At 42.0% G+C, this 275216-nt stretch overlaps 3 protein-coding genes across 6 annotated transcripts; 2 read left to right on the forward strand and 1 right to left on the reverse strand.

The window, feature by feature from the left end:
* Positions 1-78367: 78367 nt before the first annotated feature.
* Positions 78368-215540, forward strand: LOC124864287 (histone deacetylase 5-like). 3 transcript variants are annotated; one of them, XR_007037281.1, is made up of 28 exons: positions 78368-78448; positions 79190-79437; positions 79539-79683; positions 79789-79894; positions 83579-83712; positions 85050-85181; positions 85273-85382; positions 98551-98667; positions 99054-99165; positions 109386-109496; positions 109617-109774; positions 109856-109971; positions 110060-110255; positions 119213-119327; positions 159224-159357; positions 159527-159647; positions 159849-159898; positions 159983-160090; positions 160170-160225; positions 160329-160416; positions 176746-176865; positions 177021-177118; positions 186259-186377; positions 186467-186600; positions 186773-186854; positions 186940-187105; positions 190487-192109; positions 215489-215540. XR_007037281.1 is itself a non-coding variant. In XM_047359012.1 (27 exons), the coding sequence occupies exons 1-27, from the start codon at positions 78394-78396 to the stop codon at positions 190524-190526; spliced, it is 3168 nt and encodes a 1055-aa protein (XP_047214968.1). In that variant the 5' UTR covers positions 78368-78393; the 3' UTR covers positions 190527-192350. The 3 variants fall into 3 exon arrangements, 1 of the variants encoding a protein (XP_047214968.1); XR_007037282.1 differs by lacking the exon at positions 215489-215540 and having other exon boundaries at positions 190487-190613; positions 191977-192350; XM_047359012.1 differs by lacking the exon at positions 215489-215540 and having other exon boundaries at positions 119216-119327; positions 190487-192350.
* A 27611-nt stretch (positions 215541-243151) lies between these two features.
* Positions 243152-249850, forward strand: LOC124864498 (conserved oligomeric Golgi complex subunit 1-like). Of its 2 annotated transcripts, none has more exons than XM_047359302.1 (10): positions 243152-243967; positions 244101-244467; positions 244759-245189; positions 245332-245478; positions 245564-245725; positions 246538-246662; positions 247085-247193; positions 247344-247453; positions 248650-248731; positions 248882-249289. In XM_047359302.1, exons 1-10 carry the CDS (start codon positions 243701-243703, stop codon positions 248888-248890), a joined length of 1809 nt encoding a protein of 602 aa, XP_047215258.1. In that variant the 5' UTR covers positions 243152-243700; the 3' UTR covers positions 248891-249289. The 2 variants fall into 2 exon arrangements, with proteins under 2 accessions (XP_047215258.1, XP_047215256.1); XM_047359300.1 differs by lacking the exon at positions 248882-249289 and adding an exon at positions 249650-249850 and having other exon boundaries at positions 243154-243967.
* An 8187-nt stretch (positions 249851-258037) lies between these two features.
* LOC124864808 (small integral membrane protein 22-like) lies at positions 258038-268713 on the reverse strand. The gene is made up of 3 exons (XM_047359726.1): positions 268579-268713; positions 262211-262281; positions 258038-258725 (listed from the first exon to the last, which is right to left on the reverse strand). The coding sequence occupies exons 1-3, from the start codon at positions 268706-268708 to the stop codon at positions 258678-258680; spliced, it is 249 nt and encodes an 82-aa protein (XP_047215682.1). The 5' UTR covers positions 268709-268713; the 3' UTR covers positions 258038-258677.
* Positions 268714-275216: the final 6503 nt, after the last annotated feature.

The raw sequence follows: 275216 nt of genomic DNA on the forward strand, positions 1-275216 counted from the left end.
CAAGGGGGCCGAGTACTTTCGCAAGGCACTGTATGACTCCTTGTAGTGGATAAATCCTCTTCTTTTAATCTTGAAAACTAAAAAGAAAAGGTCTCTGGAGTGGATAAATCCTCTTCAGCTCAGTGTGATCACCGGTGAGCCTCCCGATCCAGGGGATTATTATGCCTCTTTTAAGAAGCCTCTGGTGCCTTTGACCTTTTAAGCTCCTCTGTTGGTGCACACTGGCTCCAATGATACCAGGTTTGTCTTCTTCTCTGCATGAGATGTTCTTTCCAGGACTTGGAACGGGCTTGTAAACCTGGGTTCCTGCCACTTCCGCTTTATAACCTTGAGCCACACCCAGGTAACTCCTGGTACCACAGACGGGCCTCTTGTTCCCTAAGGACCTCCGGAGAACTCTGCTGCTAGGGTCTGCATCTCATTAAAGAAAGTGTTAGAAGATAATTGTGCAGCTTCACCTGTTTGTCCTGGTATCTTCTGTGCAAGTCCCAGTCTGTAGTTCAAGTGGAGTGTAACCTGTGTACTAATTAACAGACATCCTGACAGACATCAAAGCAACTGGCTAAAATCTGTGCACAGACTAAATTAAATTGGTTGGATGCTTTACAATTTTGTTTTCAATGTTTGGTTCATTCTTTCAACCTTGCCTTGTGACAGGATCGTATACTGTACTGGAAGCATGTTTTAGTCCCAACATTTGTTTCCACCTGTTGTAGATCTTTGTTCCTGAAATAAGTTCCACTATCAGATCTTTTCTTTTCCGGGAAGCCATGTCTGGGAATGTTATGATTAATTAAACATTTTACCACAGAGTATCTCTTTTCCAGGTTGGGTGTAATTTTTAAACTTACCTGGAGATGAATGCACAGTAAGTTTTAGATTAAATTATCCACAGATGGAACAGTTCTTGATCTTGATCTTCTCTCTCACCATATCTTTTAAATATGGATGCCACCATTGTTCCAGATTGATGAGCATCTGCGAAATACCTACATGTGATGTTCCATGTGCCACTTCCAAAATGTGTTCTCTCATGTTTGGTGACATCACAACTTTACCATCAGGGCCCCTCCAAAGGCCATCTCTTCTTTTGCTCCTTTTCTCTTTCACACTGTAAGTTCCTCAGGGAATTTTAATGTTGTTAGATTTTTTTTTTCCAAGTTTTAATTTTCAAAGGTCTCAGCTTCAACACTTACTAAATTGAAGCTTCATGCATAACCTGCTACTTTTTTAGGCAACAACAAGGCTTCAGCCACAAATCTCATTTCATTTTCATGTTTGATTGGCTTCTGTGCTGCAGTCACAAATCCGCTTCTCAAACATTGTATCAAATCAACATGTATTTTTCCATACTATCTAGTATACAGCTAACATACTGAAGCACCTCTCTATGTCCCCTCTATGTCTCTATGCAGACGACAGCAGCTGTTTAAGCGTAATGAACGATTCCTCGCGTCTGTGTTCCAATTCGGCGATGCATTAAGATTTCTCATACCTGCTCTTTTACTAAAAGTCCCAGTGGTGCTGTCAAACCAGTGTGATTAGAGACATAGTTTCTGCTATAGGCAGTCGAACCCAAAAATAACGAGTTTTTTCATAGTGCGTGGTTTAGAATGACGCAAAATGGCAGATTTGTGTGCAGGAGAAATATGGGTTCCTGTAATAACCCTTCCTAAAAATTAACCTGTTTTCTTACAATTTGTATTTCGTTTTTACTGACTTCGAAACCTCTTTCTGCAAGATGTAAAAGAATAGATTTGGTAGCTTCAAGACACACGGTTGCTGTTCGGGCTGTAATCAGTAAATCGTCAACATACTGAATTAGGGTCACGTCAGCCGGTAAAACGTGGTCCTGGAGCTGCTGTTTGAGAACCTGATTTGAGAACCTGACTCGGGGTTAAGGCAAAATCTTGAGATAATCTTGAGGCAACCTGGTGTCTCACAGTTGCTGATTCTTATAAGTGAACGAGAAGACATATTTAGTGGTCAGCTAGAGGAGGCAGAAGAAATGCGTCAGCAAGATCTATATATGTGAACCAACACTGTAAGGGGTCCAATGATGCCAATTCAAAGTGCGGATTGGAACAGAACTCTGTTATAGAGCCATTCTGTATTTACAGTACCTTTCTTTTCAACAGGCAGAATGGGTGTGTTCCAAGCAGACTGGCAGGGTTCTAACACGCCTGCTTTAACAGTCTTTCAATGGTGTCAGCAATTCCTGCCTTTGCAGCAGGAGAGTGTGGGTACTGGCTCCTAATACCAATATGTTTGATTTCTGTTATAGAACAAAGTCACACTTGGCAGAGCAGGTGTTGGGCTGCAAGAAGCCAGGGCTCGAATCCAGGGTTTCAGATAAGGAAACTGGACATCGTCCCAGCACCAGAAGGGGTTTCAGGCTCAGTGAAGCTCCGATAAATGTCCAAATAAGGCTCATCTTCAGGCCGCAGTACATACTGATGTGATCCGGGGCCATCCACAGCATTCAGTGTGGTTTCATCAGGAAAAGTCACAACCAAACCATCCATGGAAACAAAGTATTGTAACTCCCAATACAATCAAAATGCTCTGCCGAGTAGATTCACAACAAGTGATGCAACAGTTTTTTGTTTCCATCCATAGTGTGAAGAGGTGTAGGACACGGCCAGTCTGTTTTAACCCAGAGAATCCCATCAGTGAAATAAAAGCGTCAGACATTTTATCAGACATTTTATTCAAAGTGCAAAAAGTGGCTCCTGTATCCACGAGAAATGGCAACATGTGTCCGTCAATTTCCACTGGAACAATGGATTCTGCTGTTTTTCCCATTGTCTGGAACTCTGTGGAGTGTGTCACTGTTGTTCCCATCCCAGTACATGATACTGACAGCCCTGCGAAGGTATGAGTGCTGCATTAGGAGGTTGTGCTGTGAAAGGGAGCTGAGGTTGATACAAGGGTGGAGGAGCTCCTTCTGGGCATGCCCCATAGCGCTTGGGGCAGCTGCGGGACCAGTGGTCTGTCTGCCCACAAACTAGGCAGGAGGAGGAACCAGCACCTCCCTTGCCACCCCTTCCTCCGGCCCTATTTCTAAACGGCCAACCCCTGGCCCAAGCCACGAGGACTATATGGGGTGTGGCTCCCACTGATAGGTGGAGCCAGTTAATATACGTTGGTAGGATCTATGAGTGTCGCATAACAGGAGCCATTATCCAATTTGCTCCTCTTCAGCCTCTGCTGTGATCATCATCTTATCAGGCTTTTTTACTATTCATCTGCCATCTACTGCTGTTAATTGAGCAGTTTTATGTTGTTGTCTAATGCATCAGTCTGTTTCTTTCGTCTTCTATTTGTTCTTTTTTCTCCTCGGCACGGTGTCTTGTTCCGTAGATGGGAACATGCCACGCACCCGTCTCCAATCACAGCCAAATAAGGTGTGGCTTCGGATTGATGAGAGGTGCGGGCCGCATTCTCAATAACTTGGAGATTACTGTCTGAAATCTCCCAATGCTAAAGTTACACCAGCTAATAATCTGTCTAGCTCACTTAGCCATGTCCCAGTAAACGGATCATTAGGGGTGATGTACGGTGGTGAAGGCGACACCTTTTCCGTGTTCTTTGTTGCCTCGGGTTGTTCTTCATTTTTCTCCGGATGGTGTCTGTGTTTAGTTCCTTGCCACGTGAGCAGCTGCATTAAACCCTTCCGATTTCTCTCTGCCTTTTCCACATTTCGTGCATATTATACCTTATTCAACACACCCACTCTATCCTTTTCTGTGTTTGCTTGATCCCTCTGTTGCATCTGTATTTGTATTTGAGCGGCCAGGGTAATAAATGGCCCTAGGGGTTTTGACTGGGTTATATCTACTCCCTTCACTTTGACAGCATTCTGTCACTTTATTCATCCTGTGAGTCTGTATGAGCAGTCCAAATACATTGCAATTCATCTATTTTCCTTCATTCATCATCCTCAAACTCCCTGTAAAACTCACCATCCATATTAATATTTGATAACTGCAGCACAAAATCAACCAGTTTTTGAATCACAATACTTGTTTCCCTCAAAGGTTCACACAGCTTGTGCGATGATGTCACCTCTCACTCGCAGCCACACACATACTGTGCACAACAGGAGAGAAAAAGAAAAGAAAAAGTAAAGCAGACCAGTTGAAACCCTACAGTTGCTGGCAACAAAGAGAAGGTTCTCAGTTAACTGAGTGTAACATTTAGGTCCTGACAGGGAACGTTACTCAGCGGCTTACTTTCTAGTCGCTAATCGACCCCGACGGGGCAAACCATCCTATTAATGCATCCTGTTAGGGGCGAGCGCAACCCCGGGGTGAGCCAACCCGTTCCTAAGTCCAAACGTCCCCGTCACACTATATCCACGCTTTGGGTGAGTCAAGTCCCGAGTGTGGAAAAACACGATCCACAACACCGCGTCCAGCAGAAGTGGGGGCTAGGGCCAGCAGCCAGCTCTGGGGCACAGAGTTTTTTATCCTAACCGCTCTCATAAACCGCCTACTCGGGGCCCACTAAATTCAGGTTCAGCACATCATACAGCGGGGACACAGCAAATCAAAAACCACTTACCGTGATCCCCGCTGGTGATGTGATCCCCTTCGGTTGTGCTCACGACATCCAGGTCACGGCACCAAATTGTTGAGGAATAATAATTCTATCACTAATAACACACGGCCTCAACCTCAACGGTCCAGATGTCATGAGAAAGAACAGAGAGATCAGGAAATTAAAATTAACACTAGTTTAATTTGATAATAAGTCCAATGATTTCCTATGCATAATTGAATACAAAAGAATAATTCAAAGAAGAAAAATTTACCTAAGGCCTTAGGGGAGAGACTAGGGTCAGGAAAACTAGGCTGTATTCACCAAGTGGTCTGTCTCAGTATCATTATTAAAGGTTTTTATACCTTTAACGAACTTCAAAGCTGATTGTTGAAACTCCCTCTCAAGGATTATTTACGAAGCCAGAGGTCCCTAATGAAGTTTTCTACATTCCTGTGTCGCTGTGAATTAGTACCACCTATGGGAGTACTTTATTGCCCATACCATGTCTAAGAGCCGGCGTTAATGCTTACAGCTGCCGGAAGACATCCTGACCTGGGGTTGACCCTTCCTCCAGTCTAAAGCCTGCTAACTCCTCTCTCCCCGAGGTCACACATAAACACAATACATGATATATTTCAGTTTTATGCATACACATGCAAACACATATGTATGTATGAAACTAAATGATTTTAATTCTCAACAGGTTCTTGGTCCGGTGGGCGCTTTTTCTCTGGCAGAACACTGTTTAGAATGAAGGTTGTTCTCAAACCTTTTATTGTTCTCAGAAGATGGATCATTTTTCCGGGTTTTCATTCTGTAGTGGGGCAAATGTGTTTTGGAGGGGAATTCCATTATTTCCAGCTGTCTCATTCCTATCAGTTGTTGTGACAGCAGCTCGCTGTCGAAGTCTCCTTTTCCCAGGGGAAACGGGGGCATTTCTCTGAAATACTGGCCATTCTAATTTATTTAATTGCTGAGATCTTCCAGTGAGTCGTCCACCTTGATTTTTTGGGCATGCGCCTAAAATATGCCCAGGAGGGTCTGCTGGTAGGTTTATTCTCAGTGTTCTGATTGCCAGCTGAGTGTTGAGCTGGCTGTCACTGTTTGGGATCACAGGCAGAGTTGAATCATCGCTGTACCCCATATTCACCTCCACATTCACTTCTAGTCGGTGGATTTTCATCTCCAAAACAGACAATTTCTGTAAAAGTTTGTCGAAGTCCTCTGTGGTGAAGGGAGGCATTTTGTGCTGATTAGCTGGCGTCAACTTGTCCTTCTTTCGAGTTCGATTGTAAAACATCAAAATCCTTTAGAAAAAAATAAAATATAATAATAATTCCTTGGGAGTCGCTGGTTAGAAGTAGTTTTAGTCCAATATTTCCATAATTTGGCTAAAGATAAAAGTTAGCAGTAAAAGAATGCAAGCAAGCAGGGAGCTTAGGAGAAAGGCGTCTGAGCAGGCAGAGAGGCGGACACTTTATACTTTTCCCTAATCACTGGTATTGTTCTTTCCACCCTCAAAGCAGCTGTTGTAACCCCAATACTCAAGAAACCTGGTTTAGACCCCAATAACCTTAATAATTTTCATCCAATTTCAAATCTTCCATTCATATCCATGTGAATATTAAAGACTTTCATGTCTATGAAGTATGTGTGTGCTTTGGATGGGCTTCCATTTTGCATGTTGTATAGGTGCATTCCAGGAACTAGGGTTGTTTTCTGCGGCCAATATTACCCTCCTGCCTTTACACTGCATTTACCAGGGTATGAAGATGTTACCATGATAGTCATTTCAGTTAATAATAGTCAAAAGCTCATAGTTTTTTGTTAACTTTTACTGTAATAGATTTAAATCATGTACATCTTTGTATAGCAAAGTAAAATTTGTGCCAAAGTAACATTTCATGAATTAAAGGCTACAATGGTTAAAAAAAAGGTAAAATAATAAAAACAAAAACAACCTCTGGATTTTTCACCTATTTTAAGAACTAAGGTGGCGTCGCTGCTCTTATGTGTGGTAAATGCCCTTTTGTAGGGCTGAAACAATTAATCATGATTAATCGATTATTAAAATAATTGTCAACTAATTAGTAATCAAATAATCATTAACTGGAGTTTACAGAGTCTAAATATGCCATTTGCTAAAAGAACAACCCACTCAGAGCAGTAATTAAGCCACAACTGTACAAAAATTATATGCGTTTTGCATTTAAGATGAAAAACCTTCTTTGTCTGTAAATATGCTCTATCCAGAACTCAATGGCATAGTTTTAGCTTCATCTAGTTAAAATAATGTAAAAACCTCCTATTGAGCACCTTTTGCTCTCCGATTATAAATCGGTTTATCAAAAAATTAATCTGTTAAACAAAATAATTGCTAGTTGCAGCCCCACTCTTTTGAGAAACGTCTCTCAGGCTTTATTTATTAAATAATTGTATGAACCTCTTCTGAATTTCAGGAGATTATAATACCTTAGTGTTTACATTTTCATAGTTAGAACAGCTGAAAACTACCACAAACAATTAGGTCTACATACAGGAAGTCCAGCTAAGCCTGACTTAGCTGAAAATTAAACTTATACACACAAGATTTCTTTATTTTATTTTTGTTTTTTAATTTTATTTATTTATTTATTTTGTTTTAATAGCTGGAATATTTTAAAAAAGAGAGAGAGAATGTAAAATACAAATGAAATAGTGCTTTTTTGGTGAAATGTAAAGTTAAAACCGTTGACAAAGCACATCATACTGTGTCTTATTGACATTTAGTATTTTTGGGCACAGTCCAAGCCAAACTCATTTTTTATTAATTGAAATTTTATCTAAGTGATTAGTAGTCATGGTTACAGTTATACTATGCACAACCACACTCACAGACAGCATTGTGACTTCAGGGGTTGATGCATCCCTAATAGAAGCGCAGAGATGAGTCATCCACAGAGCCGCAGCAGTACACACAAGTGCACACACACCTTCCGCTGATGTTTTTGAGACTTTGAAGGTACTAGACTTGGTACCTATTAAGTCACATCTGTTTTACCATCAAACTTGTTTCAAACCATCACTAATGATGGCTTGAAACATCAACATCTTGAATAAGCAAGTATAGCTCTGGATAATCGAAGCACAACAAAAGAGTTTAGGTAATACTACAGCATTGCAGTTTGAATTACCCTGCGCTATTAGACTGTTGCCTATTTCTGTGCAATTGGTCACTGTTACTGAGTCAGCTCTAAAAATGAGCTCTTGGATACAAGGAGCTGTATTGCGGGAGGTGAGGATGGTGAGGAAAACAAGGATGTTGGGAAGGTATCATTATTTCAATGAAGATTAGAGACAGAGTGTCAACGAGTCAGTCAGTGGATGATGAGCTCTCAAATGAAGAGATGCAAACTGAATTTAAATTGTTGTCAGCTTACCAAGTCATTCTCTTTTCTTTTTCTGGTTAAATTATATTTGCATCAATTACGTAGAGCTCCTTAGTTTTTCTTTTTTTTTTTCTTAAAGCCTTTTGCATCCTGTGTTTGCCAACAATGAAAAACATTATATGATGATCTACTTTAACACTAGAAAATCAGTCTTAAATCAAAGCCTGAGCTAGTGAATGGATCAAGCTCTAAAAATAGCATTGGGGAGTTTCAGTTCATTTCCACATCGAGCAAAGAAAGAACTACAGCTTTTGGTTAAAAAGTGACCTTGCATTCAATTGCTATTATTTTTCTCAGCTGCAAAACACAAAATCCAAACTGAAATATTTGTTAACCCTGTTTTAACGGAACAAGAGAATATTCACACCATTAATGTATTTTAGGCACTGTACCTTTCATAGCATTTTAATTTCGCGACATCCGAACTGGCTACTTTAAGTCTCCGAACTAAGAGTCGGGCTGCTCCCGGCATGTTACAAAAACAATGGAAAGCAAAAAGTGTTACCATTACAGAACAAGTACAAGCAGATAGACACATTTATCAAGATTTCTCTTGCCTAACCCAAAAGGACTTTGCTTCTTTAGGACTCTCTGATTGCCCCTTTGATCCTGTCACCCTCTTCCTGCCAGTCACGCCTTATGTTTCACCACCACAACTCTACCCTGGATCCCACCAAGTGGCATCTAAGCAGACACCATGACTGGGGCCAATGGAGTGCAATCCCAGCAAAGGAAAAAAGCTCATCTGTTGAGGATACCAAGATCTAGCACTCGACGCCCAATCCCACTGATGAGTAGGTTTCACCGGAGCTGGTTTCGGGGCATGTGAAAGTTCCAGCAAAACTCTAATGGGCTCAAATGAGAACTAGGCCTAAGACCCTGTTCTTCACATTGACTCAAAAGCAGTCTAGTTCTGGCTCACATCTATACTGGACGGGGGTAACCCATGATGCCAAAAGTAACCTATACACAATATGACTCCAATCACTGCTAGCACTCTCTAACTGCTACAAAGACGTGTGAAGAGAAGGACAAGAGCATTCTTCCCCCACCAGAAGAGGATTCTCCTCCTCAACACAGAGAGATGCACCACACATCATCATCCAGCATCAGGGCCATCCTCTACAACCATCACAAGCTTTTGAAAGATGTAGTCACTGAGCGAGGTGCTGGAGTCTTAAGGTTCCCTGAGTCTGTTTAGAACATTGCCGAACAGTCCAGACATCCTCCCGTTTCTACAGCCCAGGTTCCATTTTGAAGAACGTGCACATGATGGGAGCCCACATGTTATAATTTCCTTTAGCCACCGTTCTGGATATTGTGAATCAACTCCCATCATTTATGCTCATCCAAATAGGCAGAGGCTGGTAATCCATATTGGCACCTATTACATCAGGAATCTGTATGCAGAGGTGCTAAAGCTCAACTTCCTCAGCCTTTTTGATATTATCCAGCACTTCCGGCTCAGTATCTACATCTCCGGACCTAAACCCACCTGCACCCGAAAGAGCTACTCTGCGTCTGCCTCACCGAAGTATTGGGTTCAATGAGAACTTTGATGCCTTCTAGAATGGAATATGTCTTGTTACATCAGATGTTCAACTTGTTCCACTTATTGAGTTCTCGGTATTGTAACCTCTAGACTTACTGAAAACGTCATGTCATTTAGGGTAATGCTGTGAATTATGGCACTGTTGAATAAACATTCCTTTCAAACAAGATGCTTTTTAAATTATGACTTGATTTTAGATATGAATATTAATTGCATGTTTTTAACAGAAACATGGCTTGGCATATATGGCTCTGCCGTTCTTATTAAAGCCTTAACTCCAAACTACTCGTACTCGTCGTTCTCGTCGTCTTCCGCTTTATCCGGGACCAGGTCACGGGGGCAGCAGACTCAGCAGAAACACCCAGACGTCCCTCTCCCCAGACACCTTCTCCAGCTCCTCCGGGGGGGGCCCAAGGTGTTCCAAGGCAAGCCAAGAGACACAGTCCCTCCAGCGTGTTATGGGCCGTGAAAATCTCCATGATTGGAAACGAAGGACAGCTGTCGCCCACAGTTTAAAAAAATTTCAAATACCATGTACGGATTCCGAGATATTAGACTTTGTTCGGGAGCATGTTCAGGACTTTTTGCCTTTTTCTCCATTTTCTCTCTCTTTTCACCCAGTGTTATGTCTTTATTATTATATTTTCAACAAAAGTGTGTTAATATTCTCGATCCCCTGTCCGTTCTGATAAAAACGGTCCAAGAATGACATCGATCGCCCCTACGGTTTCAGAGTTATGGCCAGTTGTTCGGGAGCATGCGCCTCCATGTTATAATGCCTAGACCAGGGGAGACACAGAGTGAGGTGCTGCGTGAGTGAGAAACAGCAGGTGTCAAGTTACACTGGTACACTCTTTGCTGATTGGCTGATTCATTCCTGACTGTTCTATTTATAGCTCTGTGTATCTCTTGCTGTATATGTCTGGATGGGATTCTGTCTTTCTTTCTGCCTCTCTGTGTCTCACACTGGGACACACACCCACACACACACACACACATACACCCACACACAGACACACACACACGCACACACCGACACACACATGCATGGATTACTATCTTTCTGAGGACTTTGCATTGACTTTCATTGATTTTCATTCATTTCTATGGCTTAAACATGACCCGACCCCTAACCCTTTGACCATCTTCATACGAGGCAACTACATGGCGGCCATGTTGTGTGGGGAACTTAAACAGCATGTACTGCTGTTCCAACATCCACACAACAGTGATTGACCCTAAAGGGCAATTTCTTTCATCAACCCTCCATGCTTACTAATGATTATTTAAAGCTTATAATAACATACAGAATGGTTTTACAATAGCAAGCATGTTCTATATAACTAATAGAAATAACCCAGACCTGAAAGGACAACCATGCTTGATTTTCAAAATAAGACAAAACCTGCTCTACAAAATAAAAGCCTTTAAACAATAGATGATTGCAGGAGTGGGCTTCACACTACTGTTGGAGCTCCCCCAGTGATGGGAATGGGACTATGCTGGTCCTTTGAAACAGGCTTACTGAAACTTTCAAAATAAAAGCCTACACCTTCCATAGTTACTATGGATTTTGTGAGCTGACAAGAGCATAGAAAATGATTTTTAAATAGCAAGCGGGTTCTATTTAACTAATGGAACTAACCCAGACCTAAAGGGACACCCATGCTGGACTTTCAAAATAAGACCAAACATGCTCTACAAAATAACCCTACCCTAAATAAAAGCCTTTAAACAATAGATGATTGCAGGAGTGGGCTTCACACTACTCTTGGAGCTCACCCAGTATTGGAAATAGGACCATGTTGGCCTTTTAAAATAAAGCCTACTGAAACTTTCAAAATAAAAGCCTCAACCCCCCATAGTTACTATGGATTTTGTGAGCTCACAAGAGCATAGAAAATGATTTTTAAATAGCAAGCGGGTTCTATTTAACCAATGCAACTAACCCAGACCTGAAAGTACAGCCATGCTGGACTTTCAAAATAAGACAAAACATGCTCTACAAAATAAAAGCCTTTGCATTTTAAACAATAGATCATTTCAGGACTGAACTTCACACTAATGTTGGAGCTCACCCAGTGTTGCCCATTTAAAATAAGGCTTACTGAAAATTTCAAAATAAAAGCCTCAGTCTTCCAGAGTTACTAGTAATTTTTTAAGGTGATTATTGCATACATAATGATTTTTAAATAACGGCCAGAGAAACTTTGTGGTCCCAGAAGCACGCACCAAGAGGCAGGCCCCGTCTAAATTTCTTCCGAAATTTTCTAGTTATTTATTACTGGCCTTCTTTCTAGCTATGATTGTAGGATCTCTGCTCCTCCCCTTCTGATTGGTTCTGGCAGCTCATTGTCTGCAGCTGCAACACATTCTCCTAATGAGCTCATGGGCTTCTTAAGGTAGCTGCTGATACAGACCTTTGCTGGGATTAGCTTTATAATAAATATTAGTAGGTCAGAGGCAAGAAATATAATTAAACAGAGAATCAGGAAAGAGTGGCAAAAAAGGTGGGATGAAGAAAAGAAAGGAAGATGGTTTTACAGAATCAACAAGATAGTAGGAGAAGTAAGAACAGGAAGAAGGAGCAGAAAAGAGGAAAGATTTACAAGATTAAGAATAGGACATACAGGACTTAATTCTACATTGTTCAAGATAAAGAAACATAATACAGGAAAATGTGATCATTGTGGAGAGGAGGAAACAATAGAACATGTAATATTGAAGTGTCAGAAATATGAACAAGAAAGAACAATTTTAAGAAGAGAATTTGTAGGTATTAAAGAAAATTTTATTTTGAGAGATACTTTGCAAAGAAGTTTAGGTAGCAAACATATTCAAATTATAATTAGATTTTTCAAGAGCACTAAATTAATAAATAGAATTTGATTGTTGTAATAGTAAATAAGATTTAAAACCATGAAGAACCCCACTCCATACCAGTCGGTGGCGGTAATGCACATCATAACGTTATTTGCCAACTGCCAAAAATAATACAAGAAGAAGAAGAAGACCTTTGCTGGAACATAACCTCAGTTATGTGGACTCCTGTCTGTCTGCCTATCTCTTTAATCTCTCCGGACCCGAGAGAAAGGTCATGAAAGAGTACATTGAGGATTCTTTAGCATCTGGGATCATTCGTCCGTCTACCTCCCCTGTTGGCGCCGGATTCTTCTTCATGGGTAAGAAGGACGGCACATTAAGACCCTGTATTGATTATAGAGGATTGAATCAAATCACTATTAAAAATAAATACCCACTACCACTTATTGATTCCATACATGAACAATTACATTCTGCCAAGATCTTCACTAAACTCGACCTGCGCAATGCTTACCATTTGGTCCGGATCCGAGAGGGTGATGAGTGGAAAACGGCTTTCAAAACCCCCCTAGGACATTTTGAGTATTTGGTTATGCCTTTCGGGTTGACTAAGGCACCCGCTGTTTTCCAGGCTCTTATTAATGATGTTCTTCGTGACTTTCTCAACCTCTTTGTTTTCGTTTATCTGGATGACATTTTGATTTTTTCCCAGGACATAGAACAACATCGCCAGCATGTCAGAACAGTTCTCCAGAGGCTTTTTGAGAATCAACTCTTTGTTAAAGCCGAAAGGTGCGAATTCAGTGTCACATCTGTGTCTTTTTTGGGTTTTATTTTTGAGGCAGTCAGGTACAGAACTGATCCCGAGAAAACCAAGGCAGTGGCAGAGTGGCCTACTCCAACTGATCGCAGGCAACTTTAAAGGTTCTTGGGATTTGCACATTTTTATAGGAGGTTTATAAGGAACTACAGTCAGGTCACTGCACCTCTCACTCAACTCACCTCCTCTCTGAAAACGTTCCATTGGACCCCTGTGGCAGAAAGGGCATTTGGGGAATTAAAGACTCTATTTTCTTCAGCACTCATATTGACCCATCCTGATCCATGTGCACAATTCATTGTAGAGGTTGATGCTTCTGACATTGGAGTAGGGGCTATTCTATCTCAACGGTCTCCTCTGGATGATAAGGTACATCCATGTGCCTATTTTTCTCATCGCTTGTCTCCAGCAGAGCAAAATTATGATGTGGGCAACCGTGAACTTTTAGCCATCAAGTTGGCGCTTGAGGAATGGCGGCATTGGTTAGAGGGTACTGAAGTCCCTTTTCTCATTTGGACTGATCATAAGAACCTCTCCTACATTCAAAATGCCAAGAGACTTAACCCCAGACAAGCCCGTTGGTCTCTGTTTTTTGCTCGTTTTAATTTTTCTATCTCCTACAGACCCGGTTCCAAGAACATTAAGCCTGACGCTCTCTCTCGCCAGTTCTCTCATTCTGACCAACTCAAGAATGAAGCTTCCATGCTACCGGATTCTTGTATTGTGGGCGCCCTCACCTGGGCCATTGAAAAGGACATCAGGGAGGCACAAAGGTCTGAACATGACCCAGGTACTGGCACAGTGGGCAAGCTGTTTGTTCCCAACTCTGTCGTCAATAAAGTTCTGGATTGGGTGCACAACAATAAATTGACTTGTCATCCTGGGGTGACTCGTATGATCACATTTACCAAAAGGTATTTCTGGTGGCCGACTATGAACCTCAACATTAAAGATTTTGTTGCAGCTTGTCCCACATGTGCTCGAAACAAGAACACTAATCAACCCCCTGCTGATCTTCTTCAACCACTGCCCACCCCTAGCCGCCCCTGGTCCCACATTTCCGTTGATTTCATCACTGGTCTCCCGCCATCTGACGGTAACACAGTCTTCCTTACTGTTGTTGACAGATTCTCTAAAACAGACCATTTTGTTCCTTTACCCAAGCTTCTGTCTGCATTGGAGACTGCCCAACTCCTGGCTCTCCACGTTTCATTGTTTCTGACCGAGGCCCGCAATTCATCTCGCAAGTTTGGAAGGAGTTTTGCAAAGCTCTTGGTGCCTCCGTAAGTCTTTCGTCTGTATACCACCCCCAATCTAATGGACAGACAGAAAGATGCAACCAGGAACTTGAAGTCGCCTTGAGGTGCGTAATAAATGACAACCCCTCTTTTTGGTGCAAACATCTCACATGGATCAAATATGCATACACATACTTCCTCTGCTACTGGTTTGTCCCCCTTTGAGGCTTCACTGGGCTATCTATCCCCGCTGTTTTCCAGTGTTGAATCTGACATCCTGGTCCCCTGTGTTCAGCATTATGTTTCCAGGTGTTGTAGGATCTGGCAACAGACCAGGAGGACCCTCCTACGCACCCTGGAACAAAATAAGAGGTTCGCTAACCGTCACCGTTCTGCTGCACCTGTCTACCGCATCAATCAGTGAGTCTGGCCTTCCACCAGGAATATTAAATTAAAAGATACTTCTAGAAAGTTGGGCCCCCGTTTCATTGGCCCTTTTCTCATCGAGAGGATCATCAACCCATCTGCGGTGAGACTCAAACTACCATCTTCCATGCACATTCACCCTACTTTCCATGTTTCCCAGATCAAGCCAGTCTCGGAAAGCCCTCTGAGTCCTCCCACCAAGCCCCCTCCTCCTGCTCGACTCATTGATGACCACCCTGCATATACGGTCAACAATCATATCCTGGATGTTCGGCGTAGGCGGCGTGGTTTTCAATATCTTGTGGATTGGGCAGGATCTGGACCTGAAGAGAGATCCTGGGTTCCCCGTTCTCACATCCTGGACCCTGCTCTCATCACGTCCTTTTACAAACGCCATCCTGAAAAGCCTTCTGGATTGCCTGGAGGCAATCGTTGAGGGGAGGGTACTGTAGGATCTCTGCTCCTCCCCTTCTGGTTGGTTCTGGCAGCTCATTGTCTGCAGCTGCAATGCATTCTCCTAATGAGCTCATGGGCTTCTTAAGGTAGCTGCTGATACAGACCTTTGCTGGAACATAACCTCAGTTATGTGGACTCCTGTCTGTCTGCCTATCCGTCTGCCCGCCTGTCTGCCTGTCGACCTGCCTATCTGCCTACCTGCCTGCCAACATCTGGTAATACTCCCTCCTAAGGACTGCACTGTAAATATTCTCATCACCAGTACTCTCTCTCTCTCTCTCTTTGGATTCCTGGGTTTACCTCCTCCTCCTCTGGCTTCTGGACAACTCCAGCTCAAGATTCCTTAAACAAAGTCTACAGTAGAAATAAACCTCATTTACCGTCTTATCCTGTGTGCTGAGTCTGTTTCATCCTCTGGTTTTGTTCTACTTCGACTATCTAAGCAATTCATGATAATGATTAGTCGTTAATTATGCATACTGGAAGTGGATGCGACATTACACAATGTTTGTGTAAAGTTAGGGTAAAGAGCAGTCTTTGCATGTAGTAGTGATTTTGCAGAAACCTCAGTAGGCCTGCTGATGGTGTTGGTAGATCACTTTGTAAGATCACTTTGTGCATTTGTGTTTATTATTTCCGTTTCTCTAAATGCATCAGGTGACCTATTGATTTAATATATAGCCATCATCAAAACTTTGAATGTCACAGTAATGTCATAGTCCTTGTCTCTATTGAAAATGACCCAAAATCTAAAAGTGTTGCTCAGGTACAATCTGTACAGTTTATTTGTCCCCATTTTTCACACATACATATTTATCCCTCCTCCCTCTTCAGTGATGATGAAAAAACATCATGGTTATTTCTTAAGCCCATTTGAGATCATGGTTTCAGAATAAACATTCAAACATTAACCATGAAAGGCTTATAACTTATAACTTGCAATATTCACCTAAGCAATAGGGGTATGACATGTCTGGGAGAATTCTTCTATATTTGGCTGAGCTCTGCATTATTATTATTATTAATTTATTTTATTTTTCTAAAGGATTTTGATGTTTTTATAATCGAACTCGAAAGAAGGACAAGTTGACGCCAGCTAATCAGCACAAAATGCCTCCCTTCACCACAGAGGATTTCAATTATTAAGGTTATTGGGGTCTAAACCAGGTTTCTTGAGTATTGGTGTTACAACAGCTGCTTTGAGGGTGGAAAGAACAATACCAGTGATTAGGGAAGAGTATAAAGTGTCCGCCTCTCTGCCTGCTCAGACGCCTTTCTCCTAAGCTCCCTGCTTGCTTGCATTCTTTTACTGCTAACTTTTTATCTTTTAGCCAAAATTATGGAAATATTGGACTAAAACTACTTCTAACCAGCGATTAGACCTCCCTTCACCACAGAGGATTTCAACAAACCTTTACAGAAATTGGCTGTTTTGGAGATGAAAATCCATCTTCTAGAAGTGAATGTGGAGGTGAATATGGGGTACAACGATGATTCAACTCTGCCTGTGATCCCAAACAGTGACAGCCAGCTCAACAACTCAGCCGGCAATCAGAACACTGAGAATAAACCTACCGGCAGACCCCCCTGGCATGTTTTAGGGGCATGCCCAAAAAATCAAGGTGGACGACTCACTGAAAGATCTCAGCAATTAAATAAATGGCCAGAAATACAGAGAAATGCCCCCGTTTCCCCTGGGAAAAGGAGACTTCGACAGCGAGCTGCTGTCACAACTGATAGGAGTGAGACAGCTGGAAATAATGGAATTCCCCTCTAAAACAGATTTGACCCACTACAGAATGAAAACCCGGAAAATTATCCTTCTTCTGAGAACAATAGAAGGTTTGACAACAACCTTCAATCTAAACAGTCTTCTCCTAAGCTGCCAGAGAAAAAGCGCCCCACCGGACCTAGAACCCTAATAGTGGGCAATACAGCTGTGGATGGGATTAAAAATTTCTGCAACAAGAAAAACATAGAAGTTATGATTGGTACCAGTAACACGGTGTCCGATATCTCAGAGAATATTCTTGCAATTACAGAAAAGCGCCCGTCTCTGAAAAACCTTATTATACACTGTGGAGCCATGACGTGGCTAAGAAAAAATCAGAAGGATTGAAGGAGGATTTCACTCGTCTTCTGAATATTGTTGGAGGTCTCAATATCAAGGTGTTTCTCGGCGGACCCTTTGCACCGATTTTCTGTGGAGATGAGGTTTTTTCCAGACTTCTGATGATTAATAAGTGGTTGAAAAAAAACATGTACTACCACACCTGTGAACTTCATCGACAACTTTAATATTTTTTGGGAAAAAAGACAACTCTTCAAGCAAGATGGATTCTGTTTGAACAAGCCAGGAGCCAGACGTCTCACATCTAATCTCTTCTATTCAGTAAATAATCCGCCAGCAGCTTCGACCTTCAGCAAAGAACATGGAGTATCAACAACAATGATAATGCTGCCTCTAACAGCGCCAGCAGAGACAACCGGCCAGTTGGCTGAGAAAGAGAGGTAATCACAAAAGGTCTCCCCATCAAAATCCACAGGAGAAGTGGACCTCCCCATTATACCCCCATCCCCACAAACCCAGACCGACACCCCGGTAAAACCCCCTCACCCCAGACCCCGACCCAGACTGCACAGAACTCTCCCATCTCCCCACTGAACCCGCTTTTTGCTTTACTGGATTCTGATAACATGAGAGGAGCTCTTAAGATCGGGACCCAAATGGCTCTGACCTCTTCTCCATTCAACACCCCCCGTGGCCGAGGACCTGCTAGTGGACCAACATCTTCCAAATGCCGCAGACCTCCACCACCTCCTAATCTATATCCTCCTAATCAGGACCTTCAAATCACTTCTCTGTGATACAGTCTGGGCCCCAGTGGTAACTCTATCAGAAATGAGCATGTCCAGGAAAAACTTGGGCCCCTAATAGGAGATAGTTGTAAAATCTCTGTGCTTATACATGACAGAAAGAACAAAGCCAAAAGGATAAGAGACAGTAATAAACAATCAACAAAAACCATAAACTGTCAGGTACAACCAGACACAGAGTTAATATCAGCAACTAAGTCATATAAACTGGCTTTATTGAACATTAGATCTCTGTCAGGAAAATCATTTTTAATCAATGACTTCATTACTGACCACGATCTTGATGTTCTGTTTTTAACAGGAACATGGTTACATGAATTTAATGAAGCTCCCATTCTGATAGAGGCGACGCTTCCGAACTACAATTTTCTTTGTGAGAGCACACAGCAAAGAAAAGGTGGACATTTTGTTTAAAGATTTATTAGAGTGTAAAAACGTTTTTCTGGGCAAATTTGACTCTTTTGAATATTTGGCTGTCCGGGTAAAGAGCCCGGTCCGAACCATGTTTTTGAATATTTACAGGCCTCCTAAGTCCAACACAAACTTTTTCAATGATTTTAATGAGCTTTTATTTGTGATATGTGTTGATTATGACTGTTTAATTATTGTGGGAGACTTCAACATTCACATGGACAATCCTGAAGACAGAGGTGCAATAGATCTATGTGACACTCTTAGAAATTTTGGTTTGACTCAACATGTTGAACAGCAAACGCACAAACAGGGACATATTTTGGACTTGATCGTCACTAAGGGTCTAAACATTTCCAAGGTGTCTGTAACTGATGTTGCCCTATCTGACCACTTTTCTGTTATTTTTGAAAGCATCATCTGCAATGACTCAGTTTGCCAAAGAGACTTTATAAGAAAATACATCTTTAAGGATGGTGCTGCTGAAACCTTTAACCAGATTTACTCTTCTACCTCCACTTTGCCCTGTAACACTGTAGATGAGCTGGTAGAAAACTTTCATTGTAAAATATCAGACATCATTGATTCAATTGCTCCAATTAAAGTGAAAGTCGTTTCTGGGAAGAAAATGTCTCCATGGAGAAGTGCTCCACCAGTCAGAAGTGAAAAAAAGGAGTGTCGAAAAGCTGAACGCAGGTGGCGAAAGACTGGACTCCAGGTTCACTATATTATCTTTAAAGAGAGACTATACAGATATAACCTACAACTGAAAAATGCAAAGGAATCTTTCTTTGAGATCATTGGCAAAAACATCAACAATGCTCGTGCATTATTTGTCACAGTCGACAGGTTAACAAACCCTCCTTTAACTGTAGCATCTGAACTCCACTCTACCAGGGCCTGCAATGAATTTGCTAACTTCTTCACTGAAAAAACCCAAAAAATCAGAGGGGCAGTCAGCACATCCACATCAACTCCAGGACCAATGTTGTTTCCAACTAGAACTGATTTTGACAAAATTTCCCAATTTCACCAAATAAACTGCAAAAACTTAGAAGAAATCGTACACCAACTAAGCTCTTCTTCCTGCTCTCTCGATGTTTTACCCACAGCTTTCCTTAAGAAAGCTTTGCCTGTAATAACATCTGATTTAACTCAAATAATAAACGCGTCCCTTTTGTCAGGTGTTTTCCTCCAGGCGCTAAAAACAGCAAATATCAAATCTCTATTGAAAAAGAGCAACTTGGACAAGCTGCTACTACAGAACTACAGGCCTATATCAAACCTCCCCTTCATCAGTAAGATTATTGAAAAAGCTGTGTTTCAACAGCTAAACAACTTCCTAACAATGACCAACCGCTTCGATGTCTTCCAGTCAGGCTTCCTGCTCACCCCAGTACAGAGACTGCTCTTGTCAAGGTGTTCAATGACATCCGTATAAATGCAGACTGTGAAAGAACCACAGTGCTGGTATTATTGGACCTTAGTGCAGCATTCGACACTGTTGATCACTCCATTTTATTAGGGCGCCTGGAAAACTGAGTCGGCCATTCTGGTACAGCACTCAATTGGTTTAAATCCTAACTGAAGGACAGGGTCTTTTTTGTGTCAATAGGTAACTTTACATCAGAGAGCACAAAAATAATATGTGGCGTTCCCCAAGGGTCCATCTTAGGGCCCCCCCTCCTATTCAATATCTACATGCTCCCCCTAACTCAGATTTTAATAAACAACAACGTAAGTTATCATAACTATGCAGACGACACACAGCTATACGTTACGATGTCACCAGGTGACTATGAACCCATTCAAGCGCATGGTAAATGCTTAGAAGAAATCATGCATGGTTGGGCCTAATTTTTCTTCAGCTGAATGTAAACAAAATTGAAGTAATAATCTTTGGACCAAAGGAAGAGCGTTTAAAAGTTAGTACACAGCTTCAGCTAATACAGCTAGAAACCACCTGTCAGGCTCCAAACATGGGTGTAGTGATGGACTCAGACCTGCACCTTCAGAGGCACATAAAGACAGTAACAAGGTCGGCGTTCTATCACCTAAAGAACATCTCCAGGATTAAAGGACCAATGTCTCAGCATGATCTTGAAAAACTAATTCATGCGTTCATCTTTAGTAGAATTGATTACTGCAACGGTGTTTTCACAGGTCTGCCTAAAAAGTCGATCAGACAGCTGCAGTTGATCCAGAACTCTGCTGCCCGCGTCCTCGCTAGAACTAAGAAAGTGGAGCACATCAGCCCGGTTCTAAAGTCCCTACACTGGCTCCCTGTAGCTCAGAGAATAGACTTTTAATACCTCTGTTAGTCTATAAATCACTGAATGGCTTAGCACCAAAATATATTACTGACCTCTCAGGTCTCAGGTCTCAGGTCTTCTGGCTCAAATCTACTCTGCATACCCAATACCAGAACTAAACATGGAGAAGCATCTTTTAGTTCTTATGCTCCACTAATCTGGAATAAACTGCCAGAAAACTGTAAAAGCGCCGAAACCCTAAGTTGCTTTAAATCAAGATTAAAAACGTATTTGTTTAGAGTGGCCTTTGACTGGGCCATTTAGGCAGGATTAGTTGCGTTTTCAGTCCAATTTTCCTTTCATTTTCTTGTCCATCATTCTATTCTTTTTATTTTATTTAACTTTTTTAAATGACCTCTGTTGTTTGATTTTATCATTTGATTTGTTTTTCTGTGTCTGTATATGTGTTTATTTGCTTTGTGATTGTATTGTAATTGTATGTACAGCGCTTCGAGTGTCTCATTGCTGAAAAGCGCTATATAAATAAACTTACCTTACCTTTTATTGTTAATATTAATTGGCCAACTTCTAAGCTGCATCCGTTCCAAGTTATGTCGAGCAACACAGTTATCAAGCTGTGCACTCTGCAGACGCAGTACTGAAAAACTGCCCAGTGTGCGCACTGATGGTGGAGGGGCGTGCACTACGTTGGACACAGCTTCGGCCCCCTGGGCAATAGCCTGTAATGCAATATTTTGATTAAAGGTGAAGCGGGATGCAGTCTTTGCCTCACTGGGTCTGTCCGGACCGCAAACATGAAGCATCTGCTCGCAGAACAACTTCAAACTCATCCTTCTGCATGCGAAATTACACACTCAGAAGCACCCAGAGCAAATGAACAGAGAGGGGAAATAGTCTTGTCAGACAAACCTGCTGCTGTGAATAGCAATGAGAAAGGTTAACAAACTGTATCTATCCAGGAAAGCAGGAGCAGAACAGTAGAGAAGGAAAAAATCTGCAACTGGACCATTACTAATGATGCAGCGCAGCCATCCCTGCATGTTTCAAGCGACGCAGCTTTTGTTCGGGCAGTAGCAGCCAGCCAGTAGCACATGCAGATTCCTCATGTAAAGAGTCTGCCACCAAAAGAACTCTTGTTCTTGAACCAATTCAGTTTGGGTGTCTTCAAACTTTGGTGTTTTGTTGAGCATCGACATGCGTTTCCTCCAGTTTTCATAACTGTGGGCATTACACAATGCGGAGGGAAAGGCGTGGTAGTAAGTCAGCGGAGCTTGGACGCTCTCTTTTAATGCAAAAGAGAGCATCCATAAACTACAGTTAATACGGAAATGGATATGGCGACTCCGTGCAAGAACAATGTTTTTATTTGCATATGTTCTGTGTAACAAAACAAGTTGTTATACAGTGTGTGTTTGGGGTGTTTTTGCAAACATACATACATAATGTTTATTCAGTATGCTCTTTGTTTTGCCGCTTCTATTACCTTCAACATCAACGGGTGATGTGGTTTGCGCAGATAAAACAAGTATTCTGCAGTAACCAAGTTAAACCAGAGTTTGCGCCCTGGAACCCTTTTTTTGTAGGTGGAAACACACGTCACAGGTTCAAAATCACTTTTGGGATCTGGAACGGGCTCCAAACCACATTGCTAGAAAAGGGGTAACAGAATGTCTTATGCATTGTTCAAAGATTTTATTGTGAAGGTTTATAGAAGTTGTAGATAGGCAACATGTATCACCTGCAGAGGCAATTGGTTCACGGTTTGGACAGTATCTCAAATGATGCATCATCTGAGGCATACCCTGCTCAGATCAACCTGTGACTGATACAAATATTACAGTTTTTTGGGTGCCAAGATTAAAATATTGTCTTATATAACAAATAGTCAGTGAATTTGTAGAATATGATGAAATCCATGCGGTTTTCTAGCATTTTTCCTAATTTCCAAGCAGTTGGTTAATACCATTTAACTCTCAGATCACTGTCACAGGTAATCAGCGAAGAATACTTTAACCCAGAAGATGACTGTTACACAAAGACACTAGGTGTGTTCCTTATCTGCTGCATTAATTCATATTTCTAGGGAAACTTCAGTGTCACTAATTAAGTATGACACGCTTGTAAGAGAGAAAAATACATCTAGCTAAAAGTTATCTTACTTGGCATTTGCTGGGTAGAGGCTAAAGATTTGACTCATGCTGAGTTATTTTTTCTGCATGTAGTGCAGACAGAAAAAGATTTATGTTTTTCATGGGAAAAATGTTAGCCACACTAGGTTGACTAAGTATAAAAAAATGGTCACATTTAAAAGATTATTATTCACATTTTGCAAATGTTATGCCGTTTCACTTGATAAAAAGAGGCTTATATCTGGAAGACTGGCGGATTAGGGAAGTCTGTACACAAAGATCACTATAAGTTCCACACTGAAATCATTGGAACAGCAGCAAGTTTCCTTTTACATAAACAGTGGTGTGTAATTTTACACTTTATATGTTGGCGTAATGGGACCATGGGCAAAAACTGGGTGAGCATAGAAACAAAAGATCATTGCATGATTTATAGATTGTCCTTGAGAAGAGCCATGACAGAACTTAATACAACCCACCTCCTACCTCGCACTCACCCCCACCACTGCACCCCAGAGCTGTAGATACTCCTTTCTCAGTCTCTGCTCCTGTCTATTTTTATCTGTGGCTCCTCCTCCACTACAGCAGACTATTTTCATTCCCAATCCCTCCATCACTGAAGCTCTTCTTCTCCTCTCTTCTCTTCTCTTCTCTTCTCTTCTCTTCTCTTCTCAGCAGAGGCATCCATAAAAGAGGATGAGAAGAGGGAAGGATATTGAAGAAGAAGTTATCTTGTGTGTTTCTGACCTTTGCTGAAATGAAACAAGCTGTTGTTTTTTCTCCCTGTCTATCTAATTTCCTTTTTACCTTGTGATCCACTTTCAGCCGCCTCTCTCTTTCTTTCTCTCTCATTTAGCCTCCTCCCTACATCTCGCAATCTCTTACCATTCATTCACCAGCTCAGAGAGCATCACAGACACACATCCGCATATACCAGTGACTCTTAGGCTGTAAATATTAGCCATCTGACTGGATCAGTTATGCTCTCTTTGCAGGTTTTTAGGGGAATCAGGATTCTCCACTTTTCTTCTCTAACCAAGCTATCCTGTCCTCTTTTTATTCTATTTCACTCCTTCTGTGTTTCTCTCAAAGCTTCGTTCTAATTTTGGAAACATGGAACCTCAGGGAGTGCTCTCCCAAAGCTATTTACATCCTTGCTGTTCTTCTTCCCCTTCATACTCCCCCTCCTCTTCTCTCCCTGGTGTCAGCCAGGAGGCATACAGTGAGAAGACTCTTTGATGTTACGGAGCTGGGGGATTTCTGCTTCTTCTTCGACTGGGATTTATTTTGTTCTTTAGGGTACGAAATCGCTCATAAGGATGGGGATTACTCAGTAGCAGCTGGTTTCCTTCTGTTATGATTTTTGACCCCACACCACCATTGCAACAGAAGAAACAAACTTTCCTTCCTAAGCTGAAACGTACCTCACAAAGTGCAAAAGCCAATGTTAGTGTTTTCTGGAACCAGCAGAAGACTTGGAGTAATCTATGCAAGCCTGGTCTTTTCTTATTTTATGTGGATTCTCCAGAGTAATTTGACAAGGCAGTTTAGACATAATTCAGTATTTTTTCCACAATAAATGGCAGATGCAGTCCTTCCTAAACTATGCTGGCATTTCTAAGAGCTAACTCTTTTTTTTTCCTTCATAAACTTAAGTTAGCAGCAGCTTTTGTTTTGGCATACTGTTTCATCCCACCATGTCAGGATTGTGCACAATGCTGCAGACAATCTACAAGACTGAGTCCTGCTTTTTCTCTGCCAGAACTGACAGCCACCACCAGCCTCTGGAGCTCCTGAGTGGCAACAGGAGCTCTGGTGCTGACATGACCTCTGCTGGTGAGTCATCCCGGGAAAGCAGAGGTGGGGCTGAGTGGGATGCTATAGTTTGATGGATTGTTTTTTCTTTCTGTAAGCAAGCTATTAAGGTGTGGATTTAGGAAGTGCTTGGTAGTTTTGTTGATGGAATAAGATATGATGACGGAGATATAGTGCTCTAAAGGGAAATAGGAAATTTGAAGGGGTGCAGTGGGAGGAAAGCCGTAAGGCTAATATGAAGTGTGGAGGAGACAGGTGCTTGTTACTGTAGTTTGGAGAGTTTATTAACATGAACAGCAATCACAATTTGTTGGACGGTGAGGTTGACAGTGCCTTAATATTATTATTAGTATTAATAGCCCTTGAAGCGTTTCACAATTTGTCATGTTATAACCAAAGATAGTGTATGCCAGTGTATGCTATTGGGGTTTTAGTACATAAAAATGATTTACAGTTAGAAATTGTGAGTATGATGTGCATTTGGTTCCGCCCTTTCCTCTGACACCCCAAAATTTAATCCAGTGCAACTAGTTGCTTTCAGGAGTCACCTAATTTGTATGTGTAAACAGTATGTGTTAAGAGAAAATTAACATTGCATAAAACCCTAAGCACACCATTTCCGCAGTAAAACGTAGTGGCAATATCATGCATGTCAAATGTGTGTATTCTTTTGTAGGACCAGGGAAGCTGGTCAGAGATTGCGGGAAGATGGATGAAGCAAAATACAGGGCAATCTTTGAAGAAATCCTGTCAGTGACTGCAAAAGACACACATTCCCTAAAAATACAGCCAAAGCTACAATGGAATTTTTTGAATTAATGGAAATTCATGTGTTGAAATGGTCCAGTTATAGTCCAGACCTAAATCCACATCGCTGTTTGCCAACTGCCAGAAATTGGCAAAGAAGAAGCTATAGGGGTCCTTGAACGCAGGTTGCTAAGTTAATATCTTAGGAGCTTATGGGAAATTATCAAAGAGTGCATGGAAGCTGTGGCAGAAGCTGTGGCAGAAACAATATAAGATGTAAAAGAAGAACAACAACTTAAGTTAAAGGTTAAGCAAATTGCCATGCCTGTCACAAGCTCAACAAGGAGAGCAGAATTATACCACGTTGCACAGACCCAGCTCGACTGTGACATTCAAAGTGTATTCACTGTTGGTACCTACATCGGATTGCTCTTTTCTGTTCAGCATATGATTTCATGGGCATATGAATAATTGATCAGTGGTTAAAAAAACTCTAGTATTAATTAAATGTTAAATAAAGATGATCCACACTCCTCCCTGGGCCTCCTCCCAGCCCAGGACATGGCCCAGGACACGCTGGAGGGACTATGTCTCTCGGCTGGCCTGGGAACGCCTTGGGCTCCCCCCGGAGGAGCTGGAGGCGGTGTCTGGGGAGAGGGACGTCTGGGCGTCTCTGCTGGGTCTGCTGCCCCCGCGACCCGGTCCCAGATAAAGCGGAAGACGACAAGTACGATAAAGATGAAAGAAAATATTTAAAATGTTCGGACCCCAAAGTGTTTGGATGAGGGAGGAAGTGGACCTCCTGCTATTTTAATTGGGGAGTCCTGCAATAGAGAATCTTTGACAAAATCTGAAAGTAAGTGGGCTTTATTTATGAACTCAGTGGCTTCTAAATTGGTTGCACTGGATTATAATCACAACATTACAGCTGCTTATGTGCACACCATTAGAAAAAGTGTGTGTTTGTATGCGTGGATTTTAACTGTGGACTCAGTTTACTGTCAAGTTAAAGCAGTGCTCTCGTATAAAGTTCAAAAGGAGGTATAAATATATGGCCTTCATTAAATACAGTTCAGGGAAAATGTTTGAAACTTAGTGAATGTTTTGTGTCAGTTTGTAATTAATCTTAATAAATAACTTACAAAAAAAGTGGTGGAATTAAATAAGGATACAGTTTTTTCCAGCGTTTTTTAGATACATAACTAAATGGGTGAAGTTGGAGTTATGTAGTTGTTTTGTTTGTTTTGCTTTACTTAGATTGTCCTTTTGTCGTATTTTATAATATTTTCTTTTTCCTTGTCCCCCAAAATACACTATTTACAAGTAATTAGGAATATTCGGCTTTCAGGTGAAATTTCAGGATGGGCCTAAAATGCACAATAACCTAGCAAACTTAATGTGACCTTCTCTAAACTTTTGAATGCACATGTCTAACTGTTCAATTTTTCAGTACTTTTTGCACAGCTGGCTGTTCTCTAACAAGGAGCTTAGGGGCAAAAATCACAACAGGTCTTTGGTTCATGAATCGACCAATCTATTCAAACACAGCCGCTAGCTTACATACAGGTCCTTCTCAAAATATTAGCATATTGTGATAAAGTTAATTATTTTCCATAATGTCATGATGAAAATTTAACATTCATATATTTTAGAATGAATGAATGAATGAATGAATGAATGAATATTTTAGATTCATTGCACACTAACTGAAATATTTCAGGTATTTTATTGTCTTAATACGGATGATTTTGGCATACAGCTCATGAAAACCCAAAATTCCTATCTCACAAAATTAGCATATTTCATCCGACCAATAAAAGATAAGTGTTTTTAATACAAAAAACGTCAACCTTCAAATAATCATGTACAGTTATGCACTCAATACTTGGTCGGGAATCCTTTTGCAGAAATGACTGCTTCAATGCGGCGTGGCATGGAGGCAATCAGCCTGTGGCACTGCTGAGGTCTTATGGAGGCCCGGGATGCTTCGATAGCGGCCTTTAGCTCATCCAGAGTGTTGGGTCTTGAGTCTCTCAACGTTCTCTTCACAATATCCCACATATTCTCTATGGGGTTCAGGTCAGGAGAATTGGCAGGCCAATTGAGCACAGTGATACCATGGTCAGTAAACCATTTACCAGTGGTTTTGGCAGTGTGAGCAGGTGCCAGGTTGTGCTGAAAAAATGAAATCTTCATTTCCATAAAGCTTTTCAGCAGATGGAAGCATGAAGTGCTCCAAAATCTCCTGATAGCTAGCTGCATTGACCCTGCTCTTGATAAAACACAGTGGACCAACACCAGCAGCTGACACAGCACCCCAGACCATCACTGACTGTGGGTACTTGACACTGGACTTCTGGCATTTTGGCATTTCCTTCTCCCCAGTCTTCCTCCAGACTCTGGCACCTTGATTTCCGAATGACATGCAGAATTTGCTTTCATCCGAAAAAAGTACTTTGGACCACTGAGCAACAGTCCAGTGCTGCTTCTCTGTAGCCCAGGTCAGGCGCTTCTGCCGCTGTTTCTGGTTCAAAAGTGGCTTGACCTGGGGAATGCGGCACCTGTAGCCCATTTCCTGCACACGCCTGTGCACGGTGCCTCTGGATGTTTCTACTCCAGACTCAGTCCACTGCTTCCGCAGGTCCCCCAAGGTCTGGAATCGGCCCTTCTCCACAATCTTCCTCAGGGTCCGGTCGCCTCTTCTCGTTATGCAGCATTTTCTGCCACACTTTTTCCTTCCCACAGACTTCCCACTGAGGTGCCTTGATACAGCATTCTGGGAACAGCCTATTCGTTCAGAAAGGTTTTTCTGTGTCTTACCCTCTTGCTTGAGGGTGTCAATAGTGGCCTTCAGGACAGCAGTCAGGTCGGCAGTCTTACCCGTGATTGGGGTTTTGAGTGATGAACCAGGCTGGGAGATTTAAAGGCCTCAGGAATCTTTTGCAGGTGTTTAGAGTTAACCCGTTGATTCAGATGATTAGGTTCATAGCTCGTTTAGAGACCCTTTTAATGATATGCTAATTTTGTGAGATAGGAATTTTGGGTTTTCATGAGCTGTATGCCAAAATCATCCGTATTAAGACAATAAAATACCTGAAATATTTCAGTTAGTGTGCAATGAATCTAAAATATATGAATGTTAAATTTTCATCATGACATTATGGAAAATAATGAACTTTATCACAATATGCTAATATTTTGAGAAGGACCTGTAGTACAATAACTTCAACGTTCAATGATCATTTTTAAACATTTACAATGATACTTTCTAAATAATATTAAGATATACATTTTTCAACAATAAATCCTAGTGAATATGGCCAATATATTAACATATTAACCTTTTCTTAACCTTTCTGTCATTCAAGGATGATTTCTACCTTGATTAAGAGTTCAGTTTCTATAAATCTCACTATGTTTTATATTTCATGTGGCATTTCTCACATCTGATATTGTCATAGCAATATTGCATATAATAACAATCATTAGATTTGCTAATAACATGCAGGCCTACATACAATCCTTTGTATAGGAAGTGACACTGCAGGGAAGTTTTATTACAGTTTTCTGTATTTGAGGGAACTGAAACAGCGCTATCATCATAAATGAAATTAAATAATTTACTTTTGATGTTTATAAATGAATTTCCTGAAAACATGTTATTCAAAAGTTTCTAAAAGAGCTTTAAATTATGTCAACAATACCAGAATGAAGACAATCGTTGTCACCCCAGCAGGCTAAACAGAAGCATAAGCTTTTAAACGTGCACCCGAAACTTAATTGTAGGGTTATTTTTGAGCTGTTGCTGTCACATTACATTTATCTACAATCACAAAGCCACATCAGTAGATCTTCCTGTGCTACTTTACTATTAAAAAACCCCAAATGCCTATTGGCACTTTTATCTTTTATTCAGGATTGTCTCCAACAATGCACAATATCCAGCACCATGTCCCCCTGATTGTTACATGTATTTTTTCTAAGAACGTAACACTTTGTAGACGAAACTGCTGCCTTCTGGAAAACTGTTACCAAATGGAATTAATCTATTATCTCAGACCACTTAAAATACATGAAGCACAATTTACATTTAGAGATACTTTTATTCTTTGCTTGCCTTTCTAATACAACCCCTGGCAAAAATGATGGAATCACCAGTCTCTGAGGATGTTCCTTTAGTTGTTGAATTTTGTAGAAAAAAAAAACAGATCACAGACATGACAAAAAACTAAAGGCATTTCAAATGGCAACTTTCTGGCTTTAAGAAATACTAAAAGAAATCACGAAAAATAATTGTGGTAGCCAGTAACAGTTACGTTTTTAGAACAAGCACAGGGAATAAATTATGGAATCACTCAATTTTGAGGAAAAAAATATGGAATCATGAAAAACAAACAAACAAAATAAGACTCCAACACATCACTAGTACTTTGTTGCACCACCTCTGGCCTTTATAACTGCTTGCAGTCTATGAGGCATTGACTTAATGAGTGACAAACGGTACTCTTCACCAATCTGACTCCAGCTTTCTCTGATTGCTGTTGCCAGATCAACTTTGTAGGTTGGAGCCTCATCATGGACCATTTTCTTTAACTTCCACCACAGATTTTCAATGGGATTGAGATCCGGACTGTTTGCAGGCCATGACATTGACCTTATGTGTTTTTCTTCAAGGAATGTTTTCCCAGTTTTTGATCTATAGCAAGATGCATTATAATCTTGAAAAATGATGTCATCATCCCCAAACATCCTGTCGATAGATGGGATAAGAAAAGTGTCCAAAATGTCAATGTAAACCTGTGCATTTATTGAAGATGTAATGACAGCCATATTCAATTCAATTCAATTCAAAAATACTTTATTAATCCCAAAGGGAAATTAAATGTTGTTATAGCTCATATTATGAAGGTTTCCTCAAAGAGCCGTTGTAGATGCTGATGGCTGTGGGCAGGAAGGATCTCCTGTAGCGCTCCGTCTTACAGCAGATCTGAAGAAGCCTCTGACTGAAGACACTCTTTTATATGCCCAGTGCTTTTACCTGACACGCAACCCCATATCATCAATGACTGTGGAAATTTGCATGTTTTCTTCAGACAGTCGTCTGCATAAATCTCTTTGGAACGGCACCAAAGAAAAGTTCCAGCATCATCACCTTGCCCAATGCAGATTCGAGATTCATCACTGAATATGACTTTCATCCAGTCATCCACATTCCACAATTGCCTTTCCTTAGCCCATTGTAACCTTGTTTTTTTCTGTTTAGATGTTAGTGATGGCTTCCTTTTAGCTTTTCTGTATGTAAATCCCATTTCCTTTAGGCGGCTTCTTACAGTTCGGTCACAGACGTTGACTCCAGTTTCCTCCCATTTGTTCCTCATTTGTTTTGTTGTACATTTTCTGTTTTCAAGGCATATTGCCTTAAGTTTTCTGTCTTGACGCTTTGATGTCTTCCTTGGTCTACCAGTATGCTTGCCTTTAACCAGCTCCCCATGTTGTTTGTACTTGGTCCAGGTTTTAGACACAGCTGACTGTGAACAACCAACATCTTGTGCAACACTGCGTGATGATTTACCCTCTTTAAGGAGTTTGATAATCCTCTCCTTTTTTTCAAGTGACATCTCTGGTGTTGGAGCCATGATTCATGTCAGTCCTCTTGTTGCAGCAGCTCTTCAAGGTGTGATCACTCCTTTTTACCTGGACACTAATGAGCAGATCTGTTATTGTTTGTAATAACAATTTGCAGGGTGATTCCATATTTTTTTTCCTCAAAATATAGTGATTCCATAATTTATTCCCCACAATTATCTTTCGTGATTTCTTTTAGTATTTCTTAAAGCCAGAAAGTTGCCATTTGAAATGCCTTTAGTTTTTTGTCATGTCTGTGATCTGTTTTTTTTTCCTTCAAGATTCAACAACTGAAGGAACATCCTCAGAGACTGGTGATTCCATCATTTTTGCCAGGGGTTGTATAAAAGAGAACTAAAAAAGATGTGTACTTTTTTTTTTTCACGTTATTTATTGAATGCTTTTTTGCACATTAACAGATATACAGTAGTTGCGTAACACAAAAGAAAAGAAAGCAAGTTAGGGAAAAACACTACTGCATGTGGAAATCCCACATTACCCACCCCACTACCCTAAAAAGCCACCCAGCCCAAACAAACCGGCGTGATAAAAAAAAAAAGCAGGGACGAATGGAAATAAGTAAAAAGCAATTAAATATATTATGTATAAATAAGCTGGGGGAAAGAAAAGTCTCTACTCAACCTATCAGTTATAGACAAGACACTGTGCACGCATCAAGAACGGGTTCTATGTGGAGTTGAATACTTACACTGAGCCCTTGAGGGAGAACCTTAATTTCTCAAGCTTCAGATTGTAGAGCACTTCCCGAACCCATCGGAAGTGTGAAGGGGGACATGCCTGCTTCCAACTATGCAGAAGTAACCTGCGGGCCAACAAAGTTGAAAATGAAATAACATGCTTAAAAATTCTGCACAAGTCTGTATTGGGGAGCAAATCAAAAATAGCAGTCAGAGGATTTGGATCAATGATGCTTTCATAGGTCATGCCCAACGTGGTGAAAATATTAGACCAAAATGACCTCAGCTTTGTGCAAGACCAAAACAGTGACATCTGGGACAGGCCTCACTAATGGAAGGATACATTTTTGCAAGTCTGGCATTCGTACAGTGGACACTATATAGAACTTTGCACTGAATCCACCCATGTCTAGCACATATGGATGATAAGTGAACCATAGATAAGGCTGAATACCATTGCTGGTCTGTCAACTGGACGAAAACCTTTTCAGTATCAAGGGAGACCACAACCTTAGGCACACTAGAGTTAGATGAATGGATGATATCAAGGAGGCGTCTCGTATTATGTGAATAATTCGTCCTGGCATAAAGCCAGTTTGGTCAGGAGCAATGAGAAGTGAAAAAACATGTCGCAGGCACGAAGCTAGGACCTTGGCAAGAACTTTGTAATCAGATATAGGCCTGTAGCTGCTACAGAGCAATGGGCCTTTGTCCTTCAAGAGGAGAGAAACGGTGGACTCCGATAAGCTGCCTGGGAGATGACTGCAGGCAAAGGCGTCATTGTACACGTCTCATAGCAGCGGAGCTAACAAGTCAGGAAAGGCCTTATTATATTCGGCTGCAAAGCCGTCATGTCCGGGCGACTAGCCCGTCTGAAGTGTACCAATGGCCTCCGGACGTCAGCCATAGTAATGAGGCCCCCCAAGCTCTCAGCAGCACCACTATCTATTTGAGGAAAGGTGATCTTATCAAGCACATTATCTGGGGAGAGAGGATGGTCCGAGGTGTACAAGGTGGAGAAGAACCCTGCAAAGTTCTCCTTTATCTCCCTGGGGTAAGTAAGAGTGACCCCAGTAGAAGATTTGACTGCAGGTATTATCCTAGAAGCAGCCTTGGCCCTAGCCTGGCAAGAGAGCAGCCAACCAGCCAGATCACCGGATTCCTAGTAATTTTGTTTAGACCAAAGCAGCACTGTTTTTACCCTTGCTGTTGAAATAAGATCGAGCTCTGTCTGCAAACTGACGCGCTCCTTATAAAGATTAGGATCAGGATCGGACGCATATTGTCCATTGACAGCTTTTGTATCCCTTAGGAGCTGCGCAATTTGTGAAGCATCCGCCTTCTTCCGATGAGAGGAGAAGGATATAAGTTGGTCACGAACGTAGGCCTTCGAAACCTCCCAGAGAGTACTCCTACTTGTGCCAGGCAGGTTGTTCAGCCTAAGAAATAATAACATTTGAGATTGTAAGAACTGTCTGTATTCTTCCTCCGCTAAGAAGGAAGAATTAAATCTCCATATTTTACAAGGATTAGTTTGAGTGAATTAAGCCAAATCAAGAGAGGCGGGAGCATGGTCCGAAAAAGCAATAGTGTGATACTCTGCATTAAGAGTGTTAGAAAACGGCCTGCTGTCCAAAAGGAAAAAACAATATGAGAGTAGGTGTGGTGAACGTTGGAAAAAAAGGAGAAAGCTTTAGTCACAGGAAAAGTACAACTCCAAGGATCAATCAGGTCGAACAGCTGCGTAAGAGTCAGTAGGGTCTTAGCCAATTTGGGCAGAGGGGCAGCCCTTAATGATGACCTATCCAGTGATGGGTTCTGCACAAAATTAAATCACCACCCATGATTAGTCACTTTCCAGATCATGGAAGAAAGCAAACAGTCTATAGACACAAATTTGTCATCATCCCAATTGGGACCATAAACACACACCAATAATATGGGGACATCTCTATTAGACCCAGAGACCATGACAAATCTGCTACTGGGATCAGAAATCGATGCTGGAACTAAAGGGATATTCTTATGGATCACGATGGCCTTACCCCTAGCAGCAACGTTAAAAGAGGAGTGAAAAACCTGCCCAATCCACCTTCTCTTAAGTTTCACCACCTCCCTGTTTCACAGATGTGTTTCTTGAATGAAGTATATGTCGCCCTTTAGTTGGTGTAAGTAGGCCATAACCCTTCCTAGTTTCAAGGCACTCCCCAACCCCTTCACATTCCAAGAGATAAACCTTAACTTACCACCAGTGTTTGACACTACCTCAGAACCAATTACTTGGAAGGTTCGAGGGGATAGGGGCAGCAGCGAAGGCTTGCGCCAAAGGGAGAGACGTAGCACCACAGCTGAACCGAGAAGGGAGGAACGAGAGAGAGAAAGAGTGAGAGCGAAAAAACCCCCACACACAATCCCACACACTTTCCCACACACCAGTAAAGACTACAGGTTAAAGAAAAAAAATGTTGACTGTCCATTGCATTAATGTGTTATTAGTAACAGCAAACAAATTTTGTTGCTCACAACATTATCAAGTCCCCAATTGGCACAGCCTGTAGCCATAGGTTATAGTAGTAGCTAAGTCAAATAAACCGGAGTATAGCAACAAAGGAGGGTTATATTAATTTTGCAGAGTACAAATATATAAACCTAAAGGAACACAGCGCAGTGGTAGTAGCTAATTACTTGGTCACAAAAACAGCTATGTAGTGCAGTGTGAATACACTAAAACCTTGGCTCAAGCATACTTCCCACCGCCAAAAATCAGGTCTCAATAAACCTCAGCCATTCAACAACCCCAAAGTGCCGGTTAAACAGAACAAAATTAGTAGTTATATTACAAGATGAAAACTGACAAGCTACAATTAGTCCTCAATCAGCTCAGGGTCTGTGTTCATCTGGTTGGAACAGGAAGTGATGAACTCCTTGGCTGCTTCACCGAAGGCAGAAACTTCCCTGAGTCATCTTCACCTACGATAAACAATTTGGCTGGAAAACGTAGAGCTGGCTTGCGACCCATACTGTACAGCTGTTTCATGACATCACGGTGAGCGGTCCGCTGCTCCAGCACTTCTGGGCTGTAGTCTTAAAAGATGTGGATAGGAAGATCTTGCAAAGGTCCTGGTGTGGGGACCAGAGTATAGTGGGCCCTGTCCAGTTCAGGCGCTGAAGTTAAAGTCTCATCTCCATGTACCTCAAAGAGCCGCTTGGAGAAGAAGACTGTAGGCTGAGGGCCCTCAACACCTGCTGGAAGTCCCACAGTGTGCACGTTATTGTGACTGCTTCTGCTCTCAAGGTCTCCCAGGTTAGCCCGGAGTTTCGCATTTCCGTTAGCACCACGGAGAGTTTGGACTGCACCTCACGGCACTCGCCATCAACCAAATCCGCAAACTCCTCCAGCTTGGTAATGCGTTGGTGGTGGTCGCTAACGGTGGCCTGAAAATTGTCCAACTTAGCTTCAAGCTTGGAATACATAGCCTTAAATCTGTTAACAGCGCTTCCCTGTGCTCAGCTAGCTTGGTTGTTAGCAGCGCCACCAAGAGCTAGAGGCGTCATCCTGCTCATCCTGTTCCCTCTTTGATTTTTTTAGACATATTCAAGCAGAAATCCTTTACACAGCACGAACTAAAGCAAATATGTTTCAATAATAGGGGTGAAAACGAAGCATTGACCAAGTAGAAGTTGTAAAGTCGGGGAGCGCGGACTAGTGTGACTACTCCATCGGGTTGCTCACCGAAAGTGGCTCTGGCTCATATTTTTGTGCAACATACAGTGTCTTGCAAAATTGTTTTTGCCCCTTGAACTTTTCATTATTTCCTAAATTGATTTAGGTTGTGATGTTGGCCAGGCCATTCTAACACATATCCAAGGGTGTAATTAGTGTGTGTGTGATTTTCTTTTATTTTCATTTGCATCAAAATAACATCATCATCTGGTAATGTAACTCCTCCTCCTCCTCCCAAAAACTTTCTTCACCGCTTTCTTCACCAAGCATTCACTGGTTGCTGTACTTTTGATTTAGTCACTGGTGAGAGTAGTTGTACTCTCAAAAAAGTGGACAGACAATGATTTTTCACTGTTGGTTGACAACACCTTGTAAAAAAAGTGAAAATCAAAATGAGGTAAATATATTTGTATTTTCAAGTTACTTTTCTCTATGCCGCTCGCACACGCCTGTACCCGCTGACACACTGATTTCGGTGACTGTAGACTAGCTTCGAAATACAGTGGTACCCAGGTGCTTTGTTAGACCTGTAACCTGGACCTCTGGGGCTGAAGCTCCAGATGTTTTCAGAACACCCCCAAATCTCATGAAAGAAGACATTTAGGAGTTTATGTCTGTTCAAAAGATGCTTCAAGCCCCAAAATGACAGACTTCACATTTTTATTAAAAACAATCTGATTTGTTTCTATTTTGTTCCACGCGGTACCGTGACTGCACAACTACGCGCACAGGCTCAGGCGGACTGGCAATTTGTCCATTCTGTGCGGTCCAGGAGCGTCGGCCTGCCTCATTAATCACCCAAAAGTTACAATAGGGGAGACGGCTCATTTCAGAGCAGCCGCGGAGCCAACCAGAGAGAGGGAGCCTGGTGGCTGTGTGCATCCAGGAACAGGTGGAAGCAGAGCGGCTTAACCCAGACTGAAGTTAGCGTTAAACCTGAGGGCTGGCTTAGAATAAGCTAATTGTAAGCTAGCGCTAATCACTGATTCACCCAGCAAGACATGAGGTGGAGGTTCACTAATGAGCATCATCAGGGTCATGATGAGGGATTTTCACCTGAGCTACAGGTGAAGTTAAATGGTCTGGCCGTGATAGAAAACAGTAGGAACCCTCTCTGTGAGTTTATAGCTGGATCTCCATCATGATATGAAAAATATCTAATCTTTGGTCAAAAGGTTCATAAAAGAAGGAACATAGCATAATTCCAATAAATAAATGTGTTTTTAGGGAGTTACCATTCCATTAAAATCTGAAAATCAATTTTATAACATTTTTCTTTTTAGAAATGTCAGAAATTATGACAATGGAGCCTCAGATGTGAGAGAGAGAGTGAGAGAGTAAAATGTAAAAAAATAATTTACATAGATGAGAAAAGAAGCACATTTATTTGAGCCACAGTCAACATAGTTTCTCTGAGTTTAAGAACAACTTTTGTTGGATGGACTGAGCAGAAAGTTTTTTCTAAATATCACAAAATGTGGCATTATCTGCTTTTGCCAAATGTTTTTTTGATCAGTTATAAACTGTTAATCTTCATCCTTCACATAAACTACTAACAAAAAATTAAAATTAAGACAAATTATTGTGAAGCTTTTGAAACACCACAATGCAGCATTCATTAATATGAACGTGCTCTAAAAAAGTTAAATATTAGGTTCTGAAGAAAACAGGACAGTTAGGTAAATCACAGTAAAAGCATTAGAATGAATTTCTAAAACAATAACGCAAAATTAGCCTGACTCCTTTTACAAAAGTAAATGATTCAATAAATAAACAACTAGGCAGAGAACTTAACCCCCCCAATGCTCGACCCATAGTTACATCCTTGCACATAACTATGCTTTGATGTACATCATTCCACTGTAGGTCTGGCTGGTCGTTTTTCTGCTGGAACGTGAACCTCTCCCAGTCTTTTGCAGCTTATGAGCTCTTCTCAACTCTGATCATACTGAAGAAAAACATCCGAATAGCAAAATGCTGCCACCACCATATTTCAACAAGGAAATGGAATTTTCAGGGTGATGTGCAGTTATAGTTTTCCTCCACGCATAATGTTATAATATCACTGCATATCACCCTAAAAACACCTTCCCCACAGAACAGCGACAACAGTGTTTTTAGTAAATTGAAGTACATTGAAGCTTACGTTTAACTTTATAAAATGATTAAAAGTTCCTAGTGGGCCGTGTGTGCTTGGGGTTGGTGGTCTTCACTGTGCCCCTACAGATGTATGAAAGGATGTGTGCTGTTGCTGTGGCATTGGCTCGGTGGGAACCATGGCTTGGCTTGGCTCTGTCGTTTTTGCTTGGCTGTCATGTATGTTGATGGTTCTTTCTTTTTTCTTTTCTTCTTATTTATATAGCGCTTTTCAGCAACAAGGCACTCAAGGTGCTGTACATAAGGAAAAACATGATGATACAGAAAATCAAACAATACAGGTAATTAAAAAAAGACAGAATAGAATTATGGATAAGAAAATGAAAGGAAAATTGGACTGAAAACGTAACTAATAATGTTTAGATGGCACAGTCAAAGGCCACTCTAAACAAATAAGTTTTTAATCTTGATTTAAAGCAACTTAGGGTTTTGGCGCTTTTACAGTTTTCTGGGAGTTTATTCCAGATTAGTGGAGCATAAGAACTAAAAGCTGCTTCTCCATGTTTGGTTCTTGGTATGCAGAGTAGATTTGAGCCAGAAGACCTGAGAGGTCTGGCTGGTTGATACACTGACAACAAGTCAGTAATGTATTTTGGTGCTAAGCCATTCAGTGATTTATAGACTAACAGAAGTATTTTAAAGTCTATTCTCTGAGCTACAGGGAGCCAGTGTAAGGACTTTAGAACCGGGGTGATGTGCTCCACTTTCTTAGTTCTAGTGAGGACGCGGGCAGCAGAGTTCTGGATCAACTGCGGCTGTCTGGTCCACTTTTTAGGCAGACCTTTGAAGACACCGTTGCAGTAATCAATTCTACTAAAGATGAACGCATGAATTAGTTTTTCAAAATCCTGCTGAGACGTTAGTCCTTTAATCCTGGAGATGTTTTTTAGGTGATAGAAGGCCGACCTTGTTACTGTCTATATGTGCCTCTGAAGGTTCAGGACTGAGTCCATCACTACACCCAGGTTTGGAGCCTGACTCGTGGTTTCTAGCTGTACCGGTCCTTCTCAAAAAATTAGCATATTGTGATAAAGTTCATTATTTTCCATAATGTGATGATGAAAATTTAACATTCATATATTTTAGATTCATTGCACACTAACTGAAATATTTCAGGTATTTTATTGTCTTAATACGGATGATTTTGGCATACAGCTCATGAAAACCCAAAATTCCTATCTCACAAAATTAGCATATCATTAAAAGGGTCTCTAAACGAGCTATGAACCTAATCATCTGAATCAACGAGTTAACTCTAAACACCTGCAAAAGATTCCTGAGGCCTTTAAAACTCCCAGCCTGGTTCATCACTCAAAACCCCAATCATGGGTAAGACTGCCGACCTGACTGCTGTCCAGAAGGCCACTATTGACACCCTCGAGCAAGAGGGTAAGACACAGAAATAAATTTCTGAACGAATAGGCTGTTCCCAGAGTGCTGTATCAAGGCACCTCAGTGGGAAGTCTGTGGGAAGGAAAAAGTGTGGCAGAAAACGCTGCACAACGAGAAGAGATGACCGGACCCTGAGGAAGATTGTGGAGAAGGGCCGATTCCAGACCTTGGGGGACCTGCGGAAGCAGTGGACTGAGTCTGGAGTAGAAACATCCAGAGGCACCGTGCACAGGCGTGTGCAGGAAATGGGCTACAGGTGCCGCATTCCCCAGGTCAAGCCACTTTTGAACCAGAAACAGCGGCAGAAGCGCCTGACCTGGGCTACAGAGAAGCAGCACTGGACTGTTGCTCAGTGGTCCAAAGTACTTTTTTCGGATGAAAGCAAATTCTGCATGTCATTCGGAAATCAAGGTGCCAGAGTCTGGAGGAAGACTGGGGAGAAGGAAATGCCAAAATGCCAGAAGTCCAGTGTCAAGTACCCACAGTCAGTGATGGTCTGGGGTGCTGTGTCAGCTGCTGGTGTTGGTCCACTGTGTTTTATCAAGAGCAGGGTCAATGCAGCTAGCTATCAGGAGATTTTGGAGCACTTCATGCTTCCATCTGCTGAAAAGCTTTATGGAGATGAAGATTTCATTTTTCAGCACGACCTGGCACCTGAAATTTTCATCATTACATTATGGAAAATAATGAACTTTATCACAATATGCTAATATTTTGAGAAGGACCTGTAGGTGTACCAAATTTCATAATTCTTGGTCAAAGCATGGCTTGGGGCTGATTTTTTTAAAATTTTCTAGGGGGCGCTGTATACGAATTAGGCCACGCCCACCTAATATGTCATCAGATCTCTGTTGGGGACTGGACTAGGATCAATCACATTGAATTTGGTGCAGATCAGATGCCCTAAAATGCACAGGAAGTCGGCCATTTTGGGTCAAAGGCCGATTTTTGCCCGTTTTTCACTTTTAGTCACCTCGAACTTTAACGAACTCCTCCTAGGCATTTTGAGCTATCGCCTTCATATTTGGTCTATATGCTGATAAGGCATGGGGGATTAAAAGTTATCAAAATCGTGAGTTTTTGGCCATGTTTAGGGGGCGTGGCCGGGCCACGAACTTGGCGTTCGCGCTGAAAGTTAAAAATTGCAATAACTTTCCCAAAAAAATTCCAAATCACACCAAAGTTGGCATGAAGGAGGACATTCGGGTTCCCGACAATCCTGTGGGGTCATATTGTGACATCATCAAAGCCACGCCCCCTCAGAACCGGAAGTCACTTTTTTCACTTGGAAAGTTGCCTCTCTGACCCTCTTGACCCAATCAACTTGAAAGTGTTTCAGAAGACAGATAACTAGTGGGTCTAACTTCGTTTGAGGCACAGTGACTTTTCATAAAAGGGCGTGGCCTTTTATCATCAATTAACTGTGTCAAAATGTCCATCATTAACTCATGATCATGTATACTACATTTCAAGTGGATCCAATGATGTATGAGGGAGATATAGTCCTTGAAGTGTCCTAGGGGGCGCTATTGATCCAAATTTAAATGTAATCCAATAGAGCTGTTTGGGGGCTGACAAAGATCAAGAATATTCAGTTTGGAGTGAATCGGACCATGCATGTGTAATTTAGAGGCAAACGTATGGCCGTGGCGTGACATCATAATACGGCACGCCATCATAGCCACACTCTCCAGCTAAAGCAGTAAGTACTGGCGACTGTCTAAGACCATCATGTTATCTGTTACTTGGGACAGTTTCACATTGATTAGGTGAAGAACATCAAACACTGATTCAGTAAAGGAAAACGGGACACTTTCTGTTGTCAAGGGGCGGGGCTTCGATGATGTCAGCATCTGATCAGTGAATATTGTTGAGGCCTAGAGGCAGATCAATCCCAGAAGGTTTCATTTGTCTGTGACTTTCCTTGTAGGAGCTATATCAATGTAGTGTTTTATGGCAAGAAGTCATATTTTGAGACGTGGCCACGCCCACACGCTTTCATGTATCAAAAAGCTTTTGATAACTTTTGATCCCCAATCCCTTAAGAGTATACTGAGTGATTTTCACGTCTCTGTCAAAAGCTGTAGGAGGAGTTCGCTCAGATATGCGGGTTAGAAACGGCCAAAACAGGGTCAAAATGGCAACTTCAATCCAAAATGGCCGACTTCCTGTTGGGTTTGGACCAATGCTCCAAGAGACGTTTTTGTAGGTCCTAAGAAGTGACATATGTGTACCGAATTTCACAATCCTCGGTCAAAGCATGGCTTGGGGCTGATTTTTTGAAATATTCTAGGGGGGGCTGTGGACGAATTAGGCCACGCCCACCGAATATGTCATCAGATCTTTGTGGGGGACTGGACAAGGATCAATCACATTGAATGTGATGCAGATCAGATGATCTATGTGGAAATTAGAGGCAAACGTATGGCCATGGCGTGACGTCTGAATTCGTGGCGCTGCCACGGCCACGCCCTTTTATGAAAAGGCAATGTGCCTCAAACGAAGTTAGACCCACTAGTTATCTGTCTTCTGACACACTTTCAAGTTGATTGGGTCAAGAGGGTCAGAGAGTCAGAGAGTCACCTTTCCAAGTGAAAAAAGTGACTTCCGGTTCTGAGGGGGCGTGGCTTTGAATATGTCAGCATATGACCCCATAGTATTGTCGGGAACCCGAATGTTCTCCTTCATGCCAACTTTGGTGTGATTTGGAATTTTTTTGGGAAAGTTATTGCAATTTTTCACTTTCGGCGCAAACGCCAAGTTCGTGCCCCGGCCTCGTCCCCTAAACATGGCCAAAAACTCACGATTTTGATAACTTTTAATCCCCCATCCCTTAACTGCATGTAGACCAAATATGAACCCGATAGCTCAAAATCCCTAGGAGGAGTTCGTTAAAGTTCGAGGTGAGTAAAAGTGAAAAACGGGCAATAATCGGCCTTTGACCCAAAATGGCCGACTTCCTGTGCATTTTAGGGCATACCCCCAAGAGACCTTTTTTCTTGTTTTGAGGTGCTCTAGCATTGTTCCAAATTTCAGATCTCTACGACTTACGGTTCGGGCTATCTCACGTTTGGGGCGTGGCTAAGTGGTTAGGCCACGCCCACTGATGACGACATTAAGGATCAAGACATTTCATTGGGGGACAATTTTGGGTAAAAGCGTGTGCATCTAGGGGCTTGGCAAAGTCCCCATATTGCCCCGCAAAGACGCAACGGAAAAAAGAATAATAAGAATTTGAGCGATTACAATAGGCCCTTGCAGTTTTCCTGCTCGGGCCTAATAAGAAACATAGCGATTACAATAGGCCCTTGCAGTTTTCCTGCTCGGGCCTAGTAAGAATTCAAGCGATTACAATAGGCCCTTGCAGTTTTCCTGCTCGGGCCTAATAATAAGAATTCGAGCGATTACAATAGGCCCTTGCAGTTTTCCTGCTCGGGCCTAAATAAAAATAGTACTGTACCACCTGTAAAAGAGAAAATCATTAAAAACATGCATGCATCATATTATGCGTCCATGAATTCACACTCTGAGTCCTCATCCTGGTTATAGTCAATTTGCAACAGTGGCATCGTTATCTTTGGATCCCTCTGCTCAATTGCAGAGGTGATGAGGCGCACCATCAGAGAACGAATGCATGGCACACAACAACATCCACAGGTCACCATTATAGCTACAAATACTGCAATAGAAATCATCAAAGACATTATCAAACCCTTCCAGTGTCCAAATATGCCTGCCATCCACTCCTCCATGGGTTGTCCTTTCCGTGACCTGGAATGGACCGGTCCACCTTGGCTCTGACCACTTTCTTTTGATGACTTTCAGGAGGACCCACTCGGCTTCCGATGTGGTGGTTCCGATCCTGGTCTCTGGTTCTGCTGGGATCTGTTTGGAGAAAGCTGTAACAAGACTGTGGAGAGATCTGTAATAATCACGATGAGACATAGATTGTTCACACTCAGTGAGAAACGGTAACCTTGTTTGTGGACCTGGGAATGGCCTCCCTGTTTGCAGCTCGTGTGGGGTTAAACCATGTTTCTGATTTATAGAACTCCGTACAGACATCAGAGCTAATGGTAAGGGGGTAACCCAATTCCTTTTGGACTGTGCACAGATCTTAGCCAATTTGGTTTAAAGGGTTAGATTCATTCTTTCAACCTTCCCCTGTGTTAGGTATTAATTAGTCAACTCAGAGGCAAGAACGACACAGAGTCAGTTTTTTACTTGCGGCAAGGGTAGCTCTGCAGTACAGACCACAAAGTATTAGCACCCCTCCCTCTCCATCTACACATGCTGGCTCACACACAGCTCAACAAACATTCAGGGTGTGTGTGTGTGGGGTCAGAAAGGCCAGGGCCCACGCGTCCCGGTCCCAAGCAGAGAGAGAGAGGGAGTGAGGACTCGTACCAGTCGCTAGATGTTACTGATAAAAGCATAACTCACTCTTGTCTCCATCTCCCTTCCTGTGGCATGTAAGGAAGGAAAAGCACTTAGAGCTGACATGAGTGATAAACAATACAAAAGTTTTCAAACCCCAACACCCTGTGACTGTGGATGTCCAGACATTTTTCCACTTCCTTGAGTTCCTCATTTTTTAAACCGTTGTCAGACCTTATTTTAGCTGGGAAACCGTGTCTAGGGATATAATGATTTATCAAACACTTTACCACAGATTTGCTGTGTTCCTTTTTGTAGGCCACGCCTCCAGCCATCCAGTAAATGCATCCACACACACCAACAGATATCTGAACACATTTACTCTCTCAGTCATGTCTGTATAATCAATGATAACCTCTTTTCCTGCTATTGGGTCTACTGGGAACTTTCCAGGTGCTGGCTTCAAGGTTGGTCTGGCATTGAACTGCCTGCACATCTCACATGAATTAATCCAATGCACTGCCATTGGTTCAAAAAAGGATGCCACCAGTGTTCAAGATTTTTCAACATTTGCATTGTTCCCACATGTCCTACTTCGTGTGCTTCTTCTAGAGCTACTTTGGTAAAACCTGGTGGCAAGATGGGATGTCCATCTGGGCTCCTCCAGAGACCATTCTGATCTTGTGAGCCCCCTCGTGCCTTCCAAACTGATTTTTCCTCAGGAGAGGCCCCCTTTTGTAGTTTCGTTACTTCTTCCAGGGTGGGTTCTGGTGTCCACCCTGCTTCTGTAAACAGCATTATGTGCCTGGGCTGATATCCTGCACACTGTTTAGATGCCCGGTCAGCGGCCTGATTACCTTGTGCTACTCTGGTGTTACTGCTGTCATGTCCTCTGCATTTAATGACGGCTACTTCTTGAGGGAGCAACAAAGCTTCAGCCAACTTTCTCATTTCCTGTTCATGTTTAATGAGTTTCTGTCCTGCAGTTCTGAATCCTGTCCTCAGTCTGTACTGTGACAAAATCTGTCACTGTGTCTTCCACAACCGCGTATGCTGCCTTAAGTCTTTCTGTGTCATGTCTGAAGCAGCACCCGTATGTGTACAGGTTTCGGGCGTCTGTTAGGAATGTACTTTGTAGATCTGGTCTGATTTTTTCATTAAACTCCACTTTTTCTGCGCAGACATGTGGTGTACCGGTAGTTATTCTATCTGCCATGTTTATCCCTTCATGTGTGTATGGGATGTTTGTGCCTCCAAGATTTTGCTGAGCCTGTGTTGTCTCAGAGCTGTCATGGTGAAACTTTGAGAGTTCACATATGCCACCACACTGTGAGTTGTTAAAACATTCAGAGGGTGTCCCATCACTAGGTGAACTGTTTTTAGAATTAATTTTGCCAACCCTACTGCATGTTGTGTATATTGTGGGTGGCATTTTTCCATGTTATCCATCATTACTGAAATGTACATCAGCACTCTCCTCTCTCCCCCTTTTTTCTGAAACAAAACTCCATTTACTGCCAGTTTTGTTACAGAAACATCCAAAGAAAATGATGTGGTGTAGTCTGGGAGCGTACGTTCTGCAGAAAAAGCATTAGCTAGATCAATACATGTGTACCACTGAGGTGAAAGTTCAAGGTTGGAGAGAACAACATAGGGATTTGGGACAGGAACAGTAGGAGTCACCTGAACTGAATTTATTGCTGTTAAATCATGTGCCATGCGGTATTTTCCAGTACCTTATTTCTCTACAGGAAGGATGGACGTGTTCCATGCTGAGGCTGAGGTGTCTCACACACCTGCTGCCTTCAGGCCTTCAATAGTGTCTCTGACGCCTTCCTGAACCTTTTTTTTTTTTTTTGGCGGATACTGTGGAACCCAAATAGGCAAGGGAGATGCAACCTGAAAAGAAACTTAAGTTGGTGACTGAGGTGTCCTGCCAGTCCCCAGCTGCCAGAGAGTGCTTTACCACTCCTCCCAATTCCTTAGCTTGATGCTCAGGATGCAAAGAAAGAGAAACATGAGGAACAGCTTCATCTGACATTAAATACCATTCTGCTTGGTCAGGTGTTAAATCAACTGTTGCAGCCACGCCCTCAGGAGCCACATAAATAATTTTGGATGAAATAAACCATGTCCTACCTTCTACTGTTTCATTAAACAAATCCTGGTACCATTCTGTGTGACAAAGGTCGTAGAACAGAGTGACATGGGGCGGGTCAGGCGGAGAGGTGTAGAGGCAGAGACTTTGAATCCAGGGTTTCCACAGCTGATACACAGAGAAGATGCTGCTTGGAGAAGAAGGTGCGGTCAGCAGTCTCCAGTAGATGTCAGCATATTCCTCTGCAACTGGCTGTAAAAAATATTGTCCATGCTGAAGCATTTGTCCACATGCCAAAAAGGAACCATCTGGAAAAGTTACCGTTAACCCATCAGTACCACACAGCACTGATGCTCCCAGCTTCACTAATAAGTCTCTGCCCAGCAAATTAACAGGTGTGCTGGGTGAACGCACAAAAGGGTGAGTAACTCTCTGAGTCCCAATCTGAACAGGAAGTGGTACAGTCACAGGCAGAATTTATGCAGCCCCTGAGAAACCCATCACAGAAACAGTCTTAGTAGAGAGCAGTGGTTTAGGAGGTTGCTGTGTTATGGTGGAATAAGTAGCTCCAGTGTCCACTAAAGATTCAGACAGTTCTCTCCCACCTTTGCAGGCAACATGGGATCTGCTGTGCCCATGCTGCCTTGGTCCTCCTCAGGGGCGTCAGTATGGGCTGTAAGACGGGTGTCCACCCATCTGTGGATACTGGCCCTGCTGGTGTGGGGGAGGTGCCATACCTGCATTAGGAGGGACCATAAGACCTGGTACTCCCTGATGTGACCCTCAGGTAGGGCAGGTGCGTGCCCAATGTCCAGACTGACCGCAGTTGTAGCACACATCTCCCAGTGCCCTGCTGGCTCCACCCCGTCCTCTGGGTGCCCCACACCATCCACCCTTGACCAACTGACCACCAACATGCCATCCGCCTCCACGACCGGGGCCCCTATACCTGTAATTATACAAATAGATAGGGTGGAGGAGGGGGCAACCCCCCTCCTTGCCACTGATCAGTCACAGACGTAGGGGTGTGTGCTGATGGAGATGCAGCCGGAGGAACAGGTTGAGGCGCAGCTAACATTACATTTTCAGTTTTATCACTTTTTCTCTTATTTAATTTGTCTTTGGCCTCTTTAAGCAGCATTTTAAGGAGCTGATTCTGTAAATGCTCTTTCTCCTCTTTTCTTTTTCTCTGCCTCCTGAGCCGTATGTAAATGGTGAATCAAATGTTTTTCCCACTTTGTAAAGTCTGCTCCCTGCAAATCAGGATTATTTTTCATCTTTTAACACATGTCAACAGGAACTCCTTTTAATATGGCTTTTTAAGCAGCTGTCCCATTCCTGTCCCGTCACCCTTAGGATTAACTCCTGTGTGTCTCATCCACGTGTCCACTGCAGCACTAATGTGCTCTTTAGGATGCTGATTAGGGTCCCAATCAAATTGAGGGACTGCAATGGAGTCTGATTTCTTATGGCCTTCCCTAGGGCTGTCATTACACATGTCAGGGGTGTGTCATCAGGGTCCTTACTGCAATCAGCATTCTGTTCTATCTCCTTAGTCACCGAGGGACGCACAGATCGTCCCAAAATTGCTCTAAAGTCACCCACGGCCAGTGTCATGCCTTTAATCAATGTATCTAATTCCTGTACCCTGACCCGTCCACATCCTACAATAGGTGGCAACTTATCCACTAATGCCTGTACATCTCCCAATAAAAAGGGACATAATTTGTCATTCCAACTGATGAAGTCAACAACGGACATTGAAATCTGGATGGACCACTCTGGCTACGAGTAGTCATGGTGTGTGTTCTTCCAGAATCTTCAAACTGTTTTTCTGTCATCTGTTGAGAAGCTTTCTCATATAAATCATGCACTTTTGATTCCAATAGTGTAACCCCTCTTAAAAGTCTAAACGTTTCTTGTGCTTCTGTCTCTCTTAGGCCCTACTTCAGCTCTTTTGCTTCAACTTTACACTTTATTCCACCAAGTCGCCCTTCCTCATCAGCTTTAATCAACCAACTTTCTTTTTATCCTTCAGATACCTCTTATATTCTCGGTTCAACCATCTACCTAACGGTTCCCTGTGATCTACTCCTCCTTCGACAATCAATCTCTCCTGCCAGTGTGTGTGTGTGTCTCACAGCTCATGGACTTAAACTATAAATCTTGTCTAATGTTTGCCGGAGTGTATGTGTCCAGCTCATGCACTTTTCTAACCCTAACAAGTCTGTTGTTGGTTATTTCTCCAACTTAACATCTCATGACCGGTCTTACAGTTATAATCACTGCTGTTCACAGCTCTTTAAAAAAAAATGCCAAACTCACAGAACTTTCTATATATTACGGTGTTATTTCCACCGCTTATATTGTTCCTTCTAAGTTTATGTGTTTGTTAGGTATTATTTAGTCAACTCAGAGGTAAGAACGATACAGTCAGAGTTACTTGTGACAAGGGTAGCCCACTTTGCAGTGAAACTACAAAGTTTTGACACCCTATCTCTTTATTTATATACACAATTCAACAGACAGTTCAGACAGGGTGTGTGTGTGTGAGACGGAAAGGAGGCTGGTTCACACAGAGATAACAATGATCTCACACACACAGGGAGGAAGGCATAGTGCAGGTGCCTTGCAACCCAAGGTTTTTACATGAGTGATAACAAGTTTTTGCACCCATCCAACAGTCCCTCCTTTTATCACAAGTAAAAACATTTAATATAAAAACGAGTAAGAAAAATACTTGGTATGAGCGAAAACCCACGGACGGTAAACAGATTATATTTTGTGGGAAATACTCATACGGCCCCGCCGCCCTCGGCGACCATTAAAAGTTAAATGTTGATTAATACTTGAAATCATAAAAATAAAAGAATAATACTTGAAATCATAAAAATAAAAGAATAATACTTGAAATCATAAAAATAAAAGAATAATACTTGAAATCATAAAAATAAAAGAATAATAATAATACTTGAAATCATAAAAATAAAAGAATAATACTTAATTAATGAAAACAGTGAAACATAATAAAGGAATTTCAAAATCTGCCCTGTTTATGTCATCATTGTACTTTTTCTCATTTCACTTAAGCAACAACTTCTTTCGATTTTCTGCTGTAAGGTCATTTTATGAAATACAATGTATGAGTACACTCAGGCTTTTGATGTGATTTATTTACAACATGTCATCATAATCGTCCCCTTCATTTTCGTGTATTTCTACCTAGTTCAGTGTTGCATATGCCACCATGAACAATACCAGAAATTCTGTAGGAATGGATGTGCGTCATGTTCTTCCGTCAGTGTTCTGAGATGGGTCCCGTCTGATGTCCATCTCTTCTGGTTCGGTATCACCTCCTGTGGATCCTGCTTTAGATAGAGAAAGAGTCCTGCTACCAGAATTAAGCTCAGGCTTATCAGTCCTGTCCACATGTTACAGAGAGCCATTTTATAATTGGGCGCAGATCAGCTGTTTTCTTCACCGGTTTGAGACGCTGGGCCATCTTTGAACCCGGACTTCCTCTGCTACCCCGTCGGTTGATCTGGCTCCTGTAACGGCAAAACTGGCTTACAGTGGCTTTTATGGATCCAGGAAGGCCTCTCTGCTATTTTCAGAGCTGTGGGCGTTGTCAGGAGTATTTGAAACGGCCCTTTCCACCAAGGAGTGCTCCAATCCTTCCGGTGGAGTGTCTTAATCAGGACCAGGTCTCCAGGCCTCATTCTGTGGGATAGGAGCAGAGATTATCGGCAGACCACTGGACATTTGTTCTTCTTTTGTCTGCAACATTTTATTCATCCACTCAGCTAATGAAGGTTCCTGTTGTGCTTTCTCTATTTCATTCATGTCAGAGGGCAGAGAAAACGGTCTGCCATGTACTATTTCTTTGAGAATACAAATTCACATCAGCAACTTGGTGTCACGTGATCTCAGGCTCAGAATATAGTGGGTGGAGTTATACAATGATGTACAGTAGGTGGCAAATGGAGTAAGACCAGTTTGATTTGGAGTTATTCTCATCCATAATTTAACCAGGGATAGGCATCCGGGCCATGGCCTCCCTGTTTCTTCCATTGTTTTCCTTAATCTTTAACTGAAACCCTAATGCATTAGAACTTAGTTCTATTAATTTATTTACAAAATGAGTTCCATTATCTGACCTTATAATCTGTGGGATACCATATGTGGGGAAGAAATGTGTCACTAGGTTCATCTATTACAACTAGGCAATATTTATTCCCCCGTGTTTGCAACAAATTATGCATGATCTGCAAAAATTCTTTGCATAGTCAGAAATATTTATAGTGTAGCATTAATGCTTTACCAGATGTGACATATTCCCCCCTTGACACGTGGGTCTTCCCAATGTGTCACTGTAGCCGCTGTGTTGTATAAATGTTTTGGGAGGATTGGTTTATCTTCTATCTGATAGATGTCATCTTTTTTCTGTGCTCCTCTCTTTAGCCAGGCCTTTATTTCTGTCTTGGTTGCTGACTGTTGGGCGTCTTTCAGCACGTCTGTGTCTATAAATAGCAGATCTGACATTTTCTCTTTAATAGGTTGAAATGAGTTAGTTCTGTCCCTGATGATGTTTTAAAACCTCTATTTTGCCAAATCTTAGCATGGTGATGTACTGATCCGAAAACGTATTGGCTGTCTGTGTATATAGTAAGTATTTGTCCCTCATGTAATTCACATGCTCTTACTACAGCATATAATTCTGCTGTTTGGGCTGAGCATGTATTGGGTAGAGATTTAGCTTCTATTATTCTGTCGATGGTTGTTACTGCATAACCAACTCTATTCTTTCCATATTCATCTTTAGATGATGAGCCATCTACAAACACAACACATGAATCTGGTATAAGAGTTTGAGAAATGTCTTGTCTGCGTTTGGTGTCTTCTTCAACTTTTGCTTTATAAGAATGGGGTTTTCCATCTTCTGCAGTAGGTATTAGAGTACTTGGATTTAAAGGGCACATCTTTTTAGAGTTATGTTTGGCTGTGATAATAATAGCGATGTCAGTGTGATATGCCTTGCATGTAGCGTCAGGTGCTTCTCTTAATATTCCTGACTTCAACATATCTTATATTACTGGCTTAGTATCTTCTTCAGCTTCTGGCTTTAAGGGGTATTGGCGGACTAATGGCCTTTTTTCAGATATTAGTTTAACCTTGTATGGTGGGAACCCCTTTATTAATCCTACATCAGTTGATGATTGGGACCACAGTTCAGGTGGGACAGCAGATAGGGCAGGATGCATGTTGCTCTCAGCTAAGCCCTGTATTTGTCCCTCTGCCTCATCTAAATGTGTCCTTGGATGGACTTTGACTATCCACGCCAGAATGAGCTTCCAGATTTCTGTATTAGGATCCACTTTTGACAGTGTCAGTGCTGTTCCTGCAGAGGTTTAAAGCCTCTGTTTTTCCAAATTCTTATTATTCTTTTTTATCATATTTTATAAAGTAAGTCCTTATTACATTTAAAAATGAGATCAATATTTTTGGTAGTTGCTATTATTATAAATAATGCTTGGTTTAGTTCTTATTAAAAATAAAAAATAAAAACTCACTCACTGATGAACACAAAAAATGAAGGGCATATTATATCTTATAATCTTAGTTTATCTTACCCAGTTTTATAGGTACAACATACAGTTTCAGTCAGCTTTGTATTTAGTTCAAGTAACTAAAGTTTGTTTCAATTAACTAAAGTTTTATCTATTTCAGTCCAGTTCAGTAATTCTGTTAAGGTTAATTTCATCTTATGTTAAGTTTGAGTCTAATTCAATCATTTTGAACCTGACTGGAAAAAGTCTAAACATCTGTTAAAATCTTTTTGTTTTACCATAGAGAACTGACCTAATATTATTATGGTAATGTTGAGGACTCTAATTTTTACATAACATGAAACAGACATTTATTTCACAAAAACAGAAAGTCAAACACAGACATTTGGCCACATGAAAGTTTAAATAACCTGTTTGTACAAGAATTGTGAAAAATTGAAGACAGATCTATGAACTTTCCTATGGTTATCAGTATTTTCAATACAGGTAGAACCTTTGCCATCTTTAAATGATTTTTCGAAAAAGATTCTGGAAACCTTATTAAGATATAAATTTGGCAAAGATCATCAGAACATCAGACCTTTATTAGCGCTTTTAAGGTCCCTCAAAGATGCATTACAATGAAATCAGTCATTCCCATTCACACACATTCACACACTACTTACTTATTTCTCTGTCAGAGTCATTTTATTTGTAAATATTTGAGCATAATTTGACTTCTATTATTCTTAAAATGCACATAGTTTCCTCATAACCCCTTTTGTTTCCACAAGGTCTGTTTTGAACGCTTCAATTCTTTTTTTTTATTCACCAAGAATCAATAAGGTGGTCTTAGTGGGTCCACCTTAAAGGTGTTATCTGTTGGGTGTCATGTTATCATTGTCAGGTCAGTGAGGTTCATAAGTCAGTCAGAACCTTGGTCATTTGTTCTGTGCTCATAATGTTTCATAGATTCAGCCTATGATTAGTCAGCCAAAACTTCCACCTATAGGAGAAAAATTGATTGTTAATAAATGAGCTGCATTTCCTAGGAACACTGTCTTCCTCCTGGATGAGCATCACCTGTTGAAAAACTTTCATCATTGTTTGTTTCACATATTCAATCAGATCTTTATATTATACCAGTAGGTGAAGTTGTTAGTATCTCATGTAGACTGACATATACTGTTGCATTTGGAGAAGATCTCAGATTAAATAAACTTAGTTAGAGCTTCAATCCAGGTTAATTTTGTGTCTGCAGACTTTAGCCAATTTTTTTCTTTTTTTTTTTTATACATAAAGAGCAAGATTCAAAACATTTTCAAAAGGCAGATTGTGGCAGAATGTAGACAAAACTGCTTATTGATTGACAAAATAACATTCAAGCACACAATCACCATATTAAAAGGCTCTACTTCTAGAGAATCACTAAACTTCTGGGGTCCGGTTTTGGCCCGCGGACCTTGAGTTTGACACATGCAGGGTAGAGTTACAATTTTTTTTTTTTTTTTTTTTTTTTTCAGACCTTTCAACAGAGACAGGCTTCTGCTGTTTGCAGAAGTTTTATCTTTGTTTTCAGGCAGCTGCATCTCTTTGTCAAGGTCGTTTCACAGAGCTGAAATTTAACTTCTCTCAAAGAGGAAAAATCAAGAATGCACACAATCTGAGCCAAATATGGAATTATTTCCCTGTATAATGAATCTTTTGCATTTTATCATGATATTGTTAGTAGTATAACACCATAGAATGATTTTTAAAGCACCTGTTTCTCACTAATGCTTGCCTACAAAATCTTTTACTCTCAGATTACTTCTTTAACAACTCTAGTCATTGTTCACTGGGTTGTCCAGTTGGACAGTTTCCATGTTGTCCACATTGTCACCTCCTCTTTTAACTTCTTTTACCACGACCTCTAAAACCACCTCTTAGTCTTTATAATTTGGGGCTACCTTGGTATTCTAAACTGGGATGGGTGGCAGTCCGCCCCCCTTTATTTGTTTTCAGTTAAGCTGAAAGTTTTTTCCTGTGCTTTTCTTAAGGCCTCAGTATTATGGCTATGTCAGTTAAAAGCTGCTCTTATTGTTGTTTTTTTAATTCATCTTTTTGTTTTAATCTGTTTATCAACTGTGAGCACTCAGGGACTGAAAAGTCCCCTTTGAAATTATAATCTGGCAAGGTTTTTTATTGTCTCTTGAATCTTTTGAATGCATAATCTCCAGTTTAAGATCCCCGTGTAGTTTTAGGATTTCAGTGATAATTAAGTTACCTGAAAATCCGTATTTTTATGCCATCGTGTACATATTTCTGTTAAATCAGAGCTTTTTCTCTGTTCTTTCCCCATTGTTCTTTGTTATTTTTCTCTTTTTAGTTTTCATTATTGCTAATTTTAGATCCCCTTGTAATTTTAAGACATCCTTTGTATCTAATTTGCCCAAAAACCCGTGTTTTTTATTTTTTATTCCATCTATGACAGATCATACCTGCTCCTTTTACATAGTTCTCCATAAACTTTACCTCCCCTTCTAAGTCAATTAGTTTACTTTGTTTCTTCCCCATTATGTTTTATGTTAGTTTAATTGTAGTATAAATGTCCCAGATAAAAGGTCACTGGCATGAGACTTTAAGGAGAGGACATTAACACGCCCTTCTACTGCGACTAATTCGCAGCGGTGTTAATTTTCTGGAATGAGATCCGACCTGAATCTCCAAAGTCACCAGTACGTAGTTTTAATCTGGGCAAAAGAAAACACAGGACTAGCAGAATCCTGCTATGATTCTATTAAAATGCTTAGTCCTCCATACACACACAACACAGTCACACAGTTAGTTTCAGGTACCTTGTAATTGTTCTAAGTTAACTTGGTGTTATTTTATGAGCTCAATTTACTCCGTTCTTTTTACTTTTATAGCGCTTATTCTATTCCCACGCAGGGGAATAACCCTTAGTCGTTTTATTTGGCCCCCTTCTTGGCGGGGCCCTACCTTAATTTGTCACTATTCCTTTCACGGTGGAATAAAACCATCCCAATGCAGCGTCCTTACCGGCGACGCACTACCAACGACTTTTAAGTACTTTTCTTCTTTTATTTATATAGCGCTTACTCTATTCCCTCTCAGGAGAATAATCCTCAGTCGTTTTCTTTAATCCCCTTCACGGCGGAATTGTACCAAATTTGTCACTATTCCTTTCACGGTGGAATAAAACCATCCGAATGCAGCGTCCTTACCGGCGACGCACTACCAACGACTGTTAAGTACTTTTCCTATGAACTGTATTTTAAAACTGTCTCACCTCGGAGTTGACTTCTTGGTGACTCTCTGGACCCTGTGAGAGTCACCCGTGCCGAGGAAGGCAATAACCCACTGGCCAGGTGTGAATTCACACACACCGGGACTTTCCGCCACTCCGGCTAATGGAGGCTGTGCAGCGGTGCTTCGCTCGACGTCAGGCTTCCCCCACGGATCCCAGAGTCACTGTTAAAGCAAAGAGAAATAAGGTTATTGAATTAATCCGGCTTCGAAGGACCAATAAATGTTAGGTATTATTTAGTCAACTCAGAGGTAAGAACGATACAGTCAGAGTTACTTGTGACAAGGGTAGCCCACTTTGCAGTGAAACTACAAAGTTTTGACACCCTATCTCTTTATTTATATACACAATTCAACAGACAGTTCAGACAGGGTGTGTGTGTGTGTGAGACGGAAAGGAGGCTGGTTCACACAGAGATAACAATGATCTCACACACACAGGGAGGAAGGCATAGTGCAGGTGCCTTGCAACCCAAGGTTTTTACATGAGTGATAACAAGTTTTTGCACCCATCCAACAGTGTTTATAATCTGAATTTTCACAGAGAAATATTTCGTTACTCATCAAAAGCAGCAATCGGCAATCTATCCGTAAGATTTCCAGATAGAAAACTGCATTCAGTCACCTGCAATGAGAAAGCTGCTCTCCACAGCTGCTTCTCCAGTCATACACAAATTTTCACTCACTCCTAACAAGTCTGTAACACAGATTATTTCCTCAGCGCACAGCTCATGAGTTTTTTACCAAAAAGCCTGGTCTTGCTGAATTTTATGTCAGCTCACAGTTCATCACTTCACAGGACTTATTCTCAGACTATGTGTTTGTGCTTTTATTACGTCTGTAATCCGGTTTTACTGAGGCAGAACTCGCGTAAAACACGGCATTCACACCTAAGTGTTTGTGCCTGATCTCAGTGTATTTACTTTTCTATAGAATTTGAGGTTTCTCAATTCCTCAGGCCTCAAACCTAGCTAACAGTAGACCTCTGTCGAGGACGTACTCTGAACTGCCACGTTCGAGAAACTACTATATTTTCCACACAATACCACCACTAAGTCTTGTAATTCTCTTAAAACAACATCTTATTCACCAGTTTAAATCCTAGTCAACTTTTATGACACTCTTTTTCTTAAGTTTTGGCTGACTCAGACTTACTTAGACTTCAGACACAATATTAATTTAGCCTATCGAAAATCCAAAAGCAGAGTTTTGATTAAACAGGTTCTGCTTACCTGTTTTGTAGTTTTGGCTAGCCCGTGTCTGATGCCTGTTGGTCTTCGTCAGTGGTCCGAATTTCTTTCGCCTGTTGTTCCAAATCCCGGACAAGCCACCAATTGTTGAAGCCGTCTCTGCTTCCCCGGGTCCGTTGATTTGGGTACAGGTTTCAAAGAGTGAAATAAACACAAGTACAATCTACTTATGTTCGCCTCTGCAGAGTGAGAGATGGAGACTCCAGCCAAGTATCTGTGAGCCCAACTCTGCTCAACTCTTGCTTCCAGCTAGTTTTATTCAGTCTCAAGGGTGTGTTCAACATATACATATATCATGTATATGTATACATGTACATGTATAACATAACATAACATAACATAACAGTCCCTTAGGTCCAAATAAGGAATACTTCTGATTGTAACATGCAACTCATCCTCCCCTGTCTCTGGCCTTCCCTGTCCTCTCCTAATTGATGACATTGCACTCTCTATGCTTCTCACTCCCTAGGCCCCTTCTATGCTTCACTCCCTAAGATTGACTCCCGTATTTCCACACATTCCAGTTACACACATAGATAGTTTATATTACACACATAGATAGTTTATATTACACACATAGATAGTTTATATTCTACAGAGACTGGGAAAGCATTTTGCCCCCCAGTCCTTCCCTCACCATCCCCGGACACCTCCCTCTGCCCACTCCATCACACTACCAGTCATGTAGGGCCTTGGGGTGTAGGTGCGTCACACTACAACAACACGCATCAACACCACATTTGAGCGGGCGGAGGTAGGCTTGGTGTCTTTTCACAACCCCATTTGCTGTTTGCCGTCTGGGGTCAGAGGCCAGGAGACGGAGCAGGCCTTTTGGTAAGAATCTGGGCTGGGGTTCGGGTCTTGGGCTTGTCTGGTGCTGGGGCTGGCTTTTCAGGTGTCTCAGGATTGCTTGGATTTCCTTGGATCTCAGTCCCTAGCTTCGGTGCCCTGTCCGTTGGCTGGGGCGGCGGCGGGCTTCGACAAGGGGGTCTTGGCCGGGCAGTGTGCAGTGTTGATTGAGATGTGGCTTCGCTTTGGTGGAGGGACTGGCCGGCCTGCTTGGTGCAGAGAGGTGTGCTGTGCGGGAGGGTGGGTGTCCAGCATCCTGGGGTGCCTCCGGAGTTTGGGCATGGGGTTGGCGGAGTGCCCGGTCCTTATCGTGCTGTGGTGGCCTTCCTCCAATGCTTCCTCCAGTGGCTCTTGCCTGTGGCCTGGCGCTGGGCTACGGTTGGCGGGTGTAGCGGTGGAATATGTCTAGTGCCTGCACTGGGGCGGCTGGTAGGATGTGCTTTGCCTCGAGCGGCTGGCCTGCCTGGCCCGGTTACCCGGCTGGTGCATGTTTCTCTCTGACGATCTGATAGGCTGGGGCTGCTGGCGCTGGCCGAATGGTTGGGCAGGCTTGGCGGTGTGCTGCTCTGCTGGCTGTTGTGTCTGGGGGTGGGATCGAGGCGGCGGGCTAGACGGTGGCGTGGGGGGGGCTGCAGCGTGTGGCGTGGGGGGGGTTGTGTCCTCTTCTTGGATGTGGGGTCATTGGCATTTGGATCGGCTGAGCAGCGGTGGTAGAGCTGAGCTGGTTAATGTTTCTCCATCGGTCGTTGCAGTAACGGTGATGTGGTGTGTTTGTGTGGTTGCGGGTCGCGTGGTGGGGGACGTAGGCCCAGCGTGCTTGCCGCTGGCTGGGAACCTCTTGCCGGGTGAGTTTGTCCCATCTTGGCGTGGGGTCGGAGGCTCTGTTGTGGGCTCGGTCCTCGATGGTGTCTGCCCTGTTGCGCCTGTGGGCGGGGGCTGGGGTAGCGTTGAGTGGGGCCTTGCCTTGCCATCGCGGTGCGCTGTGTGTTGGGGGTGGGATACGGCGGCGGTACTTGGAGCGGGGCTGTGAGTGGAGTTTGTGCTGTGTGGGTGTAGGCTTGGTCAGCTTTTCGGGGATGAAGCTCACCTGTGGGCTCATCGCTTCAGCTCCCTGGGGCTTCTGCACTGTGGCTGCTGGGTGGTTCTGCTGGGACTCTCCCCTGCTCTTCTATGGGGGGGGTTACGGTAGTCCCGGCGGTGGTTCTCCTGGGGTTCCTCTGCTCTGGTGGGCCTTTGGATGTCTATGGCTCGGATCTCCTACGTATCTGTTCCAGGTCCGGGGACCAGGTCTTTGGCTCCTCACACTCTATTGCATATTTTTATGGAGAAATCTTGTATACACAAGCGCGCTCACACTCAGACCCACAGGTGTTTAGATTTAGGTGTTAACAGATACACAAATGTTCTATAGTGAGCCGCATTTACCACTAAACACATCTTGAATTGATAAGTACCGTGCACTCTTTGGTAAAAAAGCTGGTAATATGAACGTTTCTGCAGGTGCAGAAGCAAGCAGGGTGTTATTTTGTATTCTCGTCATCCTTTTTCTTTCCTCCGTTCTTTTCTCCTTTTCTCCCCTTTTCCTTTTTGCCCTACCTTTGTCTCTTTCATGCTTCTTATTTTTTTCCTTTTCATTTCTGTCTCTGTGTTCGTAGCAATTTAAATGATCCGAAAGCAATTTCTAATAAAGTTTTTTTATAAACATCTAGCAGCGCTTTAAAGCGTTGGCTGTAATGCTCCACTAGGGAAAGTAAATCTGTTGGGCTTTTTCTTGGTACTCAGAAAACAATTCTGAACGCTACTCTGCCAAACGGGACATGGTTAAAAAAAAAAAAAGTTCAAGGCACTGTAGATAGATGCTAAACAAATTCTGTTGTTTTCTAAGATAGTACGCCAGCTGTAACCCAGCAGACAATATCTAGAGTGGATGACCAACAGTTTACCAACCTACCATTAAGTTTCTTTAGCCACTCCACTAATGAGACCTCGAGTCTCTCTCACTTAGCTCTGAATTTGTCTAAAGTATGCACAGCCATTATACTGTTTTCACCTAACTCTCCCAATTGCTTGCTCTGTTCTTCCTCTCTTTCCCTTAGCTGAGTGTTTTGCAGGGCTGACATCATGGAGACTATTATCAGTAAGCAATGCAAAATGAACAAGACAGGCAAGGACAGAGGAGAAATAAGAAATGAACATTGGTTTCCAGAAATACCTCTCGGCCGCAGCAGTGTGAAACTAGAACGAGGAAAACGGAAAGGAAAATAGACATGCACACCTTTCCATTTACCTGACAGTATCTGAATAGTGTTTTTGTGCAGGTCCTGGGCTAAATTAAGAGGAAAAGATCACGTTGATTTATAATCAAATTTGTGATCCTGCTGCAGCATCAGTATGTGCTCTCTACTTGAGAAAACATTACCGTTTTTGAACAACTTTAATCATTACTGTAATGAATGACTGGTCAAACAAACTGTCCACGCCCCTACTTTTTTGACCACTTACCTCAAAACCAACACTTTAGTGTACAGTAGTGATATGTTATGTTGATAGATGAACAAAAGGTAATGAATAATTGTGAAGTGGAAGGAAAATTAAGCATTGTTTTTAAAATTTCTTACAAATAAATAGCTAAAAGTGTGGTGTATTTGTATTCAGTCCTGTTTACTCTCATTACCCTAAATAAAATCCAGTGCAATGAATTCCTAAATAACCTAGTTAGTAAACAGTCATTCAGGGTAAACCTTATGTAATTTCCAGCTTCGAAATTTGACTTCCAAGACAAATAGAATGCAGCATGAATCAGAAAAGCAGCCAAGATGATAAGTCTTGGGGAGCTTAAGGGATTAGCATGTCAGGTGGCAGGATCTGTCAACACATCTACACTCAACAAATCTGGCCTCTGTGGACAAAGCCATTGTTCAAAACAAGCCAATAGAAGCTCAATTTGAAGTTTGCTGTAAGCCATGAAGGGGACACACAAAATGTTCAAGACGGTGCTCGGATGACAAAAACAAAATATGCACTACAATTTTTATTTAAAAAAAATAAAGCTGCAACCTGACTTCACAACAGATAAACATAGTGGTGGCAGCATATTGTTGTGGGAACCCTTTTTATCTGGTCAGTGTTGATTAGAAGATGGATGGAGCTAAATACCCGTCAATTCTGGCTGCAAAAGACTTATGATTGGGGCAGAAGTTTACCTTCCAGGAGACCAGCAAGCCTTAACACACAGCCAGAGTTACAATGGAATGGTTTAAATTAGTGCTTCCCAACCTGGGAGGTGGGAAGGGGGAGCATAGGGGGATACTAGAGAGCTCAGGGGTCTACAAAGCCTAAATATATTTTGCACATACTGCTGATGATCAGAAGTCTAAATTAATCTTTGATCGTATTAGATGCTTCTTTACCACATGTACTCATGCCTTGTTCCAAAAATAATGCCTTGTTCCAAGAATAACAAAATAATTGTACTTTGTAATTATTATTTGGGTGCATTTGCTACTTATTAAAGCACCATAACCCACAAACAAAAATCAATATTTGTTGGTCTCCCAGAAGGTGAACTTCTGCCCCAATCTTAAGTCTTTTGTTTGGTCATGTCTAGTGTGATGTATTTAAGTGTTTTGATCTTATAATGTTATTTGACTTCCGGATTTCAATTCATTTCAGTTTTGCTTATATAGCGCCAATTCACAACACATGTCGTCTCAAGGCACTTCACAAAGTCTGGTACATACATTTCAATTAATCCTAACCATTGTGTCATTGTGTGAATGTGTCTTTGAGTTTTTCAAAAGCGCTATATAAATAAAATGCATTCTGATTATTATTATAAATTATTATTATTATATTGAGACCAGCCAATAGTTGCAGTGTGCTGAATCAAATGTTATATAAGAAGTTGTTAAAGTGCCTTGTGATTATCATCAGGGTGGATTACCAAGCCAGGGATGTGGTGTGTGTGGGTGTGTGTGTGTGTGTGTGTGTGTGTGTGTGTGTGTGTGTGTGTGTGTGTGTGTGTGTGTGTGTGTGTTTGTGTGTATGACAGGTTCGCAGTATCTATCCATTGTGGTCAAATGAGTAAGAGACGAGGAACACCCTTGATAGGTGGCTATTGAGGTTTGCCCCATGATTTGGCAGATTAATGGAATAAATGTTATTTATTTCGTTATTTAACTTCAATGAATTAAGTCTTATTTTGCTGACATCTCTACATAGTCTGGTAATAAGAAGTGTGGATCTGAGAACATACAGATTTTAGTGCCTGATTTTAGTCTGACTCTCAATGAAAGGAGGATGTTACAACAAAAGTTTTACATTGTTAAAGGACAAGCTGATAAGCTCAGACTGACCAGTTTCTGGTTATTCTCTCATCTCTGCATGCACATCAGCCTATTCAGCTCTTTCTCACAATAAAAACAAGCCTGTAACAGTTGCTATATCCTGACCTCTAATCCCTAGACAGAGGAATGAAAGATCAAGCTCTCTTGGTGTTGCAAAGAATAAAATATTTGGACTATTTTACAAGTAAAGAAATGAGATTCAATGTTTTGATTCTTTCGCTGGTGGATGTGCTAGCATTAATGACTGTACATATTGTATATTTTTCCTCATATGTATGTATGTAGAAGCTCTACAGTAATATTCAATAAATTAGAATATTATTCAAAAGTTCATTGATTTTATAGTAACTCAGTTCACTAAGTAAAACACATTATACAGATTAATTACACACACACTGATATTTTTATGATTAGAATATTACATCGGACCAATAAAAAGTACACATTTACTAAAATTATGTGGGCTTTATAAACATTTAATTTTAATCCCTGCAGAAAATGTAAAACAAAATTAAGTTAAATACCTGCTTAGAGGTTTTTTTTTTTAAAGGTATCTTTAATTTGACAAACAAGCCTAATAGAAACACATATTCTAATTTATTGAATATGACATAGATGTCATATGCTGTAGATGTGCAAAGGTGTTAGTGACACACCTAAAAAGAGCTGCTTCCAAAATTGCAGTAAAACATGGTTCTACACACCACAGTTCTCAGATTTCTGTTTGAAAAACGTTTCTTCCACTACAAAGCTATGTATGTGTGTTGGTCACATAAAATCCAATTAAAATCCATTGAAGCTTTTGTAATGTCAACATTTTGTAGATTGAATCATTTCTCAGTAAAGTGCAGCTAATTGAAAATTTGACCTGGCCATGCTGCTTGCTTTTTATGTCAGTGTGATTGCTGTATAACGTTGCTTTTTTTGTGTCATGGTAGTTCTTTAAACAGTTTTGTTTTGGAGCTAAGCTTTATTATGAAGTCTGCACTCATTTGTATCCGCACAAAATGCCAACTTCCTCTGTCATTTTGTGTTGGTACATGAATTTGTGTATAATGACAGTGAGAGCTGGTCAGAAGTCAGAAAACTTTTTTCATTGACTGAAATGGTTCCCCAGTTTCACCTCTTCGTCAGACTGCATGTGAGTGTGTGTTTACCAGACTATAAATGTGCCTGCTTTGACGTCAGACACTTGCTGCTGTGGAATGCTGTTCTCTTGCCAAGCGGACTGTTGTTGAACACACTCTTAAAAAGCAGCCTCTCACATACATACACACAGTGTAGTAGTGTGGTAGTGGAAGGGAGAAACATGCATCACAGTGAAACGGCAGGAAATTTGTTTAGGTAATGTAAATTTGAGCAGCTGCATACGTGCACATATAAAGAGAAAAACACATACACATGGTCAGGTCTCCGTTTCAGAACGTTTTCTTTGAGCAGCCAGGTCGACTGAGCCAAGGGAACCGTTACAAAGCAGTGACTAAGGATGAGCTACTACCAGCTGTGGGTCAGCTTGCCCCTTCTCAGAGTTTTACCACTTTTTCATACCATACTTATCATTAGGTCCCTTATCAATTCTACTTTATACCAATAAACAAACCATTTTGTACACATATACTTAAACCATGTTTAAACCATGTTTTGTTATGTCAGTTAACTATTTTCAAATAATATTGTCTGGCAGAAATATTCACAAAAGGCACAAATCTCATGTACAGTCATTCAACAAATTAAATCATGTGTTCTGATGAGCCTTGTTTGTCAATTTAAAAGCAGTCAGTGAGTCAGACTGACTGACTGACAGTTTAAAAGCACCTTTTTGAAAATAACACCCTTTAAGCAGGTATTAGATATATAACATCAAGCCGACATTTCTGTATACATTTTTTTTTTGGTTTGAAATAATATTCTAATCTTTAATGCCATGTTTTCATTAGCTGTAAGTGAAAGTCATCATAATTAACTAAAATAAAAATGTGGAAAACATCAGTCTGTTAAATTAATCTATATAATTGTTTTACTTCATGAACTTGAGTTCTAATTTGCTGCATATGACTGTTTAAATCTACTTGCCTAAATCTGGCCGAAGGTTTTTTGTTATATACCACATGAACGGTTTCATGGTAACATTTTTTGTTGTTTTGTTTTTCCAACTATTTATAAAACAAGTCTATTTTTATACAAAAACGCCAGACATACAGTACAATAAAGCACATAGTATATAGATTTTTGTTTTACACCCACCCACCCACCTCCCCATTAGTCCACATACATAAACATGTAAAAGTCATAAAACTGTAAGATTAATACTGTAATGACTAGGTCTAAAGGAAAATTTAAAGAGTCAAAATATTGTATGAAAGGATCCCAGATTCTGTGAAACAACTTTACCGAAACGCCGAGAGACCACCTCAGCTTCTCAAATTTCAGATTGTAAAACACCTCGCAAGCCTTTTGGGCATGTGAAGGGAGGATGGGAAGCTTCGAATTAAGCATAATCAACTTACAGGCCAACATAGTTGTGAGAACCAATACCTGTTCAGTTTCTTTTGGTAAACCAAAGAAGGAATGCCAAAAATTGCAGTTAGTAAATTTGGAGCAACAGTACAGCCATATGCTCCAATCAGGGCGTTGAAAATGAATGCTCAAAAAGGGTCTAATTTGGGGCAGGACCAGAACGTGTGCATGATTCGCCAGGGACAAGATACATCTACTACATACATCGCTAACAGAATAAAAGATTTTTGATAGCCAGGCATTAGTGTAGTGTACCCTAAATAAAACTTTACAATGAATCAGCCTATGGCAAGCACAGATGGATGATGCGTGGACCCAGCAGCAGAATCCGACTGTTGTTAGATAAACTTAAAATTAAGGCTTTCCTCCCAAACATTTCTAAACTGAAAAGGTGGTGATTTGGGAGGCTGTATCTGGTGAAGAGCTCTTCAGATGAAGAGAATATACCGTCTGTATTGGTGACTCAATCCCATTGTTGTGTCAGACCTGAAATACAAGATTGGTTCTAGATGGTTCTGATCTTCTCAAGTTTGGGGAAAAAAAGAATATCCCTGAGCCAATGTAAGAAAGAAGGGGGCAATGTTTTCCATGTAAGTACTATCACCCTCCTTGGAATCATGGTCATAAATGCTAAAGAATTTTTCTATGATGGAGGTAAAGCCAGGGAAAACCCCAAATAAAGTGCTCAAGGGGTTCGGGTCTACCTTCCTTCCAGCCACATCTGATATGGCTGCAAACACCTTGACCCAAAAAGTATTGGGCCGAGGACACAGCCAGAACATATAAATAAGATTTGCAGGGGACCTTTGACATCTGTCACAGGTTAGAGATATACCACTGTAGATTTTAGGTAGACGAATTGTGGTATAGTACACACGATGTACAAGCTTACATTGGATGAGACGGTGCCTAGCACGTATTGAGGACTTATGTACTCATGCGCAACAAAGAGCTCATCTGAACTCCCCCAAATCAAAGACCCCCAGAGGGTCTTTGTGGAGTTTAAAGATATCACACGGATGGAAGCGATTAAATTATATAGAGTCAAGATGAAACCTTTTAATGTAGAAGTGGACAAAAGCAAGGAGTCTAGGACAGAGTTCGCAGGCAAACAGGGAAAGGTGGGAAAGTTACTCCGAGCAAAACTGCGAGCTTGTAGATGTAATAGGAAATCTGCCTGAAAGTTGTTCAAAGGTGACAAAAACACAATCCATAAATAAGTCCTCAAAAGGCCATATGCCAAGGTCATGCCTGAACTGGGAAAGATTTGTGCAATAAATGCATGAGAGGACAAAAGTTGCAGGCCCAAAAAAAAACCACAACGCCTAAATTGGGTCCATATCTTAAGAAAAATTCTAACTATTCTGATCTTATATATATATATGCAGTAGTGGAAGATTGAATTGGTGAGTATAAGAGGACCATGAGAGATACCGACTTCACAGAATGTCTCTCCATAATTAGCCAGTCAAAAAGAGCCGAGGTCGCAGATTTAAGCTTGGTTTTAAAAAATCTTATATTAGAGGCCCAGTAGTAGTGTCTAAAATTAGGTAGGGCCATCCCACATAATGATTTAGGTCTTTGCAAATATTGCATAGACAACCTAGGAACCTTTCCCTCTGAAAGAAAATCAGAAATTAGTGTCTATCTGTTTGAAGAAAGATTTAGAAAGAAAAATTGGGACACACTGAAAAAAGCATAAGAAATGCGGAAGGACATTCATTTTTAGACAATTAACACGAGCTACCAGAGACAGCCTAAGCAAGGACCAACGTCCAAAATCTTCCTTAATTTTCAATAGCAGAGGAGAAAAGTTAGCTTTGAAAAGGTATTCAATTTTATGCGTGAGATGTATTCCAAGATATGTAAAGCTGTCATTGAATACCTTAAGTCATGTAAAGGAAAAGTCTTAGCCGCTAGATTAATAGGACACAGCTCACTTTTACCCAAATTTAGCTTGTACCCTGACAGCCAACCGAAATCTGAAAGCAAACACAAAATGGCGGTATTAGATGGTTGGAGATTTGAAGTGCATTGAAGCAAGTCATTGGCATAAAGCGAGACCCATGCCTCTAGACCATATTGATGGATACCTGCAATTTTGGGATCAGAACAGAGCGCAGTAGCCAATGGCTCAATAGCCAACGCAAATAAAAGGGGACTCAGAGGGCGTCCCTGTCTTGTTGAACGGTAGAGACGAAAATATTCAGACCGAGTATTATTAGTCCTGCCTGAGGCCTGTGGGTTAGAATGAAGCAGCTTAATCCAAGATTAATAGGTATCACCAAAACCCAATTTTTTGATTGGGTTTTGGTGTTTGGTTTGGGATTGAGTGTAGAACAAATATGTCCACACAACTTGGTCAAACGCCTTTTCTGCATCAAGAGAGATTAAGGCTTCTTGAGTACTAGTAGATGGGTTATTATAAATAATATTTAGAGGTCTCCTAATATTAAAGAAAGAATGTCTATTTTGGACAAATCTGGTCTGATCTGAGTGAATTATTGTGGGTAGAACTGCTTCAAGATGTAGAGCTAAAGTTTTGAATAGAAGTTTAAAATCTACATTTAAAAGGCTTATGGAACGATAGGATGAGCAAGACAGAGGGTCTTTACCTTTCTTAAAAAGAAGAAAGATGGTAGCCTGACCAAGAGTCTGGAGCAAAACCTGGAGGGCTTCATTATCCATATTTAATAATAGCGGTGCAAGTTTATCCCAAAACGTTCTGTAAAACTCGGAGGGGAACCTGTCATGGCCTGGGCACTGTCCCTTCTGGAGAGACCGCATCGCTGCATCAAGTTCCAATCGAGTAATGGGTTTTCCCAGGTTAGCAGCAGTTTCCCATTTGACCACAGAAATTTCCAAGTTAACAAAGAAATTATCAAAGTCTGCAATTGTTGGTGCAAATTCAGATGAGTAAAGTGACCTTTAAAATTGCTCTAAAATGAGGTTAATTTTTTAATGGATTTGTTGTCACGCCTGTACCAGTTTGAACCTGGGGGATTTGTCGTAAAGCAGACGCTTGCCGAAGCTGGTGTGCCAGCAATCTACTGGCTTTATCGCCATGTTCAAAAAACTGTGCCCCTGATCGCAGCATAAGTTCCGTGGTACGGTGGGTCATATCAATATCAAATTCAGATTGCGTAGAGAGGCATTCTTTATAAACATTTGGAGAAGCGGAGACTGCATACATTCTATCAAGCTGTGAGGTTTGCCTTAAACAAAGCAGCCTCTCATTCCTTAATTTTTCTTCATAATGAGTGTAAGAAATAATTTCTACCCAATAAAGGCCTTAAGTGATTCCCAAAAAAGGGCCGCAGAAATCTCTGGGGTACTGTTAACAGATGAAAAATCTGTCTTGCAATATCAGTCAGTCAGTCAATTTCTACCACTTATTCCATAGTGGGTCACGGGGAAGCTGGTGGCTATCTCCAGCAATCTTACTTTATTATTTACTAGAAGTGGAGCATGATCAGAGAGAACAATGGCACCATATCTACAAAATGACAACGATGGCAACAGCCTATTATCAATGAGAAAAAAATCAATACAAGTAAATGTCTGATCCACATATGAAAAAAAAGAGTACTCCCTTTTCAAAGGGATTAAGAAAACACCATGCATCAGAAACTGCAAACTCTTACATGAATGATTGAATAGTTTTGGCTGCTTGAGAAGGTGCAACTAGCTTAGAAGAGGATGGGTCCAGTTTAGAGTCTAGCCAGCAGTTACAGTCCCCACCTAATATTAGATAATGTGCTTTCAGATCTGGCAAAAGAGAGACAAAACGTCTATAGAATGCCTCATCATCGCAGTTGGGTGCATAGACATTAACTAGCACAACACTCGGACCCTGAATTGCGCCATCCACTGTGGTCTGAAATAATCTGATCATAAGAAAAGGGACTGATTTATGTAGAAGAGTGGCAGTGCTTCTGGCCTTACCGAGGAAAGAAGAATGGTGGACTTGGCCTACCCAGCCCTTTTTCAGTTTTTAAGATGGGTCTCCTGTAAAAATATAATTTTGGCTCCAAGCTGATGAAGGTGGTGCAGTACTTTAGCTAGTTTGACCGGATTGTCCCTTACAGTTAAAACTGACAAACTGGAGGTCCTGTCCTATCAGAGGTGGAGACATAGCAAAGTGTTACTTAAAAAAGAGTAATAAATTATCTGAGTACTTGGTTGATTAAAAAATAGGGAATAAAGAGTTGGGGGCACTAAACAAAAGATCATGAGAACATAGTAAACATTTCGCAGAATCATCCCCCTAAACAGGATGTGCAAAATCCTCTACCAAAAATGCAAAAAAAAAAAAAACGTAATCCAACCCTAAGAGAGGTCTATAAGACAAAACGAAATAAACCCCTCCATATAGTATGTGAAAAGTGACAAGGTTTGGTGCACTTTAATAATAATATTTTCACCAGAATGAAAGACACCTAATAGGGGAAAAAATAATAATAAAAAAGGAGGTGGGAAATAATTAAGTCAAAACTATGGAATCACCAAATGGCATATAAAAGACATTATAATAATACCAATATCAATAGTCTTAATAGCATTTACAATTAGAGCCACATTGCCAGGAAAAGAGAAACTAATTGCCTGTCTTCCAGCGTTGTAAAATGCCATGGTATTATTAAAAAACTGTGGATGCCAAACTGACCATATCGATAAAACAAAACCAAGATAAAAGATTAGGTGTCAAACAGTTCAAAACATTGTAACAGTACAAAGAAAAATCGTAACAATCCCCATATATAAATGCTACAGGCACTCCTAAGCATTACTGTTGTGAAACCAGAGAGTCCGCAGCCACCGCGTTCTTCACATTTTTCTCAACAAAGTCCGTGGCAAGTGACGCGTCTTCAAACCTCTGGACCTGTCCGCTTGGAAGAGTAATCTGCAGTGTGGCCGGGTAGAAAAAACAAAACTTAACACCTGGGCACGAGTGGAGTTATTTCTTAACTTTGGTAAAAGCTGCCTGTTTTTTGGCCACAGTATTGGTGACGTCTGGAAAATTTGAGATCCTTCTCCTATTGTACAAGAGCGGAGTAGATCAGCCTTTTGCACGATCTCATTGTGATGTCGAAACACACCTAGTCTAACAACAAAAGGACACGGGGATGTCCCCTGTCTGTGGGTCAATCGTGGAGGGTGCAGTGGGTCCGGTCCAGGGACTGTTTGTTGTCAAGGCTGAGTAAGCTTTGCAGTAACGTAGCCATGAAATCTGTCGGATTGTTGCCCTCAGATTCTTCAGGGACGGCGGCACATTATGCAGTGTAGAGCGCCCCTCTAAATCTTCACATTTCTTCAACAAGGAGTCAGCCATATCGGTCAACAAGGAGACTTTTGGTTTCAAGCTAGTTAGCTTCTCATCCTGCCCATTAGCTTAGTGCTCAAGATCTGCAATAGCTTGACCATGCACTGTAATTTTAGCTTCTAGCGGGGCAAGAGCAGTCGTGATTTCCTTTTTCACTCCATTTTCACAAGTGGAGCATTATAGCTAACACATGAATGTTCTGCTTGATATTTATACAACAAACTTTATTAGAAACTGCTTTGGGATTATTTCATTTGTTATAGACATGGAGACAGAAATGTAAAGGAAAAAATAAGAAGCAAGAAAGAGAAGAAAAGGGAAAAGGGAGAGAAGCAGAAAAGAATGTAGGTGAGAAAGGGTTGGGGTTAGGGTTAGGGTTAGCTGCAGCGACAAGCTCACAGGCCTCGCCGGCAGCCGTCTACGCAGGAGCAGATCCAGTCATGGACCCAGAGACCCGAGACTCTGGGTCATATCACTCCCCAAGCAGAGGCCCGACAGAGCAGCCACCACGCGTGAGCCAGCACACACCAAAGCACCCAGCCCCAGACACCGAGAACCACAAGTACACCAGCGGGCAGAGACACCAGCCACCCGCAGGGAGGTGTGGCGTGGAGGAAATTGGCCCCACATTTGATGGGGGGGCCCAAACTGATCCAGGAGAGGAACCAGCCCAACACCCAACCTGACACAAAAACCAGCACACACAGTCACACATTCCCACCCGCGTACACATAAAAACACTCTCACCTACGCACCCAACATAAAGACACAACAATGGACGTTGTACACTAACATACTCTATGCTACCAGGTCCAGGTGCCGATACCCCAGAGGGGCAACCAGCCCCCGGACCCAGGAGGTGGTCCCATTCCTTCCGGGGTGGAGACAGGCAGACCGCCCCAGCACCAGACCATACTAGTGTCGGCACCGGCCAAACCTAAGCGACCCCGGCCCAGACCTTGACCCCAGCCCCCAACGACCCCAATCCAGAGAGAGGACCATGAACAAAAGAGGGGTCTACCTGGTCCAAATGAACCCGCCAACCAGAACCGCCGCAGGATGAAACAGTCCCAACTCCCCAATGAATTCTGATCTCAACCCCATGAGCCCCCCACCCCCCGTGAACCCCAACATGAATCTCCCTGCAAGGTCACCCCCAACCAGGACACAGATATTAAACACATGCCCCCGAACCAAGCATGAATCCTCCTCCACACGTGAACTCCCCCACAGATGAGCACCATCCCAGAAAAGCTGACAAAGATACACCCACACAGCGCAATCTCCACACAAGGCCCTGCTCCAAGCACCCCCACCACATCCTGCCCCCCACCACACAGTGCGCCATGACAGCAAAGCAAGGGCCTTGCACAACGCCTCCCCAGCCTTGGCCCACAGGCGCAACAGAGCAGACACCACCAAGCACTGTGCTCACAATGGAACCCCCAACCCCACACCAAGATGGGACAAACTAACCCGGCAAGAGGTCCCTGACCAACGGCAGGCACCCGGGGCTGACAGTCCACACCTCATCACCGTCACTGCAACGACAGCCCAGGGAGAAACGTTAACCAGCTCAGCTCCACCATCACCACTCAGACGATTCAAATGCCACTGACCCCACATCCAAAAAGAGGACACAACCCCCCACTCCACAACAGTGGGTTTGTTGAAGCAGGTGTATGTTGGCATCTTCAACTCTAACTCCACAGTGATTAGCAAACTGAAGGGCGTCCTAATTGTTTATTGTTTGCTTACTCAAGTGTGCCAACAGGAGTCTCTCTAGGACCGTCATGATGTAGGATATCAGGGAAACAGGGTATCTATAGTCATTGAAGATTGATGGGTGAATTTTCTCTGGTACCGGAACAACATAGGTCTTCCAAAATACTGGAACCTTCTTCTGGGCCAAGCTAAGGTTGAAGAGGTGCTGCAGAATCCCACAGAGCTGCTTCAGGACTCTAGCGCTTACACAATCTGGACCTGAAGCCTTATCCTGGTTCAGTCTCCTGAGTTGTTTCTTCACCTGACTTCTTGAAACACACAGGTGGTAGGGAGAGGAACAACGTCTTCTGATTTGGTTGAAGGCAAGCATGTAGAAGAAGAAGGGTTGTTGAGGTAGGAAAACTTTACTGGCCGTCAGTTAACTCTTACATTACTCCTCACCTCTCCCCGACTCTTTTATTTGGCACCCAAAGGACAATCCTCAGTCAGAGATCAGTTGTATGCTTCCACAAGTTTATAAAAAACCAATCTGAATTCAGAGAGGGGACACACACTCACACTGGTACCTGGAAACATCTGTGTGTTGTCCGTTTTGGAGGGGCCACAAATACCTTTATAAACCCCTCGCTGCTATGCAGTACACATACATAATCATTCTATCTGTGGATATCTCCCCAGCAACCATATAACCTCATATCCAAATAAGGAGTACTTCTGGTTCTTCTCTTATAGCAAACTTATCGTGTCCTGCCCAATTTATGACCTTGCCCTCTCTGTGCGCTGTTCTCCCCTGTCTTCTTCTCCCCCATCAGTGATTCCTTGTCCTTCACTAATTTATGACTTTGGACTCTCTACTTCCCTCCCCAAGGACCTTGCACTTTCTATGCTTCACTCCCTAAGCTTGACCCCACCTATGCTCTATGTACACATGCCAGTTACACACAGAGATAGTTAATATTACACACATAGATATTTTATATTCTACAATCCCCCTTTTGAACTATAATAAAAGAGTTCACAATCTAAAATGTCCTTCTAAGAATAAGTAGAAATAAGTAAAAATATTACTGTACTACCTGTAAAAGAGAAAATCATTAAGAAAACATGCATCCATCATATTATGCGTCCATGAATTCACACACTGAGTCTTCATCCACACAAAGTTAAATCATAACCTGAAAAAGATACAGAAACATCAAAATGTAATATAAAATATAAAATGTTCGCCAAACGGTGTCTTCTGAGGGGGAGGGAAGTTCCACCACTCCCAGTGAGAGAAACTCAATCATTCCGCCTCTTCTTCTGTCTTTGGGTTCAGTGTGGTGTCAACATTTACACACAGTATTTAAAGAGTATGTGGGTGTTATCTCCACTTTATGCTTTATGGCCCTCAACCGTCCTCGGGTCAGGGGTAACAACGTTATCTATGAGCAGACCCAGCTGCTCCTGGTTTTGACAGCTTCCTCCACTAACACAGATGTTCTGCAAAAAGAAAGGTAACCTAAAGGTCATACACTTTGGAACACCTTAGAGCACTTAATACAAGAATTTACATTAGAACTCCTTTCTTCTGGTACTGAAAACAAATTATCACAACGGCGGAAATGAACACATTTCAAATTAATACCATAAAGATAGATATCAAGCAATAAACATGAAAGTTAGATAAAAGCATCCGAGATTTCCTTCTCAGAGTCAGTTTCGCTGTCAAAGTGGGAGAAAAGAATTTGGCTGACCCTCACTGTCCAGGCAAAGGAGCCTAATAGCCACCAAATGTTAAGAAATTAAGGAGAATAAGCATCATGGCGCATGTTTGACTGTCTCTCTGTTGCAGACGTCGCCAGTCCATCATCCAGGGAAAGGTTATGTGCAAATGTGTAGAGGTCTTCCCTCTAAGTCAAAACTGCTGTGTTTGACTTAATCAGAAATTAAGATAAGAAACTTGACTCCAAACTGGACTTTTTCCACATAGTGTTTCAAAGGGAAGACACACATAATTTTCCTTAATTTGGCTATTTAAATTTTGAGAGTTGGGGAGAAAATCAGTACTCGAACCCTTCTTTAATAATCCAAATGCTGATAAATGTTCCAATATTTTATCTTAGTAATCTGAAATTACCTTGTGTACCTTTCTACTCCTATGTATTGTTTTAATCTTTAAACCCTAATAAATCAAACAAGGAACCTTTATTTCTTTTCTTTTCCTAAAATGAAGGATTTTCTTTATCTTTATTTCGTTATAAAAATCCTAACCTTGGTTCCAAAACAAAACTCTTCAACCCCAATCTGTGTCACCCAGAGTAGGAATTTTGAGTATTATTGCATTTCAAAGCCACCAAATGACTGGAACTCATCATTGGCTTAGATCTATTTTAATAGGTAATCAGTCTACCTTTAATTAAGTATTATAATTTTATGGACCCAAAATCTATGGCTCATGGGCTTCAGGAGTCCAGAAACCACAGGTTGAGTACTGCTGCATTGAACAATGATGTTGGCTCTCTGCAGATTGAAGAGAGGATTGGCTAAATATCCCCAGACCTGTTAGTGTATTATTTCTGCTTGGACAATAATCAGATTTAAAATTATTAGTTCACAGCTCCTAATTTACCTCAGATCATATTTGCTCCTAACCCAGTTCATAAGAAGCTTCAGACAACATTATGCTAAAAAGCCAAAAACAAAACAAAAATACAGATCTGTTTTAAAATAAAGAAAAAGCATGCTTTAAAAAACTTGGTACTGTGGTGGAAAATAACTCCACGATTCTGAAGGCCTTTTCTATGCAGAGTCTTTTAGGAAACATAAGATTAGTTTAATTTTTGTGTGGTACCACTGTCCAGTCAGAATCTTTCTTACCTTCAAAAATAACCCAATTTTTCCCATTTTCATTTAAAGGTTTGTTTTACCAAGGAAAATGTGTTTAAGAAAACCAATTACTCTCAAAAGTTTTAAAACAACAACAAGTGTTTTAATATTTCTGTGCAGCACAGAACTGATTAGGGGTCCTTTCCTTCCCCAAAGGGAAAGAAACTGCAGAACCAAGCCTTTCATAGTTTTTGTCAGGATCTGATATAAGGTACAGTGTAAATCAACACGCTGCATGAATCAGAAGAGGGAAGGAAAAATTGATATAACCTCTTCCCAGCAGCTGCTGTGAAAAACAATTAATTTGTACTTTCCATAAGCGTCAGTTAGCAATTGCGGACAAAAACTGCACCAAACTGTAAGTACTGTGTCAGAAACTGTATGAAGACCATCTGCAGTAAAACTAAGACTGTTTTAATGAGTTCTCTACCCATTAGATTTATGGGATACAAACTCTGACAACAGAAAATAATACCTGAAGGAGAAACACATCAGGTTTTACGCATGCGCTGGGTTTTAAAAATGCTCCTTCATGAGATCTGTCCTGAGAATAACATAGAAACACATGGTTACTGCTGAGTTTTGGAGATGTTGTAACTTCCTCTGCTTTTTAATAACTTTTGATAACTAGAATAATTGACCCTGAATATTCCACGACGAAAGCGAACTTGTTTCTCTAAAAGAATTAACTGGAAAGTATCAAATGAGTTAAGTTATCACCCTTTTGAAGATACTTTTCTAACCCTAAAATATTATTTTAACCCACTATATCTGTCAACGTCAATCAAGCATCACATGAGCAGCGGTTAATAAGCGTTCTTCATTGCAGAAAATAGGAAAAGATTTATCCAAATGCGTGTGTGTTTGTACGTTACCCCCATCAGTTTCTTAATCGCTCCAGAGTCAGACTGTCATGGCACACAGTCCTCTATCAGTCCAAAAAAACAACCCAGGCCCTTCAGGTTTGTTGGTGAGACATTCAATCCTTCTTTGTCCGCTTTTAACTTCTCCAGGAGGGAGAAAGAACTTTGCTCCGGCCTGTTTCTCTGCATAAGATGTGCTTCCAATATAAATCCAGTGTATCGCTCTTCTGGCTCTGCAGCAGCATGGATCGTTGTCCATTTCAGTGGGTTTGGGACAGACTACTTCTGAGTTTCGTTCTGTGGAAACTCACACTGTGATTTACAGCAGACAGGCAGGCAGGCTCTCTCTTTCAGGCTGTGCTGGAGAAGCGTCGAGTAGCCATGGGAAGGGCAGATTACTAAAGTCCAGACTCAAAAACGCAGATGTTACACTCAAATCCCATACATGTATGTATGTGTGTGTGTGTGTGTGTGTGTGAGAGAGGCAGATGAAAAGTTTAGTATAGGTTCAGATTTTGCACACAGAAATATTATCAGTCAGTCAGTCAGTTGTCCACCATAACATGCATATACTCCTTTCTTTTCCAACTGATCGCAATATTTAAGACAAACGAAACTTCCTGCAGGAAAGTTTTAACTCTTTAACACCTTAATTGATGCACTCTGTGCTTTTTAATCTTTTTCTTATGTTTCTTATTTTTCTCATCTCCATCCATCAACTGTTTTACTTGAAACTCTTGAAACTATTTAACTTATTTACCCTAAAACTTCCACTCTGTGAAAAACCAAACTTATCTTCCCAAATTAAAGCATATTTAACACAATCGCAGAGGGCCTTGAACCCTTCCACTCAGCGGGACTTTTTCAATCTCTCTTGGTCCGACCGCTGTGATGCCAAACCCAGTTTGACACCTAGGAATCAACCCTCCGTTGACTCCCTGGAATTCCTTTTACTTAATCTTATTATTACAGTTTCACCATTTAAGTATCTCAACTGTCTTCCCTCACCTGCCAGTTCAGGGTCTCGGGGTCCTATCCCTGGCCACTTTGAGGTGTCCCAATCCCTCGGGGAGGCTCTTATTAACCCCAGCCTAAATACCCCAGTCCTCGTCAGGACTGAGTTTGGATTGCCAAATCCGGAACTTATTTACTGGCCACTTTGAGGTGTCCCAATCCCTCGGGGAGGCTCTTACTAACCCCAGCCTAAACACCCCAGTCCTCGGCAGGACTGAGTTTGGATTGCCAAATCCGCAACTTATTTGCTTCAACACCGTCACCATTTAAGTATCTTCGGTGAAAAGTATGTTACAGCCTCAACATTCAAGTATCTCGGCTAAAATTTATCTTGCCTCAATCAACAAATATTTTTACGCAATGTATCATTCCTTTACCGTAATCCATTATTTCAACCAACAAATATTTTACCCAAAACTGATCAAGACTGTAAAATTAAGAGAAAACAGATATCTATTCCACAACACCACCTACACTATTAGCAGGCAAAAGGAGAATAAATATAGATCTCCTTACCTTTTGTTTTGGGTCGACCCAGTGGTGTCGTAGAACGACGTCTGCCTCGTAGTCAATTAATTATCCTTTAGTTAGTGCCAATCCGGGTCACGGCACCAATTGTTGAGGTAGGAAAACTTTACTGGCCGTCAGTTAACTCTCACATTACTCCTCACCTCTCCCCGACTCTTATTTGGCACCCAAAGGACAATCCTCAGTCAGAGATCAGTTGTACGCTTCCACAAGTTTATAAAAAACCAATCTGAATTCAGAGAGGGGACACACACTCACACTGGTACCTGGAAACGTCTGTGTGTTGTCCGTTTTGGAGGGGCCACAAATACCTTTATATACCCCTTGCTGCTATGCAGTACACATACACAATCATTCTATCTGTGGATATCTCCCCAGCAACCATATAACCTCATATCCAAATAAGGAGTACTTCTGGTTCTTCTCTTATAACAAACTTATCGTGTCTGGCCCAATTTATGACCTTGCCCTTTCTGTGCGCTGTTCTCCCCTGTCTTCTTCTCCCCCATCAGTGATTCCTTGTCCTTCACTAATTTATGACTTCGAACTCTCTCCTTCCCTCCCCAAGGACCTTGCACTTTCTATGCTTCACTCCCTAAGCTTGACCCCCCCTATGCTCTATGTACACATGCCAGTTACACACAGAGATAGTTAATATTACACACATAGATATTTTATATTCTACAGGGTCTATGGCTGAGGTGGAAGATAATACATTTTAGGTGTGACAGGAAAACTGTAGGTCAAAGGAGGGTGGGATGTCTATTTGGCTGTGAGCAGGAGAGGAGGATGCTGAGCTTGTTTCTGAGTTGAACCCATTGAAGAATATGTTTACTTCATTGGCTCTGTCCAGACATCCATCGGTCCGATCTTCCTTCATCTTGAAGCCTGTGATCTTCTTCATCCCTGACCACACACCTATGATATTGTTCTGCTGGAGCTTGCCCTCCAGCTTTTTCTTGTACACCTCCTTGCTGTCTCTTATCTTAACTTTAAGTTGCTTCTGTTTATTCCTCAAAATTCCCTGTCTCCCTCTCTGAAGGCTCTTTTTTTCTTGTTCAGCAGGTCCTTCAGGTCACTGGTGATCCAGGGTTTGTTATTAGGGAAGCATCTCACCGTTCTGGTGGGGACGGTGTTAGCCACACAGAAGTTTATATAGTCGGTTATACATTCAGTCATGGCATTGATGTCCTCTCCATGTGGCTGGCACAGTGTTTCCCAGTATGTAAGCCTTAAAGCAACCTCGCAGGCTTTGTCAGCTTCCTGTGACCATCTTCTTACAGTTTTACAGTTCAAAAAGCAGAACTTGTTCCTGAATGCTCATTCCTTACAATCAGTGTCATAGTCTCTGGCCCAACTAGTCCGAATCCTCTTGGACAGAGCTAACCAGCTTGGCATTGCTCTCTGTGTTGCTGTTTAATTAGATTAGAAGCCATGTGGGATGCAGAACTGGAATGAGTGTGAGCTAACCAATCAGAGCACCTTACAAAGGTCAGACTTCACTGTAAGTCCTAATTGAAATGATCCCCTGGCTAGTAGGTAGGAAAAATCCTGACATCTCAGCCTGTGTCAGCATGCTCCGTTTTCCAGGAAGTGGCCTAATCCTACATCTGAGCCAATTACAGCAAAGATGTTTCTATTAACTGCACATTATTGGTCAGACGTCCGTGTTGACAAGGTGGTGAGTTCCTACCGGTGGCGATTGCTCTAAGACTGCAAGGGAAGCTCAGCTTCCCCTAAAATGTCAAAAAATAGGTGATCAAATTTGTACTGTTGTGTGTACATGTCATTGACTAAATATGCGCTACAATGCACTCAACTTTTGTTCAAAATCAGCTTCTTATCACTGGTAACGACACGGCTTTCCTCTCACTCATTCCCGCAGCTTCACAGTGCTTTAAACAGTGAGTTCAATAGCAAAGCAAAGAGTGCTTTGTCCCGCTCATTGAACGCTCAGCGTCTCTGGGGTCTATGGGGCAGTGGGCTGGCCTCGGCTGTCCCAGACACTCAGCTTCTGCATGATGATTGGATGATCTGTCTGAGGTTGAATCCCTTTTTGATTGACAGCGAAATGAGCGAATGAGCGATCTTGAAATAGAGCTTCCCCTCCTTGAAAGACCAGCATCCGCTATTGGTTCCTACATATGTCGTCTTACAAGGTTATGGCCAGCTACAAACTCTTAAATGCTGAAGGAAATCAATTACAATACGTCACATTAACGTAAAAAGAAGTTAGACATATACATTTCTGATCCCTGAGAGCTCTGCAAACAAACCTGCTTGTTGCTTTCTTAATGCCATACTGCATTATCTGTGATAATTCAAGTTTAATCCCAGCACTTGTAATAATATTTCTCTGTGTCCTTCAGCTGAACTGTCATAATTATACACCAGACTAATGCCAAGGTAGCACTACAAGTCAGTGCTATCCATTGCTAAGGCTAATGTTAGGCTTGTGGCTATTTTAGGGAGGCAGGACACTGTGTGCCTAACTTTCAATGTGAATGAAATGAAAACTGACTTGATACACTTTATGTGTATTTCTCTACGTGATGTAACACACTGCGGTGTCCAAAACTAATCAATCACTTCTTGCTCTCTTTGTCCTGCAGTATTGGAAGTGAAGAGCAGCCTTCCATCAGGTATGCAGAGCCCAGTCGAAGCAACAAATGAGAAGAGAGGAGGTGGTGGGGAAGGTGGTGAGTTTACCTCCCAAAAATAACAAATACATTCAAAGTCAATAGAAATACTACCTTACTAGGGTTTTATATAACACGACATAATAAAAATTAGCTGATCTTAACCAGATTTTAAACTATTTAAATCTAAAGCCAAATAAATACACTGCAGATGTCAGAGCGTATTTACATATTAAAGTGAATCAAAGATAAATTTTAAAATAAATTAATTAAAAAAAAGAGTATACCCTTCCTCCTTCCTTGGGGTTTAAGAAGAGAAAGTAGCTGGAGTTCAAGGCTCTTAGGACATTTAAAACACTTGCCAATCTTCCGTGGATTTTACATCTCGCAGATTCATTGTACAGTTTAGACTATATAATGCTCTGGGAAATTGCAAATAACTCAAACTTGTTAATTAGAAAATGACTTAACAACTATGGCTTGTTTGGAAGGGTTGCCTGGAAAAAACTTCTTAGTTTTAAAAAGGAATTTGGCAGCATGACTGACATACCCCAAAAGACCTGCAGCTGTAATTGCAGCGGATGATGGTTTTACAGAGTATTGACTTTTCAGATTAGATTTTTATTAAAATTCTCGAAACCATTTATGTTTTTTTCTTTTAATTTCTCAATAAAAGATTTTTATGTTGGTCTATAAATTAAAATCCCGATAAAATACATTAATGTGTTGTGGTTTTACTGTAACAAGATGCAAAAAGCTCAGGAATGAAAAGCTGACCGCTGTATTTTGATTTTTGTCCAGACGGTGGTCCTGGAGAAGGCCCAGGTTGCAGCGGAGGCCCAGTGGACCTGAGAACAGAGCCCAGTGTGGGGTCTCTGTCTGGTGGTGGAGTAGTGGATACAGCCCTTAGAGAGCAACAGCTTCAGCAGGAACTTGTTCTACTCAAACAGCACCAGGAACTCCAGAAACAGCTGCTGTTTGCTGAGTTTCAGAAAAAACATGAAGTGCTAACAAGACAACATGAGGTCCAGTTGCAAGAGCACTTAAAGGTAGCTTACATTTTCATTAAAGACACTACCTTACTGGTTTATCAGTCATTTACAGAAGCAGTTTGTAACCCAAGTTCTGAAAATGCGTGTATGTGTGTAAGCAACAACAGGAGCTGCTGGCCGCAAAGCGGCAGCAGGAGTTGGAGCACAAAAGGAAACTGGAGCAACAAAGACATGAAGAACAGGAAAAACAGAGACTGGAGCAACAACTGTTGCTGCTGAGGAACAAAGAAAAAGGCAAAGAGAGTAGGTTTCAAGTGCTGCCAGCAATGACTACACTGAAATGCACATGTTGATATATAATTAGTTTAGCGTCCTGAAAGCTGTCTGCATGTGTTTGTGTTCTGCAAGGTGCCATTGCCAGCACAGAGGTGAAGCTGAAGCTGCAAGAATTTCTTCTCAGTAAGAAAGAGCCTGGTCCAGTAGGACTCAACCATTCCTTCTCCCCAAAGTGCTGGTGAGGATGATATAGTTACTTTATAAGATGAAAGCAGGGGGTGGTGGTCTTCGGTTGGCAGATGGCTTAAACGGGTTCAGCTCACATTTTTGACTGCCATTTTTTAGATTACCGTATTTTCCGCACTATAAGGCACACCGGATTATAAGGCGCACCTTCAACGAATGGCCTATTTTAGAACTTTTTTCATATATAGGGCGCACCGGATTATAAGGCGCATAGAATAGAAGCTACTGCAGTAAAACGTTTGACTGGGGTTGCGTTATGCATCCACTAGATGGAGCTGTGCTAAAGAGAATGTCAACAAAACAGTCAGATAAGTCAGTCAGTCAAACTTTATTAATACACTACAAACCAGCGTTCTGATAACTCCATTCACTCTCATGGTAAGGTCTCCTCTACATAGAATTCTATTGAATAGAGCCAACCGCACGTTAGGAATGCATTGGAGTCTATGAAGTTGAAGTTGAAATCAAACGTTAGTTAAAACATGAAAGTGAACTTTTCCCTGATTCAGTAAACACGTAAAAGAAACAGTTTGATGCACTAAATCAAACGTTAGTACTGTTAACCTTTCCTGTTTCTGTCCCCAGACCGTAGTCTGATGACACAGGGGAGACACTTTCTTCAGGGCCGAAGTTACTAGTTTCCTCGGGGTTAACTCCCTCACTCATACGTTGCTGAGTTGAGCATGAAGAAACAGCATCAAAACACTGAGTTGTTGACGAGATTCGGGGTTCTTTTTAATGACTTTGCAGCACGTAAAAACACAGGGCTTACAGACTCATGCTCCGGTCGCCGTCTCTACCCACCCCACACACACAATAATACTGACGTCACTCCTTCACTCTTGATTCTCAGCTACGGCAGCACACAGCGCCACCTCTGTCCGGAGGAGTAATGTCAACATCTTCCATACACACACACGAAACATACACCCCACACACTGAGCTTCTAATCACATATAGTTCAGGCAATTCCTGCAACAGTACATTCAAACGTTATACACACACAAGTGGTGTTGGACTAGGAGTAAGCACAGTACAGGTGTTTACCGCTATTACTTCGGCTACGCCCCTGACTACGGTAGCCGTAATGCTGCAGGCTTTGTAGTTTACCAGTCGTACTGAAACATTTTGACAGAGCGCCATGTACAACCAGTATGGATCAACCAATTAACCAATTGATCCATATATAAGGCGCTCCGGATTACAAGGCGCACTGTCATTTTTTGAAAAAATTAAAGGTTTTTAAGTGCGCCTTATACTGCGGAAAATACGGTATATGGTGAATAAGTCAGTACGCAAGGACTGTTGTTTCTTTCATTCTTGTTATATACAGTTGTGCGGTGTCTTTCTGTGCTTACATTGGGTCTTCAAAGTTACCATATACACTAACCTGCAAAAGTATTGAATGACTTAAACCTGTTGTTCACAAGGTTTTGATTTTACTTGTTTCTGGACACCTTTAACACACCAGAATCCCATGATAGTTTTTTCTCCCATTATCAATCCCATAATTGTCTATTTTTTCTCTCTCTGTGGGATGTGACTCTGTCGCACTTCACAGCTCAGAGTTCACTTCCTCATCAGTTGAGCATCACCCCTCATTAGTCAATAAATAGCAGCTAGTATCCGGAATTGTTATGATTGCATGTGACTGTACGTTTGCATCTTTCATTGTCTGGTTAATTAGTAAATATTGGAAGTTTTGAGTTCTCTGTTCAAAGTAATCGGCTTTGGTAATCATTGTTTGTATTCGACATATTATTCATAATTATCACTATGTGTTGATATGTAATTCATCTTAATTGCTTCTAATTGGGATGATTGTTACAAGTTGTACACGGGATGCATTCAAGGACCATTGGAGATTTTAGCACTGAAGAATTATTGAGAATGATATTGGCTCTAAACTTAATTAAAGCTGCAAGCAGCATTATTGGCCCTTGCAGCTCAGCACCGCTCGGCCTCTGCAGCGACCGTGGGAGCCTAGCATCACTGCCTACATGCCAAGTTTGAGGCCAGCACTCAATTCCACATGTCGCCACTAGGTGGCTTGGTGAGCAACCTGTTGGTAATGTAGAGTTCTGCTCTGGCGAGAAGTGTTCACAATTTGGCCGAAATACAACCTTCCAGATGGAAGCTGCACTAACTTGTTTATTAGTGGGCAGGGCTAAAATGATATAAATTGACTGTGCCAACTTGTTCAGCATTGATCCCTGATGATGTATACTACATTTGAAGTGGATCCAGTGATGTATGAGGGAGATAGAGCACTTGAAATGTCCTAGGGGGCGCCGTTGATCCAAATTCCAATGTAGTTCCATAGAGCTGTTTGGGGTTGACAAAGATCAACCATATTGAGTTTGGAGTAAATCAGACCATGTATGTGTAATTTAGAGCCAAACCTATGGCCATGGCGTGACATCAGACTTCACCACGTTGTCACGGCAACACATTCTCTCCAAACCAGTCAGTACTGGATTCTGTCTTAGACCATCATGTTATCTGTCACTTGGGACAGTTTCACATTGATTAGGTGAAGGACACCTGGACCATCGAAAGGAAAACATGACTATCTCACATTTGGGGGTGTGGCTAACAGGTTTGGCCACGCCCATTGACGACGACATTAAAGAATAAAAATTTTCATCGGGGGACAATTTTGGGGAAAGTGTGTATTTTGGGGCATGGCAAAGCCCCCAAATTACCCCACAAACCTGGCACTGAATAATAAGAAATCAAGCGAATACAATAGGCCCTTGCAGGCCTTGCTGCTTGGGCCTAATTATTACACTAGAAGAGAAAAACTGATGTGTGTTAATTCTCACAAACCATCACACTTATAATACATGGTTTTCAATATGTTTTACAAATAAATATCAAAAAGACGTAACTTACATATGTGTTCAGTCCCCTTTACACTGATACAGCCTAATACAATTCAGTGTGTGTGAATATTTTAACAGTTTAATAGTTTTTACAGCAGTTCAACTGAAACTCAGTGAACTGTGGTCAGTTTTGTTATTTAAGAAGAGGAGGCTCCATTTTATCCTAGCACCACAATTTCTCAGAAAAGCATAACATTTGTTTTCACATTTACACCTGAACTGTACATCATAAGGTTGCTGAAAACAGAAGTGAAACTTGCTATTACAGCTATTACAACAGTCATTCTACAAGAACATCTCTTCAGTTATTACTCAGTGTCAGTTTGATGTGCAAAAAATACATATGAACACATAATGTAGTCATAACACTTGTGACATACCTGCCTGTCAGAAGTCTAGAAGCCAAGAAGGTCCACTGTTTTAAGTATGTAATAATGCACAAATGTAGTAAACCCCTCTTTCTCAGAGGAGCTAGTGGTTTAATGCCATGTTCAATCAATATCAGATGCCCCTGCAGCCTCTGGAAACAGTTCACTGACCTGATAGTACAAGATTAAAAGTACATTTAAAGTGTCAGAAGCTTTTCACATAAGTCCATGCAGCATTAGCTTTAATGCAGGAGAAAAACATGGGATGAACACACATGGTGGAAATACTTTAATAATTACTGTAACAGAAAATGGTCTATGAAATGATAAATTCAAGTAATCATATACAAACCAGGTTAAAGAAAAATTACATCAGCAATGGGATCAGTTAACCTTATTGAATGTGTGTGTTTGTAACTGCAGGGGAGGCCAGCACGCCTCCCTGGAGCAGAGCTCTCCCCCTCAGAGTAACATCCCTGGAACCCCTCGCTCCTATAAAGTCCCCCCTCTGCTCAGCAACTATGAGGGCAAAGATGATTTCCCCCTCCGCAAAACAGGTGAGATATTGTGCTGAAGAGACTGAGAAAAGGATGGCGCAATCAACAAAAGTAAAAATCCCAACCATTTGCCATTTTGGGGGGTTTTGGAGGTTGACAAAACATGATTAGTTAGTTTACCATGTCATGATAAATCTGAGATTTTATTGTGATTACTTATTTTACACGATAACGATAGACTTTACTATTATCACCCATCCCTGTTAGGGACCTTCCTAGAGTTTATATTTTTTTCTATATGGCCAAAATTTTGAAGAAAAATTGTTTACATTAATTTGATATAGCATGTTCAAATACCATCCCTAGCAAACATATATAGGAATATTGTTACCAAAAAAACTTTAAATAAGTGTGTCTGTTTGACTGCTTTATGACTCACTGTGACTCACCAGCGAAGAGCCTCGAGATAACTCAAACTCAAACATCTATTATGGAGGAAGGGGAAAAGACACTGAGGACAAAACATAGCTTCAATGTTTGAAAGTCATCATCCTTCTATTTTTCTGACTGTTTAGACATACAGTGCCTTGTGAAGTTATAAATACAGGCCTGAACTTGCAGCCTCTAACTTCAATGCATTTTATTAGGATTTTATGTGATAGACCAAGTAGTGTACAATTGCGAAGTAGAAGGAAAGTTATTCAGGTTTGTCAAACTCTGAAAATTGCAGCATGCATTTGTACTGAAGGGCTGCATGGTGGCGCAGTTGGTAGCACTGTTGCCTTGCAGCAAGAAGGTCCTGGGTTCGACTTCCAGCCGCGGGTCTTTCTGCATGGACTTTGCATGTTCTCCCCGTGGGTTCTCACCGGCTTCCTCCCACAGTCCAAAAACATGACTGTTAGTTAATTGGTCTCTAAATTGCCCTTAGGTGTGAATGAGTGTGTGCATGGCTATTTGTCTTGTATGTCTCTGTGTTACCCTGCGATGGATTGGCGACCTGTCCAGGGTGTACCCTGCCTCTCGCCCGTAGCCTGCTGGAGATAGGCACCTGCTCCCCCGTGACCCACAATGGAATGAGCAGTATAGAAGATGAATGAGCAAATGAATGAATTTAATTGAATTGCAAAGTTCAAAAGATTTGAATACTGTTGCAAGGCACTGTATTTTGGGATTTTCTGCTCCTCCCTTCACATACATTCTAAAGACAAAGGATTCACTTTGCAGTCTTTAATATCAGATATAATATGATATATCAGATATGGCTTGAGATGTCTAAAATATGCTTTTGAGAACAGTGATGTTGACTGCTGCATGAAAATAACAACACGAGTTTGAAACATCATGAAGTTCTTTAGACGGTCCATTTGATGTTTGGTTACAATGTCTAACTTATTCAGTCTCAGAGCCAAACCTGAAGGTGCGCTCTAGGCTCAAGCAAAAAGTGGCGGAGAGGCGCAGCTCCCCGCTCCTGCGCAGGAAGGATGAAACTGTCATCAGCACCTTCAAGAGAAGGGCCATTGAGATATCAGGTAAACAAAGATTTTTTAATTCCTAAAGGATAGAAGGTGAGAAACAACCTAAACAGCAACATAAAACCATTTCTCTTTTTTTCTGTCTCAGTTTCATCCCTCTGTAACAGTGCTCCAGGTTCAGGTCCCAGCAGTCCTAATAGTTCCAATACGGCCATCGCCAATGGAAACACAGGATCAGTCCCCAACATACAGACTGAGGTACAGATGCACAACTTAAAAGTTAGAAATAAAGTTCTCTTTCACAACTGTTTTTCATCATCAGCCTTGGGCTTTGAACAACTCAAGGCTGGCCCCTATAGTTTATTACAGCTGGACTAAGTTTCTTCCCCCAACTTAGGACCAAAGAGATTTACTTAATTAGGTGTGTGTGCATTTTTATAGTAACATTTTATGATAATTTGTGTGCAGTGTTATTACAAATTTTAGTTTCGAAAATTCAAGATTTTCATAAGACCACAGTAACAACAAACAGTTGTGCACAATCAGACTTGATGGAACTTATAAATGAGCTCAATAACAGAAGCAGCTTCTGGTTACTAATGGTAGATAGATTCCCTTCACTTTTAGCCTCTGACTTAGCAAACATGATGGTAAGAACAGACACCGATTACTTAGAAGATATTAGGGGTTTGTTAATAATTTCTGTTGTTTTTTATGGAACTCTTTGAATTTCTTATTTTGGTTTAGGTGTTAGTGTTTGGTACTTGAATTAGGTGTTACAGCTTATCATATCTTTGTTAAGTAGTAATATTATTAGGCAAAGGTGAAATATCTAATTTCAGTATTATTAATAAGAAAAGCACAAAGTGCACAAAGTAAAAAGTGAAATAAACTTTGATTGGAACATCTTATAAAAAACATTTTTATAAATATTGTTACACGGACCCCCACCACAGGGTGGGCCTGGGGGGCCGGGCCCACCCATTCAGATATCTGGGCCTGTGTAAAATTAGTTGCAAAAATGCAATCTATTCACCCATGACAACCACCAGAGGGTGCTGTAGGCTATTATATTGGACGTTGGAGGTGGTAAAGAAGACTCTTTGACACTGTAGTATGCCAAAATGGGCTTAGGGTTAGGGTGCTGCAATCGTTCGTCATAGCGAAGCAACAAAGCCTGTGCGAATTGGAAGGCTCCTCCAAGTTTGGCCGACAAATGCATCATTCTTTTTCCCAGATTTGAAGAAAAGGTCAGGTGTATACTTCGTGGCCCTCCCTATCCCATGATTCATTGCAGGTCATAGTGGATTGTTCAAATGGAAGTAGTAATGGCAGAGGAGAGAGAAGCTGTGAATAAAGTTGTAAATATTATGTTTCTGTGTAGTAAAATGAACTTTTACTATGTTTTTAAGAGTGAATGTAGCTGTGTGAAACTGAAATATCTGTTGGGTTTACCAAGATGTCGCTTAACTGCAAAGGTCCTCGTCGTGTGCGGAGATTTCCACTGCCACTACGCAAACAGCTGACTCGCATCGCCAGCTGTTTGTTGATCGGGTGGTTGAGGCTTGCTCTACCAGGGGAGGAGGCCTGTCTCCCAGCCCATTTTTTCATACTGCTGCTGGTTTTCACCAATGAGTGGAAGTTGAACACAGATATAATTCAGTCAGATTTTTTCTAATGTTAATATTTGGTTTATTTGTTATTATGCTCTTCAAATAAATTGTTTTAAACTTGGTTTTACCAAGTTTTAGCAATAGCTGAAATGCCTTCAGGAATATACACTAAACTGCCACTTTATTAGGTACACCTTGCTAGGGTTCAGAACTGCCTTAATCCTTGGTGGCATAGATTCAACAAGGTACTGGAAACATTCCTCAGAGAGTTTGGTCCATATTGACATGATAGCATCACACAGATGCTGCAGATTTGTCGGCTGCATCCATGATGCAAAACTCCCGTTCCACCACATCCCAAAGGTGCTCTATTGGATTGAGATCTGGTGACTGTGGAGGCCATTTGACTACAGTGAACTCATTGTCATGTTCAAGAAATCAGTCTGAGATGATTCGTGCTTTATGACATGGTGCGTTATCCTGCTGGAAGTAACCATCAGAAGATGGGTACACTGTGGTCATAAAGGGATGGACATGGTCTGCAACAATACTCAAGTAGGCTGCGGCGGTGACACGATGCTCAATTGGTACTAAGGGGCCCAAAGTGTGCCAAGAAAATATTCCCACACCATTACACCACCACCACCAGCCCGAACCATTGATACAAGGCAGGATGGATCCATGCTTTCATGTTGTTGACACCAAATTCTGACCCTACCATCCGAATGTCGCAGCAGAAATTGGGACTCATCATTAGCTGACAGGAGTGGCACCCGGTGTGGTCTTCTGCTGCTGTAGCCTCAAGGTTCGACGTGTTGTGCGTTCAGAGATGCTCTTCTGCATGTCTTGGTTGTAACGAGTGGTTATTTCAGTTACTGTTGCCTTTCTATCAGCTCGAACCAGTCTGGCCATTCTCCACTGACCTCTATCATCAACAAGGCATTTGTGCCCACAGAACTGCTGCTCACTGGATATTTTCTCTTTTTCGGACCATTCTCTGTAAACCCTAGAGATCGTAGTGCATGAAAATCCCAGTTGATCAGCAGTTTCTGAAATACTCAAACCAGCCTGTCTGGCACCAACAGGCATGCCACGTTCAAAGTCACTTAAATCACCTTTCTTCCCCATTCTGATGCTCGGTTTGAACTGCAGCATATCGTCTTGACCATGTCTACATGCCTAAATGCATTGAGTTGCTGCCATGTGATTGGCTGATTAGAAATTTGCGTTAATGAGCAGTTGGACAGGTGTACCTTAAAAAAGTGGCCGGTGAGTGTATAAAGAGGTAATTAAAAAAAGATGCAGTCCTTGAATTTGGACACATCACCCAAACACTCCACCAATGGATGGCATTTATGGTTTGTGCAAGAAAAGAGTAAAAATGTTTACAATTTTCAGTATTTTTTCTAAAACATTTCCATGTCTCTTCAGGAGAAGTTCATTACAGTAGCCTTCAGGTTTCTGGGATGTGTTTTAAGCACAGTGATTATAATGCAGTGCTGATTAGTTTATAAGATTTCTGTGTTTGGTCATCCATTGTGGTCAGGTAAAAGACTATGCTGCGCAGCTTAGCATGCATCGCAGCGGCGGGCGTCGAAACTGACAACATCAGAGCTTATAAAAAGCAGAGGAAACAAACTTTTTACTACCATTTCCAGTCGTAGCTCAGAACATTTTGAGGCATCTCTGGAGAAATAGAAGCTTGCGGAAGGGTTTACTTTTCCTCCACACTGGCCATTCCCAGAAGACCCTGAAAGCTGGAAATCTGTTGGATACAAGAAGCTCAGAAGATCCATATCCTGATCGAAAACTGTTAGACGCGCCACAAACGTTAGTAAAACCCACAGATGTTTTGTTTCCAAGGAGACAAGTTTTCTTCTTGCTTTTCAGTCGTCTGCAACAGTTCCTCATATCATATATTTGTCAGTTTTGGACGGAAGAGAAGTTTACTGTTTTTGAGTTGATCACAGACGCTTGACACTCTGGTTCCCCTCAGTTATTTTTCTTCAGACCCAAGACCCATGCTTAAGCCGATGAAGATGAGAAATTGATGTCAAAGTAATTTCGTTATTTTTTTACTAAATCGGATAGGTGGATTTAGAGGTTTTGGCAGGTTGAGGCATAGTTAAGGTCAAATTAGGATCACTTTTAGTTGATCCAAGGTATTAACTTGTTGCAATATTGATTGAAGTGTCTTATGCCGAACTGTTTTGATTTACTGTCTGAATACTGTGGAAGTGCTACGAGCATTTGCGCTCAAGTTTGGATGTGTTTGTCTAGCTGATTGCCACTGAGCTGTGTTCTGTCAACGTGAAGTGACTGTGAGTGTTCATTGGAAACAATTTAGTTTTAATAGGAGTGGAAGCTTAAGGAATACAAATGTACATTCACATATAATGAAAACACAAATGACCACATAAAACAGTGACAAAAACAAAAATGTCATTTCTACATGTTCGCAGGTGGACTATGTAATATAAATAACAGCAACAATGACATCAGTCACCTCGAGTCAGTTCATTTAAAAAATATTGCTTTCACTAAAATCTCAGTAAGCGCCGTGATTCATGTTTTTGTAACAAAACTGCGTGAGGGCTGATTTGACCGTTATTTTCAAAGTGGAGGCAGCTGGCTTGACCGCAGAAAAACAGAGGCAGCATCTTGGAGGCTTTTACAGCAGGTATGGCACCCTCTGGCATCCTTGAGGCAACCTGTGGCACCCCCTGGCATCCTTGTGGCAACCTGTGGCACCCTCGTGGGCAGGGACTCCACAGAGAGCCAGCGTGTTTTTAAATAATTTATTTTATTTTCTGTGAGTAACGTCACAATAAATATTCATGATCTATAATAAAACAACTGTGCAATGTCTCTTCGTCATCCTTTCAGCACGTACACATAATACTATTTATGACATAGTTTTCATCTTAAGTATATACAGCCACCTTAAATTATGAGTCTAACACTGTTAGTAATAATAACTAATAATGACATCATCATTTAAAAGTAATTGCTGAATAACAGTCAATAGCTAATAACTATAATGACAACCCATTTGCTGATAATCAGCATTTGCTTCGGCAAAAACAACGGCAGCTGCTGTGGCAGAATCTTAGAGGCTATTACTGCTGGTCTGGCGCCCTGTGGCACCTTCCGGTGGCGAAAGTACCATTTCTAGTTGCTGCTGCCACAAATTGAGTTTGCTGTTTCTCACACATATACACACATATATTTAAGAGAAGCGTTTGTGTTTATTTCGTGCAAGAGTGATTTATCTGTCAAAATAGTTTCAAAGTTCCCCCACCTTCGGTGCAGTGGTTGAACAGTGACATTTAGTGGTTTTGGTTAATAATGATAAATTATTATTGATAAATAACTAACTGTAATTATTAAGGACTTTGAGCCCATAATAACAAAACCGGAGGACATCTCTGATTTCTGTCCGTAGTGATTTTTTGTTAAATTATTTTCCTGAATTATGATTTGTAATTAGAGTCAGTCAGTCAGTCATTTTCTACCGCTTATTCCATAGTGGGTCGCAGGGGAGCTGGTGCCTATCTCCAGCAGTCTATAGGCGAGAGGCGGGGTACACCCTGGACAGGTCGCCAGTCCATCGCAGGGCAACACACAAACAACCATGCACACACTCATTCATACACCTAAGGGCAATTTAGAGAGACCAATTAACCTAACAGGCATGTCTTTGGACTGTGGGAGGAAGCCGGAGTACCCGGTGAGAACCCACACATGCACAGGGAGAACATGCAAACTCCATGCAGAAAGACCCCAGGCTGGGAATTGAACCCAGGACCTTCTTGCTGCAAGGCAACAGTGCTACCAACTGTGCCACTGTGCAACCGATTTGTAATTAGAATTTTTCTTAAATATTAATTAGTAAACCCCAAAACTAGACGGCTGATCTGGGGGGCGACAAGCAAACCCACCCCAGCCCGCCGCCTCTCCCCGTGGGCCACTCCAGAGTGGAAGAGAGTCCAGCCCCTCTCGAGGAGATGGGTTCCAGAGCCCACGCTATGCGTGGAGGCGAGCCCGACTATTTGTAGTAGATATCTCTCGACCTCCCACACAAGCTCAGGCTCCTTCCTCCCCAGCGAGGTGACATTCCACGTCCCTAGAGCCAGCCTAAGCATCCGGGGATCGGGCCGCCGAGGTCTCCACCTTCGTCCGCTGCCCAATCCTCTGTGCACCGGTCCCTCATGGTTCCCACTGCAGGTGGTGGACCCACTGGGGGATGGTCTCGCGACTCTCGTTCGGGCTTGGCCCGGCCAGTCACCAGGCGTTCTCCGACGAGTCCCGACCCCAGGCCTGGCTCCAGGGTGGGACCCCGGCTCCACCGTAACGGGCGACGTCACGTGCCTCGATTTTGTAGTTGTCATGAGGGGTTTACCCCAGTGGATGAGAGGGTCGCATTCCTGCGCCTTCGGATTGGGGAGAGGTCTCTGACTATCATTCCAGCCTACGGGCCGAGTGGTAGTGCGGAGTACCCGGCCTTCTTGGCGTCCCTGTCGGGGTGCTGGATAGTGCCCCTCCCGGGGACTCCATTATTCTGCTGGGGGACTTCAACACCCACATGGGAAACGACAGTGACACCAGGAGAGACGTGATCGGGAGGAATGGCCTCACCGATCTGAATCCTAGCGGTGTTTTGTTATTGGACTTCTGTGCTAGTCATGGATTGTCCATAATGAACACCATGTTCAAACATAAGGGTGTCCATCAGTGCACTTGGCACCAGGACACCCTAGGCAGGAGTTCAATGATCGACTTTGTTGTCGTATCATCAGACCTTCGGCCGCATGTTTTGGACACTCGGGTGAAGAGAGGGGCTGAGCCTTCCATTGATCACCACCTGGTGGTGAGTTGGATCCGCTTGGGGAGGGGAAAGCCGACAGACTTGGCAGGCCCAAGCGCATAGTGAGGGTCTGCTGGGAACGTCTGGCGGACCCCTTGGCCAGGGATGTATTCAACTCTCACCTCCAGGTGAGCTTTGACCAGATTCCGAGGGATGTAATAATTGGCTTTCACTGGTATGAAATAGTTGCAATATAGTCCATCTAAGAAATCTAAAAATATATGAATCCTTCTAAGCAATCTAAAATTCTATGAAGCCACATTTAGGCAAAAAGAGGATAAGAAGAAAGACCACATTAGGTAAGAGGAGTGGAAAAAAATCATATTTCACACTTTATCCTTAGCAGGATAAAGTTTGAGATATCAAAAAAAAAAAAACTCAGCACAAATAGGCAACACAAGACAACATACTGCAGAGATACGGTGAAGGCTGTATGTCACGGGTGCGTATGTTTATATGAGCATGTGCGTGTGTGCATGTGAGTGTGTGCAAAGTAAGTCCATGAAGCACTGTCACATGAAGAGAAGTCCTTTTGGTGTGCTGATGTCTTGATTGTAGTATCAGCTGGTAAAACGGTGGGAACTTTAAACATCCAATTTCTAACTCCCAGCCGATTTGGGATCAGCCGGACATAAACATGAACACGCACGATTCAGAACACTTGCACGAGTTGATACCTTGGATTAACTACTGGTGATTCTAAATCACCTTAACTGTGCCTCATCCTGCCCAGAATTCTAAATGCACCTATCCAATTTAATAAAAAAAAGAACGAAATTACTTTGACGTTGATTACTTCTCTCCACTGGTTGAGGATGGGTCAGGTCTGAAGAAAAACGAGGGGGAATCACGCGTCCGTGATCAACTCAAAAAAAAAAAAAAAAATAACGGTAAACGTGTCATCCGTCCAAGAGGGGAAAATACAAAGAACCGTTTAGTCAACTTAATCCACAAGGAAGAAATTCATTTCCCAGGACACAAACCTCTGTGGGTTTTCACCTGCGCCAGGTGTCGGTGTGGTCTTTGATCGGTAAATTAATCTTCTGACCATCTTGTATCAGACAGATTTCCAGCTTTCATGCTCTTCCAGGAATGGCTGTGTGGAGCAAAAGTTCGCCTGTGAGCTTTTCTCTCTCCAGATATGCGCCTCCAATGCATCGTCCCGTGAGACACGCAGGAAATGGCAACAAAAGTTTGTTTTCCGACGAACGGCTGTTGTTTTTCTTGACTGAAGACACTGTTGTTGTACGACAGTCTCATGGCGAGGATGCTCAAGGTTCTCCATAATGTTCTTCGTTTTATGAAAAATCCTTCTTTGCAAACTGATCTCCAGAGGAGACCCCAGAACAGAGCCTTCTTTATTAGCTTGTTCAGCTTTTTTAGGTTCTTGGCTCTGATGCTGCTACCCCAGCAGATGATGGAAGAAGAGATCACACTTTCCACAACACACTTATAAAAGATATGCAGCATCTTGGTGCAAACACCAAAGGTCCTAAGCTTCCTCAAGAAGTACAGTCTGGTCCCTTCTTGTAGATGGCTTCACAGTTGTATCTCCACACCAGTCTGTTGTCCAGGTGAACACCGAGGTATTTATTCTCCTCCACCTCTTCTCCCATGATGGAAATAGTGTTTGACCTATTCCTGTTTCTGTAGTCTTTGATATAGGAGATTGTTGAGGCCTCCACCAGTCTTCTAGAGTTTCTGACAAAGTAAATCAGGTTGGATTGTATTAAATGCACTGGAGAAATCAAAGAACATGATCATCACAGTGCTGCTGGCTTTGTCCAGATGGCAGTAGGTTTGTTGATGCAGGTGTATGATGGCATCTTCAACTCCAACTCCATAGCGATAAGCAAACTGAAGGGGGTCTTGATGGTTTACTGTTTGCTTACTCAGGTGGGCCAACAGGAGTCTCTCTAGGACCTTCATGATGTGGGATGTCAGGGCAACAGGTCTATAGTCATTGAGTGGGTGAGTTTTCTTTGGTACCGGAACAAGACAGGAGTTCTTCTACAACACTGGAACCTTCTTCTGGGCCAGGCTAAGATCGAAGAGGTTATTCAGAATCCCACAGAGCTGCTCTGTACAGGCCTTCAGGAATCTAGTGCTGACACCATCTGGACCTGCAGCCTTATTCCGGTTAAATCTCTCCAGTTGCCTCTTCACCTGACTTCTTGAGACACACAGGTGGAAGAGGAATGCAAAAGGGAGCATCAGCATCTTCTGATTTGGTTGAAGGCAAACATGTGGAAGCAGAAGGATCTATGGCTGATGTGGAAGATAAAACATTTGATGTGTGACAGGAAAGCTGTGGGTCAAAGGAGGGTGGGATGTCTGTTTGGTTGTGAGCAGGAGAGGAGGATGCTGAGCTTGTTTCTGAATTGAACCCATTGAAGAATGTGTTCAGTTCATTGGCTCTGTCCAGAACTCCATTGGTCTGATCATCCTTCTGCTTGAACCCTGTGATCTTATTACAGGTAGTCTCTGAACAAGGGGGTTATATTTCGAGCAGAGAAAAACAAGATTGTGGTCTGATTTGCTTAGAGGAGGTCTTGCTGTAAAACAAATCCAATGTTTTGATTTCTCTGGTAGAGAAGCTGACAAACTGTTGAAACATTGGAAGTGTATCAGAGAGTGAAGCATTGTTGAAATCACTAGATATTGCCACAAACACATTGGGGTTTTCTGACTGTAGCTTAACAACAACTGAGCTAGTGGCATCACATGCAGTGTTGGCAACAGCTAAAGGTGGAACGTAAACTGTTGCCGAAACAACACTGGTGAACTCTCTGGATAAATAATATGGACTAAAACTTACTGCTAACAGTTCAATATCTCGACTGCAGAGATGACACTTCACAGTAACATGTCCTGGATGACACCATCTATTGTTCACAAGTACTGCCAGTCCACCTTCTCTATGTTTGCCTCATTAAATCTCTGTCTACTCGTATGGTCAGAAAGCCAGACAGAGAGACGCTGGAGAATATGATCCTGCAACCATGTCTCAGTGACACACATAATTCTGCATTCCCGATACGCTGGCTGGGTCCTTTGGAGTTGGAGCTGGCTTGGAGTTCATTCAACTTGTTTGCCCATCATAATTGATGGAAGAGATGATTTGAACTTCCTCCTTCTCTCTCTTCTCTTTGCTCCTGCTCTGCATCCATGGCGTCTCCTTTTCAACTCATCAAGGATTTGTATTTGAAGTATTATTTGAGGTTTTGAGATATTAATCATGTTGCCATTGTAATGCATCATAACAAATGTCCAAAAGTAGAAAGGTATTAGGAAAAATCCTTCCAGTTGAAGAGCATCCAATACAGTCGTCCAACAAAATCAGTTATATCCACTATGAGAAATTTGTGTTTCCAAAAATAAATAATCAGAACGAAAGAAAACAGAGGATTTCCATTATAGACATTAGCCGCGATGCTAATAGTTGTTCTACGGCCTGTAATTCTGATTAATTTCAAAGTTTGGTAAAAGTTAGCTCTCATTAACTAACTCGCCAATAAACTAGACCGGCTCTTAGCCATTCTGACAAGCCAATGTTTAAAAAACACCAGTTCATCAGGGAAACTTACACTTTTACTGTAAACACTGATCTTCTTTGTCAGCTGCAGCTGCACGGCAAGGCAGAGGTGCAGCCAGTGGAAGCTCAAATCTGTTAATATCTGTCCAACTTTACTGAACTGAATCCCACTTTCTCCTTAAATGAATAGATAACAGCCCTAAACATTAGCTACGCTCTGGCTACCATACGGTGCTGCTAACATTGCACACACAGACCTGTAACAACCTCTTTGCACACCAAAACACGCTTGAGCTCATAGACAAGAAAGTACTTTGAAAACTTACCTCAGGAGCTTAATCTGTTGCTAAAAAAGCTTCTGCTAGCATACAGGACTTCGTTCACATGACAACCAAAATCCAATGCATTTTCTGAGAGCCGATCAGAGACGCAGTGTCAAGGAGCAAGGTGGATTTAGCCAGTGAGCACACAGTGCATTCTGTCAGCTGTCCTGCCTGGCTCAAGGGTTGAGGCGCAGTGACTCAGCATTATTTCTTGCTGGCTATATGTTACTGATATACAACAAACATATCTGTTGTATATCGACCTGCACCTCCCGCTTCAAAACCGAGCGTCAACACCACTAGACCACCTCCGCAGACTTAAGAAACAAAGTGGAAATCCCTCTTCTCAAGGATAGTTTGTCAATATACTACATTGTACATTGGCGAACGGCTGTGTTTATGTCCAGAAATCTTCTAAAATTAACATTTGTGGTAATCTTGACACACTGGCAAAAGTCATATGTAAAAAAAAGAACTGAAACCCAGTACAATTGAAAGCTCCTCTCCGTTTTTGCAATGCATTTCCAATAGAGGGCATTAATGGAAACGTCAAAAATTCATTAATAGTTTGTCCTGAAATACTGAAAATATTACCAGTTGAGCATGGGTGCTTTATTAATGCTGGATTTATTTGATGTTTCTTCATCAAAGAATTGCAGAAAAAAAATATTTAAACCTTATTGTGACATTGTTGTGAAGTTCAAGGTCAAGCAGTTGTGGGAGATTCACAGATTTCTTGAAAACACAGGCTTCTGAAAAATTTGAGTGAAGCACTTTGATAGATTAAAGTGTACAAGTTAGATCAAAAACTAATTCAAGGAATATATTCTACAAATCCAAGCTCAATAGGACCAAAAGCATATTTTTGGTAATTTTGGACAATTTGTTTAATTGGAAGTCAGATGAAGGAATTTTAAAACTTTAGTTAATAAGTACTCAGGTCAGTTATTACCATATTTAATATATCATCTAAGGGCTGTACTCCGAAGGTATGTGGAAGATTTGTTGATAATCCGATGAATCATTTTTGCGTAATAAACTTATAAATGTATCACAGCGCCCCCTAGTGGCACCAATTTCGGTATACATGCACAGAATCATATTTGTAATTTGCATTATAAAGGACATTTTGAAATTTCTTACGGCTTTAGAGTTATGACCAAGGAAAATGTATTGCTAGCTAGTGTACAATTTTTTTTTTTTGCTTATAAATGTCCAATAAAGAAAAAACTGAAAAGTCCACCTGGATAATGTTTTTCACTTTCCTTCCTAGTCGGTACGTGCAAATTTCTTTGCCGGTTGGACTTGAACCTGGTGGGTCCTATTGTTTTGGTTTCAGTGAGTTTTATTGTGCTGTAGTCAAATATCTAGCAAGACAGGAAGGGGCATGGCCTTCCCTACTTCCTAGTGTTTCCGCCACATGAGGCAAAATCAGTCAAGGAACAAGTTATATTATGTTTTGGACTTACAGTTTGGGAGGCATAATCCCAAATGCATTTTCCTTTGTAATAGCTCCCTCTTTTTGTATTTGTGTAGTGATGCAGGTACAAAATCCACACACCAAATCAAACTGGACAGAATGTTTGCAGAACAGGGCTGTGGTATGTCTTAGAGGAGAAGAACAGATAATGGAAAAATTGACGAAAAGCAATAGGGTTTCCTGCTCTGTTCACAATTTTCTCAAGCATTGTTGGACATTATGAATTATAAGTAAACGACAAAACAGTTAGCCATCCATCCATCCATTATCCAGCAGGGGGTAACGACCTCCAAAGGAAGGCTCCCAGGAGGCTGATCAGATGGCAAAACCACTTCAACTGGCTTCTTTTTTATTTAGGCTCTTAAGCCCAACCCCCAGTAATGGGGGCAGAATTTAACTCTTGTTTTCTTCTATTTTCTTTACTGCAAGTTCCATTAGTTAAACTTAAACATATGTGGTATCCACAAAAATAGTAAAATCTAGGCTAAAAGCTGATATAAACCATTTCTACAAACACCAAAAACAGTTAAAAAAGTTGAATCAGAAAATAAACAAACTCCCCAAAATGATTTAACCGTTAAACTTGGTCTCAGCTGTTCACCACACGGCTTCTACACACACAAACAGCATGTCTGCTGTAAGCAGAGAGCTCACAGATTCCAAAAAATACATTTTGTCACAATCCACCCAAGTTTTACTCAACCAGTAGCAAAGGAAGGCCAGAATTATCAGTCCCATTTAAAAAACATAATTGTTAACATAATGATTGTTTAGATTGAATATGTCAATTCTCAGAAAAATTCAGTTAGATTTGCGCATGTTATTTTGAGCTCAAACTTCACAAAACCCCTTTGGGCTTAAGAGGTTAAAGGTGCAACAGCGGTACTCTAAAGACTCCCCTAGATGATGAAGATTCTCACCTTAACCCTAATTACTGTGAAAACATGTTTTGTTTTCGGACATTTTGGTTTTTCTTAATTTTTTGTTCTTTTGCCAAATAATCAGGTAGCTTCTCTCTGTAGTTGTGCCTGTAAAACTTTATGAACAATGACTGATGTTTGTCTTTGGTGTGGACTTTGACCCAAGACAACATGAACTTTTTTCTTTTTTCAGCACTAGATGCCTTTATTTTTAATTTTTTAACAGTAGGTGGACAGGAAAGAGGGGCAGAGAGAGGGGGAGAAATTTAGCAAAGGTTAGCAGGTCCGGGACTCGAACCCGGGATGGCCGTATCGAGGACTATAGCCTCTATACATATGGTCGCACGCTTAACCCCCTCACCACCAGCTGCGGTGCCCCACAACATGAACTTTTATCCTAAACCTAAAGCTTTTCTGGTTTTAAAGTTTTATCTTAAACATTGTCATTTTCAAATTTATGTTGTTATAAAAGTTCCAAAACAATGACACACAAATAATAAAGCTGAGCTCCATAGTATGAAATTTTTGGGGGATACAAACATTTACATTTATATCTTTAAAGATGGATGAATTTATTGTATATTTTGTCGAAAATATACATTCCATTCAGTACAGTGTCACCAAAATTAGAAACAAAACGGTTTAAGGTTCTTGTTTTGGATTTAAATTTCCTGCGTTTGTCTTGCAGCTGAGATCTCTCCATCAGACACTGGGTGGCGATGGAACATTGAGTCCTCTTAGTCTCTACACCTCACCCTCCTTGCCCAATATCTCTCTAGGACTCCCTGCCAACACACACATCACAGTAAGTCAATGTTAACTACATGTTGCTCTATGCACAGACCAGATAACCTTTTTTAGCAATTCCGTTGTACTTGGGACAAGCACCACAAAGGATTTTGTATTCTATTCTATTCTATAATTTTCTCATAGTGAAATAATTTGTATGTTTAGTTTTAGTTTTATCTGTGAGGCTCAGTGAATTGACTAGCTGACATCAAAAAGCAACTTAGGTGTAACCTTAGTTGTTTATTTCTTAAACTTTGTAATAGTTAACGCAGTTAACTTTCCTTTAACTACAACTCAGTGTGACATCAAGGATGACTTGCAGTGAACATTTTGGCTAATGCAAAACTGCATGCAAATTTCTCTGTGTGGTGCACCTGTTGCTACCCACCCACTCCATCCCAGGCACCACAGAACCTGTCCACCCAACAAGAGACAGAGCGTCAGGCTATCCAATCCTTACCAGGGGGCGGAGCTCTAACAGGAAAGTTTCTCTCCACTTCTTCCCTTTCAGCAGGTAAGATTTACACACAATTTAACCATGTGATCAGTATCTACAGTTCCTTGTAAAAGTATTCACACAATCTCAATCTTTTCTAATTTCTTTCCTATTTTAGTTGGAATATTTCTCCAACTTCTTGTAACTATGAAAAGTATTAATGCATATTTTTTGAAATAATGTTTTTAATACTTTTTTTGGATGATTATTGGTATCAGATGCTGTGCAGCTGGAAGGATTTTTGCTGATACTTTTTTTACTTTTGGACATTTATTATGATGCGTCACCAATGCGTCACCGGCAATGGGGTTGTTTGTTACAACCGGGAGCAGCTGATTAATATCTCAAAAACTCAAATAATACTTCATCTACAACCTCAAATCCTTGATGAGTTGAAAAGAAGGCACAGTGGGTGCAGAGCAGAAACAAAGAGAAGAGAGAGAAGGAAGAAGTTCAAATAATCTCTTTCATTGATTCTGATGGGCAGTGTCGGATTGTTGGGAAACAAGTTGGATGAACTCCAAGCCCTACAAAGGACCCAGCCAGAGTACCAGGAATGCAATATTATGTGTTTCATTGAGACGTGGCTGCAGGATCATATCCTCCAGCGTCTTTTTGCCAGGCTTTCTATCCATATGAGCAGATTGAGATTTAATGAGGAGCGGCAAATGCAAAAGAGGTGGACTGGCTGTGCCTTACGACCAATAGATGGTGTAATCCAGGACATGTTACTGAGAAGTGTCATCTCTTCAGTCCAGATATTGAACTGTTAATTAACTCATTAAACAAGAGAAAGACCGGACTTTATCTTATAAAAGTTTTATTCAAAGGCTTGTCAGCATTTGAAGACTCTGTCACCGAGCAAGTCAGATGAACAGAAACACAAAGTACAAATCATATTTATAGCAGAATGAGGGTGTTGTCTCAACTTCAAAGAGTTTAGTTTTATGGTTCCTAGACCCTCCCCGGGTCAGAGGTAACAAAGTCATTTAGGAGAACACCCATCTGTTCTTTCTCGGGACATAACCCTTCAGGGAATGTTTAACCATAAACCTTCTGATAATAAATTTAGAGGTCATCTCCTCTTAAGTACTAAACACTAATAAAACAGAGGTCAGAGGAGAGAGGTAGATGGAAGGTCACCTCTGAGTGATAAAACACAGAATCAAATGAGAGAGGAGAAGGAAAGATCAGAGCAATTTAAAAGAATTTTCCATTACAGTTAGCAATAGGTTTTTGTCCATATTATTCATCCAGAGAATTCACCAGTGTTATTTCGGCAACAGTATATGTTTCCACCTTTAGCTGTTGCCGACACTGCAAGTGATGCCATCCGCTTAGTTGTTGCTAAGCTACAGACACAACACCCCAATGCGTTTGTGGCATTATCTAGTGATTTTAACCATGCTTCACTCTCTGCTATACTTCCAATGTTTGAACAGTTTGTCAGCTGCTCTACCAAAGAAAAACAAAACGTTTTATTTGTTTTATGCAAATGTCAAGGACTCGTACATCTCTAAAGCAAGACCTCCTCTAGGCAAATCAGGTCACAATCTTGTTTTTCTCTGCTTGAAATACAGTACAGACCAAAAGTTTGGACACACCTTCCCATTCAGTTTTCTTTATTTTCATGACTGTGAAAATTGTATATTCACACCGAAGGCATCAAAACTATGAATTAACACGTGGAATTATATACTGAACAAAAAAGTGTGAGACAACTGATAATATGTCTTACAGGTCCTTCTCAAAATATTAGCATATTGTGATAAAGTTCATTATTTTCCATAATGTCATGATGAAAATTTAACATTCATATATTTTAGATTCATTGCACACTAACTGAAATATTTCAGGTCTTTTATTGTCTTAATACGGATGATTTTGGCATACAGCTCATGAAAACCCAAAATTCCTATCTCACAAAATTAGCATATCATTAAAAGGGTCTCTAAACGAGCTATGAACCTAATCATCTGAATCAACGAGTTAACTCTAAACACCTGCAAAAGATTCCTGAGGCCTTTAAAACTCCCAGCCTGGTTCATCACTCAAAACCCCAATCATGGGTAAGACTGCTGACCTGAATGCTGTCCAGAAGGCCACTATTGACACCCTCAAGCAAGAGGGTAAGACACAGAAAGAAATTTCTGAACGAATAGGCTGTTCCCAGAGTGCTGTATCAAGGCACCTCAGTGGGAAGTCTGTGGGAAGGAAAAAGTGTGGCAGAAAACGCTGCACAACGAGAAGAGGTGACCGGACCCTGAGGAAGATTGTGGAGAAGGGCCGATTCCAGACCTTGGGGGACCTGCGGAAGCAGTGGACTGAGTCTGGAGTAGAAACATCCAGAGCCACCGTGCACAGGCGTGTGCAGGAAATGGGCTACAGGTGCCGCATTCCCCAGGTCAAGCCGCTTTTGAACCAGAAACAGCGGCAGAAGCACCTGACCTGAGCAGCAGAGAAGCAGCAATGGACTGTTGCTCAGTGGTCCAAAGTACTTTTTTCGGATGAAAGCAAATTCTGCATGTCATTCGGAAATCAAGGTGCCAGAGTCTGGAGGAAGACTGGGGAGAAGGAAATGCCAAAATGCCAGAAGTCCAGTGTCAAGTACCCACAGTCAGTGATGGTCTGGGGTGCCGTGTCAGCTGCTGGTGTTGGTCCACTGTGTTTTATCAAGGGCAGGGTCAATGCAGCTAGCTATCAGGAGATTTTGGAGCACTTCATGCTTCCATCTGCTGAAAAGCTTTATGGAGATGAAGATTTCATTTTTCAGCACGACCTGGCACCTGCTCACAGTGCCAAAACCACTGGTAAATGGTTTACTGACCATGGTATCACTGTGCTCAATTGGCCTGCCAACTCTCCTGACCTGAACCCCATAGAGAATCTGTGGGATATTGTGAAGAGAACGTTGAGAGACTCAAGACCCAACACTCTGGATGAGCTAAAGGCCGCTATCAACGCATCCTGGGCCTCCATAAGACCTCAGCAGTGCCACAGGCTGATTGCCTCCATGCCACGCCGCATTGAAGCAGTCATTTCTGCAAAAGGATTCCCGACCAAGTATTGAGTGCATAACTGTACATGATCATTTGAAGGTTGACGTTTTTTGTATTAAAAACACTTTTCTTTTATTGGTCGGATGAAATATGCTAATTTTGTGAGATAGGAATTTTGGGTTTTCATGAGCTGTATGCCAAAATCATCCGTATTAGGACAATAAAAGACCTGAAATATTTCAGTTAGTGTGCAATGAATCTAAAATATATGAATGTTAAATTTTCATCATGACATTATGGAAAATAATGAACTTTATCACAATATGCTAATATTTTGAGAAGGACCTGTATATTCCAGGTTCTTCAAAGTAGCCACCTTTGGCTTTGATTACACTCTTGGCATTCTGTTGATGAGCTTAAAGAGGTAGTCACCTGAAATGGTTTTCCAACAGTCTTCAAGGAGTTCCCAGAGATGCTTAGCACTTGTTGGCCCTTTTGCCTTCACTCTGCGGTCCAGCTCACCTCAAACCATCTCGATTGGGTTCAGGTCCGGTGACTATGGAGGCCAGGTCATGTGGCGCAGCAACCCATCACTCTCCTTCTTGGTCAAATAGCCCTTACACAGCCTGGAGGTGTGTTTGGGGTCATTGTCCTGTTGAAAAATAAATGATGGTCCAACTAAACGCAAACCGGACCAAACGAACCAAAAAAACAAAACAAAAAAAAACCCCACAGGGATCAGTTGAGAATCACCTTGTAATCACCAGACAGTTTCTGTAATAGGGTCTGGCATGCAGCCAAAACCGTTGAGGATGACGCTTTATTACGACGGTCCTGTGCCAGCCGGACAAGCTTTATTTCTGCGCTGTTGTTGTTGTTGTCCGGGTCTGGATTGGATCTGTCCTACCATGAACGTTACCTCTGTAAAGAGAATGAACAACAAAAAATATATATATTGAAATAAACAAATTAAAGTAAAAAAAAAAAGGGAATTCAAATTAATTCAGTAGGTAAAATAAGAATTAAACGTACCGCTCATTAAACTTCTAACAAGCGTTGCTCTGTGTTTGGGGTCATTATCCTGTTGAAAAATAAATGATGGTCCAACTAAACGCAAACCGGATGGAATAGCATGCTGCTGCAAGATGCTGTTGTAGCCATGCTGGTTCAGTATGCCTTCAATTTTGAATAACATTGTCACCAGCAAAGCACCCCCCACCATCACACCTCCTCCTCCATGCTTCACGGTGGGAACCAGGCATGTAGAGTCCATCCGTTCATCTCTTCTGCGCCGCACAAAGACACGGTAGTTGGAACCAAAGATCTCAAACTTGGACTCATCAGACTAAAGCACATATTTCCACTGGTCTAATGTCCATTCCTTGTGTTCTTTAGCCCAAACAAGTCTCTTCTGCTTGTTGCCTGTCCTCAGCAGTGGTTTCCAAGCAGCTATTTTACCATGAAGGCCTGATTCACACAGTCTCCTCTTAACAGTTGTTCTGGAGATGTGTCTGCTGCTAGAACTCTGTGTGGCATTGACCTGTTCTCTAATCTGAGCTGCTGTTAACCTGCTATTTCTGAGGGTGGTGACTCAAATGAACTTATCATCCACAGCAGAGATGACTCATGGTCTTCCTTTCCTGGGGCGGTTCTCATGTGAGCCAGTTTCTTTGTAACGCTTGATGGTTTTTGCGATTGCACTTGGGGACACTTTCAAAGTTTTCCCAATTGTTCGGACTGGCTGACCTTCATTTCTTAAAGTAATGATGGCCACTCATTTTTCTTTACTTAGCTGCTTTTTTCTTTCCATAATACAAATTCTAAAAGTCTATTCAGTAGGACTATCAGGTGTGTACTGTATCCACCTCCTGCACAACACAACTGATGGTCCCAACCCCATTTATAAGGCTTGAAATCCCACTTATTAAACCTGACAGGGCACACCTGTTAAGTGAAAAGCATTTCAGGTGACTACCTCTTAAAGCTCATCAACAGTTTATAGTTTTGATGCCTTCAGTGTGAAGCTACAATATTCAATCATGGAAATAAAGAAAACTCTTTGAATGAGAAGGTGTGTCCAAACCTTTGGTCTGTACTGTATAAGCTCCGTTGTTCAGAGGCAACCTGTAATAAAGAAGATGGTCACAGGAAGCCGACAAAGCCCTGCGAGGTTGCTTTGAGGCTACAGACTGTACCAGCCACTTGTAAGGACATCAATGCCATGACTGAATGTGTAACCGACTATATAAACCTCTGTGTGGATAACACCATCCCCATCAGACCTTTGAGATGCCTTCCCAATGACAATCCCTGAATCACCAGTGACCTGAAGGACCTACTGAACAAGAAAAAAAGAGCCTTCAGAGAGGGAGACAGGGAATTGTTGAGGAGTATACAGAATAAACTTAAAGTCAAGATAAGAGAAAGCAAGGAGGTGTACAAGAAGAAGCTGAGAGCAAGCTCCAGCAAAACAATATCAGAGATGTGTTGTCAGGGATGAAGAAGATCACAGGCTTCAAGCAGAAGGAAGATCAGACCGATTGATGCCTGGACAGAGCCAATGAACTAGGTTAATTTCAGAAATAAGTCCTCAATGACTATGGACATGTTGCCCTGACATCCCACATTATGAAGGTCCTAGAGAGACTCCCATTGGCCCACCTGAGTAAGCAAACTATCAGGACCCCCTTTGGTTTGGTTATTGCTGTGGAGTTGAAGATGCCATCATACACCTGCTTCAACAAACCCACTGTCATTTGGACATAGCCAGCTGGCTCTCAATGATCTCTCAAGTGCATTTAACACAATTCAACCTCATTTCCTTTGTCAGAAACTCCAGAAGACACAGGTGGAGGCCTCAACAATCTCCTGGATCAAGGACTACCTGACAAATAGACCACCGTTTGTGACACCAAAGGGTTGTGTGTCTAACTAGGTAGTTAGCAACACAGGAGCACCACAGGGGACTAGACACTCACCATTCCTTTTCACTCTGTACCTCAGACTTCCAGTACAAGAGATGGACAAGAAGAGCACAGGGAGCTGGTGGACTGCATTGTGGCATGGTGTGTAAACAATCATCTCATTTTGAACGTGAATAAAACAAAGGAAATGATTGTAGATTTTAAAAGAAACAGGAATAGGTCAAACACTTTTTCCTTAATGGGAGAAGAGGTGGAGGTGGTGGAGGAGTATAAATACCTTGGTGTTCACCTGGACAACAGACTGGAGTAGAGATGCAACTGTGAAGCCATCTACAAGAAGGGTCAGAGCAAACTGTACTTCTTGAGGAAGCTTAGGTCATTCAGTGTTTCCAGCAAGATGCTGCATATCTTTTATAAGTCTGTTGTGGAGAGTATGATCTCTTCTGCCATCATCTGCTGGGGTAGCAGCATCAGAGCACCAAGGACTTCAAACATCTCAACAAGCTAATAAAGAAGGTTGGCTCTGTTCTAGGGGACTCCTCTGGAACATCTGGAGATCATGTGCAAAGAAGGATTCTTCATAGAAGGAAGAACATTATGCAGAACCTTGAGCATCTTCTTCATGAGACTGTTGTAAACTCAACAGAGTGTCGTCAGTCAGAGGCTTCTGCACATCTGCTGTAAGACCGGTACAGGAGACCCTTCCTGACCACAGCCATCAGCTCTTTGAAGAAATCTGTATAAAATGAGCTACAACAACAATTAATTTCCCTTTGGAAAGAATAAAGTATTTTTGAATGTGAATTTAATTGAATTTGAATTAAAATGAGTTCTCTTTCATGTCATTTGTTTCATGTCTCACATCGGGAATGCCCTTGATGTGACCTCATCAGAAGCTCCTATTACATTTTGCCAGCCAGGATTGGTTGGGAATAAGCCTGTCAGTGCCAGAGATGGCAGGGTCCCTCCCCCTATTTATAGGGCTATCACTGCAATGACAGTTTTTTCAAAAGCCCTCTTCTCGCAATGAGCAGAGGTTCCAACCAACTTTCCCACAGATACTGCCCCTCTTCGGAGCCTAGCTAAACTGTCCATAGACATGTGTGCTAGCTCAGTCACTGAACACTTTGCTTGGGGTTTGTTCAGTATCACAGAGAGTAGCTGTTGCCTTGGTAAAAATACCGCTAACAGAGTAAAAAGAACGGAAGGGTCAACACCCCACGTTACGGTTGGCCATTATAGAGTAGCAATACTCCTGCTGTACAACCACACCTGGCTTAGCTGTCACCAGCTAGTTTTTCGTAGCATTACAATCGAATTTCCTTTAAACATGGAGACTGCCCAGTCTTCCACAAAAGCTGAGGAGATCTCACAGGCACAAACGTGCCCATTTGGCAATAAAATTTGAAGCTGGGATACCCACCTGTCTTATGTGGTGTGTCTTGGTCTGAAACACACCTAAGCTGCTTTTGAGTCTGGCAAAGAGTGCTCGCACTGTAGCCGGTTCTCCTTCAAGGTGCTCTGTCGCTGTCTGGCCTGTCAGTCAACATTGTCCAGCAGCAACCCAGTGTTGGCTTCTACAGCATCCGTACAGGACCACCGACGCAATGGCTGGGCCACGTTGGGGAGAAATGCTTGATGCTGTGGATCTGCTGCCACCTGAAATGTCCGAGGACAGTCCCATGTCCGGCCCGCTGGATTCCCTGATAATAAGTCCTATGGAGCCACCAAGGCGTTTAGTCCGTGCTCTGAACACCTTGTCTCTGTTGATGGCTTATCAGGTGGAACTTGAGAAGCAGATGACCGCTTCACCTGACACTGTGTTATGGGAGGAAGTGTGCATCATAACGGATCACCGCCTTCACCTCCAGAAAGTGGCAATCCAGGCTCTGGGCAGAACTATGGGGCTTATGGTTCTACAGGCGACAGCCAGGTGACTGAACCTCACCATGCTTTCCGCTAAAGAGAAAGAGGACCTCCTGGACAACCCCATCACACCCCAGGGACTTTTCTAGGCAGCAGTCCCGTCAATGCAAAAAAAAGGAAGAAGGAGAAGAAAAGGGACGGTAGAGCCTTGAAGCTGTCTTTCTCCACACGTACTTTTGTCACTGGGACCACGGCCCCGCCCCCCAGCATCAGACCTTTGCCCAGGTTGCAGCTCCCTTTCCTCTCACCTATCAAAGGCGCAATAGGCTGCACAGGCACCACAGAAACCCTCTGCCTCCAATGCCCAGTGACAAAGGAAGCCTGAAGGTTCTCACCCCGACTAGTGACCTCACACCTCTTACTGAGGTGGTAAGCAGGAGGAAGCGGCTGGACTTACCTCCTCCCTGGATGGAGGGAGTGAGCAGGGATCGCTTCCCTCCACTTGCTCTTGCAATGCAAGACGGAGCTTTTTGCAGCAGAAGGCGGTGCTCTCAGCCTGCATTTAACAGACAGTGAAAACCAGACCTTGTAAAAAAAAATGCACAGACTCAGACCCTCCCCCCCATGCTTCAGGGAAGCGATTCAGTCAAAAGGACAAGGGGACATCACTGTTTTCCTATAGAAGGAAATTTCCTTGTTTTTGAAGCTATTTCCTTGTGCTGAAGAAAGGCGGACGGCGGTTGCACGCAATTTTAGACCTCCAGGCGCTGAACAAGCATCTGAGAAAATACAAAGTCACTCCTCCCTGCGGCACTTCCTAAGTTCCGCCGATTGGTTTACATCAATCGACCTTAAGCAGGCTCATTTCCACGTCCCCATATACCCAACACACAGAAAATATCTCAGATTTGCATTTTGGGTAAACTGTTACAAATACCTTGCCCTTCTCTTTGGACTGTGTCGGAGCCCGAGAGTGTTTGTGAGGTGAACAGATGCTGCTGTGGGTCCGCTCAGGAGGCGGGGCATCCGAATGGTGATGTACATGGACAACTGGCTGATTGTCTCGTCCTCCCACCAAGAAACTGCAGATCACACAACTGTATTAATACAGCACTTAAGGATAAGTATGGAGAAGAGTGTCCTGAATTCCTTCTCCACAAATGTTCTTTAAAGGTCTCTCCCTGGACTCAGTTCAGTCCAGAGTGATACTAACAGTGAACAGAGTGAAATCCCTGCTTGACAGCTACACTGTGGTGGCTTATGTCACCAGCCAGGGAGGTCTGAGGTCACCGAGGCTCCACAGGCTGACTCACAAATTAATCATTTGGAGCAGCAGACATTTTTTGTCTCTGTGGGCCACTCACGTCCCAGGTGTACTGAACTGTGGAGCAGACCTTCTCCTCAGAGGGAATCCTCTGTGTACAGAGTGGAAACTCCATCCAGAGGTGGCTAGGCTGGTCTGGCAGAGGTTCGATCAGAACGCATCTCTGGGGGTGGACGCACTAGCCCACAGCTGGCTTCCTGCTCCGCTCTATGTGTTTCCCCCAATAGCTCTCATTTCACCAGCACTAGCCAGGGTAGGAGCAGAAGGCCTGACACTGATCCTCATTGCACCCCATTGGCCAGCGAAGCACAGGTTAGCGGAAATAACACAGCTCCACTGGGAGAAGCCATGGCGTTCTTCCTGCACGCAGGGATCTGCTGTCTCAGCTACGAGGACAAATATTTCATCCCCACCCAGAAAGACTGGCTCTGTGGGCTTGGCCCGTGAGTGGTTCAATGCAATCTGTGGAGCTCCCTTAGAATGTCATTCACTACATTTACATGGACATAAGTAATCGGAATAAACGGCCGATCGGACTTAAGTCGGAATATTCTGCTTGGTTTGGACAGGATTGGAATGAAATTATAATCCAACTGAAGCTTGTTTACATAAACAAAATTTCACAACTGGATTAAAATGTATTCGGATTAAAAAACATAAAAATAATTGGATTGTAGCATTTCTATGGACATAGGTAATCGGAAAAAAACAGTCGATCAGACTAAAAATGTGTCATGTAAACTTGCCAATCTGAATATTCTGTTAGCATCTAGCCAGAGCGACTAGCCACTCCAGGTGGAAATACATCACGTTGAAGCAGGGTGCACATGCGCACTCAGGTCAGTTTGCCTCTTTCGGAATAACTTGAAACAACAGCTTGCCCATTGGATCACTGCTGCCTGAACGTTTTTGAATAAACTGTAAGGGACAGTCCTATAAATAGGGGGGGGACCCTGCCCTCTCTGACACTGACAGGCTTATTTCCAAACAATCCTGGCTGGCGTAATGTAATGGGAGCTTCTGGTGAGGTCACACCGAGGGTGTTCCAAATGTGAGACATTCACTCATGCTACTCAGAGAACCGGGCTTACAAAAGTAACCTAAAGTTATCTGGTTCCTTTAAAGGTGCTGCACGTGAAGTGGAGACTTCCACTCCAACCTCTCATTCAGCTCATTCCTCGTTGTTGCAACATGTCCTCCTGCTAGAGCAGGCCAGACAACAGACTGCTATGCTAGGTAAAACAACCACAAAACTATGATAACATTTGCACAAATATAGACAATCCTTACTGTGTTTGTACTGTGATCCTTCACACTTACTACCTATGTACAATCAATCACCACTGGTTACTGCAGAGAGAGGCGTAACCACCGGAAAGCGGCCAGTCAACAAGCTGCCCCGCCATAGACCGTTGGCTCGCACACAAAGCGCACCTTTACCACAGTCACCGCAGGCCCTGCAACAGCTGGTGGTCCAACAGCAGCACCAGCACTTTCTTGAGAAACACTACAAGGTAAACAGGTTCACACTCACTTCCTCCCCACAAACATGACCTTTCGTGGTTCTGCACAGTAACAAAACATGTGGTTTGTAGATGTTATCGAAGGGCGGAGACCTCCCTAGACCGCCACCCACTCACCCTGAGGAGACAGAGGAGGAGCTAACAGAGACCAATGATATGCAGGAAGATGAAGGGGCGGGTCCTAACAGGTGCAGGAAAAGCTTTTTGCTTCCAAACTAAAATCTGTCTCTAATTGAATATTTTTAATTATAAGAGTCTGCTGTGTTTTTCATTCAGATTGCAGAAGGAGGGATCGCATGACAGCAGCCATTTATCTGAGCAAATGGGCATGAATATAAAGGGGGAGGAGGAGCCCAGGATTATGCATGTCAAAGGCGAGAGCACAGAGAGTGAACTGGATGAAGATGAGGAGGATGATGATGTCCTTCAGCTAAGGGAGGGCGAGGAAGAGGAAAGGGGCAGCTATATGCAGGTTGGTGCAAAAGCACAGCTTTTCTGTGGGATCTGAACATGCTCTTTCATTACCAACCCCTGGATAATCAGGATTTCCATGCAGTCTGGGAAATTCTGGAAAAGAATAGAATTTTGTTTAGGGATTTTCCAGGTATGGTTAAAAAGGAAAGAAGATGATAGATGATCAAACATATTTGTTTCTTTCTGTACTGTATTACCTGTCCCATCGTCTACAGATCCATCCATCCATCCTTTCTCTAATTTCTCATTTCCTTCCCTATTTCAGTCGTTTTTTCCTTTTCCATTTCCTTCCTTCCTTTCTACCTTCCAATTTCAATCCTGTCTTTTCTCTCATCCATTCTTCAGTCCTGGGGGCCGAGGGTATTTTTGTTATGTTTACATAGTTCTGTTAATATAGGTCATTACAGGTCCTTCTCAAAATATTAGCATATTGTGATAAAGTTCATTATTTTCCATAATGTCATGATGAAAATTTAACATTCATATATTTTAGATTCATTGCACACTAACTGAAATATTTCAGGTTTTTTATTGTCTTAATACGGATGATTTTGGCATACAGCTCATGAAAACCCAAAATTCCTATCTCACAAAATTAGCATATTTCATCCGACCAATAAAAGAAAAGTGTTTTTAATACAAAAAACGTCAACCTTCAAATAATCATGTACAGTTATGCACTCAATACTTGGTCGGGAATCCTTTTGCAGAAATGACTGCTTCAATGCGGCGTGGCATGGAGGCAATCAGCCTGTGGCACTGCTGAGGTCTTATGGAGGCCCAGGATGCTTCGATAGTGGCCTTTAGCTCATCCAGAGTGTTGGGTCTTGAGTCTCTCAACGTTCTCTTCACAATATCCCACAGATTCTCTATGGGGTTCAGGTCAGGAGAGTTAGCAGGCCAATTGAGCACAGTGATACCATGGTCAGTAAACCATTTATCAGTGGTTTTGGCACTGTGAGCAGGTGCCAGGTTGTGCTGAAAAATGAAATCTTCATCTCCATAAAGCTTTTCAGCAGATGGAAGCATGAAGTGCTCCAAAATCTCCAAAATCTCCTGATAGCTAGCTGCATTGACCCTGCCCTTGATAAAACACAGTGGACCAACACCAGCAGCTGACACGGCACCCCAGACCATCACTGACTGTGGGTACTTGACACTGGACTTCTGGCATTTTGGCATTTCCTTCTCCCCAGTCTTCCTCCAGACTCTGGCACCTTGATTTCCGAATGACATGCAGAATTTGCTTTCATCCGAAAAAAGTACTTTGGACCACTGAGCAACAGTCCAGTGCTGCTTCTCTGTAGCCCAGGTCTGGGGAATGCGGCACCTGTAGCCCATTTCCTGCACACGCCTGTGCACGGTGGCTCTGGATGTTTCTACTCCAGACTCAGTCCACTGCTTCCGCAGGTCCCCCAAGGTCTGGAATCGGCCCTTCTCCACAATCTTCCTCAGGGTCCGGTCACCTCTTCTCGTTGTGCAGCGTTTTCTACCACACTTTTTCCTTCCCACAGACTTCCCACTGAGGTGCCTTGATACAGCACTCTGGGAACATCCTATTCGTTCAGAAATTTCTTTCTGTGTCTTACCCTCTTGCTTGAGGTTGTCAATAGTGGCCTTCTGGACAGCAGTCAGGTCGGCAGTCTTACCCATGATTGGGGTTTTGAGTGATGAACCAGGCTGGGAGTTTTAAAGGCCTCAGGAATCTTTTGCAGGTGTTTAGAATTAACTCGTTGATTCAGATGATTAGGTTCATAGCTCGTTTAGAGACCCTTTAATGATATGCTAATTTTGTGAGATAGGAATTTTAGGTTTTCATGAGCTGTATGCCAAAATCATCCGTATTAAGACAATAAAAGACCTGAAATATTTCAGTTAGTGTGCAATGAATCTAAAATATATGAATGTTAAATTTTCATCATGACATTATGGAAAATAATGAACTTTATCACAATATGCTAATATTTTGAGAAGGACCTGTATTTGGTTCAAAGCAAAGAGTTTAAAAAAACAATATAGACCAAAGCCTAAAAAGATTTTTGAATATCATCAAATGTTGGATATTTTTTATAATAACATCCTTGCTCATTTAGATGAATTGTTGTAATGCTTGAAATTGTTCTACCCAAGTTTTAGCTTTACAAAGGAAATGGAAAATATAGTGAATAACTTCAATATCGTTAATAAATGTAAAATACATTTCCTAAATGAAATTTAATAATATTGTTTTTTTTTTTTAAATGAGCATTGTGTCTCATTCTAACCCAGTTTTACATAGATAAAAGGAACTAAATAATACAGAACCATTGACATTTGTTATATGAATTATTGACTTATTATCTGTACCTTTTATGGCTATTACAACTGCCTTAGCCCATGGTTGTTGCAGGTTCCTCCAGAAATGGTAAGAGAGATTTACAGGCTTGTAAAAACTGTAAAGGACCTCGTGCAGAGAAACAAGACTTAATAGAAATGTGATGTGCAATCACTGAGATATAGCCAGTAATGATTGGTTAAGGATGTCAAGGCATGGGTGCGCATCAATATTGTTTGATCATAGTGTTAATTCCTTTCTTTATTCAAATCTTTATTCTTTATTTTCATCAAACCTTAATTGTCTTTTTCTTTCCTTCCTTCATTCCTTTTATCTTTCCTTCCTTTTAACCCCAATTCCTTCCATCATCTTTATTCTGTTTTTGCTTAAAATGTAAATTACTTCCTTTAATGCTTGCCTGCATCTGTTCTTTCTTCCACCTTCTTCCTTCCTTTAAACTTTAATTTTTCAGCTTCCTTCTTTCTGTCCTTACTTCCATCCTCCCTTCCTCCCTTCCTTCCTTTCTTCATTCTGTCCATGCCTGCGTCCATTCGTGTGTGTTTTTGCATGTTTCGTATATATGTCTAAGCCCTGTAGAATCAGCCCTAAATCTATTGTGAATTTTTATAGTTTATAAATGGGCTAAAAGGACTGAGAAATCTGGAAATTTGAGTCTGGAAAAATATGGAGAAAAATAAAGGAATAAACTATAGGGTTCTTCTATATCTCAAAAATTTAACTTCAAAATTTGTAATACAAAAATTTGAACTAAGGTCTTCATGATTATAAAAACGTTATTTTCAGTAAGAAAAATGACAAAATCAAAGTGATGAGGGGTATTTCAAGGGCCATGTCAGTCTTAAACCAAGTTCATAATACAGGTCCTTCTCAAAATATTAGCATATTGTGATAAAGTTCATTATTTTCCATAATGTCATGATGAAAATTTAACATTCATATATTTTAGATTCATTGCACACTAACTGAAATATTTCAGGTCTTTTATTGTCTTAATACGGATGATTTTGGTATACAGCTCATGAAAACCCAAAATTCCTATCTCACAAAATTAGCATATTTCATAAAAGAAAAGTGTTTTTAATACAAAAAACGTCAACCTTCAAATAATCATGTACAGTTATGCACTCAATACTTGGTCGGGAATCCTTTTGCAGAAATGACTGCGTCAATGCGGCGTGGCATGGAGGCAATCAGCCTGTGGCACTGCTGAGGTCTTATGGAGGCCCAGGATGCTTCGATAGCGGCCTTTAGCTCATCCAGAGTGTTGGGTCTTGAGTCTCTCAACGTTCTCTTCACAATATCCCACAGATTCTCTATGGGGTTCAGGTCAGGAGAGTTGGCAGGCCAATTGAGCACAGTGATACCATGGTCAGTAAACCATTTACCAGTGGTTTGGCACTGTGAGCAGGTGCCAGGTCATGCTGAAAAATGAAATCTTCATCTCCATAAAGCTTTTCAGCAGATGGAAGCATGAAGTGCTCCAAAATCTCCTGATAGCTAGCTGCATTGACCCTGCCCTTGATAAAACACAGTGGACCAACACCAGCAGCTGACACGGCACCCCTGACAGGGCACACCTGTGAAGTGAAAACCATTTCAGGTGACTACCTCTTGAAGCTCATCAATAGAATGCCAAGAGTGTGCGGAGCAGTAATCAAAGCAAAAGGTGTCTACTTTGAAGAACCTAGAATATAAGACATATTTTCAGTTGTTTCACACTTTTTTGTTCAGTATATAATTCCACATGTGTTAATTCATAGTTTTGATGCCTTCAGTGTGAAGCTACAATATTCATAGTCACGAAAATAAAAACAACTCCTTGAATGAGAAGGTGTGTCCAAACGTTTGGTCTGTACTGTAGTTTGTACGAGTTAAAGATCAAAAATCGAAGAAGGAATTTGCCACTTGTGAAACAAAGAGAAACATTACATTTAGGTACCAAATTTCAGTTTAAATAAAAAGTACATCCCAGTGTTTCAAGTGGAGGAGTACAAGTATTTTGGGGTCTTGTTCACAAGTGTGGGGAGAATGGAGCGAGACAATGTAGACCGATCGATGTGCCTGCCACAGTAATGCAGACACTGTGCTGTTCCATTGTGGTGAAGAGAGAGGTTCGCCTTACGGCTCAGCTCTCAATTTATTTGTTGGTATATGGTCCTACCATCACCTATGGTCATGAAATCATGACCAGAAGAGTACAATCCCAGATGCAACCGATTGAAATGAGCTTCCTTCGGTGTGTGACTGGTAACTCCCTTAAAGATAGGGTGAGGAGCTTGGCCATCCAGGAGGGGCTTGGAGTAGAGCCGCTTCTCCTCCACATCGAGAGCAGTCAGCTGAGGAACATTTGTTTGGAATACTCCCTTTGCGCTTCCCTTGGGAGGTGTTTCAGGCACGTCCCACCAAGAAGAGGCCAAGGACACAGTGGAGGGACTTTGTCTCCCAGCTGGCATGGGAACACCTTGGGCTCCCCCCAGAAGAGCTGGAGGAGGTGTCTGGGGAGAGGGAAGTCTGTGTGTGTCTGTGTGTATCTGCTGAGACTGCTGACCCCGCGACCCATTCCCGGATAAACAGAAGATGACGAGTAAGAGCACATCTCAGTGTTATTTAAATAAAGGAAAATAAGTCTATTACATTGATTGCGCTTTTACATTGATAAACCTTGAATGTGATTTTGTTATTTTGTTAGTATTCTGAAGTCGATGTCTGTTTTTGTGTTTTAAAATTACTCCCTATAGAAACTGTGCAGTGTTAGCATTGAAGATGCCGGTGCGTCTGGTGTCGGATGCTGTGCAGCTGGGAGGATTTTTCCTTATACTTTTCTACTTTTGGACATTTGTTATGATGCATTGCCATGGCAACGGGGCTGTTTCTTACAACCGGGAGCAGCTTATTAATATCTCAAAAGCTCAAATAATACTTCAACTACAACCCCAAATCCCTGATGAGTTGAAAAGGAGACGCCGTGGATGCATAGCAGGAGCTAAGAGAAAAGAGAGAAGGAGGAAGTTCAAACCATCTCTTCCGTCGATTATGATGGGCAATGTGAGATCGTTAGCAAACAAGTTGGATGAACTCCAAGCCCTACAAAGGACCCAGCCAGAGTACTGGGAATGTAATATTATGTGTTTTACTGAGACATGGTTGCAGGATCATATCCCCGACTCCAGCGTCTCTCTGCCGGGCTTTTTAACCATACGAGCAGCCAGAGATTTAAAGAGGAGCGGCAAATGTAAAGGAGGTGGACTGGCAGTACTTGTGAACAATAGATGGTGTCATCCAGGACATGTAATTGAAGTGTCATCTCTGCAGTCCAGATATTGAACTGTTAGCAGTAGGTTTTCGTCCATATTATTTATCCAGAGAGTTCACCAGTGTTATTTTGGCAAAGGTTTACATTCCACCGTTAGCTGTTGCTGACACTGCATGCGATGCCATTAGCTCAGTTGTTGCTAAGTTACAGACGCAACACCCGAATGCATTTGTGACAATTTCTGGTGATTTTAACCAGGCTTCACTCTCTGCTACACTTCCAACATTTCAACAGTTTGTCAGCTGCTCTACCAGAGAAAACAAAATGTTGGATTTGTTTTATGCAAATGTCAAGGACTCATACATCTCTATAGCAAGACCTCCTCTAGGCAAATCAGGTCACAGTTTTGTTTTTCTCTGCTCAAAGTATAAGCCCCTTGTTCAGAGGCAACCTGTAATAAAGAGGGATGTGAGAAAATGGTCACAGGAAGTTGAAGAAGCTCTGCAAGGTTGCTTTGAGGCTACAGACTGGGACACACTGTACAATCGACTATATAAACTTCTGTGTGGATAACACCATCCCCATCAGAACTGTGAGATGCTTCCCCATTAACAAACCTTGGATCACCAGTGACCTGAAGGACGTGCTTAACAACAAAAAAGAGCCTTTAGAGAGGGAGAAAGAGAATTATTGAGGAGTTTACAGAAGCAACTTAAAGTCAAGATAAGAGACAGAAAGAAGGTGTACAAGAGGAAGCTGGAGAGCAAGCTCCAGCAAAACAATATCAGAGATGTGTGGTCAGGGATGAAGAAGATCACAGGCTTCATGCAGAAGGATGATCAGACTGATGGATGTCTGGACAGAGCCAATGAACTGAACACATTTGTCAATAGGTTCAGTTCAGAAACAAGCTTCGCATCCTCCTCTCCGGCTCAAAGCCAAACAGACATCCCACCCTCCTTTTACCCACAGGACCCACAGCTTTTCTGTCGCACCTCAAATGTTTTATCTTCCACCTCAGTCATGGACCCTTCTGCTTCCACATGTTTGCCTTCAACCAAATCAGAAGATGCTGATGCTTCCTTTGCTTCCCCCTTCCTCCTGTGTGTCTCAAGAAGTCAAGTGAGCAGCACAGTGAGGATCATGTTCTTTGATTTTTCCAGAACATTTGACACAATTCAACCTGATTTACTTTGTCAGAAAGTCTAGGAGACTCAGGTGGAGGCCTCAACAATCTCCTGGATCAAAGACTACCTGACAAACAGACCACAGTTTGTGAGACTGAAGGGTTGTGAGGTAGTAAGCAGCCAGGTAGTAAGTACCACAGGGGACGATACTCTCACCATTCCTCTTCACTCTGTACACCTCAGACTTCCAGTACAAGACAGACTCCTGTCATCTGCAGAAATACTCTGATGATTCTGGAGTTGTGGGGTGGATCAGAGATGGAGAAGAAGCTGAGTACAGTGGAAACAATCATCTCATTTTGAACGTGACTAAAACAAAGGAGATGATTGTAGATTTTAAGAAAAACAGGAATAAGTCAAACACTATTTCCATCATGGGAGAAGAGGTGGTGGAGGAGTATAAATACCTCGGTGTTCACCTGGACAACAGACTGCAGTGGAGATGCAACTGTGAAGCTATCTACAAGAAGGGACAGAGCGGACTGTACTTGAGGAAGCTTAGGTCCTTTGGTGTTTGCAGCAAGATGCTGCATATCTTTTATAAGTCTGTTGTGGAAAGTGTGATCTCTTCTGTCATCATCTGCTGGGGTAGCAGCATCAGAGCCAAGGACTTTAGTATAGATTCAGCATAAATAGAGCTTGTTTGTGGTGCAGTTTGCCACAAGCAATATATAAGGAAGAGCAAACATGGAAGAAGACACTCAGGTCATATGAGACCAAAATTTTACTTTTTGGCCTGCATGCAAAATGCTCTGTGGGAATAAGGTTGGAGCTAAATACAGAGCAATCCTGCAAGAAAACCTGTTACAGGCTGCAAAGGTCTTAAGACTGGGGTGGATGTTTAATTTAACAACAGGAACAGGAGTCGTGGCAGATGGCCGCTCACACTGAGCCTGGTTCTGCTGGAGGTTTCTTCCTGTTAAAAGGAAGTTTTCCTCTACACAGTTGCTACATGCATGCTCAGTATGAGGTATTGCTGCAAAGGCAATGCAAGCAACTGTCCACAGTTTCTACATGCTCATCCAGGAGGAGTGAATGCTGCAAGTTACTGACTGGATGCAATCTGCTATGTTTCCTTAGACAAAAAGACTTTTAACCAATTTGAATAATAAACTGAATCTGACTGCACTGTTTAATAGTTAGGATTAATTAGAATGTATGTACCTGACTTGATCTGTATGGTTTGACTGAACTGAATTGAAAACTTAACACCAGAGCTGCAGTGGAATGGTTTAGATCAAATAATAATTCATGAGAATGCTCCACTGATCCAATGAACAGACCTAAATAAAGCTGGAGAATCAGTGGCAGTAATCCCAATAGAGAATCTGTGGCAAGATCTGAAAACTGCTGTCACACACACTCTCCATCCAATCTGATTGAGCTTGAGCTATTTTGCAAAGAAGAATGAACAAACCTTTTAATTCTTTAGATGTGTAAATCTTGTAGAGACACACCCCAACAGATTGCAAAGGGAGGCAATTCTACCAAGTATTGACTCACTGGAGTTGTTGGATTGAAATTTGTGGTTTGTGAATACTGCAAGGTACTGTAGAGTTCACGGCCAAGATAGGCAATTCTTTAATTTTATGAAGATGTTTAGAGTTACACTGTATTACAGATCATTGATAAAAGATGACATATTTCAAACAAACCTTTTCATCTTGAACCAAGCAATTCATTCACACACACACACACACACACACACACACACAATTGTTGACACTGCACTGACATCATGTGATGACTCAACCACTGCACTCACTGCTGTGTATATGTCTTTGTGTCTATATGTCTTGAATTGAGTGTTGAGGGTCCACCCATGCATGATGTCACCCACTGCACAGCAGCACCTGCCTATATACAGCTACTTCAGAATATGTGCAGGCATCTTTGTGTGTATGTGTGTGTGACTGCAGTGCTTACCGAATCCTTAAAATCACGCACACACAGTGGTGTGAGGTGGTTGGTGAAGGGTTCAAGTCAAGCTATCGTGGCAGCAATTTTTCTCAATCAGTTTCAGCATGTTACACAGCACAGCTCATAATGTTATGAATGAAGTGTGGTGTTAAGCAATGTGTTCTTTTTTTAAGCTCCTACACTGCCCCACACACACTCCTCCACCTCTGCAATGAATGGACTGATTTGTGATTCAGATCATCTCTCCCTCTCTTTCCCAGCAGTCCTTGCAGCAGCTGAGTGTGTTTTCGTCCTCCCTGGCCCACAGACCTCTGGGAAGAGCCAAGTCGTCCCCTGCGACTGCTGTCAGTCCTATCAAACACCTCTTCACCACCGGTGAGGTTTCTGCTTATGTGTTTATTTTTAGGAATGCACCTCTGGGTTTTGATTGGATAAGTGTGGCATGTGTCAGTCCACCTCCTGTGAGCCTCCGGGCTTGTTGCCTAGCAACGGGGAGCTTAGTGCCTTATTTCTGGTGACACAGTTAATTTTTATAATAAATAATGATGTTCTGATCTGTTTTCTTTTATGTATAAATGTAAAAAGATGGAAAATGTCTTAAAACTGAGCCACACTGACTTTGTGTGTCTTTTTGTATTGTCATTAACATGATTCCATTTGGCAGTTTTTACTAGATTAGCACAGTCCGTTCTTTTAACAACAAGCATAAAGAACTTTTTTGTTAAGGCCTGTGAAAATACACTGAATCTAATGTGCAGCCTGATCTGATTCCCTTAAAAAGAGGTTTCTGTTATATAATAATGTTTTCTTTAACAAAAGACCTAACATTAAAGTTGTCTAACAAATTCTTGAAGGTGCAGCTTTCAAGAAAACATACAGCCAGAGCTATGATGGGATGGTTTAGATCAGGGGTCCCCAATTAAAATAGCAGGAGGTCCACATCCTCCCTCATCCAAACAATTTGGTGTCCGAACATTTTAAATCAATAGACAAAAATATTTTCTTTCATCTTTATTTAACATTTAATTAATACTAGAATTTTTTTTAACCACTGATCAATTATTCATATGCCCATGAAATCATATGCTGAACAGAAAAGAACAATCCAGTGTACAGGGGTTGGACAGTCAGTCAGTCATTTTCTACCGCTTATTCCATAGTGGGTCACCAGGGGGGCTGGTGCTTATCTCCAGAAGTCTATAGGCGAGAGGCAGGGTACACCCTGGACAGGTCACCAGTCCATCGCAGGGCAACACACAAACAACCATGCACACACTCATTCATACACCTAAGGGCAATTTAGAGTGACCAATTAACCTAACAGGCATGTCTTTGGACTGTGGGAGGAAGCCGGAGTACCTGGTGAGAACCCACGCATGCACGGGGAGAACATGCAAACTCCATGCAGAAAGACCCCCGGTCAGGAATTGAACCCAGGACCTTCTTGCTGCAAGGCAACAGTGCTACCAACTGTGCCACCGTGTATGTAGGTGTAGGACCATGTGCATCCAGTGGTTCAAACATTGTATCCTGAAGGCGGTGCCATGTATCAGGATGACAATGCACCAATACACACAGCAAGACTGGTGAAAGATTGGTTTGATGAACATGAAAGTGAAGTTGAACATCTCCCATGGCCTGCACAGTCACCAGATCTAAATATTATTGAGCCACTTTGGGGTGTTTTGGAGGAGCGAGTCAGGAAACGTTTTCCTCCACCAGTATCACGTAGTGACCTGGCCACTATCCTGCAAGAAGAATGGCTTAAAATCCCTCTGACCACTGCAGGACTTGTATATGTTATTCCCAAGACGAATTGACGCTGTATTGGCTGCAAAAGGAGGCCCTACACCATACTAATAAATTATTGTGGTCTAAAACCAGGTGTTTCAATTTCATTGTCCAACCCCTTTACATATAGTAAAGAGAATTGGACCACATACTAAACCTTGTGGTACTCCACAATTAACCCTGGAGTTTAAAGATGATTTATCATTTACATGAACAAACGGGAATCTGTCAGACAAATAAGATTTAAACCAACCTAGCGATGTTCTCCTGATCTCTACAGCATACTCCAGCCTTTCTAAGAGAATATTATGGTCGACTGTATCAAATGCAGCACTGAGATCTAACAGAACAAGTACAGACACAAGTCCATTATCTGAGGGCATAAGAATATCATTAGTGACTTTCAGCAGAGCTCTTTCAGTGCTATGATGAGCTCTGAAGCCTGACTGAAACTCTTCAAACAGGTCATTGCTGTGTAAATGCTCACACATTTGATTAGCAACTATTTTCTCAAGAATTTTAGATAGGAATGGAAGATTGGATATAGGTCTGTAATTTTTCAAGTCATCTCGATCAAGTGAACGTTTCTTAAGTAAAAGTTTAATTACCGCTACCTTAAAAGCTTGTAGTACATATCCATTTACTAAGGATAGATTAATCATATCTAAAATGGGGCTGGTAATCAGAGGGAACACTTCCTTAAATACACTGCTCAAAAAAATAAAGGGAACCCTTAAACAACACACTATAACTCCAAGTAAATCACTTCTGTGAAATCAAACTGTCCACTTAGGAAGCAACACTGATTGACAATCAATTTCACATGCTGTTGCGCAAATGGAATAGACAACAGGGGGAAATCTTTGGCGATTAGCAAGACACACTCAATAAAGGAGTGGTTCTGCAGGTGGGGACCACAGACCACTTCTCAGTAGCTATGCTTTCTGGCTGATGTTTTGGTCACATTTGAATGTTGGTGGTGCTTTCACACTTGTGGTAGCATGAGAAGGACTATACAACCCACACAAGTGGCTCAGGTAGTGCATCTAATCCAGGATTGCACATCAATGCGAGCTGTGGCAAGAAGGTTTGATGTGCCTGTCAGCGTAGTGTCCAGAGCCTGGAGGCACTACCAGGAGACAGGCCAGTACACCAGGAGACGTGGAGGAGGCTGTAGGAGGGCAATAACCAAGCAGCTGAACCGCTACCTCCGCCTTTGTGCAAGGAGGAACAGGAGGAGCACTGCCAGAGCCCCGCAAAATGACCTCCAGCAGGCAACAAATGTGCATGTGTCTGCACAAACGGTTAGAAACCGTCTCCATGAGGATTGTATGAGGGCCCGACATCCACAAATGGGGGTTGTGCTCACAGCCCAACACCGTGCAGGACGCTTGGCATTTGCCAGAGAACACCAGGATTGGCAAATTTGCCACTGGCGCCCTGTGCTCTTCACAGATGAATGCAGGTTCACACTGAGCACATGTGACAGACATGACAGAGTCTGGAGACACCGTGGAGAGAGATCTGCTACCTGCAACATGCTTCAGCATTGTGAGACCATATGCTGGTGCGGTTGGCCCTGGGTTCCTCCTAATGCAGGACATTGCTAGACCTCATGTGGCTGGAGTGTGTCAGCAGTTCCTGCAAGATGAAGACATTGAAGCTATGGACTGGCTGTTCCCCAGACCTGAATCCGATTGAGCACATCTGGGACATCATGTCTCGCTCCATCCACCAACGTCACGTTGCACCACAGACTGTCCAGGAGTTGGTGGATGCTTCAGCCCAGGTCTGGGAGAACATCCCTCAGGAGACCAGCCGCTGTCTCATCAGGAGCATGCCCAGGCGTTGTAGGGAGGTCATACAGACACGTGGAGGCTACACACAATACTGAGCCTCATTTTGACTTGTTTTAAGAACATTATATCAAAGTTGGATCAGCCTGTAGTGTGTTTTTCCACTTTACTTTTGTGTGTGACTCCAAATCCAGGCCTCCATTGGTTAATAAATTTGATTTCCATTGATGATTTTTGTGGGATTTTGTTGTCAGCACATTCAACTTTGTACAGAACAAAGTATTCAATGAGAATATTTCATTCTTTCAGATCTAGGATGTGTTGTTTGAGTGTTCCCTTTATTTTTTTGAGCAGTGTAATTTGGTTGGGATTGGGTCTAACATACAAGTTGAAGGTTTAGATGAAGCTAATATTTCTGATAACTCAGGAAGCTCCACAGGATCAGAACAGTCCAAACACAGATCAGGTTCTACAGTTACTTCCAATGTTGTCTCACTTGCTGAGGATGAAGTAATCATCTTCGGGAGTATGTCAATGATTTTATTTTTAGTAGAATTAATTTTATTTAAGAAGAATCCCATAAAGTCATGACTGCTGAGAGCTAAGGGATGGATGGCTCAACAGAGCTATGACTCTGTGTAAGTTTAGCAACTGCACTAAAGAGAAACCTAGGATTATTCTTGTTCTCTTCTATTAATGATGAGAAATAAGCTGTTTTGGCTTGGCGAAGTGTCTTTTTATGCAACAGTAGGCTATTTTTCCAGATTAACTAGGAGTCCTATAGGTGTGTACAGTGACATTTTCTCTCCAATTCTCTAAAAATGTGCTTTAAAGTACCCAGCTCTGAATTAAACCAGGAAGCCAGCCTCCTATGAATAATTACCTTCTTTTTCAAGGGGGCTGCATTGTCTAATGCACCACGCAATGATGAAGTAACACTATAAACAAGAGAATCAATTTGTGAAAGGGAAGAAACAAAATTATTGCCCTCCACTGTGTTTTTCTGTGATAATGAGGAAATTAAAAGTGGAACAGATTCTTTAAAGGTTGTTACAGCATTGTCTGATAATGATCTACTATAATGAAATTTTCTTTCAGGCGTAGAGTACTAGGTCAGATTAAACTCAAAGGTTATTAAGAAATGGTCAGACAGGGCAGGGTTATGAGAAAATAATATTATGTCTTTACACTCAATGCCATATGTCAGCACAAGGTCCAGAGAATGAAGACAAAGGTGGGTAGGTTTGTTAATGTTTTGTGCAAAGCCAAGTGAGTCTAAGATAGCATTAAGGGCTATATTTAGGCTATCACTTTCAGTGTCAACATGAATGTTAAAATCCCCCACTATAATAACCTTATCTGTATTTAACACTAAATCAGATAAAAGGTCTGAAAACTGATCTAAAAATTGAGAGTAAGGGCCTGGTGGACGGTACAAAACAACAAACCTGTGAGGCAAAATAAATCAATCTGATTGTCACGAATCAGGTCACTAACTAGCAATGTCTTTGAAGAGAGAGATCTTATGTTCAGTAAGCTACATTTAATTGTTTTCTTTTTCTTTTTAGTCTGAGTTGTGTTTATTTTTATTAGATTTTCACGATTTCCTCCTTTTAGATCATTTTTTAATCTATTCAATTTTGGCCATGGGCGAGACACTGTCTTAATAGGGTAATGGGTGGGTAGCAGTACAGAAGCTGCAGAGAGGAGTATTAAACTACGGCGCTGCTTCCTGGTCTGAACCCTGGGTTGTCAGAGTTTTGGAGAACTAATAAATTCGGCCAGATTCTTAGAAAGAAGAGCTGGTCCATCCAAAGTGGGATGGATGTCGTCTCTCCGGATTAGACCAGGTTTTCCCCAAAATGTTCGCCAATTATCAATGTAGCCCACATCGTTTTCTGGACTCCACCTAGACAGCCAGCGGTTGAATGACAGCATGCGGCTAAACATGTCGTTGCTGGTCAGATCAGGGAGGGGACCAGAGAAAATTACGGAGCCCGACATTGTTTTGGCAAACTTACACACCTAAGCAACACTAACTTTAGTGACCTCCGATTGGCGTAACCGGGTGTCATTACCGCCAGCGTGAATAACAATCTTACTGTATTTACGCTTATCCTTAGCCAGCAGTTTCAGGTAGGATTTGATGTCTCCCGTTCTGGCCCCTGGCAGACATTTGACTATGGTCGCTGGTGTCTCTTGTGCCACGTTTCTGACTGTGGAGCTGCTAATTACCAGAGTTGGCTTCTCAGCGGGTGTGTCTCTGAGCAGGGAAAATCTGTTAGAAATGCAGACAGGTTGGTGGTGACCTGTGGGTTGGGATCTAGGACTATGCTTTCTATGTACCGTCACCCAGCCGGCCTCAGGCCCCGGCTGCACGGGCTCTGCTGGAGGACTGTTACGGGGAGCTACCCACGGTGGCTCTGCGCTGGTTATGGGGCCTCGGTTATCTGCTGGTTTTTCAACGGAGCGGAGCCGGGCCTCCAATTCCGACACCTCGCCTCCAAGCTACAAAAATTTTACATTTATTACACGTACCATTATCACTAAAGGAGGCAGAGGAGTAACTGAACATTTGACACAGAGAGCAGGAGAGAGGAGGAGACTCAGAGAGAGAAACAGCAGAACGGGTAGCCATGGTGGAGCTAAAGCTAACGCTAAGCTAGCAATCCCTTAGCACTACTTGAAAAATTGTGTAAGACACGAAGAGTCCCCATTTGTTAAATGCAGAAAAAGAAAGTATGTGTTTTAATGTGCTTATGTATTAGAGCAAGTAAGAGATATCCCAGTAGAGAGAAATCAGATCAAACGAGAGAACCTTCACACACCAAACAATCCACCGAGTGCAACAGTGAAAACAGGAAGTGAAGAATATGCCTTAACACGCCTTCACCTAGTCCCTCTGGTTCGACTATCCAATGAACCCTCCAGAACCCCCAAATAGACCTTACCAGGGAGGCTTAAGAGTGTGAGTCCCCTATAGTTGGAGCACACTCTACGGTTCCCCTTTTTGAATAGGAGGACCACCACCCCGGTCTGCCAGTGGAATTGCCCCCAATGTCCATGCTATGCTGCAGAGTCACGTTAGCCAACATTACCCTACAACATCCAGAGCCTTAAGGAACTCTAGACAAATCTCATCCACCCCCGGGGCCTTACAACCGAGGAGCTTTTTAATCACTTTGTTGACCTGAGCACCAGAGAATCGAGAGCCCTCCCCAAGGTCCCCAGGCTCCGCTTCCTCAGTGGAAGACGTGCCGGTGGGATTGAGAAAGTCTTTGAAGTACTCCGCCCACCGACCCACAACGTCCCGAGTTGAGGTCAACACCACACCCTCTCCACTGTAAACAATGTTGGTGGTGTACCTCTTCCCCCCCGAGACGCTGGATGGTGGACCAGAATTGCCTCGAAGCTGTACGGATGTCGTTTTCCATGGCCTCTTCAAACTCCTCCCACGCCCGAGTTTTTGCCTCAGCAACCAACCGAGCTTGGACTGCCGGTACCCATCAGTTGCTTCCAGAATCCCACAGGCCAAAAGGACCCGATAGGACTCCTTCTTCCTCCACCTGACTGTGTTTGAAGCTCTCCCGGAGGTGGGAGTTGAAGCTTCGCCTTACGGGAGAGTCCGCCGGGTGTTCCCAGCAGACCCTCAAGATCGGCATCCTCCCCCACCATCGGACCAGCTCACCACCAGGTTGTTGTCAGTGGAAAACTCCGCTCCCCTCTTCACCCGAGTGTCCAAGACATGCTGCGGCAGATCAGATGACACGACAGCAAAGTCGATCATCAAACTCCAGCCTAGGGTGTCCTGGTGCCAAGAGCACATATGGACACCCTTATGCTTGAACATGGTGTTAGTAATGGACAATCCCTGACGAGCACAGAAGTCCAATAACAAAACACCACTCGGGGACAGAACGGGAGGGACATTCCTCCCAATCACACCCCTCCAAGTCTCACTGCCAATCCCAATGTGAGCGTTGAAGTCCCCCAGCAGAACAAGGGAGTCCCCCGGAGGGGTGCTCTCCAACACCTCCACGAAGGACTCCAAAAAGGGTGGGTAGTCTGAATTGCTGCCCGGTGCATAAGCACAAACAACAGTCAGAACCCGTCCCCCTCACCGTAGGCGGAGGGAGGCTACCCTCTCGTTCACTGGGGTGAACCCCAACCTACAGGCAACAAGAATGCCCACCCCAGCTCGGTGCCTCTCACCAGGGGCAACTCCAGAGTGGAAGTGTCCAACCCCTCTCAAGGAGACTGGTTTTAGAGCCAGAGCCCTGCATTGAGGTGAGTCCAACTATTTCTAGCCAGAACCTCTTTACCTCGCACACCAATGCAGGCTCTTTCCCCACCATAGAGGTGACATTCCACGTCCCAAGAGCCAGCTTCTGCAGCCGAGGATCAGACCGCCACGGTCTCCGCCTTCGGCCGCCACCCATGACACATTGCACCCGACCCCTTTGGCCCCTCCCACGGGTGGTGAGCCCATCGGAAGGGGGACCCACGTTTCCTTTTCGGGTATGCCTGGCCGGGTTCCATAGGTGACAACCCGGCCACCAGGCACTCGCCAGCGAGCCCCACCTCCAGGCCTGGCTCCAGGGTGGGGCCCCGGTGACCTGCGTTCGGGCGATGGAACACTGTGTTCATCTTTGGTAATAATCATAAGGGCTCTGTGGGCTACGCTTTGTATGATCCCTCACCTAGGACCTGTTTGCCTTGGGTGACCCTACCAGGGGCATAAAGCCCCTGACAACATAGTTCCCAGGATCATTGGGACACTCAAACACTTCCACCACGTTAAGGTGGCAGCCCAGGGAGGGGATGCAGTAATATATAAATGTTTAAAACCAGGTTGGGTCCGGATTGGACGGCACATGGGTCCGGATCTGGACCCTGGTCATCTAATCCGTGACCTCTGGTTTAGATGAAAGCATATTCATGTGTTAGGATGGCAAAACCAAAGTCCACAGCTAAATCCAATTGAGAAGCTATAGCAAGACTGATTTTGTTGTAGATAAAGCAGGTTAACATTGACCTTCTGTAATGGCCCTGACCTCAATCCAATGGAAAAGTAGTGTGCTGTCATTAAAAGCTGAATCCATGCCTGGAAGCCAATGATTGTAAATGAGCTCCAGCATTTCTGTTAAGAAGAGCGGTGAAACATACAGTCAGAATTATGCCAGAAGCATGTTGATGGCGTATTTGTCATTAAGGCACAAAATGCTAAGGGACATTTAACCAGCTATTGTTGGGGTGTATGTATATATTTAGCCTGTATATATGTATTCGACTCTGTGTGGATTAGATAAAAATCCTCATATAATTTAAAGTTGCACATTTAAATCTTGTTTTTAAACTTCATTTAAGTTTTTTTTTGTATCAACATTCCATCCTGAGAAGGGAACAGCTCAAATCGAAAAACTCAACATTAATGTGACATTCATGTATATAGTGAACTATGTAAACCTCTGACTGGAAAAGTACATCTATTTACACCTACCCATCCTTTGGTGATCCATAATTAAAACAGCATTTACAGAATTCCACTGCAGAGCAGGAAACTCTTTTAGGAAGCTGAAGGATCATCAGGTGTTGCAAATTAAACATTATAAAGCCAGCACCAGATGTTTCATTTTACTCGTACTCGTCGTCTTCCGCTTCATCCAGGACCGGGTCGCGGGGGCAGCAGATTCAGTAGAGACACCCAGACGTCCCTTTCCCCAGACACCTCCTCCAGCTCCTCTGGAGGGGAGCCCAAGGTGCTCCCAGGCCAGCCGAGACACATAGTCCCTCCAGCATGTCTCGGGCTGTGTCCTGAGCCACCTCCCGGTGGGACGTGCCTGGAACATCTCCCAAGGAAGGCGTTCAGGAGGCATGCAGTATAGATGCCCGAGCCACCTCAAGTGGCTCCTCTGGATGTGGAGGAGCAGCGGCTCTATTCCGAGCACCTTCCTCATTCTATCTCTAGCTCCTTTAATTAGTATTTATTTTTTAAGCTCGTTGAGCATCAAATATCTGCACACATCAAAGCCGATATTCCAGCAATTTATACTAGTTTTTGTTACACTTTAGTACTGAAATGAGAAATACACAGTGTTTGTGTTTTTTAAAATGATTGAGGATAATACGAATAAGGATTGGATAAGGATTGAGAATAATACGATATGTGTTTCACTGGAATACATCATAGTAGACATTCTAGTGATTTTTTCCCCATTAGAATATTTTAAAGAGAACTACTTGCATTTTGAGTCAGTTTAGATGTGGGATTTAGTATTTGCTTTTTCTTTTAAAACTTTGTAATAAAGTAGAATTTTAAATTTATGCTGTCAGAAAATACATTTAAAAACCATTGGGTCTGTTAAGCAACACTATGAAAGTTTGAAAGTCCTGCTAGTTTATAATTTGACTGAAAGAGACAGAAACTTAAAAAATTGCAAAAGCAAAGAGAAAAAGAAAAATTCTCAAGAGATTTAAAAAGAGATGTGTTACTTGTCTTGTAGCTACTGTAACCTTGTGGCGCTTTTGTGAAACCTTAGAAACTATCATAAGCCTCATTAATGTTGTGGAAAGTGAAATAAATTCTACATTTTGTCATTGTATAAACTCTGGGATTTTATGTGATAGAACAAAAAAAATGTAGGGCATAATTTTACAGTGGGATAAAAATAATGTGTTGTTCTCAAAAAGCTATCCAAATAAAAATCTGAAATAATAAGTAAATAATGAGTCAATCATTTGTAGAACCTCATTTACAGATGCATGTTTTGCTTAAAGGTGATCCTCACTCCAGTCTCAAGTTTTTTGAAGCCTCTCACAAGATTGCCCTGTATTTAACATCCATCTTCTCTGTCCATTCTGAAGATAAGAAAACTCACAGCACTTGCTGACATGACAATATTTCAAAATGTGATGGTATGTTCATGTTGATGATCACCTTTAGTATTCCCCAACACAGCATTTTGAGTGTAGGCCAAAAAGTTCTAATTTGATCTCATATGCGCACCTTTTTCCACAGGTTTGCAGTGTAGTCTACATGGCTTGTGGTAAACTGCAAATAAGACTGCTTATGGCTTACTTTCAACAATAGCCACTTTTCCACCAAAAACGCCAGGATTTAAAGCCACAGGATTTGTTTTACCTGGGTAAAAGCAATCTCAGGGAAGGGCCACGGACCATTTATTTAAATCAGCCTAATGACGTATTGGAAAGTTGTGAAGAAAACTGTCCCGCAAACTCAGTCCAGCAGATGGCTATACTCATTTACTCCTTTTAAAATATTCCTAGCTAATAATTTGTTTTTGTTTCAACTGATAAATGATAGTAGATGATGAGCAGCCCTAGAGTCATACAGTTGAATAATTCCTTCCATTATTCCTTAAGTTGCACTGGATCCATAAGCAGAAAAAGTTATCATTATTTACATCTTTTATTTAACTTTTTTTTTTAACCAAACTGAGTCAGACCAGAGCTGTTGCTTTAAAACTGCATGATTAATTTACAATAATTACTAAACACTGAATGATAAACTTATTTTTCTTATATTGTCATCCGATAAACTCATGTCAGATATCATCAGCAGAAACCGAAAAATGTCTCTAGTACAAATGTAATTTATTGGAATAAAAAAAACATAATCAGTCCAGTAGTACGGGGAATTAATAAAACAGATATGCTAAACAGAAATGCTAAACTCTGCTGAAAGCTTGCAGGAAGAGGCTAAGGTTGACAGCAAAATGTTCGGTGAATTAGCAGATAACAGAAATGCTCAATTCCTCTACTGATTGTTAGCAGAAAGAAGCCTAAGTTGACAACAGAAAATTAGCTGAAAACTGATAAATTAGCAGAAATACCAGAGATGAGCAAGAAAAAATGGTAATCTGATCTGTTTAAATAGGAAGACAATCAGCTAAAAAACAGCTTAATAAGCAGGCGTTACCTTATTTCACTCCATCCAATATGTTAATTTAGCCTTATAAGTGAATTTTAGCCTAAATGCTTACGTTGGCTAACATGCTAGCATTAGCATGTTGGCTAACACTAGCATGTTGTCTAACATTAACTTAGCCAGTCTATAATACTTACAAAAGCCTAAATGCAAAACTCTAAGAAATTGCCTTTTGAATTTAATCACTGTTGTCTAGGTGTTGAAACAGCAGTACATGCTGTTTAAGTACCCAACACAAAATGGCTGCCATGTAGTTGCCTTCTATGAAGATGGTCAAAGGGTTAGGGGTCAGGTCAGGTTTAAGCCATAGAAATCAGTGAAAATGAATGGAATTCAATGTGTGTGTATGTGTGTATGTGTGTTCCTGTCTTGGCATCACAGTGAGAACCATTTTCCCAATTTCACCATCAAATTGAGGACCGTTTGTACCAAAGTGAGGACATTTTGCTGGTCCTCACAACCTATTTTGCTAATGGTTAGGTTTAGGACTAAGGTGTGAATTGACTTTAGGTTAAGGTTAGGGTTAGGCATGCACTGGTAATGGTTAGGTTTAGGGTTATTGTCAGGGTTAGGGCATAGAAAGGGTTGAAAATGACTGAAAATCAATGGGAGTCAACACATGGTCCTCACTACATATAGCAAAACAAGAGTGTGTGTGTGTGTGTGTGTGTGTGTTTCCGAGGAGGAGATGGGAAGAGGAGAGGCAGAAGGAAATAGAGAATCACAGACATATAGAGCGGAAAATACACAAAGATGTAAAGGAAGCATTGATTCAGCCAATCAGCAACAACTGTCAGTGTAACCCGACGCCTGCAGTTTTTCACTAACGCAGCAGGACACTTTGGTCTCATCCTGGCCTGCCGTTTTAACATGGAGACGCATGCTCCTGAACTACTTCCCATTACTCGGAAACCATAAGGTCTATCAACGTCATTCTTGGAACGTTTTTAGCAAAACGGACAGGGCAACAATAATGTCAATCTTTTTTTGTTGGAAATATAATATTAAAGGCACAACACTTGGTAAAGTGTAAGGGAAAAATGGAAAAAAGTAAAAACTGCCTGAACTTGCTCTCAAACAACTTAATCTAACTTGGAAACTATATGTCAAGTCAAGTTTATTTATATAGCGCTTTTCTGCAATAAGGCACTCAAGGTGCTGTACATAAGAAAAAACATTACAATGATACAGAAAATCAAACATTAGAGGTAATTAAAAAAAAGACAGAATAGAATGATGGATAAGAAAATGAAATGAAAATTGGACTGAAAACTTAACTAATAATGTTTAGATAACACATTCAATGGCCACTCTAAACAAATACGTTTTTAATTGTGATTTAAAGCAACTTAGAGTTTCGGCAGTTTTACAGTTTTCTGGGAGTTTATTCCAGATTAGCGGAGCATAAGAACTAAAAGCTGCTTCTTGTTGTGGTTTTTAGTATAACAATGACCATTGGTGGGCTCTAGATGAACAAACTGTCTACTTTTAAGCCTAGACTTAAAACTTTCCTTTTTGATAAAGCTTATAGTTAGAGTGGCTTAGGTTATCCTGAGCTATCTCTGTAGTTATGCTACTATAGGCTTAGGCTGCTGGAGGACATAATGACCACTTTCACTCTACGCTACATTCGCACACTACTCTCCAATTTTGCATTACTTGCTGTTATTTTAGCTTTAAACTTTGTTCTCCCTCTTTTCTCTTCCTAGAAGCTACACCTAGCCTGGCTCTGTTTCTACCTGTGACACTGTCCTGGAGAGGGGCATCGTTCAAGCTTCTGCTGCCAACAACTTAATGATCACCTTCTACCCTGTCTTTCAGTGTTTAACCCTACTTTTCTCCTAGACATATCTACTGACTGAGCTTTTACTGTAACTAATTATATGTGCTCTCTTTCAGACTCTAATCTTGAAAACTGGCTCAGAGTTTATCCGCTCTTTCTTTCTAGATAAAACGACTAAAGGAGCTACATCCATTAAAATTTAATTTTCCTTCCCATAGAAAGTACTCCTGGGCCAGTGCTTCTGTGTTCTTTTTGTGTCTCTGCTCTGTTCTCTCAAACCCCCAGTCGGCCGTGGCAGATGGCTGCTCACACTGAGCCTGGTTCTGCTGGAGGTTTCTTTCTGTTAAAAGGGAGTTTTTCCTCTCCACCGTCGCTACATGCATGCTCAGCATGAGGGATTGCTGCAAAGTCAACGCCAGTGACTGTCCACTGTCTCTACATGCTCATCCAGGAGGAGGGAATGCTGCAAGTCACTGACTGGATGCAATGTTCTGGGTTTCTTTAGACAGAAAAACTTTTTATCCGATTTGAATAAATAACTGAATCTGACTGCACTGTTCAATGATTAGGATTAATTGGAATGTATGAACCGGACTTTTGTGAAGTGCCTTGAGACGACATTTGTTGTGAATTGGCGCTATATAAATAAACTTAACTGAATTAAATTGAATTCTCCATGTTTGGTTCTATTTCTGGGTATGCAGAGTAGATTTGAGCCAGAAGACCTGAGAAGTATTGGCCATATTTTAAAGTCTATTCTCAGAGCTACAGGGAGCCAGTGTAGGGACTTTAGAACCGTGGTGATGTGCTCCACTTTCTTAGTTCTAGTAAGGACGCGGGCAGGAGATGATAGAAGGCTGACCTTGTTACTGTCTTTATGTGCCTCTGAAGGTGCAGCTCTGAGTCCATCACTTCACCCAGGTTTGGAGCCTGACTGGTGGTTTCTAGCTGTATTAACTGAAGCTATGTGCTAACTTTTAAACGCTCTTCCTTTGGTCCAAAGATTATTACTTCAGTTTTGTTTTGATTCAGCTGAAGAAAATTGTGGCCCATCCATGCATTGATTTCTTCTAAGCATTTACCCAGTGCTTGAATGGGTTCATAGTCACCTGGTGACATCGTAACGTATAGCTGTGTGTCGTCTGCCTAGTTATGATAACTTACGTTGTTGTTTATTAAAATCTTAGGGGGAGCATGTAGATATTGAATAGGAGGGGCCCTAAGATGGATCCTTGGGGAACACCACATGTGATTTTTGTGGTCTCTGATGTAAAGTTACCTACTGACACAAAAAAGTCCCTGTCCTTCAAGTAGGATTTAAACCAGTTGGGTGCTGTACCAGAATGGCCGACCCAGTTTTCCAGGCGCTCTAATAAAATGGAGTGATCAACAGTGTCGAATGCTGCACTAAGGTCCAATAATACCAGCACTGTGGTTCTTCAACAGTCTGCAATTATACGGATGTTATTGAACACCTTGACAAGAGCAGTCTTTGTACTGTGGTGAGCAGGAAGCCTGACTAGAAGACATCGAAGCGGTTGGTCATTGTTAGGAAGTTGTTTAACTGCTGAAACACAAATTTTTTAATAATCTTACTGATGAAGGGGAGGTTTGAGATAAGCCTGTAGGTCTGTAGTAGCAGCTTGTCCAAGTTGCTCTTTTTTAATAGAGGTTTGATAATTGCTGTTTTCAGGGCCTGGAGGAAAACACCTGACAAAAGGGACGCGTTTATTATTTGTGTTAAATCAGATGTTATTACAGGCAAAGCTTCCTTAAGGAAAGCTGTGAGTAAAACAGCAGGAAGAAGAGCTTAGTTGCTGTACGATTTCTTCTAAGTTTTTGTAGTTTATTTGGTGAAATTGGGAAATTTTGTCAAAATCAGTTCTAGTTGGAGACAACATTGGTACTGGAGTTGATGTGGATGTGCTGACCACCCCTCTGATCTTTTGGGGTTTTTCAGTAAAGAATTTAGCAAATTCATTGCAGGTAGAGTGTAGTTCAGATGCTAAAGTTACAGGAGGGCTTGTTAACTTGTCGACCGTGGCAAATAATGCACGAGCATTGTTAATGTTTTTGCTGATGATCTCAGAAAAGAAAGATTCCCTTGCATTTTTCAGTTGTAGGTTATATCTGTATTGTCTCTCTTTATAGATAATATAGTGAACCTGGAGTCCAGTCTTTCGCCACCTGCGTTCAGCTATTCGACACTCCTTTTTTTCACTTCTGACTGGTGGAGCACTTCTCCATGGAGACATTTTCTTCCCAGAAATGACTTTCACTTTAATTGGAGCAATTGAATCAATGATGAGATTTTACAATGAAAGTTTTCTACCAGCTCATCTACAGTGTTACAGGGCAAAGTGGAGGTAGAAGAGTAAATCTGGTTAAAGGTTTCAGCAGCACCATCCTTAAAGATGTGTTTTCTTATAATGTCTCTTTGGCAAACTGAGTCATTGCAGATGATGCTTTCACAAATAACAGAAAAGTGGTCAGATAGGGCAACATCAGTTACAGACACCTTGGAAATGTTTAGACCCTTAGTGACAATCAAGTCCAAAATATGTCCCTGTTTGTGCGTTTGCTGTTTAACATGTTGAGTCAAACCAAAATTTCTAAGAGTGTCACATAGATCTATTGCACTTCTGTCTTCAGGATTGTCCATGTGAATGTTGAAGTCTCCCACAATAATTAAACAGTCATAATCAACACATATCACAGATAAAAGCTCATTAAAATCACTGAAAAGTTTGTTTTGGACTTAGGAGGCCTGTAAATATTCAAGAACATGGTTCGGACAGGGCTTTTTACCTGGAGAGCCAAATATTCAAAAGAGTCAAAATTGCCCAGAAATACTTTTACACTCTAATAAATCTTTAAACAAAGTGGCCACCACTCCACCTTTTCTTTGATGTCTGCTCTCACAAAGAAAATTGTAGTTCGGAGGCGTCGCCTCTATCAGAATGGGAGCTTCATTAAATTCATGTAACCATGTTTCTGTTAAAAACAAAACATCAAGATCGTGGTCAGTAATGAAGTCATTGATTAAAAATTATTTTCCTGACAGAGATCTAATGTTCAGTAAAGCCAGTTTATATGACTTAGTTGCTGATATTAACTCTGGTTGTACCTGACAGTGTATGGCTTTTTTGATTGTTTATTACTGTCTCTTATCCTTTTGGCTTTGTTCTTTCTCTCACATATAAGCACAGAGATTTTACAACTATCTCCTATTAGGGGCCCAGGTTTATCCTGGACGTGCTCATTTCTGATAGAGTTACCACTGGGGCCCAGACTGTATCACAGAGAAGTAATTTGAAGGTCCTGATTAGGAGGAGATAGATTAGGAGGTGGTGGAGGTCTGCGGCATTTGGAAGATGTTGGTCCAGTAGCAGGTCCTCGGCCACGGGGAGTGGAGAAGAGGTCAGAGCCATTTGGGTCCCGATCTTAAGAGCTCCTTTCATGTTATCAGAATGCAGTAAAGCAAAAAGCGGGCTCAGTGGGGAGATGGGAGAGTTCTGTGCAGTCTGGTGTGAGGGGGGTTTAACAGGGGGGTCAGTCTGGGTCTGGGTTTGGGGGGAGGGGGGTATAGCGGGGGTTTCCCCTTCTCCTGTGAATTTCGGTGGGGAGACCTTTTGTGATGACCTCTCTTTCTCAGTCAACTGGCCGGTTGTCTCTGCTGGAGCTGTTGGAGGCAGCGTTATCATTGGTGTTGATACTCCATGTTCTCTGCTGAAGGTCGAAGCTGTTGGCGGATTATTTACTGAATAGAAGAGATTAGATGTGAGACGTCTGGCTCCTGGCTTGTTCAAACAGAAACCATCTTGCCTGAAGAGTTGTCTTTTTTCCCAAAAAATATTAAAGTTGTTGATGAAGTTCACAGGTGTGGTAGCACATGTTTTTTTCAACCTCTTATTAATCATCAAAAGTCTCAAAAAAAATTTCATCTCCACAGAAAATTGGTGCAAAGGGTCTGCTGAGAAACACCTTGATATTGAGACCTCCAACAATATTCAGAAGACAAGTGAAATCCTCCTTCAATCCTTCTGATTTTTTCTTAGCCACGTCATCCATGGCTCCACAGTGTATAATAAGGTTTTCTAGAGACGGGCGCTTTTCTGTGATTGCCAGAATATTCTCTGAGATATCGGACACCACTTTACTGGTACCAATCATAACTTCTGGGTTTTTCTTGTTGCAGAAGTTTTTAATCCCATCCACAGCTGTGTTGCCCACTATTAGTGTTCTTGATCCGGTGGGGCGCTTTTTCTTTGGCAGCATAGGAGAAGACTGTTTAGAATGAAGGTTGTTCTCAAACCTTTTATTGTACTCAGAAGATGGAAAATTTTCCGAGTTTTCATTCTGTAGCGGGACAAATCTGATTTGGAGTGGAATTCCATTATTTCCAGCTGTCTCACTCCTATCAGTTGTTGTGACAGCAGCTCGCTGTCGAAGTGTCCTTTTCCCAGGGAAAACGGGGGCATTTCTCTTTAATTCTGGCCATTCTAATTTATTTAATTGCTGAGATCTTCTGTTGGACCACTTGTTTGCTGAGTATTGGACTATCTGCACGTTGTTGGACGTCACTGTGCCTCTCCAATGGCATCGGCCATTTTGTATCTAGGACAGCCCGCTACTACATATCCCGTCGAGAACTGCGACTGATATGACGAGCGTCCCAAGTCTGACGTCACAGGACACTATATATGAAGCCCATTTTGAACATACGCCTTCAGCTGGAGATCGTGACCCAATCACCAACATCTGAAGCATCACCTGGAGAAGAGTCCTGAGTGGATTTCATTTATTCTCTCGTTGGCCAACAAACAATTCATAACTGAGGTTTCTGGACTAGGAAGGCCAGAAATGTCACATTGCCGATCGAAGACGTGAGTTTAACATGTAACTAAAAACACGGAGTTTGAGGAAACGAACCGCCACCGTGTTTTCATCCAAAGTCGACTTTGATGGTCAGATCATATTTTACCCTTTCGTCAAGAAGGCCAAAGGACGGGGACTGACCGCTTTCTTGGAGTTTAATTGCGGACGCGCAGCAACGCTTCAAAACACCCCCCCCCCTTTCCCCCTCACTCGCTGCCCCAGAAGGAAGCTTCACCAAGTAAAACCCATCTTTTATTTTAATCTTATTTCTTTATTAGAAGGCCTGGGCAGGGTCAGAGGTTGTAGAGCGATCAGAATCACTAGTTAGAATCTTATGTGTTCTGAACGATATGTGCACCGAACCTTGCTTATTGGAACTTTGATGTGTTGTGTTGATGTCTGGAGCCGCTGCGTTCCTAGCTTTGTGCGTGTTTTACCATCTGAGAGTCAGCGCAGGTGCGCGGTAAGACTGGACTGCTAAAATAACCTCATGGTGAAATTCTCCATTTTCCTTTGTCTCCAATCTCACTGCTCGCTAGCTTGCCGCCAAAAGCTTTATAACTCTTTGTCTGCTCAGGAGTTGGGGGACGTTTTATGACTCTGAATAACTGAGTTACAGTTGGAGCTGTGCCCCCACTCTCCACTCGCCACCACACCCCTTTTTCATATTCTCATTCCTTCTTTTGCCAAAACTGCTGGTTGATTCAATACACACCCACTGCTGTTTGCTTTATTTTGCTTAGTTAGATGTGTTACCCTTTATGTAGAATTTTGCATGTTGAGTTGGTGAAGATTAATAAATATTCACAAAAGAGAGCGTTTGGTGTTCATTGTGTGCAAAAGTGATTCATCAGTCAAGATAAGGACAGAAACGGTCGATTAAACAGCGACATCTCCGGCAATAGTTATTAATTATTACGGAGTATTTGACAGTTGTAATTGTCAAAGGCGTTGAGCCACAATTACAATACCAGAAACATCTCTGATCTCGATTCATAAATGAGGATTTTGGTTAAGAAATTGATTTTGTCAAATTATGATTTTTAATTATAATTATTGATCAAGATTAATCAATCAATAATCATAACTCCCAACATCTTCCAATGAGTCATGCACCTTGGTTTTTTGGGCATGCGCCTAAAATATGCCCAGGGGGGTCTGCTGGTAGGTTTATTCTCAGTGTTCTGATTGCCGCCTGAGTCGCTGAGCTGGCTGTCACTGTTTGGGATCACAGGCAGAGTTGAATCATCATTGTACCCCATATTCACCTCCACATTCACTTCTTGTCCATGGATTTTCATCTCCAAAACAGTCAATTTCTGTAAAATTGTGTTGAAGTCCTCTGTGGTGAAGGGAGGCATTTTGTGCTGATTAGCTGGCGTCAACTTGTCCTTCTTTCGAGTTCGATTATAAAAACATCAAAATCCTTTAGAAAAAAATAATAATAATAATAATCCTTGGGAGTTGCTGGTAAGAAGTAGTTGTAGTTATTTCCGTAATTTTGGCTAAGAGATAAAAAGTTAGGAGTAAAAGAATGAAAGCAAGCTGGGAGCTTAGGAGAAAAGTGTTTGAGCAGGCAGAGAGGCGGAAGTAGAAGTCTGTAAGGACTTTCAATTTGATTAATGCACTATATGAATCAGCAGGCATGGGTGAACAATCCTGGAGATTTTCATGTGTCTACAATAATCCGTCTATGACATGTGACAGTGTAAAAAAGTTGATCGTTTTAAATTTTTTTTAATTCTAAGCTTTTTTAGGAAGAATTGTTTTGGTACTTTTAAGTAAACCTTTTTATGACAAAACCGTAAAAGCTATCAAAATTATTTTTGAATTGTAAGCACCAGCAAGGTCTGAATATAAATTAACACAAGGCTCATGTCTGTACCTCAAATGGTTTAAGGGAGGCGACAATTCGAACATGTGAGTGTAAGGATTTTCTGCTCTGATTTTTGTTCAAATCCCTATAGGTGGCCCATTCAAGGTGTGTTGACTTTGCTTTGCTTGGGGGCTTGTAGCCAGAAATCTGTTAGTCCCACATCAATGAGGGTGACATTTTCTGAATCGTGAAAGAGAATCCTATGTTTTGATACATAATCTGTATCAGTACAGTGAGGATAATTTTTTATCCTTTCTCAGGTTATTCAAAAAGGTTTTGTGCACTCTAGCAGCATGAACATTTCTTCACTAGATTACTTTATAAAACTGAAAATCTGAAAAAAAGTTAATAAAGTTTAAACCAAAATTGTAGAAAACCTATAAAAGACATCAAAAAGTTGAATAATACAATAATAGCTGAAGCTTGTTATAGCATTGTAAAAGTTGAATGGTGTTTCTAGATGAAAGCATGCAGAAGTACTTAAATGGCAAAAAGATTGAAGATTTAGTGTTTCCATTCATTTCAATGGGAGCCAAAAAATCATAAAAAGCTGAATATTTTAAAAAGTATAAAAGGTATAAATACCAAAACTCATAGCTGGAGTGTCCTGAAAGGCCTGAACATTGTAAAGGTTGAACGGTTGAAATAGCAAAAAGTATGCAGAACTAGAAGCAACTTAAAAAGTGTATGGAAGCAACCAGAATCAGAATAATAATAAAGAACTAGAAAATTTCGGAAGAAATTTAGACGGGGCCTGCCTCTTGGTGCGTGCTTCTCGGACCGGAACTTGCTATTTTTTCATTGTCTATGCTATTATCAGCTTAAAATATTACTAGTGACTCTGGAAGACTGAGGCTTTTATTTTGAAATTTTCAGTAAGCCTTATTTTAAATGGGCAACACTGGGTGAGCTCCAACATTAGTGTGAAGCCCAGTCCTGACATGATCTATTGTTTAAAATACAAAGGCTTTTATTTTGTAGAGCATGTTTTGTCTTATTTTGAAAGTCCAGCATGGTTGTACTTTCAGGTCTGGGTTAGTTCCATTAGTTAAATAGAACCCGCTTGCTATTTAAAAATCATTTTCTATGCTCTTGTCAGCTCACAATATCCATAGTAACTCTTGAAGACTGAGGCTTTTATTTTGAAAGTTTCAGTAAGCCTTATTTTAAAAGGGCCAACATAGTCCCATTTCCAACACTTGATGAGCTTCAAAAATAGTGTAAAGGCCAGTCCTTCAATGAATCTATAGTTTAAAATGTAAGGGCTTTTATTTTGTAGAGCATGTTTTGTCTTAGTTTGAAAGTCCAGCATGGTTGTCCCTTCAGGTCTGGGTTAGTTCCATTAGTTAAATAGAACCCGCTTGCTATTTAAAAATAATTTTCTATGCAGTTGTCAGCTCACAAAATCCATAGTAACTATGGAAGATGTGGGCTTTTATTTTGGAAGTTTCAGTAAGCCTGTTTCAAAGGACCAGCATAGTCCCATTCCCATCACTGGGGGAGCTCCAACAGTAGTGTGAAGCCCACTCCTGCAATTATCTATTGTTTAAAGGCTTTTATTTTGTAGAGCATGTTTTGTCTTATTTTGAAAATCAAGCATGGTTGTCCTTTCAGGTCTGGGTTATTTCTATTAGTTATATAGAACATGCTTGCTATTCTAAAACCATTGTGTATGTTATTATAAGCTTTAAATAATCATTAGTAAGCATGGAGCTTTGATGAAAGAAATTGACCTTTAGGGTTAATCACTGTTGTCTGGATGTTGGAACAGCAGTACATGCTGTTTAAGTATCCCACAGAACATGGTCGCCATATAGTTGCCTCCTATGAAGATGGTCAAAGGGTTAGGGGTCGGGTCAGGTTTTAGCCATAGAAATGAATGAAAATCAATGAAAGTCAATGCAAAGTCCTCAGAAAGATAGTAATCCATGTATGTGTATATGTGTGTGTGTGTGTGGGTGGGTGGGTGTGTGTGTGTGGGTGTGTGTCCCAGTGTGAGACACAGAGCGGCAGAAAGAAAGACAGAATCACATCCAGACATATACAGTAGGAGATACACAGAGCTATAAATAGAACAGTGAGGAATGAATCAGCCAATCATCAAAGTAACTTGACACCTGCTGTTTCTCACTCACGCAGCACCTCACTCTGTGTCTGCCCCTCGGCTGGCTTTATAACATGGAGGCGCATGCTCCCGAACGACTGGCCATAACTCGGAAACCGTAGGGGCGATCGATGTCATTCTTGGACCGTTTTTATCAGAACGGACAGGGGAACGATAATATTCATCCTTTATTTTTGAAAATATAATAATAAAGGCACAACACAAGGTGAAAAGAGAGGGAAAATGGAGAAAAAGACAAAAATGCCTGAATATGCTCCCGAACAAAGTCTAATATCTCGGAAACCGTACATGGTATTTGAAATTTTTTTAAACTGTGGGCGACAGCTATCCCTCGTCCCCAATCATGGAGATTCTCATAGCTCTATGTCATTCACAGTATAAAATAGGATGATGGAAAGAAATGGTGTCACTCATGGATTACTGGTCAAACTCTCATTGAAAATACATGGGAGGCCTACAGAATTCCTGTGAGTCTTGGCGATCGAGGGGGTTTTGACAGAAATCTACGAAACCTAGAACAATTTTAAAGTTATTGTGTGAAAGCAGAGGTCCGGCCCTACAAACTGACCGAAAATTGTGACTTTAGAGCGAAATTTGTGGCCGTGAGTGCCAGTTAAAAATAATTTTTCCTGAAAAAATCCCCTCTTTCTACACTCTAGTAACTGCCATCTCCACTGTTAGAGTGTGATTTTGTCGCAAACCTTGTGTCGCTTGAAGTCTAATTTTAGACAAACCGTAGCAGTTATCAACAATCCGTTTTCATTTCTGAAGAGCCGGCAGATTTTTCTACAAACTGAAAGTCAAACTGTGTTTCTAGGTGAAAGTATGGCGATACAGTAGAGCCTCAAAAACAGTGAATTTTGAGGATTCCTCTGCCCCTGACTCCATTCATTCCTATGGGGATTTTGGGGGGGGCGGTTTTTCGTTAATTACGTCGCCATGGTAACTCGAAACGCCAATAAAAGTAATAGCATACCTCCCGGGACCGAGCCGGACGTTTTGATATATATATTGTGGGGGTGCACGCTGCGGTTCGGGCCGCATTAATCTGGATGGAAGAAAAATAATAAAGAGTCCAGTTTAGAGGTGAATAGTCACAATGCATTCAATGCCTCCTATGCATTGCAATGGCAGGCCCCAACTAGAAAATTTCGGAAGAAATTTAGACGGGGCCTGCCTCTTGGTGCGTGTTTCTCGGACCGGAGCTTGCTATTTTTATTAAAATTCATTGTCTATGCTATTATCAGCTTAAAATATTACTAGTGACTCTGGAAGACTGAGGCTTTTATTTTGAAATTTTCAGTAAGCCTTATTTTAAATTCCAACATAGTCCCATTTCCAACACTGGGTGAGATCCAACATTAGTGTGAAGCCCAGTCCTGAAATGATCTATTGTTTAAAATGCAAATACCTTTATTTTGTAGAGCATGTTTTGTCTTATTTTGAAAGTCCAGCATGGTTGTACTTTTAGGTCTGGATTAGTTCCATTAGTTATATAGAACCTACTTACTATTTTAAAACAATTGTCTATGCTATGATCAGCTTAAAATATCCTTAGTAACTATGGTGGGTTGAGGCTTTTATTTTGAAAGTTTCAGTAACCCTTATTTCAAAGGACCAGCATAGTCCCATTTCCAACACTGGGTGAGCTCCAACATTAGTGTAATGCCCAGTGCTGCAATCATCTATTGTTTAAAAAGTAAAGGCTTTTATTTTGTAGAACATATTTTGTCTTATTTTGAAAGTCCAGCATGGTTGTCCTTTCAGGTCCGGGTTATTTCTATTAGTTATATAGAACCTGCTTGCTCTTCTGAAATCATTGTGTATGCTATTATCAGCTTTCAAATATCATTAGTAACTATGGAAGGCTGATGAAAGAAATTGCCCTTTAGGGTTAATCACTGTTGTCTGGATGTTGGAACAGCAGTACATGCTGTTTAAGTACCCCACACAAAATGGCCGCCATGTAGTTGCCTCCTGTGAAGATGGTCAAAGGGTTAGTGGTCGGGTCAGGTTTAGGCCATAGAAATGAATGAAAATCAATGGAAGTCAATGCAAAGTCCTCAAAAAGATAGTAATCCATGAATGTGTGTGTGTGTCTGAGTGTGAGACACAGAGAGGCAGAAAGAAAGACAGAATCACATCCAGACATATACAGTAGGAGATACACAGCGCTATAAATAGAACAGTGAGGAATGAATCAGCCAATCAGCAAAGAATGTCAGTGTAACTTGACACCTGCTGTTTCTCACTCACGCAGCACCTCACTCTGTGTCTGCCCCTGGCCTTGCTTTATAACATGGAGGCGCATGCTCCCGAACTACTGGCCATAACTCGGAAACCGTAGGGGCTATCGATGTCATTCTTGGACCGTTTTTATCAGAACGGACATGAGAACATTAATATTCATCCTTTATTTTTGAAAATATAATAATAGGTGAAAAGAGAGGCAAAATAGAGAAAAAGACAAAAATGCCTGAACATGCTCCTGAACAAAGTCTAATATCTCAGAAACCGTACATGGTATTTAAAAACTTTTTGAAATGTGGATGACAGCTATCCCTCGTCCCCAATCATGGAGATTTTCATACCTCTATGTCATTTACAGTATAAAATAGGATGATGGAAAGAAATGGTGTCACTCATGGTCTACTGGTCAAACTCTCATTGAAAATACATGGGAGAAGGCCTACAGAATTCTACTGACTTTTGGCAATCGAGGGGGGTTTGACAGAAAACCTTGAGACCTAGAACAATTTTAAAGATATTGTGTGAAAGCAGAGGCCCGGCCCTACAAACTGACCGAAAATTGTGACTTTAGAGCGAAATGTGTGGCCGTGAGGGCGCGTTAAATATCATTTTTCCTGAAAAAACCCCCGCTTTCTACACTCTAGTAACTGCCATCTCAACTATAGGAGTGGGATTTTCTTGCAAACTTTGTGTGGCTTGAAGTCTAATTTTAGAGAAACCGTAGCAGTTATCAACAAACCGTTTCCCCTTCTGAAAAGCCGGCGGATTTCTCTACAAAATGAAAGTCCAACTGTGTTTCTAGGTGAAAGTATGGCGATACAGTAGAGGCTCAAAAACAGTGAAGTTTGAGGATTCCTTCCTCCCTTGACTCCATGCATTCCTATGGGATTTTGGGGTGCGGTTTTTCGTTAATTACGTCGCCATAGTAACTCGAAACGCCAATAAAAGTAATAGCACACCTCCCAGGACCGAGCCGGACGTTTTGATATATATATTGTGGAGGTCCGCGCTGCAGTTCGGGCAAAGAAAAAAATATAAATAAAGAGTCCAGTTTAGAGGTGAATAATAATAGGTGCCTCCATGCATGCATTGCTATGGTAGGCCCCAACTAGAAAAATTGCATTTCCTACAAAAATGCAGTGTGACTGCTAAAAGCTGAATTCTCTAGCTGAAAGTTTGCAGAAACAAGCTGAAGGTGACTGCAGATAATCTGCTGAAATGTAATGAATTGGCAAAAAACAGAAATACTAAACTCATTTGCTGAAAGCTGGCAGATAGAAGCTAAGGTTGACAGCAGAATGTTGCCTAAATTTCAATGAATTAGCTGATAATAGAAGAGTTACCTCACAGATGCTTAAGTTAACAGCAAAAAACAGCTGAAATCTAATAAATTAGCAGAACTAGCAGAAACATTAGCAAGAAAAACGGTCCTTTGAACTGTTCAAGTAGGAAGACTGTGAGCGAGAAAACCGCTGAACTAGGTAAAGTTACCTCAAAACTGCTTGTTGAAACAGAATATTATAACAGCAGTGTACAAGCTAACATTAGCTAAAAAACTAATGCTCGCTAAAATGCTAACAGTATTTTAGCTAACAGTAGCAAGTTAATTTTAGCCAAATGCTAACGCTAGCTTAGATGCTAAAATTAGCACGTTGGCTAACACCAGCATCTTAGCTAACATTAACTCACCATTCAATATATCAATTTAGCCTTAGAATTGAAAATTTGCCTGTTAATGTTAGACAACATCCTAATGTTAGCATTTAAGCTAACAGTACCATGTTGGCTAATTTTAACTAATTCCATTCAATATGTAATTTTAGCCAAGACCCCGTCATGATTACTACACAATCGAGGCACAAGACGTCGCCCAGTGTGGCAGAGCCGCTCTGTCCATTCTGAACGCAGGTGGAAAACATCGAGCAGAAGCACTGTTGTCTCAGTTTTACATTTCCAAAGACAATTGATCCTAGTTTATTTTCCCTCCTATTGCTTAGCTCCCGCTCCCGTCTGCTCCAGTTAATTTTTATCCTGTACCGTCCCAATCACGTGATCTTTACTGATGCTGTCTCCCGTCCCGCGGGATTCCCATGGGAATCCCGTGACCCGTGGGACTCCCGAAAAAATGTGAGCCTCTAGTTGGGACCCGTCAGAGAGAGCCTGGTGGATGGGTTGCTCCTCGCGGGACCCGGCCGGGCCAAGCCCGAAGGAGAGACGCGAGGCCATCCCCCAGTGGGCCCACCACCTGCAGGGGGAACCGTGAGGGACCGGTGCAAAGAGGATTGGGCGGCGGACGAAGGTGGAGACCTCGGCGGCCCGATCCCCGGATGCTTAGGCTGGCTCTAGGGATGTGGAATGTCACCTCGTTGGGGGGAAGGAGCCTGAGCTTGTGCGGGAGGTCGAGAGATATCGTCTAGAAATAGTCGGGCTCGCCTCCACGCACAGCATGGGCTCTGGAACCCATCTCCTTGAAGAGGGACTGGACTCTCTTCTACTCAGCTCAGCCGTCTCGTGTTGGGGTTTACCCCAGTGCATGACAGAGTCACATCCCTGCACCTTTGGGTTAGGGACAGGGCTCTGACTGTTGTTTCGGCCTACGAGCTGGGCGGTAGTGCGGAGTACCCGGCTTTTTGGTGTCCCTGTCGGGGGTTCTGGATAGTGCCCCTCCCGGGGACTCCATTATTCTGCTGGGGGACTTCAACGCCCATGTGGGAAACGACAGTGACACCTGGAGAGGCGTGATCGGGAGGAATGGCCTCCCCGATCTGAATCCGAGTGGTGTTTCGTTATTGGACTTCTGTGCTAGTCACGCATTGTCCATAATGAACACCATGTTCAAGCATAAGGGTGTCCATCAGTGCACTTGGCATCAAGACACCCTAGACAGGAGGTCGATAATCGACTTTGTTGTCGTATAGTCAGACCTTTGGCTGCATCTTTTGGACACTCGGGTGAAGAGAGGGGCTGAGCTGTCCAATGATCACCACCTGGTGGTGATTTGGATCCGCTGGAAGAGGATAAAGCCGACAGACTTGGCAGGCACAAGCGCATAGTGAGGGTCTGCTGGGAACGTCTGGCAGAGCCATCGGCCAAGGATGTATTCAACTCCCACCTCCGGGAGAGCTTTGACCAGATTCCGGGGGATATTGGAGACATAGTGTCCGAGAGACATAGAGACCATGTTCTCCGCATCTATTGTCAATGCTGCTGCCCGTAGCTGCGGCCGTAAGATCTGCGGTGCCTGTCGCGGCGGCAATTCCCGAAGGCCAAGTGTGCCGCGCAAGAGACTAAGTGTGCCGCGGCCCGGGCTGTGACAGAGGCAAAAAGCTGGGCCTGGGAGGAGTTCGATGAGGCCATGGAGAAGGACTACTGGTTGGCCTCGAAGGGATTCGGGCAATCTGTCCAGCGCCTCAGTAGAGGGAAGCAGTGCTTTGCCAACACTGTTTACAGTGAGGGTGGCAGGCTGCTGACCTCAACTGGGGACATTATCGGGCAGTACTTTGAGGATCTCCTCAATCCTGCCATCACGCATTCCCTGGTGGAAACAGAGGCAGGGGACCAGGGGTTAGGATCTTTCATCACCCGGGCTGAAGTCACCGAGGTGGTTAAAAAGCTCCGCGGTGGCAGGGCTTTGGGGATGGATGAGTTTCGCCTTGAGTACCTCAAGTCTCTGGATGTTGTAGGGCTGTCATGGTTGACACGTCTGTTCAACATTGCGTGGTGGTCGGGGACAGTGCCTCTGGACTGGCAGACTGGGGTGGTGATCCCCCTTCACAAGAAGGGTTACCAGAGAGTGTGTTCCAACTACAGGAGATCACACTCCTCAGCCTCCCTGTTATGGCCTACGCCAGGGTATTGGAGAGGAGAGTCCAGCCGATGGTCAAACCTCGGCTTCAGGAGGAGCAGTGTAGTTTTCATCCCAGCCGTGTAACACTGGACCAGCTCTATACCCTCTACAGGGTACTCGAGGGTTCATGGGAGTTTGCCCAACCAGTCCACATGTGTTTTGTGGACCTGGAGAAGGCATTCGACTGTGTCCCTCGTGGTGCCCTGTGGGGGGTGCTCCAGGAGTATGGAATCGGGGCTCTTTATTAGGGGCCATCCAGGCTCTGTACAAGCGGAGCAAGAGTTTGGTCCGCATTGCCGGCACTAAGTCGGACCTGTTCCGAGTGCATGTTAGACTCCGGCAGGGCTGCCCTTTGTCACCGGTCCTGTTCATAACTTTTATGGACATGATTTCTAGGTGCAGCCAAGGGCCGGAGGGGGTCTGGTTTGGAGACCAGTGGATTTCGTCTGATGACGGATGATGTGGTCCTACTGGCCCCCTCTAGCCAAGACCTACAGCATGTGCTGGGGCAGTTCGCATCCGGAAAAGGGTGGGTTTTCCTCTTCAGGTTGGAGGGGAGTTCCTGCCTCAAGTGGAGGATTTCAAGTATCTTGGGGTCTTGTTCACGAGTGAGGAAAGAATGGAGTGGGATATCGACAGACGGATTGGTGCGGCTGCCACAGTAATGGGGGCACTGTGCTGGTCCGTTGTGGTGAAGAGAGAGCTGAGCCAAAAAGCGAAGCACTCGATTTACCGGTCGGTCTACGTTGCTACCCTCACCTATGGCCATGAACCTTGGGTCATGACCGAAAGAACGAGATCCCGGCTACAAGCGGCTGACAAGCTACAAGCTTCCTCCGTAGGGTGTAGGCACTCCCTTAGAGACAGAGCGAAGAGCTCGGCCATCCGGGAGGGGCTCGGAGTAGAGCCGCTGCTCCTCCACATTGAGAGGAGCCAGTTGAGGTGTCTCGGGCATCTATACCGGATGCCTCCTTGATGCCTTCCTCGGGAGGTGTTCCAGGCACGTCCCACCAGGAGGAGACCCGGGGTACGGCCCAGGACACGCTGGAGGGACTATGTCTCTCGGCTGGCCTGGGAATGCCTTGGGTTCCCCCCGGATGAGGTGTCTGGGTAGAGGCGTATTAGCGTCTCTGCTGAGTTTGCTGCTCCCACGACCCGGTACCGTATAAAGCGGAAGACGACGAGTATGAGTTCAAGTATGTCAATTTAGCCTGAAAATAAGCCTAAATGCTAATGTTAGCTTAAATGCTAACATTAGCATGTGGGCTATCACTAGCATATTAGCTAACATTGACTCATTCCATTCAACACATCAATTTAGCCTTGTAAGTGATTTTTAGCCTAAATACTAATGTTAGCTTAAATGCTAACATCAGCATTTTAGCTAACACTAGCATGTTGGCTAACATTACGTCACTCCATTCAATATGTTAATGTAGCCTTATATTTGAAAATCAGCCTAAATTCTAATGTTAGCTTAAATGCTAACATTAGCATGTGGACTATCACTAGCATGTTGGCTAACACTGCCTCATCTCATTCAAAATGTCAGTCTAGCCTAGAAACTAAAATTAGCCTAAATGCTAATGTTAGCTTAAACATTAGCTTAGTCTATCTATAATGCTTGCATATTGCAGATTGACCTATATGCAAAGGTCAATGAAATTGCCCTCTAAGATTAATCACTGTTGTCTAGCTGTACAACAGTACAAGCTGTTTAAGTACCTAACACAAAATGGCAGCCATGTAGTTGCCTCCTATGAAGATGGTCAAAGGGTTAGTGGTAGGGTCAGGTTTAGGCCATAGAAATGAATGAAAATAAATGGAAGTCAATGCAAAGTCCTCAAACAGGAAGTAATCCATGGATGGATGTGTGTGTCTGTGTGTCCGAGTGGGAGACAGATAGAGAATAGAGGCAGAAAGAGAGAGGATAACAGACAAACATATTTTAGAGTGGGAGATATAGTGAGATATAAAGAAGTAGTGAGGAATGAATGCCAATCAACAACGACTGTCAATGTAACCCGACAGCTGCAGCATTTCTAAGGCTACATTCACACTGCAGGTCTAAATGCTCAAATCCGATTTTTTCGGGGAATCTAATTTTTTTGTATGGTCGTTCCCATTCATTTGAAAATGTTGCGGCTCCAAACTGATCTGCATGCACATAGGAACAATAAGTACATCATCAAGCGCAGCACAGCAGTAAACATGGGGAAATATGTGTTATGGTTTAAGTGTACAACAGAAGCCATTTTTTGTGTCAGCGGGTGATGTGTGGCACAACAAACTGTTTGGGTGCGGTGACACAGCCAACAATGGTGGGGCAGAAATGTTAACGACAAAACAGAGACTGAGTTTATTCAGAACTTTATCATGTCAATGGAAACTTTTAATCATATATGGCAGTGTCTATCCTCTCAACTCCACAAGCAGAAGACTTGATGCAATCCAGTATATCAGAATGCAGCAGGGGCAGAACATCACATGCTCGGCAACCTCGATAGCATTTTAAAGTCCCCCGTCTGTTTTGCTAACTGCTACAGTTTCCTGCTGGGCAGCACAAAGTTGTGATGAATGCGACAGAAAGTGATGTCCAAGCCACATCAAATGTGCTTTGGTCGTTCCCACTGCAGTCACATTACAAAAGATCAGATACGAGTTGGATTCAGGACCCATAGGAATGTGGCTCAAAGGGGACTTGAAAAAGTCAGATACGGGCCAGATCTGAGCGTTCCTACTTGTTTTAAAAAGCCAGACCTGATCACTTAACCCCAAAACAATCAGATTTGGGCCACATTTGCCTGCAGTGCGAACGGGTCTTTAGGCAGCACGTCACTATCGTCTCATCCTGGCCTTTTTAACACAGTGGTGCAGGGTCCTGAACTACTCCCCATAACTTGAAAACTGCAAGGGCTATCCATGTCATTCTTGGACAGTTTTTATGAGAACAGACAGGGGAACAATAATATCAGTCTTTTTATTTATTTATTATTATAGACGCAACAGTAATTCAGTTCAGTTTCAATTCAGTTTATTTACAGGTCTTTCTCAAAATATTAGCATATTGTGATAAAGTTAATTATTTTCCATAATGTCATGATGAAAATTTAACATTCATATATTTTAGATTCATTGCACATTAACTGAAATATTTCAGGTCTTTTATTGTCTTAATTCAGATGATTTTGGCATACAGCTCATGAAAACCCAAAATTCCTATCTCACAAAATTAGCATATCATTAAAAGGGTCTCTAAACGAGCTATGAACCTAATCATCTGAATCAACGAGTTAACTCTAAATACCTGCAAAAGATTTCTGAGGCCTTTAAAACTCCCAGCCTGGTTCATCACTCAAAACCCCAATCATGGGTAAGACTGCCGACCTGACTGCTGTCCAGAAGGCCACTATTGACACCCTCAAGCAAGAGGGTAAGACAGAAAGAAATTTCTGAACGAATAGGCTGTTCCCAGAGTGCTGTATCAAGGCACCTCAGTGGGAAGTCTGTGGGAAGGAAAAAGTGTGGCAGAAAACGCTGCACAACGAGAAGAGGTGACCGGACCCTGAGGAAGATTGTGGAGAAGGGCCGATTCCAGACCTTGGGGGACCTGCGGAAGCAGTGGACTGAGTCTGGAGTAGAAACATCCAGAGCCACCGTGCACAGGCGTGTGCAGGAAATGGCCTACAGGTGCCGCATTCCCCAGGTCAAGCTACTTTTGAACCAGAAACAGCGGCAGAAGCGCCTGACCTGGGCTACAGAGAAGCAGCACTGGACTGTTGCTCAGTGGTCCAAAGTACTTTTTTCGGATGAAAGCAAATTCTGCATGTCATTCGGAAATCAAGGTGCCAGAGTCTGGAGGAAGACTGGGGAGAAGGAAATGCCAAAATGCCAGAAGTCCAGTGTCAAGTACCCACCGTCAGTGATGGTCTGGGGTGCCGTGTCAGCTGCTGGTGTTGGTCCACTGTGTTTTATCAAGGGCAGGGTCAACGCAGCTAGCTATCAGGAGATTTTGGAGCACTTCATGCTTCCATCTGCTGAAAAGCTTTATGGAGATGAAGATTTCATTTTTCAGCTCGACCTGGCACCTGCTCACAGTGCCAAAACCACTGGTAAATGGTTTACTGACCATGGTATCACTGTGCTCAATTGGCCTGCCAACTCTCCTGACCTGAACCCCATAGAGAATCTGTGGGATATTGTGAAGAGAACGTTGAGAGACTCAAGACCCAACACTCTGGATGAGCTAAAGGCCGCTATCGAAGCATCCTGGGCCTCCATAAGACCTCAGCAGTGCCACAGGCTGATTGCCTCCATGCCACGCCGCATTGACGCAGTCATTTCTGCAAAAGGATTCCCGACCAAGTATTGAGTGCATAACTGTACATGATTATTTGAAGGTTGACGTTTTTTGTATTAAAAACACTTTTCTTTTATTGGTCGGATGAAATATGCTAATTTTGTGAGATAGGAATTTGGGGTTTTCATGAGCTGTATACCAAAATCATCCGTATTAAGACAATAAAAGACCTGAAATATTTCAGTTAGTGTGCAATGAATCTAAAATATATGAATGTTAAATTTTCATCATTACATTATGGAAAATAATTAACTTTATCACAATATGCTAATATTTTGAGAAGGACCTGTATATAGCGCCAATTCACAACACATGTCGTCTCAAGGTACTTCACAAAGTCAGGTACATACATTCCAATTATTCCTAACCTTGAACAGTGTAGTCAGATTCAGTTATTTATTCAAATTGGGTAAAAAGTTTTTCTATCTAAGGAAACTCAGCAGATTGCATCCAGTCAGTGACTTGCAGCATTCACTCCACCTGGATGAGCATGTAGAGACAGTGGAAAGTCACTGGCGTTGACTTTGCAGCAATCCCTCATACTGAGCATGCATGTAGCGACAGTGGAGAGGAAAAACTCCCTTTTAACAAGAAGAAACCTCCAGTAGAACCAGGCTCAGTGTGAGCGGCCATCTGCCACGACCGACTGGGGGTTTGAGAGAACAGAGCAGAGACACAAAAAGAACACAGAAGCACTGATCCAGGAGTCCTTTCTATGGGAAGGAGAAGTACATGTTAATGGATGTAGCTCCTTTAGTCGTTTTATCTAGAAAGAAAGAGCAGATAAACTCTGAGCCAGTTTTCAAGATTAGAGTCTGAAAGAAAGCACATAGAGTTAGTCACAGTAAACTCAGTCAGTAGCTATGTCTAGGAGAAAAGTAGGGTTAAACACTGAAAGACAGGGCTATGTGGATCATCGGAAGAAGGTGAGCATTAAGTTGTTGGCAGCAGAAGCTTGAACGATGCCCCCCTCCAGGACGGAGTCACGGGTAGACACAGAGTCATGCCAGGTGTAGCTTCTAGGAAGAGAAAAGAGAGATAACATAAAATTAAAAGCTGAAATAACAGCAAATAATGCATAAATGGAGAGTAGTGTGAGAATGTAGCGAAGATGGTGAAAGTGGTCATTATGTCCTCCAGCAGCCTAAGCCTATAACAGCATAACTACAGAGATAGCTCAGGATAACCTAAGCCACTCTAACTATAAACTTTATCAAAAAGGAAAGTTTTAAGCCTAGCCTTAAAAGTAGACAGGGTGTCTGCCTCACGGACTAAAACTGGGAGCTGATTCCACAGGAGAGGAGCCTGATAACTAAAGGATCTCCCTCCCATTCTACTTCTAGAGACTCTAGGAACCACCAGTAAACCTGCAATCTGAGAACGAAGTGCCCTGTTAGGAATATATGGAACAAGGAGCTCTCTGATGTATGATGGAGCTAGATCATTAAGGGCTTTATATGTGAGGAGGAGAATTTTAAACTCTATACTGGATTTAACAAGGAGCCAATGAAGGGAAGCTAAAATAGGAGAAATATGATCTCTCTTTTTAATTTTCATCAGAACTCTTGCTGCAGCATTTTGGATCAGCTGAAGGCTTTTAACTGCATTTTGTGGACATTCTGATAGTAAAGAAGGTGAAAAGAAAGAGAAAATGGAGAAAAAGTCATAATTGCCTGAATTTACTCTCGAACAACTTCCTATAACTCTGAAACTGTAATAAAGATGGATGTGATTCATGCATCGTATGATTCATAAAGTGCATTCAGGCACATTGCCCTCTAAGATTAATCACTGTTGTCTAGCTGTTGTCTAGCTGTACAACAGTACAAGCTGTTTAAGTACCCAACACAAAATGGCAGCCATGTAGTTGCCTCCTATGAAGATGGTCAAAGGGTTAGTGGTAGGGTCAGGTTTAGGCCATAGAAATGAATGAAAATAAATGGAAGTCAATGCAAAGTCCTCAAACAGGAAGTAATCCATGGATGGATGTGTGTGTCTGTGTGTCCGAGTGGGAGACAGATAGAGAATAGAGGCAGAAAGAGAGAGGATAACAGACAAACATATTTTAGAGTGGGAGATATAGTGAGATATAAAGGAAGTAGTGAGGAACGAATGCCAATCAACAACAACTGTCAATGTAACCCGACAGCTGCAGCATTTCTAAGGCTACATTCACACTGCAGGTCTAAATGCTCAAATCCGATTTTTTCGGGGAATCTAATTTTTTTGTATTGTCGTTCCCGTTAATTTGAAAATGTTGCGGCTCCAAACTGATCTGCATGCACATAGGAACAATAAGTACGTCATCAAGCGCAGCACAGCAGTAAACATGGGGAAATATGTGTTATGGTTTAAGTGTACAACAGAAGCCATTTTTTGTGTCAGCGGGTGATGTGTGGCACAACAAACTGTTTGGGTGCGGTGACACAGCCAACAATGGTGGGGCAGAAATGTTAACGACAAAACAGAGACTGAGTTTATTCAGAACTTTATCATGTCAATGGAAACTTTTAATCATATATGGCAGTGTCTATCCTCTCAACTCCACAAGCAGAAGTCTTGATGCAATCCAGTATATCAGAATGCAGCAGGGGCAGAACATCACATGCTCGGCAACCTCGATAGCATTTTAAAGTCCCCCGTCTGTTTTGCTAACTGCTACAGTTTCCTGCTGGGCAGCACAAAGATGTGATGAATGCGACAGAAAGTGATGTCCAAGCCACATCAAATGTGCTTTGGTCGTTCCCACTGCAGTCACATTACAAAAGATCAGATACGAGTTGGATTCAGGACCCATAGGAATGTGGCTCAAAGGGGACTTGAAAAAGTCAGATACGGGCCAGATCTGAGCGTTCCTACTTGTTTTAAAAAGCCAGACCTGATCACTTAACCCCAAAACAATCAGATTTGGGCCACATTTGCCTGCAGTGCGAACGGGTCTTTAGGCAGCACGTCACTATCGTCTCATCCTGGCCTTTTTAACACAGTGGTGCAGGGTCCTGAACTACTCCCCATAACTTGAAAACTGCAAGGGCTATCCATGTCATTCTTGGACAGTTTTTATGAGAACAGACAGGGGAACAATAATATCAGTCTTTTTATTTATTTATTATTATCGACACAACAGTAATTCAGTTCAGTTTCAATTCAGTTTATTTACAGGTCTTTCTCAAAATATTAGCATATTGTGATAAAGTTAATTATTTTCCATAATGTCATGATGAAAATTTAACATTCATATATTTTAGATTCATTGCACATTAACTGAAATATTTCAGGTCTTTTATTGTCTTAATTCAGATGATTTTGGCATACAGCTCATGAAAACCCAAAATTCCTATCTCACAAAATTAGCATATCATTAAAAGGGTCTCTAAACGAGCTATGAACCTAATCATCTGAATCAACGAGTTAACTCTAAATACCTGCAAAAGATTTCTGAGGCCTTTAAAACTCCCAGCCTGGTTCATCACTCAAAACCCCAATCATGGGTAAGACTGCCGACCTGACTGCTGTCCAGAAGGCCACTATTGACACCCTCAAGCAAGAGGGTAAGACAGAAAGAAATTTCTGAACGAATAGGCTGTTCCCAGAGTGCTGTATCAAGGCACCTCAGTGGGAAGTCTGTGGGAAGGAAAAAGTGTGGCAGAAAACGCTGCACAACGAGAAGAGGTGACCGGACCCTGAGGAAGATTGTGGAGAAGGGCCGATTCCAGACCTTGGGGGACCTGCGGAAGCAGTGGACTGAGTCTGGAGTAGAAACATCCAGAGCCACCGTGCACAGGCGTGTGCAGGAAATGGCCTACAGGTGCCGCATTCCCCAGGTCAAGCTACTTTTGAACCAGAAACAGCGGCAGAAGCGCCTGACCTGGGCTACAGAGAAGCAGCACTGGACTGTTGCTCAGTGGTCCAAAGTACTTTTTTCGGATGAAAGCAAATTCTGCATGTCATTCGGAAATCAAGGTGCCAGAGTCTGGAGGAAGACTGGGGAGAAGGAAATGCCAAAATGCCAGAAGTCCAGTGTCAAGTACCCACCGTCAGTGATGGTCTGGGGTGCCGTGTCAGCTGCTGGTGTTGGTCCACTGTGTTTTATCAAGGGCAGGGTCAACGCAGCTAGCTATCAGGAGATTTTGGAGCACTTCATGCTTCCATCTGCTGAAAAGCTTTATGGAGATGAAGATTTCATTTTTCAGCTCGACCTGGCACCTGCTCACAGTGCCAAAACCACTGGTAAATGATTTACTGACCATGGTATCACTGTGCTCAATTGGCCTGCCAACTCTCCTGACCTGAACCCCATAGAGAATCTGTGGGATATTGTGAAGAGAACGTTGAGAGACTCAAGACCCAACACTCTGGATGAGCTAAAGGCCGCTATCGAAGCATCCTGGGCCTCCATAAGACCTCAGCAGTGCCACAGGCTGATTGCCTCCATGCCACGCCGCATTGACGCAGTCATTTCTGCAAAAGGATTCCCGACCAAGTATTGAGTGCATAACTGTACATGATTATTTGAAGGTTGACGTTTTTTGTATTAAAAACACTTTTCTTTTATTGGTCGGATGAAATATGCTAATTTTGTGAGATAGGAATTTGGGGTTTTCATGAGCTGTATACCAAAATCATCCGTATTAAGACAATAAAAGACCTGAAATATTTCAGTTAGTGTGCAATGAATCTAAAATATATGAATGTTAAATTTTCATCATTACATTATGGAAAATAATTAACTTTATCACAATATGCTAATATTTTGAGAAGGACCTGTATATAGCGCCAATTCACAACACATGTCGTCTCAAGGTACTTCACAAAGTCAGGTACATACATTCCAATTATTCCTAACCTTGAACAGTGTAGTCAGATTCAGTTATTTATTCAAATTGGGTAAAACGTTTTTCTATCTAAGGAAACTCAGCAGATTGCATCCAGTCAGTGACTTGCAGCATTCACTCCACCTGGATGAGCATGTAGAGACAGTGGAAAGTCACTGGCGTTGACTTTGCAGCAATCCCTCATACTGAGCATGCATGTAGCGACAGTGGAGAGGAAAAACTCCCTTTTAACAAGAAGAAACCTCCAGCAGAACCAGGCTCAGTGTGAGCGGCCATCTGCCACGACCGACTGGGGGTTTGAGAGAACAGAGCAGAGACACAAAAAGAACACAGAAGCACTGATCCAGGAGTCCTTTCTATGGGAAGGAGAAGTAAATGTTAATGGATGTAGCTCCTTTAGTCGTTTTATCTAGAAAGTAAGAGCAGATAAACTCTGAGCCAGTTTTCAAGATTAGAGTCTGAAAGAGAGCACATAGAGTTAGTCACAGTAAACTCAGTCAGTAGCTATGTCTAGGAGAAAAGTAGGGTTAAACACTGAAAGACAGGACTATGTGTATCATCGGTAGAAGGTGAGCATTAAGTTGTTGGCAGCAGAAGCTTGAACGATGCCCCCCTCCAGGACGGAGTCACGGGTAGACACAGAGTCATGCCAGATGTAGCTTCTAGGAAGAGAAAAGAGAGATAACATAAAATTAAAAGCTGAAATAACAGCAAATAATGCATAAATGGAGAGTAGTGTGAGAATGTAGCGAAGATGGTGAAAGTGGTCATTATGTCCTCCAGCAGCCTAAGCCTATAACAGCATAACTACAGAGATAGCTCAGGATAACCTAAGCCACTCTAACTATAAACTTTATCAAAAAGGAAAGTTTTAAGCCTAGCCTTAAAAGTAGACAGGGTGTCTGCCTCACGGACTAAAACTGGGAGCTGATTCCACAGGAGAGGAGCCTGATAACTAAAGGATCTCCCTCCCATTCTACTTCTAGAGACTCTAGGAACCACCAGTAAACCTGCAGTCTGAGAACGAAGTGCCCTGTTAGGAATATATGGAACAAGGAGCTCTCTGATGTATGATGGAGCTAGATCATTAAGGGCTTTATATGTGAGGAGGAGAATTTTAAACTCTATACTGGATTTAACAAGGAGCCAATGAAGGGAAGCTAAAATAGGAGAAATATGATCTCTCTTTTTAATTTTCATCAGAACTCTTGCTGCAGCATTTTGGATCAGCTGAAGGCTTTTAACTGCATTTTGTGGACATCCTCATAGTAAAGAAGGTGAAAAGAAAGAAAAAATGGAGAAAAATTCATAATTGCCTGAATTTACTCTCGAACAACTTCCTATAACTGAAACTGTAATAAAGATGGATGTGATTCATGCATCGTATGATTCATAAAGTGCATTCAGGGCTCGATGAACAATCATTGAGATGTTTATGTGAATACAATAATCTGACTGGGAGGTGTGACCCTTTAAAAATGTGGATCATTTTGACCATTTCTAACCTGAGTGAACGACTGACATTTTACTGTGAAACAAACCTACTTCACGACAAAACGGTACAAGGTATCAAAAACATTTTTGGACTGCTGGTATCAGTGGCTATGGGTGAACAATCCTGGAGATTTTCATGTGACTACAGTAATCCGTCTAGGTGACTGTCTCATTTTAAGCTTCTTTAGGAAAGACAAATTTGATACTCTTTAACAAACCATTTTAGGACAAAACTGTAAAAGGTATAAAAGGAATGCTTTACAGCATTCACACAATAAAGAGTTCACAATCCACTAAGTTAGGTTTACATGAAAAGCCAGTCTTAGGAAAATGTGTATTTTTATGTACAAGGAAACTTTAAGGTGTTCTGATCATCAGTAATGCATTAAAATATTTTTTCCTACAGAACTGTGGCAAAAGAGTTTATAACTAATTCCTACATTAATTTAAAATGTCAAACATTTCAGGCAAATAATGTTACATGTTATATTCTGGTACTTGCAGTTATTCATCACATACCTACTAAATGCCTTAAACATTTAGTGGGAAATCCCAGAGTGCCGGGCAGAGATCAGGCCCCTGGCTTTTCAGAAGCTTGGGGCTTTCTACAAGCAATGGGCTAATGATTTGCCTCCTGTCACTCTTCCGTAAAGACCAGATTTGAGGAGTTTTCGACTAAAAGTTGTTCTGTCAACAGATTCTCCCACCTTAGTTGTGTTGTCTCTGTAGCTCCTCTAGAGTTACAATGGGCTTCTCTGATTAATGCTCTTCATTGCCCGCCTTTCAGTTTAGGTGGACAGTCATGTCTTTGTAGGTTTGTAGTTGTGCCACCCTCTTTTCATTTTCAGGTGATAGCTTGAAGAGTGCTTTGTGAGATTTCAAAGTTTCGGACACTATTTATAACCTAACCTTTTAAGCTTTTCCACAACTTTCTCCCTAATCTGTCTGCTGTGTTCCTCGGTCTTCAAGAATCTGTTTGTTTACAGATTTTCTCTAACAAACCTCTGAGGTCCAGGAAGAAAATCTAATTTGTGAAGACAATTGTTTTCTATGGATTTATTTATTTAGTTTTTTATAAATTCATTCATTCACATTACGTCCTGATTTGTGTTGGTCTGTCACCTAAAATCCCAGTAAATATACAAAGATTTTTGTTTGTAACATGACATGACAAACTTTGAAAATGTTAAAAGGGAGGCAATACCTATTTAGTTCACTGTGACAGTGCTTAGATTTACCATACATGATATGCACATTAATAGCAGTTACCTCCTTTGCCTTTCTGCAGGGTTGGTATATGATAGCCTAATGCTGAAACATCAGTGTGTGTGTGGCAATGCTCACATTCACCCCGAGCATGCTGGAAGGGTCCAAAGCATCTGGTCCAGACTGCAAGAGACTGGCTTACTGAACCGCTGTGAGGTACAGACCGAGTCATGCTTGAAAAAGTTTGGAAGCATAACCTTTGTACTGACAACAGATCTCACGTTGATTTGTAATGCATATGACAGGCTGTTTTATATATTACTTTCACCTAAATAAGTGTGTCATGTAAGCAAGCTTCTCTGTCTGTCGGCCTGTATGTGAGCAGAGGATTCGTGGGCGAAAAGCATCTCTAGATGAGATCCAGTCAGTCCATTCAGAGTTCCACACCCTGCTGTATGGAACTAGCCCACTCAATCGACACAAACTGGACCACAAGAAGCTTCTGGGTAATTGTCTATCTCAATTTTATGTGCACAGTTAAATAACTTACCTTACACAGTAATTTATATATTATATATATCTCATTTATATGATTTTAGTTCTAAGAAAGCTTAGGAGTTCTTTTGCCTCCATATTTGTGTCTGGTGACTTTTATTATAGAATTTATTCTCAGTAGTTTTTAGTGGATTGTTTGTGTTGTTTTTCAGGTCCTATCAGCCAGAACATGTATGCTGTTCTTCCCTGTGGAGGAATAGGGGTGAGATTCTCTCTGCATATGTGGTTATCTGGTTTCTGTCAGAGGTTTAGTCCTATAACCTAAGCTCTGTTATGTCGTCCGTAGGTGGACAGTGACACTGTGTGGAATGAGGTGCACTCGTCAGCAGCGGTTCGCATGGCAGTAGGCTCAGTTATTGAGCTGGCTTTTAAAGTGGCCGCAGGGGAGCTGAAGGTAATGCAAAAAAAATTTGCCCCAATATCAAGTACCATCTGACCTGCCCTTCACTCTTAAGTGTTTGTTTTTCTACTAGAATGGCTTTGCAGTTGTGCGTCCACCTGGTCACCATGCTGAGGAATCCACAGCCATGTCAGTACCTCCACTTCTTTATATTATAAAAGGACCTACATCTTGTATTAGTTCTATGTGTATAGGTTTTGACAGATCTGTGTGCTTGTTTGTGTGGACACAGGGGGTTTTGTTTCTTCAACTCAGTAGCCATCACGGCCAAGCTGTTGCAACAGAAGCTTGGAGTGGGAAATATTCTCATTGTGGATTGGGTGAGGAGCACAAATCAAATCACAAACAGCACAACTACAGACAATATTCTATTGCTTTACATTGATTTTAATTGATTTGACACTGAGTATATTTCATGTTTAAACTTCCCACATTATTCCAATTTACAAAGAACCTTATGCAAAAGCAGGCAAAAAATAAGTTAAATGTTTTGTTGTAAAAAAAAAAATGTAATAGTGACATGCTGAATACTCCACTAATACCTGGCAATGACATTTGTCACTAAAGTAAAAGGCATTAAACACATTTGGAAAAAAGGGTATTCATATTGACCACATTCAGAAGTGGTTTGAACACTTACAGTGGGGAGAACAAGTATTTGGTACATTGCCAATTTTGCAGGTTTTTCCACTTGCAAAGCACGTAGAAGTCTTTAATTTTTTATCATTGGTACAACTGTGAGTGACGGAATCTAAAACAAAACTTCAGAAAATCACATTGTGTGATTGTTTAAGATTTACTTAGCATTTTATTGCATGAAGTAAGTATTTGATACATCAGAAAACAAAACTTAATATTTGGTACAGAAACATTTGTTTGCAATTACAGATATCAGATGTTTCCTGTAGTTCTTGTTGAGGTTTGCACTCACTGCAGCAGGGATTTTGGACTCCATACAGATCTTTTCCAGATCCTTCAGGTTTCGGGTCTGTCACTGGGCAATGCGGAGTTTCAGCTCCCTCCAAAGGTTTTCTATTGGGTTCAGGTCTGGAGACTGGCTAGGCCACTCCAATGACCTCATTGGACCACATGACCTTCTCCCATTCCTCCTCTGGACAACCCAGATGGTCATTGGCTAACTTCAGAAGGGCCTGGACATGTGCTGGCTTGAGCAGCGGCATGTTGTGTGCACTGCAAGATTTTAATCCATGGTGGTTTAGTTTGTTATTAATGGTCTTCTGTGAGACTGTGGTCCCAACTCTCGTCAGGTCATTGACTAGGCCCTGCTGAGTAGTTGTGGGCTGATCCCTCACCTTCCTCATGATCATTGATGCCCCACGAGGTGAGAACTTGCATGGAGCCCCAGACCAAGGGAGATTCTATCAGCATATCTGCAGTAGGTTATCAATCTGAATGCAATTCGTCCTGAAACAGACAGAAGGACCACCTACAGACCTGACGGCACTTCCCTCAAGCAGCTGAGTTATCTAGGGATCTCTCAGTCTTAAAAAGATCTATTGTATAAGCAGCCTTTTTATAATCAGACACTGCAGCTGGGTAACCTAAAATAATAAAGTTCCTATCTGATGACATGCTGTTATGCAGTGTGAAGGTTTTAGATAACTTTTTCTTAAATGAAAAATTAATCACAACCTAGGATAATGTTGATCAGTAGATTACACGTTAGGATACATATGAGTGAGTTTTCTTGGTTTTTAGGTAATTTTACCTTTTTGCCATATCATACCTTTGCTGTATGTTTGATCAATTCATACCCTATGTTTTTGTGTATGAAAAGGAACCATCTTTCGTAATTATCATGTGTCAATTTGTACCCACATTGTGGGACGTTTCGTAACCGCTTTGACAGCCAACAATATAAAGCAATTTCATAATAATGCTCATACTTTACTGCAAAGGCATAGGATTTTATGACAATAAAATGATAGATAAACAATATCTATCACCAGAAAATCCCCCATAGTTATTGAAGAGTCATCAGTTTTTTACATTTCTTAAGAAATAAGTGGACCAAACAGGGTTTAGATCCACAATAAATGGAATTCAGGTATAGTACTATTAAACTATATGTGAGATTTAGGAATTTGTTTGACCATTTATCTCCATATTTAATTAAAATGTTCAACAGCAAGGGAAATTATATGATATTTTATGGTTTAAGTACATGGGTACATGGATATAGTTTATTTATGGGTACAAAATGGAAGTAGGAAGTAATGAAATGAGAATATGAATGTATGAAATGAGGCCAGGAGATGGTGAAAATTGAACCATAGCAATTTGGTGTGCGCTGTGGTATGTGTGGTCACATAACAATAACATGAGTTCTAAAACCACTATGTTCTATATTTACTAACGTAATTACACATCAGTCTGCGCATCGTGAAGGAGCAGAGCTGCTGGTGATCTGTAGGGGTTTTGACGGCATTGGAGCTCTTACAGCTAAAATCGTCTGAAAGATCTTTAAAATCAGGCTGATATGGCTGAAATAACTCCAGAAAATGCACCTTAGCTAAATCTCAAACAAGTTAATGTCTTTCAGAGTTCTTACCCATTTTTAAAAGTCTGGAAAATGCAAAATTATTTGTACCCTTTTTTATGCTTTAATAAGATGAATAATGTGGAGGAAAAATTGTTTTGATTATTCGCTTTTCAATTTTGTAATTGATAAAAATCAAAATATCTGAAAAATTTATGGGCAGTTTGCTTTGATATATATTTTGTTGACGTCCTTTATCTTTGATTTGCCACATCACAGTTTGTTTTTGTCCAACTCATTGATTGTTTAGGTTCTAGAATTACTAACAAAAATCCTGAAAATTAATACTCGTATTTTAATTTTTGTTAAATTAAAAATATAACTTTTCACATCTTTTTGGTACTTGTACTTGGACATTTTAGATCAGGATTGTTCACTGGACCTATGGTTCTTTAACTGGGTTTGGTCAATCAAAGCAATAATTCAATTAAATTCAATTCAGTTTTATTTATGTAGTGACAATTCACAACACATGTCATCTCAAGGCACTTCACAAAGAGTTTGGAATGGTGCGGTGTTGTTGGGGAGGTTAGATTAAACTACTGAGTGTTAGAGTTTGGCAATTTTAGAATGGGCTATGTGTAGGGGTACTAAGTAAAATAATAAACTGATAAAAAACTCCCTTTTAACAGGAAGAGACCTCCAGCAGAACCAGAACCAGGCTCAGTGTGAGCGGCCATCTGCCACGACCGACTGGGGGTTTGAGAGAACAGAGCAGAGAAGGAAAAAGAACACAGAAGCACTGATCCAGGAGTACTTTCTATGGAAAGGAAAAGTAAATGTTAATGGATGTAGCTCCTTTAGTCGTTTCACCTAGAAAGAAAGAACAGATAAACTCTGAGCCAGTTTTCAAGGTTAGAGTCTGAAAGAGAGCACATAGAGTTAGTTACAGTTAAGCTCAGTCAGTAGCTATGTCTAGGAGAGAGAAAACAGGACATGTCATTTAAATCCCATATTAAACAGGTGTCTAGAATTTCCTTCTTTCATCTCTGGAACATTGCCAAAATTAGAAATATCTTGTCCAGGAGTGACGCTGAAAAACTAGTCCATGCATTTGTTACTTCAAGGCTGGACTATTGTAATTCTTTACTATCAGGATGTCCACAAAATGCAGTTAAAAGCCTTCAGCTGACTCAAAATGCTGCAGCAAGAGTTCTGATGAAAATTAAAAAGAGAGATCATATTTCTCCTATTCTAGCTTCCCTTTATTGCTCCCTGTTAAATCCAGAATAGAATTTTAAATTCTCCTCCTCACATATAAAGCCCTTAATGATCTAGCTCCATCATACATCAGAGATCTGATGGTTCCATATGTTCCTAACAGAGCACTTGGTTCTCAGACTGCAGGTTTACTGGTGGTTCCTAGAGTCTCTAGAAGAACAATGGGAGGCAGATCCTTTAGTTATCAGGCTCCTCTCCTGTGGAATCAGCTCCCAGTTTTAGTCCGTGAGGCAGACACCCCGTCTACTTTTAAGGCTAGGCTTAAAACTTTCCTTTTGGATAAAGCTTATAGTTAGAGTGGCTTAGCTTATCAGGGAGGGAGCCTTCCTCCCCCCTGTTGGTTGGAGTAAGGGGGAGTCAGGTTTAGCCTGAACCGGCTCAGTTATGGATGAGGTGCAAACACACCCTCCATTTCTGCTACCTGTATGACCCCTTCTCTTTTCCGATGGTTATAATCAGTCTGACAGAGAGTGGTATCCCAATCCTTGTGATTTTTAGTATAACAATGACCATCAGTGGGACCCTTTGTGGAGTTCCTTGAGACGACATTGTTGTAAATAAGCGCCATTTAACTAAATAATCTGAACTCAAACTTTCTGTGTAGTTATGCTGCTATATGCTTAGGCTGCTGAAGGACATAATGACCACATTCACCCTCTTCGCTACATTCTCACACTACTCTCCAATTTTGCATTATTTGCTGTTATTTCAGTTTTTAACCTTGTTCTCTCTATTCTCATCCTAGAAGCTACACCTGGCCTGGCTCTGTGTCTACCTGTGACACCTTTCTGGAGAGGGGAATCGTCCGAGCTTCTGCGGGCAAACACTTAATGCTCACCCTCTACCGATGATCCACATAGCCCTGTCTTTTAGTGTTTAACCCTTTCTCTCTCCTAGACATGGCGATTGACTGAGCTTAACTGTAACAAACTCTATGTGCTCTCTTTCAGACTCTAACCTTGAAAACTGGCTCAGAGTTTATCTGTTCTTTCTTTCTAGGTGAAACGACTAAAGGAGCTACATTTACTCCATCAACATTTACTTTTCCTTCCCATAGAAAGTACTCCTGGATCAGTGCTTCTGTGTTCTTTTTGTGTCTCTGCTCTGTTTTCTCAAACCCCCAGTCGGTCGTGACAGATGGCCGCTCACACTGAGCCTGTCACTGTCTCTACATGCTCATCCAAGAGGAGGGAATGCTGCAAATCACTGACTGGATGTAATCTGCTGGGTTTCCTTAGATAGAAAAACTTTTTATCCAACTTTAATAAATAACTAACTCTGTCTGCACTGTTCAATGGTTAGGATAAATTGGAATGTATGTAACTGACTGTTGTGAAGTGCCTTGAGACAACATGTGTTGTGAATTGGCGCTATATAAATAAAACTGAATTGAATTGAATTGAGTTGAATTTAATTGAAAGGGTTAAACACTGAAAAACAGGGCCATGTGGATCATCGGCAGAAGGTAAGTTGTTGGCAGCAGAAGCTTGCCCCCCTCCAGGAAGGTGTCACAGGTAGACACAGAGTCAGGTCATGTGTAGCTTCTAGGAAGAGAAAAGAGAGAGAACATAAAGTTGAAAGCAAATAATGCAAAATTGGAGAGTAGTATGAGAATGTAGCGAAGAGAGTGAAAGTGGTCATTAATGTCCTCCAGCAGCCTAAGCCTATAGCAGCATAACTACAGAGATAGCTCAGGATAACCTAAGCCACTCTAACTATAAGCTTTATCAAAAAGGAAAGTTTTAAGCCTAGCCTTAAAAGTAGACAGGGTGTCTGCCTCACGGACTAAAACTGGGAGCTGATTCCACAGGAGAGGAGCCTGATAACTAAAGGATCTCCCTCCCATTCTACTTCTAGAGACTCTAGGAACCACCAGTAAACCTGCAATCTGAGAACGAAGTGCCCTGTTAGGAATATATGGAACAAGGAGCTCTCTGATGTATGATGGAGCTAGATCATTAAGGGCTTTATATGTGAGGAGGAGAATTTTAGGAAAGAAAAGTGAAACATTAATGGTTATAGCTCCTTTAAAGCCTTCATCTAGGAGAGAAAGACAGCAGCCAGTTTTCAAGACTTGACTATGAAAGAGCACATACAGTTAGTCACAGTAGATGCTCAGACAGTAGCTAAGTCTAGGAGAGACATGCTTAAACACTGAAAGACAGTGTATCATCTGTATAAGGTGAGCATTAAGTTGTTGGCAGCAGGAGCTTGGCCGATGTCCCCCTCCGGGAACGTGACACAGCTAAACACAGAGCCAAATCAGATGTGGCTTCTAGAAAGAGAAGAAAACAAAGAGAGAACATAAATTAAGAGCTGAAATAACAGCAAAAGACGCACAATTGGAGAGTAGTATGATAATGTAGCAGGGAGAGTGAAAATGGTTATGTCCTCCAGCAGCTTAAGCCTAAAGCAGCATGGCTACAGAGATAATTCAGGATAACCTTACTTTAAGCTTTATCAAAAAGGAAAGTTTTAAGCCTAGCCTTAAAAGTAGACAGGGTGTTTTCCTCACGGACTAAAACTGGGAGCTGGTTCCACAGGTGAGGAGCCTGATAACTAAAGGATCTGCCTCCCATTGTTCTTCTAGAGACTCTAGGAACCACCAGTAAACCTGCAGTCTGAGAACCAAGTGCTCTGTTAGGAATATATGGAACTTTATGGAATTAAGGACTTTTTAAGGAGAATTTTAAATTCTATTATGGATTTAACAGGGAGCCAGTGAAGGGAAGCTAAAATAGGAGAAATACGATCTCTCCTTTTAATTTTCATCAGAACTCTTGCTGCAGCATTTTGAATCAGCTGATGGCTCTTAACTGCATTTTGTGTCATCCTGATAGTAGAGAATTACAATAGTCCAGCCTTGAAGTAACAAATGCATGGACTAGTTTTTCAGCGTCACTCCTGGACAGGATATTTCTAATTTTGGCAATGTTCCTGAGGTGAAAGAAGGAAATCCTAGAAACCAGTTTAATATAGGATTTAAATGACATGCCCTGGTCAAAAATAACACCAAGGTTTTTTACTTTATCACCGGAGGTCAGTTTAATGCCATCCAGATTAAGTGATTGACTTCTGTCTTGTCCTAATTTAGAAGCAGAACTTTTGAAGTCATCCAAGTTTTTATGTCTTCAAAACATGCTTGTAGTCTATCTAACTGGTTGGGTTCATCAGGATTTATGGATAAGTAAAGCTGAGTATCATCAGCATACAATGAAAATGTATCCCATGCTGCCTGATAATTTGACCTAATGGAAGCATATATATAGTAAAGACAATTGGCCCAAGTACTGAACCCTGTGGTACTCCACAATTAACCCTGGAGTTTAAAGATGATTTATCATTTACATGAACAAACTGGAATCTGTCAGACAAATAAGATTTAAACCAGCCTAGCGCTGTTCCCCTGATCCGTACAGCATGTTCCAGCCTTTCTAAGAGAATATTGTGATTGACTGTATCAAATGCAGCACTGAGATCTAACAGAAACAGAACAGACACAAGTCCATTATCTGAGGCTAGGAGAATATCATTAGTGACTTTCAGCAGAGCTGTTTCAGTGCTATGATGAGCTCTGAAGCCTGACTGAAACTCTTCAAACAGGTCATTGCTGTGTAAATGCTCACACGTTTGATTAGCAACTATTTTCTCAAGAATTTTAAATAATAACGGAATTTTGGATATAGGTCTGTAATTGTTTAAGTCGTCTCGATCAAGCAAAGGTTTCTTAAGTAAAGGTTTAATTACAGCTACCTTAAATGCCTGTGGTACATATTCATTTACTAAGGATAGATTAATCATACCTAAAATGGGGCTGGTAATCAGAGGGAGCACTTCCTTAAATAATTTGGTTGGGATTGGGTCCAACATACAAGTTAAAGGTTTAGATGAAGCTAATATTTCTGATAACTCAGGAAGCTCCACAGGATAAAAACAGTCTAAACACAGATCATGTTCTACAGTTACTTCCAATGTTGTCTAACTTTCTGAGGATGAACTAATCATCTTCTGGAGTATGCCAATGATTTTGTTTTTAATAGAATCAGTTTTATTTAAGAAGAATCCCATGAAGTCATGACTGCTGAGAGCTAAGGGAATGGATGGCTCAACAGAGCTATGACTCTGTGTAAGTTTAGCAACTGTACTAAAGAGAAACCTAGGATTATTCTTGTTCTCTTCTATTAATGATGAGAAATAAGCTGTTCTAGCTTGGTGAAGTGTCTTTTTAAACAACAGTAGGCTGTTTTTCCAGATTACATAGGAATCCTCTAGGTGTGTAGAGCGCCATTTACTCTCCAATTTTATAACGTTGTGCTTTAAAGTACACAGCTCTGAATTAAACCAGGGAGCCAGCCTCCTATGAATAATTTACTTCTTTTTCAAGGGGGCTGCATTGTCTAATGCACCACGCAATGATGAAGTAACACTATCAACAAGAGAATCAATTTGTGAAGGGGAAGAAACAGTATTATTGCCCCCCACTGTGTTTTTCTGTGATAATGTGGAAATTAAAAGTGGAACAAGTTCTTTAAAGGTTGTTACAGCATTGTCTGATAATGATCTACTATAATGAAATTTTCTTTCAGGTGTGGAGTACTCAGTTAAATTAAACTCAAAGGTTATTAAAAAATGGTCAGACAGGACAGGGTTATGAGAAAATATTGTTATGTCTTTACACTCAATGCCATATGTCAGCACAAGGTCCAGAGAATGATGATAAAAGTGGGTGGGTTTGTTAATGTTTTGAACAAAGCCAACTGAGTCTAAGATAGCATTAAACACTATATTTAGGCTATCACTTTCAGTGTCAACATGAATGTTAAAATCTCCCACTATAATAACCTTATTTGTATTTAACATTAAATCCGATAAAAATTGAGAGTAAGGGCCTGGTGGATGGTACAAGACAAAAAAACAGAAGATGTTTTAGTGCTTTGCAATTTTAGATGAGGAAAACTAAGGATTATATATTCAAGTCAAATATTCCAGTTGTAGCTATTAATTGGTCTGGGACTAATCAATAAATCGGACTGAAAGATGGTTGATACTCCTCCTCCTCGCCCAGTATTTTGAGGAATGTGAAAATTTAAATAATTAGTAGGAGTTGACTCATTTATAGTAACATAATCCTCTTGCTGGTGCGAGGTTTCTGTGAAGCAAAATAAATCAATCTGATTGTCACAAATCAGGTCACTAACTAGGAAAGTTTTTGAAGAGAGAGATCTTATGTTCAGTAAGCCACAATTAATTGTTTTATTTTTCTTTTTAGTCTGAGTTGTGTTTATTTTTATGAGATTTTCATGATTTCCTCCTTTTAGATAATTTTTTAACCTATTCAATTTTGGCCATGGGCGAGACACTGTCTTAATAGGGTAATGGGTGGGTAGCAGTACAGAAGCTGCAGAGAGGAGTATTAAACTACGACCCTGCTTCCTGGTCTGAACCCTGGGTTGTCAAAAGTTTGGAGAACTAACAAATCCGGCCAGATTCCCAGGAAGAAGAGCTGGTCCATCCAAAGTGGGGTGGATACCGTTCTCCGGATCAGACCAGGTTTTCCCCAAAATGTTCACCAGTTTCAGGTATGATTTGATGTCGCCCATTCTGGCCCCTGGCAAACATTTGACTATGGTTGCTGGTGTCTCTAGTGCCACATTTCTGACTATGGAGCTGCCAATTACCAGAGATGGCTTCTCAGCCGGTGTGTCACTGAGCGGGGAAAATCTGTTAGAAAAGCAGACGGGTTGGTGGTGACCTATGGGCTGGGATCTAGGACTATGCTTTCTACGTACTGTCACCCAGCCGGCCTGAGGCCCCGGCTACGCAGGCTCTGCTGAAGGACTGCTATGGGGAGCTACCCTCGGTGCTCCGCACTGGCTAAGGGGCCTCGGCTATCTGCTGGTTTTTCAACAACGTGGAGCCGGGCCTCCAGTTCCGACACCCTTGCCTCCAAAACTACAAAAATGCTACTTTATTACACATACCATTATCACTAAAGGAGGCAGAGGAGTAACTGAACATCTGACACAGAGAGCAGGAGAGAGGAGGAGACTCAGAGAAACGGCAGAATGGGTAGCCATGGTGGAGCTGCCAATTACCTGGTAAGGGGTCGCTAAGCTAGTGACCCCTAACGTGCTTATGTATTAGAACAAGTCAGAGATATGACACTAGAAAGAAATCTGATCAAACGAGACAGCCTTCACACACCAAACAATCCGAGTGCAACAGTGAAAACAGGAAGTGACGAATATGCATTAGCACTTAAATTTTAATTCAGTCAGTCATTTTCTACCGCTTATTCCATAGTGGGTCGCGGGGGAGCTGGTCCCTATCTCCAGCAGTCTATGGGCGAGAGGCAGGGTACACCCTGGACAAGTCGCCAGTCCATCGCAGGGCAACACACAAACAACCATGCACACACTCATTCACACACCTAAGGGCAATTTAGAGTGACCAATTAACCTAACAGGCATGTCTTTGGACTGTGGGAGGAAGCCGGAGTACCCGGTGAGAACCCACGCATGCACGGGGAGAACATGCAAACTCCATGCAAAAAGACCCCCGGTCAGGAATTGAACCCAGGACCTTCTTGCTGCAAGGCAACAGTGCTACCAACTGCACCACCGTGCAGCCCTTAAATTTTAATTCATACATCCTATATCACAGTACATTTTAAAACAGAGCTGTGCTAAAAACCTCAATGTTATGTTATTTTTGACAAGAACATATAATTTAAATCCCTTATCAAGCACGTTTCTAGGATTTTCTTCTTTCACCTCCAGCAACATTCTGTCCTATCAGAATATTCGCAAAATGATATTAAAAGTTTGCAGCTTATCCAAAACACTACAGCATGAATTCTGATGAAAATTATAAAGAGAGATCACATAGTGGCTTTTAAAAGTATTCACACCCCTTGAACTTTTGCTTACATTGTCACATTACAACCACAAACATAAATATATTTTTATTGGAATTTTATGTGAAAGGCCAACACAAATTGGTACATAATTGTGAAGTGGAATGAAAATTATACATGATTTCTTTTTTTTTTAATAAAAAACTGAAACGTGCGGTGTGCAAAAGTATTCCATCCCCCTGAGTCAATACCTTGTAGAACCACCTTTTGCCACAATTACAACTGTCTTTTACGGTATGTCTCTACCAGCTTTGCACGTCTAGTGACTGAAATTTTTGCCCATTGTTCTTTGCAAAACAGCTCAAGCTCAGTCAGATTAGATGGAGCGTGTGAACAGAGGTTTTCAGATGTTGCCACAGATTCTTGATTGGGATTAGGTCTGGACTTTCACTAGGCCATTCTAACACATTATTATGTTTTGTTTTAAACCATTCCATTATAGCCATGGCTTTATGTTTAGGGTCACTGTCCTGCTGGAAGGTGAACCTCCACCCCAGTCTCAAGTCTTTTGCAGACTCCAACAGGTTTTCTTCCAAGATTGCCCTGTATTTGGCTCCATCCATCTTCCCATCAACTCTGACCACCTTCCCTGTCCCTGCTGAAGAGAAGCACCCCCAGAGCATGATGCTGCCACCACCATATTTGACAGTGGGGATGGTATGTTCAGAGTGATGTGCAGGATTAATTCTCCACCACACATAACGTTTTGCATTTTGGCCAAAAAGTCCAAGTTTGGTCTCGTCTGACCAAAGCACCTTCTTCCACATGTTTGCTATGTCCCCAGCATGGCTTCTGGCAAACTACAAACGGGACTTGTTATGGTTTTCTTTTCACAATGGCTTTCTTCTTGCCTCTCTTCTATAAAGCCCACATTTGTGCAGAGCATGGCTAATAGTTTCTTGGCTGTATATTTGATCAGTGCTCTCCTTGTTTGGCCTGTAAGTTTAGGTGGACGGCCTTGTCTTGGTAGGTTTCCAATTGTGCCATACTCTTTCAATTTCCGGATAATGGATTGAACAGTGCTCTGTGAGATGTTCAAAGCATGGGAAATCTTTTTATAGCCGAAGCATGCTTTAAACCTCTCCACATTTTTATCTCTGACCTGTCTGGTGTGTTCCTTGGACTTCATTATGCTGTTTGCTCCAAAATATTCTCTAAACCAACCTCTGAGACCGTCACAGAACAGCTGTATTTGTACTGAGATTAGATTACACACAGGTGGACTCTATTTAGTCATTAGCAATCATCAGGCAACTTCTGAAGGCAATTGGTTGCACTCAGAGTAAAGGGGGCTGAGTACTTTTGCACACCGCCCTTTCCAGTTTTTTATTTTTACAAAATGTTTTAAATCATGTACAATTTCCATTACACTTCACAATTGTATACTACGTTGTGGTAGTCTTTTACACAAAATTCCAATAAAATATATTTATGTTTGTGGTTGTAATGTGACAATATGTGGAAATGTTCAAGGGGTAGGAATAGTTTTACAAGCCACCGTATATCTCCTATTTTAGTTTCCTTTCATTGGCTGCCAGTTTAATCCAGAATAAATCTTAAATAGAATTTAAAATTATCCTTCTCATATATTTCATAAAACTCTTAATAGTCAAGCTCCATCATACATCAGAGATCTGATTGTTCCATATGTTCCTAACAGAGCACTTCGTTCTCAGACTGCAGGTTCACTGGTGGTTCCTAGAGTCTCCAGAAGTAGAATGGGAGGCAGATCCTTTAGTTATCAGGCTCCTTTCCTGTGGAACCAGCTCCCAGTTTTGGTCTGTGAGGAAAACACCCTGTCTACTTTTAAGGGTAGGCTTAAAACATTCCTTTTTGATAAAGCTTATAGTTAGAGTGGCTTAGGTTATAGTTATGCTGTAGTTATGCTGAAATAGGCTTTCCCTCATTCTGGTACATTCTCATATTACTCTTGTCTTATTTGCTGTTATTTCAGCTAACTCTGTGTTCTCTCTCTGTTTTTTCACGTTCTAGAAGCTACATATGGCTCTTTGTTTAACTGTGGCATCGGTTGAGCTTCTGTTGCCAACAACTTAATGTTCTCCTTATACAGATGATACACTTGGCCGTTTTTCAGTGTTTAACCCTGTCTCTTCTAGACATAGCTACTGACTGAGCTTTAATTATGACTAACTGTAGGTTCTCTCTTTCGTGCTCTAGATTTAAAAACTGGCTCAGAGTTCACCTGCTTAGCTGTCTTTCTCTCCTAGATGAAGCCACTAAAGGAGCTACTATTATTTCTTTTTGTGGTGTTCTGTTTATGTCTCTGCTCTGTTTTCTCAAACCCCCAGTCGGTCATGGCAGATGGCCACTCAAATTGAGCCTGGTTCTGCTGGAGGTTTCTTCCTGTTAAAAGGCAGTTTTTCTCTCCACTGCCACTACACGCATGCTCAGTGTGAGGGATTGCTGCAAAGTCAACGCCAGTAACTGTCCAGAATCAAAATCAGAATTCTTTATTTGCTCCACATGGGTGCAATGAAATTTTCAAAACAAAACAAAAACAGTGCAGGCAAGTAGTGCAAATTAAAGAAAATAAATATTAAAAAGTTTAAAAGTTATAAAAAGTTATAAAAAAGTTATAAAAAAAGGACTGTGCAGGTGGAAAAAAATAATATATATATATACAAGAATATTTACAGGTTGTTCCAGTATTGCACATGAGGAGCATATTGCACTTGGTGTTGAAGAAATTGCACAGAATGTATTTACTGTTTATGTCATTATTGATAGTAACAGTTGTTACAGTGTACATGAGGCGTTCAGGGCAACAACAGCTCTTGGAAAAAAGCTGTTTTTAGGTCTGTTTGTTTTGTCCTTATTGCCCTGAAACGCCTCCCAGGGGGGAGCAGTTGAAAAAGATGGTGACCGGGGTGCGAGGAGTCCCTGATGATGCTGCGGGCTCTCCTGAGGCAGCGGGTGGAGTAAATCTCCTCCAGGGAGGGGAGAGGGCAGCCAGTCGGTCTCTGGGCGGTGTTGATGACCCGTCGGAGCTGCTTCAACTCTGCTGCAGTGCAGCTGGAGAACCACAGCGAGATGCCGCAGCTCAGCACTCCACAGAGCAGCGGTAGAAGGACAACAGCAGCTCTGGTCGCAGGTTGTTCTTCTTGAGAATCCTCAGGAAGTACAGTCTCTGCTGCGCCTTCTTCAGGATCGCCGTAGAGTTAGTAGTCCACATCAGATCCTCGCTGATGTGGGTGCCCAGGAACCTGAAGTCCACTGTCGCTATATGCTCATCCAAGAGGAGTGACTGCTACAAGTCACTGACTCAATGCAATCGGCTGGGTTTCCTTAGATAGAAAAATACTTTTAACTAATTTGAATAATAGCCTGAATCCTACTGCACTGTTTGACATTTAGGATCAATTGGAATGTATGTACTTGACTTGAAATATGTATGATTCGATTAAATTGACTTTGAAGTCAATTCGAGGTACTTGAGACAGCGTGTGGTGAATTGGCGTTATATTAATAAACTATATTCAATTCAATACAATTCAACATTAGTTTATTCATCCCAAAGGGAAATTAAATGTTGTAGCTCATATTATGAAGGTTTCTTCAAAGAGCTGTTGTAGATGCTGATGGCTGTGGGCAGGAAGGATCTCCTGTAGAGGTCTGTCTTACAGCACATCTGAAGAAGCCTCTGACTGAAGACACTCTGTTGTTGTAGGACAGTCTCATGAAGAGGATGCTCAGGGTTCTCCATAATTTTCTTCGTTTTATGAAGAATCCTTCTAGGCACAATGATCTCCAGAGGTTCTAAGAGTAGTCCCCAGAGCTATTATTAGCTACCCCAGCAGATGATAGCAGAAGAGATCACACTCTCCACAACAGACTTACAGAAGATATGCAACATCTTGCTGCAAACACCAAAGGACCTAAGCTGCCTCAAGAAGTACAGTCCGCTCTCTCCCTTCTTGTAGACGGCTTCACAGTTGAATCTCCACTCCAGTCTGTTGTCCATATCAGTAAACTGAATTGAAAAAGTCAGTGAAAAGTCACTTTTCTTTTGGTTTATTATCTGTGAAACATGCAACAAATAAAATGCCACTAGGCACCTGTTTGGTTGCAAAATGTGAGGAACGGTATAAAAAAATGTTTCAAAATCTATAAATTTAAGTCAGGAAAGGTAAGGGATTTTAATAATGCCATAACGGAGTTTTTCCTCTCCACTGTCGCTACATACAGGGGTTGGACAATGAAACTGAAACACCTGGTTTTAGACCACAATAATTTATTAGTATGGTGTAGGGCCTCCTTTTGCGGCCAATTCGTCTTGGGAATGACATATACAAGTCCTGCACAGTGGTCAGAGGGATTTTAAGCAATTCTTCTTGCAGGATAGTGGCCAGGTCACTACGTGATACTGGTGGAGGAAAACGTTTCTTGACTCGCTCCTCCAAAACACCCCAAAGTGGCTCAATAATATTTAGATCTGGTGACTGTGCAGGCCATGGGAGATGTTCAACTTCACTTTCATGTTCATCAAACCAATCTTTCACCAGTCTTGCTGTGTGTATTGGTGCATTGTCATCCTGATACACGGCACCGCCTTCAGGATACAATGTTTGAACCATTGGATGCACATGGTCCTCAAGAATGGTTCGGTCGTCCTTGGCAGTGACGCGCCCATCTAGCACAAGTATTGGGCCAAGGGAATGCCATGATATGGCAGCCCAAACCATCACTGACCCACCCCCATGCTTCACTCTGGGCATGCAACAGTCTGGGTGGTATGCTTCTTTGGGGCTTTTCCACACCGTAACTCTCCTGGATGTGGGGAAAACAGTAAAGGTGGACCCATCAGAGAACAATACATATTTCACATTGTCCACAGCCCAAGATTTGCGCTCCTTGCACCATTGAAACCGACGTTTGGCATTGGCATGAGTGACCAAAGGTTTGGCTATAGCAGCCCGGCCCTGTATATTGACCCTGTTGACCTCCGGACGGACAGTTCTGGTGGAAACAGGAGAGTTGTGGTGCACATTTAATTCAGCCGTGATTTGGGCAGCCGTGGTTTTATGTTTTTTGGATACAATCCGGGTTAGCACCCAAACATCCCTTTCAGACAGCTTCCTCTTGCGTCCACAGTTAATCCTGTTGGATTTGTTTCGTCCCTCTTGGTGGTATGCTGACATTATCCTGGATACCGTGGCTCTTGATACATCACAAAGACTTGCTGTCTTGGTCACAGATGCGCCAGCAAGACATGCACCAACAATTTGTCCTCTTTTGAACTCTGGTATGTCACCCATAATGTTGTGTGCATTTCAATATTTTGAGCAAAACTGTGATCTAACCCTGCTAATTGAACCTTCACAGTCTGCTCTTACTGGTGCAATGTGCAATCAAAGAAGACTGGCTACCAGGCTGGTCCAATTTAGCCATGAAACCTCCCACACTAAAATGACTGGTGTTTCAGTTTCATTGTCCAACCCCTGTACATGTATGAGGGATTGCTGCAAAGTCAACGCCAGTAACTGTCCACTGTCTCTACATGCTCATCCAGGAGGAGTGAATGCTACAAGTCTCTGACTTGATGCAATCTGCTGGGTTCCCTTAGATAGAAAAGGTTTTTATCCAATTTTGAATAAATAACTGAATCTGATTCCACTGTTTAATGATTAGGATTAATTTGATTGTATGTACCTGACATTTGTGAAGTGCCTTGAGACGACGTGTTGTGAATTGGCGCTATATAAATAAAACTGAATTGAATTGAATATGTGTGGTATGGTTTGTAATCACTAAACTCTTGGCTTTAAACATGAGACATGGTGACTGCCACATCATAACTGTTTCATGTCATATTTGAGAAGTGTCAAGAATGCAGAGGGATAAAATGTTGACCTAATTCATTGTGTTTTTTGTACCTCGATGCAAGTATCTTAGTGACCTTAAATCTGATGCCACTATAAACTGTCACGGCAGGACATTCACCATGGCAATGGCACCCAGCAGGCCTTCTACAATGATCCCAACGTGCTTTACATATCTCTGCATCGGTACGATGATGGAAATTTCTTTCCTGGTAGTGGAGCACCAGAGGAGGTATGTATTGATTTATTTACTAGTCAAATAGACCATTGTCATAAATAAATTTACTTAACAGAAGCAGCAATATTTTTTCCAAAGTATACAAAGTATCAAAGATACTGCACAATAAAACTACTAGCATTGAATTTATTAGTAATGCATCTCTGCAGGTGGGCTCAGGTGCAGGAGTTGGCTTTAATGTAAATATAGCATGGACTGGAGGAATGGATCCTCCTATGGGTGATGTGGAGTACCTCACTGCCTTCAGGTAAATATTGACCATACTGGACCCTGTCAATTCTCCTCTGAGTAAGATCTATGTGGGCCAAAGTATATATTTATTATATAGTGTTCCAAAATGGTTAAATCTGAAGCATGTAGGCAATACCTGGATGAGTCTGAAAAGTAACTCCACTCGTGCCATGTTTACAGTGATATATTAATTCAATTCAATTCAGTTGTATTTATATAGTGCCAATTCACAACACATATTGTCTCAAGGCACTTCACAAAGGGTTTGGAATGGTGCTGGGGTGTTGGGGAGGTTAGAATAAACTACTGAGTATTAGAGTTTGGACATTTTAGAATGGGCTATGTGTAAGGGTACTAAGTAAAATAATAAACTGATAAAGTTTGTCCATCTATAGCCCACTGGTGGCCATTGTTATACTAAAAACATACTAAACATACTAAAAACAGAACAAGGATTGGGGGTACCTCTCTCTGTCAGACTGATTATAACCATTGGAAAAGAGAAGGGGTCGCACAGGTAGCAGAAATGGAGTGTGTGTTACAATATAACCATAGCAACAAGGTGTGTTTTTTTACTAGTGGGACCAGCTGATTAATATCTCAAAACCTCAAATAATAATAAAAAAACCATACGAGCAGACAAAGATTTAATGAGGAGCGGCAAACACAAAGGAGGTGGATTAGCAGGTGTTTTTCTTAACAACAGATGATGTATTCCAGGACATGTTACTGTCAAGTGTCATCTCTGCAGCCCAAATATTGAACTGTTAGCAGTACGTTTTCGTCCATATTATTTATCCAGCGAGTTCACCGGTGTTATTTTGGCAACAGTATATGTTCCACCTTTAGCTGTTGTCGACACTGCATGTGATGCCATCAGCTCAGTTGCTGCTAAGCTCCAGACACAACTACCCCAATGTGTTTGTGGCAATATCTGGTGATTTTAACCATGCTTCACTGCCAGCTACACTTCCAATGTTTCAACAGTTTGTCAGCTGCTCTACCAGAGAAAACAAAAGGTGGATTTGTTTTATGCAAATTTTAAGACCTCTAGGCAAATCAGATCACCATCTCGTTTTTCTCTGCTCAAAATATAAGCCCCTTGTTCACAGGCAACCTGTAATAAAGATAACTGTGAGAAGATGGTCACAGGAAGCTGAAGAATCCAACTGAGGTTGCTTTGAGGCTACAGTCCAGGACACACTGTGCAAGTCACATGGAGAGGACATCAATGTCATGAGTGAGTGTGTAACCGATATCTGTCTGGGTAACACCATCCCCACGAGAATGGTGAGATGCTTCCCCAATAACAAACCTTTGATCAATAGTGACCTGAAGGAACTGCTAAACAAGAAAAAAAAGCCTTCAGAGAGGGAGATGGGAAATTATTGAGGACCTAAGCCTGAGTTAGCCAACAAGCAACTATCAGGACCTCCAGTACAAGACAGACCCCTGTCATCTGCAGAATAACTATAAAACCTAAGTACAGGGAGCTGGTGGACCGTTGTGTGGCATGGTGTGGATTTTAAGAGAAACAGGAAAAGGTCAATTTTACCATCATGGGAGAAGAAGTAGAGGTTTTGAGTATAAATACCTTGGTGTACACCTGGACAACAGACTGGAATGGAGATGCAATAGTGAAGCCATCTACAAGAAGGGACAGTGCTGAATATACTTCTTGAGGAAGCTGAGCTTTGGTGTTTGCAGCAAGATGTTGCATATCTTCCATTAGTCTTTTCTGGACAGATTCTGCAATCACCTGCTGAGGTAGTAGCATCAGAGCTCAACAAGCTAATAAAGAAGGCTGGCTCTGTTCTGGGTACTCCTGTGGAACCTCTGGAGATCATTGCGCAAGGAAGCATTCTTCATAAAATAAAGAACACGAAAAACAAAGAGCATCCTCTTCATGAGACTGTCATACAATATCAGAGTGTCTTCAGTCAGAGGCTTCTTCAGATGTGCTGTAAGACAGACCTCTACAGGAGATCCTTCCTGCCCACAGCCATCAGCATCTACAACAGCTCTTTGAAGAAACCTTCATAATATGAGCTACAACAACATTTAACGAAAACGAAAAACAAAGAGAATCCTCTTCATGAGACTGTCATACAACAACAGAGTGTCTTCAGTCAGAGGCTTCTTCAGATCTGCTGTGAGACATACCCTTACAGCAGATCCTTCCTGCCCACATCCATTAGCATCTAGCAAAATATTATAAATATTTTTCTTTCTTGTTGAGTTAATGTATTTAACTTTTTCTTGCACTAGCACACTAGTAATTAACCTTCATTAGCAGTAACCTTACAGTATATATGCTACATACACTTACTGGCCACTTTATTAGGTACACCTGTCCAACTGCTCGTTAATGCAAATTTCTAATCAGCCAATCACATGGCAGCAACTCAATGCATTTAGGCATGTAGACATGGTCAAGACGATCTGCTGCAGTTCAAACCGAGCATCAGAATGGGGAAGAAAGGTGATTTAAGTGACTTTGAACGTGGCATGATTGTTGGTGCCAGACGGGCTGGTCTGAGTATTTCAGAAATTGCTGATCTACTGGGATTTTCATGCATTACCATCTCTAGGGTTTACAGAGAATGGTCTGAAAAAGAGAAAATACCCAGTGAGCGGAAGCTCTTTGGGCTCAAATGCCTTGTTGATGCCAGAGGTCAGAGGAGAATGGCCAGACTGGTTCGAGCTGATAGAAAGGCAACAGTAACTCAAATAACCACTCGTTACAACCAAGGCATGCAGAAGAGCATCTCTGAACGCACAACACGTCGAACCTTGAGGCGGATGGGCTACAGCAGCAGAAGACCACACCGGGTGCCACTCCTGTCAGCTAAGAACAGGAAACTGAGGCTACAATTCGCACAGGCTCACCAAAATTGCACAATACAAGATTGGATAAAAGTTGCCTGCTCTGATGAGTTTCGATTTCTGCTGCGACATTCGGATGGTAGAGTCAGAATTTGGCGTCAACAACATGAAAGCATGGATCCATCCTGCCTTGTATCAACGGTTCAGTCTGCTGGTGGTGGTGTAATGGTGTGGGGGATATTTTCTTGGCACACTTTGGGCCCCTTAGTACCAATTGAGTATCGTGTCAACACCACAAACTACCTGAGTATTGTTGCTGACCATGTCCATCCCTATATGACCACAGTGTACCCATCTTTAAATAGTTATGTCATAAAGCACGAATCATCTCAGACTGGTTTCCTGAACATGACAATGAGTTCACTGTACTCAAATGGCCTCCACAGTCACCAGATCTCAATCCAATAGAGCACCTTTGGGATGTGGTGGAACGGGAAATTCGCATCATGGATGCAGATGACAAATCTGAAGCATCTGTGTGATGCTATCATATCAAAATGGACCAAACTCTCTGAGAAATTCAGTTTCAGTTTTCAGTTTATTTATATAGCGCCAATTCACAACACATGTTGTCACAAGGCACTTCACAAAAGTAAGGTACATACATTCCAATTAATCCTAACCATTGAACAGTGCAGTCAGTTTCAGTTATTTATTCAAATTGGTTAAAGGCTTTTCTATCTAAGGAAACCCAGTAGATTGCATCCAGTCAATGACTTGCAGCATTCACTCCTCCTGGATGAGCATGTAGAGACAGTGGACAGTCACTGGCGTTGACTTTGCAGCAATCCTTCATACTGAGCATGCATGTAGCGACAGTGGAGAGGAAAAACTCCCTTTTAACAGAAAGAAACCTCCAGCAGAACCAGGCTCAGTGTGAGCGGCCATCTGCCACGACCGACTGGGGGTTTGAGAAAACAGAGCAGAGACACAAAAAGAACAAAGAAGCACTGATCCAGGAGTACGTTCTATGGGAAGGAATAGTAAATGTTAATGGATGTAGCTCCTTTAGTCATTTCACCTAGAAAGAAAGAACAGATAAACTCTAAGCCAGTTTTCAAGGTTAGAGTCTGAAAGAGAGCACATAGAGTTAGTTACACTAGAAGCTCAATCAGTAGCTATGTCTAGGGGAGAGAAAGGGTTAAACACTGTGGATCATCGGTAGAAGGTGAGCATTAAGTTGTTGCCAGCAGAAGCTTGGACGATGTGCCCCTCCAGAAAGCTATCACAGGTAGACACAGAGTCAGACCAGGTGTAGCTTCTAGGAAGAGAAAAGAGAGAGAACAAAGTTAAAAGCTGAAATAACAGCAAATAATGCAAAATTAGAGAGTAGTGTGAGAATGTAGCGAAGAGGGTGAAAGTGGTCATTATGTCCTCCAGCAGCCTAAGCCTATAGCAGCATAACTACAGAGATAGCTCAGGATAACCTAAGCCACTCTATAAGCTTTATCAAAAAGGAAAGTTTTAAGCCTAGCCTTAAAAGTAGACTGTTCGTCCATCTAGACCCCACTGATGGCCATTGTTATACTAAAAACCACAATGATTGGGATGCCTCTCTCTGTCAGATTGACCATAACCATTGGAAAAGAAAGGGGGTCATACAAGTAGCAGAAATGGAGGTTGTGTTTGCACCTCAACCATAACTGAGCCGGTTTAGTCTAAACCTGACTCCCCCTTACTCCATCCAACACGGAGGGAAGAAGACAGAAACAAATGTTTCCAGTGCCTTGTTGAATCTATGCCACGAAGGATTAAGGCACTTCTGAAGGCAAAAGGGGGTCCAACCCGATACTAGCACGGTGTACCTAATAAAGTGGCCGGTGAGTGTGGTTGTGTTATACAGGGGTTGGACAATGAAACTGAAACACCTGGTTTTAGACCACAATAATTTATAAGTATGGTGTAGGGCCTCCTTTAGCGGCCAATACAGCGTCAATTCGTCTTGGGAATGACATATACAAGTCCTGCACAGTGGTCAGAGGGATTTTAAGCAATTCTTCTTGCAGGATAGTGGCCAGGTCACTACGTGATACTGGTGGAGGAAAACGTTTCTTGACTCGCTCCCCCAAAACACCCCAAAGTGGCTCAATAATATTTAGATCTGGTGACTGTGCAGGCCATGGGAGATGTTCAACTTCACTTTCATGTTCATCAAACCAATCTTTCACCAGTCTTGCTGTGTGTATTGGTGCATTGTCATCCTGATACACGGCACCGCCTTCAGGATACAATGTTTGAACCATTGGATGCACATGGTCCTCAAGAATGGTTCGGTAGTCCTTGGCAGTGACGCGCCCATCTAGCACAAGTATTGGGCCAAGGGAATGCCATGATATGGCAGCCCAAACCATCACTGATCCACCCCCATGCTTCACTCTGGGCATGCAACAGTCTGGGTGGTATGCTTCTTTGGGGCTTCTCCACACCGTAACTCTCCCAGATGTGGGGAAAACAGTAAAGGTGGACTCATCAGAGAACAATACATGTTTCACATTGTCCACAGCCCAAGATTTGGAGCTCGTTGCACCATTGAAACCGACGTTTGGCATTGGCATGAGTGACCAAAGGTTTGGCTATAGCAGCCCTTCCATTTATATTTACCCTGTGGAGCTCCCGACTGACAGTTCTGGTGGAAACAGGAGAGTTGAGGTGCACATTTAATTCTGCCGTGATTTGGGCAGCCGTGGTTTTATGTTTTTTGGATACAATCCGGGTTAACACCCGAACATCCCTTTCAGACAGCTTCCTCTTGCGTCCACAGTTAATCTTGTTGGATGTGGTTCGTCCTTCTTGGTGGTATGCTGACATTACCCTGGATACCGTGGCTCTTGATACATCACAAAGACTTGCTGTCTTGGTCACAGATGCGCCAGCAAGACGTGCACCAACAATTTGTCCTCTTTTGAACTCTAGTATGTCACTCATAATGTTGTGTGCATTTCAATATTTTGAGCAAAACTGTGCTCTAACCCTGCTAATTGAACCTTCACACTCTGCTCTTACTGGTGCAATGGGCAATCAATGAAGACTGGCAACCAGGCTGGTCCAATTTAGCCATGAAACCTCCCACACTAAAATGACAGGTGTTTCAGTTTCATTGTCCAACCCCTGTATATAACACAAGCACGGTACCTTACAAAAGTTACAATCGCAGTCTACATTGTATTTTATTTTAATTTTTGTCAGAGAACATTAGTATATGGGCTGCATGTTGGCGCAGTTGGTAGCACTGTTGCCTTGCAGCAAGAAGGTCCTGGGTTTGACTCCGGGCTGGGAGTCTTTCTGCATGGAGTTTACAGGTTCTCCCAGTGCATGCGTGGGTTCTCACCGGGCTCTCCGGCTTCCTCCCACAGTCCAAAGACATGCCTGTTAGGTTAATTGGTCTCTCTAAATTGTCCTTAGGTTTGTGAATGAGTGTGTGCATGGTTGTTTGTGTGTTGCGCTGTGATGTACTGGCGACCTGTCCAGGGCATGCCCTGCCTCTGGCCCGTAGACTGCTGGAGATAGGCACCAGCTCCCCCGCGACACACTATGGAAGAAGCGGTATAGAAAAGGACTGACTGACTGAACATTAGTATATTAAGTTTATTTCTATAGTACCAATTCACAACAAATTAAGGCACCTTACCAAGAAAATTAAATTTTAAGAGGAAGATTCAAATTAAACTAGAAACCTGCAAGCAGCTTTGAAGGCCCTCGCACCCCTGAGCGCAACTCGGGCTGTTGAGCAACCGCAGGAGCCTGGCATCGCCTCCTACACGCCACACACGATGACACCGCTTCACTTCAACACGTTGCCAGTAGGTGGCACTTTGAGCAACATGTCATATGATCTTCGGTCATGCAGAGTTTCAGTCTGGCAAAAAGCATTCAAAATTTGGAGTAAATCGGACCTTCCAGATGGAAGCTGCACTCACTTGTTTGTTTGTGGGCGGGGCTAAAATGACATCATCAATTGACTGTGTCAACATGTCCATCATTAAGTCATGATCATGTATACTACATTTAAAGTGGATCCGATGATGAATGAGGGAGATATAGCCCTTGAAGTGTCCTAGGGGGCGCTATTGATCCAAATTTAAATGTAATCCAATAGAGCTGTTTGTGGGCTGACAAAGATCATGCATATTCAGTTTGGAGTGAATGGGACCATGCATGTGTAATTTAGAGCCAAACGTATGGCTGTGGCGTGACATCATAATACGCCATGCCATCATAGGCACACTCTCCAGCTAAAGCAGTAAGTACTGGCGACTGTCTAAGACCATCATGTTATCTGTTACTTGGGACAGTTTCACATTGATAAGGTGAAGATCATCAAACACTGATTCTCTAAAGGAAAACGGGACACCTTCTGTTCTCAGGGGGCGGGGCTTTGATGATGTCAGCATCTGATCAGTGAATATTGTTCAGGCCTAGAGGCAGATCAATCCCAGAAGGTTTTATGTGTCTGTGACTTTCCTTGTAGGAGCTATATCAATTTAGTGCTTTATGGCGAGAAGTCATTTTTTGAGGCGTGGCCACGCCCACACGCTTTCATGTATCAAAAAGCTTTTGATAACTTTTAATCCCCAATCCCTTAAGAGTATACTGAGTGATTTTCAAGTCTGTAAGTCAAAAGCTGTAGGAGGAGTTCGCTCAGATATGCGTGCTAGAAACGGTGAAAACCGGGTCAAAATGGCAACTTCAATCCAAAATGGCCGACTTCCTGTTGGGTTTGGACCAAGGCTCCAATAGACTTTTTTGTAGGTCCTGAGAAGTTACATATGTGTACCGAATTTCACAATCCTCGGTCAAAGCATGGCTTGGGGCTGATTTTTTAAAGTTTTCTAGGGGGTGCTGTGGACGAATTAGGCCACGCCCACCAAATATGTCATCAGATCTCTGTTGGGGACTGGACAAGGTTCAATCACATTGAATTTGGTGCAGATCAAATGATCTATGTGGAAATTAGAGCCAAACGTATGGCCATGGCGTTACGTCTGACTTTGGCGCGCCGCCACAGCCACGCCCTTTTATGAAAAGACACTGTGCCTCAAACGAAGTTAGACCCACTAGTTATCTGTCTTCTGACACACTTTCAAGTTTATTGGGTCAAGAGGGTCATAGAGGCACCATTCCAAGTGAAAAAAGTGACTTCCGGTTCTGAGGGGGCGTGGCTTTGATGATGTCAGCATATGACCCCATAGGATTGTTGGGAAGCCGACGGCCCTCCTTCATGCCAACTTCGTGCCCTGGCCACGCCCCCTAAACATGTTCAAAAACTCACAATTTTGATAACTTTTAATCCCCCATCCCTTAACTGCATGTAGACCAAATATGAAGTCGATAGCTCAAAATCCCTAGGAGGAGTTCGTTAAAGTTCGAGGTGAGTAAAAGTGAAAAACGGGCAAAAATCGGCCTTTGACCCAAAATGGTCAACTTCCTGTGCATTTTAGGGCATACCCCCAAGATACTTTTTTTCTTGGTTTGAAGAGTTCTAGCATTGTGCCTAATTTCAGATCTGTACGACTTACGGTTTGGGCTATCTCACGTTTGGGGGCGTGGCTAAGTGGCTTGGCCACGCCCACTGATGACGACATTAATAATCAAGAATTTTTGTTGGGGGACAATTTTGGGTGAAGTTTGGGGTATGGCAAAGTCCCCGTATTGCCCCGCCATGACCAAACGGAATAAAAAAAGAATAAGAATTCGAGCGATTACAATAGGCCCTTGCAGTTTTCCTGCTCGGGCCTAATAAGAATTCGAGCGATTACAATAGGCCTTCGCAGCTGCTTTGCTGCTCGGGCCTAATTATTGTTCATATAGGTAAATCTCAATTAGAGTATTATTGAAAAGTTAATTTAATTTCAGTAACTCAATTTACAAGTTTTTTACAGTTGTTTAGATCCAAGCAAATTCATGTGGTATAACTGTCCAAGCAAAGTCCAGACCTAAATCCAATTGAGGCAAGACTTGGAAATTGATGTTCAGGGACACTTTCTATTTAATCTAACTGAGATTGAGCTGTTTTCCACAGAAGAAAGAGTCTCTAGACATTTGTAAAACAAAACAAAAAATCAAAACAACATATAATTTTCCTTCTATTTGACAGTTATTCACAAGTTTGTGTTGGTCTAAGTTTGTGATTTTAACAGGACAACATCTAAAAACCTTCCAGGGGTATGAAAACAGTGTAAATGGTTTCATAAAAAAATTTGTGAAAAATAAACTGTGAAGCAGAAGCATAGTCTAAGGACTTTTTTCCTAATGCCTGTTATGTGTGTTTAGGCGTGTGGTAATGCCCATAGCCCAGCAGTTCAGTCCAGATGTGGTCCTGGTGTCTGCAGGCTTTGATGCAGTGGAAGGTCATCAGTCGCCTCTGGGTGGCTACAATGTCTCTGCACAATGTGAGTGCAGTTTTTGTCCCATTTTTATATTTTGTTTTCCTTACTAGTTAAGCTGGTGTTTGTTACATGTGACAAAAACTTGTTTGCAGGTTTTGGGAAACTAACTCAGCTGCTGATGGAACTGGCAGGTGGGCGGGTTGTAATGTCGCTCGAGGGTGGCCATGACCTCACTGCTATCTGTGATGCATCAGAGGCCTGTGTTTCTGCACTCTTGGGAGATTTGGTAAAAAACAGACTCATTCCTGAACAGTTATGAGAAAATGTGAAATAAGCTATATTACAAGCTTCTTACAACAAAACCTGTTGGAACCTTCAATTTACATGGATGCATGACAGTGTAAATATGCATATTAATGAACATTGATTACGACCAGCTCTCCCTGTCTATCTTTCAGTGTGACTCTGGTTTTCAGTGGCCTCAGGATAAGCCATGTCCAAAGGCTTGCACCTCCCTGGAGAGAGTAATTGAAATCCAGAGTAAGACGTGCTATCAGAATAGTGTCCTTATAAAGCACCATTTTGTAGGATTCACTTTTGTCTTTGTCTCTGTCTGTTGCTTCAGGTAAGCACTGGCCTTGTCTCCAGAGCTCGTCTCAAAGCAGCGGGCACTCCGCGGAGGTTCCAGGCCAGTCTGAGAGAGATGAGGCCGAAACGGTCAGTGCCATGGCCTCGTTGAGTGTTGATGTGGAACAGCCAGGCTCACTTCTTGAAAACACAGAATCCAGCAGGTCTGTGAGCATTCTGTTGCTTTAACTAAAACCCAGTTAACCTAATGTTTATTTGTTAACATAGCCTTTGCTACTATTACTGTTGTTGTTGCTATTACTGTTTTGTATTCAAAAAACCTTGTGCTGAAATATGGCATTGAGTATAAAGAAATAATATTTCCTCATAACCCTGCCCTGTCTGACCATTTTTAATAAATTGGCTCCCTGGTTTATTCAGAGCTGCGTACTTTAAAGCACAATGCTAGAAAATTGGAAAAAACATGGTGCACTACACACCTAGAGGATTCCTATGTAATCTGGAAAAACAGCCTACTGTTGTATAAAAAGACACTTCACCAAGCTAGAACAGCTTATTTCTCATCATTAATAGAAGAGAACAAGAATAATCCTAGGTTTCTCTTTAGTACAGTTGCTAAACTTACACAGAGTCATAGCTCTGTTGAGCCATCCATTCCCTTAGCTCTCAACAGTCATGACTTTATGGGATTCTTCTTAAATACAATTGATTCTATTAAAAATAAAAATCATTGACATACTCCCAAAGATGATTACTTCATCCTCAGCAAGTGAGACAACATTGGAAATAACTGCAGAACCTGATTTGTGTTTGGACTGCTTTTATCCTGTGGAGCTTCCTGAGTTATCAGAAATATTAGCTCCATCTAAACCTTCAACTTGTATGTTAGACCCAATCCCAACCAAATTATTTAAGGAAGTGTTCCCTCTGATTACCAGCCCCATTTTAGATATGATTAATCTATCCTTATTAAATGGATCAGAACCACAGGCATTTATGGTAGCTGTTATTAAACCTTTACTTAAGAAACCTTTGCTTGATCGAGATGACTTAAAAAATTACAGACCTATATCCAATCTTCCATTCTTATCTAAAATTCTTGAGAAAATAGTTGCTAATCAAATGTGTGAGCATTTACACAGCAATGACCTGTTTGAAGAGTTTCAGTCAGGCTTCAGAGCTCATCATAGCACTGAAACAGCTCGCCTGAAAGTCACTAATGATATTCTTATGGCCTCAGATAATGGACTTGTGTCTGTTCTGGTTCTGTTAGATCTCAGTGCTGCATTTGATACAGTCAACCATAATATTCTCTTAAAAAGGCTGGAATATGCTGTACGGCTAAGGGGAACAGCGCTAGGCTGGTTTAAATCTTATTTGTCTGACAGATTCCAGCTACAAGCATGTCTTGAAGACATAAAAATTTGGATGACTTTAAATTTTCTGGATGGCATTAAATTGACATCTGGTAATAAAGTAAAAAACCTTGGTGTTATTTTTGACCAGGACATGTCAGTTAAATCCCATATTAAACAGGTTTCTAGGATTTCCTTCTTTCACCTCCGGAACATTGCCAAAATTAGAAATATCCTATCCAGGAGTGACGCTGAAAAACTAGTCCATGCATTTGTTACTTCAAGGATGGACTATTGTAATTCTCTACTATCAGGATGACACAAAATGCAGTTAAGAGCCTTCAGCTGATTCAAAATGCTGCAGCAAGAGTTCTGATGAAAATTAAAAGGAGAGATCGTATTTCTCCTATTTTAGCTTCCCTTCATTGGCTCCCTGTTAAATCCAGAATAGAATTTAAAATTTTCCTCCTCACATATAAAGCCCTTAATGATCTAGCTCCATCATACATCAGAGATCTGATTGTTCCATATGTTCCTAACAGAGCACTTTGTTCTCAGACTGCAGGTTTACTGGTGGTTCCTAGAGTCTCTAGAAGTAGAATGGGAGGCAAATCCTTTAGTTATCAGGCTCCTCTCCTGTGGAACCAGCTCCCAGTTTTAGTCTGTGAGGCAGACACCCTGTCTACTTTTAAGGCTAGGCTTAAAACTTTCCTTTTTGATAAAGCAAGTAAGGTTACCCTGAACTATCTCTGTAGCTATGCTGCTTTAGGCTTAAGCTGCTGGAGGACATAATCATTTTAACTCTCCCTGCTACATTATCATACTACTCTCCAATTTTGTGTCTCTTGCTGTTATTTCAGCTCTTAATTTATGTTCTCTCTCTGTTTTATTCTCTTTCTAGAAGCTACATCTGACTTGGCTCTCTGTTTAGCTGTGTCACATTCCCGGAGGGAGACATCGGCCAAGCTCCTGCTGCCAACAACTTAATGCTCACCTTATACAGATGATACACTGTCTTTCAGTGTTTAAGCATGTCTCTCCTAGACTTAGCTACTGGCTGAGCTTCTACTGTGACTAACTGTATGTGCTCTTTCATAGTCAAGTCTTGAAAACTGGCTGAAGTATTTCTCTCCTAGATGAAGGCTTTAAAGGAGCTATAACCATTAATGTTTCACTTTTCTTTCCTATAGAAAGTACTACTGGATTAGAGCTTCTGTGTTGTTTTTTTGTCTGTGTTCTCTCAAACCCCCAGTCAGTCGTGGCACACTAAGCCTAGTTCTGCTGGAGGTTTCTTCCTGTTAGAAGGGAGTTTTCCTCTCCACTGTCGCTACATGCTCAGGAGGAGTGACTGCTACAAATCTTTGACTCGATGCAATCTGCTGGGTTTCCTTAGACAGAAAAACTTTTTATCCATTCTGAATAAATAACGGAATCTGACTGCAGTGTTTGTTAGTTAGGATTAACTGGAATGTATGTATGTACCTGATTTAAAATTTAGATGATTTGATTGAATTGAGTTAGCCCATTTTAAAGTTACCTACCTTTCACACAATGCAACAGGAAACAACACTCTCCAATTATTTTTATTCTTCCCAATTATTCTTCTCTTTTCCAATGGTTATAATCAGTCTGACAGAGAGAGGTATTCCTATCCTTGTGGTTTTTGAAATCTGTATCATTCAATTGAATTGACTTTGTAAAGTGCCTTGAGATGACATGTGTTGAGAATTGACGTTATAGAAATAAAACTGAATTGAATTGAATTATTTTAATTCCACTACACATGAAAATAAATATGTCTAAGTAGGTCTTGGGGAAAAAACATCTTTATCAGTTATCAATACTTCTGAGGACTTGCTTAACAGCTGTATGTATGCTCAGATTAAATTAGCAATAGCTGGATTATATTTACTACAGTGGTGATTTTTAAAGACAATCGTTTGCACATAATTGTATTTATCAGAGTATATGGGGCAAAATACAATACAAACGCCACAAATTTTCAGATTTTTATTTGAAAAGAAAAACAATGTATCCTTCATGTTGCTCTAAAAGATCCAGTGAATCTTGAATTAAAATAATTCAATTCAATTCAGTTTTGTGGTTACAACATGACAAAATACAGGTTTTGTGTGATGCTGTACATTAACAAATATAATCAAAAATAATTAATTAAATATAAAAGTCTTTCCAGTAATTAGGTGATGTCTGCTATTGAATTTTCTACAGGTCTACAGAAGAGCCAATGGAGGAAGAACCTATATTGTAAAGAAGAGCTCAGACCTAAAGCACAAAAAAAACTTCACCTCCTTCTAGCACCTCCATATCCTTCTTCTCCTGCTCCTCCACAAAGTGTGTATGTACACAAACACACACACACACACACAAACACACCCATACGCAGTGTGGAACTGAATCATTGTCGAGGACTTGGATTGGCTGAGAACATCTAAACGAGGCAGGCGAAAAAAGTCCTGTACAAAACATGGACACATCTGTTTTGTTGTGGTTCATCTGTCAAAGGGGGCGCATAAGACTTGTTGGCATCTCTGAGGAAACCAAAGACGAGGAGGGTCAGCAAGGTTGCATCTTCTGTACTCTACCAGTACGCGACATCACTGAACTTTGTTTAATCGTTCTTCTTTTATATTTCCTACTTATTTCTCTTGTTTCCACAGAGGCACTTTTACTGTGGAAATAAAAACCTTTTATTTGGTTGCAATGTCAGACAACAAGCTGACGTCTGGTCTTCTTGTGTCTGTTCTCGAAAAAAAATAGTCACTTGTTTGAGGAGTAACCCGTTTTAAAAAGATCGGGGAGCAAGAACTACTGGTGCCTTTTTTCTGTCTGACAACACAAATTATTCAATCAGAATCGACACGTCACTGCCAGTGCACCTCACCGAACCAAACAGCCTAGGAGGACTGAAAAACCGGTCAGATAACGGACACATGGCCACACATACACTGCTGTTGTTTCAGCCACTCAGTGTATATTTATTTCTTCATCTGAATGCCTTAGTTTTTCTTCTTTTTTTGACAAAGATGGGTAGAGGGAATCAGGAAAGCTCATAAGCCGTAATCTTTCCAGGTATTCCCAAAAGACTTATCTGATGTTCCCTGAGAGTTTTCAGTACAAGTGGAAATGTTTGTTAAACAGCTCATTTGATTGTTCGTAGGAAGTTGATGTAATATAATGATTCTGAGGAAACAATCTCAAGATCAACTTACCTTTTATAAAAATACACATTATTCTGCTGTGCATTGATTTCACTTGTTTCTATTAAAAGTCATGTGATGTGAGCCCCACACTTTGTTTCTTCTAAAGAGAATTTTGGACAGCGGTGCTTTTTTAAAATACCACAATGACCCCCCTTGATTTGTTTTATGTTTATTTTTCTATTATGTGTCATATATCCTTTTTTTGTGTAAATACTGTCTACCATCCAATTACGCATGGCAACATCAAAGCATACGTAGTGTGGTCTGTTTTTACTATATCTGTACATACGTGTATGTATAAACTACAGAATACTTTCTCTTTTTGTATGAAAAGCAAAAAATAATGTGTAAACAGTGTTTTATCCAATCAGATTAGATTTATGGATACATTCTTTTTGAAGATCTGATGTTTTAAACGTTTGGCCATTTGACAGGAAGTTAGTGCACGGCTTGATAGTGGCCACTGTCACCGCAGCGTGCTTGTTTGTTTGTTTACAGATGCCAATGGATGATAAGATGTTGTATCTTTTGGAGGAAAATGTTGTGCTCGGGTTCCTCTGACACGACCGCTGCTCTGTACTGCTCTCCTCAGGCAATCAGCAACAACTATACACAGGTGTTCAAATCAAAGGTAATCACTGGTTTAATAGGTGGGTCCAGTGACTGTAGCTTTGTAATCCAAAGTTTGTATTGCAACGTCCTATTTTACTGTAATTCATACACATTATAAATTAGGTAACGCTAAGTTGATTGTAGAATTGAATTACAGCTGCAGTGTTCAGACATCCTCTCTACATGGTAGACAATGGTAACTATAACATGATCTGCAAAGTAGAGTTTGTGTCAATAAACCTCTTCCAAACAATACATAATTAGTGCTTTTAAAGTAGAACAAATGTGCCTTTTTATTGCTTATTGACATCTCTGTTTGTTAGTACGTAGGTAAAACTTTACACAACCTTTACAAGGGTCACTGATGTTTGATTGTGACCACTTTAGGTTACTTGAAGGTACATGTAGTTGCATTTAAAAATAAAGATAGGGTGCCATTCCATAGTTAACAGGTCAAATGGTTTTTTAACATGAAGCATAAATACGTTTTAAACATTCAGCATAAATTCTGCATCCACTTACTGAATTAAAATTCTACTCCAGACATGGACCACAAAAGCTCATTGCTTTTAATTAACAAAGGAAACATCCCACAATATTGCACATTTTGCTGTTCTTCTGTTTATAGAGCAATACAAGCATAAAAAGCTGATATTAGCTGGTTAATCATTTGGGGTATCTGCTCAAGTAGCCAGCCTGCAATGCTTCAGGGATGTGCTTCTTGTAACATGCCAACTGCATTTTTCAGACAGCGTTAGCATGAATCTTCTTGACTACCTCGCTTCGTCTCTGAACTAAAACTGCTAGGACCTCCTGGACAAGCATGGACTTGTGTTTATCCTATTTTTAGTTCAGATGAACCACTGCTCAAAGATCCAGTTTTCACCTCTGCCTTGAAGGGGGCAATTATGATGTGGTTTGTATGCATTTAAAAAAGAAGAAGAAAAATACCTGAAAGAAAATATAGCCAATCAGATTATCAAAGTAGTTTTTATATGTTTTTGGTCCCCAAGGGATAAATGGTGTACACAGCATATCCCTCCTTAAACCGCCAACTTAAAGTGGTGGAGGGGTTTGAGTGCCTGAATGATCCTAGAGGCTATGTTGTCTGGGGCTTAAATGCCCCTGGTAGAGTCTCCCATGGCAAACAGGCTATAGGTGACAGGTCCGACAAAGAGCGGTTCAAGACACCTTCATGAGGACTAAACAAACGAGGCACGTGACGTCACCCGGTACGGCGGAGCCAGGGTCCCACCCTGGAGCCAGGCTTGGGGTTGGGACTAGAGGGTGACATGGGAGTGGATTTTCTCTCCTGTCCCATCCCGCTCCCACAGAAAAATGTCTTGTCCTATCCCAATCCCAGGCCAGCATAACGAAAAAAATCCTGTCCCATCCCACTCCTGGTAAATTGACTCCCACTCCCGTCCCGCTCCCATTTAGAACGACTCCCACTCCTGTGACTCTCCCATTTTTGTTTTCTTCATTTAGTCTTTTGGCAATTTCTTTGTTTGAAGGACCAGTTACGTCCCTGCTTTTAGCTGTAGTAAAGGCCAGTTAAAGTAAAAAGAATAATAATGAAGAAATAATAAAATATCAAACAAGGAAACAGACCATGCCTATCTTAGTTGAATAAACAATATGTACATAGTTGTATTTTACGCATTTATTAAGTGATTGTTTCCTTTGAACAATGACATTACGTTTATGTTTCAAATTGCTGAAATGAAAGAAAAATGCACCTAGCAAGGCATTACCTTCACAATTTAGAAATTGTACCTCAATGGTTCACAACCCTGGTCCTCAGGGACCCCTTCCCTGCAAGTTTTAGATGTGTGTCTGCTCCTGAACACCTGATTCAAATTCTGACATGACCTCCTATACAGGCATCAAACAATGGAGGGTCAAACTGGACAAAATTAATACAATAAAGTCATCATTAAATAAATAAATGTTGTGAATGTCCCATAAGTGAAGTAAATGTAACATGAAAGAAATGTAACATTAAATGTGCCATTAAATTAAAGGTACCATTTATTTATTTATTTAATACATAATTAGAAACAATAAATGTACCATTATATCATGAAATGGACTATTATGCAATTAAATGTGCCACTGAATAATTAAGTATAATTTTAAAGACGACATGACGTAATTAGTGGTACAGTTAATATTTAATGATGTATTAAATAAATTGTACATTTAATGGTACATTTAATTTTTTTCTATTTCACAACATATTTATTTAATATCTTCCCTTGATGAAGCCTTTCAACGAGGTCCGCGAGGGGACATGGGGGAATTTTTTCTCTTTTGCGTCCCCATGCAATACTTTTTGCGTTCTCACACAATAGTCTTTGCATTATCTCGCAATACTTTGTGGGATAGTTTCCAAACCAGATAACTGCAAAAATGGAACAAACACTACACCCGTTTTGAGATTTATTGAGTTTTATTTTGAAATCGGCCTTAAATAAAATGATCTTCAATCAGACTAAAAGACAGTTTTTATCCACAAGCTGTCAAACTGCTGAACTCTGGACAATAATACTGCACGAAACCACATCTGTGACACTTTGTTTGCTTATTACTGCTGCATGATGTGTACTTTTTTTTGTACGCCATTAGTGTTTTTGTTTTTATTGTGATTTGAATGGTTCTTCTTATCCTAAGCATTTCATCGCATTGTTGACTGCATGTTAACCTGCATATGACAAATAAACCATATCAATGACTGTTTGTTTTATGAGCAGTTTGTCATCTGTGCTGCTGTTCCAAAATGCCGAACGCAAAAGTATTGCGAGGGGACGCAAAAAAAAACAAAATCCCCCATGTCCCCTCGCGGGCTTCCGTACCTTTCCCCTCTACTGTGGCAAAGGCTCTTAAATCTTTAGTGCACATGCAGCAGTTTTGTTGGTCAGATGAGACTTGACACATGATGGTGCTTTTGGTTTGACGAATGAAGAGATGCAGGGCTGATTCAATCCAGAATTTGCCTTACAAGTGTCCCTTAATCACAGGTGTACTTGATTACGACTAAATACATTTTACAAGCAGCAGACTGCGTGTTAACACCGCTGCATTCAACTCTCCTGAAGTTCGGTAATATTTGCAACTTTCCTGTCAGCTCTATGAGTTTAATAGATAAGTTCTTACTTCTGACTTTACGTTGCAAATCCAATTTTACCACGTCCAGTTCTCCACCTGCGTTTGCTCTGTCCATTCTGAACGCAGGTGGAAAACATCGAGCAGAAGCACTGTTGTCTCAGTTTTACATTTCCAAAGACAATTGATCCTAGTTTATTTTCCCTCCTATTGCTTAGCTCCCGCTCCCGTCTGCTCCAGTTAATTTTTATCCTGTACCGTCCCAATCACGTGATCTTTACTGATGCTGTCTCCCGTCCCGCGGGATTCCCATGGGAATCCCGTGACCCGTGGGACTCCCGAAAAAATGTGAGCCTCTAGTTGGGACCCGTCAGAGAGCGCATGGTGGCTGGGTTGCTCCTCGCGGGACCCGGCCCGGCCAAGCCCGAAGGAGAGACGCGAGGCCATCCCCCAGTGGGCCCACCAAATGCAGGGGGAACCGTGAGGGTCCGGTGCAAAGAGGATTGGGTGGCAGACAAAGGTGGAGACCTTGGCGGGCCCGATCCCCGGATGCTTAGGCTGGCTCTAGGGACGTGGAATGTCACCTTACTGTGGGGGAAGGAGCTTGAGCTTGTGCGGGAGGTCGAGAGATATTGACTACAAATAGACGGGCTCACCTCCACGCACAACGTGGGCTCTGGAACCCATCTCCTCGAGAGGGGCTGGACTCTCTTCTATTCTGGAGTGGCCCACAGGGAGAGGCGGCGGGCTTGGGTGGGCTTGCTTGTTTCCCCCCAGCTCAGCCGTCTCGTGTTGGGGTTTACCCCAATGGATGAAAGGGTCGCATCCTTGCGCCTTTGGGTTGGGGACAGGTCTCTGACTGTTGTTTCGGCCTACGGGCCGAGCGGTAGTGCGGAGTACCCAGACTTCTTGGCGTCCCTGTCAGGGGTGCTGGATAGTGCCCCTCCTGGGGACTTCATTATTCTGCTGGGGGACGTCAACGACCACATGGGAAACGACAGTGACACCTCGAGAGGCTTAATCGGGAGGAATGGTCTCCCCAATCTGAATCCTAGTGGTGTTTCGTTATTGGACTTCTGTGCTAGTCACGGATTGTCCATAATGAACACCACGTTCATGCATAAGGGTGTCCATCAGTGCAGCAGCACCAGGACACCCTAGACAGGAGGTCGATGATCGACTTTGTTGTCGTATCATCAGACCTTCGGCTGCATGTTTTGGACACTCGGGTGAAGAGAGGGGCTGAGCTGTCCACTGATCACCACCTGTTGGTGAGTTGGATCCGCTGGAAGAGGAGAAAGCCGGACAGACTTGGCAGGCCCAAGCGCATAGTGAGGGTCTGCTGGCAATTTCTGGCAAAGGCCTCGTCCAGGGACGTATTCAACTCCCACCTCCGGAAGAGCTTTCCGGGGGATGTTGGAGACATAGAGTCTGAGTGGACCATGTTCTCCGACATCTATTGTCGATGCTGCTGCCCATAGCTGCGGCCATAAGGTCTGCAGTGCCTGTTGCGGCAGCAATCCCCGAACCCGGTGGTGGACACCGACAGTAAGGGACGCTGTCAAGCTGATGGAGTCCTATCGGCTGTTGTTGACTTGTGGGACTCCTGAGGCGGCTGACGGGTACCGTGAGGCCAAGCCTGCCACGGCCCGGGCTGTGGCAGAGGCAAAAGCCCAGGCCTTGGAGGAGTTCGGTGAGGCCATGGAGAAGGACTACCAGTTGGCCTCGAAGCGATTCTGGCAAACCGTCCGGCGCCTCAGGAGGGGGAAGCAGTGCTTCGCCAACACAGTTTACAGTGAGGGCCAGAGGCTGCTGTTCTCGACTGGGGACATTATCGGGAGGTGGAAGGAGTACTTCAAGGATCTCCTCAATCCTGCCATCACGCATTCCCTGGTGGAAACAGAGGCTGGTGACTCGGGGTTGGACTCTTTCATCACCCAGGCTGAAGTCACCGAGTTGGTTAAAAAGCTCCGCAGTGGCAGGGCTTCGGGGGTGGATGAGATCTGCCCTGAGTACCTCAAGTCTCTGGATGTTATAGGGCTGTCATGTCATGCCTTCAACATTCCGTGGTGGTCGGGGACAATGCCTCTGGACTGGCAGACTGGGGTGGTGGTCCCACATCATAAGAAGGGTGACCGGAGAGTGTGTTCCAACTACAGGGGGATCACACTCCTCAGCCTCCCTGGTAAGGCCTACGCCAGGGTATTGGAGAGGAGAGTCCGGCCGATAGTCGAACCTCGGCTTCAGGAGGAGCAGTGTGGTTTTCGTCCCGGCCGTGGAACACTGGACCAGCTCTATACCCTCTACAGGGTACTCGAGGGTTCATGGGAGTTTGCCCAACCGGTCCACATGTGTTTTGTGGACCTGGAGAAAGCATTCGACTGTGTCCCTCATGGTGCCCTGTGGGGGCTGCTCCAGGAGTATGGAATCGGGGGCCCTTTATTAGGGGCCATCCGGTCTCTGTACAAGCAGAGCAGGAGTTTGGTCCGCATCGCTGGCACTAAGTCGGACCTGTTCCCGGTGCATGTTGGACTCCAGCAGGGCTGCCCTTTGTCACCGGTCCTGTTCATAACTTTTATGGACAGGATTTCTAGGCACAGCCAATGGGCGGAGAGGTTCTGGTTTGGGGACCAGTGGCTGGGATGAAGATCAGCTCCTCCGAGTCCAAGGCCATGGTTCTCGACCGGAAAAGGGTGGCTTGCCCTCTTCAGGTTGGAGGGGAGTTCCTGCCTCAAGTGGAGGAGTTCAAGTATCTTGGGGTCTTGTTCATGAGTGGGGGAAGAATGGAGCGGGAGATCGACAGACGGATTGGTGCGGCTGCCGCAGTAAGGGGGTCACTGTGCCTGTCTGTTGAAGAGAGAGCTGAGCCGAAAAGCGAAGCTCTCGATTTACCGATCGGTCTACGTTCCTACCCTCACCTACGGCCATGAACTTTGGATCATGACCGAAAGAACGAGATCCCGGATACAAGCGGCTGAAATGAGCTTACTCTGTAGGGTTGCCGGGCACTCCCTTAGAGATAGGGTGAGGAGCTCGGCCATCCGGGAGGGGCTTGCAGTAGAGCCGATGCTCCTCCACATCGACAGGAGCCAGTTGAGGTGGCTCGGGTATCTACACCGGATGCCTCCTGGACGCCTTCCTCGGGATGTGTTCCAGGCACGTCCACCGGGAGGAGGCCAAGGGGACCGCCCAGGACACGCTGGAGGGACTATGTCTCTCGGCTGGCCTGGGAATGCCTTGGGCTCCTCCCGGAGGAGGTGTCTGGGGAGAGGGACGTCTGGGCGTCTCTGCTGAGTCTGCTGCCCCTGCAACCCGGTCCCGGATAAAGCGGAAGACGACGAGTACGATTATATCTCCTCATGCTGTATTTTCTTCTTCTACTTGTGATCTTATCTTTTGTTTACTTAATCTGCCCTGCATTTGGTCCCACCATTTACAGTGGGAGTGTTTGTATTCTTGTCAGTGCACACTCTCAACGTAGTCATCTTGGTCATCAAAATCCGGGCTGCATGTGGACATCCACTGAGAGCCCTAGCGGACTAATTTACTTCACAAAGGTATTGAGGGTTTTTGGACAGTAGAGCAGAGTGAGCAGTAGAGCAGTATGATGTATACCTAAGAATGATGGGTGGTGCTACTTTAGTTTCCATACAATAACTGTGTTTTTTGACCAAAACTATTTTTAAATAGCCAAATACGTCTTTGTTTTAAGCAGGGGGAATGTGTAGGAGTCTTTTTTCAGCAAACGGATCAGCAGTTCACAGCAAAAGATGGGTTAAGAAAGCAACCCATTAGACAACATAAAAAACCTGCGACTTCTATGACACTTTCACTGGCCTGTCAAACTCCATAAAATAACTTTAATCTGTCAGAATGGTATGGAAAATTGTTAACCTTATAAAAAACCTTAAGTATCTTGATTCCAGTAACTGGCTCATTTCTAGTATTTTCTGCATCTGTACTGGTAGGTCAGCTGTCAGAAGGTTTTAACAGGACGGTGAAAAAAAGGATCATCATAAACCATTATTGCGTATCACAGGTTTAAAAGGTTTTCTTGCTAACTCCAAGAACATATCCTTCTTTGTATGACACTATGATTTAAACAGACCAGGAGTCTCATTTATAAACGTGGTGTATGCACAAACCCGGGCCTGAAACTGGTGTACGTTACTTTCCACGTACAGGTTGTGATCTATAAAAACAAACTTGACGGGAGAATGTGCGGCCCCTCATGCAAACTCTGACTCATCCGTACGCTCTTTTTGGAGACTGGAAACTGACGACGCAGATGGTAAGGTGGGGAACTGAAGCCACACTGCATCATGATTCCTCTCAGACATTCAATTTCACTCCGTATCAAACTTTAATCATATAATCATTCAAAATTGCAGTGTTATTTATGTTTAAATCTTAAATCAAAGTTCGCACAACATTTCATCAAAGTTTTCTCATAATTACATCCCTATCCCTGATGACCACCAAGGTGATGTGTACCACAGATTTTTTTTTTCTTTTCCTTTTTTAAATTTTAACGTGTTCTATCTGGCAGTCACACTCAGAATTGTTGCCTGAGTGCCAAGAAGATTTACTTTTACAAGTGGAGGTATAAAAGCTTTTACTGTATAGCTCCGCTTGATATATATATATTATTTTAAATGCAATGGATACAGAGACGGAGACAAAAGGGGGAAAAAAATAAAAAAGAAAGGGTGAGAGGTGGTTCAAAAAGCTAAAGGTAAGAGAAGAATAGGAGAAAAAGAGGGATAGAGAATACAAGATAACACCCTAGGCTGCTTCTATACTTGCAGAAAGATCGAGAAAAAGAAGAAAAAAAAACTGAAAAAACAAATGCATAAATAGCAACAACAACGTTACTAAAAAGTACATGGTACTAATTAATACCACAGCAACCACAGCTCACATAAACGGTCAATATAGAATATATCTGTATGTCTGTAAACACCTGAATTCAAACACCTATGGGTGTATGTGTGAGCGGGCTTGTGTATATAAGGTTTCTCCATAAGAATATTTAAAAGCGGGCATGAGGAGCCGCAGACCTGCCCCCATAGGACCCAAGGCGGACACAGAAGAGATTGAAGCCACAGACATCCAAAGACCCCCCAGAGCACGGGAGCCCCAGGAGGGCCACCGGGGTAACACCGCACCCCAGAGAAGAGCAGAGGAGAGCCCCGGGGGAAACACCCAGCTGCCACAGTGCAGAAGCGCCAGGGAGCTGTAGCAACGTGCCCACAGGCCTCGCTGACAGCTGGCTACGCCGAAGCAGATCCATCCATGGACCCAGAGACCCGAGGGCACACCACCCCCAAGCAGAGGGTCTAATTTGATCCACCCTCAGGCGTACACACACACAGATACTCACATCCACACACCCGACGTAAAGACACACAAGAATGGACTCCATACACTCACTTGCGCTCCCCAAACACACTCTATACTCCCAGGTCCAGGTACCAATGCCCTAAAGGGGGCACAGTTACAACCCCCAATGAACTCCAATTACAACCCAATGAACCTTCCACCCCCCCATGAACTCCAACACCAATTTCTCCACAAGTCCACCCCCAACCAGGACACAAATATCGAACACATCCCCCCAAACATAAATGCCATGAATCCCCTCAGCGCAAATTAGCCGACAGGTATGTGTTTAACATGATGAAAAATTAATAAACTCCTGGCCTGAAGCCACTTTTTCATAATTCTGAAATTATCCATAGGTCTGGTATATCGTAGCCAGAGCTAGGCATAATAACGCCTGCCATCCTGGATGGCATTGTTAATATGACCAGTCGATACATTAGATGTACCTACAATGTAGCTTCCAAACATATTTTTTCCACTCTCCACCTTACTCACCAACACTTTGATTTCTGCTTCTGTACAATTGCATGTCTTTGCTCTTTTCTCTGTGGTTACCGTTGTTAACCATGAAATAACATTGATCTGCTGGCTCATTTAAATGCACATTAGGTGCTTTGCATTGACGATTTATGGTTGTATGTGGCCTAGTACACAAACATTATGCTGCAGCTTTGATTTCTAATGGCAAATTGCTTGGTGCAGGACATGCTCTTGATTTTATAAATTTGGATTTATACTGGATTATATGTCTGGTGTACACCAGGGATGTATGCCATTTTCGGCTTTTCAGTGTGTGTACACTTTTTGTATAAATCCTACCTAATGTTTTATTAATGAGACCCCATTTCTTTTTTGCAGCTCAAAATGAGGGACTTTACAAATGATCTAACCACATCATTCCCTGAAGATGCAAAGCCTTAGAGCTGGACCTAGCTATTAACCAATGCTGTAAAAATTCTCTATAGAGACATAAAGAAGCTTACAGGTCGCAAGTCACATGAACTTACATTAATTCAACCTGACGTGCAGTGCTGCAGTAGATACATCTACATTTCGGTGACATCCATTTAAAGGAATGTCATACAACTCAAAAGATGGATATATCCTACTTAAGTGTTGATGAACAGAAAGCGTCACCACCTCAAAACTTTGTGTCTCTGCCTTTATAATTTACCTTTATACTAGTGTAAACGCTAAAGCAACCTTATCCATCAAACTGTCAGTCACTAATGTGGTGCCTGACCTTTGGGTATGGGTGTGGCATACAGTGTGGTGTCATGGGACTAGAACTGAAAACACAAAATTCCCCACCAAGTGTGATAGTGCAGGAAATTGTCCACACCAATGGTCGCCTGAAGTTCAAATAAAAACAAAGACGCAATGGAATTCAAGGGCATTATTTGTATCTATAAAGTGAAGATATTATCGGTACAGTATGGCATGCCCCTGTGGTTTTTATAGAAATGTGAAGAAATTGTGAGTGTAAGTCTAACAGCTACAGAAACGATAGATTCTAACCATTTAAAACAACACAAACGTGAAAGTGCTCATACCTGTTGGATAGAAAGCTGTATTAGATATTCAACAGCTATACTTCACAAAGTTTGTTGCTCTCTCAGCCAAACTACGAATTATGCGAAGTTGCAATACATAAATCATGTGGCTGCTGGCTTATCAATCTACATGTAGCAAATCTTTGTGATACAACTCCATTATAAAACTGACATGTGACAGGGAAGGAAGCTGAAATCAAACCCACAACTTTCCTATTGCAAGACAACTTCCCACTGAGCCACAACCAACCCATTTAAACTCAAAATGTTGTTAAGCTGTTTTCGCAGCCAAACAACACCCGTGTTACTGCACAAAATTATATTGGCCTAGTCTGCCGAGATCATTTCTATACAAGACCTGGAAAAGGACCGGGACATAACATATTTAAAGTTGCACAAACAACCGTCTGACAAAAAAATCACAATCTTCTCATCATTCTTGGTGCAGACTGATGCAGACACAGCTGGCAGCCTCAGCTATACCATAAGTTTGCATTGTTCAGCTGAGAACATAGCAGCAAACTCACTTGTTAAAGTGTAGACTTTTTAAAATCTACAAATATAGCATTTAAACATTTAAAGTTTGAGTTGTTTTAAATTACTTGCATGATCAACCCTATCTGAATCTTTTAGCTGCTCTCAGGATTTTCTTCACTTTTTTTTATAAACTCCCCTGTACATCTGTCTACTACAAGTAAGGGAAATGTCACTGATAATTACCTAACTTGTTGAAGTTGCAAACTATTTCTTGTGTTGTGAATGAGCAAGAAGCAATTACCAACACGTTATGTTGAGCCCTCCATACTGTTGAAGTCAAGGCCTTGATAGCCCCTTTCCATTGGCTGTAGAAAGCACCAGGCTTTGTAAAGCCCAGGTCGCGTTTTGAAACAAATTTACCCATGTAATTTCACTTTCCGGGGGCTTTACTTTCACCGGTAAATGGTCCTACTCTCAAGTAGGTCTTTTCGGCTTTGTTAAAGGAGTGGAGTTGTATGCAGTGAGGAATGGCACCAGCAGCTTCAGTAATGGCTGAGGTTACTACACAAATTAATCGTTTTTATACCATTAATTTGTCACAAAAAGTAGTTTTAAGATATTTTTAAGTGAGAAAGTATACCACAAAACTTCATCTTTGGAGTCAGTTGAACCAGAATGATCCTACATTTAAATGTTTTTTCAGAGTTTTTGGAGCAACGGAGTTCTGCTTGCAGGCTGGTCTGGCTGCTAAGCTAACCAGGCGGTTAGACAGGGAATTCCCCACTAACGGCTGCCTGATCTCGGCCCGGCACTCTGGAATTTCCTGCTACCTGTTATGTTTGTGGCGGCTAAAAGTGAATATAGAGCTTTTGGTAGGTATGTGGTGGTCACCAGAGATTTGTGACATTTCAAGTTATTGTTGGCATTAATTTTAAACTGTTTCGCCACAGTTGTGTAAGACAAATGTTTTAATTTAATGCTGATGATCAGAGTACTTTAAATTCTCTATGTACATGAAATATATAAATTTCCCTTTAAATGTAAACCTAACTCAGTGAAGTGTAATGTTTTTATTTTTTTATAGTTCTATGTAGATGGCTCTGCAGGAGGAGAGACCAATTTCAAGTTTGGATGCAGTTTCCCAGTGTTCCTCTTTACCGCTGTGCCTACACATCTACTACTTTATATAAATATTTACTTATGAATAGACAGTCAAGGCATCAATTCCCTGTAATTCTGGACTGATTCTAATTTTTTTTATTCTAATAAATAAAATTTTTACTAAAACATGTTGATAAAAAATGAAATGTAAAATAATAATTTAAACCTTTCCTTCTTATGGATCCAGTGCAACTGAAGGAATAATGGAAGGAATTAATTGACTGTAACTTTAAAGCTGCTCATTATCTTTCAACAGTTCCAACAAAAATGATTTATTACCTTTTAAAGTGAGTATAGGAGTAATGCCATCTGCTGGACTGAAGGTGTATTGCAGTTTTCCTCACAACTTCCCCATACGTCACTAGGCTGATTTAAATAAATGGTCCTTGGCTATGAAAAAAGAAAGAACAAGATTCCCTGGGATTTCTATTACCCAGCTAAAACAAACCCTGGGGCTTTCGGTGGAAAAGGGGCTAATATTTCAAATCAGACATTTTCTAAAACTTTGCCTACACCTTGTGGTTGTTAATTCAATTCAAAAATACTTTATTAATCCCAAAGGGAAATTAAATGTTGTTGTAGCTCATTATGAAGGTTTCTTCAAAGAGCCGTTGTAGATGCTGATGGCTGTGGACAGGAAGAATCTCTGTAGCGCTCCGTCTTACAGCAGATCTGAAGAAGCCTCTGACTGAAGACACTCTGTTGTTGTAGGACAGTCTGATGAAGAGGATGCTCAGGGTTCTCCATAATGTTCTTCATTTTATGAAGAATCCGTCTTTCCACAATGATCTCCATAGGTTACAGAGGAGTCCCCAGAACAGAGCCAGCCTTCTTTATCAGCTTGTTGAGCTTTTTTAAGTCCCTGGCTCTGATGCTGCTACCCCAGCAGATGATGGCAGAAGAGATCACACTTTCCACAACAGACTTATAGAAGATCTGCAGCATCTTGCTGCAAACACCAAAGGACCTAAGCTTCCTCAAGAAGTACAGTCTGCTCTGTCCCTTCTTGTAGACGGCTTCACAGTTGCATCTCCACTCTAGTCTGTTGTCCAGGTGAACACCGAGGTATTTATACTTCTCCACAACCTCCACTTCTTCTCCCATGATGGAAATAGTTTTTGACTTATTCCTGTTTCTCTTAAAATCTACAATCATCTCCTTTGTTTTAGTCACGTTCAAAATGAGATGATTGTTTCCACACCATGCCACAAAACAGTCCACCACCTTCCTGTACTCAACTTCTTGTCCATTTCTGATCCACCCCACAACTCCAGAATCATCCGAGTATTTCTGCAGATGACAGGAGTCTGTCTTGTACTGGAAGTCTGAGGTGTACAGAGTTAAAAGGAATGGTGAGAGTACCGTCCCCTGTGGTGCTCATGTGCTGCTAACTACCTGGTTAGACTCCTAACCCTTCAGTCTCACAAACTGTGGTCTGTTTGTTAGGTAGTCTTTGATCCAAGAGATTGTTGAGGCAACCACCTGAGTCTTCTGGAGTTTCTGACAAAGTAAATCAGGTTGGATTGTATTAAATGCACTGGAGAAATCAAAGAACATGATCCTCACAGTGCTGCTGGCTTTGTCCAGATGACAGTGGGTTTGTTGAACCAGGTGTATGATGGCATCTTCAACTCCAACTCCACAGCAATAAGCAAACTGAAGGGAGTCCTGATGGTCCATTGTTTGCTTACTCAGGTGGGCCAACAGGAGTCTCTCTAGGACCTTCCTGATGTGGGATGTCAGGGCAACAGGTCTATAGTCATTGAGGACTGATGGGTGAGTTTTCTTTGGTACCGGAAAAAGACAGGAGGTCTTCCACAACACCAGAACGTCTTCTGGGCCAGACTAAGGTTGAAGAGGTGATGCAGGATCCCACATGGCTGCTCTGCACAGGCCTTCAGGACTCTAGGGCTGACATGATCTGGACCTGCAGCCTTATTCCTATTCAGTTTCTCCAGTTGTCTCTTCACCTGACTTCTTGAGACACACAGGTGGAAGGGGGAAGCAAAGGAAGCATCAGCATCTTCTGATATGGTTGAAGGCAAACATGTAGAAGCAGAAGGGTCTAGGGCTGAGGTGGAAGATAAAACATTTGAGGTGTGACAGAAAAGCTGTGGGTCCTGTGGGTCAAAGGAAGGTGGAATGTCTGTTTGGCTGTGAGCAGGAGAGGAGGATGCTGAGTTTGTTTCTGAACTGAATCTATTGAAGAATGTGTTCAGTTCATTTGCTCTGTCCAGACTTTCATCGGTCCGATTATCCCTCTGCCTGAAGCCCGTGATCTTCTTCATCCCTGTCCGCACATCTCTGATATTGCTTTGCTGGAGCTTGCTCTCCAGCTTCTTCCTGTACACTTCCTTGCTGTCTCTTATCTTGACTTTATGTTTCTTCTGTAAACTCCTCAATAATTCTCTGTCTCCCTCTCTGAAGGCTCTTTTTTTCTTGTTAAGCAGGTCCTTCAGGTCACTGGTGATCCAAGGTTTGTTATTGGGGAAGCATCTCACGGTTCTGGTGGGGATGGTGTTATCCACACAGAAGTTTATATAGTCGGTTACACACTCAGTCATGGCATTGATGTCCTGTCCATGTGGCTGGCACAGTGCGTCCCAGTCTGTAGCCTCAAAGCAATCTTGCAGAGCTTCTTCAACTTCCTGTGACCATTTTCTCACAGTCCTCTTTATTACAGGTTGCCTCTGAACAAGGGGCTTATATTTCGAGCAGAGAAAAACAAGATTGTGATGTGATTTGCCTAGAGAAGGTCTTGCTGTAGAGATGTATGAGTCCTTGACATTTGCATAAAACAAATCCAACATTTTGTTTTCTCTGGTAGAGCAGCTGACAAACTGTTGAAACGTTGGAAGTGTAGCAGAGTGAAGCATGGTTAAAATCACCAGAAATTGCCACAAAAGCATTGGGGTTTTGTGTCTGTAGCTGAGCAACAACTGAGCTAATGGCATCACATGCAGTGTCGGCAACAGCGGAAGGTGGAACGTAAACTGTTGCCAAAATAACACTGGTGAACTCTCTGGGTAATAATATGGACGAAAACTTACTGCCAACAGTTCAATATCTGGACTGCAGAGATGACACTTCACAGTTACATGTCCTGGATTACACCATCTGTTGTTCACAAGTACTGCCAGTCCACCTCCTTTACATTTGCTACTCCTCTTTAAATCTCTGTCTGCTCATATGGTTAAAAAGCCCGGCAGAGAGACGCTGGAGTCGGGGATATGATCCTGCAGCCATGTCTCAGTAAAACACATAATACTGCATGCCCAGTACTCTGGTTGGGTCCTTTGTAGGGCTTGGAGTTCATGCAACTTGTTTCCCAACGATCTCACATTGCCCATCATAATCGACGAGAGAGATGGTTTGAACTTCCTCCTTCTCTCTCTTCTCTTTGCTCCTGCTCTGCATCCACGGCGTCTCCTTTTCAACTCATCAGGGATTTGGGGTTGTAGTTGAAGTATTATTTGAGCTTTTGAGATATTAATCAGCTGCTCCCGGTTGTGAGAAACAACCCCGTTGCCATGGCAATGCATCATAACAAATGTCCAAAAATAGAAAGTATTAGGAAAAATCCTCCAAGCTGCACAGCACCGACACCGGAGAGGACAGTCGTCCACAAAAATCAACTGTATCCACCACAAGAGGAAGAGTTCCCAAAAAAGAATAAATCAGAATCAAAAGTAACAGTGCTACACGAACCTGCTGCCACCTTGAGCGGCGCAATTCTTGAAGAACTGCAGTGTAGGATTTAAAATACACCATTTTCATTTTTACAGTCTCCATTATTTTGCTGTGACCAAAACTACTGAGAATAAACTCCCCCAAACATAAATATGATGACGGCTGCTACTTGGTCCACATATCCTGTACGCATTACGATTATCTTTCAGCTCAGTGGTCACATTTCCTTCTGGCAAATGCAGAATGCTGAGAAAAAGAGGGATTACGGAAAGAAGTGTTAAATATCATATGGGTTTTTCACAGCTTTACTGTTGCTATACATACCGAGGTAAATCTCACACACTCTGACTCTTTTGCTACTTCAACTGGTCCTGTATACTTATTCATGTTTGATAATGTGGTGAAACTGTTGTGTTCTTCTATAAAGCGGTGTCAGGGGAGGGGCTCATTGGGACTCCCTGTGTAGCCTCATTCTCAATCTCTTTTCTCTCCCTCAGTTTTTTGGGGAAACATTATCTTTGTTACCTTTCTTTTTTCCAGATCACCACTGAAGATAGCATTTTGTGTTGTTGCTGTTGTTGGAATTTATCACAAACACATTCCTTAATCTTCTCCATCCATGCTGTCAGTTTTTTGCAGACGGTCCTCGTCTAGTTCTCGTAGACTCACATGTAAATAAAGTGCATATTTGTGTACACGAGCAATACATGCTACTTAAGCAATCTATTACTGTGACAAATATACATGATAATGGCTAATTGTTTAAGTTTCAGACAGTTTTTGCTCCTTGTCCTGGTGTCCTGAAAATGTTGCAGGATCTTAAAAAAGGGATGGTGGCTCATGTGATTCTTCACACTCAGTTTAATTTCAGGTGTTTGTGGACATTTTAATGAAGCCCTTTTTTTTTTTAAACACTCAATGTAATGAGATGTTCTTGATTTTTTTATTTATTATTAATTTAACGTGGGCTTGTTGATAAATTTGTCTGGAAATTCAATAAAGCAATTCACGGACCGTTGCTGCTGTCTGTCATTCACCCACAGTGTGGTACATCTGCTACGACAGAAGCATTTTAGTTATAATGGGTTGTTTTTATCAGCAAAAATTACAGTGAGGGACATAGTTATTTGGATCTCCTACCGAATGTATTAGGTTCACCCCCTATTCATTTAAGTTTATTCCCTTATCATGAAATTGTCTAGAATATTTATGGTATATTTATTATTTTTTTAAGATAACTAAAAATTAAACAATTTGGCAAAGCCCAGATGATAATGTTATGACTTTGTAAATTGCTCAGGAAAGGAGAGTGGTTCGGTTTTCCAGAGATTAACATGTTTTGGTGTGAAAAGTGTGTCTCTACCCAAGGGAAAAAGCAAACTACCTTCCAAAGTTGCTGGCTAAAGCTGATTATCCATAGTGAAATGAGTACTGCACCAACATAGGCTTCCAAAAGCAACATGAAAAGGCAAATTACAAATTATGATTTTAGTCATTAAGGGGAAAAAACTAATTAACCTAGCCCCATCTGAAAATTGCCCCCCTTGTGAAATCATGAATAATTTGTAATTAACCACATTTGTGGTTCAACTTCGGTAGACATTGACCTGAATACTGCCAGACCTGTGGAATCAAAAACTTTCTTAAAAAGAACCAGTCTACATGAATTAGGGTAATAGATCTCAAAAACAACAAATATACCTTGATCTATAAAAAATTTAACTACAGATGAGAAACAAAGTCATGGAAATCTATCCACAAATAAAAAAAACATGGAACAGGGGTAAACCTTGCCAGGAAGTCCAGATTAAAAATATTACTTCCAAAATGCATCAACAAGTCATCCAGGTCACAAGACGCAGAACAACATCTGTAGCACTGCCGGTCTCTCTTGTCCCAGCTAGAGGCTTAAATAAACATTAAGAATGAAACTGGGCAAAGTTGGCATTCATGGAAGAGTTTCAAGATGAAAACTACTGCTGCCCAAAAAGAACTCAAAGGCATGTCTTACATTTAAAAAACATCTTGATAATCCCCATGATACATAAAATATTTTGTAGACTGACAAAACTAAAGTGTAAAAGAAGTGTAAATCTAACAGCATTTCAGAAAAAGAGCATCTTACTGACAGTCAAATGTGGGGATGGTGGTGTGATGCAACATTCTGTAATTGATGAACCATGAATTAAGCTCTCTAACAGAAATCTTGAAAGAGGATGTCTGCTCATCAGTTTGTGACATCAAGTTCAAGCACACTTGCTATATGCAGCAGAACAATCATCTTAAGCACACCAGCAAGTCCATCTAGCTCTCGACAGCAGTTGTAGGTGCCAAACGTGGCACGAGTTATAAGGTGTAGGAGGTAAATAATTTTACAAATAATTTTACAAATAGAAACTGAGACAGTAAAGGCTTTTTGGTAGCACAATAATATATAATAATTGTGGAAATATAAATGCCTTATCATTAGTATAAATGCCTTATCATTAGTAGCTAAAGCTAAGATATCTTTGGGATTTGCTGCTTATAGATTGATTATTATTAAGAGTTTTTAGTTCAGCTTTTGAGAGTTAGAAAAATCCTTAAACAGTAGCTTCTAGTGTGGTCACACAATGAGTGTTTATTATTCAAGGTTAAAGCTTGCAGGTGTTTTCTGTGTGTATCGTGAGAAGGCGACAGTGGGTTAGGGAGGCATGGTAACTCCTCTCCCTGAAGATTCCTGAAGACTTGAGAGAAACTGACCTTCAGCAAAAGAATGTGTGAGAAAACTGAGAAGGGCTGCACAACAAATGTAAAATGTATATTTCTTGTAGTATGTGTGTGTTCAATAAAAGAACGGTGCAGGGGAGAGAAAAACAGATGTGTTCCTGACTATGCAGATGCAGCACCTCTCTTCCCCGGCCGGGTGAATCAGCTTCAACCTCTTGTCCGTGTTTTGTTTTCTTAGACATTTAAGTTTAGTTTTTCTCGTGCAGAATTAAGATGCTTTGACCAAATAAACGAACACGCAGGAGTTTAGAAGGACAACTCTAACAACTTGGTGACCCCCGACGTGATTTGGGAAAACGAGGACTTTCGGCTAAATCAGAACTTCACCAAAAGACTCTGACACCGGGGTACCCCCGCACTTCTTACAAGGTAAGCAGAAACCTGTTTAAAACGAACTCTGCACTTTTGGCATTGTCGATAGGCCTAAATTCTTGGTGTCAGATGTCTGAGTAAGTGAAATGTTCTGCTAAATTTAAAATGTGTAGACCAGTGTGTTAAGATAATATAAAAGAGGTCAAGTAAAGTAAAGTGAGAAAATAAGGTTTGAGGCCTGTAGTTTGAAGATTCTACAAATTCTGTTTAAGTGAGAAAATAAGGTTTGAGGCCTGTAGTTTGAAGATTCTACAAATTCTGTTTAAGTGAGAAAATAAGGTTAGAGGCCTGTAGTTTGAAGATTCTACAAATTCTGTTTCCTGAGTTTGGCAACTCCACATGTTTTCTGACGAGAATTCATGATTTCGCTGGGTTAAAGTCCCGGAGAGTGGGGAAGTGTAAATCGTTTTCTTGAGTTTTGAAAGAAGGTTGTTCATTGTATTCTGGAGTCAGAAAGCTAAGACCGGGCAAAAACACAAAGGTTTGAATGCTGTGTTTTATTCGAGTTCTGTCTCAATAAAACCAGATTACAGATGTGGTAATTCATAAAACACATAGTCTGAAGTCCCGTGAAGCTATAAGTTACTGTGAACAGTTTGTATGAATCTGTAAGACCAGTAACAGTGAGAGCCTGACTGTGAGTTATAAATGACATTTGTAACAAGACCAGCATGAGAAAACTATGAGCTGAATAGGATAATTCAGCAAGACTAGTCAGAAACTGGAGCGCATTTAGTGCACTCCAATAATAGATAAAAGTGCACAAACATAAAGACACATAAAATAAATGAGCTGTCCTCGGAAGAATAATCTGTGAGACAGACTTGTTAGGAGGAGTGTGTGAAAAATACGGTGTGACTGGAGAGAGGCGCAGCGGTTCGCCAGACTCTCATTGCAGGTGAATGAATGAATGTAGCATTCCTGTATGGAAACCTAACTGGGCGCTGATTGCTGTTTGGATTGTAAGTGGGGAAACTGAGGTGTCTTGAGATGTGTTTATGTCACTCTCAAAATAGTCCAGATACCAGGGACACAGCGTGCCATATTTTCTGGACGTCCTCAGTTGACCAGTGAATGAACAGAGTGGAGTGAAGAAAGGTGTGAATACTTTTCAGAGTGCCAATACTTTTTCAGTGCTAATACTTTTTTGAGTGCTAATACTTTTTTGAGTGGTAATACTTTTGTGAGTGCTAATACTTGTTTGGGTGTGAAAACTCTTTAGGGTGCCAATTGTTATACTACCAACAATACCATGATAAAATGCAAAAGATTCATTTTACAGGGAAATGGTTTCATATTTGGCTCAGATTGTGTGCATTCTTAATTTTTCCTATCTGAGAGAAGTTACATTTCAGCTCTGTGAGGCGACCTTGACAAAGAGATGCAGCTGCCTGAGAACAGAGATAACACTTCTGCACAAAAGGCAGAAGCCTGTCTCCGTGGAGAGATGGGGATTGTAACTCTACCCTGCATGTGTCGGGCTCAAGGTCCGCGGGCCAAAACTGGACCCCAGAAGTTTAGTGATTCTCTAGAAGTAGAGCCTTTGATATGGTGGTTGTGTGCTTGAATGTTATTTTGTCAATCAATAAGCAGTTTTGTCTACATTCTGCCACAATCTGCCTTTTGAAAATGTTTTGAATCTTGCTCTTTATGTATAAAAAAAAAGAATAATTGGCTAAAGTCTGCAGACACAAAATGAACCTGGATTGAAGCTCTAACTATGTTTATTTAATCCGAGATCCTCTCCAAATGCAACAGTATATGTCAGTCTACATGAGATACTAACAACTTCACCTACTGATATAATATAAAGATCTGAGTGAATATGTGAAACAAACAATGATGAAAGTTTTTCCAACAGGTGATGCTCATCCAGGAGGAAGACAGTGTTCCTAGGAAATGCAGCTCATTCATTAACAATCAATTTTTCTCCTATAGGTGGAGGTTTTGCTGACTAATCATAGGCTGGATCTATGAAACATTATGTGCACAGACCAAATGACCAAGGTTCTGACTGACTTATGAACCTCACTGACCTGACAATGATAACATGACACCCAACAGACAACACCTTTAAGGTGGACCACACTAAGACCACCTTATTGATTCTTGGTGAATAAAAAAGAATTGAAGCGTTCAAAACAGACCTGGTGGAAACAAAAGGGGTTATGAGGAAATTATGTGCATTTTAAGAATAATAGAAGTCAAATTATGTTAACATTTTTGTAAATAAAATGACTGACAGAAAAATAAGTAAGTAGTGTGTGAATGTGTGTGAATGGGAATGACTGATTTCATTGTAATGCATCTTTGAGGGACCTTAAAAGCGCTAATAAAGGTCTGATGTTCTGATGTTCATTGCCAAACTTATATTTTAATAAGGTTTCCAGAATCTTTTCTGAAAAATCATATAAAGATAGCAAAGGTTCTACCTGTATTAAAAATACTGATAACCATAAGAAAGTTCATAGATCCGTCTTCAATTTTTCATAATTCTTTTACAAACAGGGTATTTAAACTTTCATGTGGCCAAATGTCTGTGTTTGACTTTCTGTTTTTGTGAAATAAATGTCTGTTTCATGTTATGTAAAAATTAGAGTCCTCAACATACCATAATAATATTAGGTCAGTTCTCTATGGTAAAACAAAAGGATTTTAACAGACGTTTAGACTTTTTTCAGTCCGGTTCAAAATGATCAAATTAGACTCAAACTTAACACAAGATTAAATGAACCTTAACAGAATTACTGGACTGGACTGAAATAGAGAAAACTTGAGTTAATTGAAACAAACTTTAGTTACTTGAACTAAATACAAAGCTGACTGAAACTGTACGGTGTATCTATAAAACTGGGTAAGATAAACTAAGATTATAGGATATAATATGCCCTTCATTTTTTGTGTTCATCGGTGAGTGAGGTTTTATTTTTAATAAGAACTAAACCAAGCTTTATTTAAATTAATAGCAACTACCAAAAATAGTGATCTCATTTTTAAATGTAATAAACAGCGGTGACACATTGGGAAGACCCATGTGTCAAGGGGGGAATATGTCACATCTGGTAAAGCATTAATTCTATACTATAAATTTTTCTGACTATGCAAAGAATTTTTGCAGATCATGCATAATTTGTTGCAAACACGGGGGAAAAAATATTGCCTAGTGGTAATAGATTAACCTAGTTACACATTTCTTCCCCACATATGGTATCCCACAGATTATAAGGTCAGATAATGGAACTCATTTTGTAAATAGTGTAATAGAACTAAGTTCTAAAGCATTAGGGGTTCAGTTAAAGATTAAGGAAAACAATGGAAGAAACAGGGAGGCCATGACTCGAATGCCTATCCCTGGTTAAATTATGGATGAGAATAACTCCAAATCAAACTGGTCTTACTCCATTTGCCACCTACTGTACATCATTGTATAACTCCACCCACTATATTCTGAGCCTGAGATCACATGACACCAAGTCGCTGATGTAAATTTGTATTCTCAAAGAAATAGTACATGGCAGACCGTTTTCTCTGCCCTCTGACATGAATGAAATAGAGAAAGCACAACAGGAATGGGACAGCTGTTTAAAAAGCCATATCAAAAGGAGTTCCTGTTGACAGGTGTCAAAAGATGAAAAATAATCCTGATTTGCAGGGAACAGACTTCACAAAGTGGGAAAAACATTTAATTCACCATTTACATACAGCTCAAGAGGCAGAGAAAAAGAAAAGAGGAGAAAGAGCAGCTACAGAATCAGCTCCTTAAATTGCAGCTGCAAGAGGCCAATTAAATAAGAGAAAAATGATATAACTGAAAATGTAATGTTAGCTGCAGCTCAACCTGTTCCTCCAGCAGCACACACCCCTATGTCTATGACTGATCAGTGGCAAGGAGGGGGGTTACTCCCTCCTGCACCCTATACATTTTAATAATTACAGGTACAGTGGCCCCGGTTGTGGAGGCGGATGGCATGTTGGTGGTCGTGGCGTATGGTGCGGAGCACCCAGAGGAAGGGGTGGAGCCAGCAGGGCACTGGGAGATGTGCGCTACAACTGTGCAGCGTGGGCACAGCAGATCCCACGTTGCCTGCAAAGGTGGGAGAGAAATGTCTGAATTTTTTTAGTGGACACTGGAGCTACTTATTCCGCCATAACACAGCAACCTCCTAAACCACTGCTCTCTACCAAGACTGTTTCTGTGAGGGGCTTCTCAGGGGCTGCATAAATTCTTCCTGTTCAGATTGGGACTCAGAGAGTAACTCACCCTTTTGTGTGTTCACCCAGCACACCTGCTAATTTGCTGGGCAGAGACTTATTAGTGAAGCTGGAAGCATCAGTGTTGTGTGGTACTGATGGGTTAACAATAACTTTTCCAGATGGTTCCTTTTTGGCATGTGGACAAATGCTTCAGCATTGACAATATTTTTACAGCCAGTTGCAGAGGCATATGCTGACATCTACTGGACACTGTTGACCGAACCTCCAAGCAGCATCTTCTCTGTGTATCAGCTGTGGAAACCCTGGATTCAAAGTCTCTGCTCCTGCACCTCTCCGCCTGACCTGCCTCATGTCACTCTGTTCTACGACCGTTGTCACACAGAATGGTACCAGATTTGTTTAATGAAACAGTAGAAGGTAGGACATGGTTTATTTCATCCAAAAATATTTATGTGGCTCCTGAGGGTGTGGCTGCAACAGTTGATTTAACACCTGACCAAGCAGAATGGTATTTAATGTCAGATGAAGCTGTTCCTCATGTTTCTCTTTCTTTGCATCCTGAGTATCAAACTAAGGAATTGAGAGGAGTGGTAAAGCACTCTCTGGCAGCTGGGGACTGGTAGGACACCTCAGTCACCAACTTAAGTTTGGTTACAGAGTTCTCAAAACAGGTTCCAGAGAAACCAACCGAGGGACCTCAGCCAACCACGTCCGAAGCTGAGTGGATCCTTCTGAAAGTCATCAAAAGGAAGTGGTCAGAGCCCAGGTGGACGGGTCCATTCCAGGTCACAGAGAGAACCTCACATGCGGTGAGGGTCAAGGGCAAAGGAGACACGTGGTATCATTGGAGCCAGTGTGCAGCAGCAGAGGCACCACAGAGATCGCTGCCAGAGGTCCGGCAGAACCTGAGGGACAACACCAGCACACCAGAAGACCTTTCTCACCCAATTCAAGGGGCAGAATAATCCCCTAGGGTGAGAAAGCGTTCGTTTACACCTAAAGGTTAGTCTACACCTTAGGTGCACCGTCAGATCAGTGGTCCCACCAATAGGGGCAGAATAATCCCCTGGTGAGACCACTTAGCTCCAGGTCAGTCTACACCTGTGAGTGAAGACCAGGACATCACACAGAAGAGGCGGATGTGATCGAGCTTTCCTCTCTTTCACTGGTGGTCGTAGCTGCTCTCCCACCAAGAACTGAACTGAACACTCTGAACTTTTCAAAACAAAAAATAATAATAATAATAAAAAGGTCTTTTGTGTTTCACCATATTGTTAATCCTCATCTTCCTTTGCAGGTACCTTCGAAAAGAATGGGAGGTGAAAATCTAGGACCCAGGCCCCTTAAGGGTTGGGTCATGGTAGGTATAGGTGTTTTAGCATTCTTCGTTGTTACATTGATTTTCGGATTGTTCTGTGAACTGCCTTTCCAAGCATGCTCCAGTCATCCAGACAATAAAGTATCAAAATGCAGCGCTCCACCCATTGCCAACAAAACCAGGGCTGGCCCTTTTACCCCTCTACGGAGAAATGGCACATACACTTGTTTTAACTTCACTTCCAAAACCCCGCAAGTGAATGTTGGGGAAATTCCTCGCGATTGGTGCAACTCCACTGTGTCAGGCTCAGTGATAGGTCCTTGGGCAAGATCAGGACTTTATTATTATTGTGGAGGACACCGCCTTCTGACTAGGATCCAAAATAATACTATTGGAGTGTGTGCCATGGTTAGGTTGCAGGCACCACTCCTCTTGTTAGGAAAATACCTTAAGTATCTTCCTTCAACACACGCCCAAAGCACAGCTTTAACTAGGAGAAGGCGTAGACATATCATAAAACGGAGCGCAAACATCTTTGACTTAAGCAAAGACTCACCCACTTACATTGATGCCATAGGAGTACCTCGGGGAGTGCCAAATGAATATAAAATTGCGGATCAAATCTCAGTAGGTTTTGAAAATATCCCAATAATTGCAGCCTTTTTTCCGGTGACCCCAAATAAAAATGTAGACCGCATAAACTACATCCATTACAATGTTTTACGTCTAGCTAACTTAACAAGGGATGCAGTAGAAGGCCTGTCCGAACAATTGGCACCAACCTCCCTCATGGCTGTGCAAAACCGAATGGCATTGGATATGCTTCTAGCAGAAAAGGGGGGCGTATGTGCAATGTTTGGTGATATGTGTTGTACTTTCATACCCAATAATACCGCCCCTGAAGGTTCCGTCTCAAAAGCTTTAGAAGGGTTAAAAACACTTTCAACCACTATGCATGAGCACTCAGGAATAGACAATCCGTTCGGAGACTGGATGACTGGTATGTTTGGACACTGGAAAGGGTTAATTATGTCAGTGTTTATATCCATTGCTGTTTTTGTTGCTATTATGGTGACGTGTGGATGTTGTTGTGTACCATGTATTAGATCTTTGATTGTGCGCTTTATTACTGCAACTATTGAAGGCAAGGCAACCACACCCCCTCATATGATGCCTTTGTTGGCTATCCCTGATGACGACAAGGAGCCTAAAGGGTTGTTGAGAATTTGATTCAAGTCCGCTGTGCTTAGGCTTCTGGTATAGACGTTTACTTTTTGTATTCTTTTAGTGAAGTCTTAACAGACTTCAAAAGGGGGAATTGTGGAAATATAAATGCCTTATCATTAGTAGCTAAAGCTAAGATATATTTGGGATTTGCTGCTTATGGATTGATTATTATTAGAAGTTTTTAGTTATGCTTTTGAGAGTTAGAAAAATCCTTAAATAGTAGCTTCTAGTGTGGTCACACAATGAGTGTTTATTATTCAAGGTTAAAGCTTGCAGGTGTTTTCTGTCTGTATCGTGAGAAGCCGGCAGTATATTAGGGAGGCATTTTACTCCTCTCACTGAAGATTCCTGAAGACGTGTGGGAAACTGACCTTCAGCAAAAGAATGTGTGAGAAAACTGAGAAGGGCTGCACAACATATGTAAAATGTATATTTCCTGTAGTATGTGTGTGTTCAATAAAAGAACGGTGCAGGGGAGAGGAAAACAGAAGTGTTCCTGACTACACAGAGACAGCACTTCTCTTCCCCGGCCGGGTGAATCAGCTTCAACCTCTTGTCCGTGTTTTGTTTTCTTAGACATTTAAGTTTAGTTTTTCTCGTGCAGAATTAAGATGCTTTGACCAAATAAACGAACACGCAGGAGTTTAGGAGGACAACTCCAACAATTCTAACTAGCGAATCTCATCGCACTAAGACCTCCTACTCTGCCCAGGCATTCTAAGAAATAAATAAAATAAAGGATGGGTATTACTTGTTGTCGGCTTTCTTCTGAGCGGGGTCGAGCGAGGAAGGGAAAAATGGCGGGTTGAAGCGTTGTTGCGCGTCCGCAGTTAAACTCCAAGAAGCGGTCAGTCTTCGTCCTTTGGCCTCCTTGGTGAAAAGGGGAAAAACGTGATCTGACCATCAAAGTCGACTTAGGATGAAACACAGTGGCGGTTCGTTTCCTCAAACTCCGTGTTTTTAGTTACGTGTTAAACTCACGTCTTTGATCGGCAAAGTGAAATTGTTGGCCTTCTTAGTCCAGAAACCTCAGTTATGAATTGTTCGTTGGCCAACGAGAGAGAATAAATGAAATCCACTCGGGACTCTTCTCCAGGTGATGCTTCAGATGTTGGTGATCGGGTCACGATCTCCAGCTGAAGGCAGGGTGTTCAAAATGGGTACCTCCATATATAGCACCCTGTGACGTCAGACTTGGGACGTCCCGTCATATCAGTCGCAATGTCCTGGATACAAAATGGCCGAAACCGCCAGGGGGCCTTGTGGCGTCCCGCACCATGCAAGTAGTCCAATATTCAGCAAACAAGTGGTCCAACACAGTTTTTCTAAAGATGTGTCTGCTGCTAGAACTCTGTGTGGCATTGACCTGTTCTCAGGTCAACTTATCGTCCGCAGCAGAGGTGACTCTTGGTCTTTCCTGGGGCGGTCCTCGTGTGAGCCAGTTTCTTTGTAGCGCTTGATGGTTTTTGCGACTGCACTTGGGGACACTTTCAAAGTTTTCCCAATTGTTCGGACTGACTGACCTTCATTTCTTAAAGTAACGATGGCCACTTGTTTTTCTTTACTTAGGTGCTTTTTTCTTGCCATATTGCAAATTCTAACAGTCTATTCAGTAGGACTATCAGCTGTGTACTGTATCCACCTCCTGCACAACACAACTGATGGTCCCAACCCCATTTATAAGGCTTGAAATCCCACTTATTAAACCTGACAGGGCACATCTGTGAAGTGAAAACTATTTTAGGTGACTACCTCTTGAAGCTCATCAACAGAATACCAAGAGTGTGTGGAGCAGTAATCAAAGCAAAAGGTGGCTACTTTGAAGAACCTAGAATATAAGACATATTTTCAGTTGTTTCACACTTTTTTGTTCAGTACATAATTCCACGTGTTAATTCATAGTTTTGATGCCTTCAGCGTGAAGCTACAATATTCATAGTCATGAAAATAAAGACAACTCTTTGAATGAGAAGGTGTGTCCAGACTTTTGGTTTGTACTGTATATATATATAGTCAGTCAGTCATTTTCTACCACTTATTCCATAGTGGGTCGCAGGGGAGCTGGTGCCTATCTCCAGCAGTCTATGGGCGAGAGGCGGGGTACACCCTGGACAGGTCGCCAGTCCATCGCAGGGCAACACACATACAACCATACACACACTCATTCATACACCTAAGGGCAATTTAGAGTTACCAATTAACCTAACAGGTATGTTTTTGGACTGTGGGAGGAAGCCGGAGTACCCGGCGAGAACCCACGCATGCACGGGGAGAACATGCAAACTCCATGCAGAAAGACCCCAGGCCGGGAATTGAACCCAGGACCTTCTTGCTGCAAGGCAACAGTGCTACCAACTGTGCCACCGTGCATATATATATATATATATATATATTTAGTTTTTGTTTTTTCTTTTTCTTTTCTTCACAGCTGGTTACTCACAAGGAAGACTTCCCTTCGGCAGTATCTTTCTGACTTCTTTAACGAGGTCCAGGACCCTACAATCCTTACCCGAGTTTGCGCATCTCCTGCATGCTTTACGATCAAAGAAGTGGGCAGCTTTGACATCTTTTAAGAAGATCAGGGAGGCCGTTTAAACCCATACATTCCCCTCGGTAGTATCTTGTGACCCTTCTTATGGAACGGTCTGGACCCAACAAACCCTAACCGAGTTTTTGCGTGCCTCATTCAGGGAGGTAGCTTTTATATTGTGTGCGAAGGAAACCGATCTTCCCTTGCATACAATGAAGGAACTTGAAACCTACACCCCTAGACCCTAGAAGACTGTACCTTTCTTCCCAAACTACCACCGTTAGGGTCGCACGCTTATCTACACGCCTTACGGTTTAACGCGTTCGCAACAATTATTCTGAATCATTTCTCTGCCTCCAAGAATTACAAAAACAGCTCACTCAGAACTAACAACACAGCCAGAGTGTTTTTACAGGAAAAACACTGGAGATTTTTTAAGAGGAATCTCCCTACCTTTTACGTTGCGGCTGCTGCTGTGAGGCGTTGTCCTTTCGTGGCAATAAACCTATCCAAAACTGGTTTTTGCTTCCGGGGCACGGGCAGGAACACCAATTTGTCCGAGCTACAGCACCCTGTTGGCGGTAGCTCGCCTCGGAGCTCCTCCGGTACTTGGTCCCCAGAAGCGATCACACACTCTATCTAAAGACTCTTAAATGAACGACTCTCAACCAGTTTCTAACTTTTAGCTCTTTTAATCTTATTTAAGGCAGAGGAATGATTACAGAGATCAGCGCTGAGGCTCCCGTCTCGGACCGTCGCCGTCTGTTAGAGGATGACGAAGAGCCCGGATAGAAGGTCACATATAGTTTTTATATCTGGCACTCCAATGCAATGGATGCAGTGATTATCAGTAGACCATGTGTCACCATTGTGGTGTCTATCTGTTAGATTGTGTAGTAGCAGGTGTCCATATTTAATCTAAGTGTGCTGTAGCTTTCTAATCAAACTAGTTAAACCGGTTGCTCCACTATCAGCCCCAGCCTCAGGTCATTTATCCTTGTACTATATGTTTATGAGCATTCTTATCCTATTGTAATAAAAAGGAAACATTAGAACTTATACTTTACTTCACTATGGTATAACTAAAGGACTAAAAGTGTGGGCTGCATTGTTATGTAGCTATCTTTAATAATCCTAAATAAAATCCAGTACCACCAACTGTCTTCAGCGGTCACCTAATCAGTAGAAAGAACCCATCTGTTCTTTTTCAGGCCTCAAATGTTTGTTTGAGAACAAACCGTGTCATGAAGTCCAAAGAACAAAGCAGACAGTTTAAAGTTTGAACACTTTATCGCTGGATATTAATGTGTTAATATGCATAATATGAGCATGTTAATATGCTAATAAAATATAAATATCTTTTATATAGAAATATTTTTATATATTTTTTATATAAATAAAAACTTAATTGAACCGAATCTCTTTCTCTTTTACCAGCTCAGTATTTTCCTGATTCAGTTGTGGCTGTTGCTTAAGCGGAGGGCGAGAAAATAGGGGTACACCACTGGCTCCATGAAACTGTGCCTCACTTGGAGCCTTAATTTCAATCTGTTGTCAGTACTGCCAGTGGTTCAACCTGCCAAGCCCTGGGGCAGACTGAGAAAGATCTGGTCCATAGACGTGGAGATAGTGATCAAGAGGTGCACAGCAGGGACTTCGGTATGATTTGAAAAAGGTTCAGTACGTACAGTGCATTCTGGTGACTTTAAAGTTTTATGTTTGAACTTCTTTTTGCACAGACCAAATGTTTAAATTCCCAGGTTAAGGTTTGCCTACAGGACAGAACTAGGTTTTCTCTTCTCACATTAGAAACTTAACTAATCAAAGAACATAGCTCATTAGCCACAGTTTCTGATATCAGAGTCTCCAAAGTCCTGCAGTAATGCATGAGAGAGTTGAGCAGATCAGGGTGCTTTAAATGAGTCGAGCACATGTCTCATTATTATGTGTTTGTTGGGCCTTTTTTTGTCCATGTAGTGGGCTGACAATCTCCAGGGAGGATGCTTCTTTTCTCACAAATTCTTGATTTTCATCATATGTGCGGACAGGTATTTGAAACTGAATAAACTTGTTGCGAGCTGATCCTTTAGTTTCCACACAATGACTGCTGGTATTAGCCACCAGAAAAAGTTAAAACAAATTGTTGTTCACTTCTTGCAACCAGCTAATGCCCAGCAACAGATGGGGAAGGGCTGCGTTACTGTGGTATGCTCCATACTGCCAGAGACAACACCCGTCACTCCGACCGTACACGGTATACCTCATTGAAAATAAGTTTGAACGGTATGACAGTAAATATTAGTGATTTCAGAACTATGACTTTAAATCTTTGATATATCTTGATGCCAGACCATGCCTAATAGCAACACAGACTTTTTTCTTTGCAGTTGTGACACAATTTGTTTTAGAGTTTCTGCATAACATAACAGATGGAACAGAGTTCCATCTACCTATCTGGTCTGTATAAGGTGGATATTACAAAAATAAAACCTTGAAAACCAAGAGTCCACTGGCAGAACCAGACTGACTGACTCACACCAGCAGAGGGAATGGATGATAAGAAGTTATTTTATTATTCAATCTAGAGCAATATAAAAATAATGAACCCATTTATGGAAAACCTCTTTAGATTATTAACAATTATTTTAATATTTTGTTTGTGTTTTCTTGTTTTAGCAAATATTTGTTTTTGCAATGATTCATGTGTGTTTTGGTTTTCATGTATTCTGATTATTTCAGTCATTAAGATCTTGCTATATCAGTTCATTCCTTTATTTTGAGTACCGCTTTTTTTTCTTGTGTTCTCTGTGCATTCTGAGTTCAGACTGTTATGTTAGTATTGGTCTTTTTCCCTTTGGGCTATTAGATGTTTGTGTTTTAGTCCTGCTTCCCGTGTGTTCTCTCTGTGTTGGACTCGGTCCCTTAGTTCCCTGCTTAAGATCCTCCCCCAGCTGTTCTGCATCCCTCACCTGTACTCACCTGGCCTAAGTCCTCCACAGTATTTTATTATTTTCTGCTACTTGGTTTCATTGTTCCTAGCTGGTTTCTTCCATTTCTCTCTTCTTGGTTCTATGTTCTGTTCTCCTTGTACCAAGAACTGTAACTTATCTGTTTGTTTTAATGTTTAAATGCTCCTACCAGCTTCTTATCTCCATTTTGGTCCTAATCCATCACACCATATGACAGTTTTCACCTTTTACTAAGATTTTAGCTATTTAAAAATGACACCCAGTCATCTATTGTACTAGTATTAGTTGGAGTAGTTAAGAAACAATCTTTTCTTTTTTGAAATAGCAAAAAACTAGAAACAAACAAATAAATTATCTCACATAAGTATAATAGAACAACATGTAACATTCCAGGCAGCTCTCTGCACATCTCAGTTGCATTATTGTAGTGGGACATGGATCATGGCATAGGTAGAAAACCATTAGCAGTGAATGATCCCTGGACAACACTGACCTCATTTGTTGTAAAATGGAAAAAATGTGGACTATCATGACATACTGTTGCTAGACTATAAACAATATTTCATAATTGCATACAGTCACGGTAAAAAAGAATCATGCTTTATGTTTTAGGTATCATTAAATCATCATTACCAAATTCTAATATTATGTAACACAAAACAGATTTCGGCGACCTGTCCAGGGTGTACCCCGCCTCTCGCCCATAGACTGCTGGAGATAGGCACCAGTTCCCCCGCGACCCACTATGGAATAAGCGGTAGAAAATTACTGACTGACTGACTTTGTCAGAGTGTGACATTTTTGGACTTTCTTTGTTCTTAGGTTGTCATTGTAGTTCCTTTGTTCCCTCTAGTTTCTCTGCTGACATTAGTTCATGGTTATTCTAGTTTTCTTATGCTTCATGTGATTATTTATCTTGTTTATAGTTTTGCCTGGTATTGTTTCTATGTTTCCTCTAGTTTCTCTGTTCATGGTTATTCTAGATTTCTTATGCTTTTTTGTTTTATCTTGGTCTGCGCTTTGTTTGGTTCTGCTTACTGTCATGTTAATTAGTTCTTTTCCTTATGCTTTAGTCTCTGTATTAGTTTCACCTGTTTCTTCAGCCTCCCTGCCTCCGTGTCACACCTGTTCTTAGTTCTTTTGATTACTTGCCCTTTGTTCCCCTCTGTATATTAGTCAGTCTCAAAATATTAGCATATTGTGATAAAGTTCATTATTTTCCATAATGTCATGATGAAAATTTAACATTCATATATTTTAGATTCATTGCACACTAACTGAAATATTTCAGGTCTTTTATTGTCTTAATACGGATGATTTTGGCATACAGCTCATGAAAACCCAAAATTCCTATCTCACAAAATTAGCATATCATTAAAAGGGTCTCTAAACGAGCTATGAACCTAATCATCTGAATCAACGAGTTAACTCTAAACACCTGCAAAAGATTCCTGAGGCCTTTAAAAGTCCCAGCCCGGTTTATCACTCAAAACCCCAATCGAAGGAAAAAGTGTGGCAGAAAACGCTGGACAACGAGAAGAGGTGACCGGACCCTGAGGAAGATTGTGGAGAAGGTCCGATTCCAGACCTTGGGGGACCTGCGGAAGCAGTGGACTGAGTCTGGAGTAGAAACATCCAGAGCCACCGTGCAAAGGCGTGTGCAGGAAATGGGCTACAGGTGCCGCATTCCCCAGGTCAAGCCACTTTTGAACCAGAAACAGCGGCAGAAGCGCCTGACCTGGGCTACAGAGAAGCAGCACTGGACTGTTGCTCAGTGGTCCAAAGTACTTTTTTCGGATGAAAGCAAATTCTGCATTCATTCGGAAATCAAGGTGCCAGAGTCTGGAGGAAGACTGGGGAAAAGGAAATGCCAAAATGCCAGAAGTCCAGTGTCAAGTACCCACAGTCAGTGATGGTCTGGGGTGCCGTGTCAGCTGCTGGTGTTGGTCCACTGTGTTTTATCAAGGGCAGGGTCAATGCAGCTAGCTATCAGGAGATTTTGGAGCACTTCATGCTTCCATCTGCTGAAAAGCTTTATGGAGATGAAGATTTCATTTTTCATCACGACCTGGCACCTGCTCACAGTGCCAAAACCACTGGTAAATGGTTTACTGACCATGGTATCACTGTGCTCAATTGGCCTGCCAACTCTCCTGACCTGAACCCCATACAGAATCTGTGGGATATTGGGAAGAGAACGTTGAGAGACTCAAGACCCAACACTCTGGATGAGCTAAAGGCCGCTATCGAAGCATCCTGGGCCTCCATAAGACCTCAGCAGTGCCACAGACTGATTGCCTCCATGCCACGCCGCATTGAAGCAGTCATTTCTGCAAAAGGATTCCCGACCAAGTATTGAGTGCATAACTGTACATGATTATTTGAAGGTTGACGTTTTTTGTATTAAAAACACTTTTCTTTTATTAGTTGGATGAAATATGCTAATTTTGTGAGATAGGAATTTGGGGTTTTCATGAGCTGTATGCCACAATCATCCGTATTAAGACAATAAAAGACCTGAAATATTTCAGTTAGTGTGCAATGAATCTAAAATATATGAATGTTAAATTTTCATCATGACATTATGGAAAATAATGAACTTTATCACAATATGCTAATATTTTGAGAAGGACCTGTATATATATATAAAAAATAAAGGGAGCACAATATGACTCCAAGTAAATCAAACTTCAGTGAAATCAAACTGTCCACTTAGGCAGCAACACTGATTAACAATCAATTTCTCATGCTGTTGTGCAAATGGAATAGACAACAGGGGGAAATCTTTGGCGATTTGCAAGACACACTCAATACAGGAGTGGTTCTACAGGTGGGGACCACAGACCACTTCTCAGTACTTATGCTTTCTGGCTGATGTTTTGGTCACTTTTGAATGTTGGTGGTGCTTTCACACTCACGGTAGCATGAGACGGACTCTACAACCCACACAAGTGGCTCAGGTAGTGCAGCTCATCCCGGATGGCACATCAATGCGAGCTGTGGCAAGAAGGTTTGCTGTGTCTGTCAGTGTAGTGTCCAGAGCCTGGAGACGCTACCAGGAGACAGGCCAGTACACCAGGAGTTGTGGAGGAGGCCGTAGAAGGGCAACAACCCAGCAGCAGGACCGCTACCTTTGCCTTTGTGCAAGGAGGAACAGGAGGAGCACTGCCAGAGCCCTGCAAAATGACCTCCAGCAGGCCACAAATGTGCATGTGTCTGCACAAACGGTTAGAAACCGATTCCATGATGATGGTATGAGGGCCTGACGTCCACAAATGGGGTCTGTGCTCACAGCCCAACACCGTGCAGGGCGCTTGGCATTTGCCAGAGAACACCAGGATTGGCAAATTCGCCACTGGCGCCCTGTGGTCTTCACAGATGAAAGCAGATTCACACTGAGCACATGTGACAGACGTGACAGAGTCTGGAGACACCGTGGAGAGCGATCTGCTGCCTGCAACATCCTTCAGCATGACCGGTTTGGCAGTGGGTCAGTAATGGTGTGGGGTGGCATTTCTTTGGAGGGTCGCACGGCCCTCCATGTGCTCACCAGAGGTAGCCTGACTGCCATTAGGTATCGAGATGAGATCCTTAGACCCCTTGTGAGACCATATGCTGGTACGGTTGGCCCTGGGTTCCTCCTAATGCAGGACAATGCTAGACCTCATGTGGCTGGAGTGTGTCAGCAGTTCCTGCAAGATGAAGACATTGAAGCTATGGACTGGCCCGCCCGTTCCCCAGACCTGAATCCGATTGAGCACATCTGGGACATCATGTCTCGCTCCATCCACCAACGTCTCGTTGCACCACAGACTGTCCAGGAGTTGGCGGATGCTTTAGTCCAGGTCTGGGAAGAAATCCCCCAGGAGACCATCTGCCGTCTCATCAGGAGCATGACCAGACGTTGTAGGGAGGTCGTACAGGCACGTGGAGGCCACACACAATACTGTGCCTCATTTTGACTGGTTTAAGGACATTACATAAAAGTTGGATCAGCCTGTAGTGTGTTTTTCCACTTTAATTTTGTGTGTGACTCCAAATCCAGGCCTCCATTGATTAATAAATTTGATTTCCATTGATGATTTTTGTGGGATTTTGTTGTCAGAATTTTCAACTTTGTACAGAACAAAGTATTCAATGAGAATATTTCATTCATTCAGATCTAGGATGTGTTATTTGTGTGTTCCCTTTATTTTTTTGAGCAGTATATATATGAAAATAAGTATTTGAACACCCTGCGACTTTGCAAGTTCTCCAACTTAGAAATCATGGAGGGGTCTGAAACTTTCATCTTAGGTGCACGTCCACTGTGAGAGACATAATCTTAAAAAAAAAAAACAATGATTTTTTAATAATTTATTTGTCTGTTACTGCTGCAAATAAGTATTTTAACACCTGTCAATCAGCAGAATTTCTGGCCCTCAAAGACCTGTTAGTCCGCCTCTAAAAAGTCCACCTCCACACCACTTATTCTAAATTAGAAGCACCTGTTTGAGGTCGTTAAGACACCTGTTGGCCCATCTTCTCCAGAATTGTCCTAAACAAGCAAAAGGAAAGAGGGAAAACCAAAAGAAGTATGTTAATCACTGGATGGATATTTATGAAAGTTAGAAAGGTAGGAGTTTTTGAAACTGGACAGAAGCTGACTACAAGCCACGGTGGCTGAGTTTTTAGCTCCAGTAAAAAGGTAGTCATTCTCACCCCTGAGCTTAATAAACTGGCCCGTCTGCTCCTTTGTCCCTAAACAATAAAAACAACAAATAAAAACATCTTGCTTAATATCAGTGTAAAAAAAAGCCTTTTTTAATTTTATATTTGTCTTAATTTGCAGAACATATTAAAATATTTCTATGGAAATGCCTAAAACAAGCTCTTTCAAACTTTTCACTTCTTTACTGAGACTTGGTGCATTTGAAAGTGTATTTCTCTTCAGCTGTACCTGGAATCACGAATTATAATGTTAGTTGAATTATAAATATACTTTTAAAAACACATATAGCATATTTCTTCATCAAAAATGAATATTTAAAAGCTTATTTACTCTCAATCACACTCTCCAGCGATATGGTAGGATTACATAAAATTGTCCATTTATTCAGGTCAACTTTAATATCACCAGTAATGTCAAATTGACTTACATTGACACAATACATTAAAATAATACTAACACAAACTGTTAGAAATCACTTGTGTTTAACGTTCACTGTGAAGACTGCCAGCGGGAGCTCAGTGCTGAAAAGTCCGGTCAGACCTCTCCAGGGCTAGCTTGCTGGCGAGGCAAGCCGGCAGTTACTACGGCGGGATCAGAAAACTCCGAACACATCGGAGCACGTTTGAAATTAAGCGAAAGTCTTGATAAATCAAGGAGATTTTTCATGTCTACACAGTTATATTCCCGCACTAAAAACATTGTAAAAGTTCATTTGTGTCACAGAAAGTTTAATTTTTCACAGTTTACTCACAGCTTTTGCCACTGTGGTCCACCATGGCCGCCCCTGCTTTACCAAACCGCTTCGATCCGCAATGAATCATGGGAGAAGATGGACCGCGAAGGATACTCACAACCCATCCTTCAAATCGGTTAAAAGAACAACACATTTGTCGGCCGCATTTGGCGCGTGTGACGTAATCGGCCCACAAGTACGGACTTGGAAGGATCCAGCCCCTGAATTGGGACACACCCTCGGCCTGCACATGGATCCTCCTCCTTCCTGTTTATTGACCAATAGTAGAGGAGCTGGAGAGAAGAAGGCAGCCCTCCTTATTTGCATAATGAAGGAGAATGCATACGGTAAAGGAAAAAGACGAGACGAGGAAATGTAAAAAGAACAAAGGCATGTGGAAGGAAAAGGAAAAAGAAAATATATACATTTCTTGATTAAATGCATTTCAAAGGAAAAGGAAAAACAAAGTATATATATTTCTGCTTTTATTTTTAATTTTGTCAGGATCGGTCCTCAATAGCTTTGGGACGTGTTGCTGTAAAACTGTTAGTCCCACGTCAATGAGGGTGATATTTTCTTAATCGCGAAAGAGCATCCTAAGTTTTGATATATAATTTGTATAGGTAGAGTGAAAATTGAGCGAGTGAGGGGAGTTTGTTCGTACTTTCTCAGGTTATTCAAATACCTAGTGTACACTCTAGCAACAAGTAAATTCCGTCATTGGATTACATAATAAAACTGAAAATCTGAAAAAAGTGTGATAAAATTGGTTTCCCTAACTGGTTCTGATGGAGATTTCCTCTTGGTTCTGATGGAGTTTGGGTCTGGTTCTGATGAATGTTGGACCTGGTTCTGATAGAGGTTTCTTTCTGGTTCAGATTTAGTTTGGACCTGGTTCTGATAGTGGGTTCCTAACTGGTCCTGATGGAGAATTCATCCTGGTTCTGATGGAGTTTGGGTCTGGTTCTTATGGAGATTCGTTCCAGGTTCGGATGGATGTTGGACCTGGTTCTGATGGAGGTTTCTTTCTGGTTCTGATAGAGTTTGGACCTGGTTCTAATAGTGGGTTCTTAACTAGTCCTGATGGGGAATTCTTCTTGGTTCTGATGGAGATTTGTGTCTGGTTCTGATGGAGTTTGGACCTGGTTCTGATGGAGGGTTCCTAACTGGTTCTGATGAATTCTTCTTGGTTCTGATGGAGTTTGGGTCTGGTTCTGATTAATGGTGGACCTGGTCTGATAGAAGGGTCCTCCTGAGTCTGAAGGAGATTTGGACCTGGTTTTGGTGGAGTTTTCTTACTGGTTGTGATAGGTTTGACCTGGTTCTGATAGACTGTGGACCTGCTTCAGATGGAGGTTTGTACATGGTTCTGATGAAGATTTGTACCAGGTTCTGATAGAGATTTATTTCTGGTTCTAATGGATGTTATTTCCTGGTTCTGATAGAGTTTCCATCTGATTCTGATGGATTTTGGACGAGGTTCTGATGGAGTTTGTGTCTGGTTCTGATAGAAGTTTGTTCCAGGTTCTGATGCGCTAACAGCGTATATGCAAAAGTCTATGAAATTGCCTTTTAAATTTAATCACTGTTGTCTAGCTGTTAGAGCAGCAGTACATACTGTTTAAGTACTCAAACAAAAAATGGCCGCTATGTAGTTCCCTTCTATGAAGATGATCAAAGGTTAGGGGTCGGGTCAGGTTTAGGCCATAGTAATGAATGAAAATGAAAGTCAATGCAAAGTCCTCAAAAAGATATTAATCCATGGATGTGTGTGTGTGTATGTGTGTGTGTGCGTGTGTGTCGGGGCTCTTGTGTGTGTCTGAGTAGGAGACATGGAGACAAGAGAGGCAGAAGAAAGGCAGAGTCACATACAGACATAGACAGCAGGAGATACACAGAGCTATAAATAGAACAGTGGGGAGTGAATCAGCCTATCAGCAAAGAGCATCAGTGTAACTTGACACCTGCAGCATTTCTAATGCAGCACCTCACTATCGTCTCGCCCTGGCCTGGGCTTTTAACATGGAGGCGCATGCTCCCGAACTACCGCCCATAACTCGGAAACCGTAAGGGCTATCGACGTCATTCTTGGACCGTTTTTCTCAGAACGGACAGGGGAACGAGAATGTTAACACATTTATGTTGAAAATATAATATTAAAGGCAAAACACTAAGTGAAATGAAACGGAAAAATTGAGAAAAAGACAAAACTGCCTGAACATGCTCTCGAACAACGTCTAATAACTCGAAAACTATAAGGGCTATTGGTTTATGCACCGTATGAAACAGCGGGCCTTGCTGAACAATCATGGAGCTTCTCAGGTTTCTACACAAATCTGTCTGGGAGGTGTGACCCTGTGAAAACGTGGATCATTTTGACCATTTTTAGCCTGAGTGAAGGTGAATTTTTCACTCTCAAACAAGCCTACTTCACGAGGAAACAATAAAAGGTGTCCAAAACATTTTTGGACCGTAGGTATCAGCAGGGATCGGTGAACAATCGTGGAGATTTTCATGTGTCTATATAAATCCGTGTAGGAGATGTGACAGTGTAGAAAAGTCGATAATTTAGAAATTTTTCAATTTCAAGCAATTTTGGGAAGGACATATTTGGTACTCCTAAACAAAACTTTTTTATGACTAAACGATAAAAGGTATCAAAATAATTCCTTCACTGTGAGTGCCAGCAAGGTCTGAAGATAAATCTGCACAAGGCTCATGTCTCTACCTCGAACGGTTTACGAGAAGTGGTGATTCGAAAACATCTGAGTTTAAGGATTATTTGCTCAGATTTATTCTGAAATTCCTATAGGTTTCCAATTCAGTGTTCACTTTGCGTTGCTTCGGGGCGTGTAGCCGGAAAACTGTTAGTCCCACGTCAATGAGGGTGACATTTTCTTAATTGCGAAAGAGCTTTGATGTATAATTTGTATAGGTAGATTGAAAATTGAGCGAGTGAAGAGAGTTTGTTCGTTCTTTGTCAGTTTAATCACAAACCTAGAGTGTACACTAGTGACACGAATATTGCGTCATTGGATTACATTAATTCAATTCAATTCAATTCAAAAATACTTTTTAATCCCAAAGGGAAATTAAATGTTGTTGTAGCTCATATTATGAAGGTTTCCTCAAAGAGCCGTTGTAGGTGCTGATGGCTGTGAGCAGGAAGGATCTCCTGTAGCGCTCCGTCTTACAGCAGATCTGAAGAAGCCTCTGACTGAAGACACTCTGTTGTTGTACAACAGTCTCATGAAGAGGATACTCAGGGTTCTCCATAATGTTCTTCATTTTATGAAGAATCCGTCTTTCCACAATGATCTCCAGAGGTTCCAGAGGAGTCCCCAGAACAGAACCAGCCTTTTTTATCAGCTTGTCGAGCTTTTTTAAGTCCCCGGCTCTGATACTGCTTCCCCAGCAGATGATGGTAGAAGAGATCACACTCTCCACAACAGACTTATAGAAGATATGCAGCATCTTGCTGCAAACACCAAAGGACCTAAGCTTCCTCAAGAAGTACAGTCTGCTCTGTCCCTTCTTGTAGATGGCTTCACAGTTGCATCTCCACTCTAGTCTGTTGTCCAGGTGAACACCGTGGTATTTATACTCCTCCACCACCTCCACTTCTTCTCCTATGATAGAAATAGTTTTTGACTTATTCCTGTTTCTCTTAAAATCTACAATCATCTCCTTTGTTTTAGTCATGTTCAAAATGAGATGATTGTTTCCACACCATGCCACAAAGCGGTCCACCACCTTCCTGTACTCAGCTTCTTGTCCATCTCTGATCCACCCCACGACTGCAGAATCATCCGAGTATTTCTGCAGATGACAGGAGTCTGTCTTGTACTGGAAGTCTGAGGTGTACAGAGTGAAAAGGAATGGTGAGAGTACAGTCCCCTGTGGTGCTCCTGTGCTGCTGACTACCTGATTAGACTCACAACCCTTCAGTCTCACAAACTGTGGTGTGTTTGTCAGGTAGTCTTTGATCCAGGAGATTGTTGAGGCCTCCACCTGAGTCTTCTGGAGTTTCTGACAAAGCAAATCAGGTTGGATTGTATTAAATGCACTGGAGAAATCAAAGAACATGATCCTCACAGTGCTACTGGCTTTGTCCAGATGACAGTGGGTTTGTTGAAGCAGGTGTATGATGATTCAATTCAGTTTATTTATATAGCGCCAATTCACAACACATGTTGTCTCAAGGCACTTCACAAGAGTCAGGTACATACATTCCAATTAATCCTAACCATTGAACAGTGCAGTCAAAGTTAGTTATTTATTCAAATTGGATAAAACGTTTTTCTGTCTAAGGAAATCCAGCAGATTGCATCAAGTCAGAGACTTGTAGCAGTCACTCCTCCTGGATGAGCATGTAGAGACAGTGGACAGTCACTGGCGTTGACTTTGCAGCAACCCCTTTATACTGAGCATGCATGTAGCGACAGTGGAGAGGAGAAACTCCCTTTTAACAGGAAGAAACCTCCAGCAGAACCAGACTCAGTGTGAGCGGCCATCTGCAACGACCGACTGGGGGTTTGAGAGAACACAGCAGAGACACAAAGAGAACAAAGAAGCACTGATCTAGGAGTACTTTCTATGGGAAGGAAAAATAAATGTTAATGGATGTAGCTCCTTTAGTCGTTTCACCTAGAAAGAAAGAACAGATAAACTCTGAGCCAGTTTTCAAGGTTAGAGTCTGAAAGAGAGTACATATAATTAGTTACAGTAAAAGCTCAGTCAGGAGCTATGTCTAGGAGAGAGAAAGGGTTAAACACTGAAAGACAGGGCCAAGTGAATCATTGGTAGAAGGTGAGCATTAAGTTGTTGCCAGCAGAAGCTTCGACAATGTCCTCCTCCAGGACGGTGTCACAGGTAGACACAGAGTCAGACCAGGTGTAGCTTCTAGAAAGAGAAAAGAGAGAACATAAAGTTAAAAACTGAAATAACAGCAAATATTGCAAACTTGGAGAGTAGTGTGAGAATATAACAAAGAGGGTGAAAGTGGTCGTTATATCCTCCAGCAGCCTAAGCCTATAGCAGCATAACTACACAGATAGTTTCAGTTCAGATTATTTAGTTAAACGGCACTTATTTACAACAATGTCGTCTCAAGGAACCCCACAAAGGGTCCCACTGATGGTCATTGTTATACTAAAAACCACAAGGATCGGGATACCTCTCTCTGTCAGACTGATTATAACCACTGGAAAAGAGAAGGGGTCATACGGGCAGCAGAAATGGAGGGTGTGTTTGCACCTCAACCATAACTGAGCCGGTTTAGGCTAAACCTGACTCCCCTTTACTCCAACCAACAGGGAGGGAGCCTTCCTCCCTCTCTGATAAACTAAGCTAATTATAAGCTTTATCAAAAAGGAAAGTTTTAAGCCTAGCCTTAAAGGTAGACAGGGTGTCTGCCTCACGGACTAAAGCTGGGAGCTGGTTCCACAGGAGAGTAGCCTGATAACTAAAGGATCTGCAATGTTCCGGAGGTGAAAGAAGGAAATCCTAGAAACCTGTTTAATATAGGATTTAAATGACATGTCCTGGTCAAAAATAACACCAAGGTTTTTTACTTTATTATCGGAGTTCAATTTAATGCCATCCAGGTTAAGTGATTGACTAAGCAGTTTCTTTTTTAAAGACTCCAGTCCAAAGACGACAACTTCTGTCTTGTCTGAATTTAGAAGCAAAAAATTTAAAGTCATCCAAGTTTTTATATCTTCAAGACATGCTTGTAGTCTATCTAACTGGTTGGGCTCATCAGGATTTATAGATAAGTAAAACTGAGTATCATCAGCGTAACAGTGAAAATGTATCCCATGCTGCCTGATAATTTGACCTATTGGAAGCATATATATAGTAAAGAGAATTGGCCCAAGTACTGAACCCTGTGGTACTCCACAATCAACCCTGGAGTTTAAAGATGATTTATCATTTACATGAACAAACTGGAATCTGTCAGACAGATAAGACTTAAACCAGCCTAGCGCTGTTCCCCTGATCCCTACAGCATATTCCAGCCTTTTTAAGAGAATATTATGGTCAACTGTATCAAATGCAGCACTGAGATCTAACAGAACCAGAACAGACACAAGTCCATTATCTGAGACCATAAGAATATCATTAGTGACTTTCAGCAGAGCTGTTTCAGTGCTATGATGAGCTCTGAAACCTGACTGAAACTCTTCAAACAGGTCATTGCTGTGTAAATGCTCACACATTTGATTAGCAACTATTTTCTATAAAACTTAAAATCTGAAAAAAATTGTTATAAAGTTTGAATCAAAATTGTAGAAAAACTGTAAAATATATCAAAAAGCTGAATTAAACAGTAATAACAGAAGGTTGTGAAAGCATTTTAAAAGTTGAATGGTGTTTCTAGATGAAAGTATGCAGAAGTAGTTAACAAGGTTTATTAGTGTGAATGCCTACTGCATTCACACTAATAAACCTAGTTAGTGCTTCTTATGGTGCGTTTGCACCGAACGCGGATTCTGCGATAGGAGCGGCCGATTTATGTTGACCCTATGTAGAGGCGCGTTCAGGAGCGGAGCGGTGCGAAGGAGACGAAAGACGCGGTGCGAAAGGAGACGAAGGACGCGGTGCGCATTGCGTCAACCAGTCAGGGACTGGATGTGGCTGTGACGTAGGTGAAGGACCGCAGCGGAGAAGAAGCGGTTGTCAGTGAAGATGGAAGACCATGTCATAGTGGCGGTGTGTGGCAAGCCAGAGTTGTATGACTCAACTAACTAGCTGAGATTTATTTACTCACCAAAGACAGATGGACAGGCGTTCAGCAGCGGGGATACAGCGCCGGTAGTTGGTGTCCCGGAGGCCGATTTGTCTCCCAACACAAGACTGCAGGTCTTCGAACTGGGTCTTGGATAGACGGAAGTACCGCTGAAATCGACCGTCATCCAGACGCAGCTCCTGGAGTAGGTGGCAGTACTCTCCGAACTGTTCCCGTCCCTGAAGAATCTGGCGAACCCAGGGACGTTGACGTCGGCGGCGTTTTTCGCCTCTCCACAGGTAAAACACTGTGATTATCTGTGAAATCCATGTCCGCCATGTTCAGTTGAAACCAGCAAGCAGCAGATAGAAACTCCTCCTATTTGATGACGCGGCGAAGCGTTGCCATTTGTTGACATTTGGCCACGCGGATTGCATGCGAAATGTCCAGCGAGCAACAGCACCCAAATGACGTGAAAAATTAGCAGAATCCGCTTTCGGTGTGAACACACCATGAGAGCTTCAATCCAGGTTAATTTTGTGTATGCAGACTTGTTAGGATATTCAATTTGTGTACTCATGTTAATGCTAAGGTGTGTGAGGTGTATTATTACCAAGTGAGGTGTAGTACCTAACTTTCACCATTGTGAGGCGTAAGTTAAAGAGGTCAGAGACACATGTGTCGTCACGTTTCTTTTTCGCTCTCTGTTGAGGTGTAATTTAAGAGAAGAAGATGTTCACTGTTAATGTGACTGAATAAATATGCCACAGGGGCTAAAGAGGACCACTGCCTCCATCAAATTATTCCTCCGAGTTCAGCGCAAATGAAGCTGCAGTGCTCAACAGGTTATGGGCCCAGGAGCAACTCGAGGAGAATTTTTGTTCTGATGATTTATCACCGATAGAAAGTCGCGACGGATAGCGTGCTAACGGCAGGATAGCATCATGGATCAGCGAGGGACAAGCAGGTCACCTCGACTTATATTTGACGGAGATTAGAGCAAGTATGAACTTTGGGAAACTAAAGTCCTCGGACACTTGCACTTATTAGGATTGAAGAATACCGAGGGAACCCAACGGTGAAGCCGAAGTAGCGGCAGATGGTAACAAAAATGCTGATGCATATGCCGAGCTGATTCAACGTTTGGATGATAAAAGCCTCTCGTTAATTATGAGAGATGCACCCGATAATGGAAGAAAGGCACTTAAAATATTGAGGGACGACTACGCCGGAAAGGGTAAGCCCCGCATTATCCACCTGTACACCACGCTGACATCTCTTCAAAAGCGGAACAACGAAACGGTTACTGACTACATCATCAGGGCAGAGGCCGCCATTACGGCTCTACGCGGGTGAGACATTAAGCGATGGCTTATTGATTGCTATGGTTTTAAAAGGACTGCCTGAAAGTTTTAAACCTTTTGCAATACATGTGACACACAACAAGGACAATATAACGTTTCTTGAGTTTAAAACGGAGCTGCGTAGTTTTGAAGACACTGAAAAGCTAACCACGACTGAATCCACTGACAATATAATGAAGACTGTGGCAAGAGTCGGGCGAAAGGACACCAGGTTAAGTACACAGAGCAGAGAAAATAGTAATGCCGACATTGTGTGCTTTAAGTGTGGAACAAAAGGGCACCGAGCAAAAGCATGCAGACGAAAGATGTGGTGCCGTCATTGCAAGAGCAACACGCACAATGATACCACCTGTAGACACAAAGACAAACAAGATGAAGCACGGAAAGTCGCAGATGAGAGCGGCATCGGATCTGGAGGCAGCGGCGGATTATACCTTCAGGATCAAGGATGCAGTAGTCAAAATCCAGCATCAACGAGAAAGGTCTGATGATCGACACGGGAGCTACCTCACACATCATTAATGACATAGGCAAATTTAAGAGCTTCGATCACACCTTCAAACCTGAAACGCACTGCGTGGAGTTAGACGACGGAACCCTCTGCAAAGGCGTCGCTCAGCGGCGGGGAGATGCTGAGGTCTTCCTGATTGACAGTGTAGGACAGCGACACAGAGCAATGCTGAGAGGCGCGCTGTTTATTCCGTCATACCCCCAGGACATTTTCTCGGTAAAGTCAGCCACAGCATTAGGAGCAACAGTCACCTTTAAACAAGGACAGGTCACGCTAACCCACAAAGACGGTACTAAGTTTAACATTAGTGTACATGGTAAGTTGTATTATTTACCAACTGAAGCTGATGGCATTGATAAGTGTAACACCTGCCACGATATACAGACATGGCACGAGATATTAGGCCACTGCAACTATGACAACATTCTAAGTTTGCAGAGTGTGGTTAATGGTATGCAGGTTAAAGGTAAAACAGATACACCAGAACAAAAGTGCGAGGTGTGTATTCAGGGAAAGTTTGCACAAACCCGAAATAAAAACCCTGATACAAGAGCAAAGGCTCCCTTACAGATGGTGCACACAGACTTAACAGGTCCAATAGCTACAGAGTCTATTGATGGATACAAATATGTACAGTCATTCACTGACGATTATTCAAATGCAGTATTTGTGTATTTTTTAAAGACAAAAAATGATACATTGCAGGCAACAGAAAAATTTCTAGCTGATGTTGCCCCTTATGGGACGGTAAAGTGTATCTGGTCTGACAATGGCACAGAGTTTACATGTAGAAATTTTCAAACCTTGTTAAGAGAAAAGGGTATTAAGCATGAAACGTCAGTGCCATACTCACCTCACCAAAATGGCACTGCTGAAAGGGGCTGGCGTACTCTCTTTGAGATGGGTAGATGCATGCTGATTGTAAGTCAGCTACCTAAATGTCTATGGAACTACGCTGTTCAAACAGCAGCCATAGTACGAAACCGATGCTTCAGTAAAAGGACAGGGAAGACACCTTACCAAATGCTAACAGGTAAAATGCCAGATTTATCAAAAATGCAGAAGTTTGGATCTGTATGTTACACATACAAACAGAATAAGGGAAAGTTTGATTCAAAATGGGATCAAGGACTGTTTGTGGGCTATGATAAGAACAGCCCTGCCTACTTGGTCTATCATCCCGACACTGAGAAGGTCCAGAAGCACAGACTTACTAAATTTATAAGCAAAACAAATATGGAAAGGCAAACACAAATTGATGAGGTAGAACCAAATAATTATTACGACAGAGTAAGACAACATATGGCTGACAGAACCACAAAGGAAATAGACATGAAAAATAAGGAGGTTCAAGAGCCAGTAGTGAGGGACAAAAACTCACAGAGTGCCACATCTGATGGGCCCAATCACAAAGAATCAGGTGTAACCAGTGATGAATCTGACAGCGGAAGGTATCCTACCAGGGAAAGAAGAAAACCTGGTCACCTAAAAGACTTTGTAACATGTAACAGTGAGAGTGATGAGATACACACTAGCATAGATTACTGTTACAGAGCTGTATGTGGTGTTCCACACACATTTAAAGAAGCTATGGAGTCAGTTAACTCAAAGCAGTGGATCAAAGCCATGGATGAAGAAATCCAATCTTTACAAGAGAATAACACTTTTACCCTAACTACTCTGCCAAAGGGCAAGAAAACAGTAGTCAAAATCCAGCAGCAACAGTGGGTTTAAGTGGGTTTATTCTGTTAAGAGTGACATTGAAGGAAATGATAAGTATAAAGCAAGATTTGTAGCTCAGGGTTACAGTCAGAAGGTGGGGACAGATTATGGTGAAACTTTCTCTCCAACAGCCAACTTGACAAGCATAAGAGTACTGCTGCAAAAAACAGCACAGGAGGATCTGAAAACAGCTTACTTACACGCCCCCATCGATTATGAAATCTACACTGATCAACCAGAAGGTTATGAAGAAGGGGAAGATTTGGTATGTAAACTTCAAAAATCTCTGTACGGGCTGAAACAATCTGGCCGAAACTGGAATAGAGTTCTGCATGATTATCTAACTGAAAATGGTTTCATGCAAAATCAGGCAGATCACTGTGTTTATACAAAGGAGACAGGACATCATAAAACTATCATGATTATCTGGGTTGATGACTTGATAATAGCATCAAGCAATGAAGAAGTTATGAATGAAGTGAAGGAGATGCTTTCAGTCAGATTTAAGATGAAGGATTTAGGCATGCTCAAGCATTTCCTTGGTATTGATTTTGTTCACTCTGATGGATGTGTGAAAATGTCACAAGAAACATATATCAACAAGATATTGACAAGGTTCAACATGCAGAGCTGTAAGCCCAGAGAAACTCCCTGTAACCAGAAATTGTGCTACACAGAAGATGCTATTAAGATGAAAGATGTAAGGATGTATAGAGAGGCTGTAGGCAGCCTTATATATCTGTCAACGTGTACACGTCCAGATTTAAGTTTTGTGGTAAGCAAGTTATCACAATATTTTTCTGAACCAACAGAGGAGCAGTGGGCTACAGTGAAGCATGTACTAAGGTACCTCAAAGGAACTGCAAATAAGGAGCTGTGTTTCCGAAAAACCCGTGAGATGTTAGGTTTAGTGGCCTATAGTGATGCTGACTGGGCAGGTGACACAACTGACAGACGCAGCACTACAGGTTACTGTGTAAGCCTAAGCAAGAACTGTTCTTTAGTTTCTTGGAAAACTAAGAAACAGCCCACAGTAGCGCTTTCTACTTGTGAGGCAGAATATATGGCTCTAGCCTCTACAATGCAAGAATGCATATATTTAAAACAGTTATTGGAAGGAATTGATGATAACAAATACACACAGACAGTAGTGTATGAAGATAATCAGGGAACAATCGCTTTGGCCAAAAACCCTGTGAGCAGACAGAGGTGCAAACACGTGGATATAAAGTATCATTTTGTAAGGTCTATTGTAAATGAAGGGAAAGTCTGTCTGCTATATTGCACTACTGATGAAATGGTTGCTGATATCATGACCAAACCTGCTTCTAAGCTAAAACTGAGAAAGTTTGCAGACGTTATGTTTGGTGTTTAAAAGGAAAGAAAGAGTTCCACTTCTGTACTGTAGTTTATAGTGTAATTTCTGTTCAAATTTGTGCAACCTGAGTACAAGTGGGGGTGTTAGGAGATTCAATTTGTGTACTCATGTTAATGCTAAGGTGTGTGAGGTGTATTATTACCAAGTGAGGTGTAGTACCTAACTTTCACCATTGTGAGGCGTAAGTTAAAGAGGTCAGAGACACGTGTCGTCACGTTTCTTTTTCTCTCTCTGTTGATGTGTAATTTAAGAGAAGAAGATGTTCACTGTTAATGTGACTGAATAAATATGCCACAGGGACTAAAGAGGACCACTGCCTCCATCAAATTATTCCTCCGAGTTCAGCGCAAGTGAAGCTGCAGTGCTCAACAAGACTTTAGCCAATTTTTCTTTTTGTATACATAAAGAGCAAGATTCAAAACATTTTCAAAAGGCAGATTGTGGCAGAATGTAGACAAAACTGCCTATTGATTGACAAAATAACATTCAAGCACACAATCACCATATCAAAGGCTCTACTTCTAGAGAATCACATAACCTTCTGGGGGCCGGTTTGGGCACACGGACCTTGAGTTTGACACATGCAGGGTAGAGTTACAATCTTCACTTGAGCTCTCAGCAGAGACAGGCTTCTGTTGTGTGCAGATGTTTTATCTTTGTTTTCAGGCAGCTGCATTTCCTGTGTCAAGGTGGTTTCACAGAGCTGAAATTTAACTTCCCACAAAGAAGAAAAAAAATGCACACAATCTGAGTCAAACATGGAATTATTTCCCTGTAAAATTAATCTTTTGCATTTTATCATGGTGTCGCTGGTAGTATAATACCATAGAATGACTTTTAAAGCACCTGTTTCTCACTAACACTTGACTACAAGATCTATTTATTCTCAGATTACTTCTCAGCACAGTTCTGCCTAATGGGATGGGTGGCGGTCTGCCCCCCATTCTGCCCCCCATTCTTGTTTTCAGTTTTCAGTTAAGTATTTCAGTATTATGGCTATGTCAGTTAAAGGCTGCTCTTGCTGTGTTTTAATTTATCTTTTTGTTTTAATCTGTTTACCAACTGTGCACGCAGGGACTGAGAGGTCCCCTTTAAAACTATTATCTTTCTGCCAGTTAGCAAGGCTTCCGGACGCAGCGTCCCATCTTTGGAGAAGGTGTACTCGTACTCGTAGTTGTCGTCTTCCGCTTATCCGGGACCGGGTCGCGGGGGCAGCAGACTCAGCAGAGACGCCCAGACGTCCCTCTCCCCAGACACCTCCTCCAGCTCCTCCGGGTGGAGCCCAAGGCGTTCCCAGGCCAGCCGAGAGACATAGTCCCTCCAGCGTGTCCTGGGCCGTCCCCTGGGCCTCCTCCCAGTGGGACGTGCCTGGAACACCTCCCGAGGAAGGCGTCCAGGAGGCATCCGGTATAGATGCCCGAGCCACCTCAACTGGCTCCTCTCGATGTGGAGAAGGTGTATATACCTATTTTATATTTTAATTAATAGTTCCTAATCAATAACTTTTAACTATTTAGGCCCGAGCAGCAAGGCCTGCAAGGCCAAGCCCCTAGATGCACACGATTTTACCCAAAATTGTCCCCGGCGTGAAATTCTTCTTCCTTAATGTCGTCTTCGGTGGGCGTGGCCAAACCTCTTAGCTACGCCCCCAAACGTGAGATTGGCCGAACCGTAAGTCGTAGAGATCTGAAATTTGGCACACAGGTGGAGCTCCTCAAACCAAGGAAAAAAGTCTCTTGGGGGTATGCCCTAAAATGCACAGGAAGTTGGCCATTTTGGGCAAATTTTTGGCCGTTTTTCATCTTTTACTCACCTCAAACTTTAACGAACTCCTCCTAGGGATTTTGAACTATCGCCTTCATATTTGGTCAATATGCAGTTAAGGCATGGGGGATTAAAAGTTATCAAAATCTTGGTGTTCTCTGGCAAATGCCAAGCGTCCTGCACGGTGTTGGGCTGTGAGCACAACCCCCATTTGTGGACGTCGGGCCCTCATACCATCCTCATGCAGTCGTTTTCTAACCGTTTGTGAAGACACATGCACATTTGTAGCCTGCTGGAGGTCATTTTGCAGGGCTCTGGCAGTGCTCCTCCTGTTCCTCCTTGCACAAAGGCGGAGGTAGCGGTCCTGCTGCTGGGTTGTTGCCCTCCTAGGGCCTCCTCCACATCTCCTGGTGTACTAGCCTGTCTCCTGGTAGCGCCTCTAGGCTCTGGACACTACGCTGACAGACACAGCAAACCTTCTTGCCACAGCTCGCATTGATGTGCCATCTTGGATGAGCTGCACTACCTGAGCCACTTGTGTCTCATGCTACCACGAGTGTGAAAGCACCACCAACATTCAAAAGTGACCAAAACATCAGCCAGAAAGCATAGGTACTGAGAAGTGGTCTGTGGTCCCCACCTGCAGAACCACTCCTTTATTGAGTGTGTCTTGCTAATCGCCAAAGATTTCCTCCTGTTGTCTATTCCATTTTCACAACAGCATGTGAAATTGATTGTCAATCAGAGTTGCTTCCTACATATGTAGATTCTCACTGAAGTCATCAAAACTGTAAATGAACACATATGGAATTATGTAGCAAACAAAAAATCCCAAGAGAACATTAAATGTGTTTTTATTTTAGATTCCTTACAGTAGCTGCCGTTTGCTGTGATGACTGAAATATTAACCTTTGGTCGTCTCTCAATGAACGTCTGGGAAGTTCTTTCAAGGCTCTTTGAAAAACCATTTCAGGTGACCTCCTCATGAAGCTCATGGAGAGAACGCCAAGAGAGCAACGCAGTCATCAGAGCAAAGGGTGGCTATTATGAAGAATCTAAAATATAAAAATGTCTAGAGTTATTTCACATTTCTTGTTAACTATATAATTCCCTGTGTTTTCAGTCCCAGTTTTGTTGCCTTTGGTGAGAATCTGCAATGTATACAGTCATGAAAGTAAAGAGACCCATTAAAGTGAGAAATGTTTCTAAAATATTTGACCAGTAGTGTAGATAAATGAATAACACTGAGAAATAGCTGGAGGAACCTCCACACTAAGCTATATCATTGTATCTCTGGCTGTATGTTTAGGGTGGTTGTCCTGCTGGAAGGTGGACCTCCACCACAGTCCCAAGCCTTCTGCAGCCTCTAACAGGTTTTCTTCCAGGATTGTCTTGGATTTAACTCCATCTTCCTTGTCCCTGTTGAGGCATCCCGTCAGCATGATGCTGCTACCATCGTGTTTCAGAGTGATGTGAGCAGAGCATCTTCCTCCATGTTTGCAGTGCCCCCGACATGGCTTGTGGCAAACTGCGAGGGACTTATGAATCACTGTTAACAATGGCTTTCCTCTTAATCTTCCATAAATTCCAGGGAGGTGGAATATGTGACTGATAGATGTCCTATAAATGCATTCTCCCACCTGAATTCTGGATCTGTGCTGCCCCTCAAGGAGAACCTTTCTTTTCAGAGTTTTATTTGTTAAAATGGTTAAAAGCAACATATAATTTCTCTTTTATTCACAGTTCGGTGCTACTTTGTGTTTGTCTGAGGCTTAAAAGTCCAATAAAAGAAATTGAAGTTTGTAAAAATTGTTAAAAAGTTTAGGGGTGTGAATAAGGTTTGTAAGGACCTATACCTTGTTAATAATAGAGTTGTCATTAAAGACAGTGTCTTTGTGATGCTTTTATTTAAAAACTTTCTCCTTAATGCTTCATCTGAGATTAATTAATTGCTGCTTTTCCAACAACTTTTCTGTTCTCAGCTGCAAACAGGACATTTGTCATGGTGTTGGGACACTTTTGGTCTATGTGAAGAGTCTTAAGGGTTTGGGGGCCATTCGAGATTCTGTCTGGGATCTTTTATCCACAGACTCCATCAGTCAGCACTGGGGTAACGTATGTCAGCAGCTCCTAGGGCGCCCCCTGGCTGTGTGGGAGGACTTCTTGCAACAGCTCTTTCTTCAGCGCCTGCAAGTGTGTTCTCCTCTAATTTCAAGAACATTGAGGCATTTATTTCTTATTATTTGGAATGTGTGATTTGTGTCTAATGCACTGAATTGGCCTGTTGATGTAATGTCAAATGTTACATTTCTTTCCATTTCCTAAGACCATCACCAAAGAGGAAACAGAAGCCATTGCAACAATCTCGGTGCAGCTCCTCACCTCAGCTGTGAGGGACCAAGAGGGCCAAACCATCCAGTCCTCCACAGGTAGCAACCCTGTCTCCATTTCTGGTGCTCAGTATGAGGTGGATGTGGCCTCCTTTCTGTGGTCAGAGACTCCAGGGGACCTGCTGAGTGATGCAGCCTGGGTCAGTGTGCCCCAGCGGTGCCAGAAGCAGCAGCAGAGAAGTGGCCTGGCTATGAAGACACAGGCACTGACACCTTGTGTTCAGAACTTCTGCTCCTCTTTGGATGCAAAGCTTAAAGCCAGGCTTGATGACCTCCAGCACTATCTTCCTTCCCAAGAAACAGGTATTCCTGAATTATGTTGCTTAATTCAAGGGGTATCAAATTGTGATTATTTTACTCCTGGGATTAGATCTGCACAATATATGAAATCACAATAATTATCTTAATATTACAATAGGACTGCTTGGTCGCAATATTTGAGTGGGACAATATCATCTAGCGAGAGCGTATCTATGTACTCTGAAAATACAGAGAAAAGCAGCTCTAAACTATCAAAAGCATCCAGTTAAATCAGCATAGTTTGCTTAAAGCGAGTACACTGGTGAAATCCATCTCTCATTCTGTGCTTGGCAGGATCCAACTCCATCTCAGCCACAGTGTCTTCTTCACGACCTCCTGACTCCTCTTTGTTTAACCGCTACACGGACTCCTCGGCAGTGGAGGAAGCTCTCCGTGAAGGCTGTGTGACCTGTGTTCGCCATATTCTTTCCTCCATCCGCTCTGAACTGGACTCTGTTCCAGCCTGTCTCAGCTCTGTCCTTTTCATGGCCAGGTTGTGCCAGTCTGTGGGTGAACTATGTCCCAGCCTGAAGCACTGCATCCTGGGAAAACAGAGCACAGTGGAAGCCCCAGCAAAGGGGACCCCAAGACAGGGCAAGAAACTGGGCAAATCCAAAGCTGCCACAGAGGTCAGCCCAGTGCAAGCCAAGTGGGCGGGGCTGAAGGAGGAGCTTCTTGGCTGCAGCATAGAAGCTTACCGCATCTGGAGCTCCGCCCTTGCCAAAGTCAGAACCTGTCGGAAATGTAGTCCACAGTCTAATAGATCCTCTTATTCAGTCATACCTGGAATGAACCGTTGATTGTTTGCTAGCACTGCAGCTTTAATAACATCCTAATGTGTTGCTCACTAAAGCTGTGCTTTGAGAGGGGCTGGTGGAAACATTTGGTGCAGCTTTGCTGACAGAGTCTGCTGGTGCAATTCTGACGACTACAACAAGTTGGGAAGATCTGGAGATCCAAGAAGAGTCTGAAGCAGGGAACAGCGTCACATCTAAAATCAGTCTTCCAGTTCAGGTCAGAGGTCCAACACCAGCATGAAGTAGGGTTTCTGATTACTCATGTTTCATCTGAAACCCTCTGACTCTTGTTTCTTGTGCAGCCATCTTGGTTTGTGCAGTCTTTGCTGTTCCAGCTTTGCGTGGAGGTCAACAGAGTGGGGGGACATGCCCTTCCCCGGCCGACCCTGCAGGAGCTGCTTCAGGCCTGTCTTGTTCAAGCTCTGCATCACTATGACCTCCTCACAGAGCAATCACAGGACAGAGTGAGTGATGCACAATTTGTTAGAAATGTTTGGAAGCTCAAAGTTGGTTTTATACTAAATGTCTCCATCTCTCTCTGCCCCTCTTTCTTGTCTGCCTACTGTCACAAAATGAAAAATAAAGGCCTCTAGTGCAGAAAACATTTATTTAAATGTTTAGATTGTAAACTGTCTGCCACGCATCGTCCTGGTCCCAAAAGACAGAAGAGGTCAGAATTTGTTATTGTGTGGATATTGGAGGAAATTTCTACCTCCTGAACATTTAAGATTTTTTAACATTACAACCACAAACTCAAGTATTTTTAATGGGTTTTATTTGATAGACCAACCCAAAGTAGTGCATAGTTGTGGAGACAAAGGGAAATGACTCGTGGTTTTTAGATTAAAGGAGACAATCAATTATCGTTTAATGATAAAAGACACACAGCTGGATTCTGTTTACTGATTAGGCAACTTCTGAAGCTATTGGTTGTACTAGAATTTTATTTAGACGTATTAGTATAAAGGGGATTGAATACAAATGTATGCCACATGTTTCATCCTTTCCTTTTATAAAGTTTCAAAACCATCATTCACCTTCCAACTTACAAGTATGCACTACTTTGTGTTGGTCTGTCATATGAAAACCCAATAAAATACATTAACGTTTGTGGCTGTGATGTGAATGAATACTTTGGTAAGAGGCTATAAGAAGGTACCTTGCAGTAGTGGTAGCAATGCTGAGAAGACATGGAAAGTGGAACGGCACGAGAGGTGATGCAAAGGATAGAACTTTGATCATTTCTTTGAATTTCTCTCTTCTCCCATTAACTTAGGAGGGTGTCCTCCCCATAACTCAGAACCGAGCCTTGCAGTTGTTATTCGACCTTCGATACCTCCACACCACACTGAGCAGCAGACTGGAGGAGGGCAAGACCTCTAGATCCCAGCAAGACCCAAGGTAGGAAGCCCCTGCAGCTGGCAGGACATCAGCACAAACAAAAAAGGCAGTTGTATGTTTTCCATCTTGTCTTCTCGGTTGTGCTTTGCATGTTTGGACTTTGGTTTCTTTTTACTACCACCACTGGACGGGAGGAGTACTGCAGTTTCTTTCTCAACTTCCTAATACGTTATTAGGCTAATTGAAATAAACTGAAGACACACAAATTACCTTGGATTCCGTTTATCCGGATGCAAAAAAAAATCCCAAGTATTTAAATCCTGGGACTTTTAGTGGAAATTAGCTGAGGATGTAACTCAATACAACCATGGATAAGAAAAAGCCTAGGTCCAGGATTCAGTAGGTCGCAGTATGGCTCCCTTTGATGTAGGTATTTCTGGAGTTTTGGTAACTTTTGAAACACTGTGCTGTTTATTTTCTAGATTCCACAAGATCTGTGATTGGCTGGAAAGCTTCATTGACCCCTTTGACCTGGATGTTTTTACACCTCCACTGAATGCCAATCTCAACCGGCTGTCCCAGAGGACCTCGGTATTCTGCAGCCACACGCACATCACAACACAAACATGAAACAATCTGATGCTGACATAAAACCACAGGAGTTCTTATATTTGTGTCTTCAGCAATCATAAGAAATGCCTGATGTTCTGATGTAACCGTTCTTGTGATGCTGCATTTCAGGTGCTGCTTGGGCTCCTGACTGGTTCTGAGAAGCAGTTTGCCCCACGAAGCAGCACTGTGAACTCTCAGGAACCTTACAACATTCTGCCACTGGCCAGCAGTCAGATCAGGTCAGAGCTTACATGAGTAAACAATAGGTTAGGTGTTTTAATCTCTCTCCCAAGTTAGACATGGACTACTCAGGCTTTTATTGGCTGATCCAGATTTCTGGGTTTCTTTACGGTTTGACCTGCCATTTCTGATTGTGTCCGATTTCAATGTTTGTTTTTCAAAAACTGTTGCAATAAAAGCACAAAATATGTGCTGTAGTTTAAATTCAGCAGACGCTAAAGAAATTATTCCCATTTATGCGTCAAAGCACATGTTGCTAACCCAGGATTCCTGCACTGTCAGAAGTATGGAAATCTATTTGATCATTTCAAGTCAGGATAAGGAGGAAAAGAGAAAAAACTGTGTATAGAAAAAGTTTGAGTTTCCAGCCTATATTTCTTATTCTGTTATGTTTAAAAAAATCAACATGTCTATAACTTCAGCTTTCTACAGTGACTGATAACCTTTAGTAGTGGTTTGCTGCATTACAACTCGAGTGTTTTTCCCACTCAGTTTGGTTTTGGTTTTTAACTAACAGATATACTCATTTCAGATCACATAATGAGGCATTTTAGTTCTGGATTTAAAACTTGACTCAGGGTTTTTGACCTTTTGAAATTCCTGTTTCTGTTTGCTGTGAAATTAAGGCATCACTGATCACAAACAGCAAATTATTTAATTCATTTATTCTTGGATGATTCGGTTCAGATTCGGCAATATATTTTAAACTAAAACAGATGTCTGGATGTCAGATGCCTTGGAAATAACCCTTCACCAAACTGCCGATCAGATGCCATTTACAGAACTGTGTTGTTTCAGGATCCTAAACAGCCAAATGTTTCATACTCGAATGTCTAGAATTGTATCAAAGCTGATCTAGAATAGGGTGTGGAAAAGTGAAATTTTAACCTCTCTAACCTTTGTCTGAATTTAATTAAACTTTAATTACTAAAAAAGGGCATCAAATAGCAACCTGTTAATGGACTTAAAATAGGCTTTGTGTTGTAGTTTTGATAGATTTCATGACAAGTTCAGATTTTTCTGTATTTGACCTGTTTATCAACAATCAGAGCCGAAATTCACTCCACTCGGATATTACATGATAACTGCTTCTTGGTTCTTGTCTGTTTCTTTGATATTTAGCAGAGAATGGTGTGTCTGATCAGTAGGTACTGTTGGACTTAAACACCTGCCCTGACTGTTTTTTATTTTGCAGGTTCGGAATATTGCCTCTCAGCATGTCAAACACGCGGAAATCCAAGTCCTCCTCCAGGGGGCCGGACGTTTCTCAGAACCTGGTAAGTTCTGTAGCTGCAGGGACCTGGGCTGCTCTGGGTCTGGGTGTGTTTTGAGAGAGAACACTTTTATTTGCTGACGGCCACAGAGTTATTGTTGTTTTTTGTTCCACTTGGGTAAAGCGATGTTTGTCACACTGTCTCTCTTTCCAGAGATTCTGAGAGTGACTTCTTCAGGCAAGTTCATCACAGTGGCTTTCTGCCTGGGTGTGTTTTGGTTTATTTAGTGCCATGGCAGTGTGTGTGCACTTCAATAATTCTTCCTATTTTTTATCTTGGCTCATGCTGGAAACAGTAGAATGGCCTTGGAATCCATAATGTCAAATTCTCTGCTTTGGCTCCTAGAATAACTTCTGATCAAACTCAACAGAATAGTTTCACAGACCAACAGAGACGGTGCAACCTGTATGATTGAACCACCGGATACAAACATTGTAACAGTTCAAGTCAGGAATCATCAGTAACATCTGACTCATTGCTCATTTTTTTTGATCGGCCAAAATATTCTGACCACCTGCCTTTTAGCTATTAAACCTTCATGCCCTACCAAGAAAACAGGGATCCACTTCTCAGTTCAGTTTTATACAACCAGGACTTAAATCCTGAACCAATGTGAGTGGTTATATTGTTTTGGCTCATCTGCATAAACAGGTTTCTGACTTATGTTACCTGGTTCTACTCTTTGAAGCATTGAAAGTGTCACCTTGTTCTGACTCGTTTGGTTGTTGCTGTAAAGCTTTCTGAACAGAAGGTTTTATAGCAAACATGACAGGTGGAAGGTGAAGGAATGGACTTACATTCGTGTAAAAGCACTAACTCCCTGAATTGTTCTGGATTGTATTGAATGTGTCTCTAACACTAAACAAGCTTAAGTGACACTCGCCAACAAAGATGATGATGCTTCTCTTCTTCCTCCACCAGGCTCCTCAGTCCTCCACAGCAGGAAGTGATGACAGCTTCCAGCCGGGCAGTCTCTTCAGACAGCTCGCTCATCAGGATGAGGACACAACATCGCCGTCTCTGTTCAAGCTCAGCTGGCTGTCGGGCATGGCCAAATAGCCCTTTATTGTTTTTTTATATTGGCGTTGGGGATTTGTATAGTAAATAAATGATCTTCTGAGATTTGCCTCCTGTGTGATTTCATTGGTTTTACTCAACCACATCATGCCTCTATCGTTTCAGATTAACAATGCAGGCAATGAATTGTATGCTCTTCTTAAATATATTGTAATACTTTCAGTCTTTGGCTTTGTTAAAACTTGTTTTATTAACCAAATAAATAGCTCTCTCTGCTGTTCAAACAGCTCATTGTGTACTACTGAAATATTATGGAGTAAGAAAGTACACCCTTCTCCAGTTCATGGGTTTTACCTATCAGAATGTTATACAAATGGTCTGATCTTTATCACATTCTGAAATTATTTAAATCTAACCTCTAGTGTAGGTTAGAGGAAGCTATGTGAAAAGGTTGTAAGGAAAATCTAAGTACACCCCTATTGCTTCCAGAGGATTTAGGAGAGAAAGAAGCAGCCAAATGTCATTAATGATAATTGATACTGACCATCAGCGTGAGCAGCTCAGCCAAAACTAGTGTTTCAGCAGCTTGCTGCTCTGAAGCATACAGGTGACCTTAAAATAATCTTTTAGAAGCAATTGCACCTTTCTCATCAATCTAGGATGTGATATAAGGTCATCTCCACACTATCTAAAGTCAGTTGTTCTACAGAGAGATTATCCCCAAGAGACAAGCATCTCAGACAGCTGCCAATCTTCCCAGGAGTGGATGTCTCAGCAGATTCAGCCAAACGTCAGAGCATGAAGCTCTGAGAAATCGCCAAAAACCTCAGCGCTCCATCTCAGACTCTACACGCCTTAGCGTGTTACAGTTAATGGCAGAACAGCTTGTTTGAAAGGGTTGCCAGGAGAATGGTTCTTCCTAAAAATGAAGGTGGCAGCGGGACTTAAGTTTTGAACTTGATTCAGCAAGTAGTAGACCAGCGTAGAAATGTTTATAAAAGAAAGGGCAAATCAGTATAAACGTTTAATACCAGCCATGGAGTGTTGATGATTTGGGCTTTTTAGCAGCAACAAGCTGGGGACCTTTGACAGCTAAAGTTTGGTTCAAAAACACAGCAGGAAATGAGATGTTTTAACGCTCCAGTCCTTAACATGATCTTTGATTTAAATCATATAGGGTGACAGCTTGGAGAGAGAAGCTCATTATGTGGTCCTATTAATCAATCAGGGCCTTTATTCACAAAGATTCTCTGAGTCCTGTCAGAGAGCTCTGATCTTAGCATAAAAATTCCTGCCAAGGATTCCTAACTTAAGAGTGACTCCGTTCTCTCCTGAGAGCAACTCTGAGCCAGAAGGACAAAATTTCCTATTTTAGTGAGGAGGTTTGGTTGACCCATTGCTAGGTGTGAAGTTGTCTTCTAAGATCTGTGATTGGTTGTTAAATAAAAAACAACCAAAAAAATAACACAAATGCGCTCCTAGTAATCAGTGGAAAGAAATTAACTAATGATAGAATTTAGACTGCATTCAAAAACGAGTAAAAAAGTTATGATAACACTTAAAATTGTCACACAGCATCAATGTTTGAACTTTATTTACATGTTTATTTTGCATCTAATCGTACTCGTTGTCTTCCGCTTCATCCAGGACCGGGTCGCGGGGTCAGCAGACTCAGTAGAGACGCCCAGTCCCTCTCCCCAGACACCTCCTCCAGCTCCTCCGGGGGAAGCCCAAGGCGTTCCCAGGCCAGCCGAGAGACATAGTCCCTCCAGCGTGTCCTGGACCGTCCCCTGGGCCTCCTCCCGGTGGGACGTGCCTGGAACACCTCCCGAGGAAGTCGTCCAGGAGGCATCCAGCATAGATCCCTCAACTGGCTCCTCTCGATGTGGAGGAGCAGCGGCTCTACTCCAAGCCCCTCCCAGATGGCCGAGCTCCTCACCCTATCTCTAAGGGAGTGCCCGGCCACCCTACGGAGGAAGCTCATTTCAGCCGCTTGTATCCGAGATCTCGTTCTTTCGGTCATGACCCAAAGTTAATGGCCATAAGTGAGGGTAGGAACGTAAACCGACTGGTAAATCGGGAGTTTCGCTTTTTGGCTTCTTATGAAAGGGGACCACCACCCCGGTCTGCCAGTCCAGAGGCATTGTCCCCGACCCCCATGCAATGTTGAAGAAGCGCGTCAACCATGACAGCCCCACAACATCCAGAACCTTGAGGTACTCAGGGCGGATCTCATCCACCCCCGAAGCCCTGCCACCGTGGAGCTTTCTAACCACCTCGGTGGCTTCAGCCTGGGTGATGAAAAAGGCCAACCCTGATTCCCCAGCCTCTGCGTCCACCAGGGAATGCATGATGGCAGGATTGAGGAGATCCTCGAAGTACTTCTTCCAACGTCCAATAATGTTCCCAGTCGAGGTCAGCAGCTCCCACTCACACTGTAAACAGTGTTGGCGAAGCACTGCTTCCCCCTTCTGAGGCACCGGACGGTTTGCGAGAATTGCTTCGAGGCTACCCGGTAGTCCTTCTCCATGGCGTCTCCGAACTCCTCCCAGGCCTGGGATTTTGCCTCTGCCACAGCCCAGGCCGCGGCACACTTGGCCTCACGGTACCCTTCAGCCGCCTCAGGAGTCCCACAAGCCAACCACAGCCAATAGGACTCCTTCTTCAGCTTGACAGCATCCCTTACTGCCGATGTCCACCACTGGGTTCGGCGATTGCCACCGCAACAGGCACCGCAGGCCTTACGGCCACAGCTACAGGCAGCAGCATTGACAATAGATGGGGAGAACATGGTCCACTATGTCTCCAACTTATGTCTCCGACCTCATTTACATCTTTCTTCTATGTACAGTACAGACCAAAAATTTGGACACACCTCATTCAAAGAGTTTTCTTTATTGTCATGACTATGAATATTGTAGCTTCACACTGAAGACATCAAAACTATGAATTAACACATGTGGAATTATATACTGAACAAAAATGTGTGAAACAACTGAAAATATGTCTTATATTCTAGGTTCTTCAAAGTAGCCACCTTTTGCTTTGATTACTGCTCCGCACACTCTTGGCATTCTATTGATGAGCTTAGAGAGGTAGTCACCTGAAATGGTTTTCACTTCACAGGTGTGCCCTGTCAGGTTTAATAAGTACACAGCTGATAGTCCTACTGAATAGACTGTTAGAATTTGTATTATGGCAAGAAAAAAGCAGCTCAGTCAAGAAAAACGAGTGGCCATCATTACTTTAAGAAATGAAGGTCAGTCAGTCCGAATGATTGGGAAAACGTTTTCCCACAAAAGAAGAAGTAAAGAAATAATAATTATATGTTGTTATTTGTATAACTATACTTACCTGTATTGAAATCATTACCTGTATTGTATTATTTATATTACTGCGACGGCTGATTGGCTTGGGAGATGAGCTGTGGAAATCTCGCGGCAGGTGGACGAGATCTGGGAGGAGATCTCGCGCCGCATCCTCAGCGCCATCTTTCCTCAGCCAGCTCTCACCATATGAGCACGCACTTTTCTTAGCGGAACAAGCTTGCCTGATGAAGGTCCTGTTTGTGACCGAAACGTTGCATTCTTGCTTGTTTTTAATATTTTGTATTTGCCTTGCCTTTTTGACATTATTTTTTTGTCAAAATAAAGTGCGACGCACGAGGAAATTTGTGAGTATCTCGTTTTTTTGGCCTCACTCGGCCTCATTTTATTTTTAAATACTTACCAGTTTAGTTTTATTTTAATTTACTATTAGTTTTTATACTCACTCCTTCGTGCACACCTGCAAAAATTTATCCGGACGACGACTATGTCGACGGAGGATGGACCTTGGTCCGCAGCCGTCGCGGACGTCGAGAGGGTGACCGACGCCATTTTGTCTCCCCTCCAAGACGCCATCTTGCCTCCCCTCCACGTCGCAATTTTGCTGCCTGGAGCAGCGGCCATCTTGGAGCACCCGACTGTACGTATGTGAGGTCAAGTTCACGCCGCCATGATGGAAGGTGGGTGGAGCGCAACTCACCGGACCGCCGCCATTACGCGACACCAGCGGACCTGGCGGATTATTCGGAGGATCTTCAGGAGGATTACTATTATCCTCCACCCCGCCAGGTCCGTACGTATGCGGGGGTGGCCAGGGCTCGCCCCCAGCGGGACTTTCCTCCGCTCCCTTCGGCCCCTCCCAGAAGTGAGCGGAGACGACGCGGTACGTTACCGCATAAGCGGCAGCGTCGCGCACCGGCGAGACAACGCTCTCAATGGCGACCCTTTCCCGGCAGTAATCGGGACAACCGACGAGTGGATTTTATAGCAGGGGCTTCCCACAATGTAGTCCACCACAGCAGAAACCGGGGGGAGGGCCGGAAACCCCTCTCGCACACCGGTGCGGCAACGCGACAGCGACAGGAGCGCCCTTCGCAGCCGCACCAACGTCAACAGCAGTCCGATGATCCTGATTTTCCTGCTAAGGTGAGACTACTCCATAAACTGATCAAAGTAGTACACCATCTTAGAAATGTGTCCCATAAGGACACTAAAGACTATCCTCCCTCCTTCCTGAAACTTTGTACCCACCTTTCGGAGGTAGTTGTTCCAGCGTTTCCCACCGAAGAAACGAGCCAGCTAATTGTGGGAAACGCTCAGAATTGGACTTTTACTTCCCTGCTCATCCTCAAGGATCATTACCAGACTTTATTAGAAGAAGGTATTGTTACCTTGAGTAGATTCCCACAAAAGACGTGGGAGGCGCCTTTTCAGGTGGCAACAAAGTGGGCACGCCGCAACCTGGGAAGGCGTCTGACGGAGGACTCTGTCGCACATGCCAAGCTCGCCATAACCTCCTTATTGGCGGACTTAGGGTATGTGGAGGAACAGCCTAGGATAGACGGGGCTAGTCAGACTGGGACCCAGACACAGCCCTTACCCCGGCCTTCCGCCACTCCCCAGCAGGGACCCAGCAGGATGGTGGACTCAGGGACCACTACCCCAGACTCTTTGCCGGGTCCTCCTCCTGCCCCCATGGTGCGTATGGTTTCCACAGGCACCATGACAGAGACAGTTAAGCCAGACTGATCACCGACACCTGCCGTGCCACAAACGGAGGGGGAGCCTGAACCCCCTACCAACCCTCCTCCTGGTGGGATGGCCACTCCGGCCATCCCACCACTGCTAAAGCAGAGAGCCAAACGGAGACATCTGCATTTGGAGGTCCGCCAGCAAGCTGACCAGCAGGACTCTGAACCCGACTCGGATGAGGATCTGCAGGCTCCAAGCCAGGAGGAGGCTCCTCTACTCACCTTGTCGGAGCCAGCTGTGGGGCCTTCGGAAGGGGACACTCACACCCCGGGCAGGGTTATGCCACTACTGGACCTCACCAAGATTTTCAGGAATTTATTGTGAATAAGGACCCTACCCCTCCTGTAACTCCTCAGCCACAGCGACCTCGACCTCGAGAGGAGCCTACCCTGCAGGCTCTGAGGGACTATCGCCTGCGTCCCTTCCCTATGACCACCAGGGCAGCCACCTCAACTCCACAGACCAGGAGACCCACACGGCATCCCCCAACCCCCAACAAAATGGAAGACTGGAGTCTTACCATCTCCAGAAAATGGGTTGTGTTGGGGGACTCTAATGTCAACAGGTTTCCTACCTTCTCCTCGGAGGACTTACAGGTGGACGGCTTCCCTGGGGCCAAGTGGAAACACGCAGAGGCCCTCCTATTGAAAGCCAACATCACCTGCCAAGTCGAGAAATTGGTTCTCTCTTTTGGACTCAACAACCGCAGCCAGGGAGAAAAACGCACCGCTCTGAGGGAACTTCAGGCCACCCTCAGGGTGGTGTCCCAGCGTCTCCCAGACACTCAGGTATTTGTGCCAGAACACAACATTGGACCTTTTTTACCCCACAGGGAGCAGGCCATGTTGCGGCACCAAAATGCCTACATTCAGACTCTGAAGGAGCGTTTGCCAGCCCTGCCTGATGGGTTCGAGACTGACAGGGATGGCATCCACTGGACCCCAGGGACGACATCCAGAATGCTGGCCCACTGGTATGGGTGGGTAAAATACACATCCCCTTAAGCCCTACCAGTGGGAATGGGGGTCAGACTGTAATTAATCTGTGTAAGAACTTTGTTTTGACAGCAGCACAACACCAGCTGCTGGACAAGGTACTCACTTTTGTCCCTAGGACGTGTGGCAGAACCAGGTGGCAGATTCTGGAGAGCAGGTATGACCTTCAGCAGTATCATAGGAGGGTTAAATTAAAATTATTTTTTGGTTTGGAGGAGAACTCCACTTACCAGCTTTTTGCTGCTAGATCCAATTGGTCACCTTCCATGAGGGATCTGCCTCCTGAAGTCCAAATTCTGATCGACAGGGACCTGAATTTTTTCAAACAGAAACCCAAATTAGACACATTGGAACCCAATTTGACCCCAGCTGAAATTTCAGCATTGGATGAACTCAGACGGCATCCAGAAATTGTGCTGAAACCAGCAGATAAAGTGAGAGCAATAGTCATCCTGGATAAGCAACAATATTTGTGGGAATGTGCCAGACAATTATCTGATTCAAATTATTACCACAAATTGGAAAAGCCTATCTACCCGGATACAATTCCTGTGATTAATCAGATTATCACTAAATTGTGGAAGAAAAAATTCATTTCGGCTAAGCAAAAAGAATATTTATTGAGCCCCATTACTCCCAGACCCAGATACTTTTACATTCTTCCCAAAATTCATAAGGAACCAGTTAAATGGAGTATTCCTTATAAAATCCCCCCGGGTAGACCCATAGTCTCAGATTGCCGCAGTGAGACTTATGGCACGGCTGAATTTATAGATTATTATTTAATGATGTATGAATGAGTGTGTGCATGGTTGTTTGTGTGTTGCCCGGCGATGGACTGGCGATCTGTCCAGGGTGTACCCTGCCTCTCGCCCATAGACTGCTGGAGATAGGCACCAGCTCCCCCGCGACCCACTATGGAATAAGCGGTAGAAAATGACTGACTGACTATTTAAATCCCCTGTCTAAAAAGCACCAAAGCTATGTTAAAGATACATACCACTTCATTGACATTATCAAAAAGGTCCAAATTCCTGGGCATTCCATCCTGTTCACACTTGATGTGGACAGCTTATACACAAATATTGTGACTGTAGAAGGATTAAATGCAGTCCGGGATGTCTTTTTGAAATACCCTGATGAAGGGTGACCAGATGCTGCACTGCTCCAGCTGCTGGAGATTAACCTCCGCAGGAATGACTTCCTGTGGAATGGTGAGTGGTACCTTCAGGTTAAGGGGACAGCAATGGGGAAGCGATTTGCGCCCTCTTGTGCAAACATTTTCATGGCTGCCTGGGAGACTGAAGCCCTGGAAGCATGCCTTAAAAAACCTGAACTTTATTTTAGATATCTGGATGATATCTGGGGTATTTGGACTCACTCAGAGGAGGACTTTCAACATTTCTTACACACACTAAATAATATCAATGCCTCCATCAAACTTAAATTGACCATGAGCGTTACAGCAGTGGATTTTTTGGACACCACCACTTATAAAGGCCCTACATTTGGCACCACCGGAATATTGGACATAAAAGTATTTTTCAAACCCACTGATACACATGCCTTATTACACAAAACGAGTTATCACCCTAAGCACACTTTTTCCAGCCTAGTTAAATCCCAAGTGCTTAGATTTTACAGAATATGTACACAACACTCTGATTTTTGTGAGGCAGTCAGAGTCTTGTTCTCTGCTTTGTCCAGCAGAGGCTACCAGAGGTCTTTTCTGAGGAGATGTTTAAAGAGCCTGCCTGAGTTTCCAACTAAACAAGAGAGGGAGGGCCCCCTGCTCCCCTTTCTGGCTACTTTCTCCCCCAAGAACCTGGAACTGTCCAGGGTTCTGAAAAAGAACTTTGCACAGTTCCAATCTAGCAGTGGAAGGCTGACCACGCTGAGGGTCATGCCTGCTTTCCGGAGAAACAAGAACTTACAGGATGTGTTGGTTCATGCAAAAATAAGGCCTTCTCCACATCCTTTTGCACACAGCACTTTTCAATTAGTGACTTTTAAACAAAAAAAGTGGCTACAAAACCCAGTCACTCAGAAAGTTTATTTAGTTCCCCATCTAGGTGGGATGGAAATGCATAATTGTGTGTTTTTGTTGTCCTGTGCTTGTTGTGCTTTTCGTTTTGTGGGGGAGTCTGCCAACACACTGTATGGCAGACTTTTATTATTTCAATTAAATGTAATTCGACAACAACCTAAAAAACCACACCTTTTTGTAGAAAAACATTTTATTTCACACGGTTGGGAGGCAGCTCAGGTTATGCTTCTCCAGCACCATCCTGCCTGGACCAGGGGACAGCGCACCAAGGCTGCTAGGACCTGGAGGGCCAAGCTGGGGCTGACTCACCTTTAGTGATCTCACCTCTTGACCCTGCTGACCTGGGGATCTACCAACTAACTGAGTAGGGCCCATGCACTGATTTATATCCTTAGGGTGGGGATCATTATTCTATTTTTGTCGTGGACACATTCATTACTAACCGAATAGCACAGGAAGATACAGTGAACTGTTTTATTACTCACTAAAACTCTGATTTAAATAAAATCATTTTAGCATACTAACAAAGAAAAAATTTTACAAATCTACACAGATCTAAAACAACAGACAGTTGATAGCTCCCAGCTGTTCTGGCAATAAAATCCATGAAGAGTTAACTGGAAAAAAGATCACATGTGCTACCTTTCCATAGGCTGGCAAACAGTATTGTGCAGGACAAACATTTTGTCTAAAGTAAATGAAGAAGCAGTTTGATTCCAGTTCGGTGACCCGAGAGGTAAAGCGTGTGTTTTGGCAAAGGAAAAGGGTTAGAAGGTTCTGCTCAATCTCCAACAGCTGGACTGGATCAGCAATCAGGGTTCCAGACCATAGTTCTCTATGCCCACCTTTTTTCTGCGGGGCTGTTTAGGAAGGATAAAAAATGTAACAATGTTGTTAGTATATCAGCAACGCACACTTCATGTACAGGTATATCTCAACAAGTTAGAATATCATTAAAACGTTTATTTATTTCAGTGGTTCTATACAAAAAGTAAAGTTTATTAAATAGTTCCATTTAATACAGAGTAATGTGCACTGGTGCTGAAAATAACAGCAGGATGTTTAAACAAAACTATTTCAAGCGTTTAATTATGATCATTTTAATAATTACTTACAGCTAATAAATATATAAGATTTAAGGATTTTTTATTTATTTACATTACATAAGATGATTAAAAATTATTTTATTACAGAAATGTTATGGCCTACCCAATCATAGGGAAAACTGTTAATGAAAGTTGCTCAGCAGCTCTACGAGAAGGGTAAGCCAGACAAGGTCATTGCTTAATAAGCTGGCTGTTTAGAGAGTGCTGTATCCAAGAATATTAATGGAAAGTTAGGTGGAAGGAAGAAGTGCGGCTAAAAAAAGGTATGTTACCAACTGGGACAACCACAGCCTTGGGATGATTATGAAGTAAAGTCCATCCAAGAGTTTAAACAAGTTTTACAAAATGTGGGTTGCAGCTGTCACATTACTTGTGATAGGCCATTCCTGAACCAGAGACAATGTCAGAAGCATCTTACTTTGGCTAAGAGGAAAAACGACAGGACTGCCGCTCAGTGGTCCAAAGACTTCTTTTCAGGTGACAGTAAAGTTTGTATTTCATTTTGAAATCAAGGTCCCAGAGTCTGGAAGAAGAGTGGAGAGGCCCAGAATCCATGTCACTTGAAGTCCACTCTGAAGTTTTCACAGTCAGTGATGATTTCGGGTGCCCTGTCACCTGCGGGTGTCGGTCCACTGGGTTTAATCAAGTTCAAACACAATGCAGCCACCTACCAGACCAAAGTATCAATACCTGCTTTATTCACCATGGGAACACCAGCAAAATAGTCTGACCCAAACGACACAGCTGTTGTCAAGAGGAAGATGAGATACACCAGAACCAACAATGCAGATGACCTGCAGGCTGCTGTCAAAGCAATCTGGGCTTCCTGAACACCTCAGCAGAACCACAGACTGATCACCTCCATGCCAAACTGCAGTGATGCAGTAATTCATGCAAAAGCAGCCCAGACCAAGTATTGGGTGCAGATACTGTACAGTACATTGACAGACTTTTATATCTTTAAATAAAAAATCGTCTATAGGCCTATTATAAAATTCAAATGTTCTGTGATATTTGGGTTTTCATTAGCTGTAAGCCAGAATCATCCAAATGAACATAAGACTAGAAATATATGTGGGGAATGAATCTATAGGAGTTTCAATTGAACTTAATTACTCAAATATAAGAAGAATGTTGAAAAATGTATTCATTTAAAAATCATCCTTAATCATATTTGCTTGTTCAGAAATAGTTTTCAGCATTATTTTGGGTTAGCCCAATATTCAAAACGTTTGATCCCAAAGAGAATCATTGGGATGGTTTTACATGTGGACAGCTACTGTAAATACAGTTGAAACCAGATATTTACTGTCTAACTTGAGTTAAATGTTTTGGTTCCTTCCTCAAGCTTTTCACAGTAGTTCACTGGAGTTGTGGTCCGTTCCTCCTGATAGAACTGGTGTAACTGGGTCAGGTATGGAGGCCTATTTACGGAGGCCTCAAACACACCTTTTCAGCCCTGCCCACAAATTGTCTATGAAACTGAGATCAGGACTTTGTGATGATGATCACTCAAACACATTGATTCTGTTGTCCTTAAACCACTGAGAGACATTGTTTATTTGGTAGACCCATTAGTGTCCGAGCTTTAACTTCCTGGCTAAAGTCCTGAGGTTTTTCCACATAATGTTCTTTCCTATCAGAAGCCATGACATCATCATAACTGTACCCAAATTATATAAAATAATGGTAAGTTTAGTGTGTGTAAACTTCTTACTTTGAAGAAAGGAGAAAAAAAAGATCTTTGATAATTCTTTCATTTAGCACATAGAAATATGCTGGTAAGGTTAGTCTAATTGAATGTCAGACAGTGAGAAAACCAAGATTTTAGGTGTCTTTTTATACAGGTGCATGCAAGTGTCAGGTTTCAGCTGTATATACTGCTCAGTACCATGCAATATCCAAGCCATAAGATAAAAACCTGGTTTTTAGAACTTTTTATGTTTTATTTAAAACATAAAAGTAATGATCCACAACACATGTGTTGTACCTAATGTGTTGACATATTTTTTGTTAAATTTCATAAAATTCTAATATCAGGTCATTTTCTACCAGAGCAAAAAGACTTCCTTACATTACAAGGGATAAGTTTTGATCTTGTGAAAATACTGTTGTCCTGTATCTATAAAATAAAGAGGACCTTTGCTTTGACTGCAGCTAACTGGCAGATTTCAGTCAGAAGAAAGTTGGAACTGTTCTGATCCACTCACTTTTTGGAGCTCTAAAATAATGCTGTTCAAACTTTTTGCAATGAGTGCCAAAATAGTGATGTTGACAGCACGGTCATGCCCCAAAATTGGATTTAAAAAAATAAATACAATTATTGCATCGTGAGTTTTTTGGTTCTGAGTAAAAGTATTTACTAGGAACAGAAAATGAAAGCCAAAGGCGGGGTTAATAACATAGAAATACTTCGAGCTTAACACAATATTTTCCTCGTACTCGTCGTCTTCCGCTTATCCGGGACCGAGTCGCGGGGGCAGCAGACTCAGCAGAGATGGCCAGACGTCCCTCTCCCCAGACACCTCCTCCAGCTCCTCCGGGTGGAGCCCAAGGCGTTCCCAGGCCAGCCGAGAGACATAGTCCCTCCAGCGTGTCCTGGGCCGTCCCCTGGGCCTCCTCCCGGTGGGACATGCCTGGAACACCTCCCAGCAGCATCGACAATAGATGTGGAGAACATGGTCCACTCGGATTCTATGTCTCCAACATCCCCCGGGATCTGGTCAAAGCTCTCCCAGAGGTGGGAGTTGAATACATCCCTGGCCGAGGGCTCCGCCAGGCCTTCCCAGCAGACCCTCACTATGCGCTTGGGCCTGCCAAGTCTGTCCGGCTTTCTCCTCCTCGAGCGGATCCCACTCACCACCAAGTGGTGATCAGTGGACAGCTCAGCCCCTCTCTTCACCCGAGTATCCAAAACATGCGGCCGAAGGTCTGATGATACGACAACAAAGTCGATCATCGACCTCCTGCCATCGACAATATTTTCCATTTTCTAAAATGATTTATTGAATTAAAAATCTTGCCACAAGAAATAAGAAAATGTTCATCTGCCTGTGCTGGCGGCCCAGATTGTACCATTCATAAACTGTGCTGAGGCCAATCAAAATAATAGAGCTGCAAAGGGCCCCCGGGCAGTAGACTGAACAGCCCTACTCTTAAACAGTGCCTTGGAGTTCCAACTATCAGCCCTTCCTCGTTCTATGATGTTGGCCTCAGAGGCACCGGTTCTTTGCGTTTACCTTTTCATCATCACAACAGCAGCAGCACCAGCAGCGGATGAGGACCAGGATGACCAGAGTGAGAATCACACCTGAGCACAACAGTGAGAAGAAGCAGAAAAAGAGTTTAGGTATCAGTGTTGGTACAGACTTGTTTACCTGGTTGGAAGGGAGCCCTCTAATATCTGCAGACTGACACCACAATAAACTGTAATGTGCTTAGCACAATAACGCAAATTAGGAGAAAATATGAGTCCATATTTGACAGTCTGTACATCAAAAAGTGAGGAATGGATTTAAGGATGGATAGATGAAGATGAAACAAATACTTAATTTTTACCTTCAGTGAAAAACAAAATATGAATCCTAAATAATCTTATCTTCACATTATTTCAATTCAAAATCCTTCATTAATCCCAAAGGGGAATTACATGTTGTTATAGCTCATACTATGAAGGTTTCTTCAAAGAGCTGTTGTAGATGCTGATGGCTGTGGGCAGGAAGGATCTCCTGTAGAGCTCTGTCTTACAGCAGATCTGAAGAAGCCTCTGACTGAAGGCAATTTGCTGTTGTATAAAGAGGATGTCTATAATATACAGTAAACTTGAGAGGTCATAGAGCAGTTCGCAGAACAGAACCAGCCTTCTTTATCAGCTCACTGAGCTTTTTTTTGTCAATGGTTCTGATGCCGCTACCCCAACATATGATGCCAGAAGAGATCACACTCTCCACAACAGACTTATAGAAGATCTGTAGCATTTTGCTGCACACACTGAAGAATCTAAGCTTCCTCAAGAAGTACAGTCTGCTGTGTTCCTACTTGTAGACGGCTTCACTGTTGTGTCTCCAGTCCAACCTGTTGTCCAGGTGAACGTCAAGGTATTTACAGTTGTGTTCAAAATATCAGTGGATTTAAAAATTTTAGTAAAGCTCAAAATCTTTAGAATAGTTGTTTATATGTATTGGGAACACTACACATTATATTCTAAATCAAACCATGAAGAAAGATCTAAAATGCTTTAATCGCTTTACAGAAAATGCCAAAAATGAAAATTGGACTGTTCAACAAAATAGTAGTCAACCCTGTGAATCACTAAACTAATATTTAGTTGCATACCCACTTTTCTGAGAACTACTTCACATCTGTGTTACATGGAGCCAACCAACTTCTGACACCTGTGAACAAGTATTCCAGTCCTCTGAACAATGCCTGGAAGGACCCCTTAAATAAGGGCCACCAGATTGATGCTCCACGCTGCTATTATTTTGAACACGCCTCTTTTAATAAATTAATTAATAACAGACTCAGGGGCATGCATGTAATGAATGTTGGTTCTACACCTACTAGTAAATTATTTCTCATGTGTTTATATGATTTCTACCAAGAACAGTGATAGATCTGGTTAGTCCACTTGAACTGCTAATATTTTGAACACAACTGTATACTCCTCCACCACCTCCACTTTTTCTCCCATGATGGAAATAGTGTTTGACCTACTCCAGTTTCTCCTAAAATCTACAATCATCTCCTTTGTTTTATTCACATTCAAGACGAGATGATTGTTTCCACACCATGCCACAAAGCAGTCCACCACCTTCCTGTACTGAGCTTCTTGTCCATCTCTGATCCACCCCACCACTGCAGAATCATCCGAGTATTTCTGCAGATGACTTGAGTCTATCTTGTACTGGAAATCTGAGGTGTACAGTCAAAAGGAATGGTGAGAGTACAGTCCCCTGTGGTGCTCCTGTGCTGCTGACTACCTGGCTAGACACACTACCCTTCAGTCTCACAAACTGTAGTCTGTTTCTCAGGTAGTCTTTGATCCAGGAGATTGTTGAGGCCTCCACCTGAGTCTTCTGGACTTTTTGACAAAGCAAATTAGGTTGAATTGTGTTAAATGCACTGAAGAAATCAAAGAACATGAACCTCACAGTGCTGCTGGCTTTGTCCAGATAACAATGGGTTTGTTGAACCAGGTTTTTGTTGGCATCTTCATCTCGAACTCCACAGCGATACGCAAACTGAAGGAGGTCCTGATTTGTGCTTGTTTGCATACTCAGGTGGGCCAACCGGAGTCTCTCTAGGACCTTCATGATGCGAAATGTCAGGGCAACAGGTCTAGTCATTGAGAACTGATGAGTGAGGTTTCTGTGGAAATGAAACAAGACAGGTCTTTCAAAACACCAGATTGTTGTTTCTCTCCAGCTGCCTCTTCACCTGACTTACAGAAACAGACAGGTGGTAGGGGGACACAATAGGAGTACCAGCATCTCCTGATTGGGTTGCGGACAAACATGTAGAAGCAGAAGGGTCTGGGGCCGAGGAGAACAATAAAACATCTGAGGCATGACAAAAAAGCATTGGGTCAAAGGAGGGTGTGATGGGCACGGCAGTGATGCAGGAGTAGAAAGCATGACGGATGTATAGAGGCTTTGGTTCTCAACATGGATGTGGCTGAGTTTAGGTCCAGGCTGACATTTGCCGCATGCCTTCAACCTTTCTAAACCCAATTTCCTGCCAGCTCACTTTCGGAAAACATGAGAAAAGTAATGGCCAATAGTGCTGCAGAAAAAAAGGAGGGTGGGATATCTGTTTGGCTGTGGGCAGAAGAAGAGGATGCTGAGCTTGTTCCTGAACTGAAGCTATTGAAGAATGTGTTCAGTTCATGGGCTCTGTCCAGACTTCCATCTATCTGATCCTCCTTTTGCTTGAAGCATGTGATCTTCCTTATCTCTGACCACACATCTCTTATATTGTTCTACTGGAGTTTGCTCTCTAGCATCTTTCTGTACAGCTCCTTGCTGTTTCTAATCTTGCCTTTAAATTGCTTCTGTAAACTCATTAATTCCATGTCTCACTCTTTGGTTCTTGTTTAGAAGTTCCTTCACATCATTGATGATCCAGGGATTGTAATCAGGGAAGCATCTCATTGTTCTGGTAGGGATGGTGTTATCTCTACTATAGTTGGTCACACACTTAGTCATGCCACTAGTGTCCTCTCCATGTGGCTGGCACAGGACATCCCAGTCTGTAGTTTGAAAACATCCCTGCAGGGCCACTTCAGCTTCCTGTGACCATCTTCTCACTGTTTTATTTATTACAGGTTGCCTCTGAACAAGGGGTTTATACACCATGCAGAGAAAAACGAGATTATGATTTGCTTTGCCAGGAGGAAGTCTTGATTTGGAACTCTATGCACCCCTGACATTTGCAAACAAATCCAATGTTTTGTTTTCTCTGGTAGAGCAGGTGACAAACTATTAAAATGGTGGAAGTGTAGCAGAGAGTGAGGCGTGAATAAAATCACCAGATACTGCCATAAAAGTATTGGTGTGATGTGTCTGTACCTTAGTGTTACCTTGAGTCATTTAGACAGTCAATATCGTTAAGGTTTAATTTCTGCAGCAAGTATGTTGATGGTCAATGACATTTTGGGACTTTAAATATAGCTTAAATAAGTGTTTATTATGAGCGTAACACATTGTGATTTTTGGTTCCCACTTCACCAGTTTCAAGGGGGAGCTGGTTAGATGTAGAAGAGATTGAGAGAGGGCTCCATGTGCTATTGTTCTGTGTATGCTGTCCTGTTTGGAGAAGCTACTAAGCAACAAATAAGGGTTACATTAGCAACAACTGAGCTGATGACTTCACATGTAATATCACAACATCAGATCGTGGAATGTATACAGTTGTCAAAATAACAGTGGTAAACTCTTGGTAAATATGGAAGAAAACTTCCTGCTAACAATTTAATATTTGGGTTTCAAAGATTACACTTTACAGTAACATATCTTTGATTACACCATCTGTTGTGCACAAGCACTGCTAATCCACCTCCTTTGGTTTTGCCACTCCTCTTTAAATCTCTGCTTGTATGGTCAGAAAGCCCGGCAGTGAGACGTTGGAGTCAGGATATACAGTACAGACCAAAAGCTTGGACACACCTTCTCATTCAAAGAGTTTTCTTTATTTTCACTGAAGTCATCAAAACTATGAATTAACACATGTGGAATTATATACTGAACAAAAAAGTGTGAAACAACTGAAAATATGTCTTATATTCTAGGTTCTTCAAAGTAGCCACCTTTTGCTTTGATTACTGCTCCGCACACTCTTGGCATTCTGTTGATGAGCTTCAAGAGGTAGTCACCTGAAATGGTTTTCCAACAGTCTTGAAGGAGTTCCCAGAGATGCTTAGCACTTGTTGGCCCTTTTGCCTTCACTCTGCGGTCCAGCTCACCCCAAACCATCTCGATTGGGTTCAGGTCCGGTGACTGTAGAGGCCAGGTCATCTGGCGCATCACCCCATCACTCTCCGTCTTGGTCAATTTATTTACACAGCCTGGAGGTGTGTTTGGGGTCATTGTCCTGTTGAAAAATAAATGATGGTCCAACTAAACGCAAACCGGATGGAATAGCATGCCGCTGCAAGAGGCTGTGGTAGCGATGTGGGTTCAGTATGCCTTCAATTTTGAATAAATCCCCAACTGTGTCACCAGCAAAGCACTCTCACACCATCACACCTCCTACTCCATGCTTCACGGTGGGAACCAGACATGTAGAGTCCATCCGTTCACCTCTTCTGCGCCGCACAGAGACACGGTGGTTGAAACCAAAGATCTCAAACCTGGACTCATCAGACCAAAGCACATATTTCCACTGGTCTAATGTCCATTCCTTGTGTTTTTTAGCCCAAACAAGTCTCGTCTGCTTGTTGCCTGTCCTCAGCAGTGGTTTCCTAGCAGCTATTTTACCTTGAAGGCCTGATTCACACAGTCTCCTCCTAACAGTTGTTCTAGAGATGTGTCTGCTGCTAGAACTCTGTGTGGCATGGACCTGTTCTCTAATCTAAGCTGCTGTTAACCTGCGATTACTGAGGCTGGTGACTCGGATGAACTTATCGTCCGCAGCAGAGGTGACTCTTGGTCTTCCTTTCCTGGGGTGGTCCTCATGTGAGCCAGTTTCTTTGTAGCCCTTGATGGTTTTTGTGACTGCACTTTGGGACACTTTCAAAGTTTTCCCAATTGTTCGGACTGATTGACCTTCATTTCTTAAAGTAATGATGGCCACTCGTTTTTCTTTACTTAGCTGCTTTTTTCTTGCCGTAATGCAAATTCTAACAGTCTATTCAGTAGGACTATCAGCTGTGTACTGTATCCACCTCCTGCACAACACAACTGATGGTCCCAAACCCATTTATAAGGCTTGAAATCCCACTTATTAAACCTGACAGGGCACACCTGTGAAGTGAAAACCATTTCAGGTGACTACCTCTTGAAGCTCATCAACAGAATGCCAAGAGTGACCAGTTGACCTGGCCTTCACAATCACCGGACCTGAACCCAATCGAGATGGTTTGGGGTGAGCTGGACCGCAGAGTGAAGGCAAAAGGGCCAACAAGTGCTAAGCATCTCTGGGAACTCCTTCAAGACTGTTGGAAAACCATTTCAGGTGACTACCTCTTGAAGCTCATCAACAGAATGCCAAGAGTGTGCGGAGCAGTAATCAAAGCAAAAGGTGGCTACTTTGAAGAACCTAGAATATAAGACATATTTTCAGTTGTTTCACACGTTTTTGTTCAGTATATAATTCCACATGTGTTAATTCATAGTGTTGATGCCTTAGGTGTGAAGCTACAATATTCATAATCATGAAAATAAAGACAACTCTTTGAATGAGAAGGTGTGTCCAAACTTTTGGTCTGTATTGTATATATCCTATGGTCATGTCTCAGTGAAATACATAATACTGTATTCCCAATATTCTGGTTGGGTTCTTGTTAGGGCTAGGAGTTCATCCAATTTGTTTTCCAACAATCTCAAATTGCCCATTGTGATTGATGAAAGAGATTAAGTCAAGTTTAATTTCCCTTTGGGATTAATAAAGTATTTTTGAATTGAATTGAATTGAAGTCAAGTCAAGTCAAGTTTATTTATATAGCGATTTTCAGCAACAAGGCACTCAAAGTGCTGTACATGAGGAAAAACATTACAATGATACAGACAGAAAAACAAATCAAATGACACTAATAATCCTTGGGAGTAAATAATAATTAATAGATTGCAACTTCCTCCTTCCCTATCTCCTCTTTGCTACTACTCTGCATTCATGGCACCTCCTTTTCAACGTATCTGGCATTTGGGACTGTAGTATAATTTGAGCTTTTCAGATGTTGCTATGGTTACGCATCATAACAACTGTCCAACAGTATCAAGATATCAGCAAAAAATCCTTCCATCTGCACAGCATCCAAAACCAAAGTGAATAAATGTCCAAAAATGCAAGGTCCCAGGCAGAAAAAGAGGAATTAAAGTTTTTAAAAAGAATAAGTCAGAATAAAAGTAACTGCATACTCCAATATGCTGCCACCTTGAGCTGAACTTACCAATGAAGATGAAGAAGACAGCAAAAGAAGCAATGTCCCAGTCAGACTGGAACAACTGCTTTGACTGCAGTCTGGAGATCACATCATTAAACTGGTCCCCGATATCTTGCTGGACGTTTTTCTGACCCATCTTCTTCTCTGCTCTCAGAAAAATACAGAAGTTACACATATTAAACCTAAATCTACCAGGAGTTTGAATTATTATAACTGTATGAACTATTTAAAACTAGGCATGGACAAGTATGATATTCTGACTGATACCCTTGAGTAAGATTACCAGGGTAAAATGTACCAAATAAATGACATGATTTGTTTTATTTAAAAGAGAAAATCAAATATTATTTCTGCTAATGATTAAATATCAACATATTGATTAATACAATTTTAATAATGTTTTAATGGTGATAGTTGGCATCCCCATAGCATGATGCTCTCACCACCAAGGTTTTGTGTTTCCACACCATGAGTGTCTGTGTCTTTTGCAACTGTAAATATTTTCAGACAGACAATAATTTCCTGGAAAATGTGGCGTAGCCTTTCAGCCACATGACCAGCAATGCACTGCAACAGGTGGGGGAGCAGAGGGACAGAGCTACAGTAGACTATCCTTTAAAACAGCGTGAGAGACATCCGGTCACTCCAACACTTTTTTGGCATCTAAATAAAAGGACTTCAAGCTGGAGGTATAATAAATCCAGAATTGGGTAACAAGCTTTTTATCTGTTTTTTTTTTTTGTAGGATTGGAGCTATCTGATAGAAGGTCTAGCAAAAAACAGAAACATGCTCACCTGTTCAAAATCATGATACTTTGATCACAGATTTAGAAAAAACGTTTGTAGTCCACAAATGTTAAAAAGTGGTGATTTTAATGCTTTTTGTGCCATTTTTGCCACTTATCATGTGTGTCTTAAAAAACAAGATTTTTCTGTTGGTTACCTGTCAATCAGTAGCTAGTGTTTGGCTTCACCGGTGTTTCTGCCAAACCCCTAATGGGTCCTGCTCATTTACTGACTCATGTGTCTATTCATCTACGCTATGATACCTGACAGGAGCTTCCATGTAGTGCACTGTTATGTTATTGGCTGGTAGTTGGATTGGAAATCCCCCTCTCTTTATGATCAGGATGGTCTGACCATGGGTGGGTCATCGTATTATAGCTGATTCACCTGGGTTCCCTGGTGTTCATGGATAGCAGTCAGATTGTTTAGCCAGTAGGTGTGGATGATGTCATGAGCTGGTGTGTGTACACCAAATATATATATAAATATTGTAAATGCCTAAACAGCAAGGTTCAGAATTCATATGGTTTACCTTCAGTGTTGTCTAAAATCCCTGTTCTTGAACCTTCTTCATCATAACTGTTGGAATAATTGAATATAGATTTATCTTATATTTTCTCCTATTCTTTAACTTGACTATTTGATTATATAACTTTTCATGATATATGTGTGAGAAAGGATGTGATGAGTTTGTCTGCAGGATAATAAGTGGAGTTGAGCTTGCGAGAAAGGAAGCAGTCCAGTTGAGGAGGTCATAAAGAGGGGCTGATTGCACTGAACAAGAGGCCAGAGCTGACCCTGCAAAGTTGGAGGAGACTGTGGGAAAGATGTTGTTAAAAGATAAAGGAGTTTATAACCTGTTTATGATGCAGCTGTCGTTTTCCCATCCTTTAGAGATTAATGTTCATTGTAACTAGGGACAATCCTAAATAAAAAGGGGGTTCGGAGAGATGTTGTTCAGAATGGTTGGGGACTTGTAACTGAACATATCTCTGACCGTTCTCCTCGTACGAGTAAATAACTAATACTTTGTCTCTCTCTTCTTTTCTGTGTTGTTTAAATATTGTTAGGTTGGTTAAACCTGACATTAATTTGGTCCTTTCGAGCCGGATTCCAACTACGCCTGATGGTTCCAGCGGGTCGGTAGACTCCAGGAAAAGACCGTGCGCACGGCTGTCTTCAACAGGGAGACACACAGACCCTTTCTGGGACTGGATTTCGGCCCACCCACAGGAGTCTGACGGCTGACAAAGTGGTGAGTGAATCTGGATTTAAAACAAATGTGTGACGAATGACTGGGGGTCATTGCGTGAAGTAAACAAACCCTGTGAATCCTAGGCCCTAACAGGTAACAGCAGTGCGCCGGAGTCCTGCTTAAAGTATTAGGGAAAATACAGAAAATTCCGAGGTTGTAGGGGACGACAGAGTCCTCTTAAGTATTAAGAAAGTAATACTAAAATTCCGTGTTTCCAGAACGGCGGAATCTGCGTTTAAGTATTTTAAACAACAAAAAAAATACTAAGAAAAAATCCGCGTTTAAATGTGTGTATGTGAGAAATGAATGGAGGATTTAAACCACTAGGTTTTGCCTCATACCAAAACAGTGGGATTGTAAGTGACTAACTTTTGTGGATGCAAAGGCAATAAATAATTAAATAGGCAACACCTTTTTTCAGCAAGAAGAAGAAGAAGAGCAGATTTATTATTAAAACAACAGAGGAAGAGAAAAATTTAGAGGCAGAGGACAAAAAACCGCAGGGGTCAGAGAGGATGTGAGCAGAGGAGATTACAGACAAATAACATCAGGGTGTTGATGTTAAAAAAAGAGTAGGACCACCTTATTACCACTATTAACTGGATGTTCTGAATAAGCCACCCCTAGACATAGGGACAGCTTTACTAACAGAAGGAAGAAATGTCATTACTCAACTACAAGATCAAATGACACCAGATGATTTACATATTACCATGTGGTATAAAAATACTCCTGGACAGGATAAAATTTATGAAGAAGTATTAAATAAAGTAACCCCTATAAAAGTCATGGTAACTTATGTTTATACAGAAAGAAAGAGTACGTCAGTTGCTGAAGTAGTGTTAGAGGAAGACACTAGGAAGCTCTGCAACATGTGGTCACCTCCACAAATATCTTTATTCAAGGATAAAGAACTCAAGTGGCAGGATGGGAAGAGTAGTGCAGAGGGGAAAAGATGTCACAGACTGGTTTGCAACAACAATGAATACAGAAACTAGTGCATCCACAGGATTAATTAGAAAATTATTATTTTGGACAGTGACAGTGCAGGAAGGGATACATTTGCATACAAAATAACAATGAGAATTATTCCTTACTGAACAGTAGGAACAGTGTTTGAATGAAGTCCCTGATAAGTTATGGTCAAAAGACCCTACTGATGTGGGTTTAGTAAAGGAGCATTACCTGTTCAGATTAGAGCAAAAACAGAATACAGGCCCAGAGTAAAACAATGCCCTTTGAAATATGATGCTCGTGAAGGAATAAAAGCAGTAATAAAGGATTTAATAACTGCAGGGGTGATAATAAAATGTGAGGATTCACCAGGTAACAACCCCATTTTTCCAGTTAAAAAAACAAGCTCCATCAACAGGAAAGATAGGCAGTTCCGGTTTGCATTTACCTTTGATGGACAAAGATATACTTATACCAGACTACCTCAAGCCTACTGTGAAAGTCCAACTATATACTTTCAGGAAATGAGTGCAAGTATGGCCATGTTTGACCCTCTAGGAGGTAGTCAGAGTTGATTATATGTTGATGATGTGCTACTAGCCTCTCCTGATGAGGAGATTTGTAAAAATGACACAATAGCATTATTAAAACATTTAGCAGAAGAGGGACACGAAGTCAGTAAAAAGAAACTTCCATTGTGTAAAAATGAGGTTAAATACGTAGGTCACAATCTTAGCGCAGGGGGACGCAAAATTGTAGAAGAAGGAAAGACTGCAATATTACAAGTTCTAAAACCAGTAACAAAAAAGCAAATGATGTCCTTCCTTGGACTAACTAATTATTGTAGAAACTGGGTGCCAAATTATGCAGAAATAGTAACTCCATTAAATAAACTAATGTATGAGGAAGAGCTGAAAATGACGTTTGAACTGAAATGGAGTGTAGAAGCTAAAGAAGCATTTACCAACATAAAACAAGTTCTAGTTTCCAGTACTGCTTTAGCATTACCAGATTATAGTAAACCGTTTGTTCAGATGGTAGATTGCAAGGGACATTTTATGACTTCAGTTCTGGTTCAACAACATGGAGATAAAATGAAAATAATAGCCTATTTCTTTTCAAAACTAGATAGTGTTGCGTGTGCGCAACTATATTGTGTGAGATCTGTAATTGCAGCCTAAAATGACAGTTGCAGTGCTGCAATAGTGTTGTTTCACCTTTTAACCTTAAGAGTTTCCCATGCAGTTTCAGTATTATTACTGCAGAATTAGTAGAAAAATAAAAATAAATAAATAAATAAATTAGAAGTGATTTGCAGGATCACGAAGTAGTTTATGTGAATGATTTCTCCAAAAAAGATGAGAGAGGGAAGACACAAACAGGATATGCGTTGGTGACAAGAGATAGTGTTAAAAGCAGAACAATTACCTTCACATTATTCTGCACAGGCTGCATAGTTAATTGCGCTAATTGAGGTCTGCAAACTATTTGCAGATAAGACAACAAGAAAGGCTGCAGCTGGACAAATCAAAATATTAGTAATGGAAAAACAACATAATATCGACAATATATAGTGTTAAAAGAAATGCAACAACAAAGCTCACTACAGGAGATAGCAATGTGGAAAAAACATGGAGCTGCATTAAAAAATGAAAACTATATTTGACCCGATAATAAACCTGTCCTACCAAAGAACCTATAAATGGAAGCAATATTTGAGCCATCGTGTTTCATAATGTCTCAACAGGGGGGAATAGTAGGACAGATATATTAATATTATATAACATATTGATTAAATTCTAAAAATTCTTATTAAAAAAGGTTTTTGTAAAACATGTTTAGCATGTGTAAAACATTATCCACAAGGGAATTTAAGACCACAAAGGGGAAAATTTTCAAAACTAAGATACCCTTTTCAAACAATTCATATGGATTTTATTGAGTTAAATCACAGTGAAGTGAAAAAAGTTCTGTTTAGTCGTTATAGATGCATTTTCTAAACGGATAGAACTATTTCCAAATAAACATTACAAGCACCTCAGGGTTAACACCCTATGAAATGTTATTTGGAAGACCATACAGATTACCACAGTTAAAAAATAAGTGGGAGTTAGATGAAGAAGCTAACCTAGCTGATTATATGAGGAGTATGTTAGAAACCAACAGAAATAAATTTAAGCTATGAGGAATGTTCTATTTCATAGCAGGAAAACTAACTAGTGAAACCAGGAGATTGGGTGTTAATAAGGAGTGTAAAAAAGAAGCATTGGTATTCACCTAAGTGGGAGGATCCATATTAGTTATTATTAACCACTGCAAGGGCAGTAAAAATAACTGAGAGATCAACCTGTATTCACCTTACACATTGTAAAAAGATCATTTCGGTTGAAAGCTCCATCAGGGGAAGTGATTTATAGACTGATAATAGGGTGGACCCAGACATTTAGAGGCTGGAGAGATCCGAAAGTCAGTGAAGATAATTAAGACACTGGAACCATTTAGAGGAGTGAAAATGTCAGCCAAAATGATTTCTAGATGGATGAGCAATGCTTTCCGATGCTGGGTGGTTATATATATTTTTTCTTATATTGATTTTTATTTTTCTGGTATTTCTGGAAACCAGTCAAGATGAATTAGAATGTAACAACGTCTGTTATGAGTTATATGAAACAAGTAGCGCTAAATCAAGGAAGGCAAGATAACCTAACTATGTGCACTAAACAAACTTCTTATACATATGGTATTGAAGTGTGCGTGAAATCTAAAACCATATCTGTGGTGCTGATCCCACTCATTAGCTTGACCAAACGAGGAAGGAAAGGACAAGATTATAGAAGTTATAAATGGTACTTAACTAATGATAGAAGAGACACCTCATGGTCCATAATGGTAGCTGATGAAGGAAATAATTGGACACCAGAGTGGTGCACCACTGCTTATGCTAGTTATTAAAATAAGTTGTTTAAGTTCCATAAAGCTGATAATGTAATCCAGGTAACAGAGCGAAGAGAGTGAAAATTATGTTAGGAAAGTTAACCACAGATGACTAAGTTCCAGGTTATTACAGGAGTATCAGGAACAAATAATAACTGGTTATTGATGGTAGAGAAAGAGATTGTGTTGTGTGTATGGGTCCCAGGCTAATTCCAGCTGTGATACCACAACTCTGTGTGATGGAAGTAATGAATCAAACTAATCCTAATGAAATGTGTCAGCACAAGGATTCTGTTTTTTCTGTAATTAAAGCAGATAAGGATAAATCAGTTTTCCATAAGCGAGTCACCACTGGAAACATAAAAGGGCGTGGCCATGGCGGCGCCGCGAAGTCAGACGTCACGCCATGGCCATACGTTTGGCTCTAATTTCCACATAGATCATCTGATCTGCACCAAATTCAATGTGATTGATCCTTGTCCAGTCCCCAACAGAGATCTGATGACATATTCAGTGGGCGTGGCCTAATTCGTCCACAGCGCCCCCTACAAAATTAGAAAAAATCAGCCCCAAGCCATGCTTTGACCGAGGAATCTGAAATTTGGTACACATATGTATCTTCTCAGGACCTACAAAAAACTCTATTGGAGCATTGGTCCAAACCCAACAGGAAGTCGGCCATTTTGGATTGAAGTTGCCATTTTGACCCTCTTTT

The sequence above is a fragment of the Girardinichthys multiradiatus genome, chromosome Y (genome assembly GCF_021462225.1).
Source record: "Girardinichthys multiradiatus isolate DD_20200921_A chromosome Y, DD_fGirMul_XY1, whole genome shotgun sequence".
Lineage (NCBI taxonomy): Eukaryota > Metazoa > Chordata > Actinopteri > Cyprinodontiformes > Goodeidae > Girardinichthys > Girardinichthys multiradiatus.

Bases quoted from the DNA above. Each gene is read 5' to 3' on its own strand.
- LOC124864287 (XM_047359012.1), top strand. From the start codon at position 78,394: ATGCAGAGCCCAGTCGAAGCAACAAATGAGAAGAGAGGAGGTGGTGGG. The intron at 110,256-119,215 runs GTTGGTGCAAAA...CTTTCCCAGCAG, and splicing joins AAAGGGGCAGCTATATGCAG to TCCTTGCAGCAGCTGAGTGT. The intron at 160,417-176,745 runs GTGAGGAGCACA...CTGTCACGGCAG, and splicing joins ATATTCTCATTGTGGATTGG to GACATTCACCATGGCAATGG.
- LOC124864498 (XM_047359300.1), top strand. From the start codon at position 243,701: ATGCTTCATCTGAGATTAATTAATTGCTGCTTTTCCAACAACTTTTCT. The intron at 243,968-244,100 runs GTGTGTTCTCCT...CCATTTCCTAAG, and splicing joins TCTTTCTTCAGCGCCTGCAA to ACCATCACCAAAGAGGAAAC. The intron at 247,454-248,649 runs GTCAGAGCTTAC...TTTATTTTGCAG, and splicing joins CTGGCCAGCAGTCAGATCAG to GTTCGGAATATTGCCTCTCA.
- LOC124864808 (XM_047359726.1), bottom strand. From the start codon at position 268,708: ATGGGTCAGAAAAACGTCCAGCAAGATATCGGGGACCAGTTTAATGAT. The intron at 262,282-268,578 runs GTAAGTTCAGCT...TGTTGTGCTCAG, and splicing joins TGTCTTCTTCATCTTCATTG to GTGTGATTCTCACTCTGGTC. The intron at 258,726-262,210 runs GTAAACGCAAAG...CTTCCTAAACAG, and splicing joins GCTGTTGTGATGATGAAAAG to CCCCGCAGAAAAAAGGTGGG.